General features: G+C 39.2%; 1 protein-coding gene and 1 pseudogene across 32 annotated transcripts; both read left to right on the forward strand.

Annotated features, from left to right (window-relative positions):
• Positions 1 to 82,851: 82,851 nt before the first annotated feature.
• Positions 82,852 to 83,034, forward strand: LOC112931117 (ATP synthase subunit ATP5MJ, mitochondrial pseudogene; annotated as a pseudogene).
• Positions 83,035 to 83,639: 605 nt separating this feature from the next.
• Positions 83,640 to 223,515, forward strand: LOC112931128 (uncharacterized). Of its 32 annotated transcripts, none has more exons than XR_011999927.1 (9): positions 83,640 to 83,855; positions 88,559 to 88,677; positions 90,689 to 90,873; positions 97,575 to 97,755; positions 98,817 to 98,996; positions 99,512 to 99,691; positions 100,272 to 100,435; positions 100,936 to 101,138; positions 153,087 to 155,320. XR_011999927.1 is itself a non-coding variant. In XM_072749331.1 (4 exons), exons 1-3 carry the CDS (start codon positions 83,684 to 83,686, stop codon positions 171,165 to 171,167), a joined length of 303 nt encoding a protein of 100 aa, XP_072605432.1. In that variant the 5' UTR covers positions 83,640 to 83,683; the 3' UTR covers positions 171,168 to 171,188; positions 221,104 to 223,515. The 32 variants fall into 32 exon arrangements, 4 of the variants coding, with proteins under 4 accessions (XP_072605432.1, XP_072605431.1, XP_072605433.1 ...); XR_011999922.1 differs by lacking the exons at positions 97,575 to 97,755; positions 153,087 to 155,320 and adding exons at positions 137,277 to 137,447; positions 142,304 to 145,142; XR_011999920.1 differs by lacking the exon at positions 97,575 to 97,755.
• Positions 223,516 to 288,358: the final 64,843 nt, after the last annotated feature.

Below are 288,358 nucleotides of genomic sequence, written 5' to 3' on the forward strand. Positions count from 1 at the left end.
CTCTCAAAATAAATAAAATCTGAGACAGAGAGACAGGAAGGCAGGCAGGCAGAGGGGGAGGGAAGGAGAGAGGGAGGGAGAGAATCTCAAGCAGCCTCCAAACTGAGTACAGAGCCCAACATGGGGCTTGAACTTACTAGAGAAGATACAAAACATGCTCTTATTTGTGTTTCACTTTAGAGTTCACTCTAAAGTACTCGCTGACTCCAGAGGTTCCACAAAAAGCCCTTACACAGTTGCCCAGGTGGTGACATGAACGAAGGCTATTCCTGGGCCAAACAGCATGGGACATTTCTTATCAAGGTCACTCCCAAATGCCCAGCCTGCCAAGAGCAGAGTCTGATGCCGAACTCTAAATATGGCATTATCTCCTGAGGAGACCAGCCAGCCACTCACTGGCAGATTAATTTATTAGACAACTTCTACCTGGAATTTTGCTTACTGGAATTGATACCTACTATAGATATGGGATTCCCTCCCTGGCCTCTAGTCCCTTCATCAGCAGCTCCCAGCAAAGACTTACAGTATACATAATTTAGAGAAACCTATCCTACTGATCATCAAATAAAGTACCTTTTTATGACTATGAAGGTACAACTATGGGTATTTGATCATTTGATCCACTAGTCCTACCATATATCATACCACTCAGAAGCAGTCAGCCTGCTTCTGACTTCATCAATGGCATGATGAAATAGCTCACTGAAGTCTCAAATAAGGTCTACCCCAGAGACAACATCCTTTGAGTCTGAGACACTGCGCTCTGGGACTTGGAGCTGAACAATGGCTGATGCTCATGGTGCTATGTCTCTAAATGCCGGAACCAACTGGCTGGAAAAATAAGGGGTAAGATAGACAATGTTCTTCACATCCAGTTCCCAGTTTGCAGAATTTGTTCTTCTTGTCCATAAAACTTAAGGCTCTGCTAGATTAGATATCACTGAACCTAAACTTACAACTATCACCTTGCCATTTTGGGCTCCTCATGACAAGAGAACATCAAGCAAGGAGAGGAATTACAATATTAGTAGTTGCAATTAATCCTGTTACCATGAGGAGGTAGGGTTGCTACTATACAATGGACGGCTGAAAGGAATACATATGGTATCTATGGGATTCTCTGGGGCATTTCTTAGTGATTCCAGTAATAACTATAAATGGGGAATTGGATAAAACCATGGTCCACAAAGGTACAACAACTGAAGACTCATATCCTCAAAGATGAAGTTCCACGTTACCCTACCAGGCCAGCACCTTGTCAGTGTTGAAGTGCTGAGTAAAGGTGAGGGAAATACACAATGAGAGATGGAGAAAGGCAATGAGATGCAAAGGTAGGAGCTGAAGTCTGCCCCACTGACCTTTACATTTAAGTCTTTAGTAGATTTTGGAAGTGACCACAACTTTGAAGTCTCTGTGAAAAATTCAAGACGATGGAGTGCACAAGCAGGCTGAAGTGCCTCAATGGATGGACTATATACTGAATAGTTTTTGCTGCCTAATTCACATCTTCACTCAAACCATTCACTGGAACTACTGATGCTCCACAACCTTCTACCTCGAAGCTTCTACCTGCAGTTGTACACTATAGTGCCCCTCTTCACCTCACTGCTGCTTCTCTGACTCTGCAGTGTGCGTTATCTGTAAGAACTCACTTAGCACTCACATATGGAAATCCCCAAATGTGGGAGGAAGCTAATAATTTACAAAGAAACTATTGACTAGTGGGAATCGAAAGCTGATGGATAAATGCTCCTCTCTTCTGTCCCTCTGGTGGATTAGAACTAGAGTACACTCTCTCTTTCAGAGGAAGAGGACAGAATCTCCAGCCACAGGGGCCTATATTTCTGCTCAACTCAAGAATGTATCCTTCCAGATTATTTCACCAGTAGATTCTAATAAATATTTAAATAAGACATAACATCAATTCTTCATAAACTCTTTTTTAAAAAACAGAAGAAGAAAGAACATTACCCAACCCAGTCTATGAAGCCAGATATTTTCCTGATATCTAAGCCAGATAAAAGTATTACAAAAAAGGAAAATTTCTTACTAATATCCATTATACATATAGATGCAAAAATCTTGAACAAAATACTATCGAACTAAATTCAGTAACATATAAAAAGGATCATAAACCACGACCAAGGATTTATCTCAGGAATGTAAGGTTGGTTTAACATCTGAAAATCAATCAGTATGATATATCACAAAAACAAAACAAAACAAAACAAAATGGCAAAAAAAATTATCTCAAAAGATGCGGAAAAAAATTTGACAAAATCTAAGACCTTTTTATGATTTAACAAACCAGGAACAAACCAGTTACTCTCTATGAGTAACTTTCTCAATCCAATAAAAGGCATTCACAGCTAATATCAACTTAATGGTGAAAATATTAGAGCTTTGCCCCTAAGATCAGGAACAAGACAAGCATCTTCACCTTCCCTCCTTATATTCCAAATTATACAATAGGCTCTAAGTAGGGCAATCTAGCAAGAAAATGAAATAAATGGTACCCAGATTATAAAAGTAAATGTGAAATTATCACTTTTTTTCAGATAGCATATATATATATGATATGCTATCTGAAAAAAAGTGATATATATATCATATATATATATAATATTCTAAGGAACACACTAAAAAACTATTAGAATTAATAAACAAGCTTAGCAAGTTTGCACAGTACAAGAGAAACTTTATAAACACAGTTGTATTTCTATATACTAGCAATGAATAATCTGAGTAAAATTAAGAAAACAATTCCATTTGAAGTATCAAAAATACTTAGCAATGAAGTATTTTGACAAAAGAAGTGTAAAATATATACTTTGAAAATGACAAAATGTTGTTCAAAGAAATTAAAGAAAAACTAAACAAATAGAAGGACATCCATGTTCAAGAAACAGGATATAATATTGTTAACATATTAATACCCACAAAAGTGATCTACAGAATCACACAGTCCCTGTCAAAACCCCAGTTGATTTATTTGTGCAAAAAACTTGAAAAGCTGATCCTAAAATTCATACAGAAGTCCAAGGGTCTCAGAACAGCCAAAACAATCTTCAAGAAGATAAATACCATTGGAAGACTCCCACTGTCTTGGTCCATTTGGGCTGCTATATCAGAATACTATAGACTGGACACCTATAAAAAAATAAAAATTACCTCATTCTGAAGTCTGACAAGTCTAGAATCCTGAGGTGCCTGAAGAGAGCCTGCTTCCTAGTTCAAAGATGGCCTTCTTTTTGCTGTGTCCTCACATGATGGAAAGAGGGGGAGGGAGCTCTCTAGAATCTCTTTTATTGGACATTAGTCAGATTTATGAGGGTTTCACTTTCCTGACCTAAGAAACTCCCAAAGGCCTCACCTCCAAATACTATACACTGAGCATCAGAATTTAACATACAAATTTGGGAGGACATAAATATTCACATGCTTCCCAATTTCAAAACTTACCACCAAGCTAAGACACTGTCTTAAGACAGTGTGGCACTGACATAAGACTATACATGTAGACCAATGGAATATAACTTAAAATCAAATATACCTTTATATATATAGCCAACTGATTCTTTTTTTTATAATAAATTTATTTTTTATTGGTGTTCAATTTACAAACATACAGAATAACACCCAGTGCTCATCCTGTCAAGTGCCCCCCTCAGGGCCCGTCACCCATTCACCCCCACCCCCTGCCCTCCTCCCCCTCCACCACCCCTAGTCCATTTCCCAGAGTTAGGAGTCTTTATGTTCTATCTCCCTTTCTGATATTTCCCACACATTTCTTCTCCCTTCCCTTATATTCCCTTTCACTATATTTATATTCCCCAAATAAATCAGACCATATAATGTTTGTCCTTCTCCGATTGACTTATTTCACTCAGCATAATACCCTCCAGTTCCATCCATGTCGAAGCAAATGGTGGGTATTTGTCATTTCTAATGGCTGAGTAATATTCCATTGTATACATAAACCACATATTCTTTATCCATTCATCTTTTGATGGACACCGAGGCTCCTTCCACAGTTTGGCTATTGTGGACATTGCTGCTAGAAACATCGGGGTGCAGGTGTCCCGGCGTTTCATTGCATCTGAATCTTTGGGGTAAATCCCCAACAGTGCAATTGCTGGGTCGTAGGGCAGGTCTATTTTTAACTCTTTGAGGAACCTCCACACAGTTTTCCAGAGTGGCTGCACCAGTTCACATTTCCACCAACAGTGTAAGAGGGTTCCCCTTTCTCCACATCCTCTCCAACATTTGTGGTTTCCTGCCTTGTTAATTTTCCCCATTCTCACTGGTGGGAGGTGGTATCTCATTGTGGTTTTGATTTGTATTTCCCTGATGGCAAGTGACGTGGAGCATTTTCTCATGTGCGTGTTGGCCATGTCTATGTCTTCCTCTGAGATTTCTCTTCATGTCTTTTGCCCATTTCATGATTGGACTGTTTGTTTCTTTGGTGTTGAGTTTAAGAAGTTCTTTATAGATCTTGGAAACTAGCCCTTTATCTGATACGTCATTTGCAAATATCTTCTCCCATTCTGTAGGTTGTCTTTTAGTTTTGTTGACTGTATCCTTTGCTGTGCAAAGCTTCTTATCTTGATGAAGTCCCAATTGTTCATTTTTGCTTTTGTTTCTTTTGCCTTCGTGGATAGATCTTGCAAGAAGTTGCTGTGGCCGAGTTCAAAAAGGGTGTTGCTGGGATCCCTGGGTGGCGCAGCGGTTTGGCGCCTGCCTTTGGCCCAGGGCACGATCCTGGAGACTCCAGATCGAATCCCACATCAGGCTCCCGGTGCATGGAGCCTGCTTCTCCCTCTGCCTGTGTCTCTGCCCCTCTCTCTCTCTCTCTCTGTGACTATCATAAATAAATAAAAATTTAAAAAAAAAAAAAAAAGAAGTTGTGAGTTCGAGCCCCATGCTGAGTGTAGAATTATGTAAAAACAAAATCTTAAAAAAAAAAAAAAAAAAAAAAGGGTGTTGCCTGTGTTCTCCTCTAGGATTTTGATGGAATCTTGTCTCACAGTTAGATCTTTCATCCATTTTGAGTTTATCTTTGTGTCTGGTGCAAGAGAGTGGTCTAGTTTCATTCTTCTGCATGTGGATGTCCAATTTTCCCAGCACCATTTATTGAAGAGACTGTCTTTCTTCCAATGGATAGTCTTTTCTCCTTTGTCGAATATTAGTTGACCATAAAGTTGAGGGTCCACTTCTGGATTCTCTATTCTGTTCCATTGATCTATGTGTCTGCTTTTGTGCCAGTGCCACACTGTCTTGATGACCACAGCTTTGTAGTACAACCTGAACTCTGGCATTGTGATGCCCCCAGCTATGGTTTTTTTTTTTTTAAATTCCCCTGGCTATTCGGGGTCTTTTCTGATTCCACACAAATCTTAAAATAATTTGTTCTAACTCTCTGAAGAAAGTCCATGGTATTTTGATAGGGATTGCATTAAACGTGTAAATTGCCGTGGGTAACATTGACATTTTCACAATATTAATTCTGCCAATCCATGAGCATGGAATATTTTCCATCTCTTTGTGTCTTCCTCAATTTCTTTCAGAAGTGTTCTATAGTTTTTAGGGTATAGATCCAGCCAACTGATTCTTGACAAAGGTGCCAGGATAATTTAATGAAGGAAAGAACAGTCTGTCAACAAAATGGTTCTAGAGCAACAGGATATGCATATGCAGAAAAATCAAGTGCACAATTTCTTCACATACTATCCACAAAAATGAATTCAAAATAGACCATAGACCTACCCAAATATAAGAACTAAAACTATAAAATTCTTAGAAGAAAATAAAGGAATACATCTTCATGACTTTGGGATAGACAAAGCCTTCATTTATGTAATACCAAAAACACAAGTGCCAAAACAAAAAAAAAATTGACCTACATCAAAATTTAAAACTTTTCCTTCAAAACTTACATTAAGTTTAAAAAACAATGTACAGAATGAGGAAAAATTATAAATTATATATCTAATAAAGTACTTATATCTAAAATATATAAAGCATTCCTAAAATTCAGTAATAAAAGGACAAATAACTCAATTAAAAATGAGCAAAGGATCTGAATAGACATGTTTTTCCAAATATATACCAATGACCAACAAGCATGCAAAAGATGTTCAACTTCACTAGCTATCAGGGAAAAGTAAATCAAAACCACAATATGATACCACTTTATACCCTCCACAGCTATTAAAATAAAAAAGATAGACAATAACAAATGTTGTTAATTAAGGATCTAGAGAAATTGAAGCCCTCAACATTCCTAGATGGAATAAAATGGTGCAATCACTTTGGAAAACAGGCCAAACATTAAACACAGAGTTACATATAATCCAGCCATTCTCTTCCTAGGAATTTACTCAAGAAAATTAAAAACATATGTCCCCACAAAAACTTGTAAACTAATGTTCCCAGCATTTATAATTGCCAAAAAGTGAAGACAACTCAAATGTCCACCAACTGATATGGATAAATAAAATGTGATTTCTTCATACAAGGGAATGTCATCTGACAATGAAAATATATGAAATACTGATACACGCTACAACATGGATGAATCTTAAATACATGGAAAGTGAAAGAAGCCAGTTTCATGTGATTCAATTTATATGAAATGTCCAGAATAGGCAAATCCCTAGAGTCAGAAAGTAGATTGGTAGTTACCAGAATCTGGAAAGGGGTTGGAGGAAAATGGGAAGTGATTACTAATGGAAGCAAGATTTGTTTTTGGTTTAAGGAGAATGTTCTAACACCTGACTGTGATGATGGATGCACAACCCTGAATATACTAAAATTATTGAACTGTATTAAGTGGGGCGACATTTTATGTACATGATTTATATCCCAATAAGGCTTCCTTTTTGAGGAAGAAGAAACTAAAAAATAAAGAATGCACCCTTGCCTTGGTTTTTCCTTTGTTCTTGTTTTCCTCTCCCACATCCCTATTCCTTGGACCACTTTTGGTAATAAACAAGCCAATGCAAGCCCTAATTCAGGATCTGCTTTCTGGGGGAGAATTCAGGATGGAGATAATGCATTTGTGTATGAGCAAATGAATCTATTTATCTTTGGAAAAACTGTAAAAAGGTGATACCTCTGCCAACATCATCACCTAGATTGATTCACAAATTCATCTCCTGTACCTTTCTCCAATCTATGAGATAAAGGGAAAACCCCACATACACTTTCTCTGAGCTTTTCCTTTCAAAGACTAAGAATTGGGACAATAAAATTTACTGACATAAAAATTTAAAATATTGGTATAGGAATGAATAGAGGTACTTTTCCTTCCCCCATCACCAAAAGCCTTGATTTCTGAACTTGAACACTCTATTTTAAAGATACATTGATGTTTTTACTGCAAAGAGTTGCCAAGCATTCAAACAACTCCTGGCTACCAATCGTTTCCTTGGAGGAAGAACAGACAGATAGATGAAGGAACTTACTCGGTGGGTGGAAGTGGTCTGATTCTGGATCTATGACACACAGTCCCTTAAGGCAAAAATGCACCTGTCTCCGGTACCATCCAGATTAGGGATCTGTAAACTTTTTCTGCCAAATGGTCTATACTTAAGACTGGGGCTACAAAGTCTCTGTCATAATTCATCTCTGCCCTTATAATGGAAAAGGAACCAAAAGCTGCTATAGGCAAGAAGAAACTGAATGAACATGGCTACATTCCAATAAAAGTTTATTTATGGAAACTCCATTTCTTACAACAGAAATTTTAATTTCTTATCATTTTCATTTTTCACAAAACATCATTCTTGTTTTGATTTTTTTCAACCATTTACAACATAACCATACTGAGCTTGTGAGCCATACAAAAACAATAATATGTTAATGTCTAAAACTAGGTGAGTGCTATTGCCATTAGCAAAACCACAAATTGGAGCCTAAATAGGGGGAGCCATACTCATGCGTGGCATTTGAAGCATTACCTCAAATGGGCAATACAGCCTAGAACTATGGGCATCTGACTTAGGAACCAGTATATGCCAAAACCTAGTGCTTTATTTGCTGGTATGTGTGTTTGTGTGTGCGTGTGTGTATGTAGTACCCATAGTGAAGGAAAAAAATCCCCCAAAACTGATTTTTGATCCTTTTCTTCCATGAAGACAATAAGATTTACAATATTAAGTTCCTTTTTTAAGAAAATTTGAAGTCTATAGCATCTGGCGTTAAACAGAAATGTCATCTCTCCCTCTCTCTCTCTCTTTTTAAAGATTTTATTTATTTGACAGAGAAAGTGAGAGAAGGAGAGGAAGAAGCAGACTCCCCGCTGAGTAGAGAGCCTAAAACTGGGCTTGATGCCAGGACCCTGAGATCATGACCTGAGCCCAAGGCAGATGCTTAACCAACTGAGCCACTCAGGCACCCCAGAAATGTCATCCCTAATGTTGGGGTTTCTATATGTCCTCGGAAAAAAGTTGACTTACCTGGTCCTGAAGGCTAGACCCTGAGGAATGCTCACTATAATGTCAGAAAGAAGACAAGAATCTGAATCTAGAGATAGAAAGGCTCAGCTCAAAAAGGTATTTAATATCGATGTAAAATAACATTTTTCTTCCTCAGTTAAATCCGCTCATTGCCAGAGGAGAGCCAATGTGCACCCTCTGAGGCTTGAAGCATAGCCTGAAGCAGTCTACCATCAGGGCAGACTTTCTTTGAAATCTAGGGCTTTATTTTAGGAATGCACGTGCATTTGTATTCTACTCTATAACACAGCTGTGTGTTTGTTTTAATATAAAAATGGCATGTTAAACTACTTACCATCAAGGAAAACTGGCATTCCTTGAGGATGCATCATGCTTACCCTGTAGCTTTAAGGACCCCCAGGCAAACCACCTCACCCCCCAAGGGTACAGAGAGTGCACTTGAGGAACATATGGCACAATAGGCCACAGATTTTCAAGATTTCCCTCAGGCACTGAATGCTCACTTTTTATTAACAGGACATGACTGAAACAGGTTTAGACCTCTTCTATGTTATAATGCATTGTCTCTCCAAGTGCAGCCCTAGAACCAGCTACATCAACCTCATCAGAGGCTTGTTAGAAATGCAAATTCTCAGCCTCACCACTGGTCTACTGAATCAGAAATTCTGAGGGTAGGGCCCAGCAATCTGTTTTAAAAAGCCCTCCAGGTGATTCTGACATTCTCTAAGTCTGAGAGCTGCTTCTACAGTGGAAGGAGTTAGAAAGAGCCACAAAAACTTTGTTTAGATTTGCTGTGAAGGTGCCAATTTCCCCGATCTCTGCTTCCTTGTCTCCATCTGTAAAATCAGGATACCACCTTCCTCTCAGGACTGTCTTGAGAATTAAATCAGACACATTCAGACATCCAGGAAACACCAGACATTGGATCTGATGATCAGATGTCCCAGCATGATTATTATTTTTTTCCTTTTCCAAATTCAATCCAAATACTAAAATTGAGGTACAGTTGGCCCTTAACACAGGTTTGAACTGTTTGAACTGTTCAGGTCCACTTATACTCAGATTTTTTAAAAATAAATACGGCACTGTAAACATAATTTCCTTTTGTTTTCCCTAACTTATTTTATTGTAAGAATATAGTATATAACACATACACAAAATATGTGTTACATGACTATGTTATTGGTAAAACTTCCAGTCACCAGTAGGCTATGAGTAGTTAAGTTTGGGGTGAGTCAAAAGTTGTACATGGATTGTGATCATGTGGGGGCTCAGTGTCCCTAGCCCCATATTGTTCAAGGTTGAGTACATAAGTGTAACTGGAAGTAATGACCTATGTCCATGAGATGATATGAGCGATGCAGCTGAAATATTTCCCATGAGACACTCTTACCATGGCATTTTCTCTTATCCACATTATTTGCACATTCTTAACTTTTAGCATATGGAATTTTAAAATCAAGTAATCATCAGAGTTGAGAAATATGTAAGTTAAAAAGTACTGGTGACAAATCAGTTTTCAAACAACATATTTTGTCTTTGATTTTAAGAGTTCCTTTGGGAGGGGATCCCTGGGTGGCTCAGTGGTTTAGCGCCTGCCTTTGGCCCAGGGCGTGGTCCTGGAATCCTGGGATCAAGTCCCGTGTGGGCTCCCGGCATGGAGCCTGCTTCTCCGTCTGTCTGTCTGTCTGTCTCTCTGTCTATCATGAATAAATAAATAAAATCTTAAAAAAAAAAACCACCAGTTCCTTTGGGAGCATTCATTTATAAATTATCCAATTTAAAGGAAAAAAATCTCTCTAAAATACCAGATTCAAAGAATAGTAAATTGTAAAGGGCACCATTTCCTTCTACATCCCAAAATAGAGCAAAATCTTTAAAGTGTCCTTCTGGTCTCTCATAAAATCACAGATTATATGCACTCGTCTTTCCTCATCTATTCAGTCCAAACATTCATAAGAAGCCTGAATACCTATCATGAATCAATCAGGTCAGATCCACAGAGCAAACATGCTAAAATAAAACAACTTCTTTAAATTCTTTAAAATGTGCAGAGGGGAGTTACATTATTTTATTGTGTTTTTTTAGTTCAGTAATTTTAGTTTATTTCACTGAATAAGGTATTTTTCATCTGTTAAAAACTCTGTTTGGGATCCCTGGGTGGCGCAGCGGTTTGGCGCCTGCCTTTGGCCCGGGGCACGATCCTGGAGACCCAGGATCGAATCCCACGTCGGGCTCCCGGTGCGTGGAGCCTGCTTCTCCCTCTGCCTGTGTCTCTGCCTCTCTCTCTCTCTGTGACTATCATAAATAAATAAAAATAAATCTTTAAAAAAAAAACTGTTTTTGTAAGTAGCTTACAAAAATACAAATAGTGAAATACAATTAAAAATGAATCCATAGAAACAAAATTAAAAGAATATGTCAAAATGTAACTGAGGTATATACTAAAAAGTGTGTTGTCTCACTTTTCTTCTTTTTAGTGAGAACACCTTTCAACAGAATGCAGAAATCCACACTACATACATACACATGTGTTCTATATGCTTGCTCTCTCTCACAGACATATGTATACAAACTCCATTCCTAAAAACATGGGGTCCCAAATATTTAATTTTCAATTATTTGGGAAAGAATGAAATGAAAGCTTATGCATAAAAATACGGCTCTGAAAATAACTGGAAAAACCCAGATAATTTGGGAGTTATGATATGGAAGATAATTTGGCATAGGAGTATATTTTAGCTTGTTTAAAAGAACAACCTATTTTCAAATATGCTTAGCACCATTCCACCCTGGAGTAGAAATCAGTTATAAACCATTGGTAAACAAATTCCTAGTCCTTCTTCTTCATTTTATCCTTTAGAACAGGCTCCCAAAGGGACTCATTCCATTACGCAAAATCTTGCTAACCAGCTCATTATTGTACACTCCCGTGCAGAACTTGGGCTCTGCATTATTTAAAGCATGATCTTAAGTCATCTTGTCACTAATTTACATAATTATCTCTCTGTTTTGATCTATATGGGATAATGGTATTTCAGATTTGTCTAACTATTTAATCAAGATTGAAAAAGAACAAACTTTCTAAATCTGGAGTTTGGGACCTAATGTTGGTGAAATTCCTCTGGAATATCCTCCCACAGGACTGCACATTATCAAAGGATAAAGCAAAGACCACCAGAACTTTAAAAGAGAACAGGAGGAAGAGAGTGTTTGTTGAGTTTATTATCTTGCCAGAGGAGAGAAAACACAGCAGAGAAACACTTGCAGAATAGCTGAGGAGAAGAGAGGCAGAGGAATCAGTGTTTTTTAAGCACTAGGTGGTTCAGATGGCTAGGCTAATTAAGGATGACAAACCACAACTCTAGATAAGACAGAATGAGTCCATAAGATGAATATGGTTGGTTAAAATAAATCCTTTGCTCCTTCTAGAGAAAGTCTTCGCACAGATCATCCAATGAGGTCAGCTTACTGGAGAGTTATAGGCCCTTTTATATCTTCAGTGGTGACAAAACACAGCATTCACACATACACGTTTGCATAACACTGACAGTGAAATAATTTTGTTGAAGTTTGAAAGTACACTAGTTAAGAACTGGGCTCTGAAATCAGACTGCCTGGGTATGAACCTTGGCTGCACTACTTACTGGCTATATGATGTTGGGAAGATAGTGGAATCTCTCTTAGTTTCAGTATCTCCGTCTATGAAGTGGGGATAATAAAAGGACCCCTTGACATGGTAGTTGCAAGTATTATATCTATTAATACATTGGTCCATACTTACTACTTAATAAATATAAGACATTATTAGAAATAGCCTCCCTGTGGACCCACAGAAGATTGTTGATGGACAGACCTTGTCATTTTTCTATCTCTCCCAAAGGAAATGAACACTCTCGGTTGTAAAGCAATGCATTTGAAATATTCATTCAACCCTGATTCATTCATTCAATGGCTTGCATTTGTGGAGTACCTTCGAGGTACCAGGCCTGGAAGAACTCACAATCTAAACACAGACACACAGGTAATTAAAAGTTTGTATTGGGAGGAAAAGAAATAAGACCTAAAGAGAAATAAAAATGGTATATTTCACACAGGAGTTAGGACTAGAGAAGTAGATAATTTTTTAGGAACCTGAGAAAAGGTGAGCTCAGTTTTAACTAACTAGTTTTCTATAAGTAAGTTTTCACTCAGGTAAAAAAGATCTGGGAATATTATACTCACAGAGCTATATTTTCTTCCCATTTAGCAAATATTTTTGAGAGCTTTATTCTTGGTAGGAATTGCAGGTACATTCATTTTTGCCTTAATATTAAATGTATTCAGAAATTTTGCATCTTGTATTTGAAAAATAAATAAGATTTTATAGGAAAAATAAAATTGTGGCAGGTCAATCAAAACTTAGGGAAACTTTGGTCTAGAACTTCAACACACGCAATAATAATCTTAGTAGAAATATCAGACAATGAAATCTCTACCATCATTTGAACCTACCAGTTTTTACAAGCCCTCTACTTTGGGGTTTGCACTCCTCCTTGCAGATCTAGGTTCTTGAGACATTTACTTTTAACCAAGGCCAATTTCATCACAATTAAAACTATAATCTTAAGGGGATCAGAACATGTCACCACAAAACATGCCACTTCAGAATATCAACTCTTTTGACCTGAAGGCACTTCAGATGCAGCAGATGCAGGAAGGGTCCTCTGACTTCCCTTTCTACCTGGAAGCAGGATCTACCACTTTCTGTGAGAAAAGTGCCCTTCCTTCAGCAAGAAAATGAGAACATTTTTTTATTTCTTTTTACTATTAAAAAAAAATTCATTAGAGAGAGAGCACGGAAGTGAGGAGGGGCAGAAGGAGAGAGTCTTAGGTAGATTCCATGCTGAGCACAGAGCCTGACACGGGGCTCACTCTCATAATGCTGAGATCATGACCTAAGCAGAAACCAAGAGTCTGACATTTCATCGGACTGCACCACCCAAGCACTCCAAGAAGAGACATTCTGATCACCAAAGACAAAAAGCTGATGCCAAAATGTATTAGTACAAGCCAACCTACAAAAATGATGCTTATCTTCCATTAGTTTCCTCCATGGGTTTCCTAATAACTACCCCTGACTCAAACTCCCTTTCCCCTTGTCATGCCATGACTCCACAATTTACTGTTCTTTGTTAAAATGGTACATAAAGCTCTCAGGTCTATCCAGTTCTTGGGGTATTTGCTTCTCTTCTATGAAGGCTTTCATGTTACGTGAAATATTAACATCAAATAAACTTTGTATGCTTTTCTCCTGTTAAACTGTCTTTGGTTGTTTACTTCCTGGGTCCAGCCACAGAACCATGAGGACAGAGGAAAAATCTTAATTCCCCTACAAATCTTATGATACCCCTCAGCCCCCAAGACTTTTTTAAAACCCAAGGGAGAATGCCTTTGTGACATCTGCACTTGCTGTCTCCCAACAAACTAGCATAGTGGAAAGTTAGTCCTGGAAGCCACTAAGCCACTCATCTATCTCTTGCACTTACAAGGAAGGTACTTTGATGGAAGTTTTCATTTTCTTAAGATCTTTATATATTGCTAAATTTTCTTCTTTAATAATAAGAAAGTGTACATATGATCATTTCAAAACAGTAGCACACTGAGAAAACTCACACATAAAACACAGCTTCTGTTATACTGCTATCATGCCCTTATTTGCCACTCATGTTAAGAAATATGTTAGAACTCATGTTCCGTTTACTTCAGAACAAACCCTATGACCAAACATAGTCCCAAATCTCAAATAATTCACAGTTGGATAGGAAAAGTCGTCACACAAACTCAAATTGTACTATTGTATTATTTCAAAATAACTGCTCTACTGAAGAGACAAATAAGTGCTAGGAGAAATCATGGTAGACAGAGATTAAATTTCTGTAGCTAAATTTCCAAGGTTTCTCGGGATTGTTTATAACTGAAGAGACATCCAAATTATGAAGAAAAAGTGTTTCTAAGGCAGAAGGGACATCTGGGAATGCATTTCAGGAAGGGACAACTAGAAATGCAAAAATGCAAAACCACCCCTCAGAGCACAAGAGGAAGGCAACCCTGTCTCACTTCTCAACAATTTTTTGATATTTCATTTCTGACTCCAGTGGTTCTAATAATAATTGAGAAAACTTAGCCAGGTTTTATTTAATCAAACTCAGCTTCTCTGCATCCATTTGAGGATATTTTGGGAGGTGGTTGCTTTTGGAGATAGAGATACGCTGGGGTGGAGGAAGCTGTCTCCAAAGCTGGATTTGGCGACTATCCTAGGTAATGAATGTGAGCAATTGATTTCCAAGAGTGGGTAGCAGGACTCCACTTAAGAAGGAAATGTCTTTACTTGGAAAAACAACACCACTGTTGTGAAAGGTGTGCAACCCTGTGGGCATGTGGGTTGGCAGAAACCAAGAATACAAAAGATGAGTGATCAACTTGTCAACAGAAGGAGAGGCTTTTAGCTTGGCTCACAGAGGAGCCAGAAAGCCACTGAGAAACAAGGTACAGTACTACATGATGATGGTGGTGGTGGTGCAAATACTGTTTTCAGAGAATTTACTTCATTTATTCCAGTTATTTGCTGAATGCTATCTTCCCTATGATCCTTAAAACATGCTATAGAAGGGGCACCTAGGTGGCTCAGTAGTTGATCATCTGCCTTTGGCTCAGGTCGTGATCCCAGGGTCCTGTGATTGAGTCCCGCATCAGGCTCCCCATAGGGAGCCTCCTTCTCCCTCTGCCTATGTCTCTGCCTCTCTCTCTGTGTCTCCATGAATCAATAAATAAAATCTTAAAAAAAAAAAACATGCCATAGAATTTATTTTTTTGTAGTGCCTTGGGGGGGGTCAAGGAGAAGTCCCACATTTGTGTGAACCCCAAGATGGAGAACAAACATTCCCATTCCCACCAAATAGGAACAGAGATAACAAAGAACATTTAAGAAGAGCTTTAGAATCCTAAAACCCATGGCCTCAGTGCTGGAATCAATCTCACCTAAATTGTAAGGTACCAAGAAATTCCAGCATTGAGTTAAACCTATGATCTTTGTTTACATTAACTTTTTATACCCTATGTGTAGTCCTCCCTCCTGACAGCAATGTTATGTCCTTTGCACACAAAAGACATTGACCATGGAATGTTTTCCTTAGGTGAACATTTGCTAAAAGGAATAATTTTATTTTTAGCACTTGCTACCAAAAGAAGACCATTTGCCTTCAGGTGATAGTAATAAAAGAAGTTAGCAGTGAATCAACTTTGTACCTCCATTTATCCTTAAAGGAAAGGTACTTAGAACTCCAAGTTTCTGGCTTTTTTTGTCTTTGTATATTAGCCCACTACCTCGTTCATAGTAGCCTACAGTAGCAAATTTAACTCATGTGACATTGGAATCTGGCAAGTCCAAATTCTGCAGGGCAAGGCAGCAGCCTAGAGGCCTAGGGAAGAGTAGATACTGAAGTTCAAGACTGAAGACAGTCTTCTGGGAGAATTCTCTCTTCTTTGAGGGAGGGAAGTCTTTTTTTAAGGCTTTCAGTTAATTGGATGAGGCCCATCCATATTATGGGAGGTAATTGAGATTATTTGAAGTTTACTGATTTAAATGCTAATCTCATCAGAAAAATACCTTCAGAGAAATAGAATAATGTTTGACAGGTCATCTGGGTGCTGTGGTCTAGGCAACTAGACACGTAGAATGAACCATCACACCAATGTACTCCAAAAGTTCCATCCATGGGCCCCATCACAATCACAACCCACTCTCCCCACCCACACACCCAGCAAGCAACTATTCTTCTGATGGTACAATAATCATTTTTTGTATTTTTAAAAATAATTTTATCAAACATGTATCCCTAGACATGATAATTTATTCTTTCCTCCTTGTTTTAACTTAATATCCCTTCTAAGTATTCTCTAATTCATAGAACCCACACCATGCTTCTCTTCAGCTTACAATTAATTTGTTGAAGAATGCATGTTTTCTGATGTAAAGAATTGCTTATATTCTGATTATGGATGATTGGATTATACATTACATTTTGAATTTTTCTCAAAAGTCTTGTGTAAGCCCATGTCATGATTTCTTCCAGGTCAGGTAGGTGGGTGGGCTGTAGAACTCCAACAACGCCACACACCTGCCTAGCCAGGTATATCATGTCGAGGAATCCTCGAAGTGGCTTTTAGGGGCCAGAGACAAGGCTGTAAAGAGAGCTCTGCCTGGATATGTGAAACATGGCATAGAGGTGGGGGCAAAGAAGAGCTTCCTTTGGTACAGGTCTCCCTACGCTTCTAGACTATAGACTCCCAAGGCTCAAGCAGTGTTTTTTTTTTTTTTTTTTTTAAATGTGGGTTAAAGCCAATTCTTTTTTTTTTTAAATTTTATTTATTTATGATAGTCATACAGAGAGAAAGAGAGAGGCAGAGACACAGGCGGAGGGAGAAGCAGGCTCCATGCGCCGGGAGCCTGATGTGGGATTCGATCCCAGGTCTCCAGGATCGCGCCCTGGGCCAAAGGCAGGCGCCAAACCGCTGCGCCACCCAGGGATCCCAAGCAGTGTTAATAATAACAGGAATGCAAAAGGAATGGGTAGGTGATATGAAAACGTATAAAAAAGCAAAGTGAAGGATAAGTAAAAAAAAATATTCCAGAGATATGGGGAAAAGAAGACAATTTTACTGAAATATAACATATAGAAACATATAGTTAACAAATCATGAGTGCATAGTGATAAATCTTGATAAATCTTCACAAACCAAGCATGCTATGAAATCAGCACCTAACAAAGAAACAAGAGTCTCTTTGCCCCCTTCCAATTATAATCTCCCCCAAAGCACAAATTCTAATATTATAGACCAGTTTTTTCCTGTTTCTGTACATTGGATACATTGAATTAGAGAATATGTAGTCTTTTGGGGGATGGCTTCTTTCACACACTATTATACTTATGGTATTTATCCATGTTCCTGCCCAGGGCTGTGTAAATCACTAATTTGCATTGTCATATAATATTTGATTGTATGGGAATTTGCACAGATTCTAGTTTGTGGGCTCATGTGGATAGTAGTGCTGTAAACATTCCTGAGGATGGGATGCCTTTTGAGAACGTATGTAATTCGGTTGGGTATGAGATGATGAGTGAATCTGCAGGTATATGCTTATGTCTAGTTTTAACATATAGTGTCAAAGAGTTTTCTTCCCACACTGGGAAAATCACTTTATATTCCTTTTGGCAGTTGAATGAAATTTCCTTTTGCTCCGTATTGTTTTCAATACATGGTAGTTTCTGTCTTTTTATTTTAACGATTCTGGTAGCTATGTAGTAGTATCCCTTGTATGTTTTATTTGCATTTTTTTCTGGTAACTAATGAATTTAAGCACCATTTAATCTATTTATTAAGCCTCTGGGATACCTATCTTCTTTTATGAAGAGTCTGTTCAAGTCTTTTGCTCATTTTTCTATTGGATTGTCTTTTCCTCACTGATTTGCAGAAGTTGTTTATATATTTTGGATATGAGTCATTTGTCATATATATATTTGAAATATCTTCTCTTCTAGTGGTTATCTAATGTAAAGTTTTAAATAAAGATAGACTGGGGACACCAGGGGGCTCAGCTGGTTAAACGTTCAAAGCTTTATTTGGGCTCAGGTTGTGATTTCAGGGTCATGATCTCAGGGTCATGAGATCAATCCCTACATCAAGCCCTGTGCTCAGCACAGAGTCTGCTTGAGATTCTCACTCTCCCCCTCCGCCCCTCCCCTGATTTGTGCACACACACACTCTCTTTCTCTCAAATAAATAAAATATTTTAAAAAAGAAGACTAGAATATTTTGATGCCTGAAAATAACACTGTCCTTACTGTTAAGGGCAGTAAAAAGTTAAAGGATCTCTCAGCAATAGAGAGAAGAGGGAGATACAACAGAATTGGGCAGAGGACAGCCATGGAAGCAAAGGAAACTATTTACTGTTTATACCACCATCAGCTTCAATTAACACACCTGCATGGCTTCATCAAGATCCACAGCAAAACACTATCACTCTCATTTCCTAGACAACAAAACCAAAAGTCAGGTGTCTCTCCAACGTACACCAGGTATGGTATAGGTAACTTCTCCACACCAGCCAGCCTGGTAAATTTCCCAGATCTTGAATCCAAGCCACCTGTTGCCAAAGCCCAATGCTGCCACTACAATATTTAACTACCACGACTGGCTTATTATGTGGCTATTACAAAAAAAAAAATATATGCCTTGACTCACTCTATTTGGAAAATTGTGACTACTTAGGCTAATTTATGACTCTGCTATGCCAGTGAGGAAAAGTATTATTTCCCTACCATATTTCCAGAGACAGCTGTCCAGTGATCTACATATGACCTTCTTAGCAACTAGCTCACTATGAGAATTTTGATAATGCTTCCTGGATGTACAGACAAGTAAAGGAATGAGTGAATGCCTGTGCATAAAGAGAAAACTTGCATTCTAATGTTGGCTTTCTGCTAAAGATACGAGTGATGAAATTGCCTTCTCAGTGTCCTCAGGTGTTGTGAAAATAATTCAAGTTTTGGATGTCCAAGAAGACTACATGAGGTGAATTATTTTAAGCCATCACTTCTGAAACTAACCTCTGCACTGACAAAAATAGGCCAGCAAAACAGCTGCAGCAATAAAATTTGCCCTGGGTACTGGCATATGTGGCTTCAGTGAAACAGAGCAGGAAATTTTAAGAGCTGGGAGGAGATAGAGCAGGAAGCTTGCTTCAGTTCTCCTGACTCCTACAAGATGGGCCTTGCAAGGAGCAGATACACCTAATTTAGCTCATCCTGACAAATGTTACACATGCATATTTTGATGTCTAAGCATTAGAGCTTTCTTTTTGAGCAATTTCATAACCAGTACCCCAATGTATTAAGAGTTGACAAAGGTGCAGCCAGCACTGCTGTGTTGAAAAGCTCCAGAGTCCTGTCTAAGGAGACACCTGCCATCATGGAGTAAGCAAGGTGCAAGTGAAACAGCTGTTTGGATAACCACGGAGGCCCTAACAAATTTGAGAAGATCCTTGGGGTGTGATGGCCGAGCACTCTGATTTCACCTCCATTTTTTGACTTACTTGCTCTATCATCTGAAAACTGTCATCTGTTTAACTGTATATCCCAATTTGCCCGGTCACCAACTGGGGATGTTAATTTCTTCTCTTTTTACTTCATAAATCAAATAAAGTCACCTAGTGCGCATAATAGCATATAGGTCACGAGTCTGTAATTCCTAGCAGTGTTCTGAAATTCAAGAGGCTTGCAGGAAAAGATTTTCCATAAGTCGTTTTGACAGAAAAACTTCATCTGACATAAACAGATTTGGCGGTAAAAGCTGACCTGAACTAATTTGAAGCTTTTTATTTATTTAGTCCCACTGGGTGAATATTCATAAGTTTCACTGCAGAAGTGCTAATGAGATTGATTAAGGATGTGGCTTGAAACCCTTTTAGGATTGTTTTGAAGTATATGGAATATGTGCTATTTTAACTTTCTAAAAATCCAAGACAATTTTAATTTGAAAGTATATCTGGACAATGGGAGTACAGGGCTTGCATTAAAACAAAGACCATGATATATAAAATGAAACCAAAGGCCCAGATTTACTTTTATGATGGTTCAAACTGCTTAACCTTCAACTTATATTTTTCCTGCATTGGCATAAACCTGCATCTTATTCTCAAACAGGTCACCAGCAGGGTCATTTTATCCATTAAGAACAGTAGATGCAGTATCAAAGGCTTATGACCTTTCTCAGGCCTTGCAAAAATGAGAACTGAAAAACCAAGCTATTGGTCCCAAAATATGAAAACAAAATTATAAAACAAAATCTACAAAATGTACACCACAAAAATCTATAAAACTTAAAAGGAGATACTTCATAAGTGGTTAAATTTAGTTATTCTAAAATATCATTGCATTTGAAAATAATTTATAGATTTAATTTTTCTCATTTTGCAAGAATGCTCATCTATGTAAAATAATTGTCAAGAATGACAGCCTCTCATCAATTGTATTTGCTCTTGTAGTCAAATGATTGCAAAAACAAATGAAAATTTTTCCAAGTGTTTATAAAAAAGTAGTATGTTTAGTATGAGATGCAAATGCAATTTAATACATTTTATATAAATTAGAACATATAACGCTTATAATGTTCAACTTGGCCATTTAAAGAAGTGCCAACTCTGCCAACATAAGCTCTAGGAATGATATTAAGTATTGGGGTTGAGAGATTTTCTCCAGGTATCCGGAGCATCACCTATTTAAGTTTCACCAACAGATTAGATTTTTTTGGTTCCTTTTTCAGTTACAAATATAAACATAATTGATCAAACATTCCTACCCTGGAGACATGCTCTGTAGCAGACCTAATGTAATCAGACCTAATATGATACTAAAAGTAGTATCTAGACCTAATATGACCATCATACTAAAGATTCACTTAATTTGACCTATAGGTCAATAGTGACAAATAAATGCTGGTCTAAATCTCTGGCTGTCTGCATAGAAGCTTTAGCTCTATGGGCATGAGTGGTTGTTCAGATCACAGTCCCTAAGCACAGAAATACAATTCTATTACCAAATTGTGGAAATGACTTGCCTATCATTATGGTATGCTTTACATAGAAAACCAAATTTCTAGGGATTCTGCTGCTTTATCACACTTAGTATTACTGTATCACTTAATACTTACAATATCCTATAAGTTAGCTGTTATATTTTCCCCCATTTTATAGGTAAGGAAAACAGGACTGAGAGATTCAGTAGCATTCCCAAGATCAAGCTAGTGACATAGATAGGATATCTATAATAGCTAATTTCTAAGAACGACTACTTGGCTTTTATTCTTTATTTCTAGCTTTCCCCCTGCTTGATGTGAGCAGAGAAGGCTTCTGTATCTCAGGCATTCATATATAATTTTCCAATGGGCATTTTATTGATAAGTGGATCATGGTGAAGTAAGACCACTGGGTTCCCTAACTTGTTTCATTTTCCACAGTCCCAAAAAACATCAAGATGTCTCCACATTTATCCCATTGAGGACCTCAATAAGTCTTAAGTCCACAGATTATCTTAAAGAGCACCACTGACCACTGCTGTAGCCATGCTTCCCTTAAGGTGGTAGTGAAGGAGTCACCTATTCTGGGTGACTGTATATCATGGCTTAACATCAGACAAACCAGCAATCTCTTCTTGTTCAACTTATGACTTCTTCCCACAGCGAAACGTTATTCATTAACTGTTTATCCTCAAGTGGCCTGTAATACTTACCAATGTTCCCATAATAGCCAATTCACTGGTAATCCAGTAACGGGTGCTTTATAATCTCCATTTATGATTAAATGAACAAATATAAAAAGAGTATAAGAGCCTCACTGCTTCCACACCTCATTTTTTATTTCAATATTAATGATACATTTTAATAATCTTACAACAACCCCACTCTTTATTATAATACAAAAGACTCATGAAGAAATCTGAGCTTATTCCTTAAACAAAGTAGTTAAATATTTGGCTGCCAAACACAGTTCCATCAATGACCTCTCTTCCACTAACAACTATCTTCAAAAAACTCATAGGAGTTTTAATCCAAGTGGGTTCTTTTGACTGAATAAATATATTTATATTGAAGTGATCAGAGACCTATCTTAACAGAGGTTATGTTCCACAGTCTGTATGTAAGTCAAAATATCGAATGCCTTCAAAACTACACTTGAAAGTTCCTTAGTAAGGCATCATACTGGATATCAATACATATTTCTCAGTACATCCAACAACTTCTCTTTTCTTCCAAAGATGAAACAGATTTTCTCTTTTAGTATCCAAAGATGGATGGTTTGCATTTATGAGCCATATTATACAAAAATAATGCATTTTGAGCAGTAAAATCACACAGAAGGCAGCATGATGGTCACTTCATGTAGGGTCTCTGGTAACTGAGCCATATTGAGTAATGGTAATGTGAGATACAGCAACTCATTTCACCAGGGCTTATGCTTATTAAAGAGAAAGTCAGGCAGAACCAATGGCACTATTTAAATTATTTTCTTCTCTTTCTTCTATTTCTCCCAACTTTGTTTTCAATAACATTTGCTAGAATTATTCATTTTCGAGTTGAAATAAAACTTGAAACTATGTGAAGAAAATGGCCATCGTGCAAGAACAATCTCAGTTTCACCTCTTTCTTCCTTCATTTTCTCCTTCCTTCCTATGTTCCTTTCCTTCCATTCCTACTTTTCCTTTCTTCCTCCCTTTCTTAATAGCAGAAAGCCCTCAAGGTCCATCCATGTTATGGCAAATGGCAGGATTCCTTTCTTTTTTATGATTGAATATATGTACCATATATATGTACCCCATTTTCTTTATCTATTCATCCACTGATGGACACTTGGGTTCTCTCCATTTCTTGACTATTGTAAACAATGCCACAATGAACATAGGGTTGTGGATGTCTTTTGAAGATAGTGTTTCATTTCTTTTAGGTAAATACCCAAAAGTAGAATTGCTAGATCACATGGTATTTCTCTTTTTAACTTTTTAAGGAGCCTCCATACTATATTCCATAGTGGTTGTACCAATTTATAGTCCCACCAACAGTGCACAAGGGTTCCCTTTTCTTAATTCCACTTCTTAGAGCAGATATGAATTTCAGTAATACTAAAGGTAATTGGAAAGACAGAAGTTAATTCCACAAACCGAAAAACTGGTACTGGAGAAAACACAACAGTGATGATTGAGCATGCTAACCCCACCCTCCACCCCCATTTAAAATCTGTATGTTCCACTTAACTCCAAATGTTCTTGGAGGAAACCAGCTCAGGCTCAAGGCACACTGCAACCAGTGAGATAGAAAAGAAAATTTAAGAGTAGATGGTAAAACTAAGCTAGATGCAGAGTTTAGCCCAGGAGATACACAAAGTTTAAGCTTAGGCTTGTTCGGTAAGCACAATAATTAGGGAGAAGGGATGTGGAAAGAAAGAAGGTACAGATGAACCAGCACACATGTCAGAGAGAAGGTCTGGCTGACTGATAGAACACAGAGAGCAACAAAAGTGCATCTTGTTTCCTGGATATGTGTTCATAAATGACTATACTCAATTCCTTGGAATCTTAGACTAGGATGAGAGCTCTGTCCAAAGTTAGCTAGGCTAGGAAGACTTAGAGTCAGAATAACAGAAGGTTATGATAATTTGCTTAGAAATCAAGCAACTTTGTGTTGGAATTCTGGCTCTGTCACTCATTAGTAATTATAAATATTCATTAGATGGTAACAACAGATAAGCCAATGTTCCGACCCATACAGAGGGATTAGAGAATAAGTCAACCTCTGCTGCAGACTACAGCAGAGGGTTTAGTGCAAGAATGCAGGCCTGGAATTGGTGAACATGGGGAACTAGGTGAAGGGTGGGGAGTGGGAGTGGTAGACCCAGGGCTGGTTTCATGGGTGTGCCACTTTTGCTGCCATACGTAGGTTGTGTATTTTGTTTTCAAGCACAGGGTCCCATACTTGGTTTAATGCTTTGCTGTCACAATCTTGAAATTCTGAATAATTTTTCACATTTTGCACCAGACCCTACAAATTATGTAGCTGGTCCTAGGTAGGCCATTATGGTCACCAAAGACATTTCAGACACTGAAGATATTGCAAGCAAACACAGATGTTGAGATAAGGTTTCACTGATTATGACTGGCTTAGATTTGTCTTGGTCTTGCATGGCAAGACATAGAATCCAACTCTGAGGAATGGAAAAAGGCAAAAACAGGACAAACTCGACAAGGGAACAGGGGATGCTATGAATACCTGAAGACCACAGGTGCAACCTGTAACTCTCCAGTCAAACAGAGAGAAATGGTCACTCTATAAATAAGCTATTCTAGCAAACCATTCTAAAGTTATTCCTACAGGGCAAAGGTGGCAAAAAATACAGAAGATAATGATCATGACCACAAAGTGTGTTCACAGAAAATTCAAATCTATTTTTGGAATCAAGGATAAAGGGTAGTTATTATCTTACCTTTGAAAGGATGATCAAAACAGAATAAAATTTTAGGTAGCCAAAATTTATGTTTGAAAAGCTGCCCATATGGTGATAATTGTTGCACCTGGATAGATGAGTACATGAGGTTCATTACACTATTCTCTCTACTTTCATGCATATTTGGAAATTTCATAACAACCATTTTTAAAAGTAAAAAAACAGTTTAGGTGTTTTTGTTGATATTACATTGAATAAATATTCCTTAAATCTTCTAATAAATTATTTTATTAACAATTTGCTATAAAAATACTTTGAAAAATAAATAGGAAAACAACTTGATTTAAGAATGATTTTAGTGTCAAGTGTTCTCAAATTACTCAAGTAAAAAAACAGTGTTATTGCCAGAATTTCTATATTAAGGGATTTAGGGATATAAATCTAATTGGAGAAAAAAATCAGAAATTCTGTCTTAAAGCTCTGTTTACTTAGAAATTGCATTATTTTTATTTAGATTGCAAAGTTGATTTTGAATGACTTGGGATGGATGTGATGGAACTTATGGGAAATTAAAGCTCTTGTATTAGTCACAAGAGGTTAGACGGTTCTACAGATCTAAATTAACTCCAAATCTCAGTGGCTTAGGAACAACTAAGGCTTATTTCTGGCTCCAGCTACTGCCTGTCAAGGATTAACAAGGCACTCTGCTCCCCTCACTCACCCAAGGGATCTAGGCCAGTGGAGACTTTGCTACCCAGTAATTGTGCTATCTGGAACACATGGCTTCCTCTATCCCTGTGTCAGGCAATAGAGACTAGAGAATCACACATCGTCTCAAAACATGAGTGACACATCACTTCCACTACTATTTCATTAGCTGAAAATTGCGACATGGCAACCATGACAGTTTGCAAATGACTTCAGAGGGGATCAAATGGAATATAATCATTTATGACTAGGATATTCACCTAGTCATACTGTTTCTACTATATCCTAACCACTCCTTTGGACACTGCAAGGAAAGTACTGCTCAGGATTTCTGAGGTCTTCAATCCTAGAATCCTAGAATCTGAGCTTCACACTAAATGAGAATTAAAGCATCATTGATATGTCTGGAAATATTTGTTCAACAAATTAATAATGAAAAGAAGATTATAGGGTGAAATTTCTATCTCTTTTCTTTTAATTTTTTATTTATTCATGATAGACATAGAGAGAGAGAGAGAGAGAGAGAGAGAAGCAGAGACACAGGCAGAGGGAGAAGCAGGCTCCATGCAGGGAGCCCGACGCGGGACTTGATCCCGGGACTCCAGGATCGCGCCTTGGGCCAAAGGCAGGCGCTAAACCTCTGAGCCACCCAGAGATCCCCTCTATCTCTTTTCAAATGCTAAACATTATTCATTTTCATAGAAGAGCCATGATTAATTCAAATGAGTATTAACAATCCATTCAAACCAACATAGCTGACCTTTTAACTGCCAATATTTTCCTAGTCATTGGCTATGGATAATAGTAATACTTATTTTAAGATGAATGTTTGTTTTGGTCATCTATTCCTGTATAACAAACTACTACCTAAGCTCAACTGGGTTGTTTCAGCTGGAGTCTTTTGTGCAATTACAGTCAAATGGTGGCTAGGGTTAGAATCAACTGAAGGCATTTTTTCTCAAAAATCTGATACTTCTGCTGAGATGGCTGAAACAGCTGGGAGCTGGCTGGGTATCTCTCTTTCCACACAGATTCTCCACAATTCTAGCTTGGGCTTCTATGTAACATGGCATTCTAAGGATAGTTGGGCTTCTACAAAGCAGTCAGCTTCTCCTACAAGTATTGCAAGAGCACAAAACAAAAGTTGCAAGGCTTCTTAGCACTTATACTTAGAAGTCCCATGGTGTCACTTCACTGCACTCCATTGAGTCATAGGGCCAGCTAAGCTCCAAAGAGAGGAAAAAACCCAAAGGTGGGAGTACTAAGAGGCATGGTTAACTGTGGCACCATCTTTGGAGACAAGCCATCATTAATCAGGTATTTCATTTAATCAGACCCTAATTTTCCACATTCTGAATAATCCATTTTCAAATGCAAGTCCAAATTTATGAGTTTATATTATGTCAAGTTCTCTTTTCCACAGTTTTTGCCTTATCCTTTTAAAAAAAGAAACCTGTAAATGGGACATGACAGTTTGCAAATGCATAAGAATTGGTATTGCAGATCTTCCCTGATCTCTGGATTTATACTGCTAGGATGCCAACTGGATGTCAACTCTAGTTAAGAATGTTGCCACGTTGCTATTCTGGACAAATTCTCAAATATATGAGTGCAAGTATCAGGAGGAATGCAACAATCAGGGAAGATAGTACAGGTCCTCCATTTTATATGTACAATCATATAAATTGTGTGTTTTTACATATACATATATATGTATATATGTGTGTATACATATCTGTGTGTCTGTATATATTTATAATATAGCTGTCTAAAGTAGATACCCTGGCATTAGCATCTAGGCCAAGAATTTCTCTACTTAACAGAAATAATTTATAGAATATAAACATCAGATTAGACCATGTTACTTCACAACCCTAAACTTTACTGAATAAGACAAAAACAAGGCTGCTCCATAACTACATCCAAGCAGAGAGAAAAACAAGACCACTGTCCAAATCACAAAAGTGACTACACATCTCCTTCAGCCAGGTAGCAAATGTGACTGCTGCCTCTTTATCACCTACATCTTTAGCCTTGCTCCATTGATCCCATCTTCTGGATAGAATTATTAAGATATCCAATTATATAATTACCCCTACTTCCTAACAGTAGTCGATCCCAAACAAATCCTACTTCCTTATCTCTCACCAAAATCATCTAACCCAAGCCTAAATTCCATAATAAATAAATATAAATGTATTAGGCCAGTTTAGCTGGCCCTATGACTCAGTGGAGAGCAGTGAAGTGACACCATGGGACTTCTAAGTATAGGTGCTAAGAAGCCTTGAATAATAAATAATTCCATAAATTCAATAAGTCCCACCCAACAACACTCAATCTGAACAACACTCAGATTTTACCCTCATTCTGCATGTTATGCTGTCTGCTCTAGAGCAGCAAGCAACAACAAGCAACAATTCTAAATTTGTTTTAACACATGTGTGTTTCTTGTAGTCTCTGGTTGATGAGCATTATAATAATTTTATATAACATGCAATGTTTTCTATGTACTTAAATTGCAAAGTTGGATAAATGCACACACAGATAAAGGGGGTCAATTTTGTTCAGAATCCTGAACGAGAGTAAACTGGAAGTTTACAGTTGCCTCCAAGGACCCCAGAGCACCAAGCAACCAAACATATGTTCCCAACATTGGTGTTTCATCACTGAAATCTCAGGGCAACCACATTAGTCTCAAATGCGTAATATAGATTACATAAAGGCATAGCATCAGATTGACCAATGACTCAGAGTGTGGACTCTCCTGCCTTCTGGCAGCCTGTACTTCTCCTACCACAATGCTTGTCATCAGGACTAACAGCAGAGAAGAGGTGAAATGCATTTACCTCAGTCAACTCACAATTATCAGCTTTGATGTGACCCTCAGTTAAGGAGAAGGTAGAAACTAATGATTTTGAGAAAAGAGAAAAAAATATATATATGGATTTGAAGTCCTCTCTTCCTCATTCTATCCCTACTGTTATGTCATATAATTCATTCCATTCATTCAACAAATACTTCATGGGCTCCTACTACATGCTAAGTATAGAGATTTTCATATACAAGTATGAAAAATTATATAAGACATTCCAGGAAAGATACTCACTGTAGGTTTTTATAAGAGGATTGCACCCAGTTAATTTCTCTTTCCACATGAACACAGTGAAACAACCCATTGTTCTCTTCTTCCCTCATTTAACAGCAACACTTCCAGATAACCAAAACTTCTGCTGTCAGCCTTGCTTTCTGCTAAGTCTATTTGCTGCTAGAAAATGACGCTGGGATACCTGGTTGAATTCTCTTCCGTAAATGGTCACTCCTTAACATACTTCATCTTTTCCTAAATTTCACAAGTTATCTTTTCAATGAGATGAATTTTAATATTCTCACCTGTGAAGGACAACTCTAAACACAAAGCTTACAAAGTTACAAAGTTTAAAGGGCTAAAAAGATGCCAATCGATTGACTATTATTGACCAAAACTTTATACTAAGCTTTTAAGACACAATGCTTGGATTGGATCCAAAGGAAAATCTTTCCATTTCTAACTCATATGAAGATACCAACTTCATATTTATAAGGAATGTGCTGAATAGGAGATATAAGATATTATGGGAAATAAAAAAGTTTTCTAAAGAGAAGTACATAATATTCATAAAAACATCCAATTTCAGTTTCAGATATGAAGATAACAGTCAACCAGTCACCATTCTTATTTCTGTACACTTATTCAAAATTCAATTCAAAATGACTTTTATTTCATAGATATTTATAAGCATATAAAACTTTATGTGCATTCCTTACAAACTGAAAGCATTGGAAAATACTTTTTTTTTTTTTACAAATAGGTTCTAAAATCAGTCCAAATAAAACACCAAATTAGTACATCTTAAGCAAATGGTGTGTGTGCATCTGGGCAGTGCAGTTGGTTAAGCAGCTCCCTCTTGGTTTTCTCTCAGGTGGTGATCTCAGGGTCATGAGACTGAGTCCTCAGTCAGGCTCTGGGCTCAGTGTGAAGTCTACTTGAAACACTCTCTCCTCTTCCTCTGTCCCTCTCCCCCTGCATGTGCAATAAATAAATAAATAAATCTATCTATCTATCTATCTATCTATCTATCTATCATCTATCTATCTGTGGGGTTTTTTTTTTTAAAAAACAACCTATTAATGAATACATTAAGATCCATGTTTTGAAAATTGGCTATTTGCAAAAAGACCAACCTATACTTGAATGGATATAAGCACTTGTTTCAACAAAGTTAACTGTGCAAAAATAATTTCAGAGTACAAATAGTACCTAAAGGCCGAAAAGTTGTGTTCTGATCAGTACAAAACAGAAGTATTGGTGAAAATGGTTTTCAGTGGCCTTAGTCTAAAAACTTCAGGGAGATAGTATTGCCCACTATTGGACAATAGTAAATTGACTAGGGTGCAGCCACTCTGGAGAAGAGTATAGAGGTTCCTCAAAAAGTTAAAAATAGAACTATCCTACAATCCACCAATTGTATTACCAGGTATTTACCCAAAGGATATAAGAATATTAATTCAAAGGGATACATACACCCTAATGTTTATAACAGCATTATCAAGAGCTAAATTATGGAAACAGCCCAAGTCTCCATCGACTTATGAATGGATATGTGGTATATATACAATGGAATATTACTCAGCCATCAAAAAATAAAATTTTGCCGTTTGCAACAAAGTGAATGGAACTAGAGAGTATTATGCTACGTGAAATAAGTCCGAGAAAGACAAATACCATATGATTTCACTCATATGTGGAATTTAAGAAAGAAAACAAGCAAGCACAGAGGAAAAAGGAAAAGGCAAACTAAGAAAGAGATTCTCGGCTACAGAGAACTGATGGTTACCAGATGGGAAGCAGGTGGAGGGACAGGGTTAAATGGGTGATGGGGATTAAAGAGTGCACTTGCTGTGAGATCAATGGATATTGTGCAGAAATGTTGAATCACTAAATTGTACACCTAAAATTAATATTACACTGTATATTAATTGGAATTTAAATTAGAGGGATCCCTGGGTGGCGCAGCGGTTTGGCGCCTGCCTTTGGCCCAGGGCGCAATCCTGGAGACCTGGGATCGAATCCCACATCGGGCTCCTGGTGCATGGAGCCTGCTTCTCCCTCCGCCTGTGTCTCTGCCTCTCTCTCTCTCTCTCTCTCTCTCTCTGTGACTATCATAAAAAAAAAAAAAGGAATTTAAATTAGAAATTTTTAAAATAATAAGTATAATTAAATTGACAGGAAAAAAAGCCTAGGGTGCTAGAATGTAACAGAATCAACCCTATGTCACTGGATAAGTTAATTAAATGTTCAAGTTGTCAATTCTCTCACCTATAAAATATTGTCTCCTTATCACAGAGATATTGAGAGGGTTAAATGAGATGATGCATGACAAGAAATTAGCAGACACCACAGAGTAAGCATTCAGTAAATGTTAGATATGATGATAATAATGAAGAAGGAATGGTGATGATATTAATTCTCAAATGAGCAGTTATCTATCTGTACCAATTCACTCATTACAATAGCTATATTTGTATCCATCTGACATCTATAAAAGGTGTTACAAAGACAAATAGAAAAAGGTCTACTTTTCTTAGTGAATATAAATCTATGATAATTTCTTTTCTAAACTGTTCTGCTGATGCCAAAAATCAGAAAAAGACATAAAGCTGGAATCCAGGATGGAGTTACCATGGTCCTTTCAACTTCAGGCTGAAAATCTGTGCAGGTATTTTCAAAGACTGAAGCCAATAAGCCTATTATATTGCAAACATGAAAGACAAAGGTTTTTGTAATAAACACAAATTTAGAAGAGAAGGATTAGCTCATGAGTGACAAAGAAGAGGAATAATTATTCTGTGTAGGATAGGGGTATAAAAGGATTATCATCCACTAGGCCAGCTCAATAGAATAAACCTCAGTTTTCAGCAGCTGCAAATCTGGTGATCCTGTAAATATTCACATAATATTTCTAAAGTTAAAACCCACTGTTACATGACAAAAGAATAAAGTGCATCATGTCATGATTGGTATATCAATCAGAAAACAAAAAATTGTTGGAAAAAGAGAGCCCATACCAGGCAGTCAAAGAGAAGGAATTTAATACAGGGAACTAGTCATAGGGCTATTAGGAAAGTGAAAAAAGACAGGGAAGAATGAGGAACACAGCCACTGCCCTTGAAGCTATGGGGGAACACAGACAGCGTACATAGTGGCCAGAATCCAGGGCTGCCTCATCGTAGCTGAATCCACACAGAGGCTCATCAGAACATGGAGATACATTGCCCAAAGCAAGCAACAGGGGGGAGAAACATCCTGTTTTTTTCCCTTTCTCTTTCCAACCTGTAAATGATGCCTCCAACTGGGAGAACCTATTTAGTAGTCAGTTAACAAGGGAGCCTGGGAAAGCAGATGGCAAGAGATGCCCATGGAGTAGATCTGAAAGCAAACCAACAAATGATCAGCACAATAAGGAAATTTACCTAATATAAAAAATGTACTGCTCCTTTTAGTTACGGTTAAAGGGGATCCTCAATACAAAAGAGATATCACCAATATCAGTTTTATCAGGCTACCATTTGGAAACACCATCAAATTAAGCCTTCTAATCAAAATGGCACTGTTAAGATTGAAAGTCTGCCAATATAACCACATTTCTTTCAAAAGATGAGAAGACAAAAATGAAACCCATTTTTGGTAGCTCTTCTGCTCCTGTATTTCATAGACGGGTAAGAATTCAGAGAACACACTGGAAAAGGTGGAAATCTCAAAATGGAAAATCTCAAAATGATTGTACTGGCTTACAAGACTGAATAAGTTCTGTGGGGGAAAATCAGGGAATTGTAGACCAACTGAAATCACATAACCTTGGACAACTTAATCTCTGTGTCTCATTTTCCTAGATTAGATTAGAACCACTCTCCATCTTTAGGGTGAGTGCAGAGATGTGACCTGTGACTTGCTCAACCCAGTCTTTGAGAGGTATGAGAATAGATATCAAAAACACTGATTAAAACCCAGTGTGCATTTTTAGGAAGTGGAAGAAGTAAAAGAAAACTGGCTATTCGAAACAATCTCCCTAAACCAGTACCACTGCCCATATTTCTGGGTCACCTTTTTTCTTAGCTCAACAAAGCAGTATATCCTTCCAAAGTTAACAGAAACCACAGCATCCATGCAATGCTGATGCCAATGGAGGCAGAACCATCACCTCAACTTTTTCTCACCAACCAATCAATATAAAAAAAGGCACTGTGGGGCACCTGGGTGGCACAGTCAGTTAAGCAACCAACTCTTGGTTTTGGCTCAGGTCATAATCTCAGGGCCGTGAGATCAAGCTCCACACTGGCCTCCCTATCAGCATGGAATCTCAAGTTCCTCTCTCTCTGCCTCTGCCCCTCCCCCCAATGTGTGCACATGTGCGCTCTCTCTCTCTCTCTCTCTCTCTCTCATGCATGATATCTCTTTCTCTTTCAAATAAATAAATAAATAAATCTTTAAGAAAAAATAGACTGTGATAAAATATTGCATAATGGAAGAATTTCTTTTTCTCTTATTAAATTAATATTTGTGTTGATAAGTATCAATTTCTTACAAATAAATTGTGAAGGATGAAAGGGAGTATACAAAGACTGCTCACATTATGTTAATGTTGGAGTAAATTATCACCAATACTAAGTGTCTACAGAGAGTCAATAATACACGGGAGAAAACGTGAATATAAACCATTGATAACGTGCATCTGCTAGTCACTGCAGCCTGCCCAAGTGACCTGAAAAGTCTCAGAGACTTCTGACCAATAGAGCAAAAGACAACAAAATTTCTTGTTGGTCTCATAACTAGAAGAAGGCAGCTTGAATTCAAGCCCTACCCAGTTTTTAGAGTATAAAGTTAGTGTTCTCACCATGTGCAGTTTCAAAAAGAACCCCATGAGTCACCTGTGAAAATGGCTCACCAAGCAAAAAATACTGTTTTGTTTACACAGAGAGACAGAACAGTGCTATGCTGGCTTAACTTCCCCCAAAAGAGGTTAAATTACATTCAGCATTGTCTGATCTGAATGGATAGTTTAATCGCCCTGAGTAACAAAGCAAAAAAGTTATTGTTTGTAGTATTAGTACATTTTCAGATATATTAGTGTATGCACTCTTAGAGACACTGTATGTCATACACACACACATATATACATATGCACACACATGGGAACATATACAATTTCTTAGAATAGAAAGGACAGAAGGCTAATATTTGTTTGAAGAAAACAAGGCAAAATCTATTCTTCCTAATTGCCAGGTTGACTTCATTAGTCAGGCACTGGGGAGGGCTTTGAAGGCAGGACTTCGGCATTTCCCTGCCTGTCACTGTCCCCCTCATGAGACCCGAGGTGGAGAGTAGTAATCAATGAGGAAGTCCACAGGCTTCTGCCAAAGGGCCACTTCAAGGTGAGAACGGGCAAGAGCCTGATGCCCTCCACATTTGCCCAATGACAAAATAACTGTACGTTTAAGCACAATTCAAGGAGACCAAGTACATCAAGATTCTTAGAAAGAGCTTGTTACCTGATATGGCTGTGAACTGGACCATCTGCTATAGGAAGGAGCACCCGAAGACTTGCTGGCTGAGGTTCTCTGAAAGAGGGAAGGAAAAAAATATTTCATGTTGTCACACAAACTGAATTCACTTTCTGTTTCTCTAAATGAATTACTCAGTGTCTGCAGCTCCAAAAATTACCACAATCTTAGACTCTCTCTCAACTTACTCTCTGTTTCATTTCTTTTAAAATACATTCTCCTCGGCAAGTATAATAATATAAACACTAGAGCCAAAACATCTGGATTCAACTCTCAGTTTGTACTCGTTGTTTGACCTGGTGCAAGTCACCTGAATTCTCTCTGTCTCAACTTTCTTTTCAATGAGACTAGAATAATAATTTTCATGTCATGGTATTCTTGTGAGGATCAAATATGGTAATAGGTGTGAAGCATTTTGTACAGTTAAGGTGCTATCCACATATGGGCCTTAATTCTATAAGCAGAAAATAAGGCATGTTATTCTAAGCTTCTATGTGAAACCAAACTGGTATAAAAATATCCACATTAATCAATGAGGTTATTTGAGTCAGTTATTACATAGAGACTGTTCATCTTGGGAAAGACCTGACCATATTATTGCTACCAGTTTCATGCTCAGTTTCATGAGCTTGTAAAATGCCACAAATTCACTGTAGATTAGCTCATCCACAGCCATTCTTAACACTATTTTTCTTGTCTGGTTCTACCACAGAGGCTGAAAAAAACCCATATAAACACTTTTTCGGTATTCTCTCCCTGTACTCCTGGCCAATGAAATAGAAATATAATTTTGGAGGGGCAGGAGGTGAAAGAGTTCTGGGAAACCCTTTGCTCTTCTGATAAAAAGGAAAAAAATAAGGCTTGGGTCTACACCACCACTATTCCTTCCCTCTAAATACAGATACACTACATGGAGCTGGAGCAACCATTCTGTGACTGTGAGGAAAAAAGGCCAAGAGAAGAGCAGAGGTGCTAACTCTAATTGGTCTTCTTATGCAGCTTAACCACAGCCACAGGAGTTTTGCCTAAATCCTCCTTGTGTAACTGACTATAATCACATTTTCTATCACTTACGGAAAGTTGTGGATGCTTAATGGCAGAGGCATGAAGAGTGAAATGATTGATATGTTTGGGGGATGATCAATACACCAATCTAGTACTGCCAACTCCTATACTCCCCATCACTGCATTGCATCTGCCTTTCAGAACCCCTGTGTAATTTCTATGCTGTTCCCGACAGCTTTCCTGAATCTCTGCCACAGGGAGGTTGGCTTACTAGCTAAATGCTGTGGTCTGTCTGTTCAATTCAACTTCCCTCTAGCATCTGCCCATCAGAGGAGGCAGAGTCGGGATCAGCCCTCCTGCCCCACTGAGGCTGATGGGATTGGACTCTATAGCACAGTGTGAGAAGCATTCTGATTTCAACTTGGATAAAGGGAGCACTATCAAATAAGTAGCTGGAAATTAAACTAAAAGTTTAATCATATTCCCTCAATGAGAAGCAGTAGCAATGAATTTCAAACGTATCAGACTTTACCAGTGCACAACCATGTACCTTCTCTAATGCCATTTTCCTAATTGTGAAATAAGAATAATTTAGATAGTCTCCATGCTCCCTCCTTATCCAGCCCCAAATCTATTAAATTAAATTATTCTACACTTTCAGAGTACATAAATTACTAATGATAGTGGCAACACTGAATTTCCATGGAAAGATTTGATTGCTTTCAGTGTTATGTATCTAAAATACCAAAGAAATATCTGAAACCTCTGTTAACTAGAAAATGCTAGTTAACAAATCCAGAAGAGCCCATTGCCTGAATATTATAGCAGCTCCCAGCTTCCCTGCATTTTTAGGAAGGGGCCATTGGCTGCTTTTCTAGCCCAACAATTTGGGCTTCAGCCCAAATCTCTTCAAGTCTTCTTAAATCATAAGCTTTTGGAATTCACCCTCAGACTAATTTTTGAGACATCATTTATTAAGAAGATAACTTATCCTACTTATAAACCACAACACAGGTTCTAAAACTGTAACAATAATTGTTATACCTATTATCAGGAAAATAAAACTTTGTTTTTTTTTAATTGTGATATAATTGACATATAACATTACATAAGTTTAAGGTATCAGAGTTGCTACATCTAATATTGTAATATGGTTACCACTATACTGTATATATTTTATATAAAATATGTATGTTATATATAACAAATATATCTCTTCTTTATTCACTCATCTGTTGACAGATGCCTAAGTTAGTTCCATATCTTGGTTAGTGTGTATAATTCTGCAATAAACACCAACTATAAATATTTCTTCCATATCCTGTTTTCCTTTTTTTTTTCTTCTTGGATGTATACCCAGAAGTGGAATTACTAAAGCATATGGAAGTTCTATTTTTCATTTTTTGAGCAAAATTCATACTGTTTTCCATAGCGGCTGCACCATTCCCACCAGCAGTGCGCACAAGTGTGCCCTTTCTTCCACATCCTAACCAACACTTATTATCTCTTCTTGAAAGATTTGGTTTTCTAATCAAAATAAAATTATGGTAATCAAATTCAAGACACGAGCATAATAGTCAAAAAATATTTTAAAGAAAAGTGAGATGTGTGACCTGCAGCATCTGAACCAAATTATTAAGGAAACTTGACATAGGAAGGAGATTAAATGGGCATTTGTAGATTTGAAGGCAAAAAAACGAAAAAACAAAAAAAACAATGTGAAGTGTACAACTCTTCCTTCTTGGTAAGTGTCACAATACTTCCATGCCCACGCTTAACTTTCTCCTAAAGGTCACACTGTTCTTTAGCACTGACACAAGTATAATTAACTGTGTAATGGTAATTGCAGTCCATTGTGATTCACACATTTCATGTCCTTTCTAGTGCTAAGGATAAATGTAAAAGGCCAGAGAAACAACAAAATAATGGTCATTATTAGTTACAAATTTTAAAGACATGACCATGTCCCCAGAATGGTAGCACAGCTTCTGATGGATGTGACTATATTCAAAAATCCAGTTTCATAGCACAAAACACAAAATCTGGTTGGGTTTCCTTGTTACCTTTTTGAATGAACTAGCCATCTGCATGGTTTGTATTTCAGCCTGGATGAAAACAAACTCACTTGACAAACCAGATAAGTAATTTATCATATCTCTCCTTCTCCCCATCCTAGTGTCCTCAGCAACCAGTGGTTAATCAGAGCAGTATCCAGATCAGAATAATGAGGCATGCTGCTTTAAAATGCAAATTCTTTGACCCCAGGAATTTACAAATCTCTGGAAGTGGGATCCAGCAATTTACATTTTTAAGAGGCTCTTCAGTTGATTCATATTTAATCTTGGAAGCAAGGAAACATCCCATAATACTTCCAGCACACACTTGTACTGCTATATGCATCCATTGAAGAACAAGGATGATGATGAGTAGAGGTATGAAGATTCAAGGATATTATTGATAATACTCTTCTCTAAACAGATAAAATGAACTCTCAAACTCCAGAGAAATATTTCTGGAAATTAGGGGAAGATGCTTGAGGAAAAAAAAAAATCTAATTTTTAATCTACTGATATAGATTGAACCTTGAACCACCACAGCCCAATTAAATGACTCCTAAGGGTTTCAGTTTAGATATCCAATTCTTGCCCTTAGGAAACCTTCCCTGAATACCAAGAATAGGCTACCATCTTGCTATGTTTCCAGCACATTTACACTTGCCTCTTAGCAAAAACTTCTATTATACTCTCTCATAGTTGCCTTCTAAATGCAGTTTTCTCTTGTAGACTGTATATTCCACAAGCTTACAAGGGAGGATGAGAGTGAGTTGAGGCTGGGTTTCATTTACTCATATAACTAGGCATTCTCATGCTAGAAATATAGTAAGTGATCAGTAAACATCAAATTCATTAATAGGTTCAGTAAACTTAACCCTATTCAAGTTTGGAAAGTATGAATAGGAGACTATGATAATTGAACCAACAGTCTGAGGACAAAGGCAGTAAAAACTGATAGAATTCCAGAGCCCAATGGCTACTATAATGTCTTAGAAAGGGTAACACCATTGGCCCAGATGTCAAGATATTAAGATAGGGAGTTCCCTGATATGGTTTCATAGAAAATTCCAATTGTTAAAGTCAGGAGGGCAAGAAATAAGGAAAATGGCAGACACTGTACAGAAGTTGAGAGCTTTTGTTAATGGGTACATGTTATTACACACAAAATGTCTCATGAAAGCTGTGAGGTAACTGCAAAAGAACTAGATGATCTACCAAAGCCACGAAAAGCTAGAATTCAAAGAAGCATTGAGACAAAAATACACACCCTACTTTGCATCTTCCCTCCCTTCCATCCCCAGGTTGTGAGGCTTGTGCAGAACCAGTTTCCTTATATCAGAGAAGGGAACCCAGGAGGAGGAGGGTGTGAAACATTTTAGTGACAAAGCACACAGAGTGTTCTATTAAACAAAGGGTGGGGGTGGGGGGATGCTACACAGAAACCTGGAAGGCAGACCAAATTCAATGGCAACTCATAAGTGAGGAAGGCTGCCAGATGCTGCAGCAAGCCTGCCAGCCAGCCAGCCGCTGTACTTCATTCACAACTGTCCTTTGCTTGGCCAGCTTCCTTCAAGTCTAATTGCCTATCAGCATAAGACAAGGAGCTTTGGAAACATGTACATTTTTCAGTAGCTGGAGTCTTTCCTGCATTAGGCCTTGAGTATATTTGAAGAACGAGAAATGAAGAACCAATAAATGGTCCTGGAAGGTGCCAGTTAGACATCTGCATTTAACATCGTGGCACAAAAAGTCATTGACAAACACGATCCAAGAACCAACACAGGTCATTCAGACAGACTGAACTCTGGATGACAGACATGACTTTGGGGATTTTAATTTCAGATGGAAAATCATGTTTCCAACCCCAATGAGATGAATCATGCAAGAAACAAGACCAAACAGCAAAGGACCTAGACAGCAGTAACATTTTTATAAGTAAGGTTTGAAGGGCTGACTCAAAAACCTTACCCGGCCCAGAAACTTTGTAAAGAATAAGTGGTAAAGGCTCTATCCACACATACCTTGATAAGGAGCTATCAGATAAAAAAAAGCCAAACAAACAAAGAAAAAAAACCTCACAAATGTACCCACCAGGCAAGCTAAGAAAAGGAAATTGATAAAGAAAGAAGGGTATAGGCTGAAGTTCTGGAATCTCTTTTTCAATTCTGCTATTGAAAGCATGATTTCAGGGATGCCTGGCTGGCTCAGTTTTAGTGCCCAGGGTGTGATCCTGGAGTCCCAGGATTGAGTCCCCCATCAAGCTCCCTGCATGAAGTCTGCTTCTCCCTCTGCCTGTGTCTCTGCCGCCCCCCACCCACCCCGTCTCTCGTGAATAAATAAAATCTTAAAAAAAAAAAAGAAAGAAAGCATGATTTCCTTTTATTGTTCCCAGAATTCTGGAACATGTATTCCAGTGTGTGTTGCTACATGGATTCAGCATTTACCAAGGGCCTATACTGTTAGTGTCCATGAGACACACAAGAAACAGTCCCTCCCCTCCCCATCCTTTGCAAACAATCACAGACTAAATACTCCCATTTTAATAAGAAATCATTGAGCTCAGTTATGGGATTCCAGAACTCTGGACCAAACCATCATCACCAGTTATTCCTGTCACTTTCCCAATGCTACAGAGAATCCTCATAGTTGGGTAAAGAATGGTAGCTAAAAACCGACCTCAAATCTTTCCAGTTTCAATAAAAGCCCAGATCATGAAGGTATATGAGCAGCTCACATATTCTCCTTTTTTTTAAAACGTGAATTATTTTCCTGATTAAATTAACCAGTCATAGGGTCTCCTGGGTGGTTCAGTGGTTGAGCATCTGCCTTCTGCTCAGGTCGTGATCTCTGGGTCCTGGGATTGAGTCTGGCATCAGGCTCCCTGCAGGGAGGATGCTTCTCCCTCTGCCTATGTCTCTGCCTCTCTCTGTGTGTCTCTCATAAATAAATAAAGTTGTAATAAAAACAATAAAAAATAAATTAACCAGTTCTGCTTAATCTTTCTCTGTGTGCCCTAGTTTTGAGCCAGTCAGTCATTTCACAGCCCTTCTCTGGGCCACCTCCAAAATCTCCATGGTCTGCCTTCTCAAGTCGTGAAATCTGAAACCTGATGATTTACTCCTCATTGAGTCCTCATCCTATTACAGAAATGCAAAAGAAATCTAAGCTGGCCTCAACACAAAAAATAAAAAGAAGAAAATCTCAACACAATTCCAAGTAATAAAGATTGACTTAGTAATTATGGTCAATAGGCTTTGCCTCTTGGTCTTATTTCCCTTGATGAAGAAGAATCTTGTTTAAGGAGACCTGACCAAGGCTTTGTGTTGTGCTTACAAAAAGCAAATGTAGAATAATAGACTCCATCTGTCTCTACACATGAAAATACCACATATGTTTACTGAAATCAAAGTGGTGTTCCCAGGGTTCTTATTTGCTAGTTCTCTGGCCCCTCACTATACTTTAACTTTGTAAACATTTTGTTGCACATCTAGTACCTGCAAAGCACTCTGCTAGTAAGGGGTTGCAGAGATGGGTGAAATTCTCCTTAGAGAATTTCTTTTCTCCTTGCCCTCCCACCCTGCCCCAAAGAACCACATGTAAACCCATCCCCTGTCACTCTTTATTCATTACCCTATTGTAAGTTCTCTTTTTTATTTTATTTATTTATTCATGAGAGACACACTGAGAGAAGCAGAGACATAAGCAGAGGGAGAGGCAGGCTTCCTGCAGGGAGCCCGATGCAGAACTTGATCCCAGGACCCCCGATCATGACTTGAGCCAAAGGCAGATGCTCAACCACTGAGCCAACCAGACATAACCCCTGTTGTAAGTTCTTCACAGCTCCTATCACTATCTGAAATTCTCTTGTTCATATACTTGTTTTGTTATACATTGTTCATGTCCCTCACTAGAATATAAGTACTAGGAAAACCGGCTTTGTTTTTTGTGTGTTTTTTAACCATCATTGTATTATGAACACAGCGATGTCTTAGTATATATGCATTGAATGATTAAACGAAGGAAGGAAGAAACTCAGTTCTTACGCTCAAAGATTTTATAGTCCAGTGAGGGTGGTTAACACCTACACAACTCTACTGCAAGAAGTGCTGCTCCTTCAGCCACATATGTAGGCTGGGCAGGCATGTACTGCATGAGGGAGCCATTCACAACACACACACAAAAATCATATGTTGGTATATTACAACCCCTTTCCAGCAGACATAGTAAAATGTCTTGCTGTAATGAAATTGGTATATTAGGATCATTTTTCAAAAAGTGGAAGTAAACTGGGACGCCTGGGTGCCTCAGTGGTTGGGGGTCTGCCTTCGGCTCAGGTCGTGACCCCGGGATCCAGGATCGAGTCCCACATCGGGCTCCCTAAGGGGAGCGTGCTTCTCCCTCTGCCAATGCCTCTGCCATTCTCTCTCTCTCAGTCTGTCTTTCATGAATAAATAAATCTTTTTTAAAAAAAGGTGGAAATAAACTATCTTACAGGGCATACCTTATTCTCATTTATAAAAGGCTGCTCTAGAAGCTAACACTGGCCTTACATAGGTAGAGTTGATATTAGGCCCAACCCGGGCCTTAGGCTCTGAGTATCCTACCTAGACCAGGGGCAAGGAGTCAGGGCACAACCAGTTTCTTCACCAACGGATGCTCTTTAAATAACCAGAATATGGTCTCCAGGCTTCAAGATGGCCTCCAAAGACCTTGCTTTGTGATATTCATTCCATTATGTAGTCTCTTCCACAATGTACCAAGGTTGATACATTGGGCCAATAGAATATAGTCAAATTAAAGATATGTCACTTTGTAAGTTAAGTTATAATCTTGGGTCTGGTTTATCATTTTTGGATCACCATAGATCCAAGCCATGTCACTACAGAAACTATGTTATGAGCCACCTTAGGAAGAGCCCCACATGGTGAGAAATGGAAACCTCTTGTAAACAGCCACATGAGTGAGCTTGAAAGGTGATCCTTCAGCCCCAATCAAGTCTTCAGAGACTGCAACCCTGGATAATGGCCTGAGTGCAACTTTAACAGAGACCCTGATCAAGAACCATCAGCCCATCTGTTAACTTATTCCTTACCCTCAGGAATTGTCCAAGATAGTTAAGGTTTGCTGTTAAGCTGCTAAACTTGGGGGGAATTTGTTACACAGCAATACATTAATTAATTCATATTATTAGCAGAAAACTATTCCACTCTTCTCATGACTCAAATGAAAGTCTGTAGAAAGCATTACAGTATTCTGTGAATCCTACTGAACAGAGGGGGAAGACATTATTCTTTGATTTATTTTTAAAAAGTTTCAGAATTTTTCTTCCTTCAGGTCTTTTTCTTTTGAAAAAAAATTAAGTTCCTGATTTTCACATTGTTATTTAACATGGCTCACTTTCTTCAAGGAGACAGAGAATTGTAAATCCCTGAAGACACAAGCTCAAGGTAACCCAGCTCCCTTCCTGTACAAGACTCAAAACAGTGAACAGGATGCTCAGTAAATAAATGATAAGCTTCCTGTTATCAAGCAGCTCTCTCTGTAACTCAACTTGATCTTGCTGTATCTTACAACAAAGAACCGATTCACTTTAGCTACTGGGCTCAATCTGCCACTCCACATCTCAGAGAAACAGAAATCCACCTCTGTAGCAGCTGCATAACAGGGCAATGTAGAGTATTCTGCTTTCAAGGTTCTAAGGGGAAGGGAGGGGAGGCTCCCACAGACCCAAAGAAAAGATTGAGCTGATTCAGTGTTCCCTCATCTGTGTTATATAGAAACTGGACCCACAGAATGACTTACTGAAAAACAGTTCTTAGATCAATTTTGGGAAATGCTACATTCCCCAAATGACTCAACCCAGGGGTCAGCAGATTTTTTCTGTAGTGGACCATAGAGTACAAATATTTTAAGCTTTGTGAGCCATACTCCTTCACAACTACTCAACTTTGTCATGTGGCATGAAAGCAGAAATAGAGAATACATCAGTGAGTGAATGTGACTGTATTCCAATAAAACTTTATTTGCAAAGATGGGTGTGGTTCATATTGGCCCACAGGCTAGAGTTTCTATAGTGTTCTTGTCCTTCACTGGAATGTTTAAGTACCAGGAAAACAGAAAGGTTAACACAGAGGACACTGTTCCAACCTCTCTCTTGGAGAATCACTGTACATTTTGGCACATAAAAGAAGAAATTCTCCAAAGACCCATCTGTGTATCAGTTTGTCCCAACATTACTTGTCCAAAGAATCTATTTAACTATTTCTTTCTTGCTACCCTCCCTTTTTCTCTCACTCACTTTATTTTCTCACCAAATATTTATTAATATCTCAGGGACCTAGTATTCCATAATACCTCCCTGGGGAATTAATGAGTCACCTAAATAGCCATATATATCAATCCGAGTGAACAATTTGGTTCTAACTCTTTAGAAAACTAGCTCAAAACTTAGAGTGTCAATGAACATCTTAAGTAAAACTTTGACTTGCAAACATAGGATAGTCCCAAAGATAGAAAATTTAAAAAGTATCTGAGGTCGTGTGTGTGTGTGTGTTGTGGAAAACTGACTGGCTGACTCCTTCCCACATTTTTCTGCATTCTCTACCTCCCCTCATCCCTACGCTACCAGTGATTGTTACTTTAGGAGCATGTGGTATAAAAACCATCTATTAGGAAGTTACGGATGAGGTCATTACCTCCAGTAAATATCAAGTCACTAACATATCTGAAACTTAGAGCTCAAAGTTAATTTCATTGGCCACATTAGCAAATTAATGATTTTCTGCCAAAGTGTCTTAGAAAAACATGCATAGTGATATCAGAGATTGTCAGAGTTCTTTTACACAAAAGAAACCTTGAATTTTCCCATTAGTAGCCTATAATTATTGGTGATTATTGGCCAAATAGATCAATTCTGGAATAATATAGGAGGGGACCACACCAGGATGTGAATAGCAGGACACAAGGATCATCAGAGAACATCTTAGAGGCTACATGCCACATAACGTAGGTAGAAAGAAATTGGGCAAGTGGATTCTTCCCCTTCTGGATCTGATACTACTTATAAGGCATTAACCAAGTCATTTATGCTCATTTAAAAATTGGGGAGGTTGTACTAAATTCCAACCTGCTGTAGAAATGTGAATCTATCAATATCCACACATTCCTTTAAATATTTTCAATACATATTCATATCAGTGATGCCACACAGTGGACAATGTTAAGTGCAAAGGACCTGCCTGGTCACAAGCTGGCTAGAATCAAGTTTCCCAGAGTGGGGCTACCCCTAACCTGGAACTCCAACCCAATCATTTTTTCCTGAAGGCCATGAGGCCTTGAAATCCTCAGGACAGTCAGATTTTCCAGAGCTTAGATACTACCAATGTACTATAATCTACAAGGCTTTTCAAAGCTTGGACATTTCAAAGCCTGAGCAGAGGGTAGTGATGGATAAATTTTAAGAGTGGTTTGTTCAACTGTCCATCAGATTAAAGCTTGCTCTTCCTGTGTCCCAAACTTTCCTTCATCATAGGGAGACAAGTAACTCTCAGAAGTTTCTCCTTTAAAAACATATCTCAGGACACTATACAACCCTCCATTATTATCTTGGATTTCCTCCCACCTCTTCATCTTATCACAAAACAGTGGGAAGACTAAATTCTCCTCTGCACACATAGCACCAGATGCCACCTCAACTGCAACGATCCTACAAACCATGGGCACTTGTGACAAGGCTCTGATCTAGCCATATAGTTCTGGGTAGTAAGGTGAACACGGCCACAATGTTGTTATGAATCAAGTTTGTCCCCCATGCTAATTGCCAAGTACAAAACACTCCTGGCATGCACACTTTCCAGGATGAGTATGTTTACAAGTAGAAAACTTCTGAAGTCTTTGCTCCGTGACTGGATGGAATAGGTCAGAGAGAATGCTTTTATGACTCTTTCTGACAAGTCCTCATGTGGCTGATCCTTCTTGTGGGCATAAAAGACACAAAGAATCAGAAAAATGTACTTCGATTTTTCCTCTCTTTAGGAAACTGAAGATTTCATAATTCTTAAAATAAGAAACAACTGTAAAGTTTAAAACTTTATAAAGCAATAACCATATCCCATCAAAGTACTCATGAGTAAATTGGGAGTGAAGTTAATTCTTCCAAGTACAGCCCTCTATTTGGAAGAATTGTGTTGCCATCTACATTATTTGAAACCTTTTTAAAAACATATGAGGAGGGGGCTGAGGTGAAGAATTAAGCCTAATTTTAAGAGATGAGATTTAGGACCAACACATGTAAAAGCATTCACGAGCGTTAAATCACAAAAAAATTAACTGCCCAATGCAATGTGTATTGAACTGGAGTAAATTTCAAGAAATTATGGAAAGGCTGCCCTCTTCAGACACATTATTTTTTCTTAAATTGCTATAGGTTTTTCTATACAAGTTTCTCTATAGGGGAAAAGGGAGAGTATAGGGTAAAATATTTAAGTCTGAGCTTTATTCTCATAAATAAATGTCAAACAAGGACATGGAAAAACAGGCAAAGACTTGCCTGGAATATATATCTTTTTTTTTTTTTTTTTTATGATAGTCACAGAGAGAGAGAGAGAGAGAGAGAGAGGCAGAGGGAGAAGCAGGCTCCATGCACCGGGAGCCTGACATGGGATTCGATCCCGGGTCTCCAGGATCGCGCCCTGGGCCAAAGGCAGGTGCCAAACTGCTGCGCCACCCAGGGATCCCTATATATCTTATAAGTATTCCACATGGCCCTTGAAGCATGTAAGCAAGCTTTAGAATCCTAAGCGGTAATTAATTAATGGAGCTATCTGAGGCTGAAATATTTACCTCAGCTGTCACGTATCTAAATGCATTCAGAATAACCACCTGAAGTCACAATAATTGGCTTTCATGTCATTAGAATTTTAATAACCGTGATGAACTCTACTCTTCTTTCACAAAAAAAACACTCTTGTTTGGGGTTTTTGTCCTGTAATTCTGAATACCCTGAAATGACAAATTAAGAAGAATCCTGTCATAATGGAAGGTATTGTGCAGAGTTGGGACCTTGAGAAGGCACTAACTCTATTGTCAGCAGTTTCCTTAGAATACACCACAGACAGGTACTAGCAAGAGGCAAGTGGAATATTTCATTTTAAACACAACTTGTTTCTCTACATTTCCTTAAATGGGCTTTCCAACCCACCCCCAAATTTACTTTTTCAATGACCAAATACAAAGTGTAAGTCTAATATAATGAGATGGCTTCCAAGAACCACATGCAAAAACAAATTTCAGTTCTTTAGTCAGTCCAGAACAAATTAGAGCAAAAAAAATTTACCAGCAAATCATAAAATACTCCCATTGTATCATGTTCTGGGAGAAGGACAGGAAGAAATTTAGTTTGCAAGGTAGCCTCTTTTGTTTCATAACAATGAAAAGAGAGGGTACATAATATACTCAATTAAACAGAGGTCATTGGAGAGAGAATTTCTAAACATTGTTTTTGAGCAACAGTTGCTTATGAAAGTAGAATTGGAGTCTGCAGGAAAATGGTGTGTGGGGCAATGATAACTACCAATTTACATAATATGTGACATATGCAATATACATGTACTTTTTTGCAGAGGGACAGAAATAACTCGTTCATAATTTGAGGTAGCCAGGCTGAAAGGAAGTGCGTGCCAACATGCTTCTCCTCTGCTTTCTAATATTCAGTTTCATGTATAATTGATACACTACCATTTTTATGATGGTTAAAAAAAGAGTAAATTTATTATGAGGATTTCAAATATCATCCACTTGCCTGGAAGACTTAGTTTTTCTTTGAATGGAAATTAAACAATCGCCATTCCTGAAGGCATTTCTTGCAGACCAGCAATGTGTTTGGTTTCTTACAATCCCAAATTACTCAGGTTCAAAACTAAGATTGGTAGACAACTAGACCTCAAATATGATCCATGCTTTATATTTATGCAGAGCTGGAATTCATAGCATTTGGGCTGAAAAGCCAGAATAATAGCAAGTGCTAAACTCAGATTATTATACGCATATGCAGGGGTAAAATGAGGAAATTCCAAACAGAACGAACAGATGACACTTTCTACTCTAGAGCAAGACATAGAGGTGAAAAGAAGTTAATCACATGCATCATAACTTCGAGATTTTCAAATATATGTCTATTTGTTTACATAATTAAGATTCTATAAAATTATATTTTGAACATGTATCCAACTATAGATGCTATATATACACATATATAAGCTTATAAACTTGCACAATGCATATATAATATAAACATCGATAATATATATCATATTATAAATATGTGTTTACATGCATTACTTATATTTCTGTATTATTTTATTTGTTATAAATGTATGATATTTACTAGTATGTATAATACATAAATATATAACATATTACATTGTATATAACACATTATATATATTACATGTTTAGAATAAATTATATATTACATATTAAATACATCACACATTATATGCACATATATAATTATATAAACATATTCACATTATATAATTGCTTTATAGTGATATTATATGTACTATTATGTTGCTGCATAAATGTATATATACAGAACCATAGACATTGAAATTAATTTGAAATTTGAGAGATATTCAAGGGTACTCTTGACTGTATGCAATTTCTTTTTTTTTTTTAAGATTTTATTTATTTATTCATGATACACAGAGAAAGAGAGAGAGAGAGGCAGACACAGGCAGAGGGAGAAGCAGGCTCCATGCCAGGAGCCCCACGCCGGACTCAATCCCAGGACTCCAGGATCATACCCTAGGCCAAAGGCAGGCACTAAACCACTGAGCCACCCAGGGATCCCCCTGTATGCAATTTCTAACTTCCATAAGGGCTTTGGAATGAGAACCCTTTCATAAGAGGAGACACCACTGTATCTATTCTCAACAGACCACTCCATAAGCCTTCCAGCTTCTGTAGAAGTAAACACATCTTTAATACTGAGCTCAGGAGCTCCTCCCTACAACTTCAGATCAAAGCCAATTTGTTTTTTGAATTGATATTGGGTATGTTGGCCTTGGTCTACTACAATTTTAAACAGAACCTATGGGGGCAGCCCGGGTGGCTCAGCAGTTTAGCGCCGCCTTAGGCCTAAGGCGTGATCCTGGAGACCCGAGATAGAGTCCCACCTCAGGCTCCCTGCATGGAGCCTGCTTCTCCTGCTGCCTGTGTCTCTGTCTCTGTCTCTCTCTCTCTGTGTGTCTCTCATAAATAAATAAAATCTTTAAAATAAATAAATAAATAAATAAATAAATAAATAAATAAATAAATAAATCCTATGGTATAATCACTGTTTATATCACTGATTATTAGACTTCTGTTGTAAGGTGCAGTGAAAGAAATACCAAATTACCTGGGAGTGGCCAGTGTTGGGACCAGAGTGTTTGATGGGCCAGCACTGTAACCACTGGACCTCCGCCACTCCAGGTCTCTGTGCTTTGGTTAGCAAATGTTCTGAGGCACTAGATTACCCTTAAGGCATCAGTACAATCATTGTAAATGGCTCTTGAAACCCCTTCTTCCCTCACATGCACATTAAGTTCACACCATTTTCCCCTCATAGACAAACTATTACCAGCCACTGTTACCATGGCACAGACACACGCCAGGGAAAATCCCCACACACAAAAGGGTCATTTTTGTGATTAACTGGTAGAAGCAAAAGGAGAAAAAAAATAATAGAGCCCGAACTCAAGCCATGCATAGCCATTTGTCCCACCTGCACAAAATATTCATAAAAACAAACAGAGCATGGAGCCAATATGGCAAATTTCAGACATGAGCATGTTTTTATAAATAATCACTCATAAAATTGTGGGAGAAAAGCACAAGATATCCAGTGTGTCCTTCTCCAGTGCTTTGCTGTATATTATGGCTTCTTTAGTGACAGAGGCTGTACTTTTTCGAGGAAAACCTCAAAGCTTTGCCACAAACAGGGAGGCATGTGAGCCACAGTTGTGCACAGGAAGGTACATTTTAGTTCTGGTGGCACACACGGCTCCTCTAATCACTGAGGCAAAACTACCCCAACGCAGATATAAAGAAAAAGACCTACAGCTGCACTGTGCAAGGAAACAGCCAGGAGATTGTCTGAAAGACCAAGCACCTGTCTTTCAGCCTGCTGCTCCAGGATTTCTTACCACAGTGCTAAGTCCAAGGACCATGCAGGACGTTAGACTCCAGAATACTGGAGCTCAAAATAGCTGCAGTGGGTGCCTTTGGCTTTGCTTGCCCAGTTCCCATATACCCTTTCTTTTGCAAAAGGGTATTCCTTTGAGAAACTCCTCTACCCCCACTAAGCTCAGCAGTTCAGGTGCATTGTCCTCTGGGTGACCCAAGCCTGCCAGACAGTTTCTTCATCAAGAATTTGGATCTTGAGTGGAAGGGCCCAAGGGCAGTTGGAGGTGATTCATATCAATGGAGGTGCCCTGAGGAGACCCACTTATTAAATTCTAAAACTGTCTTAGTTCCCTGAAGCTACCCTCATAGTTGCCTTTCCCATGCACGGAGGCTCTTTTTTTTTTTTTTTTTTTTAAATTTAATTCTATGTTCTATCCCATACCCTTCCAATAAGTTCCACTTTGCTTAAGTTAGCTAGGGTTAGTTTCTGTTGGCTTGAAACCAAAGTACCATAACTGACACATACTCTTACTAATTACCTTGTTTCCAATTTCTTTTCTACTCTTCACTGCACACTATTTACCAAGTTCTGCTCATCATTCTCTCTCTCTCTCTCTCTCTCTATATATATATATACACACATTATAACACATTATAATATGTGTTATTTTATATTCTATGATATTACACTCTGTAATACTACACCATATTTTTTCATCCTTAAAACACCCTCATGTTAGGGGCATCTGAGTGGCTCAGTGGTTGAGCATCCGCCTTTGATTCAGGTCATGATCCTGGGGTCCTGGGATTGAGTCCCTTATCAGGCTCCCCACAGGGAGCCTGCTTCTCCCTCTGCTTATATCTCTGCCTCTCTCCGTGTGTGTCTCTCATGAATAAATAAATAAAATATTTTTTAAAAACACCCTGATGATATACCTATATTATTGCAAAAGTACTGGAAATGAAGAGGTAATTTAAGTTAGAGTCTTTGGTAAACAATAGATTCCTGGTCTCCAGGCCCAGAGGACTGATTCAGTGGGTCTAACAGAGGGCCCTGAGAGATCACTTTTCTGACAATTTTCCAGATGAGGATGTTGCTTGTCCAGGACCACATTTTCAGTAGCACTATATTAAGTCCAAGTGCCTTGAACTCTTACATGCTTACAAATGCCCTGAGGAATAGTTTGTGCTTTACAGGTCTGAGGTAGGGCCCCAAACTACATTTCTAACAATCCCCAGGAGATGAAAATGCCACTAGACCACACAAAGGATTACATGACTGACCCAGATCACACAAGAAATAACTGCTGAAGCCTCAACTTGGTCTCAGGTTTGCCTTCTCTTATTCACTCCATTGCCTCCCCTAAAAAATCCTGGTCTTTACAGATGGGAAACCCGCAGCTCTGAAAGGTCATACAATTTGACCAGATCTCACAGCTGGTTAGTTGTATATTTAACAGGACACAGCCCCCATCTTTGGTCACCAGCCCAGGCTGCTTCCTTCTGTTGTGCTCAAGAGTTTACAAAGTATTGTAGCTTCACTTCCATCCTGCATTAAACCCTGACAAAGACACCGAGAAATGGGCAAGGCCAGCCCTCACTCACATTTCACTGATGGAGCACCCAAGTGGGGTGCAGACTGCAAAAACCATTTGTTGATGACCACAGTGCCAGAAGGTGCCAAAGCTTGACCTGACCTAAAGCCATTCTAATGCCAACTACATGCTCCCACCCCCTGCGAGAGCCCCCTCCTAGAGAAGGAAAGACACATCCTTCCTGGGAAGATGGGAAGACCCCAGACACATAGCAAATTATGGGAATCCAAGACCCTGGAGACTGGGTGTCAAAAGTAGAGGTCAACTAGCCCCATCTGGCTGGCAGAAGCATTTTCTCTGGCCTACACAATGTCCATTTTTTTTGTGGGTGGGTCAGCTGCCTATTTTTAAATACTGAGAAATTTTACATTATAATCCAGAAAGAAAACTATTACGATCTGGCAACACAGAGTCCAGATGCTCACACCTTACAAAAATCAGCTCTCGGTGGGAGGGGAGGAAGGTGGGGGCATGGTGGTCATTACTGCGGCCACATTATCAGTGACATGGATTCACATGATAGAAGACAGACCACTGGCCCCTGGCTCTTCAGCTCCTTCAGCTCATTGCACTCCCCAGGCAGCCTATAGACAGGAATCCCCACCATTTGAGTTCCAATGGCTGTAAACAAGAGATCCACAAGACTATGGTACTATAATGTCAACATTTCCCCTGGTATACTGGATAGGAAGGTGTAGGCCTGAGCCATGTTGTTTGACAAGAAAGTATGTATAAAAGTACTGGAGAAGAAAAATCCAGATTATGTGCCCTTGCCTCTGTGGTTACATGAAGGTAGTTGCCTCTTGCTTCTGAATGAAAGCTGAGCTCAGAGATGCCCCCTTTTCTCTCATAAAGTATAAGTTCCTAATACTATTTGAATTACCATAGCTCCATACTCTTCCTAAAGTTCTAGTACTTTGGTGATTGTTTGCTGGCTTCTAGTAATTCTGCCTCCCTTAAAAAAAAAAAAAGAATAAAAGAAAGAAATAAAAAAAATTTCATTTTCTCTACCCTCATGGGTTAGCGGTCCCTGTTGCACACAGCCAAGTAGGTTCCTGAACAAGGCCAAGGATCCAGCTGGCAAAATCCTGTTTTAGCATAATTTTAAATCACCGAGTCAACACAATGCCACTCTTCTGTTTAAATTACTGAACAATTAGAACTATGTGGGGTGTAATTCCAGGCCAAGTCCAGCCCTGTATGCAGCTCTTTTTTGTTGTCATTGTTAAATGGCAATACTCAAGCATATCCAAGAGTGACTGAGGGTAGAGTTTCAGGGCAACAAAATTTATGCAAGGAGTTTAAACACTGACATCCTCTTTAAGATTTGCCCAGAATTCATCACATCATTAAAACCACAGTCATTCATAAATAAATAAATAAATACACACACATAAAAATGTGTATGTGTGTATATATACGTTGATATGTGTGTATGTGTATATATGTGTGTGTCACATATATACATATGTGGGAGGGGGGTTGAGAGCCTTAAGAGCAAACAGCCTTATCCCCCTTGGTGTTCTGCTGTCTCCTTGCAGCCTGAAGGTAGAAATAATGAGCCTGCAGAAGGGAGTGACAGATTTTATCTCAGAGACACTGACCTGAATGACTCCATTAGCATTGTTCCAAATGAAAAGTCACCCTCCCTCTATGGGGATTGGAGGGGCTGCCAGGGAACTAGGAGGCAGGGAGATGTTCAGATTCCATTTGGAACTAGATCCTTCTCCAGAAACAAGGACATGTTGTGCCCTTGCCCCCACATTCCACAGAAGCCAAGCCCTGTCTATTTCTGTGTTACCTGACTGCAACAGAATGAAAGCCTCTCAAATCAAGGAGTACTACCTATGCCCTCTCTGCTCTAACTGGCATCCATCACCCCTTTCAGCCCACACCAAGGGGGTCCGAGCACCGTGACCTGATGGATGCCCTGCAGTCCAGCCTCATGGTTCATCATTCACCCGTTCATCTTCCAGGATCCTGTTCTTATGGAAGACCAAAGCCACTTGCCCTCCCTAGGGTTCTGGCTTTTCAGAGAAAACCATCCTTCTCCAGTTTTGAGCCAGGAAGGGAGAGGGAAATGGAGCAGGGAGGGAAGGTCAGAGGGGGTTGTATACACACAGAGGGTCACTGAAGACTCCAGGCAAAAGTATCTCACCCCACAACGTAAAGGCCCTCCAACTCAGAGGAATTCATTAGACTCTGACCTTTCGTGTGTCAGATACTTTTTTAATCCAGAAACACTACTCACAGACAAGTTTGGGGTCTAATGTGATTCCAAATTTTACCCCTTCCTTGCTGTGGGATCTTTTACAGGTTTAAGCAAATTTGTTTAAATGCCTCTGAGGGACTTAGTTTCTTCATCAGCAGAAAGAAGACATAAGCTTCTATTTTGCAGAATCATCTTATAAAACTAAATACAAAGAAAGCAATTGTGCACCTAGACGGAGTGCCCAGTGCACAGAAGAAATTCAATAAAGGTGGCTTAATTATAATAAGAATAATATTTGAATAAACCCTATAAACACAAAGTCAAGAATTCCACATGCAGAGGTAGCCTTTATCATGTAAAGCTTGCAGATGAGGTTCCTCCCTGCCTTCTACCCATGTCGCCAACTGAAAGCTTTCTCAAGCTATATTCCTCCCCAAAGGACTGCTTTGGGAAGCCCACATTGCTAGACAAGGCTTTGGTCATGACTTCAACAGGAGCTTAAGAATCCCGAGTGACAGCTCTGTGGCAGGCTTAGCCTGAAGGAACATTTCAGATAGCTCCCCAAGATAGCCCCTCACTCTGGGGAGTCTCAGTGTGTTAGAACACGCTGGAAACTGCAGAGTAAATAAATATAGTATCTTTTCCAGGAGCATCATTCTTACTGAATGATAAGGCATTTAAAACGTCATTTTAAAAATTACAACAAATGAGGATATAAATAGAGTAAAAGTGGGGAAAAACTTCAAGAGAAATTCAGTCCCACAGGAACCTATTTCAGGTTCTTGGGGGCTAAGAGGTAGGCAGTTTCTCTCTGTTGCCTTTAGGGTTGCTGGGAAACATTCACTAGGTCCCCATTCACCCTCAAGACGACAGGTGAGGTGGGTGTTGTTAGCCCTTTCATTGGCAAAAAATCAGGCACAATTCATCTGCAGAAAACAGATCAGTGGTTTCCCAAGGCCAGGATCAGAGGAGCTGACCACAAAGGGACATGATTTGGAGAGTGACAAATATTCTACATCTTGCTAATAGTGGTGGTCACCTGGCTACACACATTCATAAAAGAAAACCTGAATTGTATACCTAAAATAGGTGTAGTTTATTATATATAAGTATAGCAAAATAAAATTGATTTTTTTTAAAGGCTTCAGTTTTTAATTAAGAGTTGAAAGTGTCTGTTGACTGTGCATCCAATTATAGGGGGCTAAAATTCAACTCAATTAGAAAACGGACAAACATTGTGGGATGAGATGGATAGAACTAAAAGTAGAGAGTGTGGGGAGGAGGGGGGACCAGGGCTGAGCCATTATTCACGATTTAGATACACAGAGAGAGTGCAAGGGACTTTCCTGTGAAGGGGAGAAAAAAGCAGAAAGAGGCAAGAAGAGGATAAAGAGGCAGATAGAGGGTGGGGCCCTGGCCAGGTGCGCAGAATCTCCAGGGGAAGGGGGGGAGGGTGGCGGGGTAGATTGAGTTTCCATGCAAGGAACCTGACATGCTAAAGAACTTCAGGACAGGAGAGATGAGGTATCTGAATACAGAGACGCTTCCAGACATTGCCTCTGTTTTCCTGGACCAACCAGATGGGATCCTCTACATTTCACCACCCTGCAGGCTGGCTTCTAGTTCCCACCCTCAATGCTTCAAAACTCCTGTAGGGAACTCTAAACTCTAAATATGCAAGTTGTCCCTCTTCCTTTGGCTCCATGGGCCATACTCCCTACTTCTGTCTACAGAGCTATTCTAGTGCCAAGTGCATCTTCGCCAGGAGGTTCCATACTTAAAAAGTCGGACTTATTTTTAGCTCCTGACAAATCCTCAAGGTTTTTCAATCCGAAACAGAAAGATGAGTGACTAGGCTTCTTTTTGGCTGGGAGTGTGGGGAGGGGGTGGGAAAGATAAAAGAGAACCAAACTGAAGTTTGTTGCAATGTCGCTTTTCATTTTTCAATGTTAATTTGGAAATTTGCTTCAACTTGCTGTGAACCTTTCCACAGAAATATACTGCACCAAATACTGAAGTGTTTTAAAAATACTGGTGCACTCTGGTAACCATCTGTCACTCTTTGTGGCACATAGCAATTTAAAATTATTGGAACTCTTAAATTAAGTGCTTGAATTTGAAGGTGATCACCACTTTGAGCATGTGGATTGCACAGCTGTCTCAACTATAACAGTGCTTCAATTTTCTTTAAGCAGGTCATTTTGGGGAGCGATAAGGGAGTCTGATTGCCCAGCATGCATTGATTTAAAACTACTGGAGTCATCAATTCATTTCTATAAGCACTTCCGTTTGGGTGCAGTCTTGCTCTGATGGCTAATTTGGGCCAAATTGGTCTATACTGCACATGCCCAAAACACTAATGTATTTTGGTAACCTGCCTTTTTAAGGGCAAAATTAACGATCATTTCTGGCTAAGCCAGAAACAGCACACCAGCAAATACAGTTGCCTTTTGAAAATACAAGGTCATCTAGGTGGGATTTTTCTGTGTCCAATGTCAAAGAGATCTAAAGGGAATGTATGAATTGGTTTTTCAGAGACATTTGGCCCAACATACTGTATTCAATTTTCTCAAAAATAATATGAGTTTTATCAGAATGTAATGCCTGTCAGAGAATTCTGTGTCCTTCCTAGACGCCACAAGTTAACATTTTATCGCCTCTGAAATACTGAGAGATCACCAGGTTTTGTAACCTGACCTGTACACAGGGAATAAAAAAAGCTTTTCTCAAATTAAATATACCCTTCTCAAGTTATAAGAAAAAAAATTAAAGTGTTAAATGGGCAAATAGCATATGGACAGAAAGTCTCCTACAACAGATCTGAAGGTAACCCATTGTCAGCATTCCAACAACAACAACAACAAAAAGTTTTCCTCTTAAAAATCTGTGAGGAAATGCTGACTCGGATACAACAAAAATAGCATTGACAGTTGACGTGTGTTGAATGTCAGGTAATCCTCACAGGAACCCCAGAAGGTAACTATTGCAGGCTCCCCACTTCTTTTCACTATCTTATAGAACTTGTCTTTTCATGTATAAGGAACATATTCCCAGATCTCCAAATAATATTTCTAGGGGATGTTAGAGTAAGAAAGCACACATACATTTATATTCTCAAAGGGTTTCTATATGGTGGCTCTAATGAGGTATCGCGTACATACCATAAAATTTGGTCACTGGGAGTAAACAATGCAAATGACATTTAGGAAAAGTATATAGTATACAACTACCTCCACAATCCCATGTTAGAACATTTCCATCACCCCCAAAAGTTCCCTGGCGTCTACGGTCAATCCCCACTTACCCACCCCCCAGGCCAAGGCCCAAGCCACCCCTGATCTAGAGATTTCATATATGTAGGATCATACAGTATATAGCCTTCAGTATGCACCTGCCTTCTTTCATGTAGCACAATGTTTGGGAGGTCTATTTTGTAGCATGTGTCAGTTCTTTATTATTGCTGAGTGCTATTCCATCATATAGTTAAACCACAGGTGGTGAACATTTGGGTTGTCTCCATTTGGGTGTGGTTATGAATGGCACTACAATGACAAGCTATGCATGTGTCTTCATGTTGACATAAATTATCAATTGTCTTCATGGGTAGAAACCTAGTAGAGGGACTCCTGGGTGGCTCAGTGGTTGAATGTCTGCCTTTGGCTCAGGGTGTGACCTCGGAGTCCTGGGATCGAGGCCTGCATCAGGCTCCCTGCATGGAGCCTGCTTCTCCCTTTGCATGTGTCTCTGCCTCTCTCTCTGTCCCTCATGAATAAATAAATAAAATCTTAAAAAAAAAAAAAACCTAGTAGAACTGGGGATAAGTTTATGTTTAACTCTATAGGAAACTACCAGGCTCTTTTCCCAAGGGGCTATGTCATTTTACATACCTGTCTTTCCACCAGCAGTAAACAGATTCCCATTTTCCTGAGAGGAGCGGGAGATAAAGCAGAATCGGGTACTTAGCCCAATGTTACACAACAAATAACAGAAAAGGGGGTATGAAACTAAGAGTCCCAACTCTGTGTCCAATCTTCTTAATTTCACAAAGTTGTGTAGGTTATTTGAGGTTAAACAAATTTCCCTGTTGTAGGACTTAAGAGGATTTAGTGCCCAAATATTTATAAGGAACTTCCAAGAGAAGTCAATAACATCCAGTGCTTCCACCATATGTTTGGCCCATGGGACCCTTTCCTATCTTAGTCCATGTCTTCTGTTGAATTCTCAAAAAGCAGAGCCTGAGAAGGGACCTGGATGCATGCAGTTTATTGAAAAAACATAGCAGAATGAGGGCAGGATAGAAAAGAGCAAAGGGGCCATGTAAGGATAGAGTTTTAGAGAGTCCAGCTTTTGCCTGACTGGGGATGAAGAGAAGCTCTGAGACATAATTACAAAGCAATTACATTGCCAGCATTTTGCTGCCAAAGTCAACCAGTCATTGGCCATCAGCTATCCCTCCTTGGTGCAGAGGTAAGGGGGGCTATGACCTTCTTTCCTTGGTCTCCAAATGGTGGAGGGCAATGTTCAAAGAAGGTGGCTGCTGGGAGCTGTCAGCAATCAATGCATGAGTACTGTCATGGGAATGGTCTGAGAGGGGCACCCATGGCATCCATTACAGTAAACTTCCTTCCCTCTCATACAAGCTAACACATCAAACTTCCTCACCCCTGTGCCTTTGCACCTGCTGTTCTAGCCTGAAAATATTACCTCATCTCGACCATAAACATATTGGCTTCTTCTCACCTCTTAGGTCTTAGCTCAAATATCAATTAAAAAAAAAAAAAACAGAGAAAAAGATGGCAGTTCTAGTAATGGTCATCAAAAGTGGCTGTCAGTGTTCTACACGACTGAAGGGCTCTCTGAACTTACACACCCTAGTTATCAAATGACTGGGCAGAAACAAAGCACACCAGATAAAAGTCACTTCCTTCCACTTTGAGACACTTCTTTCAGTATCACAGGCCTGCTGGAAAAATGTATCATCCAGAACAGGATAGATTATGCTGCAGTAACAATAAACCCCAAATCTCACTTTCCCAAAATCATTCCTTGCTTTTCCTACATAGCCATTGTGGATCAGGAGGAGTGGGATAGAGGCACTTTTCTCTCAAAGTCACTCCCTCAGTGGCCCAGCTGAGTGTTCAGCTATTGATCTCAATGTTGCTCATCAGTAACTGCCAAATCAGAGTGAGAATGTTCCAGAGGTTCTAGCATCAGCAATCAAATGCTCCAGCCCACGTGCAGACGAATGAAACTAGACCATTCTCTTACATCATACACAAAGATAAACTCAAAATGGTTGAAAGATCTAAATGTGAGACAAGAATCCATCAAAATCCTAGAGGAGAACAGAGGCAACAACCTTTCTGAATTTGGCCACAGGAACTTCTTGCAAGATACATCTCTAAAGGCAAAGGAAACAAAAGAAAAAAATGAACTATTGGGACTTAATCAGGATAAAAAGCTTCTGCACAGCAAATGAAAGTCAAGAACACTAAAAGTCAACCTACAGAATGGAGAAGATATTTGCAAATGACATGTAAGATAAAGGGCTAGTATCCAAGATCTATAAAGAATTTATCAAACTCAACACTCAAGAAACAAAAAATCCAATCATGAAATGGGCAAAAGACATGAACAGAAATTTCACCGAAGACATACACATGGCCAACAAGCACATGAGAAAATGCTCTACATCACTTGCCATCAGGGAAATTACAAATCAAAACCACAATGAGATACCACCTCACTCCAATGAAAATGGTGAAAGTTGACAAGACAGGAAACAACAAATGTTGGAGAGGATGTGGAGAAAGGGAAACCTTCTTGCACTGTTGGTGGGAATGTGAACTGGTGCAGCCACTCTGGAAAACTGTGTGGAGGTTCCTCAGAGTTAAAAATAGAGCTACCCTATGACCCAGCTATTGCACTGCTGGGGATTTACCCCAAAGATACAGATGTAGTAAAACACTGGGACACCTGCACCCCAAGGTTCATAACAGCAATATCCACAATAGCCAAACTGTGGATTGAGCCACAATGTCCTTCGACACATGAATGCATAAAGATCATTTGCTTCAACATGGAGGGAACTGGAAGGTATTATGCTGAGTGAAATAAGTCAATCAGAGAGGGACAATCATCATATGGTTTCACTCATACATGGAATATAAAAAATAGTGAAAGGGATTATAGGGGAAAGGAGGGGAACTGAGTGGGAAAAAATTAGAGAGGGAGACAAACCATGAGAGACTCCTAACTCTAGGAAATGAACAAAGGGTTACAGAAGGGGAGGGGGGCGGAGGGTTGGGGTAACTGGGTGATGGGCACTGAGGAGGCCACTTGATGGGATGAGCACTGGGTGCTATAGTATATGTTGGCAAATCGAACTTCAATAAAAACAACAACAAAAAAATGCTCCACCCCAGAAGTAGCACCTGTCACTTCCATTCACAGCTCACTGATTAGAACTGCTCATAGGCCTGGACTTGCCAAGGGTCTAAGAAGTGCTGTCCCATGTGCTCAGCAGAGGAGAGACTTGGCTGTGGAAGAACTCCTGTCCTTCCTTTCAGGCCTGACTTCATCTAATCCACAGATAGTGTGTGGCTCTGGTGACTGTTCTCAGTCAATGAAATCACTCCCTTTCTGGTGGCCTCTTGTGTTAAACCGGTTTTGGAAAGGGCAGAACTTCTAATGGCATAAAGATAGCAATTAAAGAGGGTATAGCAGTGGTTAATGAGCTAGCAAGCTTTTCCAAGAGAATTCTGAAGAACTGTTAAATCCCAAGTCATCAGCCATGTAAGCTTGCAGTATTTTCAAGTGTTATGGACCTTTTCTACTTTCACTTTGAGGAAGAGAAAGTTGGCTTGTGTCTACTTCTAAGGTAAATGAAGGTCAGGAAGGCCATAAAACTTATTTTAAGACTGAGCCAGGACAGTGATCTGACAAGGTTATGGAATACAAAAAACCTTAATTAAAGTTCCCAAGTAAAGAGAAAGAATCTCACTATTTGCTTATATTATTCTATGAAGAAAGTCTTTCAAAATTCTGTATCACAAAAATTCTTTGCAATTGACTTAAAATAAGTCATCTCTTTCAAGGTACTTAGATTTATGATGCAAAGGTAGCTTTTAACTTAATTGTTATTTCTTTCCCCAGGACCTTCCACACACACAACAGCCAATTAGGAGAGCCTTCTTTTGCTATTCAGCATGTTTGTAGCTGCTGAAGTGTACACTTCACTGCTAAAGCAAGTGATCCTTGCTTATGAGATTAGCTAAATTTAGGATCCTTCACCACTTGCCTGTGAGTTGCCTAGAATGACAAGAAGTTCTGAATAAGGTGGAGGGGAGGGATCTAAGAGATCACAATCTATGTCTATTGACATAGTATTGAAGTAATGCAAGCATAAGCCATCCACATGAGCCATACAAAATTGTCCTCCAGGTTTAAATTAAGAGAGATCACAGAAATTGACAATTTGTTTCCATGGATATAGAAGGAATTTAAGCACCATGATGAAAAAAAAAGGAAAAAAAAGAACAGTGATGATCCACTCAAAAGTCAAACCTCAAAGTATCTAATTTTGCTTATATTTTGCAATTGTACTTGCTCTGCAGTGAGAGTAGCCAAGTATTTAAAGTAGCAGCACTGCCCTCAGTTACTTGGTAGCCTCTGATCACTTCTTGTCAGTTCTTCAGCTATGCACGCTTAACCTGATGGTAATACAGAAGAAATGTTACATACTTAGGCTGAAGAAGAATACCATGATCTCTTCTCTTTTTCCTATTCTGTGTCGTGCCATTTGTTCAACTCATTTACAGCAAAGGACAGAGAAGTGGGAATGCCTTTAATGGTATGCTGTTTGACTACTGTGCCTTACCCTCAGCCCCTCTACTGTGGGCTCCTAGCTTTCCTCAAATATGCCACACTCATCTAGGCCTGCATCACATCATGAAGGTGTTTGGCTCCTGAGAAATTAGAACATCTGAGAACAATAAGCCCACCACGCCACTGAGGTGGGTGAGGCTAAAGTAGAGTAGCAGATACTGGGTCATGTATGCTCTAGTTTGTCACAGAGCAAACTGTGGGCTGCTGGAAATCTTTAACCACCAGCCCTTGGGAGGGAGGGACCCCTAACTGGTAGTGTTTGCCAGTTTTGATGGTATAAATACTCCTGCTATAGTTGATTGCAAGCCACCACTGGAGCATCATCCATCTTACACATTTCCTGAAAAGTTAACAATTGGCTCTCATGAGCTGGTAACAAGCTGGTTCCAGCATACCACCACACAATGGTCAACGCTCTGCACCCACACAATGTAAGTACATGAATCAAACCCATATACCTATTTCACATGCTACTTTCCCCTCTCTGGGCTTTTTAGGCATCCAAATTAGCCACTACTGGAGTAGATGACCCTGGATCTTTCCAACTACAACAGGAAATGATTCCATGGCTTACAGGGAGACTTCTCTGAGAACATTTTCTACATTAATAACAGGACAGTCTGATATTGCCTCACTATTTTTAGATCTAGAAAGGGCTGCCAGAAGATTGAAAATCTTATCTAGATTCAGATTTGACTCTACAGTCTTCACCATCTCATTCCTGTATTATTGTAACAGCTTCTTGGATATCTCTCCCACTCCAGCCCTTTCTGCAGCTAGGCAGCTATGGGAATAATTGTCCTCCATCAGCTGTGAGAATGAAGCCCTCCAACACCATTTTCATCATGTCATTTCCTTACCAGGCAAGCCTCGGAAGCTTCCTGTGGCTTGTCATCTAATCCAAACCCTTCCGTTTGGCATTCAAACCTGTCTGCCCATAAGCAAGAGTAATAATCCTAGGCATTGTGGCCTTTCACAACACCAGAGGTCTTTGAAATCCCTCTGGACCCTCCACGCTGCGTCTCAATTTCCTCATTCAGAGAAGACAGCAATAACTCTAATTCTCATCTTTCATCAGACTTGCTAGAATACAGAGTATCTAGCAAGCATGCTGTCTGCATACTAAGTCTCAGGGACTTCCAATTAACACATGCATGTCCTCGATGATCACCAACCCCTTTAAGGACAGATAACATAGAAAAAAAATAAACATTTCATTTTAACACTTTGTAGGCCACCAGCAAAACATTTTCAAACACCCTGACATTTTCAGAAAGCACTGAGTTTCTCTCTTCCCTGCTTCCACTTGTAGTTCTTGGTATCTTTAATCAGGGTCGATTCTGAAAACCATCTCCCTAGCAAACAGAATGACAGAGAATGTCTTGCAAGTGGGGTCCTTTTATGTGCCCTACTTCTCTTGTATCAGGAACTGGAACAAATTCCTTCCATATCATATGCCATGGGTTGAGAAACAGATTCTATTGAGGAAAGAGACACAGACAGGCTATAGAAGATGGTGCTGAGGTCCCAACCTATTGATCCTCTTAGAACACCTGACTTCGCCTATGGCTGTGCTAGACAGTTTCCAGCACATTGAGAGCTTCTCACCTCAAGCCCCTGCCATCTCTCTTCAACTCTGCCTAAGGGGTTTCTCCCAGCACCACCTGAGCTTGCAACTGAGAAATGCAGGGGAATTAACATCCTCTGGGACAGTCCCTACCAGTTGTGGGATGGGAGTGAATGGATAAACTCCCAATTCTCCATTCTTCAGAAGGACACTGATGGGCATTCTATATTGTTCTTCAGAAGGTCCCAGAGTCATTGAATCTCATTTTTCCACAGCAGGAACCTATTATTTAACCTATGTTTTATTAGCTTTCCTGTCTTTTCACCTGTTTCCTTGTTCTCCCCAATAAACTACCTTAACCCATATCTTGGGCTCTGCTTTTGGACAAAATAGAACAAACGCATTGGGTCAGTGAGGGAAGAGAAGGCAGAAGTCCCTACCCTCCCACTCTCACTATGGATCCTGAACCATCACATGGTCATGCAGCAATTGTTATTTGTTCCACTGGGGAATTCCCACCCATGTTCCTTATAGATCCTTATAGATCAGTAGTTCTTAACTAGAGGCAATTTTGAGCCCTTAGAGACATTTGGTTCTATCTGGAAACATTTTCAAATGTCCCAACTAGGGATGAGAGTTGCTACTAGCATCCAATGCATTAAGGTCAGAGTACAGCTAAACATCATACAGTGCATGGGACAGCCCTCTTCAACAAAGAATTGCCTGGGCCCAAACATCAGTAATGTCAAGGCTGAGAAATGTCATAGAGCAAGCACGAGAACAATTCTGTGGAGGATGATCAGACCACTCTGGTACTAGTTAGTCTCAAATTGGATGTCAGCTATTTACAAGAGTTATCTCAGCACCATCTGCCCAGCACCTGGAGGCTCTGGGCCCATGGAACATGCAGCTTCCCTGGGAGGAGAAGAAGCCACAGTCCTGTGAGAAGCTGAGGTTGGGGTGAGCCCCTCTTGCTAGGACCAGATAGACCGTAGTTCCAGCTGTTAGTCCAGGTAACTCATAGTAAGTCTCTCAAGTCACTCTTCAATCTTGCACACAGAAAAGATATATACCCTGGCGCTCTTATTCTTCTCCCTAAGGAGAATATTCTTAAGACCATTCTCGGCCTATAAACAATTGTAATAATGTAAAAGAAAGACATATGAAAATGAAAGAAAAAAGAAAAAAATCCTCCCTTTACAAACTGTCTAATGTGTGAATCAATCATAGCCAGAGAGGAAGTCACCCTCCCCTGCCACTGCTCTGCTCTGTATCCTCACACACCCAACAAACTACAGGGTGAGAAATAAAACCAGATGCTGAGGTTAGCCTATTGCCACCTGGGCTGATTCAAAATGAGTAGAGAATCCTCTAACACAAAGAACATTTTCCTTAAAGACTCTAACTCTCAAAGATGCCACTGTGAGTTCCACTAGAAATAAAGAGTAACAACCATGATGGGTAAAAAAAAAAAAAAAAAAAAAAATCACTGGGGTCCCAAGTAGGGGGGGGAGCGCATCTGACAGGACAACCATCCCAAGTGAGTCACGTGCCCTGAGGGATTGAACATATAGCTGCTGCTCAGCTGCTTCTTGGGGACACTTTCAGCCCACACTGCACCTGGAAGGGCACTGCTCAGGAATTCTACGAAAAGATTCCAGGCAAACTGTCACTGCCAAGTAGGCGTCTGCCTACCTGCCCGGCTCCCTTGGCTGCCTGAGTTCATAAGCTCCACTCCCAAAGGTGGCTTCCCACCAAAGCCAGGAGCTGGCTACACAATCCTAACTCGATCCCGGTCTCCCATTAGAGCCCCATGTGCTCTGGAGCAGCTTTGCAAATCTCTAATGGTTTCTTTTTTTGGGAAAAGAGAGAGGCAGGCCAGTGTAGCAGCCAGCTGACTGACAAATCCACAAAGCTGGCTGCCAGCCCGGCCCAGAAGACAAGAGCGTCTTTGGTTCACCTGTCAAGACTGTGCTTTGGGGTAAATCCCCAACAGTGCAATTGCTGGGTCATAGGGCAGGTCTATTTTTAACTCTTTGAGGAACCTCCACACAGTTTTCCAGAGTGGCTGCACCAGTTCACATTCCCACCAACAATTCAGATGCAATGAAACGTCGGGACACCTGCACCCCGATGTTTCTATCAGCAATGGCCAAACTGTGGATGGAGCCTCGGTGTCCAACGAAAGATGAACGGATAAAGAAGATGTGGTTTATGTGTACAATGGAATATTACTCAGCAATTAGAAACGACAAATACCCACCATTTGCTTCAACGTGGATGGAACTGGAGGGTATTATGCTGAGTGAAATAAGTCAATCGGAGAAGGACAAACAGTGTATGTTCTCATTCATTTGGGGAATATGAATAATAGTGAAAGGGAATATAAAGGAAGGGAAAAGAAATGTTGGGAAATATCAGGAAGGGAGACAGAACATAAAGACTCCTAACTCTGGGAAACGAACTAGGGGTGGTGGAAGGGGAGGAGGGCGGGTGTTGGAGGGGAATGGGTGACGGGCACTGAGGGGGGCACTTGACGGGATGAGCACTGGGTGTTTTTCTGTATGTTGGTAAATTGAACACCAATAAAAATTAATTAAAAAATAAAAATAAAAAAAATAAAAAGTAAAAAAAAAAAATAATAAAATATCCACATTAAAAAAAAAAAAAAAAAAAAAAAAAAGACTGTGCTCCTTCCTCAGGTCTCTTCCTGTGGAGCTTATCTGATTCCTTCAGCCAGGTGGGATGGAGCCAAGAGTGCTGACATCATCACCTGGGGTGAGGGGATGAGCGGCTGGCTGGGTCGGAAGCCGCCAGGGATCCCTGGGTGGAGCAGCGGTTTGGCGCCTGCCTTTGGCCCAGGGCGCGATCCTGGAGACCCGGGATCGAATCCCACGTCGGGCTCCCGGTGCATGGAGCCTGCTTCTCCCTCTCCCTCTGCCTGTGTCTCTGCCCCCCCTCCCCCCTCTGTGGGACTATCATTAAATAAAAAAAAAAAAAAAAAGGAAGCTGCCAGGGAAAGCTGGCATAAGGACGCTGCTCTGATTCTCTCCTCCAAACTAGTAGCTCTGAGGAAGAGGGAGGAGCTGGGGCCAGGGTCGGTCCCCAGGAGGGTGAGGGAGTTCTCCCTACTTGCCTCTTGCCCTGGCTTCTTCCTTCTGTCAGGCCCTTCCCAGAAGTAAAGGACCCTTTCAAAGTGGAGAAAAGCCGGACTTAAGTGAATCTGGCAGAGCCTTTCGTTATTACTATTAGTTGGTGATTCTCTTTGCTGTTTTGACCAGCAAATATGCTATTCAGATTTTCTTAGAGCAATGGTGCTCTCAAAGTGTAGCCCCCTGGGCAGGCATCACCAGGGAATGAATTTCCAGATGTGAATTCCTCCCCACTGACTCCCAACCCTCTTAAGTCAAAAACTCCGGGGGCGAGGGGTGGGGGGCACCTAGCAATTGGGTTTTACAAGCTCTCCAGGTGATTCTGATGCACTCTAAGGTATGCAATCCACTGTTGAGAGGAGCGGAGTTCACTAGGGCCAGGCTTCCCAAGCAATTGCAGCTCCCAGAGAGTTCACACCCAGCAAATGCACACCTTCTATTGAGCCTTGCTCCCTGACTTCGCCTTGGCATTACCACCCCTCTCCCCAAAATATTATTTACTGACTTCAAGCTTTTCAAAACTTGCAATTTAAAGTTCTCCTCTGAGTGTGAATGTTATATTAGCATAGATTTCTCATAGAATGCAAATGTCGCTAGTCAAATACATTTCAAAGCCGAAAACCCCTTGTTCCTGTCATCCTGTTAGTGAATTTATTTTACCCTACTACAAGCAATCCTATATGAACCTCATCAGCATTTTTTAAACAAAACGGTTACTTGTTTGAAAATGATTGTATGGAGGGGAGGGGAGGTGGAAGATGAAAAAAAAAAATATATATATATATATACCCTCATGGACCTCCCCTGTGACAATTTCCCCAACCCCACAGCCAGAATAAATTCTTCCAAATCTAGCTCCTACTGCATGGGCGAAGATGAAATAAAATGTTATTACTCAATGTTGGCAATAATATGATGAGAGAAACACTTCTGTACACTTCTCACGGATGTAAATTGGAGTAAGTTTTCGGGAAAGCTACTGGGCAATAGAACCCATGACCCAGTAAGTCTTCTTGTTAGTATCTAACCTGAGGAAAATTTTAGGAAAATAATGGTCAATTTTTAGGGGATCTGTCTAACCCACTGACTATCCTTTTGATAACTGGCTCCCAGGTGTACTGGTAATACAGCACAAAGGTTGAGGGCAGATTTTGGAGCTCACAACCTAGGTTTGAAACCTCACTCTGAGACAAGACACCTGTGTGACACGGGATAAGCAACTTAAATTTTCTGAGCTACAACAGCAGCATCCAATTAAAAAATGATATAAGTACTATCTCTCCCACGTGTCGGTTGTATGAGATGCCCCATCGTAAGCACTTGGCAGTGGCTGACACCCAGTTCACACTCAGGAATTGTAAACTAGTATTGCTTTATGATTTTATGTCTCTCTTCTATAGCTGACTGGCCATAACATAAGCTGGATCTATCAGATTTTTCTCCTGGGAATTTGGCATTGTGACTCAGAGCCGGCTAGTCAGTCTATTTGTTGCTGGGAGCAGAGCATAAACCATATTCTTCCATGTGGACGAAGAACCTGTGAAGCCTCTTCAGAGAGAGAAGTTTTACAACAAAGCAGCAAAAGCAAGAAATAGTGTGAGTCCTGGGGGCTTCCCAAGCTTCAGTTCTGCTCTATCCTGGCAGCCTGGCTTTATTCTTGTCCTTGATTTCAGGAAACATTTAGTTCCTTCTAATACCTGGAAGAGCATGATGATTATTGCCTCTCTGTCCCTCAGGTCGAGTCTTTGCTGTCTTCTGTCCTGCTCTGTGCCTTGGGGACTGAGAGTGGGATTATCACCACCCACGGCCCCTTCCCCTTTTAACCACACCCCATGACCTTGTGATTTCATTTTTGAGTTCTTTTTTAATTGCTTCGATCCTATTATGTTCTTCTATAACACAAAGCATATGCATGGGATTTGCTTTTATTCCCTGAGTTATAGTTTTCTTTTAGACTAGGTTCTTTGTCTTTTCCTGTTATGCCTTTTCCCCCTCTGTAGAGCGTTTTACAGCTTCCATGTGGTTTTCTTTTTCATCTCATGGTTATCATGAGACACTTGTCCAGAATTTCTATTTGATCCACTATAGTGTGAGTGAGTGAGTTCCCTTTAAGTTCTTTTCCACTGAGGCCTATTTATATTTGTCTAAACTACAAATAAAGCCTGGGCATCCCAGGTCCTAGCTAGTTGTTTTTGTTTTCCTTTTGGTGGGTCTAGCAAGCTTGAGTGGAAGAGCTAAAAGAGAATGAAAGAGAGCTCAGCGGAGGAAGTAAGCAGCTGTTATTACAAGACTTGGATTCTCTAGAGTTTCCTGATTTTGACAGATGCCCGTTCTAAACCAGGGCCCATGACACCGACATAACAGTGTATCCCAAGGCCCTGGGAGCTGTGCTGGGTCTTCAGACTGGGCTCTGATGGAGAAGCCCTGGAGCCTTTCCTTCTCCAGGGAGGGTCATCATCAGTTGCTCGCTTCTCATTTAGCTTTTATACTACCCTCAACCCAGTCAAAAGAGGGGAAAATAGGGGCAGGGTGTTCTTTGTTTTATTTCTTTCCAGTTTGAGGATGGTTAATGGAAATAACAGAGATTGTTTGGACTCTGTGGCAGAGACTGTTATGGTCACCAAAACCTTTCTGTCTCCTGGTGGGCACAGAGAAAGACTGACTTTCCCAACCTCCCTGGTGGTTAAGGAGGTCTGGCCAGGTGAAGTTAGCTACTTCTAAGCTGATTCCATAAAGATTTGTCATTTCTGATTCTCTACTTCCTCTTAGTGAGAGGACTTTGAGGATCTATAAGAGGAAGAATCCATAGATGGAAAGAACCTTGTAGCTACCTCACAAGAATAACCATTTGGGTACATGATGAGCGAAAAAGGAAGTTGCCCATAGCATGTAAAACACTGAGCTTTTAGCATTGCATGTTTCAACTATTAGCTTACCCTGAAGAATACATTCACCAGTATTGTTTCTTGAATTTCATAGCTGTGGTTCAGTGACCTGTCGTGTCACATTACAATATTTTAATTCTTTTCTTAGCTGCCACTTGAGAAATGTAGGGCAATTATTCCCTTTTTCTTATTTTTTTCTACTAGTGATCTGCTTTTTGTTTACTTGCTAGTTTTTACTAGTTTTCATTCATTTCATTAGGGATATTCTGTAAAGTCATGCCATGCAGTCATTGTTATCCAGAAGTGACACAGCATATATTTTTTCAATCTGTTATAACCGTTTTTCCATTCTATCTTGCAATGTATGTAGGTAATTACAAACCTGTTTCTTTTCCAGACTGTAAGTTTCTTGGACTCAAGAATGATGACCTAGTTTTCTGGTAACTCTCATGGGTACCACAGCAGCTGGTTCATAGTAGGTACCCAATATTTTCTGCCCAATAGATGTACTTGTCCTTAGTAACCACTAGACAACCAGGATTTTGTGTGTAAGCAGCTGAAGGTAAATATAAGTGGAGTAAACATTGATAATAAACATAAAACATAAGCTGCAAATTTATCTATGGCCATATAGAACATTCTGCCAGAGAACCTCAGCTAGTCAACATTCTACCTGCAACGAGAAAAAGTAAGCATAATCTACTGAAGTACTAAACTCCGTCGACTACACAGAAATAATTGACAAATCTACTTCAGGAATAGTAATAGAACCCCAAATTAACATTTTGGAACTGTTAATGTTGCAGAGAACAGGCATGCCAGTTTTGCTGCCTATTAACAGAGATCTGCTATGATACAAAACTCTCAAACTTCCAATAATATAATTCAATTTTTCCTTTAATGTGTGCAATCAGAGGCACCTGGGTGGCTCAGTGTGTTAAGCAGCTTGATTTCAGCTCAGGTTGTGATCTCAGGGTCCTGGGATCAAGCTTACATCTCTCTCCCTCTCAAAAATAAAATCTTTTTTAAAAAATAAAAAATTAATTAAAAAATAATAAAGTGTGCAATCAACCTCATTACTTTTGTAGTACACTGGTGCAGTACTTCCTAGCACTTAATTCTGAGAATTCTAAAAACCAAAAAACTAGAGAAGCAATGAGATTTGTAAATGGGAACAAATGGATGATTGCCCACTTCTGACTTTCCCTGGGCTTTCTGAAAAACCGTCTAAGATCCCTATCCATGCACAGAAACTCAAGGCTAAGGCTAGTAGTCATGGGAATATGAAGTTTAGGTTGAAACTAAAGTAAAGTTTAGGTTGAAACTAAAGAAAGATCTCGCTTCATTCCTTTTTCATATCATATAAAAGTCTTTTTCTACTAGCTGATGCTCCTAAATGTACCTCTTCTCTGAGCTCCAATCCAACTAAATACTCAGAAGTCTCCACATGGATGTTTCACAGGCATCTGAAAATGATGTGCAAAAGACAAAACTCTTACCTGCGCCATCCCTCTCCTGCCCTAAACCTCAATGGGTAGTTGTCACTATGTCAGTGTTTGTCACCCATCCTGATCCATGCCATACCACCAGGAGCCATCTTTGGTTACATTTTCTTCCTTACTCTATGTATCTCTTCAGAAAGCTCTGTTATCTCTCCCTCTAAGTGTATCTCTCTATGTTTCTTTTACAAAACTAATCTTGGTCTTCACTGCCTTTCACTTGAACCCCAGCCACAGCTTCCTACATGGTTTCCTTCTTCTGTTTTTGGGTACTAGTCTATGTACTAAATACAGCCAATGCTATATTTTAAAATCCAAAATCAAATAATTAGCCTCTGTTTATGAAAGCTTAAAATTTCACCCCTATGCTTTCTGTCCTAAACCCTTATTTCACTCTTATGCTCTCTATCCACATTCCATATCCCTTTCTTCCTTCAAAATTTCCTTTTAGCTATAATTGCCATGCTTTCTTTCAGGTTCCCCTGACATGCCAAGCTCTTTTCATTGCATTTGGCTTTTGCATTTGTCATGTAACCTCCTGTTAAATATTTTCCCCCACCTTAGAATAGCTAGTTCCTTACTCTTCCTACCTCACTTTAAATATCCTTTCCTCAGAGAAGCCTTCGAAAATCTCCCTCCACCATCTTTTCCATCTAGGACATTGTTCACTCAGTATCTTGCATAATACTTGACACTTAGTTCATGCTTAATAGATATGACTAAATAAATGATTGTGATAACTTCTTAGAGTGAGAGACCCACTGTTATTGAGATGACACTTTTATATTCTTGCTTGTTAATTTATAAGTCAACTGTTACCCATATTTTATCGCAAAACAGGTGGAGTTTTTCATGAAACAAAGTGAAGAGTTATTTTTTGCTCCCCAAAGGGAGAAAAAAGTGAACTAATTCTGGTAGAGAAAGTACTGGTAAGGTCAAGATTTAACAAAGAGAGAAAACAGAAAAGCTAACAGGAGGTGTTGCTTTCTCCAATGTGGAGTAGATGTGAACTCCTCCTTTGTCAATATCATAAAAACCACTTTGCCCACTAAGGAATTTGAGAATATCAAGGGGGTAACTTTTACACCTAGATCAGCATGGTTTAAACCAGTACTCATATAACATAGGGTAATCCATGAAGTGTGCTCACATAGACTAAGAAACCAGAGGATGAGTTTCCTTTACGATCACGTAAAATGAAAGATCGTTAGAATGAGATACAATGTGCACAAAACATTAAAAAAAAACTCCATACCTTTGAATACATCAAAATTAACATTACTTTTAAAACTCACTCTGAAGAAAAGGAAAAGGCAAGCCACAGACAGGAAAATATATTTACTGTGCATATAACCAACAATACTTTAGAACCCTGAATATATAAAGAACTCTAACATTTCTCTTTGAAGAGCAATTCAGCAATATTTGATAAAGATGAAGATATTCATATCCAAAAACTTAGCAATTCCATTGTAGTCTGTTCCTCCAGAGAACTCTTACACATGGAAACATGGTTAAGAATGTTCTTTGCAGCATTGCTTGTAATGGTGAAATACTGGAGACACCCTAAGAAAATGGATAAATAAATTATGGCAAAATCATACAAAAGAAAATGACACAATAGTTATAAAAATTTAAAACCTGCATAGCAAAACTATTTCTTATTATGGATATAAAAGTATGTATTAAAATATGGAAGCATGCATGAGAATAAATAAATATCACATTCATGCTAATAGCTCTTTCTAGAGAGGAAGACGAAGGAAAGGAATTAGTATCCTTTGGGAAAATACCATGATCTAATAAGGGTAGAAGGGGGCATCCATCAGGGTTCATTATGTTTGCATTAAATTCATTCGTATGTGTAAAATCTTTAAGAATTAAGTTAATTTTTTTAAGGACTTAGAAAATAGGAAAAATGTGGAATAAAGTAAGGTAAGACCCAGGGTAGGGTTAGTACACAAAAACCAGACACTGTATACCACCATTCACGTGGCGAAAAATGGTTCTAACATTAGAACATTATTTAAATAATCACTTAAACTGTGTTTCCAAATGTAGGCAGTATAAATCCTTGCATGCCGATCATGCTATAGCATGGACTCAGAAATTTCATAACCACAAATTTGGGGAGTTCCAGCAACTGTTGCAACCCCTTCACTTCTACAAAGAAGAATCAAAATCAACTGCCAATGCTACTCCTGCCATTAGGCTCTATGCAGTGTAGATCACTGGAAGAGGTTAAGCATCTTGCCTGGTGGACATATTTCTGGGTTAGTCTGACAGATAGGGCATAAAGTGCATCTCCAAAAGCAAATATAATTATATTCTCATAAATAGGTAACAGCTCTGGCCAGGGCACAACATGCACATTGCCCAATGAATCACTCTGGGCTGTTCTTTTTGTCTAAAATAATACAGGATCTTATATGTTAGAGGAAGCCATGAATCTTTCTGCTCTGCAAGCAGCAAGGGCATGCCTCCGCACTTCTGGCTGTGAGAAACCGTCCTGAGATAGAGGAGAGAAGAACAAAATAGAGCAAAAATTTGGACTCTGAGGAGAAAAAAAATGGGTCATGTTTTTGTCTCATCCTGCTCATCTTTGGAGAAACTAAATTCACTTTGAATCAACTAGGGATTTAACCTCCTTCTCCTTGTAAGGAGGCTCATATTTTATCATAATATAAAACCTGACACAATTACAACAGAATTTAAACCAGAGTTGCTTTTGGTCTTTGTTTTTCCAGTTAGCTCTAACAGACACTGGTGCCCAAAAGAAATGAGCAATGTAAAAAGATACTGTTTCTTTTTACTAAGTCAGAATGCTGCATTTCCTCATATTTTCCCAGTAGCCAATAGCCATGGCCATTGTGGGGTGATGAGGTCTCCTCCTGGGGGAATATCCCAATCCTCCAGGGGAAAGTTCAGATTTCAGTGCTTTCCTATTCAACTTCCTGTGGCCAGTTTGGTCAATGGAACCCATATTTACAAAAAAGTGTTGCCAGTGTCCCAGCTTCTGGAGCTTAGAGACAGAAAACTTGCAAGGTAGCAAGTACCAGTCATCCCTGCCTTCCACAAAGACTGCTAGGTTGTGTTAACTCCATTTAGAAACAGGCCAAGTACCGGTTGTGACATAGACTACATTTTATTTTAAACTACTTGCAACCTAGGTCATGTAATGTAAATGAATGTGATGCCTCTAGGCCCCCAGAGTATAATTTCCCTATTTGAGGATATTCTAGGGGTGATTAGCAGACACTTATTCAGAAGACAATGCCTGAGAGATGGTATCTTTAAGGCTTCAGCTAGGTCTATGTCTGATCAACACAGAAGTTTGTTAATTAGCACAATGAATATTATACATAGATTTTCATTGGTGAAATCAATGGCTTGTTAATAAGCATAATGGACATTAGATATGGGCTTTCATTAGTGAAAATGATGGTGTCCAAGATACAAGGGCGGGCTCAAATACAGCTGATATATTCCTACTCTTACATGAACAGGAAGTTTTAAAAATTTTAGCTTTCCTTCCACCCTTGTTTTCTTTATACCATACTAAGATACCAAGAGTGGAATCACAAATATTACCTATCTCTAATACTAAAAGGAAGCGAATGGTTGTGCATCACCAATTAGGTTTAAGTCAGGTTTTAATGTAAGAAATAAAGCAGACTCAAATAATAGCTTAATTAGGGAGCAAAATCAGAAAAGATCTGAGGATATAATGTGGCAATAAATGACTGATGGGAAAAAGAGAATTAGAGACATGTAGAATTACAGCATCAGACAGAAGAAAATTAAGTATAAAACAGAAGAAGTGAATCTACCAATCAGGAATGAGATGAAAAGAAAAACTGAAAATAAATAGTTAATATTAAAATATATTTTCAAAACATGGTAACAAGATTAAAAAATGACCGCATGTCCTTTGGATGTCATAGGAATATTGTCTAGCAGGTTTTCCCCAGGATTACTTAATTTTCTAGGAGAAGGTGTCTTTGACTATTTACCATCGATTAGAACTCATAACCTTAGACGTTAAATGTTAACTTTAATCTTTGATAAAAATACAAATTATATCTGAATGGTAGAAACAGTTATGCCAAAAGTTATCATTTTTAATATTTATATTCTTACCATTTTGTCAGTTTTATTGCCCTGTAGGAAGTGAACAATTTTATATTTAAATTTAGCAATCTTATTTCAGCAGTAATTCTTTCAGAGCCTGTGTATACTTAGCTTTTCAAATTCTCATTGAATCAGCTTTAATATCCTGCTGCTTCTTTCGTTAATGAGTTAAATAAGTCTTTGATATGATAGTCATGTTTTAAATTTTTTTAAATTATACTTTGGGAGAAAACTGGAAGAGTTGCCAAAATATTTGAGTAGCTTACAGTGCTCAAATACCTCAGAGACAGATTGTTGTCTTATTATTATTACTCTCCAAATACCTACGTAGAAAGATATTAAATGTTTTCTTTGGAAGAAAATATTTTCATTCCCATTTCACACAGAAGAGAACTGAGCTTGAAGAGGATAAGCAAATTTGCTCTTATTAAATATACCAGAGCCTGAACTCAAAAGGTTGCCTGAGTATTTTCCTGAAGTTATATAACCTTTAGATTCCATGAATAGAATTACAAAATGAAATTAAAGAGTTGTCACATAAATCACTTCCATCTCAAGCAACCTCTCAGTGCCACCATTCTGTTGCTCCAGGCATTTTGCTGATGCCATTCAGTGCAGTCTGGCCAACACTTCCACTGCCTGAGGCTGATTTTCTTCCAGCAGTGAAGTGATCTGCATTCTCATCAAGAAAACAATGATGTTTTATGGGCTCCTTCTTACAGCTCTTTCCTAAGTAGGATGAAATAATCTTGGCTCTGGTTCTAACTAGGGCATTTAGAGAACAATGCAATTATCATTGCAATTTTTGAATTGTCAGAGAATGAAAATAAAAATAAATCCAAGGAGATCAAAATGTTCTAAAACCAACATTCTCCCCCATTTTGAGATCAAAGTTTTAAAAAAGGGTATCTCCCACCTCATTTTTTCACTTTCTCTCTTCATTTAAAGCATGGTTGACTTAAATATACAGAGAGAGGGCTGGGCAGTAAAAATTCAAGAAGACCCCCATAGAAGAGACTGGTAGGTGAAGATCAGAAATATGTGTTGATTCTCAAACTTCCAATTTGCTGTATCTTGAGGGTGCCCTGCACTGTGCTAAATACATCCACCTGAAGAATTCTGGGTCTACTTTAAAAAGAAAAAGTGAAGTAATAGCCATGTAACAGGACAGATGGTAGCTACACTCCTGGTGAACATGCATACTGTTTAAACTTGTTAAATCACTAAGTTGTATAATGGGAACTAATATAACATTATGTGTCATCTACACTCAAAAAAATAAACAAAACAAAAGTGAACACAGAGCAGACATGCAATGATTTAGTATTGAATGTTATGAAACAGACCCTAACTATTAGGGAATTCAGAAAGACGAGGTGGGGGATGGGGGGTAGAGTAGAGTAGGGGAAACAAGTGATCCATGAAGCAGGTTAGTTCAAATGCAGAGATCAAAGCCCATCAGGGTTTCCAGTAATTTATAAAGTTGCAGAGCAGAAAGGATTTCCAAGGGTAAGGTAGATCTGTCTGCAAAGTTTGTATTGAGTGCTTTGCCATGTTGTATATATTTAATTTCATCTGGTCATCAGTCATGTGAAACAGATAAAAATCACACCCATTTTGTAGCTGAGAACACTGATATGGTGCCCAAGATTTTTACCTGGGGATTACTGAGTTCAATTCCTGTGTGTGTGTGCGCCCGCGCACATGGAGGGCAGCGGGGCCATGCCGATGCCAGGGTGGAGTTGGGATGGTCACTTGGTGATCAAGAAACCTTGAGTGGGAAGCTGCAGAGTCTTGGTTTGAGGAAAACAGGCATTAGAGTATGGTTGTGGATTTTTTTTTCTTCACTCTGTGGCATGATGAGATCACGGTGTAGGATAGAAAAACAAAGAGAGGGAAAGGAGAGTCTGGACTGTAGATACATATTTCTTGTCATCTTCAAAAAATAAGCCGTCTATTTAAAAATATACTTTTGCCCTTATATAGCTATATATACTCCTTTACAATTTTTTTATTTTTATTTTTATTTTTTTTATTTATGATAGTCGCACAGAGAGAGAGAGAGAGAGAGAGAGGCAGAGACACAGGCAGAGGGAGAAGCAGGCTCCATGCACCGGGAGCCCGACGTGGGATTCGATCCTGGAGATCGCGCCCTGGGCCAAAGGCAGGCGCTAAACCGCTGCGCCACCCAGGGATCCCTACAATTTTTTAATTATAAATTTTGGTTAAATGTAAATCAATTTTTAAAAAAGATTTATTTATTTATTCAGAGAGAGTGAAAGAGAGGCAGAGAGAGAAGCAGGCTCCATGCAGGGAGCCCGACATGGAACTCGATCCCGGGTTTCTGGGATCACACCCCGGGCTGCAGGCGGTGCTAAACCGCTGCGCCACGGGAGCCGCCCTGTAAATCAGTCTTAAAGAATAATTTGTGAGCTTGCTTTATAACTTTAAAGATGTGAAGGGACACCTGGGTGGCTCAGCCAGTGGTTGAGTGTTTGCCCTCAGCTCAGGGCATGATCCCAGGATCCTGGGATCAAGTCCCACATCCAGCTCCCTGCAGGAAGCCTGCTTCTCCCTCTGCCTCTGTCTCAGCCTCTCTCTTTGTGTAAAAAATAAGAAATAAAAACTTTAAAGATATCTAAAATGTTATATCTTATTTGTTGCTAATGTTACAAGAGAGGGAGGGTAGGGTTTACTTAGTCATTGTACAGATGAGGGAAATGAGGCACAGAAAGTTTCAGTGCTCCCCCTTCTTTGTCTTCAGTTGCCATAAATGATACCATTACTTGTCTATTAGAGTCAAACAAAGCAGACATTTGAAAATCATCCTTGACCTCTCTCTTTTCCATATGGCCTAAGTCCAATCAGCCACCATGCCTGCATCATTTTCATAATGCTCAGATGACATACCCTACCCTCTGCATAGACTGTCATAACCTAGGCAACCATCACTCCATCATTTATATCCAGATTATTCCAGCAATGTAAAATGGACCAACCTGCCTCTGGTCTCACTAATGCCCAATCTCTTTCCCAACTACCACCATTTTGTGAAAAGTTAATCTGAAATGTCTAAGCCACCGTCTCAATTCATTCTTATTTTTATGAATAAATATAAACTCCTTGTTAGAGCATATAAGATCCTTCATGATGCAGCCTTCATGAAACCCCAGTGTTATCTCTTGCCATTTATCCTCTACTCTGATGAGTCAGCCCCCCACCTCATGGATCATATCTTCTGGCCACACAGAATACTTCCTGATGGTTCCAGAAGCTTCACACTGGAAATCTCTGCATGTGTTGTTCTCTGTGCCTAGAATACACATCCTCATTGTTCTCATAGGTCACTTACTGTTCAGTCCTTCAAAATTCATTAGCTATGCCTCCTTCTCCAGGAAGCCTTTCTAGCACTCCCTAGACTAGCGTAAGATGAATTTCTATATGTACTTAGTCATATCATAGCCCTTACCACTCATAAAACACACTCTGTTTTCCTGTTCAGTAATCTTATCACTAATCTCTATGTCATTACATGTCTTGAGATTGTTTGAATGTGTGTACTATCCATTCCTTTAATAGCTCTTAAAATGCATTAAGATACACATACATCCTAATACATTAAGAGAGTTTTACTGGGTGGAGCACTTGACTGGGCTGTAGGGAGCCCAAAAGATATAAGATACGTTCCTTGTCCTTGAGGGAGATTTCTATGAACTTGAAACAAGGGAAACTCAGGGAAAAATAACATATACCTAACATAGTAGATTGATTGATGGTCCCATAAAAGATACATCTACTGAGAACCTGTGAATGTAATGATATGTGGAAAAAGAAATGGTCTTTGGAGATGTAATTAAGTTACGTATCTTGATATGAGATCATCCTCGCCCCTGAGTGGGCTCTAAATGTAATGACAAGTGCCTTTATAAGAGAAGAAGATACTAACAGAAGAGTAGAAACAGTGGAGAAGGTGATGTGAAGACAAAGGCATAGGTTAGTACCAAGTGTCAGTGAGCCAAACAATGCAAAGGACTATCCACAGCCATCAGAAGCCATGAGAGGTATGGAACAGATTCTCCTAGAGCTTCCAGAAGAAACCAAGCCAAATGACGTCTTGATTTTGAACTTCAGGTCTTCAAAACTGAAGGCGGATTACTTTCTGTTGTCTGAAGCCATCCAGTTTATGGTAATTCATTATAGCAGCCCTAAGAAATTAATATACCAGATATTAACAATAATAAAACAAGATCTCACTTATTTTCAATGTGCTTTGCATAGGTTAACACATTTCCAACAATTTAAGATGAGATTCTTTTCTTCTGCTTTTGTGCTCTTTTTCCAATCATTAGACCCTAGCAGGGATATGTATGTAGAGATGCACTAAGTGCTTCGTAAATACTGATTGACAGATAACTATATTTTGTATGATAAGAGATAAATGATACTACAAGCGAAGCAAAGTACAGAAGAAATGTGTGCCTTCTTTACTTCTAAAAAGGAAAAAAATCTGTCAGAAACAGGAAAGAACTGTCAAAAGTACATGGTATTGAGTACAGATATTATGAAACAAGTCATAGTACAAGATGGTTTGTGACAGTATAAATGCATACATTTTACATCATGTTAGCAAGTAGGTATCTACTACCTCATCCAAATTATATGTGCTCCTCTCAACTCTTTAATCATGATTTGTAGTAATCTCTAATTCAAGAGAGATAAGTTTATAACTGATATATTCAGAGCTATTTAGGACTTTAATACTGGGGAAAATAGGTTCTTTGCCAAAAAAGGGGAGGAGGCAAATAAAAGAGGGGAAAATATATGATAGACACTATTACCTGGAAATGACAAAGCTAGATGAAAAAAGGCAGCCAAACCTTTCTCCTTTTATGATTTGAAATTCAATAACCTGCATCTTTAATTGGTGCCAAATGTTGTACTTCCTACTGAGGAAAAAAGTCCCTGAACTCACAGGACTTGTATTCTAGGACAGCTCTTATAAAGCTACAATGCATTATATAAATAGGTAATAAAAATAGCAATGAAATCATCTGCTTCCACATAATGTTAATAGTTAATAATTATTGAGTGTTTATTATATAATAGGCACTTCCTGGGCTCTTTTCAAACTAATTTATTCAATGCAACAATCTGTTATTATCTCTATTTGTACAGAACAGGAAACCGAGGCAAGGGAAATGAAGTAAATTTTCTGCTGGTTGAACCAATCAGGAAGTGGTAGAGACAGGACTAAAACCCAGCAGCCTAGTTCCAGAGCTCTTGGTTTCAATTACTGTATTATCTTGCATTTAGATGTAATAAGAGTGACTTGCAACAATAAAAAAGAAAAATTATCTTATGGAATGAATTAATCAGTCTTTACTCCACATCACAAAGCACAAATTAACCACTTCAATCTCACACATACCATATACAAATGTGGAAAATAGTAACATGTACTTTGCAGGATCCAAATGAGGATTCAAGAATAGGACAGATGTGAATGTGCCTAGCATAGTGCTCGAAACAAAAAATAAATTTAATAAGTACTGAATTTTTAAAAAAATATATACACAGATTATTCTATGGCCCCTTTCCCTATCTTTAAGCATTTGTTTAAAATTGGGCTGAAAATGCATAAAGATCACACTGAAATCTCCAAATACATAATAAATCCCTAAGTCATTGCCTACAACAGAAAAACATGTTATATTTTCACTAAATTACTTAATTTTCTTCCTGGGCACATAGGAAGACTACATTTTGTAGCCCACCTTGTATCTAGGAGGAGCCATGAGATCTCTTTTGGCCAATAGAATCTGAAAGAATATGATGTATACTACATCTAAAACACTTCCGGATCTAATGTCTTAGTTCTGGCAGACCAATTCTTCAAATGATAACAACTAGAAAAATTAGATGGAATGGAAAAACAAAACAAAACAAAACAACAACTAAAAACAATCTCTTTGAAGCCATCAAAGATGTTAGAAGGCATGGCACTTATTTGGGGAGATGGGACTTAAAAAAACCATGATGCTACCAAGCAGAAACAAATCCCTGAAGTGAGCATGACTTTCTATACTACTTCCATCAATCTAATCATTTACCAATGTGTATGACAAAGTGGCCAAATTTGGAGAGACAAGAGCAGAAAGCAGCTCCTGGGAAACAGAAAAGCTAAGCATATCTTATGGCACTACATCACACTGGGGAAAAAATCAGAAGTTTAATGTCCACTTCAGTGCAGAATCTCTGCAGGATCACACTCCAGAGTTAGAACAAAGCAAAAATGGACCAGATCTTACAAGGACTAGAAACTCAGCCTTAAATCAGCTAATTATTTGGCCAGAAAACAAACAAAATCTTTTATGGAAAAATATAACAGCATCCATAGACTCTAATATTTGTTAACAGAATGTGTGGCATTCAGTTCAGGGTTACCAAGTGTATAAAGAGACACAAAAGAAAAAGAATTAACAGAAACAGACCCATGGGTGATCCAGATATTTGAGCTACCAGACGCGGACTTTAAAATAACTGTGATTGGGCAGCCCCGGTGGTGGCGCAGCGGTTTAGCGCTGCCTGCAGCCTGGGGTGTGATCCTGGAGACCTGGGATCGAGTCCCACATCCGGCTCCCTGCATGGAGTCTGCTTCTCCCTCTGCCTGTGTCTCTGCCTCTCTCTCTGTGTGTCTATGAATAAATAAGTAAAATCTTAAAAAAAATAAAATAACTGTGATTAGTATGTTCAGGAAAACTGAATCAAGATGATGATTTCACCAGAGAAACTGAATCTGTGAAAAATTAAGTGGAAAGTCTAGAACTTAAAAAATATATATAATTACTGAAATTAATACAACTTAGAATTCTATACCAAGTGAACATCAATAATGATGGTGAAAGTTTAAGGAGCTTGGAAGTCACCACTGTGTTCCAACAAGTACAAACTAAACAGACTAAAAAATCAACAACTCTCCTTGGGGGAGAGGGAAAGACAAAAGACAAACTGCTGCCTACACTGGAGAGATGGGTGAACACAGATCACCAGAGCTTCCCAGAGCAGAGACTCATGAAGAAATTGCCACAAGAACCAGTGCTGGGGTAAGAAATTTTGAACTGTAATTGAAAGAATTGCTGGAGGCTCAGTGTAGACAACTCTCAGAGTTAAAAACTCCAAGGGGACCAAGGCAGAGGGAAGATCCACAACATTGTGAGATTCACCTCTAGGAGCTCAACCAGATTCCCATAGTAAATACTGGGAAAAAATCAATCCCTCAGGCTTCCTGCAAGGAAAGAGAATAAGGAACCATTTTGAAATAAACCAGAGTACTCTGTTCTTCACAGGCCTGTTCTTAGGGAAATCTAGTTAACCAGAACCTAAGCTGCTGGGGTATTATCAAAGGCTAAATTGCCTGGGAAAAAGACAATACCCAACTCTAGTTCATTGGTGTCATCCTGTCTCACTTAAATGGGAAGAAGAAACGGAAAAGCCCTTGCAAAGTTCACTGCCCAGAAACACAGGATCACTGAGAGATAGACCTAATCACCGACCTTAAAATGCTTCCCCTTTCCCAAACCTCTCCACCAGTAGAGGCCTATTCACTGGAGTTGCTTTTACCCAGTACCCATGTGTGATTATCAAGAAAAGATTAAAAGATATACCAAAAGGCAAAAATACAGTTTGAAAGGGCAGAACAAGCACCAGGATGCTTGGTACACCAGAAATGCACCAGATATGCCAGGGATATTGGAATCATCAGACTGAGTATTTGAAATTACTATGATTAATATGCTAAGAACTTTAATGGATAAAGTAGAAAGCATACAAGAACAGAGGAGCAATGTAAGCTAAGAGATAAAAATTCTAATAACCTCCCAAAATGCTAGAGATAAAAAAAAAAGATTAAAAAAAAAAACACTGTAAGAGAAATGAAGAATGACTTTCATAAGTTTTTACAGACTGTACATAACTGAGGAAAGAATCGGTGAGCTAGAGGATATAGCAATAGAAACATCAAAAACTAAAAAGCAAAGAGAACAAAGATGAAAAATGGGAACAGAATTCTAGGGACTGTTGGCAACTACAAAAGGTGTAACGTACACATAATGAGAATACCAAAAGGAGAAGAAAGGGACAGAACAAAATATGAAACAATAATGATTGAGAATTTACCCAAATTAATGTCAGACACCTATCCACAGCTCCAGGAAGTTCAGAGAACACCAAAGAGAATAAATGTCAAAATATCTACACCTAGGAATATCATCTTCAAACCAAAGAAAATCAAAGACCAAAAAAAAAAAAAAAAAAAAAAATCTCGAAAGAAGCAGGAGAACAAAATAACACATTATCTATAGAGGAACAAAGATAAGAATCACATCCTACTCAGAAACCATGCAAGCAGGAAAAGGAGTGGAGGGAAGTATTTCAAGTATTGAGGGAAAAGAGAAAGAAAAAAATAAGATATTTCATAATGGACAACACCCAAAGAATCTGCATTACATGACTTTTTACATTGTTTTACTTTGTGAAAATTCATCAAGCTATATAATGAACATAATAACAGGGTTTTTTCCCCCTAAAATGTCTACAGAATAGTGAGAAGGAGGGGAGATGAAAAATAGCGAAGCTTTAATAACTATATTCACTCTCCCACTGCAAACCATCTGCCACAGGCTCAAGTTCTAGATAGGAAAACTAATTAACCTCACGTCATGTTCACAACTTTGCTAATTACAAAAGACTGGACATTTTGACTACTGGATTTTCAATTACGTGGGGTTCCTGAGCCTTCATTCAGGGTCTGTGCTTTAAGAACTGGGCAATGTGGCACCCAGTGACCTTTCCGAGTCCTTGGCCGGGCAGATCCCTGAGGCATGCGCCGTCCTATACCAGATGTTTCAAAGTCTTTTTAAAAATATTTGGGTCCCCATGAAGCCCTATTCTACCCAAGTTTATCAGGAGATTTGAGTAGGAATGGGTTTGATGGGCTTCATCATTTATAAAATTAGGAGTGCTGATAAAGGAAGTAAAGCTCTGACAGCTTCGAGCCCTGCACCTGCTCATGGTCATCACTAAGCAGCTTTACTTAGAACACACCCAAGGGGGATCCCTGGGTGGCGCAGCGGTTTAGCACCTGCCTTTGGCCCAGGGCGCGATCCTGGAGACCCAGGATCGAGTCCCACGTCGGGCTCCCGGTGCATGGAGCCTGCTTCTCCCTCTGCCTGTGTCTCTGCCTCTCTCTCTCTCTCTCTCTTTCTCTGTGTGACTATCATAAATAAATAAATAAAAATTTAAAAAAAAAAGTTAACACACCCGAGATGGAACATCAGTCGGGCTGTAAATCTCAGTAAGCTCTGTTAGATGGGAACATGGAGCATTGCTGTAAACTTGTAAACATGCCATTTCCTTTGTGACATGAATTAAGGTATCTGTGAGGTACACCAAACAAACAAAAAAATTGGGCAACAAAAAAGCGTTGTGCTTGTAATTATTTTTAAACCCTCCTGGGATGGTGTGTGCTTGCTCTTGTCTTGTCTTTGCACTCAAGGCAGGAGATGCAGTGAAGGACCTAAGTTACAGCCTGGAACACAGGTGCAGGGGCTCTGGGGCTGCCGGCGAGGGCACCCGCTGCAGGTGGCATCCGGGGCGGGGCCTGCGCGCCGTCGGGCGGCGGGGGCGCGGCGCGTGGCCTGGGCTCCGCGGCGGGGGCCCGGCCCCTCCCCAGATGCCTCCGCGCGCCCGCCGCCCCCCAGCGCGCCAGGCCTCCCGAGCGCCCAGTGCGCAGGCGCCGGCGGGGGGCTCTGAGCCCCGCGGACTAACGGGCGGTCGGGCCGCCCGCCATGTCGCTCTGCGCCTGCTGAACTCCGGAGCGCCCGAGGATGTCTGCGCTGAGGAAGGTGCGAGCCGCGGGGCCGCGGGCGGGGCGCGGCCAGGGACCCCGAGCAGCCGGGGCGCACGGTCGCGGGCTGCACGGCGGCCTCTTCCCTCGCCGGCGGGGGTTCCCCGACCCTGCGCTCTCGGGGCGTGGGTGCGGCGCCGGCTGTGCGGGGCGGACGGGCGGGCTGGGGGAGCTGCGGGGGCTGAGGAGGGGGCGGCGTCCGGCTCCCGCGGGGCAGCGGCGACGGAACACGGGCGCAGCGGAAGCGGCTCGGGTTTGGGGCAGCGCCAGCGGCAGGACGGCCGGTCCCTGGACGGCTCGGGAGCCTCCGGCCACGCGCCCGCCGCACCTGCTGCGGGCCTGTCCTCCGGATGCGGGGCGCCGTACCCGGGCGCTGAGGCACCGGCTGCGCGGGCGGCGCTGGGACCGCGGGGCTGCCGGCGAGCGGCGCGCGCCCCGGGCTACCCGCCGCCTCAGGCGCCCGGCGGGCACCCGCCACAGGTGGCATCCGGGGCGGGGCCTGCGCGCTGTCGGGCGGCGGGGGCGCGGCGCGTGGCCTGGGCTCCGCGGCGGGCCCGGCCCCTCCCCAGATGCCTCCGCGCGCCCGCCGCCCCCCAGCGCGCCAGGCCTCCCGAGCGCCGAGTGCGCAGGCGCCGGCGGGGGGCTCCGAGCGTGCGCCGGGCTGGAGCGCGGTGGGAGCGCGCGGCGGCGGCCCAGCGGGCTAACGGGCGGTATGGCCGCCCGCCATGTCGCTCTGCGCCTGCTGAACTCCGAGCGCCGGAGGATGTCTGCGCTGAGGAAGGTGCGAGCGGCGGGCAGGGACCCCGAGCAGCCGGGGCGCACGGTCGCGGGCTGCGCGGCGGCCTCTTCCCTCGCCGGGGCTGGGCGCCTCGCCGGCGGGGGTTCCCCGACCCTGCGCTCCCGGGGCGTGGGTGCGGCGGGCTGCGCTGGGCTGCTTTTCCTGATCTCCTAGGGCTTATCTGTTGCTTTAAAAATTTTTTTCCTTGTTTATGATTTTAAAAAGCCATAGTTTAAATATCGGGGCCGTATAATTAAAAAAAAATCGATCATCTTCAGAAGTTGATTTTCTTACATGTGTTTTCTATTTTATTTGTAAAAGATTTTACTTATTTGTGAGGAACACAGAGAGGGGCAGAGACACAGGCAGAGGGAGAAGCAGGCTCCCCATAGGAAGCCCACTGTGGGGCTGGATCCTGGGCCGGAATCAGCCCTGAGCCAACGTTAGTCGCTCAGCTTCTCAATCACCCAGGTGTCCCTGTGTTTTCTATTTTAATTTAGATAATAAGGCATATGTCATCAGTCTCGAAGTGATTTGCTATTTGGTTAGTCCCCCAGACTCCTTTCAGGTTTTATCCACAGATTAGAAATTCTAGGGATCTTTCACTTTATGTGTTTTATGCGGATGCTTATTCCTCTGCTCCTCTTGGTTGTTCATTAGAGAACCAAACTTTCTGAAGTGAAGAGGTATAGACAGAATTCTAGTAAGGGGCAGTTACCACTTGAGGAAGTCTTAAGAAATCACTTTATTATTTTTTAAAGCTCTTTTTTTTAAAGATTTTATTTATTCATAAGAGAGACACACAGAGACAGAGTCAGAGACACAGGCAGAGGGAGAAGCAGGCTCCATGCAGGGAGCCCACAGTGGGACTTGATCCTGGGTCTCCAAGATCAAGCCCTGGCCCAAAGGCAGTGCTAAACTGCTGAGCCCCCCGGGCTGCCCAATTTTTAAAACCTTTTTATCAGGGACGCCTGGGTGGCTCAGTGCTTAAGTGTCAGCCTTCAGCCCAGGGTGTGATCCTGGAGTCCTGGGATCGAGTCCCACTTTGGGCTGCCTGCATGCAGCCTGCTTCTCTTTCTGCCTATGTCTGCCTCTCTCTCTCTCTCTCTCTCTGTCTGATGAATAAATAAAATCTTTAAAAAATTCATCAAATGCCTCTTTTGTGCCAACCACAGGACTACGTGCCTTGTTCCCTTGTTGCATTCTTATAACAATCATATTAACCACCACTTCTCCTCTTGCTTTAACTGTACTTTGAGATAACTGGATTCATCTGTTGAAAGACGTAATACAGATCCCGTGTACCCTTGACCCTGCTTCCTCCAGTGGTGACATCTCGCATAGTTATGGTAACCACGTGGGTACATCGTCACTGATGCAGTCCCTTAGGCTTTTTCAGATTTTACCTGTATTATATGCACACACTTGTGTATGTGGATACGTTTGTGTATTTTTTCCTGTCCAGTTTACTACGTGTAGATTAGCGTTTCTTTTGAACATATTGATGGAAAGAAGGCTGAGGTAAGTTATGGGAGGTAAATGGAGTATAGACCTGGTTTGAATCTAGGTCTGTTTGACTCAGAGTTTTGATTTTTCAATAGCAGTAGTGATGGGCACTCCTGGGTGGTGCAGTGGGTTGAGTGACTCTTGGTCTCAGCTCCAGCCATGATCAGGGTCATGATTTGGAGCTTCGTGTCAAGCTCCATGCTGAGCATGGAGTCTGCTTAAGATTCCGTCTCCCTCCCGGGATTGAATGGAGCCTGCTTGAATGTCGGGCTCCCGGTGCATGGAGCCTGCTTCTCCCTCTGCCTATGTCTCTGCCTCTCTCTTTCTCTCTCTGTGTGACTATAATTAAAAAAAAAAGATTCTGTCTCCCTCTGCCCCTGTCCCCTGCCTCTCTGTAAAACAAATTAATCTTAAAAAAAAAACAACCAGTCTTGATGAATAACAGTAATAATAACAACAATAGCTGAAGCTCACTGAGTTACATATGAAATAGACTATTTACCATGTGCCGGGGCTGTTCTAATATATTACTTCAGTTAACCCCCCCCCCCAAGAACTATGCCTCATAAATTATGTTATAGTTGAACTAGTATTATTAATTAAAATAACCATATTTCCAAGGAACAAGGAATTCCCTTTACTGCTCCTGAAATCAATAATAAAATAGTGAAATTCTACCTCCTTTTTACATAATGTTCAATTTGAACCTCTGACCTTAACCACTGATCTTGGCAATTGTCATGTTTTTGAAGGTGTGCGTATCTGTGTATGTGTAAAGTGAGACCTGTATTATTATACATCGAATTATGTTGGTACACCTTACAATACTTTTATGAAATCATAAGAGCTAGGTTAGGCACGATGCCAGGTTTTTAAGAGAATAAGTGTAAATCATCAAGAATACTTAAGAATGTAATAGGGAGGGATCCCTGAGTGGCGCAGCGGTTTAGCGCCTGCCTTTGGCCCAGGGCGCGATCCTGGAGACCCGGGATCGAATCCCACGTCGGGCTCCCGGTGCATGGAGCCTGCTTCTCCCTCTGCCTGTGTCTCTGCCTCTCTCTCTCTCTCTCTCTCTCTCTCTCTCTGTGACTATCATAAATAAATAAAAATTAAAAAAAAAAAAAAGAATGTAATAGGGAGACATTTTTTCCCCCTAAAGTAGAGTAGATCTTTTTGGCCACATGCAGTCCCAGAAATGTTTGAGTTTATTTATTTTATTTTTTATTTTTTATTTTTTTTGAATGTTTGAGTTTAATGTCTCAAGTTACAGATCCAGCTTTCCAAGGGAAAGCGAATACATTTGGTGAATGATCAGTAATTATCAGAATATGAATATTATCAGAATATGATAATACTTTAGGAAGATAATAGATATACTAATCAGCAGGCCATAATTTACTATTCTTTGCTAGTTACATATCTTGTAAAGCTGTCCCTGTGATGAACAGCAGCACTTCAGAGCAGGAATAACAATACGCTCCTGTGTCGTAGATCCCAGGAGGTTTCGGTGCTCTTGTAGACAGCAGACAGAAATAAAAGGAAGTTTCTCTTTTTACCTCGTATAATCCCACTGGAGAGTAAAATGTGTGCTGAGAGTTGATACTGACTTCTTCTAGGTCACCTCCCTGAAGAGGCCCCGGGCAGGCACTGTCATAACAGTTCTTGGACAGGAGTCTGATGGCCCCCAAAGGAGGTGGAGGGTTTCTGCAACAGGCTACTGGTGGAACAGGGCACTACTGTCTAGCCCCAGGAAGCTTCTAGTGAGGAGGGCCCCTAGGAACCTGCCTCCTTTTCCTTAAATCTTTCAGAGGGTACGGCATACGCCCAGATTGGAGTTAAAGGTAAACTCAGTTCTGTGTAGCTTGTGGTTGTTGCTTTTGAAAAATGAGCAGCTACAAGAAAGCAACACCACGTATGGCTTAATAGGCCTTAGCTTTTTGGAACTTGAATTTGGATGTAGATAACGCAAATGGTTTTGAAGCTATATATCATTAGGAACTCTTTGGAAACCACAAAACCTTTTTAATGGGCCACTCTATCAATTTTCTGCTCTTCTAAGGAGTTTTTCCTATTCATGACTCATTTTGCTCTTTGGCTAACACTGAGGCAAATGTAGTGACAACTTAGTTTTCTTCTTCCTCTGAAAGCTTGTACACATTTTCTGCCTCGGGTTGTGTCCACGAGGATGCCTGGAGAATGTTGACAAAGGAAAGGTTAGACTAGCCTGTTGATGCTGCGTATTTGGGCTTTAAAAATCAAAAAGGTTCCTTGGCTTCCTCGGAGAAGCATTCTGCTTGATGGCCCAGAATACTGATCCAGTAAAAACGACATGTTCCAGCCATCCTTCACACACACCTTAAGTGAAATTAATGAGATCACTCTACAATTACGCTTTGTGTTTTATTTTCACTTTCCAGGTCTGTATGAGCTGTTGGCTCTTGTGCCAGGCCAGCTAGGGCCACGTGTGGACAGCCAGGAAGACCTGACCTTCCTCTTGGATATGTTTGGTGAGAAAAGCCTGCATTCACTGGTAAAGGTAAAACCATGCTGATGTCAGATTCTCTTGGTGGGAAAACATGGAAAAATATTTTGAGCACCGTCTCATAAACCAGAGATCAAATTGTTGCCTTCTGCAAGGCAGAACAAAACAGCCTTGTTCCACTTCCCTGACGGGCATGGAAGTTGTTAAAGATTCTACCAAAAATACCTAGATGATTTCCCTTAATGGTGGTGATCTGGCTGTGTGCACTAATGAAGCCAACGTGTGCCTGCCCTTGTTTAGAGGAAGAATATGAAATAATAGCAGGAAGGTTTAGGCTCCTAATGGACAATATTCATGAGCTGGAATTTAACTTGAGTAGATGAATGGTCACAGCAAAAATTAGAAGGAATATATTTTCTGACGTTAAGGATGGCAGCAGTTTGTAGCCACATTAATTTTAAAAAATTACCTTTCCACATAAATCTTAAGATAATTTGTTCCAGCTCTCTGAAGAAAGTCCATGGTATTTTGATAGGGATTGCATTAAATGTGTAAATTGCCCTAGGTAGCTTTGACATTTTCAGTATATTAATTCTTTCAATCCATGACCATGGAGTATTTTTCCATCTCTTTGTGTCTTCCTCAGTTTCTTTCAGAAGGGTTCTGTAGTTTTTAGGGTATAGATCCTTTACCTCTTTGGTTAGGTTTATTCCTAGGTATCTTATGCTTTTGGGTGCAATTGTAAATGGGATGGACTCCTTAATTTCTCTTTCTTCAGTCTCATTGGTAGTGTGTAGAAATGCCACTGACTTCTGGGCATTGATTTTGTATCCTGCCACACTGCCGAAATGCTGTATGAGTTCTAGCAATCTTGGGGTAGAGTCTTTTGGGTTTTCTATGTAGAGTATTATGTCATCGGCGAAGAGGGAGAGTTTGACTTTTTGGCCAATGTAAATGCCTTTTATGTCTTTTGTTATCTTATTGCTGAGGCTAGGGCTTCAAGTACTATGTTGAATAGCAGTGGTGAGAGTGGACATCCCTGTCTTGTTCTTGATCTTAGAGAAAAGGCTCCTAGTGTTTCCCCATTGAGAATGATATTTGCTGTGGGCTTTTTGTAGGTGGCTTTTAAAATGCTGAGGCATGTTCCCTCTATCCCTACACTCTGAAGAGTTTTGATCAGGAATGGATGCTGTATTTTGTCGAATGGTTTCTCTGCATCTATTGAGAGGATCATATGGTTCTTGATTTTTCTCTTTGATATGATGAATCACATTGATTGTTTTACGAGTGTTGAACCAGAGTTGCGTCCTGGGGATAAATCCTACTTGGTCATGGTGAATCATCTTCTTAATATATTGTTGGATCCTAGTGGCTAATATCTTGTTGAGAATTTTGCATCTGTGTTCATCAGGGATATTGGTCTATAATTCTCCTTTTCAGTGGGGTCTTTGTCTGGTTTTGGAATTAGGGTGATGCAGGCCTCATTGAACGAGTTTGGAAGTACTCCATCTCTTTGTATTTTCCGAACAGCTTTAGTAGAATAGGTATGGTTTCTTCTTTAAACGTTTCTTAGAATTCCCCAGGGAAGCCATCTGGCCCTGGACTTTTGTGTCTTGGGAGGTTTTTGATGACTGCTTCAATTTACTCCCTGGCTATTGGCCTGTTCAGGAAACAACAAATGCTGGAGAGGATGTGGAGAAAGGGGAACCCTATTGTACTGTTGGTGGGAATGTCAATTGGTGCAGCCACTCTGGAAAACTGTGTGGAGGTTCCTTGAAGAGTTGAAAATAGATTTGCCCTATGACCCAGCAATTGCACTGCTGGGGATTTACCCCAAAGATACAGATGCAGTGAAACGCCAGGACACCTGCACCCCGATGTTTATAGCAGCATTGTCCACAATAGCCAAACTGTGGAAGGAGCCTCAGTGTCCATCGAAAGATGATGGATAAAGAAGATGTGTTTTATGTATACAATGGAATATTACTCTGCCGTTAGAAATGACAAAAAATTGTGGCATGTTTCCTTTAAATTCCCAGAATTTACATTCTGTTTCTTTGTGTAGTGCTGACAGGCTGTACAATGCAGAGAACAGGCATGTGCGACTCTTCTGCTCTGATACGGTGCTGATCCAAATTGTATGGACAACAAGGGCAACAACGCTCTCCATTATGTGGCCTTTGAGGATAATTAATGTCTCAATAGGGAAGCTGCTTTTTACACAAAGGCGATGCAGAGGCAAAATGCAAGGTACAGATCAACTTTTTTCTTACAGTGTAGTTGACATTATAAATATATATATATATAATACATATGTAGCTGCAAAAGGTTTATTCTATATATATGTACATATATATGAATACATCGACACTGAATTTTATAAATTAGGTTCTGTCATCATGGAAACAACTTCAAAACCAAGGCAGGGGGAGGGAAAGAGAAAAGTAATGCATATAGAAAGGCTACATTCTGTCTGCCAGACGCCTTTCCACACCAGAAAGAAAATCTTCCCTTTTGTGCCTGGGAGTATATGGTGCACTCAGGGCCCACAAAGGATTGAAGGCCTAGAGGGGAGTGTGGATGATGATGGCCAAATGCTGTGCAGGGGCTTAGGAAATGGATGCTTCTGGGGATTAGTAGGAGACCGTGACCCAGAGGAGTTAGAGTAGCTTGGGTGAGTGTAAATGGGAGGAGATAGCATCAGGTTGTAATAGGCCTTGTGAGCTCTAGGCCGTAAGGTTCAGAAGATGAGAGCAAGGGGATCAGGTCATGACATCCCACAGAGCATATGTATTTGTGCTGGTAGCCACTCTGCCAGCCACGTACCAAGGTGAGGTCTCCCATTCCGCAGAGTAGCACTTACTCAGCCTGTGTAGTTCCTATTATTACTATTGTTTCGTAACCTTTATAAACAACAGGGGTCTTAGACCCCTGGCCCTTCATATCTTGATGAAGTTCCAATAGTTCACTTTTACTTTTGTTTCTCTTGCCTTTGTGGATGTCTCTTGCAAGAAGTTACTGTCGCTGTGTTCAGAAAGGGTGTTGCCTGTGTTCTCCTCTAGGATGTTGATGGGATCTTGTCTCACATTTAGGTCTTTCATCCATTTTGAGTTTATCTTTGTGTATGGTGAAAGAGAGTGGTCTAGTTTCATTCTTCTGCATGTGGATGTCCAATTTTCCCAGCACCATTTACAAAGAGACTATCTTTCTTCCAGTGGATAGTCTTTCCTCCTTTATCGAATATTAGTTGACCATAAAGTTGAGGGTCCACTTCTGGGTTCTCTATTCTGTTCCATTGATCTATGTGTCTGTTTTTGTGCCAGTACCACACTGTCTTGATGACAACAGCTTTGTAGTACAACCTGAAATCTGGCATTGTGATGCCCCCAGTTATGGTTTTCTTTTTTAAAATTCCCCTGGCTATTTGGGGTCGTTTCAGATTCCACACAAATCTTAAAATAATTTGTTCTAACTCTCTGAAGAAAGTCCATGGTATTTTGATAGGGATTGCATTAAACGTGTAAATTGCCCTGGGTAACATTGACATTTTCACAATATTAATTCTGCCAATCCATGAGCATGGAATATTTTTCCATCTCTTTGTGTCTTCCTCAATTTCTTTCAGAAGTGTTCTATAGTTTTTAGGGTATAGATCCTTTACCTCTTTGGTTAGGTTTATTCCTAGGTATCTTATGCTTTTGGTTGCAATTATAAATGGGATTGACTCCTTAATTTCTCTTTCTTCAGTCTCATTGTTAGTGTATAGAAATGCCACTGACTTCTGGGCTTTGATTTTGTATCCTGCCATGCTACCAAATTGCTGTATGAGTTCTAGCAATCTTGGAGTGGAGGCTTTTGGGTTTTCTGCATAAAGTATCATGTCATCGGTGAAGAGGGAGAGTTTGACTTCTTCTTTGCCAATGTGAATGCCTTTAATGTCTTTTTGTCGTCTGATTGCTGAGGCTAGAACTTCCAGTACTATGTTGAAGAGCAGTGGTGAGAGTGGACATCCCTGTCTTGTTCCTGATCTTAGGGGAAAGGCTCCCAGTGCTTCCCCATTGAGAAGGATATTTGCTGTGGGCTTTTCGTAGATGGCTTTTAAGATGTTGAGGAATGTTCCCTCTATCCCTACACTCTGAAGGGTTTTGATCAGGAATGGATGCTGTATTTGTCAAATGCTCTCTCTGCATCTAATGAGAGGATCATATGGTTCTTGATTTTTCTCTTGCTGATATGATGAATCACATTGATTGTTTTACGAGTGTTGAACCAGAGTTGCGTCCTGGGGATAAATCCTACTTGGTCATGGTGAATAATTTTCTTAATGTCCTGTGGGATCCTATTGGCTAGTATCTTGTTGAGAATTTTTGCATCCATGTTCATCAGGGATATTGGTCTGTAATTCTCCTTTTTGGTGGGGTCTTTGTCTGGTTTTGGAATTAAGGTGATGCTGGCCTCATAGAACGAATTTGGAAGAACTCCATCTCTTTCTATCTTTCCAAACCGCTCTAGAAGAATAGGTATGGTTTCTTCTTTAACGTTTGATAGAATTCCCCTGGGAAGCCATCTGGCCCTGGACTTTTGTGTCTTGGGGGGTTTGTGATGACTGCTTCAATTTCCTCCCTGGTTATTGGCCTGTTCAGGTTTTCTATTTCTTCCTGTTCCGGTTTGGGTAGTTTGTGGCTTTCCAGGAATGCGCCCATTTCTTCTAGATTGCCTAATAATGTATTGGTGTATAGCTGTTCATAATATGTTTTTATTTTTTTTACTTTTTAAGGATTTATTTATTTATTTATGATAGACATAGAGAGACAGAGGCAGAGACACAGGAGGAGGGAGAAGCAGTCTCCATGCCGGAAGCCCGACGTGGGACTCGATCCCGGGACTCCAGGATCGTACCCTGGACCAAAGGCAGGCGCCAAACCGCTGAGCCACCCAGGGACCCCCATAATATGTTTTTTTTTTTTTCATAATATGTATTGAAAATCGTTTATTTCCTTGGTGTTGGTAGTGATCTCTCCTTTCTCATTCATGATTTTATTAATTTGAGTCTTCTCTCTCTTCTTTTTAATAAGGCTGGCTAATGGTTTATCTATCTTATTAATTCAAAAAACCAACTCCTGGTTCTGTTGATCTGTTCCATAGTTCTTCTGGTCTTGATTTCATTGAGTTCTGCTCGAATCTTTATTAACTCTCTTCTTCTGCTTGGTGTAGGGTCTATTTGCTGTTTTTTCTCTAGGTCCTTTATGTGTAAGGTTAGCTTTTGTATTTGGTTCTTTCCAGTTTTTGAATGGATGTTTGTATTGTGATGTATTTCCCCCTTAGGACTGCTTTTGCTGCATCCCAAAGATTTTGAACGGTTGGATCTTCATTCTCATTAGTTTCCATGAATCTTTTTAATTCTTCCTTAATTTCCTGGTTGACCCTTTCATCTTTTAGCAAGATGGTCCTTAACCTCCACGTGTTTGAGGTCCTTCCAAACTTCTTGTTGTGATTTAGTTCTAATTTCAAGGCATTATGGTCTGAGAATATGCAGCGGATGATCCCAATCTTTTGGTATCGGTTCAGACCCGATTTGTGACCCAGTATGTGGTCTATTCTGGAGAAAGTTCCATGTGCACTTGAGAAGAATGTGTATTCAGTTGAGTTTGGATGTAAAGGTCTGTAGATATCTGTGAAATCCATCTGGTCCAGTGTATCATTTAAAGCTCTCGTTTCTTTGGAGATGTTGTGCTTAGAAGACCTATTGAGTATAGAAAGAGCTAGATTGAAGTCACCAAGTATAAGTGTATTATTATCTAAGTATTTCTTCACTTTGGTTACTAATTGATTGATATATTTGGCAGCTCCCACATTCGGGGCATATATATTGAGGATTGTTAAGTCCTCTTGTTGGATAGATCCTTTAAGTATGATATAGTGTCCCTCTTCATCTCTCACTACAGTCTTCGGGGTAAATTTTAGTTTATCTGATATAAGGATGGGTTAAGGATGGCTACCCCTGCTTTCTTTTGAGGACCATTTGAATGGTAAATGGTTCTCCAACCTTTTATTTTCAGGCTGGAGGTGTCCTTCTGTCTAAAACGAGTCTCTTGTAGACAGCAAATAGATGGGTCCTGCTTTTTTATCCAGTCTGAAACCCTGCGCCTTTGGATGGGGTCATTAAGCCCGTTCACGTTCAGAGTTACTATTGAAAGGTATGAGTTTAGTGTCATCATGATATCTGTTCAGTCCTTGTTTTTGTGGATTGTTCCACTGAACTTCTTCTTAAAGGGGAATTTTAAGAGTCCCCCTTAAAATTTCTTGCAGAGCTGGTTTGGAGGTCACATATTCTTTCAGTTCCTGCCTGTCTTGGAAGCTCTCTATCTCTCCTTCCATTTTGAATGATAGCCTTGCTGGATAAAGTATTCTTGGTTGCATGTTCTTCTCATTTAGGACCCTGAATATATCCTGCCAGCCCTTTGTGGCCTGCCAGGTCTCTGTGGAGAGGTCTGCTGTTACCCTAATACTCCTCCCCATGAAAGTCAGGGATTTTGTCTCTTGTTGCTTTAAGGATCTCTTTATCTTTGTAATTTCCAAGCTTCACTATTAAATGTCAAGGTGTTGAACGGTTTTTATTGATTTTAGGGGGGGATCTCTCTATTTCCTGGATCTGAATGCCTGTTTCCCTTCCCAGATTAGGAAAGTTTTCAGCTATGATTTGTTCAAATACATATTCTCGCCCCTCTGTCTCTTTTCGGAGCCCTCGGGAACCCCAATTAAATGTAGGTTTTTCTTCCTCAGGCTGTCGTTTATTTCCCTTAATCTATCTTCATGGTCTTTTAATTGTTTGTCTCTTTTTTCCTCAGTTTCCCTCTTTGCCATCAACTTGTCTTCTATGTCACTCACTGGTTCTTCCACCTCGTCAACCCTCGTCATTAGGACTTCTAGTTTGGATTGCATCTCATTCAATTGATTTTTAATTTCAGCCTGATTGGATCTAAATTCTGCAGTCATGAAGTCTCTTGAGTCCTTTATGCTTTTTTTCTAGAGCCACCAGTAGCTATATAATAGTGCTTCTGAATTGGCTTTCTGACATTGAATTGTAATCCAGATTTTGTAACTCTGTGGGAGAGAAGACTGTTTGTTTCTTTTGAGGCGAGGTTTTCCTTCTAGTCATTTTTCTCAGAGCAGAGTGGCCAAAAACAAGTTGTATTGGGAAAAGGAGAAAAAGAGAGGATAGAAAGAAGGAAAGGAAAGAGAAAAAAAAGAAAAAGGGAAGAAAAAGAGAAAGAAAAAGGAAAAAAAGGGTGGGGGAAGCAAGAAAAAGGAAAAAAAAGGGTGGGGGAAGCAATCAAATCAAAAAGAAAAGAAGAAAAAAAAACACAGGGGAGTATCTTCTGATTCTGTATACTTTATGTCCCTTGACTTCCTTGGACCTTGTCCGTCTAGTTGGTCTTAAGGGGGAGTGGCCTGTTGTGCTGATTTTTAGGTGGTAGCCCTTGGAGCTGCTCTGCCCCCTGCCTGGTGCAGGGCTCAGTGGGGGTTGTTTACCCCGTGAGGCCCCAGGAGGAACATCCCCAGTGGCCGCGGCTAGCTCTGGAGCCCTGGATTCAGCTCCTGGAGTAACTATGGAGCTCTCCGTCTGCAGGGCCTGGAGGCTCCAGGGGCGGGCCGTTGATCTGCTCAGCTCAGGGCGGGGTAGGAGAGTCCTTGTTGTCCTGGGCCCTCCTGGCCTCTGCCTGTCCTGTGGGGAGGCCAGAACCTGGGCTGTGTCTTGGCGCTCAGTGCTCCGGGGCCTGTGCTGTTGGATTTGCCCTTCAGGTGGCGCACCCCCCTCCGTGGAGCCACTGCCGGAGGTGCCCCCCCCCCCCCCCCCGCCCCAAGCTGCTCCCGTGGTGGCGCAGCCTCCTCTGCACGGAGCCTCTTCCTCTGCTGGAGCCGCCTGTGAGCTGCTCCCGGGCCACGCAGCACCCTCTGCTCCTGGGTCCAGCCATGCCCGCGCTGCAGCCCTTTAGGGATCTCCCTGCACTCTCCCCGGGGCACAGTTGCTCTGTTACTGTCCCAGGGAGCCTGAGGGCATCCCTGCCCTCCTGGGGTCCTGCTCCAAATCTCTGCAAGGCCTTTCCGCCTGGGAAGATTGGTGAAGCTCCTGCTTCTCCAGGGCAGAGCTCTCCTGTCCTGGGGACATTCGCCCCAGCCTTTGCCCGACTCCTCGCAGGGCCTCTCCCCTTTGGAAGCCTTTTGTTTCTTTATTTCTTTTTTCCCCCCCATCTTCCTACCTTGATAGAAGCGCACTGTAGCATTCCAAGTGTTCTCTCTTTAAATCTCAGCCGAATTCATAGATTTTCAGGATAATTTGAAGGTTATCTAGGTAATTTCGTGGGGGCAGGTGATTTGGAGACCCTACTCTTCCACCTTCTTGCGCCTCCTCCAGAAGCTGTTTTTATACAAAGGAGATACAGAAGCAAAAAACAAGGTACATATCAACTTTTTTTCTACAACATAGTTGACATTTTAGGTATATATATATATATATATATAGCTTCAAGAGTTTTTATTCTATATATATGTACGTATATATGAACAGATCGACACCAACTTTTAAACATCAGGTCCTGTCATCATGGAAACATCTCCAAAACCAAGGCAGGGAAAGAGAAAAGTAATGCATTTAGAAAGGCTACATTCTGTTTGCCAGATGCCCTTCCACACCAGAAAGAAAATCTTACCTCTCGTTCCTGGGAGTACATGGTTTGTACAGGGCCCACAAAGGATTGAGGGCCTAGAGGGGAGTGTGGATGATGATGGCCGAATGCTGTGCAGGGTCTTAGGAAATGGATGCTTTCGGGGATGAGTAGGAGACCTCTACCCAGAGGAGTAGAGTAGCTTGGCTGAGTGTAAAAGGGAGGTGAAACTTGTGTCATGTTTCCATTAAATTCCCAGAATTTACTTTGTGCTTCTTGGTGTAGTCCTGAGAGGGTGTACGATGGAAAGAACAGGCATGTGCGACGATTCTGCCCTGACACGGTGCTGATCGAAATGTTAAGGACAACAAGGGCCACACCGTTCTACATTATGCATCCTTTGAGGAGAATGTATCAGTAGAGAAGCTGTTTTTTATACAAAGCAAATACAGACGCAGAAAACAAAGTACGTATCAACTTCTTGCTTACAAAGGAGTTGACATTATAAATATATATATAGCGGCAAAAGGTTTTATTCTATATATATGTGAATATATACATACACACATATATGAAAATATCGACAGTGAGTTTTATACATCAGGTACTGTCATCATGGAACAACTCCACAACCATGGCACGGGAAGGGAAAGAAAAATGTAACGCATATAGACAGGCAACATTCTGTGCGCTAGCCATCCTTCCACCCCAGAAAGAAAATCTTCCCATTCGTGCTTGGGAGTAGATGGTGCGCTCAGGGCCCACAAAGGATTGAAGGCCTAGAGGGGAGTGTGGATGATGATGGCCGAATGCTGTGCAGGGTCTTAGGAAATGGATGCCTCTGGGGATTAGTAGGAGACCGTGACCCAGAGGAGTTAGAGTATCTTGGGTGAATGTAAATGGGAGGAAATAGCATCAGGTTGTAATAGGCCGTGGGCACTCTCAGTCCTCAGGTTCAGAAGATGAGAGCAAGGGGATCAGGTCATGACATCCTACAGGGGGTATCTACTTGTGCTGGTAGCCACTCTGCCAGCCACGTACCAAGGTGAGGTCTCCCATTCCGCAGAGTAGCTCTTCCTCAGCCTGTGTAGTTCCTATTATTACTATTGTTTCGTAACCTGTATAAACAACAGGGGCTTGGACCCCTGGCACTCGAGATTGAGTCACATGCTCTTCAGAGTGAACCAGACAGGCGACCCGAGATTAACTCTTTTTATGCCTATTTCAGTGGATGAGGAAATTGCGATAAGGCTAAGTGGTCACGGTGAAGTGACAGAGGTCAACCCAGGTAGAGTTGCCTCCTGAGGTCTGCTCTTCCTAAACACATAGGCTTCTCTTTTAATAGAGTGGTGAATAATCCCTCATAAATATTGTACTTCCAGGGGCTTAGGAAATGGATGCTTCTGGGGATGAGTAGGAGACCGTGACCCAGAGGAGTAGAGTAGCTTGGCTGAGTGTAAAAGGGAGGTGAAACTTGTGGCACGTTTCCTTTAAATTCCCAAATTTATATTGTGCTTCTTGGTGTAGTGCTGACAGGCTGCACAATGAAAAGAACAGACCTGTGCGACTGTTCTGCACTGACACGGTGCTGAGACGAGTCTTCAGGACAGAAAGGGTAACACCGCTCACCGTTATGCAGCCTTTGAGGAGAATGTGTCAGTAGAGAAGCTGTTTTTATACAAAGGAGATACCGAGGCAAAAAACAAGGTACATATCAACCTTTTTTCTACAAAGTAGTTGACTATATAAATATATATATATGTATATATATATATATATAGCTTTAAAAGGTTTTATTGTATATATATATATGTACATATATATGAACAGATCGACACCGACTTTTATACATCAGGTCCTGTTATCATGGAAACAACTCCAAAACCAAGGCAGGGGGAGGGAAAGAGAAAAGTAATGCATATAGTAAGGCAACATTCTGTCCACTAACCACCCTCCACCCCAGAAAGAAAATCTTCCCATTCGTGCCCGGCACTACACAGTGTGTTCAGGGCCCACAAAGGATTGAAGGCCTAGCAGGGAGTGTGGTGATGATGATGGCCGAATGCTGTGCAGGCAGGGGCTTAGTAAGTGGATGCTTCCGGGGATGCGTAGGAGACCGTGACTCACATGAGTAGAGTAGCTTGGGTAAGTGTAAAAGGGAGGAAAACTTGTGGCACGTTTCCTTTAAATTCCCAGAATTGGCATTCTCTTTCTTGGTGTAGTGCATATTGGCTGTACAATGGAAAGAACAGACCTGTGCGACTCTTCTGCTCTGACACGGTGCTGAGAAAAGTCTTAAAGACAACAAGGGCAACCCCTCTCTCCATTTTGTGGCCTTTGAGGTGAATGTGTCAATAGAGAAGCTGTTTTTATACAAAGGAGATACATAGCCCATAAACAAGGTACATATCAGCTTTTTTTTTTTTGCAAGTAGTTGAGATTATAAATTATATATATTTATATATATATATAGATATATATTCAAAAGGTTTTATTCTATATATATATATATGTATATATATATATATATATGTGTGTATATATATATATATATATATGTGTGTATATATATACGTATTTATGAACACATCGACACCGAATTTTTACATCAGGTCCTGGTCATCATGGAAACAACTACAAAACCAAGGCAGGGGGAGGGAAAGAGAAAAGTAATGCATATAGAAAGGCAACATTCTGTCTGCTAGCCTCCCTTGCACCCCAGAAAGAAGATCTTACCATTCATGGCTGGCGGTACAGGGTGCGTTCAGGGCCCACAAAGGATTGAAAGCCTTGCGGGGAGTGTGGTGATGATGATGGCTGAATGCTGTGCAGACAGGGGCGTAGGAAGTGGATGCTTCTGGGGATGAGTAGGAGACCGTGACCCAGAGGAGTAGAGTAGCTTGGGTGAGTGTAAAAGGGAGGTGAAACTTGTGTCATCTTTCCTTTGAATTCCCAGAATTTACTTTGTGCTTCTTGGTGTAGTCCTGACAGGGTGTACAATGGAAAGAACAGGCATGTGCGACGATGCTGATCCAAATGTTATGGACAACAAGGGCCACACTGCTCTACATTATGCGTCCTTTGAGGAGAATGTATCAGTAGAGAAGCTGTTTTTTACACAAAGAAATACAGACGCAAAAAACAAGGTACATATCAACTTTTTATTTACAAAGGAGTTGACATTATAAATATATATATAGCTGCAAAAGGTTTTATTCTATATATACACACACACACACACACATATATATGAAAATATCGACAGTGAGTTTTATACATCAGGTATTGTCATCATGGAACAACTCCACAACCAAGGCAGGGGGAAGGAAAGAAACATGTAATGCATATAGACAGGCAACATTCTGTGCGCTAGCCACCCTTCCACCCCAGAAAAAAAATCTTCCCATTTGTGCTTGGGAGTAGATGGTGCGCTCAGGGCCCACAAAGGATTGAAGGCCTAGAGGGGAGTGAGGTGATGATGATGGCCGAATGCTGTGCAGGGTCTTAGGAAATGGATGCTTCCGGGGATGAGTAGGAGACCGTGACCCAGTGGAGTAGAGTAGCTTGGGTGAGTGTAAAAGGGAGTTGAAACTTGTGGTATGTTTCCTTTAAATTCCCAGAATTTGCATTCTGTTTCTTGGTGTAGTGCTGACAGCCTATACAACGGAGAGAACAGACCTGTGCAACTCTTCTGCCCCGACACAGTGCTGAGAAAAGTCTTAAGGACAACAAGGGCAACACCTCTCACCATTACGTGGCCTTTGAGGAGAATGTGTCAATAGAGAAGCTGTTTTTATACAAAGGAAATACAAAGGCCAAAAACAAGGAACACATCAACTTTTTTTTTTTGTAAGTAGTTGAGATTATAAATTATATACATATATAGATAGATAGATACAAAAGGTTTTATTCTATATATATACGTGTATTTATGAACACATCGACACCGAATTTTATACATCAGGTCTTGTCATCATGGAAACAACTCCAAAACCAAGGCAGGGGGAGGGAAAGAGAAAAGTAATGCATATAGAAAGGCAGCATTCTGTCTGCTAGCTGCCCTTCCACCCCAGAAAGAAAATCTTCCCATTCATGCCTGGCAGTAAATGGTGCGTTCAGGGCCCACAAAGGATTGAAGGCCTAGAGGGGAGTGTGGATGATGATGGCTGAATGCTGTGCAGGGGCTTAGGAAATGGATGCCTCTGGGGATTAGTAGGAGACCGTGACCCAGAGGAGTTAGAGTAGCTTGGGTGAGTGTAAATGGGAGGAGATAGCATCAGGTTGTAATAGGCTGTGGGCGCTCTCGGCCCTAAGGTTCAGAAGATGAGAGCAAGGGGATCAGGTCATGACATCCTACAGGGGGTATCTACTTGTGCTGGTAGCCACTCTGCCAGCCACGTACCCAGGTGAGGTCTCCCATTCTGCAGAGTAGCTCCTGCTTAGCCTGTGTAGTGCCTATTATTACTATTGTTTCGTAACCTCTATAAACAGCAGGGGGCTTGGACCCCTGGCCCTCGAGATCGAGTCACATGCGACCCGAGAATAACTATTTTTATGCCCATATTTGTCGATGAAAAACAGAATAATACTATCCGAGGAAGAAAAACAACATCAACTCTGGTTGATACAAGCTGTTTTCCATGAGGTGTAGATTAACGATTCTGATATTGCTTCATGTGTACGCTGGAATTGAATGAGTAAATGGATGTTGACAGCCAGGCTTCTTACTGTTGGGAGTGGGAACTGACTAGCAAGGGAAGGAGGCTTAAACGATCCATTTGTTAATGACTTAAGAGTTAGTGACATCAGTAAGAATTCATCTTTAGCTCACTATAGTTACAGCTGATTGCACAAAAAAGTGTTGACAATGTGTATTATCTACATGGGTTAGTGTATATATATATATGTATTTCTTTGTCAGGTGAGAGGACATACAATAAACAACACTCTGGTAGCAATGTACAGATCATCACCCAGATCCTGGGATCGAATCTCACTGCCCCGGAAAAAGCATGAGGGTGGGCAGCCCAGGTGGCTCAGCGGTTTAGCGCTGCCTTCAGTCCAGGGCATGATCCTGGGGACCCGGGTTTGAGTCCCACGTCGGGCTGCCTGCACGGAGCCTGCTTCTCCCTCTCCCTGTGTCTTTGCCTCTCTGTGTGGCTCTCATGGATAAATAAATAAAATATTAAAAGAAGCAAACAGACAAATAAAGGCATGAGGGCTCCCTGGAGAAACGATTGATTCCCAGGAACGGAGCACTGTAAAATGAGCCTGGGGCACCTGGCAGTACCAAACTAAGAAACTGTTAAAATGAAACGAGGAAGCCCACATTGATGGGACCCAACTGAAATAGCTCCTGACAGCCAAAACTGGAACAATGTGAACAACAAATTAATTTAGTACTGGATTAGAGTGCCAAATACCAATAAACGTTCACCAGTCCATGCTGATATGAAGAAATGACTGAATAAATAGGAAAAAGAAAATATTCCAAATTTATTACAGAGGTACTTTAACTTCTAAAGGAGGGCGAGCATAACACACTACTCTAGTGTGGGCTGCACATGGAGACCTCCTTCCAAACAATACAGTATGCAAAGAATGGGAAAAGAGAACAACTTTACAGTGGAGAAACCTGACAGAGACTATTTCACCCTGGGGACTAATAACAACAGTCACAAATCAAGTTGATAGTATGTACCCTTGATATGATAAAAATGGTACTTTAGATAGACAAATGCCAATAGAGGGGAATTCTACAACACACCTGACTAGTATGACTAAAAACGGTCAAGGTCACCAAAGACAAAGTCTGAGAAACCTTCACAGCTGAGAGGAGCCTAATGAGACAATGACAACTAAATGTAAGAGGAGATCCTGGAGTTAAAAAAAAAAAGAAAAAGGATATTAGCAGATTAGCAGAAAACTAAGAAAATCTGAATGAAGTGTAAGTATAGATTATAGTTAATAACAGTGTATCAATATCAATTCACTAACTGAAATGAATGTACCAATCTAAGGGAAGATGTTAGTGATCAGGGAAACAAGGTATAAGGCATACTGGAACTCTGTATTATCTTCATAATCTTTCTATAGATCTGAAATTGCTCCAAAAAATAAGGTCCATTAAAATTATTATTTTTTTTAAAGCCAAGAAAGAAAACCCAAAACATATGTAATACTGGTGTACAAAAAAGAGGATATTATAAATTTATGTCTAAAGGATAAACTACTGGGTTGTCGTAGACTATCCGACTGAGTAGTCTATGCTTTAGTGATCTGGGGACTACTGGCTGTTCACATGGGAAATAAAATTGAATTACAGTTTCACTCCACATATAAATGACATTGGACTAAAATTCAAATATGTGAAAACAGTTTACACTATCAGAAGAAAATCTTAGAGAATAGCTTCATGATCTTGCAGTAGGTAGGAAAGCATAAGAAAAAAAGCATTAACCCTACAGAAAAGATTGATTTGTCCACATAAAAGTTACCAACTTCAATAAAAGAAATACCATTTAAGAAAAAAGAGGACAAATGGGTGGCCAGAAAAAAATGGTGTTTCAACCTAAAATGCCCCATCATATACAAAACACAAAGAAATTGTGTAAAAAACATAAGAAAATGCTAATCAATAGAAAAATGGGAAAGGAGATGAATTGACAAATCATGGAACAAATAGCCATCAAACAAGTGGAAATGTTGGACCCTGGCTCACGGATGCCAACGTGTCCCGGTGGACGCCCCAGAGACTCAGACCCCAGACAGGCAGATGCAACAAGCAAGAGGGTTTATTGAACGTTTGCGCAAACGAGCTCTCCGCCTCAGAGGTGGCAGAGCCCCAATTAGCAATTACAGGCATATTTTAAAGGCAAAGAAAACGCGGGAGTAGCATCGCATTCGGGTTATGACGTGATTGATTTCTTTGAAGGTCAACATGACCATTGTTCAGGGACTTTTCCAGTCAGGGCGAGGGGGGGGATAGTTTTCCTATCTCGGAAAAACAATGTTTTTATTGCTTGAATTTATGGGAGGCACCTGGATGGGCTGCCTCAGGGTTAGGCCTGGTCCCACTCACGGGTGTGTGTGTGTGTGTGGGGGGGGGGGGGGGGGGGTTTCTTCAGAAATAGGCTCAATAGGAGTGGTAATGCACATTTAACACTTAAGACGCCATGTTTTACCCCTCGGATAAAAATTATAAAGGCTTATAATACCGAAGCTCAGAAAAATTACAAGAGAAAGATCTTTAGTGCACTGTCCATGGTCATCAAGTGCTTTAAACCCTCTGGAGGACAATTTGATAACTAACATCCATTTAATATTTACATCTTTTCTTCCAAAATATACAAAAGGGGCAAAGCTGAGGTTTTCATCAACAGAATTATGATACTATAGTTCATTGAGCTGTGATATGATGGAAGAGTATGCCTTAGTTTAGAAGAATGACATAGAGATACAGATGTATGTATAGAAAGGTTATCTAGATAGACAGACACACACACACACCATGGAAATACAGCTCTGACACATTACTTGGTCTAGAAAGAAAGTTATAGAACAATCCGCAGTAGGACAGAATATGATTAAAAAGGAACAAAAAGACCTAGATTTCTGTATGTCCATCCCTATATATTTATTCATATCCATCTAGAAGTGCTCGATGTATTAAACAATATGTTTATGCACATCCCTATGTAAGTGTTTAATGCACAGAACATTCTTGAAGGATACTCGTCAAACGGTGAAAGAAATGAGATTGGGGGCAAGGGAAAAACAGGTAAAGAATTCTTTTCCTTTTTTATTTATGCATCTTTGACAATGTATTACTTGTGTAATTAAACTTTTTTTTTCTCCTTAGTGAAATAAGTAGAAAGGGGAAGAGGGAGAAATGGTATGTTTCACCCGGAAAGTATTTGAAAGCATTTTTGCTCCTGAGCACTATGTGCGTTGGAGTGGCCGCTCTCCTGCTGCATGAGGAGCATGCTCTCTCGCTCTGTACTCCGGAGACGACAGTGCCAAGCAACACTACCTGGGGTAGAAGAATGACCCCTGACCCGTAAACTGCAGCTTGTCTGCAAGGAGCTACAGGGAACCATAAGCATCTCATGTGTGCACCATGCTTTTGGAGCTTCCCTGAATGCAGTGATTCTTGGAACAGGACTCAACCCTGGTTGGGACACACAGGTCAAAAATATCACCAAGCCAGGTGTGAGTCACACAGGCACTTTAGATTTGCACCAAGTGAGCCAGCTATGTGTGGAAAGTCCTTTTCAAATCAGAGTAGCCTCAGCTGTTTCCATGATGACCCTTCCACTGCCCCAGACACTAGGAAGTACTCCATTCTAATCATTCCTCGAGATAGATGTAAGCAGCAATATTTTGCACTCCATTAAACTGGGGCAAATAGCATAAAACTTACTCATTATACAACTGTAGTAAGTCTATGGCTCAAATTTTATCTGTAATTTCCCAAACCATTATAGAAAGTTGAATCATTTATTTTATATACTAGAACACAATGTGGGACTATATAAAACCTAAAACGAATTTTTTTTTTTTTTTCTGAAGGACTGGCTTCCATGGTAATGTCTTGAGGAAAAAAAAATAAGATTTCTATGTATTTGAAAATCAAAATCACTTCTTACAGAAAACTAATCCTCAGTGGAAACAGTGGAAAAAAAATAATTGATGGATAAAGATGAGACCAAAACCTGCCAAAGATAAGTTATAGATACGCTTGAAAGAGCAAAGAATGAGATTTCCAAATTTGTCATTCAGCTTTGTTAAAATCATGGTGCTAGTCACTGCCCACACTGAAGACCGCTATCTCAGCTGTTTACAGATGGCACTGGGGAAGCCAGATTCAGGACAGTCAATGCAACACACCGAATGTTATTTTTAGTCACACACTAAGCTACTTCTTTTGAGGGGCCTTAAAAATGCAAGGCATAGCTCCTCAAGCCCGCTCACATTCTGTGTTAATAGTTTCTCAAAGGGTCCATGAATTTACATTTTTAAAAAGTACTGGTTCTCAGGCCTGTAAGTACAGAAAGCAAACTGATGGTTGCCAGAGGGGAGGTGGGTGGGGGGCATGGGCAGAATAGGTGAAGGGGCATGGGAGACACAGGCTCCTAGTTACGTGATGAATAATTCACGGGAGTCAAAGGCACAGCCTGAGGAATCTAGGCAATGAGGGCACCTGGGTGGCTCAGCAGTTGAGCATCTGCCTTCGGTTCAGGTCACGATCCCGGGGTCCTGGCATCAAGCCCTGCATCTGTTGTGCCCCAGATTGCGAATCCGAGAAACCACCAAGGAGCCGACACTGATGCAAACACACAGGGTTTATTTACAAGCTCGAGCTTGGGTCCAAGTGTACCCGACACAGCGGAGCAGGGACTTGGACCCTGAGACTAAGAGGCGTAGCAGCATTATAGGGGCCAGTGGCCAGTGGGATACACAGAAAGTTGCACAGTCATGTCGGTCCACATGCAGGTGGCTAATTGAATTACACCTTACCCTATAGTATCCATTTGAGCTTGCCTATTACTTTGGTCAGAATTGGTGGGCGGTTTTGGCAGGCACAAAGCAGGGTTACATTGTTATGAGCCGGTTTCCGATTAGGGTGTGCCCAGCGGCTTGACTAGGGTGGGGCAGCACCTTAAGCAATAAGCAGGTCATGTGGGGGTGATACAGGAGGTGGCAGGTGTAGCACAAAATGGAGTTAGTCCTGCTCTGCTTGTCCAGGGGTAGGGGATTTTTGTTAAATTTCCTGGGTCCCACGATTTCTTCCTTGCAGTATAAGACTTTGTTTATCACTTTCAGCTTGAAGATTTCTTGCAATAACCTGAACCTGGTCTTGGAGATCAATTCCAGTCTTTATTTACACTGCACTCTGCTGTAGGCATCATCTAGTTGCTCTTAGAGCCACATATTTTCACTTCGTAGTTGAGATAATCTCTCTTCTATGAATTTCTGCTTTCCAATGTATTTATTCATTTACCTTGTTCATTTTGATATTTCTGTTCAACTTCCTTTTTCTGACACTGTGTTTGTTTTAGGTTTCTTTGTACATGTTCTAAAGCCCAAGTCTTCTCTGAGAGCATCTCTTGTATACTGGAGCTCAATTTCCAGGGTATTGAATTTACTTTCAGCTTCAGAAAGTTGCTGAGAAAGCACCTCATTGTTATCTTTTAGGTTAGAACATCAAAGTTCATTTTGTCCTGTAAATGACACCACTCATCTTCTGCTCTCTGGAAATCAAGTGCTAAGGTTTCTTTCTCATGCCTGACTTTGATCATGATCTTGTCTAGCAATAGCCAGTCTAGCTCGGTATGATTGAAGTTTTGCTTCCAGTCTTCCTCTGTTTAGCTTTTCATCCTGCAGTTTAGAGTTCATTATGGTATTCTCAGTTGTCACAACATTCAGCTGACCAGTAGATTGGGATAGTGTATTTGTTAATGTTACCTCATTCAGTTTTACGGCGTTTTGAAGACTCGTTCTTTTCTTTTTCAATTTCAGTGTCTTCACAATATTTCTTTTCCTTTTTCTGCTTCTGATTCCTTATAGTGTCTATCCCCAGTCTTAGCATGGCAATTTCATCTTGCAACATGTGGTTTTTATGTAGCAGAACTTTTTCTTTTTCATGAGTATGAGAAACCTAAGTAAAACAAGAGTCTTTTAGCTGGAACTCAATAAAATGACATTATCATGATTTTCTCTGAAATTAAAGAATAACCTGTGTTTATACAAGGAAGAGGTTGTAGTTAAGTGGAAAAACATAAAGGTGGATCCAAGCCTTAAACTTTTATACAAGCATAAATTCCCCAAAGTTCAAAAATTTAATTGAAGACAATGCACGAAAGAAAAAGAAATCATGACAAAATCCTAAGAATCTCAGAATTGGAAAGGTCCTTCTCTGATTTACAACAAACCCAGAAGGCCTGAAATGAAAGACTAATACATCTGACTACACTAAAATTGAGTTTACAGTCTGATATCTAACATAGTCCACAGGAAAATCCTTAGCTCTGGATATATTTGGACAGATTCAATTTCCTAACCTTACTTTTTTCCTGAGAATATTCCATGATATTCTACTTCTCTAACATTTCTATAGTCAGTTATATCTACTGATAACTAATAAATCTAGACATGGTACTACAAACGCTTCTGTACATATTGATGATCTCTTTTAGTTACCAGCATTCCAGAATGGAGAGGTTAAAAATACTAAGTGATCCGCAGGACATTCCCCAGGTCTTTGGTACTCCACTACTACTGTTCTGGCATCTAACTGCAGCTACTTCTCTAGTGTGAGTCATAAATACAAAAGAAGCCTTATATTTCAGGAGTGGCTGGGTAGCTCAGTCAGTTAAGCCTCTGCCTTCGGCTGGGGTCATGGTCCCTGAGTCCTGAGATCAAGTCACATGTCAGGCTCTCTGCTCCACAGAAAGCCTGCTTCTCCCTCTCCCTCTGCCTCCGTTCCCCCTGCTTGTGCTCTCCCTGTCAAATGAATCCATAAAATTTCTTAAAAAGAAAAACAAAAGCAGCATCAGCCTTACATTTCAAAATACCAATGCTAACTCAGGTAAAATTTAGGTAGTTCCTAGAAAAATCATGAGATTATCTGTGGCTGCAACAAATTTTATTTCCTCTTCAGATGTTTAAAATAGCAATAAATGTAAAATAGGGGAAAATACACTGAGCTATTTTATTAACAAAAGACTTATCAATAAATTATTAGTAAGTGTATATTACAGCATATGATTGTTTCAAAAGCTCCTTGTAATGAAATCGGATACTACTTGGAGCAAATTGTTACTCTTCTCAAAAGTAGGAGACAACATCTGAAGTAAGATCTCTGAACGGGCTACACTTTTCCTCCTGTTTATCAGTGGAAGTGTGAAACTAACCTCTCTATTAATATAGAGGTGGTCAAGTAATTGCCAAAAACTAAAACATATGTTGTTAGTAGCACGAGTTTTGAGCTTATGGAAAGCTCATAAATTCCATACTATTTTCCAAAATAATAAAAACTTCTTCAGATAAGGACATTATGAATGTCACTATTTGACCCTTGCAGACAAATGCACTAAAATTAACTAATGGGCCAAAAACGCCACTCCCCAATATATATATAAGAAAAAAAAAATATATATATATATATTCTTTTAAAATCCTCTGTACTTTCCATGATGTACAGTGTTGGTTTTTAAAATATATATACATACATGAAGAAAATAATTCCAAAAATGTAATATACATACATACAAATTTATACACACATGTAATTCAAAATAACTAAGGAAAATACCTCAGAATTCATTTTAGTAGGAGACATTTCTATCTCCTTCCATTTGCAAAGTTGATTGTTCAGAATTCCATCTTGTAATATTCTGGCATTTGGTTCTTAAGAAAGTTGCCTCTGAACTTCATTTCGCTCTTCTATAACCTAGAGACACATTTTCATTAGGATTTTGGATCATATCATTAAAAAAAAAAAAAGGTCAGAAGCCTTAAGAGAAGTTAAAAAACTGTTCAAAAGTAGACTTTTTTTAAAATAAGGATTTTCATTCATCCTGCATGAATAACTCAAATTTTCATTTAAATGACAGCTAAATTTGTCATAGAGTAAAAATACAAGTGGACAGTATTGAGAAAAAAAAATTTCTTTATAAAACTTTTAACCTGTTTCATCATCATCTCAAGGCAATCTAGCCTCTAACATTAAAAAATCCCAAACTGTGGCACCTGGGTGCTCAGTGGGTTAAGCGTCCAACTCTTTTTTTTTGGCTCAGGTCATGATCTCATGATCTCAGGATTGTGAAATTCAGCCCCAAGTGAGGCTCTGTGCTCATACCAGAGTCTGCTGGAGATTCCTTTCCGTCCCTCTCACTCTACTCCTTTACCCTGCCCACGCTCTGTCTAAAAATATATATAAATTCTTAAAAAAACAAAGAAAAAGAAAACCAATATTCACATTTATCTCAATTTACCTTCTATCCCTTTGTTCAGAAAATATACATAGAACATATATGAGAAGCCAAGAATTCCAAAAAGGTAGTAACTGTAGCTACAAATATAATAGTTCCTTGGATATTCCTATTAGGATAAAATTAAACGTTTAATCTATTTTAAATCTAATAATGGATTAAACCAAAGGGACATTATAAATAATATGGAAATACACAAATTTTTGTCCAAAATTTACCTGCTTTCAAATAAGCTTTTACACTCTTCAACTCCAGGTCTAGTGTTCTAAGATTAAGTTCAAGTTGTTTCATTTCAACTTTACTATATTACTCTTCTTAATTGCTCCCTAACCTTTTCATACAACATATCAGCACTTTTTCTTTTTTCTTGTTCTTGTTTTAAGGTCAATCTGCAAATGCATGTGTTCATTTTAAAATTTGTTTTGTTAGCAATAAAAAGCTTATTTTATAATCTGGTTCCACATATGTTGTTTCATTATCCAAAAATGAAATTTTTCTATTGTCAATTTTTTTTTTCCTTTCTAGGGCTTCGGTTGTTAATTTCTCACTTCAATCTCTCCCAAATATAGTTGAAAAGAGGCAATGAGAAAGCATTATGTCACTTAGTAAGGTTTAGTCAGTAATAACTGGTAGATGACGGAAGGAAAGGAATTCTGAAATTATTCGGGGAAGTTAGAGTTGAAAATTACCATTTTCCCACATAGTCGTAAGTTATCTTCAATTAGGACAGATCACTGAGTTACTAATTAAAAAGAAGTTGCTATTTATCAACAAGTTTATAAATTCACTAGAAAGATTTTTACTTGACAAAATGTCACAGGTACCTCTAAAAATGATCTGCAGTGTAAGACTGGCATCAGCAGATGTCGTTTACACAACATACACCTGCAGATGACTGATCCAGCTTAGACTAGGGAGTCTAATATCTATTGCCCCATACTTTTTATGTTTCTTCTTCAATATTCTCAACTTGCTGATTATTATACATTTTACGTCATTTGAAAACTTCTCTTAGAACACAGGATCCATATTAAGTAAAGAATAAAAAGTAATATGTGCTTTCAGCATAGATTTTTGAATTAATTTTCTTTAAATAGGAGAGAAATGTTGGAAAAATTTAACCATTAATCATTTTCCTTTTTGCTTTTTAATCCCTGCATATGCTAAGAATAAACTGAAGTTTAAAAAAAATTTCTGTCTAGAGAAAAATCGACAATTTTACACACTGTTTGTGGGCATGTAAATTAATATAAACTTTCCTGAGAACAATTTAAAAATATGGATCAGAGACTTCGCTAAAAAGTTTTATACTTTTACCCAACAATACTATTTTACAGAATTTATTCCAGGTAACCAAAAATGTAGAAACAGAATAAAATAAAAGGCACTCCTTATAGCATTAATTAAAATCTAGAAAAATGGAAACGGAGGAGGGGCAAGATGGCGGAAGAGTAGGGTCTCCAAATCACCTGTCCCCACCACAATACCTAGATAGCCTTCAAATTATCCTGAAAATCTACGAATTCGATCTGAGATTTAAAGAGAGAAACAGCTGGAATGCTACAGTGAGAAGAGTTTGCGCTTCTATCAAGGTAGGAAGACGGGGAAAAAGAAAGAAACAAAAGGCCTCCAAGGGGGAGGGGCCCCGCGAGGAGCCTGGTTGAGGCCGCGGCGAGTGTCCCCAGGACAGGAGAGCCCCGTCCCGGAGGAGCAGGAGCTGCACCAACCTTCCCGGGGGAAAAGGCCTCGCAGGGCGTTGGAACAGGACCCCAGGAGGGCGGAGGTGCCCTCAGGCTCCTTGGGGCAGTAACAGACACCTGCGCCCCAGGGGAGAGTGTGCCGAGCTCCCTAAGGGCTGCAGCACGCACACGGCTGGACCTGGAGCAGCTCGGAGGGACTCGGGTGGTGGCTCTGCGGAGGTGGCTGGGCCACCGGGAGCGCGAATCCAACAGCACAAGCCCAGGAGCACAGGGCGCCAGGAACGCAGTCCAGGATCTGGCCTCCCGCGGGGACAGGGAGAGCCCCAGGGAGAGGCCGGGAGGGCCCAGGACAGCGAGGACGCTCCTGCCCCGAGCTGAGCAGATCAGCGGCCCCGCCTCAGAGCCTCCAGGCCCTGCGAATGGAGAGCCCCGGAGTTACTGCCGGAGCTGACTCCAGGGCTCCAGAGCTGGCCCCGCCCCTGCGGTTGTTCCTCCTGGGGCCTCACGGGGTAAACAACCCCCACTGAGCCCTGCACCAGGCAGGGGGCAGAGCAGCTCCCCCAAGTGCTAACACCTGAAAATCAGCACAACCGGCACAGCCCTCGTTGTTAGGACTTCTAGTTTGGATTGCATCTCATTCAATTGATTTTCAATTTCTGCCTGATTGGATCTAAATTCTGCAGTCATGAAGTCTCTTGAGTCCTTTATGCTTTTTTCTAGAGCCACCAGTAGCGTTATAATAGTGCTTCTGAATTGGCTTTCTGACATTGAATTGTAACCCAGATTTTGTAACTCTGGGAGAGAGGAGTGTTTCTGATTCTTTCTTTTGAAGTGAGGTTTTCCTTCTAGTCATTTTGCTCAGTGCAGAGTGGCCAAAAACAAGTTGTATTGGGAAAAGGAGAAAAAGAGGAGAGAAAGAAGGAAAGAAAAGAGAAAAAAAAAGAAAAAAGGAAGAAAAAAAAGAGAAATAGAAAGAAAGGAAAAAGGGTGGGGGAAGCAAACAAATCCTAAAGCAAAGAAAAATAAAAAAACACGGGGCAGTATCTTCTGATTCTGTATACTTTAAGTCCCTTGACTCTTTTTGGAACTTGTCCGACTAGTTGGTCTTCTGTTTGGATGCAATCCAAACTAGAAGTCCTAACGACGAGGGTTGACGAGGTGGAAGAGCCAGTGAGTGACATAGGAGACAAGTTGATGGCAAAGAGGGAAACTGAGGAAAAAAGAGACAAAGACCATGAAGATAGATTAAGGGAAATAAGTGACAGCTTGAGGAAGCAAAACCTACGTTTAATTGGGGTTCCTGAGGGCGCCGAAAGTGCCAGAGGGCCAGAATATGTATTTGAACAAATCATAGCTGAAAACTTTCCTAATCTGGGAAGGGAAACAGGTATTCAGATCCAGGAAATACAGAGATCCCCCCCTAAAATCAATAAAAAACCATTCAACACCTCGACATTTAATAGTGAAGCTTGCAAATTCCAAAGATAAAGAGAGGATCCTTAAAGCAGTTAAGAGACAAGAAATCCCTGACTTTTATGGGGAGGAATATTAGGGTAACAGCAGACCTCTCCACAGAGACCTGGCAGGCCACAAAGGGCTGGCAGGATATATTCAGGGTCCTAAATGAGAAGAACATACAACCAAGAATACTTTATCCAGCAAGGCTCTCATTCAGAATGGAAGGAGAGATAAAGAGCTTCCAAGACAGGCAGGAACTGAAAGAATATGTGACCTCCAAACCAGCTCTGCAAGAATTAAGGGGGACTCTTAAAATTCCCCTTTAAGAAGAAGTTCAGTGGAACAATCCAGAAAAACAAGGACTGAATAGATATCATGATGACACTAAACTCATACCTTTCAATAATAACTCTGAACGTGAATGGGCTTAATGACCCCATCCAAAGGCACAGGGTTTCAGACTGGATAAAAAAGCAGGACCCATCTATTTGCTGTCTACAAGAGACTCGTTTTAGACAGAAGGACACCTCCAGCCTGAAAATAAAAGGTTGGAGAACCATTTACCATTCAAATGGTCCTCAAAAGAAAGCAGGGGTAGCCATCCTTAACCCATCCTTATATCAGATAAACTAAAATTTACCCCGAAGACTGTAGTGAGAGATGAAGAGGGACACTATATCATACTTAAAGGATCTATCCAACAAGAGGACTTAACAATCCTCAATATATATGCCCCGAATGTGGGAGCTGCCAAATATATCAATCAATTAGTAACCAAAGTGAAGAAATACTTAGATAATAATACACTTATACTTGGTGACTTCAATCTAGCTCTTTCTATACTCAATAGGTCTTCTAAGCACAACATCTCCAAAGAAACGAGAGCTTTAAATGATACACTGGACCAGATGGATTTCACAGATATCTACAGACCTTTACATCCAAACTCAACTGAATACACATTCTTCTCAAGTGCACGTGGAAATTTCTCCAGAATAGACCACATACTGGGTCACAAATCAGGTCTGAACCAATACCAAAAGATTGGGATCATCCGCTGCATATTCTCAGACCATAATGCCTTGAAATTAGAACTAAATCACAACAAGAAGTTTGGAAGGACCTCAAACACGTGGAGGTTAAGGACCATCTTGCTAAAAGATGAAAAGGTCAACCAGGAAATTAAGGAAGAATTAAAAAGATTCATGGAAACTAATGAGAATGAAGATCCAACCGTTCAAAATCTTTGGGATGCAACAAAAGCAGTCCTAAGGGGGAAATACATCACAATACAAGCATCCATTCAAAAACTGGAAAGAACCAAATACAAAAGCTAACCTTACACATAAAGGAGCTAGAGAAAAACAGCAAATAGACCCTACACCCAGCAGAAGAAGAGTTAATAAAGATTCGAGCAGAACTCAATGAAATCAAGACCAGAAGAACTGTGGAACAGATCAACAGAACCAGGAGTTGGTTTTTTGAATTAATAAGATAGATAAACCATTAGCCAGCCTTATTAAAAAGAAGAGAGAGAAGACTCAAATTAATAAAATCATGAATGAGAAAGGAGAGATCACTACCAACACCAAGGAAATACAAACGATTTTAAAAACATATTATGGAAAAAAAAAAAAACATATTATGGGGGTCCCTGGGTGGCTCAGCAGTTTGGTGCCTGCCGTTGGCCCAGGGCACGATCCTGGAGTCCCGGGATCGAGTCCCACTTCGGGCTTCCGGCATGGAGACTGCTTCTCCCTCCTCCTGTGTCTCTGCCTCTGTCTCTCTATGTCTATCATAAATAAATAAATAAATCCTTAAAAAGTAAAAAAAATAAAAACATATTATGAACAGCTATACACCAATACATTAGGCAATCTAGAAGAAATGGGCGCATTCCTGGAAAGCCACAAACTACCCAAACCGGAACGGGAAGAAATAGAAAACCTGAACAGGCCAATAACCAGGGAGGAAATTGAAGCAGTCATCACAAACCCCCCAAGACACAAAAGTCCAGGGCCAGATGGCTTCCCAGGGGAATTCTATCAAACGTTAAAGAAGAAACCATACCTATTCTTCTAGAGCTGTTTGGAAAGATAGAAAGAGATGGAGTACTTCCAAATTCGTTCTATGAGGCCAGCATCACCTTAATTCCAAAACCAGACAAAGACCCCACCAAAAAGGAGAATTACAGACCAATATCCCTGATGAACATGGATGCAAAAATTCTCAACAAGATACTAGCCAATAGGATCCCATAGGACATTAAGAAAATTATTCACCATGACCAAGTAGGATTTATCCCCAGGACGCAACTCTGGTTCAACATTCGTAAAACAATCAATGTGATTCATCATATCAGCAAGAGAAAAGCCAAAAACCATATAATCCTCTCATTAGATGCAGAGAAACCATTGGACAAAGTACAGCATCCATTCCTAATCAAAAGTCTTCAGAGTGTAGGGATAGACGGAACATTCCTCAACATCTTAAAAGCCATCTACGAAAAGCCCACAGCAAATATCCTTCTCAATGGGGAAGCACTGGGAGCCTTTCCCCTAAGATCAGGAACAAGACAGGGATGTCCACTCTCACCACTGCTCTTCAACATAGTACTGGAAGTTCTAGCCTCAGCAATCAGACGACAAAAAGACATTAAAGGCATTCATATTGGCAAAGAGGAAGTCAACTCTCCCTCTTCGCCGAAGACATGATACTCTACATAGAAAACCCAAAAGCCTCCACCCCAAGATTGCTGGAACTCATACAGCAATTCGGCAGTGTGGCAGGATACAAAATCAATGCCCAGAATTCAGTGGCATTTCTCTACACTAACAATGAGACTGAAGAAAAGAGAAATTAAGGAGTCCATCCCATTTACAATTGCACCCAAAAGCATAAGATACCTAGGAATAAACCTAACCAAAGAGGTAAAGGATCTATACCCTAAAAACTATAGAACACTTCTGAAAGAAATTGAGGAAGACACAAAGAGATGGGAAAATATTCCATGCTCATGGATTGGCAGAATTAATATTGTGAAAATGTCAATGTTACCCAGGGCAATTTACACATTTAATGCAATCCCTATCAAAATACCATGGACTTTCTTCAGAGAGTTAGAACAAATTATTTTAAGATTTGTGTGGAATCAGAAACGACCCCAAATAGCCAGGGGAATTTTAAAAAAGAAAACCATAACTGGGGGCATCACAATGCCAGTTTTCAGGTTGTACTACAAAGCTGTTGTCATCAAGACAGTGTGGTACTGGCACAAAAACAGACACATAGATCAATGGAACAGAATAGAGAACCCAGAAGTGGACCCTCAACTTTATGGTCAACTAATATTCGATAAAGCAGGAAAGAGTATCCACTGGAAGAAAGACAGTCTCTTCAGTAAATGGTGCTGGGAAAATTGGACATCCACATGCAGAAGAATGAAACTAGACCACTCTCTTTCACCATACACAAAGATAAACTCAAAATCGATGAAAGATCTAAATGTGAGTGAGACAGGATTCCATCAAAATCCTAGAGGAGAACACAGGCAACACCCTTTTTTAACCAAGCGACAGTAACTTCTTGCAAGATCCATCCACGAAGGCAAAAGAAACAAAAGCAAAAGTGAACTATTGGGACTTCACCAAGATAAGAAGCTTTTGCACAGCAAAGGATACAGTCAACAAAATTAAAAGACAACCTACAGAATGGGAGAAGATATTTGCAAATGACGTATCAGATAAAGGGCTAGTTTCCAAGATATATAAAGAACTTATTAAACTCAACACCAAAGAAACAAACAATCCAATCATGAAATGGGCAAAATACATGAAGAGAAATCTCACAGAGGAAGACATAGACATGGCCAACACGCACATGAGAAAATGCTCTGCATCACTTGCCATCAGGGAAATACAAATCAAAACCACAATGAGATACCACCTCCCACCAGTGAGAATGGGGAGAATTAACAAGGCAGGAAACAACAAATGTTGGAGAGGATGTGGAGAAAAGGGAACCCTCTTACACTGTTGGTGGGAATGTGAACTGGTGCAGCCACTCTGGAAAACTGTGGAGGTTCTTCAAAGAGTTAAAAATAGACCTGCCCTACGACCCATCAACTGCACTGTTGGGGATTTGCCCCAAAGATTTAGATGCAATGAAACGCCGGGACACCAGCACCCCGATGTTTCTAGCAGCAATGTCCACAATAGCCAAACTGTGGAAGTAGCCTCGGTGTCCATCGAAAGATGAATGGATAAAGAAGATGTGGTTTATGTATACAATGGAATATTACTCAGCCATTAGCAACGACAAATACCCACCATTTGCTTCAACGTGGATGGAACTGGAGGGTATTATGCTGAGTGAAGTAAGTCAATCGGAGAAGGACAAACAGTGTATGTTCTCATTCATTTGGGGAATATAAATAATAGTGAAAGGGAATAGAAGGGAAGGGGAAGAAATGTGGGAAATATCAGAAAGGGAGACAGAACATAAAGACTCCTAACTCTGGGAAACGAACTAGGGGTGGTGGAGGGGGAGGAGGGCGCGGTGTGGGGTTGGTTGGGTGGCAGGCACTGGTGGGGGCACTTGACGGGATGAGCACTGGGTGTTATTCTGTATGTTGGTAAACTGAACACCAATAAAAAATTCTGTTTCTTGGTGTAGTGCTGACAGGCTATACAATGGAAAGAGCAGACCTGTGCAACTCTTCTGCTACACCAAGAAACAGAATGCAAATTCTGGGAATTTAAAGGAAACCTGCCACAAGTTTCACCTCCCTTTTACACTCACTCTACTCCACTGGGTCACGGTCTCCTACTCATCCCTGGAAGCATCCATTTCCTAAGACCCTGCACAGCATTTGGCTATCATCCTCACCACACTCCCCCCAAGGCCTTCAATTCTTTGTGGGCCCTGAGCGCAGCATCTACTCCAAAGCACAAAAGGAAATATTTTCTTTCTGGGGTGGAAGGGTGGCTAGCGCACAGAATGTTGCCTGTCTATATGCATTACGTTTTTCTTTTCCTACTCCTGCCTTGGTTTTGGAGTTGTTCCATGATGACAGGACCTGATGTATGAAATTCGGTGTCGATTTGTTCATAAATACATATATATATATATATATATATATATAGAATAAAACCTTTTGAATGTATATACATATATATATAATTTATAATCTCAACTACTTGCAAAAAAAAAAGTTGGTATGTACCTTGTTTTTGGCCTCTGTATTTCCTTTGTATAAAAACAGATTCTCTAGTGACACATTTTCCTCAAAGGCCGCATAACTGTGAGCGGTGTTGCCCTTTATGTCCTGAAGACTCGTCTCAGCACCGTGTCAGTGCAAAACAGTCGCACATGCCTGTTTTTTCCATTGTGCAGCCTGTCAGCACTACACCAAGAAGCACAATATAAATTCTGGGAAATTAAAGGAAACATTCACAAGTTTCACCTCCCTTTTACACTCAGCCAAGCTACTCTACTCCTCTGGGTCACGGTCTCCTACTCATCCCCAGAAGCATCCATTTCCTAAGCCCCTGGAAGTACAATATTTATGAGGGATTATTCACCACTCTATTAAAAGAGAAGCCTGTGTGTTTAGGAAGAGCAGACCTCAGGAGGCAACTCTACCTGGGTTGAACTCTGTCACTTCACCGTGACCACTTAGCCTTATCGCAATTTCCTCATCCACAAAAATGGGCATAAAAATAGTTATTCTCGGTCGCCCGTCTGGCTCACTCTGAAGAGCATGTGACTCGATCTCGAGGGCCAGGGGTCCAAGCCCCCTGCTGTTTATAGAGGTTACGAAAGAATAGTAATAATAGGATCTACACAGGCTGAGCAGGAGCTTCTCTGCGGAATGGGAGACCTCACCTTGGTACGTGGCTGGCAGAGTGGCTACCAGCACAAGTACATACCCCCTGTAGGATGTCATGACCTGATCCCCTTGCTCTCATCTTCTGAATCTTAGGGCCGAGAGCGCCCACGGCCTATTACAACCTGATGCTATCTCCTCCCATTTACACTCACCCAATCTACTCTAACTCCTCTGGGTCACGGTCTCCTACTCATCCCCAGAAGCATCGATTTCCTAGTACCCTGTAAGTACAATATTTATGAGTGATTATTCACCACTCTATTAAGAGAAGCCTATGTGTTTAGGAAGAGCATGACCTCAGGAGGCAGCTCAACCTGGGTTGAGCTCTGTCACTTCACAGTGACCACTTAGCATTATTGCAATTTCCTCATCTGATCTTATGGAATCATTCCTTTTGTGCATAGTACTTTTGTGACTTTTAGTTGTATAAGTTAATTGATTTTTTTCAAACATCTTACAACATGAAATATACATACAGAAATACACATGAAACATTTATTTATTTTTTATGTAAAACTTTTAAAAGTTTTAAAATTGATTAAAATGTCAGTAGCCATGTGATCACCATCTGGTTCAAGAAACCAAGCATCCTGAAAGCAACCTGTGTATTTCTTCCCATTTACAGTCTCTTCATCCTCCTTACAGGTGGACATTAAAAAAAAGATTCCTGTTTTACACTAGACATAAAACCTAATTTATGATTTATGAAAGCTCCCAGGCGCTATAGCTGAAGTCCTTATTTTTGAACTTCAGACATGGGATTGGTTATACCATATGAATTGGAGTAGTTCTGTGTTACAACCACCTTCTCTTCTTCTATAGCTTGTCATCTCATGCTTTGTTCTGTCCGCCCCTATTCTCTATGCAGAAGTTACTTGTCGAGCACCATTTTCCTCTAGGTTAGTGATTTCTGAATTGTATTCATGAAACATTTCCTTACTTATGACCAAAAAGCTATTCCCTTTTCCATTTTCACATTGATTTCGCTACTCTGGACTTTTGTTTGTAACGTGTGAATCTGGATCTCAAAAGAAATTCAACATTTTTTCTTTGTCATATTTGTTCTAGATTTTTTTTTTTTCGTATTTGCTGTTTACTCAATTTAGGAAGTTTTCTTCTTTGTAAAATGACTTTTTAAGTGACTAGCCATTGGACTTTGTCAAGTGGTTTTTATTTATTTATTGTAATGATCATATGATTTGTTTCCTGTCAATGTCAACATAGCAAAGTTCATTGTTTTTTGACATTTTTTTACTGATTTTTGACTATTCAACTATCATTGTACCATTATTTGAGATAACCTTATTTGTTCATGATTTATTATCCTTCTCATATAATCTGCTGGAGTTAGTTTACTCATGGTTTATTTATAACTTTAATGTCTCCTTTTATGAGACTTCAGCCTATAATTTTGCTTTCTTGTTCTCTCTCATCAGATTTTCACAATATCCTGGGTAGCCTTATGTTGTGAGGTGGAAGTCTCTATTCTTCTGTGGATAAGTTTATGAAAGACTGAAGTTAGTTTTTCCTTTAGCGGAACTGACTTGTCGGGTTACTTGGACCTGGACATTTTCTTTTTGATAAGGATATTGGTAACTATTTTATCTGACACTGAATAAGCAGGAGGAGTGACAGGCAGAGGGAGAGGGAGAAGCAGGCAAGGACCCTGATGTGGGCCTTGATTCGAGGACCCTGGAATCCTGACCTGAGTTGAAGGCAGGTGCTTAACCAACTGAGCCACCCAGGCACCCTCTGTTCAGTTTTTGTTGCATATATTTAAATTTGTTATTAAATATAAATTTGTTATTTTGTGGGTGAATTACTACACTTTATACTTTTTAATAGACTTTATTTTAAAGTATATACATTTTTGTTGCTATTTGCATGATATCTTTTCCTATCCTTTTATTGTCAACTCTTCTGTATTCCTGCTTTATTATAGCTTTTATGAATTACAGTTGGAGCTTTCTGAGGTAACAAGTCAAAGTCTTTACTTTCAACTAGAATATCTTCAGTACAGTTCATTAAAATGTATGATTTTTAAAATTTAAAATCTAACATATTTTGTGTTTTCTTGTCCTGATTTTTTTTTGTTTCTTTTGGATTGGTTAGAGTTTTCCCTGCATACAGTTGTGAAGTTAATACACATTAATAGTTAATGTGAAGTCTCTTTCTGTTCTTTTAGTGGCTTAGAAATTATGATGTGAATCCTTTATTGTAAAATCCTATTTTAATCTGTCTATTGTCATCTGGAAAAGATCCAGAGATCTTAGAACGCTTTTGCCACATATACTTTCCTGCCAACATAAGTGCTTTTATGTCCTGTATTTTAATTCTCTCTAGAAAACAAACAAAAACCCCTCACAACCTTGAAGACATCCTTATTTTGCTTTACATCAACGTCAGTATTCATTTAGTATAACCACCATTTTGTTTGTTCTACTGTCCATCATCCAGCTCAGCCTTGTCACTCAGGCTGATTTTTCACCTGTTTAAAGTAAAAAAGCTCTAGAATCTCCTGTATTGAGGGTTTGTGGCTATCAAACTATGTCTTTCTGTGTATCAGTACATGTTTTTATTTCCTTTCTTTTTTTTCATTTTATTAAATTATAATCGACATATGACATACTAGTTTCAGGCGTGCAACGTAAAATTTGGCATTTGTATACCTTGCACAATGAGCACCATAGTAAGTCTAGTTAACATCTCTCTGCATGCAGTCATGCCATTTGTTTTCTTGTGGTAAGAACTTTTCAGACGTATTTTCTGAAAACAACTTTCAAATTTGCAATACGTTATTATTGACTATAGTCACCATGCTGTGCATGACTTCATTTTATAAGTGGAAGTTTGTACTTCTTGATCCCCTTTATCCATTTTTACCCATACAGCCTCACCCCCTTCTCTTTTGGCAACCACCCATATATTCTCTGTATTTCTGACTTTTTTTTTTTTTTTTTATATTTCAGGTATAAGTGAAATCATACCATATTTGTCTTTCTCTGACTTTTTTCACTTAGCATTATACCCTCCAGGTTCATGCCAGTTGCAAATGGCTAGGTTTTATTTTATTTATTTTATGGCTGAATAGTATTCTTGTGTGTGTGTGTGTGTGTAAATCTTTTCCCATTCATCCCTCAAAGGACACTTTGGTTATTTCCATATCTTGGCTATTGTAAATAATGCTGCAATGAACATCGAGGTACATGTATCTTTTTGAATCTTCAGATAAATACCCAAAAGTGGAATTGTGGGATCATGTGAGTGTTGTATTTTTAAGTTTTTGACTGTTCTCCAGATTCTTTTCTGTGGTGGCCGCACCAATTTACAACATTACCAACAGTGCACTAGGGTCCCCTTTGCCCACAGCCTCCTCAATACTTGCTATTTCTTGTCTTTTTAATATTGGCCTTTCTCACAGGTGTGAAGCGATATCTCATTGTGATTTTGATTTGCATTACTCTGATGATTTGTGATGTTGAGCATCTTCCCTTGTGCCTGTTGGTGATCTGTATGTCGTCTTTGGGAAAACATCTATTCAGATCCTCTATTTTTTAAAATTGAATTGTTTGTTTCTTGTTGATACTGAGCTATATGAATTTCTGTATATATTTTGGCTGTTAACACCTTATTGGATAGAATTGGCAGTTCTTCCATTTAGCAGATTGCCTTTTTTGTTGTTGGTTTCTTTGCTGTGCAGAAGCTTTTTAGTTTTATGTAGTCTCATTAATTTATTTTTGCTTTTTGATGCCACTGCCTTTGGAATCATAAGATCCAAAAAGAAAAAAAAATCTCCAAGAGCGATGTCAGAGAGCTTACCACCTATGTTTTCCTCTAGGAGTTTAATGATTTCAGGTCTTTCATTCAAGTCTTTAATCCATTTTGAGTTAATTTCTGTGTATGGTATGAGATGATGGTCCAGTTTCAGTCTTTTGTATGTAGGTGTCTAGTTATCCCAGCACCATTTATTGAGGAGATTGTCTTCCTCCATTGTATATTCTTGCCTCTTTTGTTGTAAAGTAATTGGCCGTATATGCCTGGGTTTATTACTGGGCTCTCTTTTCTGTCCCACGGATCTGTGTGTCTGTTTTTATGCCAATACCATACATTTTGATTACTTTAGTTTTTAGATACTACAGCTTGAATTCAAGGAGTATATGTCTCAAACTAGTACTTTCTCAAGATTTGCTTTGGCTGGTTGGGATCTTTTGTGGTTCTATACAAATTTTACGATTGTTGTAGTTTTGTAGAAGATGCCACTAGAATTTCAATAGAGATTGCCTTGACTCTGTAGACTGGTCTGGTCAGTATGGACATTTTTGCACTATTCTTCAATCCATGAGCATGGAATATCTTTCAATTTATTAGTGTCATTGTCTCTCCTCAGTGTCTCTCTGTTCTCTGTTTTCAGAGTATAGATCGTTCACCTCCTTGGTTAAATTTATTCTTGGGTATTTTTTCATGCAATTTTAAATGGGATTTGTTTTCTTTGTCTCTCTTCCTGATAGTTTGTTGTTGGTGTACAGAAGTGCGACAGAATTTTGTATATCAGTTTTGAACCTGCAACTATACTGAATTCATTTATTAGTTCTAACGGTCTTTTCCATGGAGTCTTTAGGGTTTTCTGTGTATAAAATTGTGTTATCTACAAATAGTGATGGTTTTACTCTCCCTTTACAATTTATTTGTTTTTCCTTCCAATTTATTTCCAACTTTATTTCTTTTTCCTGCCTAATTGCTGTGGCTGAGACTTCCAATACTGTGTTAAAGCAAAGTGGTGAGAGTGAGCATCTTCGCCTTGTTCCTGATCTTAAGCAGGAAACTTTCCCCTGTTGAGCATGATGCTAGCTGTGGACTGGTCATACATGGCCTTATATTTTGAGGTACATTTTGTCTATACACACTTTGTTGAGTTTTTCTGGGGTTTAATCCTGGTCTTTAATTGGCAACATGTTTATGTGTTTCCTCGTCTTGCCTGACTTTGTATGTATGTCTTTGTGTTAGGTGAAACAGCTACCTCTTCTAGTCCTGAGGTGTGGCCCTGTGTGGGAGACCATTTTTATTTATAACCTTGCTTTAGTGTTTGGTTATCTCTCATACTGTTTCCCCAATTATTCTATACCTGTGGGGCTCACAAACACAATCCACCCTGGTCACCAGAGTCTCATATTCAGTAGGCAGACTCTTTACCCAATTCCTCCTGTGTGGAAGCGTGGTTACTGTTTGTTATTGATTGGCTGATTTCCGAAGCACATGGTGGGTATTTGTCGTTTCTAATGGCTGAATAATATTCCATTGTATACATAGACCACATCATCTTTATCCATTCATCTTTCAATGGACACCGAGGCTCCTTCCACAGTTTCTTTAAGAAAAAAAGGAAAAAAGAAAAAGGTCACTGTGGTAGATCATGACCCCAAAGAACTGCTGAAGCTTCTGGGCTTTGGCAGTGGAGCCAACCTGTTGGTCCCTGTCTACAGTTGGGATGAATTTCAAAACCCCACATGAGGCTATTTGACTCTTCCTGCTGTGCTTATAATATTTTCAATAAACCTCAGACAACAACAAATTCATTGAAGGAGAAAAGGGTTGGACACCTGGGGGCTCACTCAAGCGTCCCACTCTCAATTTCTGCTCAGGTCATGATCTCAGTGATGTGAGATCCATCCCCAAGTTGGGCCCGGAGCTGGGAGTGGAGCCTGCTTAGGATTCTCTCTCTCCTCCCTCCCCCACCCTTGAGCACATGCTCTCTCTCTTTCTTTCTCAAAAAAAAAAAAAAAAAAAAAAGAAAGAAAAGGGCTACTTCTGGCAATGGTTAGATTCTACATTCCATCATACCTGCTTGCTGGGAACACACAAGGCTTTCACCCACCTTTAGTCACTCCACTTGTTGGGTAACGTTTGTTGCCATTCACTCTCATCATAGCCTGGAGATAGTCACCTCAAAGCCTAGACATTGTATTTTTCCAGACTCTCAGGCATCTGCCAGCCTAACTCCCTTTCCTGTACTGATTCTAGGAAGCTTGGACTGTGGTGGCCCATGCTCATGTTTTTGATAGGAATTCCCAGTCCAAGTTATGATGGGGCAACCCTTTTCCCTTTCTGGAGTTGACTTCCATCCCTAGTAAGATGAGCTCCACCCTTTCCCCTCCATATGCTCTTCTTGGCCTTTCCTACAGAAATAGTTAACATTCTCACTTTTTTTTTTTTTTTTAACATTCTCACTTTGATGAAGAAAGAGGTCATCACTCAATATCTGAATCATATTTCTTCCAAAGCAAGGAAGAATCTGACTTGTGAGGCAGTGGTTTTCTAACTTGCCTTAGAATCACCTGAAGACCTTGTTGACACATGGATTACTAGGCCCCAACCTCTAAAGTTTCTAATTTGATAGGTCTGTGTTTCTAACAAGTTCCTAGGTGATGCTAATACAATGCACTGGGAACAACTGTGCTAAGGGTTAGTCTCTATGAACAAAGCACAATATGATCTTAAGTAAGTCCAGGTGGAATTCAGAGATTGGCAGAATTTCAGACTCTTTACCCAATTCCTCCTGTGTGGAAGCGTGGTTACTGCTTGTTATTGATTGGCTGATTTCCAAAGCCTTGAGCCATCACTGACTGTCAAAGACATATGCACTGATGTGATGGTGTCATTGATTGACTGGATTTGGTTTTAGTTTTGTGTTGACCTATGGGATCATAGCAAAAGGACAGTCTCTATTTCTTGACTCTGGAGCATAAAACCTTTTTATTCTCACCTTTAGGAGCACATAGATTGTTCTTCCCTCTTCAAAAGAAGAGCTTCTCCCACAAGAAAGTGCATCAAAATCTCTTAGTGGAAGATATCACTAAGGGACGCCCATTAAAAATGCAGGGACAAAGGGGGACTCATCAGTGTCACTGGAAGTTATATGTCATTGGCGTTAACATCCACTGCTGCTGAAGATTTCACTAAACTAAAATACCATTCAGTAAAATATATCAGTGCTGCATTTTTATTCTCTTTTTTTTTGCATTTTTATTCTTTGTTTTTTCCTTATTAGCTAAAATCTGAACAATCTCTACACCCCAGGAACAAGGAAATAAAAGACACAGATGAAAGATTAAAGCTTCTTCTCTGACAGATTTTCCCTTATCATGATAATGTGCAAACCCATCTCTGAGGAGCTCTGTGGGTTCTTTTGGGGAGAATCAGTCATAGCCCTAAGCCTACCCTTCGAAGGCAGAAAATGGTCTTGAAAACGTCCAATGCCAGAAGTGGCCATAACCACATGAAAGTGGCCATTCTCGGGGAGAAACACTGCATAGATGAAGACAATGACCAGTACTGGGTACATATGTTCACTTTATTTATTAAGTTGGAACCATTATATTTTTAAAAGATTTTATTTATTTCATAGAGAGGTAGAGAAAGAGGGAGAGAGAAAGAAAGCAAGCATGAGCAAGGTGACAGCAGAGGGAGAAGCAGACTCCCCACTGAGCCAGAAGCCCAATGTGGGACTCGATCCTAGGACCCCAGGATCACACCTTGAGCCAAAGGCAGAAGCTCAACTGACTGAGGCACCCAGGCACTCCAGGTTGTACCATTGTTTTATGGACTTTGTATAAGTTACAAATTCACATAAACAAGGAAATTATAATGCTGATGAGGAAGGAACAAAAAAGAACAGGTTGCAAAAAAAGAGCCATTGTTTTTCTTTACTTTTACTTCTGTTTTATTTTTAAGCAGAGAAATTTGGAGAGTCTTTCTGTAGTCCAGTCAGGCATATAGTTAAGATTGAGAATCAGAAAAGACCCTGAATAACCAGGGGAATATTAAAAAAGAAAACCACAGCTGGGGCCATCACAATGCCAGATTTCAGGTTGTACTACAAAGCTGTGGTCATTAAGACAGTGTGGTACTGGCACAAAAACAGACACATAGATCAATGGAACAGAATAGAGAATCCAGAAGTGGGCCCTCAACTTTATGGTCAACTAATATTCGACAAAGCAGGAAAGACTATCCACTGGAAAAAAAGACAGTCTCTTCAATAAATGGTGCTGGGAAAATTGGACAGCCACATGCAGAAGAATGAGACTAGACCATTCTCCTACACCATATACAAAGATAAACTCAAAATGGATGAAAGATCTAAATGTGAGACAAGATTCCATCAAAATCCTAGAGGAGAACACAGGCAACACCCTTTGTGAACTTGGCCACAGCAACTTCTTGCAAGGTACATCCATGAAGGCAAGAGAAACAAAAGCAAAAATGAACTATTGGGACTTCATCAAGATAAGAAGCTTCTGCACAGCAAAAGAAACAGTCAACAAAACTAAAACACAACCTACAGAATGGGAGATGATATTTGCAAATGACGTATCAGGTAAAGGGCTAGTATCCAAGATCTGTAAAGAACTTATTAAACTCAACACCAAAGAAACAAACAATCCAATCATGAAATGGGCAAAATACATGAACAGAAGTTTCACAGAGGAAGACACAGATATGGCCAACAAGCACATGAGAAAATGCTCCACATCACTTGCCATCAGGGAAATACAAATCAAAACCACAATGAGATACCACCTCCCACCAGTGAGAATGGGGAAAATTAACAAGGCAGGAAACAACAAATGTTGGAGAGGGTGTGGAGAAAGGAGAACCCTCCTGCACTGTCGGTGGGAATGTGAACTGGTGCAGCCACTCTGGAAAACTGTGGAGGTTCCTCAAAGAGTTAAAAATACAACTGCCCTACATACAACCCAGCAATTGCACTGCTGAGGATTTACCCCGAAGATACTGATGCAATGAAAGGGCAGGACACCTGCACCCCGATGTTTCTAGCAGCAATGTCCACGATAGCCAAACTGTGGAAGGAGCCTCGGTGTCCATCGAAAGATGAATGGATAAAGATTTGGTCTATGTATTCAATGGAATATTACTCAGCCATTAGAAACGACAAATACCCACCACTTGCTTCAACATGGATGGAACTGGAGGGTATTATGTTGAGTGAAATAAGTCCCATCGGAGGAGGACAAACATTATATGGTCTCATTCATTTGGGGAATATAAAAATTAATGAAAGGGAATAAAAGGGGAAAGGAGAGAAAATGAGTGAAAAATATCAGTAAGGGTGACAAAACATGAGAGATACCTAACTCTGGGAAATGAACAAGGGGTAGTGGAAAGGGAGGTGGGTGGGGGGTTGGGGTGACTGGGTGATGGGCACCGAGGGGGGCACTTGGCGGGATGAGCACTGGGTGTTATTCTATATGTTGGCAAATTGAACTCCAAAAAAAAAAAAAAAAAGATGAAAATCCAACAGCAATTTAGCTTAGGCTAAATAAGAAATATCTGGGTTCATGCAATTAGGATTCAGGATGGGTCTTGACTCAAGCACAGCCACAGATTTAAGCAATACCAGAGGTCATTTCTGCCCTCTGCTAGTCTTTCATTAAGTGCTGAGTTAATGACTCAATCTACAGACAGACTCCAACTATGTGAAGAGACAATGGCTGCTACCTCCCCAGTCAGGTGTCCTTATAGCTTAGGAGCCAAAAGGGAAAAATGGTGGGAAGAAGGGAATGCTGGGACCCAGTTCAACACCCCTCCAATCAGTATGCAACTACAATCCTGGATATGGGAAATGGAATTTTTTTTTACATTATTGTCTTATCCAAAAGATTAAGTGTAAATATAGAAATTAAGATTGAATTGTATCTATATTACTATTTTGTGTTCAGAAATTATAAGTAGTTGTCATTTAAAATGTTTGTCATATTTTAAGAAAATACAGCATATTAAAGAATGAATGAATCTTATTCTATTAAAAGTTTTTTTTATTGAGTATTGATTTAAACTTAGAATTTTAAGTTGAAAGAATAAGAATTTTATTAAAACTGTAAATATTTTTTAAAAAAAGATAAATGGACTTTTAGTCCCCTTTATCTATTTCATCTATCCTCCCTCCCCTTTGGCAACCACCACTTTATTTTCTATATTAAGAATATGGGTGGGCAGCCCAGGTGGCTCAGTGGTTTAGCGCTGCCTTCTGCCCAGCGCATGATCCTGGGGACCCAGGGTCGAGTCCCACGTCGGGCTTTCTGCATGGAACCTGCTTCTCCCTCTGCCCGTGTCTCTGCCCCTCTCTTCTGTGTATTCTCATGAATGAATAAATAAATAACATCTTTAAAAAAAAGTATGGGTTTTTTCCACTCAAATCTGTAATGTTTAATTCTTCAAAGATAATGTTCAATTATCTTGAAGAATTGCAATACAAACATTAAACCGAGTATACTCTTTTTATTGAAATTTTGTGCTCAAAATTTCTGAAACTCTACAAAGGAGAGTTTAGAGGAAAAAAAATCCCCTATATTCACTTATAAACAATTGGATTCTGTTCCAATGGAATAAAAATAAAATATGTCTTTCCTCTGATAAAATATTTTGTCAGTTTATAAATTTTCCCAGTTGTCTGAGATTTTTTGGTTTTGCATGGACAGTATAGTTTTTTTCTCTTTTTTAGTTTTGTTTCTTAAATTCCACATGTGAGTGAAATCATATGGTATTTGTCTTTTTATGACTTTTTCACTTAGCATAGTAACCTCTAGGTCCAATCATGTTGTTGCAAGGTGCAAGATCTCATTCTTTTTTATGGCTGAATAATATCCCATTATGTACATATACATATACCTGTACATATATATGTATGTACGCACATCTTCATCCATTCATCTGTGGATGGACACTTGGGTTGCTTTCCTATCTTGGCAATTTTAGTTAATGCTGTAATAAACATGGGTGTGCATATATCTTCTTAAATTAGTGCTTTCATTTTCTTTGGTTAAATACCCAGTAGTGGAATTTATTGGGTCAAATGGTGATTATACTTTTAATTTTTTTGGAACCCCTTGTTTTCTACAGTGGCTGCACCAATTTGCATTCCCATCAATAGTGCAAAATGTTCCTTTTTTGCCACATCTTTACCAATATTAGTTACTTTTGTGTTTTTTATTTTAGCCATTGTGAGGTATAAAGTGATACCTCATTGTGGTTTGAATTTGCATTTCCCTGATAATTAGTGATGTTGAGCATCTTTTTATGTGTCTCTTGGCCATCTGCATGTCTTTGGGAAAATGTCTCTTTAGGTTCTCTGCTCATTTTTAACCAAATTATTTGGGTTTTTTTGGGGGTGTTGAGTTGTAGAAGTTCTTTATATATTTTAAATATTAACCTGTTATCAGATATATCATTTGCAAATATCTTCTTCTGTTCTATAGGTTGCCTTTTGGTTTGTTGATGATTTCCTTGCTCAATAAAAAGCCTTCTATTTTGTTGTAATTCCAATAGTTTAATTTTGCTTTTATTTTCCTTGTTCAGGAGACATATCCACAGAAATATTTCTACAGCCAATTTCAAAGAAATTACTGCCTATATGTTCTTTTAGGAGTTTTATGGTTTCAGGTATCACTCTTAGGTATTTAATACATCTTGTTTTTATGGATGCTGTAAGAAGGTGGCCCAGTTTTTATTCTGTTGCAGGTAGCTGTCCAGTTTTCCAACACCATTTGTTGAAGTGGCTGTCTTTCCCCCCTTGTATATTTCTGCCTCCTATGTTGTAGATTAATTAACCATATAAATGTGGGTTTATTTCTGAATTCTTAATTTTGTTCCATTGATCTCGGTGTCTGTTTTTGTGACAGTACCATATTGTTTTGATTACTATAGTTTTGCTATAGTGTATCTTGAAAACTGTGTTACATTCAGCTTTGTTCTTCTTTTTCAAGATTGCTCTGCTACTTGGGGGGTCTCTTGTAGTTTCATACAAATTTTAGGATGCTTCTTTCTAGTTCTGTGAAAAATGTGGTATTTTAATTGCATTAGATCTGTAGATTGCTTTGGGTAATATGGTATTTTAACCATATTTATTATTTCAGTCCATGAGCCTGAAATATCTTTCCCTTTGTGTTGTCTTTGATTTCTTTCATTAATGTTTTATAGTTTTCAGAGTATAGGTTTTTACTTCCTTGGTTAAGTTTGTTCCTAGGTATTTTGTTATTTTTGGTGCAACTGCAAATGGGATTGTTTTCCTAATTTTTCTTTCTGCTACTTCATTACTGGAATATAGGTTTGCAGCAGATTTTTATGTTAATTTTGTATCCTGCGACCTTACTGAATTCATTTATCAGTTCTAATAGTTTTTTTGTGGAGTCTTAGAGTTTTCTATATAGTATCGTGTCTTCTAAAAATAGTGAAAATTTTACTTCTTACTGACCAATTTAGATGCCTTTTATTTCTTTTTTGTTGTCTGACTGCAATGACTAGGAGGTCCAGTAGTACATTGAATAAAAGTGGTGAGAGTGGACGTCTTTGTCTTGTTCCTGATCTTAGGAGAAAGGATCTTAGTTTTTCACCACTGAGTATGATGTTAGCTTTGGGTTTGTCATATGTGTCCTTTATTATGTTCAGGTATATTTTGTTGAGAGTTTTTAGTCATGAGTGGATATTATACTTTGTCAAAGCTTTTTTGCATCTGTTGAGACAATCATATGATTTTTATCTTTCTCTTTTAATGTGATGTGTCAAGTAGACTGATTTGCAAATGTTGAACCACTCGCATCCCTGGAATAAATCCCACTCGATCTTGGTGAGTGATTTTTTGGAATATGTTGTTAGATTCAGTTTGCTAATATTTTGTTGAGGATTTTTGCATCTATGTTAATCATAGATGTTGGCCTATAATTCTTTTTTTTTTTTTTTCTGGAGTCTTTATCTCATTTTGGTATTGGGGTAATGCTGGCCTCATAGAATGAATTTGGAAGCTTTCTTTTCTAATTTTTGGAATAGTTTGAGAAGAATAGATAGATTTAAAGAAGAGTTAAATGTTTGATAGAATTAATCTCTAAAGCCATCTGGTCCTGGACTTTTGTTTGTCAGGAGTTTATTGTTTATTGGCAATTTCTTTGCTGGTATCAGTCTGTTTAAATTTTCTATTTCTTCTTGTTTCAGTTATGGTAATTTGTATATTTCTAGGAATATATCCATTTCTTCTGGGTTGTCCAGTTTGTTGGCATATAGTTTTTCATAATATTCTCTTATAATTCTGTTTCTGTGGTATCAGTTATTATTTCTCTTCCTTCATTTCTGATTTTATTTATTTGAGTCCTCTCTTTTTTTGATGAGTTTGGCTAAAGGTTTGTCAATTCTGGTGATCTTTGCAAAGAATCGGCTCCTGGGTTCCTTGATCTGCTCTTTTTATTTTTTCTTTCTAGTCTCTATTTCATTTATTTCTGCATTCTTCTTTATTATTTCCTTTCTACTAGTGCCCTTGGGCTTTGTTTGTTCTTCTTTTTCTATCTCCTTTAGGTGAAAGATTAGGTTGCTTATTTGAGATTTTTCTTGTTTCTCAAGTTAGGCTTGTATTATTATAATCTATTTTAGAATAGCTTTTGCTGCATCCCAAAGATTTTAAATCATTGGGTTTTCATTTTTATTTGTCCTACAAGGTTTTTTATTTCCTCTTTCATTTCTAGGTTGACCCATTCATTATTTACTAGCATGTTATTTAGCCTCCATGTTTTTGTGTTACTTCCAGATTTTTTCTTGTGATCAATTTCTAGTTTTATACAGTTGTGGTTAGAAAATATTGTATGGTATGATTTGAGTCTTTTTGAGTTTACTGAGATATGTTTTGTGACCTAACATGTGATCTAATCTAGAGAATTTTTATGTGCACTTGCAAAGAATGTATATTCCACTGTTTTAGGAAGGTATATTCTGAACATATCTGTTAGGACCATCTGGTCCAATGTATGTATCATTCAAAGCCACTGTTTCATTGTTCATTTTCTGTCTGGATGATCTATCCATTGATGTAAATGGGGTGTTAAAGCCTCCTACTATTATTTTGTTACTGTCAATTTATCCTCTTATATATCTGTTAATAGTTGCTTTATGTATTTAGTGCTGCCATGTTGGGTACATAAAATTTTTTTTTTAATTTGTATTTATTTATGATAGTCACACACACACACACACACACAGAGAGAGAGAGAGAGAGAGAGAGAGGCAGAGACATAGGCAGAGGGAGAAGCAGGCTCCATGCACCGGGAGCCCGATGTGGGATTCCATCCCGGGTCTCCAGGATCGCGCCCTGGGCCAAAGGCAGGCGCCAAACCGCTGCACCACCCAGGGATCCCTACATAAATGTTTATAATCGTCATAACCTCTTGTCATTGTTCCCTTTATCATTATTTAGATTTTTGTCTCTTGTGACAGTATTTTTTAAAACTGTTTAATCAAGTAATCTCTATGCTTAATGTGAGGCTCAAATTTGTAACCCTGAAATCAGTAGTCACATGCTATACCGACTCCGCCAGCCAAGTGCTCCAACAGTCTTTGTTTTAAGGTATATTTTATCTGATATAAGCATTGCTACCCTAGCTTTCTTTTTGCCTCCATTTTAAAAATATTTTTCCATTTCAATCTGCATGTGTCTTTACTTCTAGAGTTTCCTTTAGGTTGCCTGTATATAGGCCTTACTTTTTTATTGGTTCAGTCAACATGTTGTTGATTGGAACATTTAATCCATTTACATTCAAAGTAATTATTGATAGGTATGTGCTTATTGACATTTTGTTACTTGCATTATGGTTGTTTTTGTATCTCTTTGCTCCTTTTTCTTCCTTTTTTTTTTTTTTTTTAAAGATTTTATTTATTTATTTATTCATGAGAGACACAGAGAGAGAGAGTGGCACAGATATAGGCAGAGGGAAGAGAAGCAGGCTCCATGCAGGGACTCTGGGACCACGCCGAAGGCAGATGGTCAACCACTGAGCCACCCAGGTGTCCCTCTTTTTCTTTTCCTTTATGGTTTAATGGCTTTCTTTAGTGAGATGCTTGGATTCCTTTCTCTTTATTTTTTGTGTATCTATTACTGGTTTTTGATTTGTGGTTACTATTACATCCATTTATAACATCTTATGCATATAGCAGTGTATATTAAGTTGATAGTTGTTTAAGTTTGAGCAATTCTAAAAGCACTACCCTCCCATTTTGTGTATATAATGTCTTGCTCTTGCTTTTACATCCTTTATTTTGTAAATCCTTTGACTAATTTTTGTAGATATAATTAATTTTACTGCTTATGTGCTTTAATCTCTGTGCTAGTTTTATAAGTGACTCATCTACTTTTATTATGGTTGCATTTACCTGTGAAATATTTTTCTTTCATAATTTTCTTACTCCTGATTATGGCCTTTTCTTTCCATTCAGAAATTTCCTTTAACATTTCTTGTAAGGCTGATTTAGTGGTGATGAACTCTTTTAAGTTTTGTTTATCTGGTAAACTCTTTACCTTTTTTTCTGTTCTGAATGATAGCCTTCCTGGGTAGAATATTCTTTATGTAAATATGTAATATGTAAATATGATTCACATACTTACCTTTCAGCACTTTGAATATATCATGACACACTCTTCTGACCTGCAAAGTTTGTGCTGAAAAAATCAGCTGAAATTCTTGTGGGCTTTCTGTTGTATGTAACTGTTTTCTTTTGCTGCTTTTAAAATTCTCTCTTTATGACAACTTTTTGCCATTTTGATTATGCATTTTGGTTGGATTTCCTTGGTTTGATTTTGTTGGGAGCTCTCTGTGCTTCCTAGAGCTGGATGTTTGTTTTCTTTCCCAGTTTAGGGAAGTTTTCAGCTATTATTTCTTCAAATAAATTTTCTATTCCTCTTTCTTTCTCTTCTGCAATCTCTATAACATGAATGTTATGCTTTGTGATGCCACTGAGTTCTCTTAACTTAGTCTCATTTTTTACTGTATTTTTTTTTTCTTTTTGCTGTTCAGCTTGGTCGCTATCCATTACTCTGTCTTCCAAATCACTGATAAATCTGCCTTTTCTAATCTGCTAATCATTCCATCCAGTGTATTTTTAATTTCAGTTATTGATTTCTTCATCTCTGATTGGTTCTTCTTTATATTTTTTCTTTGTTGAGGGTCACACTGACCCTGTACTCTTCTCAAATCCAGTGAGTATCTTTATGATTATGTATCAAGCATATTACTTATCTGTTTTGCTTAGGTCTCTTGCTGTGGTTTTGTCCTATTCTTTCATTTAGATCATATTCCTTTGTCTCCTCATTTTATCTAAGTCTCTGATTGTTTATATTCAGAAAGACAGCTACATATCCTGCTCTTGCCAGTAGTGTCCTTATGAAGAAGAGGTCCTGTTGTGCCCTGCAGTGCAGTGTCCCCTGTTCACCAGAACTTGGTGCTTTAGGGGTTTCTCCTGTGTAGGTTGCATGCATCCTACTATTGTGGCTGAGCCACATTTGCCTTCAGTCCAGTAGGCTATAATGGCCCACCTTGCCTGTTGTGGCCTGGATTTTGTTCCTCTCCAGTTAAGGGGCCAGTCTTGGGCCATTGTTGGCCTGTAATATCAACAATCAGAATAGCAGTCTGCCCTCAGCTGTTTTGCTGGGGCTGCAGTGATCCTGAACTGTAGGGTTCTCTCCTTATGCTGCTCTTAGAGGTTTTTGTTGGTGAGCAGGGCCCATAGTTAGATCAGCCTTCTGCCCAGGCTACAGATGCACTGATTGGCTGGGCATTTCTCTGCACGGCCACTTATAAAGTTCATTTGCTGGATCTGCAGTTGAACTGGTGTATGTGATTATCTTCCCCTTTCCCCGGGGCAGGAGTCACTTTGGAGTCGCTCTGGTCCTTGCCAGGGTTGCTTACAGGATGAGACACAGCAGGAGCCACTTTGGAAGCACTCCTGCCAAGTGGGGTGGATTGGATGGGCAGATCCTCTGGAGAATATGGGGGCAGGGTACACAGTGTTATCAAAGTAGTTAAGAGTGTTTGTGTTGATTCCTGCAAATGTCCAGACTATCTGGGCTTGGGGTAGGGGTGGCAATGTAGGCAGAAAAATGGAGCCTGCCAACTTTTTTGTTCTTAGAGAAATCTTCTAAACATCCTGACCTTCTAACGCTGGTTATCTTCGCATAGACCCCAGGTGATTTTTGACCTGTTCCTTCCATGCAGTATCTTGGGGTGGGAGGTTGGTTGTTGTGCTGTCTCTTGAAGGCAGGGACTCAGATTTCTATTACCTCTAGCTCTCCTAGAGCTAAGCCTGCTGATTTTTAAAGTACCCAGAATTAAGACCTGCTGGCTGTAAAAATTATCCCAAGTTAAGTCCCATTGGTTTTCAAAGCCAGATGTTGTGGGGACTCATCTTCTATGTACATGTCCCCCATGTGGTGGGGGGCTGGTCTGCTCCTCTCTGTTCTCTGTGCTTGTGGTATCCTACTTGTTTGTGGTTAGTCTTGTCAGGTGTTTGGTTCCCAGTCGTGGCTCTGCCCCTCCTACTCTTTCTGATGTGGCCTCATTTTTATCATTAACTGTAGAAAGTCTGTTCTGCCCATCTTCATGTCATTTTCTAGGTTGGCAGTACTGATATGGCTGTTATCTAGGTATGTTTATGGGAGAGATGAATTTAGAATCCTCCTACTTTGCCATCTAAAATCAAAAGCTGGGACACCTGGTTGGCTCAGCGGTTAAGTGTCTGCCTTTGGCTCAGGGCCTGATCCCGGATTCCTGGGATCGAGCCGTGCATCAGGCTCTGTGCGTGGAGCCTGCTTCTCCTCCCTCTGCCTGTGTCTCTGCCTCTCTGTCTGTGTCTCTCATGACAGAGAAATTAAAAAAATAAATAAATAAAATCAAAAGCTGTTTGATATTCTTGATATATGCTGCCTTGTGCATATTTTGGTTGTAATATGTGATTAAATGCAAGGACTCTACTATGGTTTTGTGTTCCTCCAAAGCAACTGGCACAGTCCTTGGCCTATAGTGGATACATAATTCCATAATTTTTTTGTTAATAATTGTTTTTATTTGAAGTTTTATTTATTTTTTTAAAAAAGATCTTATTTATTTATTCATGACAGATAGAGAGAGAGGCAGAGACACAGGCAAAGGGAGAAGCAGTCTCCATGCAGGGAGCCCGACGTGGGACTCGATCTCCAGTCTCCAGGATCACACCCCGGGCCCAAGGTGGTCCTAAACCGCTGGGCCACCAGGGCTGCCCTTTATTTGAATTTTAAAATATGATTCGGGAGGTATTTTTTAATTTTTATTTCTTTTTGAAAACATCTTTACTGAAATATTAATATACAATAAGCTGCCATAAAGTATATAATTTGTTTATGTGTATATATGTTAATTACACAATCCAATTAGTTATATACCAATAAGACCCTAACCACAATTAAGGCAAGGAATGTAAATCACTCAAAAAGTTTCTGTGCCCCTTTGAAATAGTCCATTTCCATCCTCCCTGCCCTTTCTGCCATTCCAGGCAACAACTTGTCTGCTTTCTGGAACTGCAGATTCTGCATTTTCTAGAATTTTATATAAATGGAATCATACAGCATGTGCCATCTTTAATCTTGCTTATTTTGCAAAGAATTTTAAGTTCTGTGAATATTCATGTACAAGCTTTCACTTCTTTTGAGTATTATCTAGGAATGAAATGGTTAGATTATATGTCATGTATGTTTTACTTTTTTAAAAAACTCCAAAAACCAGATATACTTCCCTGTTGGCATTATGTGGACTTTCCAGTTATTTTGCATCCATACCTTCACTTGGTATAGTCAGTCTTTTTAATTAGATATCCTAAATGTTGTGGTTTTAATTTGCATTTTCTCAATGACTGATGATGTTAAGCAAGTGCTTACTTGCCACCCATATATCTTTGGTGAAGTATCTGTTCAAATCTTTTGCTCATTTTTTTTTTTAAAGATTTATTTATTTATTTGAGAGGGGGGGGGAGAGAGATCCTGTGCCAGTGGGGGGAGGGGCAGAGAGGAAAAAAAGAATCCTAAACAGATCCTGCTGTGTGAAGCCCAATGGAGGGCTAGATCCGAAGACCCTCAAATCATGACCTGATCTATTGCTCATTTTTTAGTGGATTGCCTGTTTCTTGCTATTAACTTCTGAGAGTTTATATATATTTTGGATATAAGTCCTTCATCAGATATGTGACTTATAAATATTTTTTTCTTGGTCTGTGGTTTAGTTTTCCATTTTTGGACAGTATTTTTCCAAGAGCAGGTCTAAATTTTGATGAACTCTAGTTTACTAATTTTTTTTTTTATGGCTCATGCTTTTGAAGTAGTATCTAAGAAATCTTTCATAGACTTGGTGACTTATAAACAGCAAACACTGATTTCTCACAGTTCTGTCATGCCTTCATGACCTATTCACCTCCCAAAGACCCTACCTCCTGATACCATCACCTGGGGGTTAGGTTTCAATGTATAAATTTTATAGAGAGACAAATATTCAGATCCTATCATTCAACTCCTGCCTTCCACATTCGTGTCTTCTCACATGCAAAATACAAAATTCGTGTCTTCTCACATGCAAAATATGAAAAAGAAATTCATCCTGAGGCAAATTCTCCTTCAGCTGTGAACCTGTGAAATTAAATGTTTTGTGCTTCTAGAATACAGCGACAGGACAGACATAGTATAGACATTCCCATTCTAAAAGGAATAGGAAAGAAGAAAGAGGTAACAAGCCCCAAACAAGTCCCAAACCTTAAGGCTTTAGAGTAATCTTTAGCTGGATGCACTACCCTCAAAAGCCACAGAGGCAGAGGTCCTGTCTTTTGGCACACTAGGCAGAGGTTGGGCCCCCAAGGCTCTGGACAGCCCTGCCCTTAGGCTCTGAGTGGCCAGGCCTTGGGGCAGCTTTGTCCCTGTGCTTATCCCTTCAGCAATTCTCTGCAGTGAATTTCCCTCCATAACAGCACTTGAGCTCCCTAATCTCTTTATCTAATTTGGCTACACCCTTTTTGTTCTCTCCCTAATAGGATTTGTTCTATTTCCCAATGTGGATAGAGTGAGAATTTTCCAAATCTTAAAATTTTGCTTCCAGTTTGATCAACAATTCTGTCATTTCTCTTTTCTTGCATTTTACTATACGCAGTCAATAGAAGCCAAGACACACCTTCAACACTTTGCTTACATATTTCCTTGGCCAGATATTTAAATTTATCACTCACAAGTTCTATCATCCACAAAACAGGATACTAACAGAATTCAGCCAAGATCTTTGCCACTTTGTGACAAGGATCACTTCTACTCCATTGTTCAATAACACATTCTTCATTTCTGTATGAAATCTGATAAAGTTAAATTGTGTATCAGAACCCACAAAGTGGAGGCCTACTCACATCACAAATCTAAACCTAAGTCAGCCTGCACTTACAGGAAACACCTGTTAAGAAAACCTAACATACACAAGTCACAATCCACTAACTCGGCTTTAGCTAGCTTATTTTACCCTAGACCTGCCAGCCTTATGAGGAAATCCTTGACCTTCCTAGTCAATCACACCCTATCTCTTCTAACATTTGATAAAAATCTCTTGGAGAAAGTGGTCCCCTGCGAACAAGGCAATGATGTTGGATTCCCCAGACTCCATAAGTATGAGAAATAAGTGTTCGTTGGTTATAAGCAATCCAATCTGTTTTCTTTTCTTCTTTTTTTTATAAGCAGTTCAAGTAGACTAACATAGTCTAATTTATTTCAGGAATAGTTTATAGTTTGCAATGTGAAGGTATTGCACACACCTTACCAGATCTATCCTTAAGTATTTAATATTTTTGATGCTATTACAAGTGGCATTCGTTAAATAGTTTTTTCATTAATACCTTTAATCAGGCTAAGAAAGTCCCATTTTATTCCTAGTTTGTCAAGAATTAAAACAATTAGTCATGGATGTTGGATTTTGGCAACTTTTTCTATATTAATTGATATTATATGGTTTGTTCTTTTTAATATTCTGAATTGCATTGTATGATTTTGAATATTAAGCAAATTTTGCATTGCTGGGATAAACCCTACTTATTCATGATGAATTATTCTCCTAGTACACTGTTGAATTTAAATTTGCTAAAATTTTTTAGAAGTTTTTCACATATATTCATGAGGGAACGTCTACGTTTCTTTTATAATAGTATCTATCTGGTTTTGGTTAAAGAGTAATGTGGGCTAAAAAAATGAGTTAAGATATATTCTTCCCCAAATTTTCTAGATAAGCTTGTAAAGAATTTGTTTTTAATTCTCATTAACCCTCATTGTTAGGACCTCCAGTTTGGATGGCATCTCATTTAATTGATTTTTAATTTCGGCCTGATTAGATCTAAATTCTGTAGTCATGAAGTCTCTTCAATCCTTTATGCTTTTTTTCCAGAGCCACCAGTAGCTTTATAATTGTGCTTCTGAATTGGCTTTCTAACCTCGAATTGTAATCCAAATTCTGTAACTCTGTGGGAGAGAGTGCTGTTTCTGAGTCTTTCTTTTGTGATGAGTTCTTCCTTCTAGTCATTTTGCTCAGTGCAGAGTGGTTAAAAACGAGTTGTACTGGAAAAAGGAAGGAAAAAAAAAGGAGGGGTATCCTCCGGTTCTATATACCATAGATCCCTCGACTTCCCCTGGAACTTTCCAGCGCTGCTGGGTCCAGAACTTGCTCTTCCCCTGTCCTTCCAGCTGGTCTTCTGGGGGAGGGGAGGGCTGTGCCGATTCTCAGGTGTGTGCACCTGGGGGAGCTGCCCCGCCCCCTGCCAGATGCCGGGCTCTGTGGTAGCTGTTTACTCCATGAGGCCTCTGTCCCCTGGCAGCCCTGCTCCGTCCCAGGCACAGGGTGACACCAGGAGGGACAACCCCACCGGCGGCGGCCAGGTCTCCCTGGCCCTGGAGGGCGCCCCCCGCCCCCTGCAGTGACTCCCGCTGTCTCCTAGCCCGCAGGGGCCTGGATGCTCCCCGGGGCAGGAGCGTCCTCGCTGTCCTGCGCCCTCCCCGCCTCGTCCTGTCCCGGGGGAGCGCAGGATCCCGGCTGTGTCCCCGGAGCCCTGGGGTCGGGGCCTGCGCTGCTGGAGCCCCCTCCGCCCGGAGCCCCGCCCGACCCACCCGCTGCTCCCCGAGGCCGCGGGGCGCTCCAGCCCTTTACGGAGATGGACGGGTGTGGGGGGCGCTCTCCCCCGGCGCCCCTCCTCTGTCAGTGACCCCGGGACCTGGAGGTGCCCCCCTCCCCCCATCCCGCCCGGGTTCCCTGCTGAGCGCCTTTCCATGGGGAGGAATCCGGGGAGGATTGTAAAGCTCCCGCTGGTCCAGGGCTGGGCTTTCCCGTCCGGGAGGCTCTCCCCGCAGGCCTCAGCCCGGCTCCTCTGGGGCCCTCCCCACTGATTCTTTTTTATTTTTTATTTTCTTTTCCGCCTTCCTACCTTGTTAGAAGCGAAAACCCTTCTCTCTGTAGCGTCCAGGCTGTTCTCTCTTTAAATCTCAGGTCGATTTCATAGGTGTTCAGGTGACTTGAAAGTTATCCAGGTAATTTGGTGGGGCAGGTGGCTTGGGGACCCTGCTCCTCCGCCGTCTTGACCCGCCTCCTGTTTTTCATTCTCTTGATTGTGCTTTGGTAGTTTGTAATTTTCAAGGAATTTATCTATTCATCCAAATCATTGAATTTATGGATATAAAGATAATTAACCACTGCTTATTTATAATTCTTTTATTTTCCCTGTATCTATAGTTCTGTCATTTCTCTCATTTGTGACTTAGTAATTGGTGTTCTCTCTTTTCTTCTGATCATATGGCTAAATATCTATTTTTCTTATACTTCCAGAGAACCTGCTTTTGATTTTATTAATATCTTCTATATGTCAGCTTGTTCATTGATTTCTGTCTGATTGCCATTATTTTCTTTTTTTGTTAATTTTAAGTTTTAATCTTCATTTTTTTTATGATGGAAACTGAGGGCATTGATTTGACATATATTCTTTTCTAATATGCAGTTAGTCCTACTTTCTCCTGCTTTACTCGCAGCTTACAAATTTTTAATTGTGTATTTCCTAATAACTTAAGATATTTATTTTTGTTTTTAATTTTTTTTTTTTAAATTTATGTAGTCATACAGAGAGAGAGAGAGAGAGGCAGAGACATAGGCAGAGGGAGAAGCAGGCTCCATGCACCGGGAGCCCGACGTGGGATTCGATCCCGGGTCTCCAGGATCACGCCCTGGGCCAAAGGCAGGCGCCAAACTGCTGCTCCACCCAGGGATCCCTAACTTAAGATATTTATACTTTCCTCTTTTCTTCCCCTCCTCTTTTGGATTTGCATTATTTTGGTTTCTAAATATTGGGGGATTTTCCCAGATATCTATTTGTTATAGATATCCAGTATTATTCTAATGAGATCCGAGGACAATTTTGCATGACTTGAATTTTTATAAATTTATTAGGACTTGTTCTGTGGCACAGAAAATCATTTATCTTGCTCAGTGGTCCATGTGAACTTGAAAGAGATGTACATTCTTGTGTTGTTGGATAGAGTATTCCACAAATGTCACCTAGATTGAGTTAGTTCATAATATTGTTTATTTATTTTTAAGATTTTATTGATTCATGAGAGAGAGAGGCAGAGACACAGGCAGAGGGAGAAGCAGGCTCCCCACAAGAAGCCCCATGAAGGATTTGATTCCAGGTCCCCGGATCAGGACCTGAGCCGAAGGTAGACGCTCAACTGCTGAGCCATCCAGGCATCCCAGTTCATAGTATTATTTAAATCTTCCACATCCTTACTGATCTTCTGTCTACTTCTTCTATCAATTATTGAAAAACTGACTTTAATTTGCAATCCTATCCGTTTTTGCTTCATATATTTTGAAGGCCTGTATGAAGTTCATAAACATTCAGATTATGTTCTTTTGATAAATTGATTTCATCATTATGATATAACACTTTTTAACTCTGGCAATATTCTTTGGTTTAAACTCTGCTTTAGCTAATTATTAATATAGCCACTGTAACTTTCATTTGATTTAATGTTAGTATGACCAATCATTCCATTCTTTTACTACTTATCTATTTTGTTTTAAAGATTTTATTTATTTATCTGAGAGAGAGAGAACAAGTGGTGGGAGGGACAGAGGGAGAAGCAGACTCCCTGCTCTGCAGGAAGCCCTACTTGGGGCTCAATCCCAGGACCCTGAGATCATGACTGAGCCAAAGGAAGCCGCTTAACCAACTGAGCCACCCCGGCATCCCATTTTTTACTATTTATCTATCTGTGCCTTTATATTTAAATGAATTTCCTTGTTCTCTTTTCTGGCTGGAACCATGGAGGGTTCCATGAAAAGAAGAAAAAGAAGGTTCCTGCTGTGCTAGAAATCCTTAAGAAAAAAACAAAGAAATTTTGCAGTGTTGAAGATCAAGGATCTGAGAAAGAAGTTTGCCCAAAAGATGCTTTGAAAGGCAAGGAGGAGGCTTATCTATGAAAAATCTAAGCATCACCACAAGGAATAAAGGGGGGGATGCACAGAACTGAGATTCAAATTGCTAGGATGACAAGAAAACTGGCAACTTCTAGGTACTTGCAGAATCCAAATTGGCATTTGTTAACAGGATATCAATGGAGTGAGCCTAGAGGCTCAAAAGGTGTTACAGCTTCTTTGCCTTTGCCAGAACTTCACTGGCACCTTTGTTAAGATCGACAAACTTCAGATAACATGCTAAGGATTGTGGAACCATATATAGCAGGAGGTGCCCAAACCTGAAGTTGGTGAATGAATTGATCTACAGGCATGGTTATGGCCAAATCAACAAGAAGCAAATTGCCCTGACAGAGAAAAACACATTGATTGCTCAATCTCTTGGTAAACATGGCATCATCAGCATGGAGGATCTGATTCACAAGGTCTGTACTGTTGGAAAATGTTTCAAAGAAGCAAACAACTTTTTAGGGCCCTTCAGATTATCTTTTCCATGAGGAGGCATGAAGAAAAAGACTACTCATTTTCTAGGAGGTGGAGATGTTAACAACAGGGAGGTCTAGATCAATAGGCTTATTAGAAGGATGAACTAAGGTATCTACTATGATTACTTTTGTAATCTGGTAAGTTAATAAATAACTATTTTCAAATTGAAAAGAAAAATAAAGTGAATTTCCTTTAGGCGGCATATAGCTGGATCTTGTTTTTATATCTAATCTGTTTATTTCCATTTTTTAATGCAACTGTTTAGAATATTTATATTTAATGGGATCATCTACCATCATGTTATCCATTTTTTAATGATCTTGTCTTTACTTTGTTTCCTTTATTTCCTTTTTCTGACATCTTTTTGATTATTTAAAATTTACTTCATCTCCCCTGTTGACACATTGGCTATGTCTTTGTTGTATTGTAATAGTGGACAGTTCAGCATTTATATTATAGATATCCTTAATGCAACATGGTCTACTGTCAGGTAATTATACCACTATTTGTATAGTAAAAGAACCTTGTAACAGTATACAAGGTTTTATTTCTCCTTTCTTGGACTTAGTACTATTATTGTCATGCATTTGACTTCTACATATGTTTCATGCTCTGTCATATAGTATTATTTCTGCCTTAGACAGTTGGTCATTTTTGAAAGCAATTTAAATAATATGCAAAATGTATTTATATGTTCCTACATAGTTACTATTTCTGGTACTCTTCAGTCCTTTGTATAGACTGGGCTTTTTGTCTGATTTTGTTTTCCTTCTTGAAAAATTTCCTTCAGCATTTCAGGCAAGATGGGATGTGCAGATGATTAAGTCTTTCAGTTCTCTATTATTAAAAATTCTTTTGTTTCTCCAGTTTTATTGAGATTAAATTGACATATAACTTTGTGTAAGCTTTAGGTATATACAATGTAATGCTTTGAGGCATGTATATATTGTGAAATGATTACCACAATAAAGTTAGCTAACACATCCATCGTCTCACATAGTTATAGTTTTTTCTTTTTTGGAGAAAATATGAAAACTTGAAGATCGCCTCTCTTAGCAGTGTTCAAATATGCAATACAGTGTTGGTAAGTATAGTTAACCATGCTATACATTATATCCCCCAAGCTTATTCATCTTATAACTGGAAGTTCATTTCCTTTGACTTTCACTTTTACCCTTTCTGGCCCCTCCCTTTCTACCCCTGGCAGTTACCAACTTGCTCTCTATTTCTATGAGTTTGGTGTTTTATAGATCCCACATATAAATTAGGTGATATAGTATTCATCTTTTTCTGACTTATTTTACTTATAATAATACCCTCTAGGTCTATCCCTGGTGTCACAAATGGTAATTTACATTCTCACAACCCTGTACAAGAGTTCCTTTACTCCACATCCTTGTCAGGACTTGTTATTTCTTGTCTTTTTGATGATATCTTTTCTACCAGGTATGAAATAAGATCTCATTGTGGTTTTGATTTGTGTTTCCCTGATGATCATTGATGTAGAGCATCTTTTCATATATTAGTTGGCTATTTGTATGTCTTCTTTGGAAAAATGGGTATTCAGGTCTTAGCCCATTTTTAAAATCAGATCTTTTTTTTTTTTTTTTTGCTATGGATTTTTCTGAGTTTTTTTTTTTTTTTTTTTTTTATAGATTTTGGATATTATCCTTTAAGTATTCTTGGCTCTCTTGTTAAATATTAGTTATGTGTGGGTTAACTGAATATGTGTGGGTTTGTTTCTGAGCTCTCAATTCTGTTCTATTGGTTTATGTGTCTATTTTTATGCAGTACCATACTGTTTTGAGTATAGTAGGTTTGTAGTATAGTTTGAAATTAAGAAGTGGATGTCTTCAGTTTTGTTCTTCTTCCTTGATTGCTTTGGCTAATCTGTTTTTTGTTTTTGTTTTTGTTTTTTTTTTTTTGATTCTATATAAAACAGGATAGCTTTGGGACTCTGTATTCATGTGGTTCTGCAGGCAGAGCTTTATGATCAGGTGGGGCCTCAGGTTGATCTTGCAATCAGGTAGGCTGCTTACTGTGTTCTGCTATTGGACAAGGTCTCTGACTGGCACCTATTTGGCAGGGGCCTACACCTGTATCCCCCGGTTGGGTGGGGCTAGACACTGTGCTTCATGGGCAGGTGGGGTTGCTATCTGTACTCGAGTACTCATTGAGTGAAGCCTCAGGATATTCTCTATGATTAGGCAAGGTCACTGACTGAGCTCCCTGTCTAGACCAGACCTTAGGCAGTGTTCAGCAATCAAGCAGGATCATAGGCTGGGCTCTTTTTATAGGCAGGAGTATAGGCTGGGCTTCTTGACTGGATGATACTACAGGCTGAGCTCTGAGGATGCTCACGGTCACTCTTTAGGTTCCCTGATTATGTGGGGGCCAGAGGCTATATTTAACAGTAGAGCAGGGCTGCTGTTTTGGCTCTTTCCAGAAACAAGGCTGTAGGATGAGCTCTCTGTTTGCCTTGGTTAACTGGCCAGGTTTTCTGTTGGGCAGAACTATGAATTTACTTCCCTGAATAGATGGGGCCATAGAACAGACTCCATGATTAGTTCTGCTTGTTGGCTGGGGACCCAAATCAGCTAGAACTGTTCGCTGAGCACCCTGGCCAGATGGAGCCTCCAGCTTAGTTCTGTAGATGAGCAGAACTGCTGGCTGGGATTTCTGCTCTGTTGTTGCTGCAAGCAGGATTGCTGTCCACCAAGATCTTGGCACAGATTGCTGCAGACCATGCCCCCATTCTATCTGAATCTGATCCCCAGTGGTTGATCTCTGCAGATTCTCAATGAATCAAGACCTGAGGTACCTCTCGGGAAGTGTTCTTCAACACTGGGAGAGCTGGATATCCACTTTAGACTATCTTTTTTCACTAGAGAAACTGTAGGCCCAGGGAGACCCTGCCCGTGTAGCATTGTGCTGGGCTGATGCAGTCAGAGTATATCAGTTCTCTTACCCTTCTAATGTGTTTCTTTTCAGTTTCTCAAGAATGGTGCTTCAGCCTCACCTTCTGGGCTCTGGGATTTTCACAGTGTTGTCTATGGATATGAAGCCTTCAGTGAGGAGGAATGACTTACGTCACTATTTTGATGACATCTAGTCTCTGAAAAATTCTTTGTTTTGTTTTGACAAAGAATCTCACTGAGATGTGGTATATTACCTTACTGAGTAAAAATTCTGAGTTGGCATTTTTTTCTTTTAATACTTCTAAAGATGTTGGTTCCCTGTTTCTTGGTTTGCCTAGTTTTTGACAAAAAGTCTGCTGTCATCCTCAAGTTTGTTCCTTCATAAGTAATGTCTTGTTTTTCTGATTGCTTTCAAGATTTCTCTTATTCCCTCATTTTAACCAATTTGATTATGATGTGTATGGGTATAGGTTTCCTTTTAATTTTTTTGTGCTTGTTGTTCATTGAAATTCCTGCCTCTGTGGGTTTGTTTTAATCAAATATGGAAGTTTTTCTGGCCATTATTTCTTCAAATTCCTCCCCTCTTCCCACCACTTTTGGGGATTTCAATACCATAAACACTAGGTCTTTTGAAATTGTCCCACAGCTCTTCTCATTTGTCTCATTTTCTTATGGTTATCTCATTTTCACAGGTCCTATAGCTTTAACTAGATGCTAACTAGTCACAAATCTGTATCTCTATCTTAGCCTTGTATCTTGAATTAAAACCCCATGAGGGTTTTTCCCCACAGTCTTTTGTCTCTGTATTTTGAATAGTTTCCTTTGCTAGGTCTTCAAGTTCCCTAACCTATTCTTCTGCAATGTATAATCTATCATTAATCAATCCAGTGTGTTTTGCATCTCAGATAGTGTAGATTCTATCTTTGTATATTAAATATTATACAGAAATATACAAAATGAAATAACAAAGCACAATATGGGGAGGTAGTCAATGTTACATGATAAGGTAAGGGAGATGACTACGTTGAGTCTTAAGGAATTTGTACTGAGGACCATAGAAATAGAAGCTTGCCAGAGAGAATGACATATGTGTGAAAGAGATATGGAACAACATAGTTTAATACCTACAAAAAGTTTGAATGGTTCAAGTATGGATTTGAAACAGAAACCTTGGAAGTTAAGGTCACATGTAATTAGGGACAGATGAGGGTATTGGTTTGTCATGTGACACATTTGAATATGTTCACTTCTGCAATAGGACAATGGAAATGGCTTTATATAGGAGAAGTAATGTGATTTGATTTGCATTTTAGGAAAAGCACCCTGGAGGAAGTGACTATTTAGGAGTGTGCAAGTGGTATGAGTGGTGTGTGTGTGTGTGTAAAGGGGGTTAAATACAGAGTACTAAGAGAAATTATAAATATTTTTATGATAAATGATGTCAGGTATGGTGATAGTCTAAGCTGAAGCGATCCCTGTGGAGTTAAAGAAGAGGGGATAAAATGTAGAGCCACAAAGACTTGGTTAAGATTACAGATAGAATATGAGAAAATATGAGAAAATATTCTCTAGAATATGAGAGTATGAGGAAGATTCCTGGGATTTGGATTGATTGAATAGATGGGCTATGCAGAAGGACGAGCTAATTTAGATTTAAATTTAGATTTAGAACTGCTAAATTGGAAGTAGTGTATGTAGATGAAGATGTCTAGTGGGTAATGGTATGTCTTTAATTCAAGATACATGGCTAAGATAGAGGTACAGATTTGTGACTATTAGAGCCTAGTTAAAGCTGTAGAACGTGAAAATGAGATAAGCAGAAGGAAACGAGATGAGTGAAAAGAGGGTAGAAGAAAAAAATACTGGAAATGTCATTGATATTTAAAGAGTGGGATGAGGCACTGAGGAGGGCACTTGATGGGACGAGCACTAGGTGATATACTATATGTTGGCAAATTGGCTTTTTTTAAAAAAATTTAATTTATTTATTCGTGACAGACACAGAGACAGAGAGAGAGGCAGAGACGCAGGCAGACAGAGAAGCAGGTTCCATGCACGGAGCCTGATGTGGGACTCTATGTGGGACTCGATCCTGGGACTCCAGGATCACACCCTGGGCTGAAGGCAGGCACTTAACTGCTGAGCCACCCAGGTGTCCTGGCAAATTGAATTTAAATAGAAAAAGTAAAAATTAAAAAAAAAAAAAAGAGTGGTGATGAGAAAGTGGGACAAATGAAAGAGAAGCATAATAAAAAAAAGAGGGCACAGTCTTAGAAGAAGGGAGAGAAAGAGGGAAGTATTATTATTATTATTTACAGATTTATTTATTCTAGAGAAGGGGGAGAAGGTGAGGGAGAGTCCCAAGCACACTCAGTGCTTAGCACAGATCCAGATATGGGACTCAATCTCAGGACCCTGCGTTCACACTTGAGCTGAAACCAAGAGCTGGATGCACAACTAACTGCACCACTGAGGCACCTTGAAAGTATGTTTCAGTAATTAAGGAAAGAGAAAGCTTTAGGAGTGGAGGAGTAGTTTGAATATGGTCCAGTTAGTTCAAGTATGCTACATAAAAAACCATCCATTGAATTTTGTGAATCGGAGGTTATTGGAGATAGTAAGAGTCTTAGTGGGGGTGGGTAGAAACTGGGTTATGGTGACTTAAAAGTAAAGAGAAGTTAAGAAACTAGAGCTGGTAGATATAGATTATTCTTCGGATTATTAAATGAAAAAGATAAAATACTAACTAGAGGAAAACTGAAATTGCAAAGGAAGGGATGTGTTAAGGTAAGAAATTCCTTGAAGAGACAGAATAATTTAATTATTATCAATTTCTAGAAATTATCAATTTCTAGACTTAAGAGTCAGAAATAATTAGGTTTAAATATTGCTATGCCATGTACTGCTTATATAATTTTAGATGAATTATAAAACCTTACCATAGCACAGTTTTCTTATTTGTAAGGTGGGGACAATAATAATATTTACCTCACAGGTAGGTATAAATCATGGTTTTGTGAAATTCTGAAGTTCATACAATTTGGGGAGACTTTTTAAGAAAAGGAACACAAAATTAAATATATAAAATTAGATATGCTTTGGATATGACTTGTGCAATTGAATGCTTTGAAGTTTAAGGTTTAAATTTAAGGCCTCACAGTAAATCTGCCACTACTCATAAAATTCAATCTCAGAGGATTCAGTGCTGTAATGAAGTAGACCATGGTTTAATGTCTGGTTCATAGAAAAAGCTCAGTAGGTGTGTGATTATTTTTTGAACCTGGTTATAGACTGATCAGTAGAAGATGTTGAGAAGGGGAGCATAAAGACACAAGACAGAGATCACTGATAGGGTAAGACCCAGGTGAATAAGGACCAGTGAAGAGAATAAATTTTCGGAAAGTAGAAAGTCTTTTCCCAGTTTGAGGAAAAGGAGGTTATGAGTACACACAGAGTTTTTCGGTGTATAAGAGCTCTGGATTCAAGAAACTCAAGAATAATCACTTGTGTTTTATCAAAAGTTGAGGTAAAATTACCTGTGTTGTATAGGAGATCCCAGATTGATACATCGCTTTTGAGAACATCTGTATTATTCTTTTTTAGAAAAGATTTTATTCATTTATTTGACAGAGAAAGAGAGAGCACAAGCAGGGGGAGCAGGAGAGGGAGAAGCAGGCTCTGCACTTAGCAGGGAGCCCGACTCAGTGCTAGGATCATGATCGGAGTGGAAGGCAGATGCTTAACCAACTGAGTCACCCAGGTGCCCCAAGATCACCTGTATGATTCTTGTTGCTGTAGCAAGTCACACAAACTTAGTGGCTTAGGACAACACAAATTTACTACCTTATTGTCTGCAGCTCAGAAGCCCAAAACGGATCTGCATGGCTGTATTCCTTTTGATAGCTCTGGTGGAGAATCTGTATGTTGTCTTGTCCACTTTCTAAAGGCTGCCTGCATAGGTGGGCTCAAGGCCAGATCGTGCCTCTGCTTCCATCACCTTTTCTGACTCCAACCCTTCAAACTCCCTATTATAAGGATCCTTGTGATTACATTGGGGCCTCCTGGTTACTCCAAGATAATCTCCCTATCTCAAGGTTTTTAACTTAAGCATATCTGCAAAATCTCCTTGCCATTCACAGGTTCCAGGGATTAGGAAATGGATATCTTGGGATGGAGTGGTGGTTTATTCAACCTACCACTGCATCTAACTGAAACATAAATTGATGATTATTGATCCACTAAAAATATAACCCAACCTAATGGTTTGTTTGCAAACTTACGTTCTTGTATTAGAGAACAGTTCTCCTGTAGCTCATTCTTTATTATAATTTTCAGAAGTTTACATATATAGTAGATAATTTTATTTAATCCCTAGAATAGAAATCCATTTTCAGAAGAAACATACACTACAAGTATATAATTCTGGAAGATAATGAAGTAAACCATAGCCTCCTCAAAGAAGGAAATAGTTCCAGACAACTCTAGAAAATAGTTTTAGAGACACCTAACTCTGGGAAATGAACAAGGGGTAGTGGAAGGGGAAGTGGGTGGGGGTGAGGGGGTGGGGTGGGGGGGTTTGGGGTGACTGGGTGATGGGCACTGAGGGGGGGCACTTGGGATGAGCACTGGGTGTTATGCTATATGTTGGCAAATTGAACTCCAATAAAATTTTTTTAAAAAAAGAAAATAGTTTTAAAAAGTGATTAAAAGAGTATGACTTATAAAATTAATAGGAAGATATGTGGGTAGAGAGACCAGTGGGTATATAGACAGTTGGAATTTATTCTCTTTTTTTCCTCCCTTAAAATAAGTTTAAGTACAAAGAGTGAGTCAAATAGGAATAGCTGTCTTTGGCCACAGCCAAGTCTCCTGGGGCCTTCCCAGGCAGGTGCGTGCTTCCCTCACCCCTCTTGGGGCGCCTGGCGGGCCTGCTAGCAGGGCTCCCACAGGCCTGCCCTCCAGCTCCCAGCCGCGGAAGATGGGCCTCAGCTGGAAGCTGGGTTCTACCCCCCGACCCCCCCCAGCAGCCCTGGGGGCTGGCTCCAGGCCCTGTGGAGCCGCCTGTCATCGCAGGGCGGGGACCAGACGGAGTCGGAGCCCCGCTCTCAGTGCCCAGGCCCGGTAGGTGTCTGGGAAGCAGGGTGCCTGCTCCTGGGTGTCTTCTCTTTCCAGCTTCTCCCGTGGCCCCCGGGGCCTGGCTCCACCTTCTCCTCTGCGGACCCCCGCTCCTTCCCGGCCAAGGCTGGGGAGGGCCCCGGCCCACTCCTCCCCAGGCGAGGATGCGAACACTCAGCGCAGCTTGGCGGCCTCCTCGTCCTCTGTCCTCTCGGAGCCACTGGCGCTCCCCAGGCCCAGGAGCCGGTCAGGAGCCGGTCCCTGCCCCGTCCTCCGGGTCCCCCTGCTCTCCTGCCCTCCCCGGGGCCCCCTCGCCCTCTCGGGACCCCTCTGTCCTTCCTGGAGCGCCCCCAGCCCGCCCTCCCGCTCTGCCTGCGGCCCAGCCCCGCGCTGCCCGCCCTGCCCCGGCTGACCCCGGGCTTCCTTCTTTCCTCCCCCTGTGCCCGCACATCCACCCGCTCACTAGGTCCCACCGGATTCCGTGTGTTAGCGCCCGGGTTCCCGGAACTGCATCTGATGGCTCTTTCTGTAGCCCTTGAGTCCTCCCTCCGCAGTCACTGATGCGGGCTTTCAAAAATGTGATCAAAGGGAATAAAGGGGAAAGGAGAAAAAATGAGTGGGAAATATCAGAAAGGGAGACAGAGCATGGGAGACTTCTAACTCTGGGAAACGAACTAGGGGTGAGGGAAGGGGAGGAGGGCGGGGGGGGTGTGACTGGGTGACAGGCACTGAGGGGGGCACTTGACGGGAGGAGCCCTGGGTGTTATTCTAAATGTTGGCAAATTGAACACCAATAAAAAAATAAGTTTATAAAAAAAAAATCTGAGCCTCTTGCGCTCCTGCTTTAAAACTGTTAAATGACTTCTCATTGGCTTTTGGATAAAGTTCTTCCATTCTTACCAGGGCGAATTAGAAACTTCACTCAAGTCCTGGGCTCTCGCTCCGAACGGACTTCTTGCCACTCAACCCTCACCTGCTACATTCCAACCATTTCTACTTTGCACATGATGATTGCTTCTACTCCAAACATTCTCACTGTGGGTTTTTCCTTCCCCCGCGATGGCACTCCCTCCTAGTCTGCCTGGCTGCTCCAAGTCAACATTTCAGTTTTAATGGAACCATCTCTTCTGGGAAGGCATAGCTCTTGTCTTAGAGCTTTTTGTGCTCTTTGAGTCAGCATTAGATTAGATTAAATTAGATTTTCTTGCAATTTCCTCTTGTACCCCATATTTCCCTAGTTTTAACATTGTATTTCATTTAACTACTTATTAATTGTCTGTACTTCCAAATAGATTGTGAACTCTATGAGGGCAGTTGGCTATATTTTCTCTTGGCTACTGTGTCAAAGTAATCAACACAGTGCTCACAGTGCTTAGTGACTTCAAATAAATATTTGCTAAATAAAATGTGAAAAATTGACCTCAAAAACTATTTTAAAAGTCTGGTAATATTACCTGTCATTCAAATTATCACAGAATCTTACATTTAATAAACTGTGTATTGTAAATGTGATGGGTTTTTCATAATTATATTTTTCTGTATTTTTGTGCACGTAGTAGAAATAAATTATTGTATTTTTATAAAAGACTCAGTTGTGCATGAACAGAGTAATACTCAAAGTTTATCTTCATTTTCTACCTTATACATATTTTGATTTGTACCTGTTGAGTTTTCACTGCATTAATACACATTTATCTATATACATATATCTACAGAAATACATGTAGATTTTTTGAGCAAATGAAATAATACTTTATGCATAATTATAAAGCTTTCAATGAACATGTCCTAGTAATTGTTCCATGGTGATACATTAATTTCTTACTCTTAGGAGTTGCATATCATTAAATAGTATTTTTACTTTGTAATATATCCCAATTCGTAAACTAACCTCTGTATTGACAGACATGTATTATTTAAAGTTTTTCACTATTATAAATAATGCTGCGATAAACATCCTTGTTAGAATATCTTTGTGCCCATGCTTGGACATTTCTATAGCATAAATTTATGGATATAAAATTACTTGGCCAAAGAATATGTAAAATTTTAACTTTGAAAAGTAATATTGATTTGTTTTACAAAAGGACTTTGTTAATTGGTTTTCTCATGAAGAATGCATAAGATTGTTCCTTGCCCCAAATCCTGTGAACAGTGGACATAATCAATATTTTTAATTTTTGCCAGTTTGATGGTATAAAATGACATCTCCCTTTTATTTTAGGCTGCATTTTTACAATGAATAGGAAAGTTGAACGTTTTTTCATATGCTTATTGTCTATTTAAATTTCCTCTTTGAACTATATATTCAATGTGCATTTTTCTGTCAAGGTGCCTTTTAGAAGTTCTTTATATATTCTTTGTCAGTTACATATGTTGCAAATATTTTTAATTTTTGCTTATGATATCATGCAATAAAAATTTTAAAATCATGTAATCAGATCTTTCCATTTTTTCCCTTGGTTATGAGTGTTATTTAGTAAAGTCATTCCTATCCCAAGTTATAAAAATTTATATTACTTTTCCTTTAATACTTTGAGGTTGCTTAGCATTTTATATTTTATTCCATTTATAACCTTTTACATGATATGAGGTAGAAATACAATGTAATTTATTCCCCAAATGGTAGATATATATCCAAATCATTTTATTGAATTACATATTCTTTCACCAGTGAAAATATCAAATTTTTACAGCTAGAAATGTCCATAACTATGGATCTCTTTCTGGGTTTCATACTCACTTTTCCTATTTATTTGTTAATGTCTTTTCCAAATTTCCCCGTTTAAGTCCCTATTTATTTTGCATACTTTGATTGCATGATTTGATAAAGCAAATCCTCCTGTCACTATTGTTTCTCTTTTCCATATATATTGTAGAATTAGTTCTCCAAATTTCATAAAAATGGTGTCGGACTTTTTGCTTGGTATTACACTGAATTTAAAGATTAATATGTGCAGAACAGACGTATTGACAATATTGACTTAATCTCTCAACCTGTTTCATTGTCCATGAAATAGAAATAACTTCATGTATTATTTTAAGGTATAATATGATGTAATCCATGTGTACTACTAGAACCAGAGCCTGTAACATTAAAAACACTCAATAAATGTTAGTTGTTCTAATTACCTTTATTATTAGGAACATGGTGTTTCTCTCTTTTTATTTAGGTCTTTTTTTTTTTTTTCCCTTGGTATTATTCTCCAAGGAGTTACAGTCTTTTTTTAAAATAGAATTTGCACATTTTTAATGTTTGTTTCTAGATATATTATAATGTAGTTACTACTGTGAATAAGTTTTTCTTCCCCGAATCATGTTTTATTCAGAGAAGAATTAAATTCAAATTTTTAATTAATTAATTTTTAAATAGATTTTATTTATTTATTCATGAGAGACACACACAGAGAGGCAGAGCCATAGGCAGAGGGAGAAGCAGGATCTCTGCAGGAAGCCCAATGCAGGGACTCGATTTTAGGACTCTGGGGTCATGACTTGCACCAAAGGCAGACATTCAACCACTGAGCCACCCAGGTGCTCCTTTCAGATATATTTTAAATGCAATAAAATGCATAGATAGTAAGCATTCAGTTCAAAATTTGACATATGACTACATCCATATAAAACATCATCAAATTAAGATATGCAACATTTCTATTACCCTTGGAAGTTACACTGTGCTTTTTAGTGAATATGCCCCTTCCCACAAATATCCTTTTGATTTTTATCATGTCTTAGGTATCTATTGCTGTTTAAATGATTTCCCCAAACTTTGTGGTTTGAAATAGAAATTTTTACTATCTCTTATAAGTTTTGCAGGTCAGGACTCTGAGACTCCATTGTTTAGATTGTTTCACTCAGGGTATTTCATGAGACTGTCACGTGTCAGCAAGGCCCAGGACTGCAGTGAGCTGAATGTATGAATGGGGCTGGAGGATCTTCTTCCAAGGTAGCTTATTCTCAGGGCCAGCAAGATGCTCATGACATGGTGGCTGGCTTCCGGGAGTGAGCAATTCAAGTGAGGCTGCGGCAGAAACTGCAATGTATTTTATGACTTAACTCTGGAAGTCACACATTGTCATTTTATGATATTGTATTAGTCACATGGCCAGACATGGTTCAGTGTAGGAGGGGATGAAAACCAGAAGACAAGGATCACCAAGCGCTATATCACTATATATTAGTCTTACTTTTTTTTGAAATTCACATAAATGGAATCATACAGTACATGTATTTTTGTGTTTGGCTTCTTTTGCTTAAGATACTGTCTGTGAGGTTTATGTCATTGAGTGTGGCAGTGATTGTTATTTATGCTGCTGATTAGCATGCTGTCATATCAATGTGATATGGTTTGATTACTTGTCATTCTGTTGATATTTGTATGGTTCAAATTTGGTGCTATTATGATTAAACATTCCATGTCTATGTCATTTTGTGTACATGTTTCATTACCTAGGAATGGATTTGCTCAGTCAGAGGGTAAGATTATATTTAACTTGTAAGGAATGATCAAAATGTTTTCTAAAATTATGGTGCCATTTCACACACGAGCAATGTATGAGAGTTCCAGTTGTTCCATATTCTTAGAACATTTGGTATTCAGTGATATTTAGCCATGCTAGTGGTTATGTGCTAGTGGTATCTCACTACACTTTTAATTTGCATTGCCTTAATGGAAAATAATGTTATTGATGCTATGTATTCACTTATGAAATGCCTGTTCAAATCTTTTTATTATTGACATGTAGGGATCATATAAAATATTTTCTTTTTAATCTGCTTTGTTGAAGTATATTTTACATCAAGTAAATTGCAGCCACTTTAAGTGCTCCGTTTGATGAGTTTGAGAAAGGTACATAGCTGTAACCACTACCCTAATGATGATATAGAACACCCTAGAAAACAGCCTGGCAGCTTCTGACAAAAGTAGACACACCCTTACCATACACCAGCAACTTTAGCCCCAAACATTCATCCATTAAATAATTTTAAGCAAAGCATTGATATGTGGGGGGTTATTTTTGTATTTAAAAATTTACATATAGTAAAATTGACTTCTTTGGTGTACATTTTTTTAAAGTTTCTATTTATTTATTCATGAGAGACAGAGAGAGAGAGAGAGAGAGAAAGGCAGAGACATAGGCAAAGAGAGAAGCAGGCTGCAGGGAGCCAGACATGGTACTTGATGCCAGGACTCCAGAATCACACCCTGGGCTGAAGGCAGACACCCAACCGCTGAGCCACCCAGGCGTCCCTTTGGTGTACATTTCTGTGAATTTTAACACATGCATGGATATAACCATTGTGAATATATATAAAGAGCAGTTTCATAATGACAAAACACTCCCTCATGCTATCCTTTTATGATCATACACTCCCCCACCTCTAACCCTTGGAAAATAATGATCTGTTCTCTCTAACCACAGATTTGTCTTTTTGAGAGTATCATATAAATGGAATGATACCATATGTAACCTTTTGAGATGGGGTTCTTTCACTGAGCATAATGCCTTTGAGATTCATCCAAATTGTATTACATTATAATGATACACCATAGCTTGTTTACATATTTATCTGTTGAAAGTTACTTTATCTTTAAATTTGGAAGAAGTCTAGTTTATCAATTTCTTTTTTTTTAATACATAGTACTTGTCTAAATACTAGTCAACTCATATTATAGTTGTGTCTTGTGTAGGACAACTTTGCCTATACCAAGGTCATGAATATGTTCTCTCATGTTTCCTTCTAGCTTTATGGTTTTTGTTTTTACATTTTGGTCTCTGTTCATCTGGGCCCTCCAGGAAGCAGATGCCAAGATGAGTTATAAATCAAAGAGATTTATAGGAGTTACAACTATGAAAGTTAAAGGGGAGAAGGAGCAGAATGGGTAGAGAAAGCTTTCAGATGATGCTGAGCTGATCTCTATGAAAAGCAAGGGAGAAGGATGGAGGATTACATAGAAAGAATATCAGGCTGTGACATAGCTGAGAGAAAGTCTTGGAAAGCCCATTGGAGATCTCAAGTACAAAGAATGCCCATGGAGGAGTCCCACACTGGCCAAAACAGCAAATATTTATAGCACAGTGTGTTCAATCATCATGGGCTGGGGGATGCTCAGGAGGCAAGTGGACTCAGCTCAAAGGCTGAGGCAGAGCCTGAAGTCATCCACAGCTGGAGGCTTTCAGGAACCTGTGCTCTTTTTTAAAAAAGATTTTATTTATTTATTCATGAGAGAGAGAGAGAGAGGCAGAGACACAAGCATGCTATATGCAGGGAGTCCGATGTGGGACTTGATCCCGGTACTCCAGGATCATGTCCTGGGCTGAAGGCAGGCGCTAAACCGCTGAGCCACCCAGGGATCATGAACCTGTACTCTTTGCTTCAGGTTCCCTCTTGAAGGAAAACATGATCAGCACCTGCGTGGTCTTCATGGCTGCCACAATTCAGGCTTTACATCACACGTATTTCTCTTTACACATTTCAGGCACAGTTCCTCCATAGTTCTTATGAACCTTTCTTCCAGAGAATAAACTTAAAAGAGGGAGGTTTCTGGGTCAAATTGCATTCTTCATTGACGCAGTTAGTTCTGGTGTTGAAACTCCTATGCATCATATCCCTTCTCCATCCATCCTAAATTTCCTTGTCTTCAGGTATCCCCTCTGTTGGTCATGACAACTTATCTCATAGTGTGATCCAAACTCCTGAGTGGTCTGAGCCCTGGGCCTACACAATTCTTAGGCTAGGTTTGCTGCATTTGCTCATTCACAGCTGTAATTGGGAAAGGGAGTACCAAGAAGCACTCAAGATCACCTGAATTTCATATATTCCTCCCTGCTACCATTGTGTGACATTAGGTCTAGTTTTCCCTGTTGATCAGTATTATTTATGCCTGCTAATGTGGTGAGAACTCTTCCGACCTCCTGGTTCCTGGGTACAAGGACATGGGGTGTCTAGGTGGCAGCCATGGCAGCTGTAGCTTATAGTTCAATAGAGGCTTGCTGTTCCCTTTGGGGATCTAGACTTTTAAATTTTCAAGTCCAGAGTTGCAGGAAGAAAAGCACAAGGTTCCTTAGTGGCTATAAGGAATAATGCTAACTGGGATGTCTCCTGTTTCCATCCTTTGGTTTCCAGACCCATGTATTTCACTGGTTCTTCCAGGGTGGAATGGGCACAATTTAATCCACCTACCACCAAATGGCCAAGTGGTCTCCTTAAGGAATAGTGTCACACCAGGTTATTGGCCTCTGTTGCTATCATGGTGGATATTAAGAGGCAACAGTAGTTTGATTGGCCTTGGTAAGAGGAAATTGATGATTTTGGACTCATGTGTAGCCTCCATCTCTCCTACTGTGACCACTTATTTCATGTACTCAATGTGCCAGGTTCAGTATAAATGAGGACAATGGTTGGCTAACATCAATTAGCTAAATCATTTTATCTACTAAGTTGTTCAGTGCCTCCTCTGTGGTGATGTCTTCTAGTAGGCAATTACATGTAATATGGAAAATTTCATATGCCATATGCCTCCACTTAGTATCTGTTTCTGATCTTTCAGTTTATTTTCTTCTATGCCCTTGCTCAGCAGGCCAAGCAATTTGCCACCACCATGAGTCCCTATATATTCTTATTTTGAGCCACTTCTTTCTTGTGGAGTGGATAAGCCAGACACCCTGCTCATAACTTCTTGCATTAGGAAAAATTTCCTTCAACACTGTCATTTAAGATCATCCCTAACAATGGCTATAGGAGCTACCATCTCTTCTCTCTCTCTCTCTCTCTCTCTCTCTCTCTCTCTCTCTCCGTCATCTCCACCACCTGTTTTTGTCTTGATTCCACATACTTAGACAACCCATCTGAAAACCAATCTCTGGATTTTTCTCCTCATTCAGTTGCTATGAAGAAGGAAATCCAATATTTGGTGGATCTCTTTGGGTTCTGGTAGATAACATTCCACACTGCCAAGTACTAATCCAGCACATAATGTATGGACATGGAAGGCTGTCATATGAGCTGGGCCTGGGGAAGAAAAGAGTTCTGTAGTAGGTCTAAGGCTATGATGTAAGCTGTACTGGTCCTTGGACAATACAATCTGACGTATCTGGTTTTGGAACTATCAATGATAGAAGAAGATGCAGTGTGGAGATTATGGCAAATCCAAGTAGATAATAACAAATTTAAGGAGGTTCTTTCTGCATTGTGCAAGTATAGGCTCAGGACCTGAGAGTAAGTGCCTCATTAAATCTTCCACGTGAGATGCCTCACAACCCTGTTCATGTCTATGTGGGTCAAGCTCTTTGGACTATTGACCTTGTTGGCTATAAAGTTATCCTGGTTACTCCTATGGTTTTTTTTTTTAAGGATTTTATTTATTTATTCATGGCAGACACAGAGAGAGAAAGAGGCAGAGACACAGGCAGAGGGAGAAGCAGCTCCATGCATAGAGCCTGACGTGGGACTTGATCCCGGGTCTCCAGGATCACACCCCAGGCTGAAGGCGGCGCTAAATTGCTGAGCCACCAGGGCTGTCCTTACTCCTATGTTTTGTTTTAGAAGCTTTATAGATTTAGGTTTACACTTAGGCCTACAATCCAGACTTTTTCTTTTTTTTATGATAGTCACACACACACACACACACAGAGAGAGAGAAAGAGAGAGAGAGAGAGAGAGAGGCAGAGACACAGGCAAAGGGAGAAGCAGGCTCCATGCACCGGGAGCCCGACGTGGGATTCAATCCCGGGTCTCCAGGATCGCACCCTGGGCAAAGGCAGGCGCCAAACCCCTGCGCCACCCAGGGATCCCAAGGCCTACAATCCATTTGGAGTTAATGTGATGTTGGGAGATAATTCTCTATGAGATTCTCATGTTTCTGCATATCTTCTGATAGATTTTGTTCTGGATACCTTTTCAAGGATATTTGTACAGCAAACAGCTTTGGACACTAGAGCATCTCTCCCTGGGACAGTGGGGAGATTTGTTGGCTGTTCATGATAATAAAGACCATATCTCTCAGGGGAAAAGAGAAGATATGCTAGAAGTGTTTTTAGAGAAGACTGGAGCTTCCTAATCAGGGTCTCTCTCAGAGACCTCAACTCACTGAGTGTGCCTGTATCACCTAGCCATTGTTGCTTTGCTTTGTAGGAGTTAGGGCTTGGGGAGCCAGCACAAATGTTGTTACTCTGGTTGCTGCTATAGCAGTGATTAATAAATGGTCCTTTGTCTTTGCCCCAGGAATATCAAATGTTATGCCAGTGTCTATGATATTGTGGCAAGCTAATTTGTTTTCCATAAAATAAGGAAAATTGTAGACCTTTCATAGTTCTTAACAGTTTCAGTGAAAAAGATGGAATACTGACAAGACTTGCTTTTCTGGAATAGGCAAGACAAGAGCCTTTGCACTTAACATGATTTGAGGGATGTCCTTGGGATTTAGTAACAGTCGTATTATTCAATTAGTTGATCAGTCAAGCAATAAGTAAGCCTCCACTTTGTTCCCTGTTGCTGAAGAGGAATTAGGGAAAGGGTTGCAAGCTGTGTACTGGGAAGCAGGGTGAAAGGTAGCTGCCTGAATGGTAGCTGACTTTGTTTTGTTCCTACTCATCGGAGTGGGGGCTAGAAGGACAGTTTGATGATTAGCTTCATACTTGCCCTGTTGAAACAACTAGTATGAAGATCCATCCCAGGTTAGAGGAAGGTTCTGCTCCTTCTTAGACAACACTTACCGATACACACATACACACCAAATGCAAAAGGAAGGAAATTTGTGACCTCTGTGGGGAGAAATCATGCAAATCTTTAGAACTCTGGCATGTTCGCTTAGGAGATGACAGGAGGGACACATAATGTTTGTTGAAGAAGAAAGATGATAGTTTGGCCCCTTATGGCTCAACTGCTCCTCAGTTTGATTTCAAAGATGAGAGTGCAAAGTCTCTTAGTTATTTGAAATGCTTTTTTTCTGGCCATAAAGGCACTCTGGCCCTCTTACTGAAATTTCCTTGAAACAGAGAAAATCCCATGGGAAATCATAGACAATTCACTGTGCAGTATTCAGGCTCTTACTGCCCTGCCTTGGGTCTATACTCCCATATACTGGCCCACATGGGCAGAAAGAATGGAACCTAATGGGTCTTTATAAAAATCCCCTTTGGATCTCTTATTTCTGACTGATTCTTTTAGATGAAACATTTGGGTGAGACTAGAGGTTAATTGGAAAGAAGTTATAGTAATGAGACACATTATTTTGTGGCAATTATTAGGATGGGGAGAAAACCTAAGCACCTAGGGACAGAATACCTTAAACAGTGGGAGGTACTGGGAAATGGATGAATAATATTCTTTTGCCTTTTAGGATAGCTTCTGGACCCTCCCTCCCAAGGACAATGCCTTGGTCCAGCTCTCCCAAACTTACGCAAGTTCCTTGAATTTAACTGACTTCTGAATTGCTACCTGCCAGATGGCTTTGACTACAATTTGAATGCTATTCTCTTAATCTTTCTTCTCAGTATTGGAAATAGCAGTAAATGGCCCCCGCTTTTCACTTCCTATGCAAAATCTTGTGAAAGTTTTTGTTGTCTTCCTCACAGACATTCCCATACCTGTTATTTCATGGGATGGACAAATCCCACCCAACTGTTATTGTAAACAGAACAGATTGGACTGCCATTTTGCAGTCCCTCCAAAAATAAGGGTTCTCAATGATTTGAACAGAAGAAAGAACCCTAAGGTGTATCAGCCGCTGGGAGGCCATGTCAGAACTGCTGCCACTGTGTGCACTATAAGTGCTATAGGTGCCACTTGGGAAGGGGGTGTTGCTCAACAACTATAAACAAGATTTTATTTCCAGGGGCACCAGGAACTCATCTGGGACTATGGTTTTTACTTGAAGGCCTCCAACTTTATTGTTTTTCAAAGTTGTTTCAGTTATTGCAGGTTCTTTTCATTTCCAAAGGTATTTTAGCATCAGGTTGCCAATTTCTTCAGAGAGGCCTGCTGGTATTTTGATTCAGATTGTTTTGAATTCTTAGATTAAGTAGCAGAAAGGTGCCTTCTTAACATTATTAAATCTTTTAATTCAGAGCAAGGTATATCTGCATGTACTTAGATCTTTATTTTCTCTCAGCAATTTTTTGTAGTTACCAGTGCAGAAGTTTTGCACATTTTTTCAGCATTATGCATAAATATTTCATATTTTTGATGCCACAGTAAATAGTATGTATTTTCTTTTACTTCCTTCATTGTTCATCGAGAGCATACAGAAACAGAGTTGGTTTTTGTATATTTTGATCTTGTATCCTGCAATGTTAAATGCATTAATTTTTGAAGGTGTCATCAGATTTTCTACATTGATCATTTTGTTTCTTTGTTAAACATTTCATTTTTCTTCCTTTCCAGTTTGAATGCTGTTTCATTTCCTTGACATTTGCATTGGTTAGAACTTCCTGTAAGTACATTGTTGAAAAGAAGTAATGAGAGCAGAGAGTTTTACCTTATTCCTTATCATGGGAGGAAGAAATAATTCTTTACTATTAGGTATGATGTTAGCTGTAGGTTTTTCATTGGTTTATTTCAAGTTTCCATTTCATGTTTTCAGGTTAAAAAAAAAATCTGAGATGGATACTGGATTTTGTCAATTACTCCTTCAGCCCCTCTTTGGATGGATAATCATACGTGTGTTCATGCATCTCTGGGTTTTAGACTGTCAATATGATAAATTCCATTGATTATCATATGTTAATGCCACCTTGTATCCCTGGGATAAACCCCACCTGGTCATGACTACTATTTTTTTTATATATTGTTTGGTCCAACTTACTAAAATTTTATAAACAATTATTGCATATATGTTCATGTGGGATATTGACCTAAAGTTTTCTTATAATGTCTTTGGTGTTGGTGTTAGGGTAATGCTGCCTCACAGAATGAGCTGGAAAGTATTCCTAGATCCTCTGAAATTTTCTGAATGCAAAATTTCTGAATGCAGAGTGGCCAAAAACAAGTTGTATTGGGAAAAGGAGAAAAAGAGAGAGAAGGAAAGAAAAGAGAAAAAGAAAAAAGAGAAAGAAGAAAAAAAAGGGGAAAAAGAGAAGAAAAGAAAGAAAGGAGAAAAAAGAAAAAAAAGGGGGGGTGGGGTGGGGGAAGCAATCAGAAATCAAGAAGAAAGAAAGAAAAAAAGCACAAAACAAAACAAAAACACAAAACAAAAACAAAAACAAAAACAAAAACCACGGGGAGTATCTTCTGATTCTGTATACTTTAAGTCCCTTGACTTCCCCTGGAACTGGTCCGTGTCGCTGGTCTTCTGGGGGAGGGGCCTGCTGTGCTGATTCTCAGGTGTGAGCACTTGAGGGAGCTGCTCTGCCCCTGCCTGGTGCAGGGCTCAGTGGGGGTTGTTCACCCCGTGAGGCCCCGGGAGGAAGCCACAGTGGCGGGGGCAGCTCTGGGACCCTGGAGTCAGCTCCCGCAGTAGCTCCGGGGCTCTCCGTCTGCAGGGCCTGGGGGCTCCCGGGCGGGGCCGCTGATCTGCTCAGCTCGGGGCAGGAGCGTCCTCGCTGTCCTGGGTCCTCCCGGCCTCTGCCTGTCCCTGGGGGAGGCCGGATCCTGGGCTGTGTCCCGGCGCCCTGTGCTCCGGGGCCTGCGCTGTTGGATTCGCGCTCCCGCCCCGTAGCCCCCTCCGCGGAGCCGCCGCCCGAGCCCCGCCGAGCTGCTCCGGGTCCCGCCGAGCGCTGCAGCCCTTAGGGAGCTCGGCGCATCTCCCGGGGTGCAGTTCCTCTGTTACTGTCCCGGGAGCCCGAGGGCATCCCCGCCTTTCTGGGGATCCTGCTCCAATTCCCCGGGAGGCCTTTCCGCGGGGAAGGTTGGTGCAGCTCCTGCTCCTCCGGGACGGGGCTCTCCTGTCCTGGGGACACTCGCCCCGGCCTCAGCCCGGCTCCTCGCGGGGCCCCTCCCCCTCGGAGGCCTTTTGTTTCTTTCTTTCTTTTTTTTCTTTTTAAATTTTTTTTTTAATTTTTATTTATTTATGATAGGCACACAGTGAGAGAGAGAGAGAGAGGCAGAGACACAGGCAGAGGGAGAAGCAGGCTCCATGCACCGGGAGCCTGATGTGGGATTCGATCCCGGGTCTCCAAGATCGCGCCCTGGGCCAAAGGCAGGCGCTAAACCACTGCGCCACCCAGGGATCCCCTTTTGTGTCTTTATTTCTTTTTCCCCGTCTTCCTACCTTGATAGAAGCGCGAACTCTTCTCACTGCAGCATTCCAGCTGGTCTCTCTTTAAATCTCAGGCCGAATTCGTAGATTTTCAGGATGATTGGATGGTTTTCTAGGTTATTTGTTGAGGACAGGTGACTTGGAGACCCTACTCTTCCGCCGTCTTGCCCCTCCCCCTCCTATCTGTCATTAATTGCATTTAAAATATGCCATCACACTACCTTCTGGTTCCATAGTCTCTGAAGAGAAATCAGCTGTTAATTTTATTGAAGATATCTTGTACATATTCTCTCTTGTTGCTGTCAAGATTTTATATTTGTGTTTGGTTTTCAACAGTTTTATTATAATGTGTCTTCATATAGATCTTTTTCATTTATTCTTCTAGGATTTTGACATATAAATCCTTGTTTTTTCTCAAATTTGGGAAATATTCAGTCATTATTTCCTTATTCTTTTTACCCTCTTTTCTTTTTATTTTCCTGGGAGTCCTGTTATGTCTATGTTGATAATGTTGATGATGTCCCATAGTTCTGTTAGTCCTTTTTTCATTCATTTTTCTTTTTTTCCTCTCAGAATGGATCATTTCAATTGACTTGTCTTTAAATTGACTGATTATTTTGCCTGTTCAAATCTGTTTTCAAAACCCTCTAGTAAAGTTCAGTTATAGTTATAGTAATTTCAGTTATAGTTCCTTTTGTTCATTTATTGAATTTTTAATTTCTAGAATTTGGCTTCTTTTTGTAATTTCTATATCTTTTTTATATTTGTTAGAATGCTGTTTTTTTGTTTCCTTTAATTCTTTGTGCATGATTTCCTTTAGCTCTTTGGATGTATTTAAGACAGTTGATTTAAAGTTTTTGTCTACTAAGTTCAGTGTGTAAGCTTTCTTAGGGACAGTATCTGTTTATTTTTTTTCCTTCAAATAAGTCACAATTTACTGTTTCATTGAATGCTTGCTTCATAATTTTTTTTGTTAAAAACTAGATATTTTGAATATGTGATAACTCTGGATATCAGATTTTTCCTTCTCCTTAAATTTTGTGGTTACTTTTGTTTAGTGAGTTTTCCAAGCTATTATTTTTTAAATATTCATTTTTAAAGCAATTTTATGTTCATTGCATATAGTACAGAGAGTTTCCATATTTCCCCTATTTCTATGCATACATGGCTTTCCCTATTAACACAGTGCACCAGACTGTTATCTCTGTATGATCTATGAAACTGTACTGACACATCATCACCACCCAAAGTCTATAGTTTACATATGGCTTTCTCTTGGTGTTGTCCATTCTATGGGTTTTAGCGAATGTAAAATGATATGTATGTGCAATTATAGTATACAGAATAGTTTCACTGCCCTAAAAATTCTATGTGCTCCACATATTTATCTTCCTTTCCCTATTTAACCCCTGATAGCCACTGATCTCTTTATGTGTTTATAGTTTTCCTTTTCCAGAATGTCTTATAGTTGGAATCATACAATATGCATAGCCTCTTTTTGATTGGCTTCTTTCACTTAGCAACATGCAATTAAGATTTATACATGTCTTTTCATGGACTGACAGTTCTTTTTTGGATGTATGCAGAATAACAATTTATTGTGTAGTTGTACCACAGTCTATTGATTCACTTACTGGATGACACCTTGTTTGCTTCCAAGTTTTGACAATTATGAATAAACCTGCTATAAACATCTGTGTGCAGATGTTTTTGTATGGACATAGTTTTCAACTCATTTGGGTGAACACCAAGGAGAATGATTGCTAGATAATATAGTAAGAGTAGGCTTAGTTTTTAAAGAAACTCCTCAAAACTTATCACCATTGAATTTTTTAACTTGAACTTGTCCATGCTGAGCTTCCTGCAATTCATTTGTAGTTTGGGTTTTCTTATCCCACTGCTAGTTCCTGTGGAAGTTTGTTCTTATGGATTTCTGCTCTGATAATTTCTGATTCTTAGTATCAGCTGTTTATCTCTCCAATTTTTGGTGCTGTGATTTGCTCTGTGACCTTGATTCTTTGATAGATATAAGAAGAGTTGTTGATTTTCAGCTCATTCAGCTTTAATTGTTAGGTCAGAGTGACTAATCCAGGTTCCTCCCATGTCACATTGGAAATCAGAAGTCTAAATTTTATTTTAGAAGTCTGTATTCTTTGATGATGTATTTTGTCTCTCAGCTCTCTGTTCCCATTTGCTTGTGGTCAGCTGGTGGATTTGATAAAGATTTCCTTAAAAGCCTTGAGCCACACACACACACACACACACACACACAAAATTTCCCCCTGTTCCTTTAAGATTGGCTCTGTTTTGGGAGACTCCTTCAAAGCTTAGCCAGACTATTTACAAATCTTGAGTTAGCCTTCCTTTTCTGCTTCCCCTTGAGCCAAAGATAAAAAAAGGTGGAAGTTTAATGTCCACTCAGAAATTTTCTGAGCATGAGTCCTGGCATGGGCAAGTGTGTGGCTGACAAGATTCCTCCTTATATATGGGATCTTTTCAAAATCCTTATTTTCCAAAGTAACTCTCACCCCAGCTTTTTCTTCCAAGCCATTGACATGCCTATTATTTGCCGCAATTGCAATCTTTTTCTCCAGGGAACTATGGCTTATTTATTTGCCTTTCAATGTTGAGGAATGCCCTCCACTTAGCTGGGGTTTTTTTGGTGTTTTTTTTTTTTTTTTGTTGTTGTTGTTGTTGTTGTTGTTTTTTCGTTTTGTTTTGTTTTGCTTTGAGAGGGTTCTGAGGTAGACAAAAAAAGGCAAAAGCTGCTTCAGGACTTCTCTTGGCTCCAGTGATATAATATGCCTATCTAGAATGTTAGTTGCAGATTATTTCACTTTAAAAAATATTATGCCATCTTCTTATTAGGAAGCTTTTTATGATAGCAGCATTGAGTGCCAGGCCCATTAACCACAATTTTTTAAGAGTAGGGTATTAACTCAGATGGCTTACAGACACATGAAAATATGCTCAATATTACTCATGATCATGGAAATACAAATAAAATTATAATGAGATATCACTTCACCCCTGATGGAATGGCTAAAATTAATAATACAGGAAGCAACAGATGTTGGTGAGGATGCAAAGAAAAGGGAATCCTTCTACACTGTTGGTGGGAATGCAAACTGGTGCAGCCACTCTGGAAAATAGTATGGAAGTTCCTCAAAAAATTAAAAATAGAACTACCCAAGGATCTAGCAATTGCACTACTAGGTACTTACTCAAAGAGTGCAAAAATACTAATTCAAAGGGATACGTGTATCCTGATGTTTATATTATAGCAGCATTATCAACAATAGCCAAATTATGGGAAGAGTCTAAATGTCCATTGACTCATAATGAATTAAGAAGTTATGGTATATATACAATGGAATATTATTCAGCCATAAACAAGAATGAGACTCTGCCATTTGCAATAACATAGATGGAACTATATTGTATTATGCTAAATGAAATGTCGGTCAGAGAAAGACAAATACCATATGATTTCACTCATATATGGAATTTAAGAAATGAAACAGATGAACTTGGGAAGGGGATAGGGAGGCAAGCCATATAACAGACTCTTAACTATAGAGAACAAAACAGGATTGCTGGAGGGGGAGAGGAGGCAGGCAGGAAGATGGGTTAAATGAGTGATAGGTATTAAGGAGGACACTTGTGATGAACAGTGAGTTATACATAAGTGATGAATCACTAAATTCTACTCCTGAGACTAATATTATATGTTAACTAACTGGCATTTGAATAAAAACTTGAAACAAACAAAAAGAGTAGGATATTTCCTGGTTACCTTGCTTGTAGTTTTTCTTGGGTTTACTTTTCTAGGAATTAATTTTGTTATTGTTTGCTAGGTTAGAATGTGTGGTGAAATCATTTCTGAGCCTTTGAATTTCTGAAAATAGTTTTGAAATAGAAATAGAAAACTATTTCTGAAAATAGTTTTATTTTGGCTTTACACTTAAATGATATCTTTAAAATTAGAATGGAAGTTTAATATTTTCCTGGGGAACTTTAGATATATTCTTCCACATCTTCACAGAATTTTCTCATTGTTTAGTGTTTGCCTGAAATTGATTTTCTCACATATGGTCAGTTTTCATTTTCCATGTTTATTAATACTGTTCTATATTCAGCATTACTAGAACTGATGTGACTTTTCTCAGTAGTTGAGAAAGCCTTTGTTCTCCAGGCTTTTAGTGGCTTAAATAGTTGTTGAACTCTGGCTCTCATGAATGGATGAATTGATGTATGATGGTTTCCCATCATCTTCTAAGATAGGAAAGGTGGTTTTGAGAACCTTGGAATCTCTTTTTATGATTGAAAGAACAAGTTTATTCCAAGGTAGTATGCCTCAGCGAATATTACATTTTAAATCCTTATATAGCTGAAAATATTTTCCTTCAGACATGGATGTTTATTTAATTTTAGTATGTTTTCTTGAGGATGTCAGCCTTTTCCTCAGATTTCTGATTTCTTATTATTTAGCACAGTGATTCTCAAACTTTAGTATACAATGAGATCAATTGGACTGCTAGTTAAAACACAAATTGCTGGTCCTACTCCCACAGTTTTTGATCCAGTTGACTGAGATGGGGCCTAAGAATTTATATTACCAATGAATATGTTTGTTTAGGTGATGCTGAGGCTTTTGACTATGGGTCCACACTTTTTGAACCATTGATTTAGGGTTAGTGTGGCAGAAGGGAAATTTTAGACTAGCCTGATTTTTAGTTAGTTAACTTTTCTTTACTGCCTGAATGAATGTAGTAATATTTTTACTTAATAAAGTAATTAAAAACGTTTATCTGGATGTGATAGAATGGGCTTTTTGTGTGTGTGTGTGGCAAACATAATCATTTTAATATTACATTTTTAAGTGTTAAATATTGGTATTTTGGATTGTATGATTCATTTTGGATATTCAATTTCTGTCACAATCTCCCAAACCAGTTATTTGCAATTTCCATTAAAAATATCAAGTAGTAGTATAATATTTTATATCTTGATTTTTAGGCCCTTTAACAGAGCAAAGTTATGTTGAAGAAATAATGTTCTTATGATAATGCTTTTTCATTATTGTACTCTCTGCTATATAAACAAATCTCTTTCAAAAGGAATCTTAAGTTTATTCCTTACCTATATTAAGAAAATATATGAAATCATATATGTGAATTATTTTGGATATTCTAATATCGATCTATAATGACAGAAATTTTTCTAGAATTGAGTTATCTATGTAACATATACTAAAACTGTGTATGGCTGTATATGAATAAAACTATGTATTATAAAAATTATGATTTTTGGATTATAGATTTATAGTTTTAGTGATTTGGGCATTTTTCTGATTGAGAATTAGACTTAAATATTTTATCACGTATATTATGACAAATTAAAAAAATGTTTTAAATAAAACTTTATTTTCCAGATTTTGGAATCTGTTTTTAAGGTATGTTCAATATATTGCAGTTTAAGCCTATTTAAGCCTACTAACATTTAGTACAGAAATACATATTAATGAAGAAGAGGTTTCTAAGTTTTGAGGAGTAAAAAGAACTTCCAAACTTGCTACTATATATTGTTAAAAAGGTTATTTTCCAGTTATGTTGCATTAGCCCTATTCTGAACCCTAAGATAAATGATCTTTGGCTCAGGGCTAATATGTGATAGATGAAGATACATGCACACAAATGCATGCATGTGTACCCATATGTTTAAATAACCTGTCAATAAGTATTTCTTTTCTTTTTTTTTTCTTTTCAAAGTGGTTTCAGTGACAGGTCAATCAGATAGAAGAGGTAAGTATAACATTTCTTAATTGTGAATTAAATTGATATTTTGTCTCACTTGGAAATCAATTTGAAGTGAAAAGTGTTTGAATAATCATCGTTTGCAATCTTTTAATTTAGGTAGAGAAGGAAAAAAAATGGGTAGGACAAAATGTTTCCCAGGGATTACACACTGCATTCATGCATGTATCTGGAATGCTCTGAGTCTGACACATTCTTTCTCCTAAAATTAAATAATGGAAATTTTAATTATCCTTCTATCCTGACATAAAAGTAAGTGACAAGAGAAAACTTATCAACTTAAACATTTCTCCTGTATTTAAAAAAGCATATATAATATGATAATATACTTACTTATAAAATTATATATTGATTTTCTTTAAATTTAATGTTATTTTTTTTAGATTTTATTTATTTATTCATAGACACAGAGAGAGAGAGGCAGAGACACAGGCAGAGGGAGAAGCAGGCTCCATGCAGGGAGCCTGACGTGGGACTCAATCCCGGGTCTCCAGGATCACACCCCAGGCTGCAGGCGGCGCCAAACCGCTGCGCCACCGGGGTTGCCCTAATGTTATTTTAATAATTTTTTTGTACTTTAGATTTTTCAGAGGTCTTTTGGTCATTTTAAAAACTGGTGATCTCTAACGTTAAGGGTTTTTAATTCTATTTTGGGAAAGACTTTATGCTATTAACATAGCAGGATGATTTCTAGAGTAGCATCAGTGATTTATAGAATCATTGTGATTCTCCCTTGGTTATGCTTATGGTTTAGTCCAATTAAACGCTCTTGAATCCCAGGCACTTTAAATTAAATAAGTTCATTTATTTGGGATATAAAATTAAAAAATAAAGATAGAAATTGTAACTGTCTGCTAACACCTTCTTATTATCATACCTTTGGCTCCAGAATAGACTTCTATGGTCCTTATACTCTTTGCTTTAGGATAGCTATGGCTAACATTGGAAGAGTGTTAGTAGCTTTTCTTTTACTATGGTAGATTGGTCATTATCTTTGCAGAGATGTGGGATTGACATGAAGTCTACTGTTCTACCCTCTTGTAAAATGCATACTTTGCAATGTGAATCATCTAGCTGGCCTCTGCCTTCTTATTTTCGTCTACCAACTTCTTTTTATTCTATTTCATTCCTGAATTTGTCTCTCTCCTTTCTTTTTATACTTTGTCCTGTCAATGTGGAGACCTACCCTAAATCCTAGCCTCTCAGTTCCTTGACTCATCTCCCCAGTTCTAGTGTCTTTCTTTGCCTTGGGCCTTCATGTCCAATTGTCCTCTAGACCTTATTGTTAACCAAATTGCTTTATTTTAAAAATCACTAATTCAGAGAACTAATTCTTGAACTAAAGATTTCCATCTTATCAATTATTACCTTAAATACTATTATAAATATATACTAATATATATAAATATTATAATATATATATATATATAAAAATACTATGTGTCTACTTTTCTCTGTATCTATTATTTATACCTTAGTGCCAGTTACCATCATTTCTGGTAAAATCCTGAAATCCTGATTTATGCATTCATATTCACCAGGATATGAATCTTCAGCACACAACTAAATTTCTGATCTGGAATTCCCAATTTCTCAGTTTTTACATCCATAATTAATTCTTTTGAATAATTATTTAATTTGGTGTATAAGATACATTGCCAAAGTGTTTTTATTATCCTCTGCTTCTTTTTAAAAAGATTTTATTCATTTATTCATGAGAGACACACAGAGGCAGAGACACATGCAAAGGGAGAAGCAGGCTCTGATGCAGGGAGCCTGATGTGAGACTCAATAACAGGACCCCAAGATCACGACCTGAGCCAAAGGCTCAACCACTGAGCCACCCAGGTGCCCATATCTTCTGCCTTTTATAAATGTTTCTTAAAATATATTTGACAGATCATGTTTAAATGATACCTGATACCAAGATACCTGTTAAAAATGCTCATTTCAGAACTGCATGTCAGACTTAACTGATTTAAAGTTTTCTTTTATGTGTATAGTAGGAATTTGCCCTTTAAATAGGATTTTTTAGAGGACTATTATGTATACTAACATTTGAGAATCATGGAATAATCTTGTTTTAATTGCTGACACATTTTATTGTTAGTACATGCTGGTGAGGCTTATGCCTGTCATGTTGCATTAACAGAAATACATGGTGAAGCCTTCATAACATATGGTAAGCCACAGCCGAAAAATGTAGGATAAGTATGTAGGCTATGCCCTTCAGAGTTGTTCTGCTGGAACCTCTGCCCATTATGTCCCTTTGATGAAATCTTATAGCCTATCTCATTGTCTAGTCCATATTCCTTTAGTTTTGCAACGTCATGTCTTCTCCCAGAAAGGACTTATGTTTAAATTGAATTCCTAATGGGAAATAGAGTAATCTGAATAGGGAAAGTTTAACATAAAGAATCATTATAACTGGAGAATACCTACTAAAGTGATAAAGACAACTCTAAAGAATACAAGGATAGAAGGTATAAGGAGCAGCCTCTACTGAGAGTATGAAAGCAAAGCGCTTAAGGAAGGAACAAAGCTTAATATCCCTGTCCTTACCCTTTCCCTAACCTAGGGTTAAGGTCCACACCTTGGGAAGAAGGAGACGCTGTGGTCACTGATTGGCAGAGAAGTTTGCTGGGGTGCCATGCTGGTGGAACTGGGATTTACTGGAAAGCTGCCCATGATGGCAGTACATTGGGAAGCCATCCTCTGTAGTCCTTGGAAAAGCCATCTTCCAGGGATATGTTGTACCTCTTTATGTCTATAAGGGTGGTATGTTGGAGAGGATGTGGAGAAAAGGGAACCCTCTTACACTGTTGGTGGAAATGTGAACTGGTGCAGCCACTCTGGAAAACTGTGTGGAGGTTCCTCAAAGAGTTAAAAATAGACCTGCCCTATGACCCAGGAATTGCACTGCTGGGGATTTACCCAAAAGATACAGATGCAATGAAACGCCGGGACACCTGCACCCCAATGTTTATGGCAGCAATGTCCACAATAGCCAAACTGTGGAAGGAGCCTCGGTGTTCATCGAAAGATGAATGGATAAAGAAGATGTGGTCTATGTATACAATGGAATATTACTCAGCCATTAGAAACGACAAATGCCCACCATTTGCTTCAATGTGGATGGAACTAGAGAGTATTATGCTGAGTGAAATAAGTCAATCGGAGAAGGACAAACATTATATGGTCTCATTCATTTGTGGAATATAAATAATAGTGAAAGGGAATATAAGGGAAGGGAGAAGAAATGTGTAGGAAATATCAGAAAGAGAGACAGAACGTAAAGACTCCTAACTCTGGGAAACAAATTAGGGGTGGTGGAAGGGGAAGAGGGCGGGGGTGGGGGTGGGGGTGAATGGGTGACAGGCACTGAGGGGGACACTTGACGGGATGAGCACTGGGTGTTATTCTGTATGTTGGCAAATTGAACACCAATAAAAAATAAGCATTACTAAAAATTTCAAAGGGACAGGGATATGTTCCAGAGAATAATTTCCTACTTTTTAGTTGAGAAAACCTTTTTTTGACAGATGGGAGGAAGATTCAAATAATGATTACAATGATACTTTTATTAACTTGTTGACACTAACTTTTGGTATTTGAGGTTTAGCTGTCTTAAAATTAAATAGATGAATAATAATCATCACAGGATACTTTCTATGACTTTTATTCCATTTTATATAGTTACTTTTTGGGGGAAGGGGGTTGACCCTTTCATCTTTTAGCAGGATGGTCCGTAACCTCCACCTGTTTGAAATCCTTCCAAACTTCTTGTTTCAAAGCATTATGGCCTGAAAATATGCAGGGGACAATCCTAATCTTTTGGTATCAGTTAAGAGCTGATTTGTGACCCAGTATGTGGTCTATTCTGGAGAAAGTTCCATGTGCACTTGAGAAGAATGTGTATTCAGTTGCATTTGGATGTAAAGTTATGTAAATATCTGTGAAATCCATCTGGTCGAGTGTATCATTTAAAGCTCTTGTTTCTTTGGAGATGTTGTTCTTAAAAGACCTGTCGATTGTAGAAAGCGCTACATTCAAGTCACCAAGTATAAGTGTATTATTATCTAAGTATGTCTTAACTTTGGTTATTAACTGATTGATATACTTGGTAGCTCCCACATTTGGGGCATAAATATTGATGATTGTTAGGTCCTCTTGTTGGATAGATCCTTTAAGTATGATATAGTGTCCCTCTTCATCTCTCACTACAGTCTTCGAGATAAACTTTAGTTTATATGATATAAGGATGGCTACCCCTGCTTTCTTTTGAGGACCATTTTAATGGTAAGTGGTTCTCCAAACTTTTTCAGGCTGGAAGTGTCCTTAGGTCTAATATGCGTCTCTTATAGACACCAAATAGATGGGTCTTGCTTTTTTAATCCAGTCTGAAACCCTGTGCCTTTTGATCAGGTCATTAAGCCCATTCACATTCAGAGTTTACTATTGAAAGATACGAATTTAGTGTCATCATGATACCTATTCAGTCCCTGTTTTTGTGGATTGTTCCTTGGACTTCCTCTATTACAGAATCCCCTTTAGTATTTCTTGCAGAGCTGGTTTTGTGGTCACATATTCTTTCAGTTTCTGCCTATCTTGGAAGCTCTTTGTCTCTCCTTCTATTCTGAATGAGAGCCTTGCTGGATAAAGTATTCTTGGCTTCAGGTTCTTCTCATTTAGGAACCTGAATATATCCTGCCAGTCCTTTCTGGCCTTCCAGATCTCTGCAGAGAGGTCTGCTGTTAGTTTAATATTTCTTCCCATAAAAGTTAGAGATTTCTTGTCTCTTGCTGCCTTAAGGATCTTCTCTTTATCTTTGGAATTTGCAAGTTTCACTATTAAATGTCAAGGTGTTGAGCGGTTTTTATTGATTTAGGGGTGGAATCTATTTCCTGGATCTGAATGCCTGTTTCCCTTCCCAGATTAGGAAAGTTTTCAGCTATGATTTTTTCAAATACATATTCTGGACCTCTGTCCCTTTCGGTGCCCTCGGGAACCCCAATTATACATAGATTTTTCCTTCAGAGGCTGTCATTTATTTCCCTTAACCTTTCCTCATGATCTTTTGTTTTTTCCTTTTTTCCTCAGTTTCCCTCCTTGCCATCAACTTATCTTCTATGTCACTCACTCGTTAACCCTCGTTGTTAGGAACTCTCGTTTGGATTGCATCTCATTTAATTGATTTTTAATTTCTGCCTGATTAGATCTAAAATCTGCAGTCTTGAAGTCTCTTGATTCCTTTATGCTTTATTCTAGAGCCACCAGTAGCTTTATAATTGTGCTTCTGAATTGGCTCTCTGACATTGAATTGTAATCCAAATTTTGTAACTCTCTGGGAGAGAGGACTGTTTCTGATTCTTTCTTTTGAGGTGAGTTTTCCTTCTAGTCATTTTTCTCAGTGCAGAGTGGCCAAAAACAAGTTGTATTGGGAAAAGGAGAAAAAGAGAGAAGAGAAAAAGAAAAGAAAAAAAAAAAGAGAAAAGAAAAACAAAGGGTGGGGAAGCAAACAGCAAACAAAAAACAAGGGGGAGTTTCATCTGATTCTATATACTGTAAATCCCTCCTCTTCCCCTGGAACTTTCCAGTGCTGCTTGGTCAATAAATTGCTTTTCTCCTTTCTAGTTGGTCTTCTGGGTGAGGGGCCTGCTGCGCTGATTCTCAGGTATGAGCACCTGGGGTTGCTGCTCAACCCCCTGCCTGGTTTAGGGCTCAGTGGGAGTTATTTATCCTGTTTATCATGTGAGGCCCCAGGAGGAACAACAGTGTTGGCGGCCAGCTCTCCAGCTCTAGAGTCAGCTCCTGCAGTAACTACTGCAGCTCCCAGTCTGCAGGAGCCTGGATGCTCCGGGGACGTGGGGCACTGTTCTGCACAGCTCGGGGCCACCCAGCGGCAGGAGCGTCCTCGCTGTCCTGTGTCTTCCCGTCCTTTGCTTGTCCCTGGGGGAGCACCAGATCCTGGGCTGTGTCCCCCATGCCCTGGGCTCTGGAGCCTGTGCTGCTGGAATCACGCTCCTGGGGCGCACAGCCCCCTCGGAGCGGAGCTGCCACCGAGCTGCTCCTGGGGCCCGCCGGGCACGCTGCAGCCCTTCAGGGAGCTCGCTGCTGTGTGTGGCGTGCTGTCTCCTGTGCGCACCTCCTCGGTTAGTGCCCCTGGGAGCCTGAGGGCACCCTCGTCCCTCCTGGGATCCTGCTCCAACTCGCTGCGAGAGCCTTTCCGCCTGGGGAAGATTGGTGAAGCTCCCGCTTCTCCCGGGCGGGGCTTTCCTGTCCTGTGGGCACTCGTCACGGGGCCTTAGCCCGGCTCCTCGCAGGGGCTCCTCCCCCTTGGATGCTTTTTATTTCTTTATTTTTTTTCCATCTTCCTACCTTGATAGAAGTGCGACTCTTCCCACTGTAGCATTCCAGCTGTTCTCTCTTTAAATCTCAGGCTGAATTTGTAGGTTTTCAGGATGATTTGAAAGTTATCTAGGTAAGTTGGTGGGGACAGGTGACTTGGGGACCCTACTCTTCTGCCATCCCATCACTGATTTCACCCATCCGCTCATCCTCCTCAGCTCTGGTAACCATGTCTGTTCTCTATAATTAAGAATCTGTTTCTTAATTTGTTTCTTTCTCTTTTTTCCTGTTTGTTTTGTTTCCTTTATCCACATATAAATGAAATCATATGGTGTTTGTCTTTCTACTGACTTATTTCACTTAGCATTATACTCTCTAGATCCATCTATATAATTGCAAATGATAAGATCTCATTCTTTATGATGGCTGAATCATATTCCATTTTGTGTATATAACTTTTTCTTTACCATTCATCAGTAGATGAACACTTGAGCTGCTTCCATAATTTGGCTTTTGTAAATGCTCTATAAACATTGGTATGTATGTATCCCTTTGAAATTTTTTGGATTTTTTTGGGTAGATATCCAGTAGTGGGATTACTGGATCACAGGGTAGCTCTATTTTTAACTTTTTGAGGAATCTCTATACTGTTTTCCATAGGGGCTATACCAGTTTGCATTCCCCCTACCAACACTGCACCAGGATTCCTTTTTGTTCACATCATCACAACACCTGTTGTTCCTTGTGTTGTTGAGTTTAGCCATCCTGATAGGTGTGAGGTGATATCTCATTGTAGTTTTGATTTGTATTTCCCTGATGCTGAGTGCTGTTGAGCATGTTTTTATTTGTCTGTTGGCCGTCTGGATGCCTTCTTTGGAAAAATGTCTGTTCGTGTCTTCTGCCATTTTTTAAATTGGATTATTTGTTTTTTTTTTTTTTTTTTAGTGTTTATTTGTATCAGTTCTTTATATACATTTTGGATGCTAACCCTTTATCAGATATGTAATTTGCAAATATCTTCTCCCATTCCATCAGTTGCCTTTTAGTTTTGTTGATTGTTTCCTTCGTTGTGCAGAAGCTTTGTATTTTGATGTAGTCTCAATAGTTTTTGTTTTTTTTTATTTTTATTATATTTTAGAGATTTTATTTATTTATTTGAGAGAGAGAGAGAAAGAGAGAGAGAGAGAGAAAGTGCACAAGTTGGGGGAGGAGCAGAGAAAAGGGAGAAGCAGGCCGAATCTCAGAACCCTGAGATCATGACCTGAGCTGAAGGTAGGTACCTGACTGAGCCACCCAGGTGCCCCTAGTTTATTTATTTATTTTTTTGTTTCCCTTGCTTCAGGAGACATTTCTAAGAAGTTCCTATGGCCAGTATCAGAGACATTATTACTGCCTATGCTCTCTTCTGGGATTTTTATGGTTTCAGGTCTCATAATAGTCTTTAATCCATTTTGAATTTATTTTATGTATGCTGCAAGAAAGTTGTCCAGTTTCATTTTTTTTTTTTTTTTTGCTTGTTGTTCTCTAGTTTTCCCAGCACCATTTGTAGAAGAGACTTTTTCCCATTAGATATTCTTTCCTGCTTTGTTGAAGATTGTTTACCAGGTAACTGTGGGCTCATTTCTGGGTTTTCTATTCTTTTCTATTGATCTACATGTCTAATTTTGTGCCAGCATCATATTTTGGTTACTTTAGCTTTGAGATATAACTTTGTTGAGATATAATTTGTTGTTCTAATCTATGGGCACGAAATATCTTTCTATTTCTTTGTGTTGTTTTCAATTTCTTTTATTGGTGTTTCACAGTTTTCAGAGTATAGGTCTTTCACCTCTTTGGTTAGGTTTATTCCTAGGTAACATTATTTTTGTGCAATTATGAATGGTATTGTTTTATTAATTTCCCTTTATGCTGTTTCATTATTAGGCTATAGAAGTGTAACAGATTTCTGCACAGTTATTTTGTTTCCTATGAGTTTACTGAACTCATTTATCAGTTCTAGCAGTTTTTTGGTGGAGTCTTTAGGGTTTTCTATTTAGAGTATCATGTCATCTGCAAATAGTGAAAGTTTTAATTATTCTTTAGCCCCAATCAGCATCCAATTTTGATGCTGTTTATTTCTTTTTGTTTCTTACTGCCATGGCAGCTAGGTGTTCTAGTAGTGTGTTGAATAAAATTGGATGCTGATTGGGGCTGGGACCAGATCCATGGTCAAGGCTAGCCACAGGCCGGGATTGGCCTTGTGACCAGGCTTACGGTCAGAATATATGACTGAATTAGGGGTGAGGGTAGATTCAGAGCCAGAGACAGATTTGGGGCTGGGATTAGGGAGGGAGCCCTGCACAGAGCCAGCGTCAGGGCCGAGGCCAGAGTTAGGGTCAGAGTTGAGGCCAGAGCCAAGAACAGAGAGGGAGGGAGGGACCCAGGAGGGAGACCTGCTTTGGCCTCAACACTGAAGCAGGGTTGAGGTCGGGGCCTGGGGCAGCGCCCACTTGTGCTTGGTGAGGTTGGAGGCTTGTCAGAAAGCCTTGCCGCAGAGCTGACAGCGGTAGGAGGCACACTCCGGAATGCACCTGCAGATGCTACAGCATTGCAGAGGCCCCACCAAAGGTCTTGAAGACGGGACAGGCACAGGACTGTTTGCCGGGTGGATGCACAGGTTGTGCAGCAAACTGGACTCTGGCTGAAGGCCTTGGGCCAATGGGGACCGTGGTACGGGCACTTTGCAGCAGCGCCGAGCTCTGGCTGATAGCCTCGTCACATTGCAGGCATGGGAATGGCTGCTAGCCTGCCAGTGTGCGCTCGCAGGTGCTTCAGTGGCTGAGGCCTGGCTGAAGCCCTTGGTGCACACCCAGCACTTGTGCAGGGGACATGCGCAGGTGCTGAGTTAGCAGCAAGCCACGCTGAAGGCCTTGCAGCACCCCCGCGGTGCTGCGGCTTCCTGTGGCTGCGGCCGCAGTGCTTCTGAAGGCTTTCCCGCAGAAGGCGTTCGGGTAGGGCCACCAGCCGGTGTGGATGCCTGGATGCAGCAGTGCTGGGCCAGTGTGCAGCGGTGGGTGAACGACTGACCGCAAGTCAGCGCAGCGTAGCTGGCTTCTCGCTGCAGTCGGACAGGGGCTTCCTGCTGTGTGGGTGCGGCAGGGCTGGGTTGTCCAGAGCTGCGGCAGAAGGCTTGACCCTAAGCCGGGCAGAAGTGCCAGAGAGGGCTGGCAGGTGCAGGAGGCACCGTGGGGTTGGTGGCCAGGACCCTGAATGTAGCAGTGAACCTGGATGAGGGGGGGGTCCAGGTCTGGGGCTTCGGTGGGGCAGATGGTGTCATTTTTAGCGTCAAGAACTAGGGGTACAGGGGCGTCTGGTTGGCTCAGTTGGTTAAGCATCTGACCTCTGCTAAGGTCATAATCTCAGGGCCCTGGGATCAGTCTTATCCGGGGCTCCACACTCAGCAGGGGAGTCTGCTCCCTTCCCTGTTCTCCCTCAGGCCCCCACCCTTCCACCCCCTCCTCCTGCATCCTCTCTCTCTCTCTCTCTCTCTCTCTCAAATGAATAAAATCTTAAACAGACAAACAAAAAGAACTAGAGAGACAGGGTTGATGTCTGGATCAAGGTGCAAACTTGAAGATATGGGTGGAAATCCTGGAGATGCCAGTCCCAGTCCTGAAATGGACAAGCTTCAGCATCAGGTCTCCATTCTCAGAGACAGACTGAAGTTTCAATATCATTTATTTCTGCTCTCTAATCTTTATTATTTCCTTCCTTCTGCTGGTTTTGGGTTTTGTTGTTCTTTTTCTAGCTCCTGTAGATGCAAGGTTAGGTTGTTTATTTGAGATTTTTTGGTTGTTGTTGAGGTAGGCTTTTGTTGCTATATACTTGCCCCTTATAACTGTTTTCACAGTATCCCAAAGGTCTTGGACGTTGTGCTAGAGGGTTTGTTCTGACAGTGTTCTGGTTGATTTCTGGGGTATTTAGGATGATTTGATTGTTATCTAGTTGTAGTCATGGGACCAAGTGAGCCTAGGGGTCCTCCTACTCTGCTGTCATCTTCCAACAACTTCTAGCATAATTCTTAAGGGCCTCAGGATTTTCAGAATGGTAAATGAGCATTGGTTTAGCTTAAAGTCACCATATGCATTAGCCCCCAACCAGAGAATCAGCCTGTTGTTTGAAGCTTTGAAGCCAGGCACTGACTTCTGTCCAGCTATGAAAGTCCTAGGTGGCATCTTCTTTGAATAAAAGACTGTTTTGTCTCCATTAAAAATCTATCATTTAGTGTAGCCACCTTCATTAATGCTCTTAGCTAGATCTGGGTAAGTTGCCACAGCTTCTGCATTAGCACTGGCTGCTTCACCCTGTGCTTCTATGTTATGGAGATTGCTTCTTTTCCTCAAACCTCATGAACCAACCTCTGCTAGCTTCAGACTTTTCTTTTGCAGCTTCCTTACCTCTCTCAGCACTCATAGAATTGAAGAATTAGGACTTTGCTCTGAATTACGCTTTGGCTTAAGTGAATAACATGACTGGTTTGATCTATTCAGATCAGTAGAAGTTTCTCCATATCCGCAATAAGACTATTTTGTGTTCTTATCATTTGTGTATTCACTGGAGTAGTGCTTTTAATTTCCTTCAAGAACTTTTCCTTTGCATTCAGAACTTGGGTAACTGGTGCAAGAGGCCTGGCTTTCAGCCTATGTTGGTTTGTTTTTTTAAAAATATTTTATTTATTCATGAGAGACAGAGAAAGAGAGAGAGAGAGAGAGGCAGAGACACAGGCAGAAGGAGAAGGCTCCATGCAGGGAGCCCGACGTGGAACTTGATCCCAGGTCTCCAGGATCATGCCCGGGGCTGAAGGCGATGCTAAATGGCTGAGCCACCTGGGCTGCCCACCTATGTTGGTTTTTGACATGCCTTCCTCACTAAGCTTAAACATTTCTAGTTTCGATTTAAAGTGAGAGACGTGAGACTCCTTGTTTAGCTTGAACACTGAGAGGTCATTGTAAGGTTATTAACTGGCCTAATTTCAATGTTGTTATGTCTCCAGGAATAGGAAGGCACAAGGAGAGGGAGAGAGATGGGAGGACAGGCTAGTTGGTGGAGCAGTTAGAGCACACACGACAGTTATTGTTAAGTTTGCTGCCATATATGGGCATGGTTTATGGTACCCCCTAACAATTTTAACCATAACATCAAAGATAGTGATTACAGCAATAACAAATATAATAATAATAAGTTTTAAAATATTATGAGAAGTACCAAAATATGACGCAGAGACACAAAATGAACAGATGCTGTTGGAAAAATGACACCAATAGACTTTTTGTATCCTGGGTTGCCACAAACCAATCTGTAAAAAATATAGCCTTTGAAGTGTAGTAAAGTAAAACAATAAAATAATGTACACTTGTACCTTGTAATTTTGTTTATGAATTAGTGATTTATGTGTAAGTCTTTCTGAAAAGACTATTTCCTTAACATCAGAATAAGTCACACACATCTACATATTTCTTATCACATGTAAACAGTAAATAAATATGTGTAACTTTATGAATACCTGAATTAAGTTAACTCATTTGTTCCCCTATTATTCTACTATATTTGGTATAGTAACTTTTCAGAATAAAAGTTTATATTTATAGGCATTTTTTGCATTAAATATAAAACCCTTTTATAATGTTAAAATAGAAAGTAATTGGGAGGGACTACTATTTATTATGCACTTATGTCATATCTCCATCTGTCAATGACTAGACTGAAAGCAATGAAAGGAGTGGCACTTTAATTGGCTCCAATAGGTGCTGCATGACTAGATCCTTGGTTCAGAGGCTCAGATAGACTCACTTGAGCTATTGTGAGGCAAAAAATTAGTTTCAGACCATATATTAAATAGTAGTATCTGAAATTTAAGTGTCTGATGTGTACAGATATTTTCCTAGTAACTTTACATTTATTGGATCCTTACCACTATCTTACAAGATATGTGCTCTAGTACCCCAATTTTATTAAATGAAGTCAGATTAAATAACTTGCCCAAGGTCATATACTTAGTAGGTGGGTAAAACAAATTTTGAGCAGTTTGACTCTAGAACTTGTACTCTTAACAATGACATCATTAAAAGGAATCACATGCTTCTACCCAACTTACTTTTGCTATTTTTTGTTATTAATATTGTTGTTATACCTAATTATATTCATGGGTTATATAGCATCATAGAATTACATAGTGTGAATTTTATACTTATTTGCTTGCAATTTTACTAATTAATTTACCTTAGTGTCTGAATAAAGGTTAAAGAATAGTTTAAATTTTATTTTACAAACTACGTATAACTAGAGCATATATTCTATTTCTTCAGTGTAATTTAAACTCTTATTTTTTGATAATAAATAAATGTTGTACTTATTAAAATTTTAACAGGGGGATCCCTGGGTGGCTCAGTGGTTTAGCGCCTGCCTTTGGCCCAGGGCGTGATCCTGGGGTCCCGGGATTGAGTCCCATGTCGGGCTCCCGGCATGGAGCCTGCTTCTCCCTCCTCCTGTGTCTCTGCCTCTCTCTCTCTTTCTCTCTGTCTATCATAAATAAATAAATTAAAAAAATCTTTTAAAAAATTTAAAAATAAAATTTTAATAGGGATAGTGAAAGTTCACCAGAGGCAGTACAGAGTTATGAAGCTGTACAGCAGCAGTTAATTGAAGGTGATAATATCTTATACATGTTTAGCATTTATTGGGTTTCCTACAGTACGTTAACATTTTGAGAATTACGGTTTAAAAATTTATAGCCATTAAATAATACAGTAGCAAATTTAAAAAGATATTCAGTAGTGAGTTTGATATTTTCAATAAAAGTTCTTATGTTTCAGATTCTGGGAGTTGTACAAAACAAATAAACCTTGGTTGTTAGCCACCATTAAATACATAACTTAGTAAGGACAAAAGCACATTATGCATCGCTTTTTTAAAAAGATTTTATTTATTCATTCATGAAGAGACACAGAGAGAAAGAGGCAGAGACACAGGCAGAGGGAGAAGCAGGCTCCATGCAGGGAGCCCGACGCGGAACTTGATCCCAGGACTCCAGGATCATGCCCTGGGCCAAAGGCAGGAGCTAAACCGCTGAGCCACCCAGGGATCCCCTATGCATCACTTTAATATATAGCGAGACACATGATAAAAGTTATATATAATTTGCAGTGAGTCCACAGATAGCCAATTTGGTCAACCCAAGGAAGTTGGGAAGATTTTATACAACCTTAGTGGATGAATAGGATTTAGTCAAGTGAAGAAGGAAGATACCTGGTATTTTACAAAGAAGATATAGCATGAACAAACAGCATGAAGAGGGAATTACAAGTAGAATGGTATTAGAATTGAAGCTAGTAAGTAGGGATGAGGTAAGAAGAGAGAGCCTCAGCAGAGGGATTAGGTGGTGTGCTAAGGAACTTTTTTTTTATTTTCCCCCATATATAATAGAGAATCACTGAAGACTTTTTGTAGGGAAGGGGCATTGTTGGATTCAATTGTTGACAGATTATTCTGGCCATTTGTAGAAGCTGGATTTGGGGACTAGGAATGGAAAAGGGAAATTATTGCTCTGTTTTAGGTGTGTGATAAGTGCTTTTATTAGAGTACAAATAAGAAGAAAAGAGGCAGATTTGAGAAAATTTACTGGGCAAAACTTGGTGATTGGATATGAAAGGAAGGGAGAGTAAATCATAGTAACATTAAGGGGATAGGAGAGGAAAAACAAGTGTTGTTGAGAAAATGATGACTTCATGTCACTTAGTTGTTCTATACTTTAATTCAGATGTTACCATTTGTTGTGTGATTGGGAGGATCTCCAGTGTTGGCAGCTCTATTATTTTTTTTAGAATTTTCTTTCTCTTGAATGAGTTATTTAGAAAAAAAAACTATGAAATTTAAGCTCAATACATATAATTGATTTTGAAATATATGACAAACTTACTATTATTTCAGAATTCATAAAAACCCACCCAACTGAAGAATTTACAGATGTTTCTGCAACTGATCCACATAAGTTTTTACTTGTCTAAGCATTATTGATGTTAATAACTTCTGTTGAGTGTATTAATTTCTATAATTTTATTTAAAGTTATTATTATGGTGGTAACATAGATTCCCTGGAGTTTGGAGATAAACAGTTGAGCTGGCTAGCAAGTACTGAAATTCTTAGCTAGAGCTACATGCTACATAAGACAGATTAATTTTTGAGGAATACCTTGCTATCACTTGGATTGGAGGATTTTTAGTTTTGATTAGAATATGCTACAGAAATATTTTAGAGGTGCTAAGCCTTTGAGATGAATAGTGATGGATTTAAGAGGTCATTTGTAGGTTTTGTTTCTATGAATTACAGATGATCTTATGTGCATTGATTCCTTGAAAACAGCTGAGTAGCTGTCAGTGCATAAATATAAAGAGCTACTAGAACTAGTATGTTAAACTTCTATTTATCAATGTAAAGGAGAAATTACCTTGCTTATGCCTTAGTCCTGGAAAGAATTTTGAAGCCCTCATGTGATGTATGCTATAGAATACAATTCAGAGGGATCCCTGGGTGGCTCAGCAGTTTTGTGCCTGCCTTTGGCCCAGGGCATGATCCTGGAGTCCCGGGATCAAGTCCCACGTCGGACTGCCTGTGTGAAGCCTGCTTCTCCCACTACCTGTGTATCTTTCTCTCTCTCTCTCTCTCATGAATAAATAAATAAAATCTAAAAAAAAAGAATACAATTCAGAAGTGGAAAATAAGATTTGGTTGGAAATGATTGATGGGAATCCTGTCTTCTTTCAACCTCAGATTTAAACTCTAATGTTGCCATATTTAAAGCCAAGGGCAGCTTGGTGCCACAGCACACCCAAGTTCTGTAGATACCTTTGATCCAAGAGAATCCTGAATGACTAGTTGGATAGAAAGAAATCTAGAGCTGCAGAGTGGATAGTGAAAGTTTCTTTCTACTTCAAGGGAAACCCCCTGCACATCTGTGGAGCTATCTGTGGAGCTGTCTTCTCTACTACTGTACCCTGTGAATTCTAGCTGCTTTGGGCTTCCAAAACTCTAAACTTTGTCTCTGCACTCCAGGAGAATAGCAGACTCTGTTTAGATCCCCCTCCTTATGCTGTGGCCTAGAAACCTCAGGAAGGAAGACGGGCTTATCAAAGGGCTCTGTCTGTTCCTTTGTTTCCCTTCTGTCAGAGATGATTTTTTTTTTTTTTTTTTTTTTTAGCAAATATAGTGTATTTATTTTGAAGCAGAATAGGTGAATAGTCGAGGCAATAATTTAGTTTAACTAGAAATTAGAAAATACAATTTAATATACTACATGAAAACTCCATATTGAAGTTCTGACATATTTTATGACCAATTATCCTGATGAAGTGACAGTGTTAAACAGCTGTTTCTTAATCTCACCTAATGATGAATTCTCGATACCTCACCCTGTGATTAAATCACACACTCTCCAAAGGGAATTATACATTCTCTCATCATGCAGAGGCGGGGAGGGTGGAGCCCTTGCAACCAGGAGTCACCACAGCCTGGCAGGGAGGCTGCATTCCACAGGGCTCTTTCCCACCTGGCTGAAGCACCTGGTCTCAGGTCTGGGCCAGGCTCAGGAGATCCCGTTCCTCTCCTTCCTATGTCCTCCGTCCCCTTCAGCGTGGCCAACTGCTATGGCTTACAGAGTCTGCCTCCAAACCATCCACCATCAGCCCCTCGGAGGCTCTCCAGCTCCAGCTCCATTGCACCTTTTGTTTGACAATGTCCGAATATTGCTTTTTCGCATATTTTTGTCCATATTTTAATTGGCTTAAGGTGAAAGGATGATTTTAGTCCCTGGTGCTCCACCATGGACAAAACCAGGGATCTTTATGCCCACATATAGGCTGATGGAACATAACCTCCTACCAAACCCAAGAGAATAAAATAGTAGTAATGTTAGTGATGACTTAAAAATGTTCTTTTTGTCTGTCACTTTATCTCTTTCTTCATTCACTCATTTAATTGAGGTATATTTGACATACATTACATTAATTTCAAGTGTATGATATTTGTATATATTGCAAAATGATCATCACAATAAGTCTAGTTAACATCTATCACCACACCCTACAAGAATTTTTTTCTTGTGATGAAAACTTTTAAGATCTACTCTCTTAGCAACTTTCAGATATGCAATACAACATTATTAACTATAAATGCTGTATATTACATTCTACAACTTATTTATAATGGGAAGTTTATACCTTTTGACCACCTTCACCCCTTTTACCCACCCCAGTTCAACCGCCACCTCTGGGAGCTGCTGATCTGTTCTCTGTATCCATGAGCTATTTTCTTCCATGGCAGCTGCCTCAGTCCCTGGGCTCCCTTGGTATAGATCTACTGATTCATTATTTTTCAGTTTTACTTGTATACACTCTCTTTTTCTGTCAGAAGTATCCTTTTTCATCCTCTCCAGACAAACTTTCTTCTCTTCCCCTTCTCTAAATTCTATTTTATGCCTTAGTTTCATCAATAAGACAAAAGCTACCTTTGTAATTCCACTCTGTTATTATACTACTGTTTAATTTTGATGCTGCTTCATTTCATAATTAATGGAATTGATTTTTTACAGCAGTTTTAGGTTTATAGAAAAATTGAGCAGAAAGTACAGAGTTCCCATATACCCATTCTTTGCCTCCTACTTCCTACACAAAGTTTTATTAACATTTCGCATTAATGTGCTACATATGTTAAAATTGATGGACCAATATTGATGCAATATTATTAACTAAAGTCCATAGTTTACATAGTTTTCAATCTTTGTGCTGTAGAGTTCTATAGCTTTTGACAAATGTATAATGTCATGTATCCACCATTTTAGTATTAACAGAAGAGTTTCATTGTCTTGAATCTCATGTTCTACCAATTTATTGTAGGCCCTCCTATGTAGGACCATCCACCTGAGTACTTGGCAATCATTGATCTTTTTGATATCTCTGTTGTATTGCCTTTCCAAAAATGTCATATATTTGGACTCTTACAGTCTTTCTTTTACTTAGTAATATGTATTTAAGTTTCCTGCTTAATGATATTTGTGGTTTTATCACTCATTTCTTTTTATTGCTAAATAAAAATCCATTGTGTGGATGTATTATAGTTTGTTTAATCTATCTATTGAAGGACATCTTGGTTTCTTCTAAGGTTTTGCAATTACAGAAAAGCTGCTGCAAATTGAGTTTTGTTCATGTGGACATGTTTTTCCAACTCATTTTGGTAAATACAAAGGAGTGCAATTGCTGGATCATATACATACTATACATGTATGTTTAGTTTTGTAAGAAACTGCCAAATTCTTTTGCAACGAGTTTCTTTTTTTTTTTTTGCATCATTTTTTTTTTGCATTTCATATTCTACCAACAATGAGAATGAGAATTCCTGTTGCTCTTTATCTTTGTCAACATTTGGTGTTGTCAGAATTTTGGATTTTAGCCATTTTAAAAGTTGTTTAGTGGTATATCATTGTTTTAATTTGTAATACCTGATCAGAATTTTTAAGATATGTTTTGCCTTTTTTGGTGAGGTATTTGTTCAGATATTTTACCCATTTTTAATTGGGTTGTTTTTTATTGTTGAGTTTTAAGTGTTCTTTGCATATTGTGGATACAAGCCCTTTGTCAGATAATTGCAAAGATTATCTCTTTATCTGGGGCAGCCCCGGTGGCACAGCGGTTTAACGCTGCCTGCAGCCTGGGGTGTGATCCTGGAGACCCGGGATCAAGGCCCACGTTGGGCTCCCTGCATGGAGCCTGCTTCTCCCTCTGCCTGTGTCTCTGCCTCTCTGCCTGCCCCTCTCTCTCTTCACCTCTGAATAAAAATAAATAAATAAATAAATAAATAAATAAATAAATAAATAATAAAAAGATTTTCTCTTCATCTATAGTTTCTCTTTTCATTCCCTTACTAGTGTCTTTTGTAGAATGGAACTTCATAATTTTAATGAAGTTGAAATTATCAGTTTTTATCTTTCTTAGATTGTGCTTTTGGTGTATCTAACAAGTCACCTTCAAACCTAATGAAACCTAGACTTTCTCCTATATTGTCTTCTAGAAGTTTTATATTTTTGCATTTTATATTTAAATCTATGATCCATTTTGAGTTAACCCATTCCCACATCCATTTCCCCTCTGTAAATATCAGTTTGTTCTGTATAGTTAAGGGTCTATTTCTTGTTTTTTTTTTCCTCTCCCACCCTCCTGTGATTGTTTCTTAAATTCCACATATGAGTGAAATCATATTTCTCTGATAGACTTATTTCACTTAGCATAATACTAACTTCATCCATATCATTGCAAATGGCTGAGAAATATTACATTGTATCTATCTCTATTATCTCTACCTACCTACCTACCCACCTACCTACCTACATATCATCTATCAACTTACCACATCTTTTTCCATTCATCAGTCAATGAACATTTGAGTCCTTTCCATATTTGGCTATTGGTTGATAATCAGGGTGCATGTATCACTTTGAATTAGTATTTTTGTATTCCTTGGGTAAATACCTAGTAATGCAATTGCTGCATCATAGGGTAGTTCTATTTTTAACTTTTTTTAAAAAAAGATTTTATTTATTTATTCATGAGACACACAAAGAGAGAGAGAGAGGCAGAGACACAGGCAGAGAGAGAAGCAGGCTCCACGCAGGGAGCCCAATGTGGGACTCGATTCCGGGTCTCCAGGATCACGCCCTGAGCTGAAGACGGCACTAAACTGCTGAGCCACCCAGGCTGCCCTATTTTTAACTTTCTGAGGAGCCTCCATACTGTTTTCCAGAGTGTCTTCACCATTTTGCATTCCCACCAACAACGTAAGAGGGTTCCCCTTTCTCCACATCCTCGCCAACATCAATAGTTTCCTGTAGTGTTCATTTTAGCTGTTCTGACAGGTGTAAGGTGATATCTCATTGTAGTTTTGATTTGCATTTCCCCAATGATGAGGGTGCTGATTGTTTTTATGTGTCTGTTGGCTGTCTGAATATCTTCTTTGGAAAAATATCTATTCGCGTCTTCTACCCTCTTGTTAGCTGGATTGTTTCATTTTGGGTGTTGAGTTTTATAAGTTCTTTCTTTCTTTATTTTGGATACTAACCCTTATCAGATATGTCATTTGCAAATATCTTCTCCCATTCCAAAGGTTGTCTTTTAGTTTTGTTAATTGTTTCTTTCTCTGTGCAGAAGCTTTTTATTTTGATAAAGCCCCAATAGTTTATTTCTGCTTTTGTTTCCCTTTCCTCAGGGGACATGTCTAGTAAGAAGTTGCTACAGCTGATGTAGAGGTTACTCCCTGTGTTCTCCTCTGGGATTTTAATGGTTTCCTGTCTCATGTTTAGAATTGGAAGAACAAATATTGTTAAAATGTCTATATTACCCAAAGCAATCTACAGATTTAATGCAATTCCTATCAAAATACCAACATTTAAAAAAAATACCAACATTTTTCACAGAGCTAGAGCAAACAATCTTAAAATCTGTATGGAACCACAAAAGAAGTGGAATAGCTAAAACCATCTTCAAAAAGCAAAGCAAAGCTGGAGACTTCACAATTCCAGACTTCTAGTTACATTACAAAGCTGCAGTGATCAAGACAGTATGGTACTGACACAAAATAGACACATAGATCATTGAAACAGGATAGAAAAACCCAGAAGTGAACCCACAACTATACATTCAATTAATCTTCAACAAAGCAGGAAAGAATATCCAATGGAGAAAAGAGGTCTTCTCAACAAATGGTGTTAGGAAAACTGGACAGCCACATGCTGAAGAATGAAATTGGATCACTTTCTTATGCCATACAGAAAAATAAACTCAAAGTCAAACATTTAGTTTCTTAAGTTGATGATGATTTGATTACATGAAAATTGTTCATAGCTCCATTTTTAAGTCTTTACTAATTTATTTTTGCAATGCTTTATAGTTTTTTATAAAGTTCTTATAAGGTTTCATTAAATTTATCTGTGTGAAGTTCATCTTTTTGGATAATAGTGAAAATAAAATTAGAAAAAATTTTCCAAGATGAAAGGATTATTATTATAAAGCTATAATAATTAAGACAGGGTAAAGATAGACAAGTGGGCTAACTGAATAGCATCAAAGCCCCAAATCAGACCTATGCATTTAGGTACATGATATATGACAGAGATGGGATTACAGGTAAGTTGAGAAAACATGGAGTTTTCAGTAAGTGGTAATGTGATAATTGATACTTATATGGGGAAAATAAAACATATTCAAAATTAACTCATTGCCATTTAAACACCTACATACAAAAGGTATTAGATAACTATTTTTCTTGGGTGATTTAAGAGAATATCCTCATTACTATGTGGCAAGAGAATAATTTTTAAAACCAGACATAAAAGATAACAGTCATAAGGGATAAACTTGATAAAGTTGACTATGTTAAAATTAAAAATTTGTTTGTCAATACATACTATCAGGAAATTTTGAAATAAATCATAGTGGAAAAAGATATTTTGAATACATAAAACTGTCAAATGATTAGTATACAAAAGACATAAAGAACTATTTTAAATCCAGAAAAAAGGACAATTATCTCAATAAAACAGGAGAAAAATAGGAATTTAACCAAAGAAGGAATCTAAATAGCCAATAAGACTGAATAATCAAGGAATTGCAAGTTAACCACAATGAGAAACTGGTTCATTCTGCTCAGACTGTCAAAAGTTAAAAAGTATGCCAGTATTAAGTGTTAATAAGGGTATATGCCAATAGGAACTCCTCATATATACACTGAGTGAGGTTTACTTTGGATCAATCACTTTGAAAAATAGCTTTTTAAAAATCTAGGGGGTGGATGTGCATACTCTTAAACTTTTTCCACAGATTTATTTATTTATCTATCTAAAGATTTTATCTATTTATTCATGAGAGACAGAGAGAGAGGCAGAAGGAGAAGCAGGCTCCATGCAGGGAGCCTGATGTGGGACTCAGTCCCGGGTCTCCAGGATCACACCCTGGGCTGAAGGCAGTGCTAAACCGCTGAGCCACCTGCTGCCCTTCACAGCTTTATTGATATATAATTGATACACATGTAAGTTTTAAGGTGGTCAAAATGACTTGATACATATATATTGTGAAATGCCTACTATAATAAGGGTAGTTTATTCATCTTGTAACTCACATAATTACCATTTTGTTGTTGGTGTTGTTATGGTGAGAGCATTGAAGCTCTACTCTCATAGCAGCTTTCAAGTATCTAATACAGTACTAACTATAGTCACCATGTTATACATTTGATTCCCAGAACTTATTCCTAGTATAGCTGAAAATGTATACCCTTGATTATCATCTCCCCATTTCCCTTATGCTACAATGCCGGGAAACCACTATTCTACTCTCTGCTTCTTTTTCATTGTTTTTAGATTTCATGTGTAAGTGAGATCATACAGTGTTTTTATTTTTCTGACTTACTTCCATTAGCTTAATGTCCTCAGTGTCCATCTGTGTTATCACAAATGGCAGGATTTCATTTTTTATAGCTGCATAATACTCCATCGTGTGTGTGTGTGTGTGTGTGTGTGTGTGTGTATATATATATATATATATATATATATATATATAGACACATATATACATTTATATATATGTATATAAATATATATATAGGGGCAGGGCAAGATGGCAGAGGAGTAGGGTCCCCAAATCACCTGTCCCCACCAACTTACCTAGGTAACTTTCAAGTCATCCTGAAAGCCTATGAATTCGACCTGAGACTTAAAGAGAGAACAGCTGGAATGCTACAGAGAGAAGAGTTTGCACTTCTACCAAGATAGGAAGATGGAAGAAAATAAAAAAAGGAATCAAGTGGGGACGCCACCGCAGGAGCCAGGCTAAGGCCTGCGGGGAAACCTCCAGGACAGGAGAGCCCAGGCCCGGAGAAGCAGGAACTTTAAAATCTGCACCGGATTTTTCCTGGAAGGAAAGGCGCTTAGCAGGGATCCCAGGAGGGGCGGTGAAGCCTCCAATTACCCGGGGTCACTAACAGAGGAAGTGTGCCTGGGGGAGAGCACACCACACACTGGGCCGAGCTCGGTAAAGGGCTGGAGTGCACCTGGCAGGGCCGCGGGGAGAAGCCTGTCGGTCCAGCGGGCACCTCCAGACGGAGGGGGCTATGCCCTGCTGCCTTTGGGAGCCCGGGCGGGAGCGCGATTCTAGCAGCAGAGGCCCTGGATCCCAGGGCGCCGAGGGGCACAGCTGGTGATCCTGCGCTGCCCCCCTCCCTCGGACAGGTGGAGGTGGGGAAGGCACAGGACAATGAGGACTCTCCTGCTGCCTGGCACCCCCAAGCTGTGGAGATCGGTGCCCCTCACCCTCAGGAGGATCCAGGCCAGTGGGGACTGGGAAACTGCGGTAGTTACTGTGGGGAGCTGACTCCAGGGCTGGAGACCTGGCTGCCGCCAGTGTTGTTCTTTCTGGTGTCACCGTGTGCCTGGGACGGAGCAGGGCTGCCAGGGGACAGGGGTCTCACAGGATGAACGGCTTCCCCTGAGCCTGGCAACTGGCAGGGGGTGGGGCAACTCCCCCAGGTGCACACACCTGAGAATAAGCACAGCCCGCCCCTCCCCCAGAAGACCAGCTGGAAGGACAGGGGAAGAGTAAGTTTTTGACCCCACAGTGCTGGAAAGCTCCAGGGGAAGTCGAGGGATTTAGAGTATAGAGAACCAGAGGATACCCCTCCTTGTTTATTGTTTTCTTTGTATTTTCTTTGTTTCTTCTTCCTTTTTCCAGTAAAACTTTTTAGGCACTCTGTGCTGAGCAAAATGACTAGAAAGAAGAACTCACCACAAAACAAAGAATCAGAACCAGTACCCTCTGCCACAGAGTTACAGAATTTGGATTATAATTCGATGTCAGACAACCAATTCAGAGGCACAATTATAAAGTTACTGGTGGCTCTGGAAAAAAAGCATAAAGGATTCAAGAGACTTCATGATTGCAGAATTTAGATCTAATCAGGCCGAAATTGAAAATCAATTCAATGAGATGTAATCCAAACTGGAGGTCCTAATGATGAAGGTTAATGAGGTAGAAGTAAGAGTGAGTGACATAGAAGACAAGTTGATGGCAAGGAAGGAAGCTGAGGAAAAAAGGAAAAAAAAGACCATGAGGAAAGGTTAAGGGAAATAAATGACAACCCCAGAAAGAAAAATCTACGTGCAATTGGGGTTCCAGAAAATGCCAAGAGGGACAGAAGACCAGAAAGCATATTTGAACACATCATAGCAGAGAACTTCCCTAATTTGGGGAGACAAACAAGCATTCAGATCCAGGAGACAGAGAGATCCTCCCCTAAAATCAATTAAAACCGTTCAACACATCGACATTTAATAGTGAAACTTGCAAATTCCAAAGATAAAGAGACAGTCCTTAAAGCAGCAAGACACAAGATGCGTGTCATAGCCTGCTGGCTGGCTGAGGAGCTTCTTACTGGAAATGTTGGTGATCTCTTCACACATGAGCTTGTTGGTGTGAAAATCGTTGTCCAAGCACATGTAGTACTTCTCAATGCTGACCCAGGCTGCTACTTTTACAGTTTCGGGGTGAGCACAGCCCATGTTGGCAGGTCCCTGATAAATAAGCTTCGGTAGATTTTTTTTAAGAGTAGTTTTAGATTCACAGTAAAATGGAGTAGAAGGTACAGAGATGTCCCATATGCCCCTTGCCGTGTACATATGCGAAACCTTCCCTACCATTGGTATCCTGTGTGAGAGTGCTACACTTTCTACAGTTGATGAACCTATATTGATATATCATTATCACTCAAAGTCCGTGGTTTATCTTAGGGTTCACTCTTGGTGTTATACATTCTATGAGCTTTGACAAAAATATAATGACATGTACCCACCAGAATAGTATCCTACAGGATGGTTGCACTTCCTGTTTTACTTATTCATCCTTCCCTCTCCCATAGATAGTTGGGCCATTTACTAAAGTAAAAAACTTCAAAAAGAATCCCCTCTGTGAATATTAAAAAAGAAAACCACAGCTGGGGGCATCACAATGCCAGATTTTAGGTGGTACTACAAAGCTGTGGTCATCAAGACAGTGTGGTACTGGCACAAAAACAGACACATAGATCAATGGAACAGAATAGAGAACCCAGAAGTGGACCCTCAACTTTATGGTCAACTAGTATTCGACAAAGGAGGAAAGAGTATCCACTGGAAGAAAGACAGTCTCTTCAGTAAATGGTGCTGGGAAAATTGGACATCTACATGCAAAAGAATGAAACTAGACCACTCTCTTGCACCAGACACAAAGATAAACTCAAAATGGATGAAAGATCTAAATGTGAGACAAGATTCCATCAAAATCCTAGAGGAGAACACAGGCAACACCCTTTGTGAACTTGGCCACAGCAACTTCTTGCAAGATACATCCAAGAAGGCAAATGGTGAAAGGGAATAGAGTGATAAGGAGAAGAAATGGGTAGGAAATATCAGAAAGGGAGACAGAACATGGAAGACTCCTAACTCTGGGAAATGAACTAGGGGTGGTAGAAAGGGAGGTGGGCGGGAGGTGGGGGTGAAGGGCACTGAGGGGGGCACTTGATGGGATGAGCACTGGGTGTTATTCTATATGTTGGCAAATTGAACACCAATAAGAAATAAATTTATAAAAAATAAAATAAAATAAAGATATGTTTCTACAAACTAACAAAAAACTACCTATACAATATTAAAAAAAAGGAATCTGTGATATCTTTACCATAGTCTTTTCATGCATTTTTAAAATTTTTTAATTTATTTATTCATGAGAGAGAGAGAGAGAGAGAGAGAGAGAGGCAGAGACACAGGCAAAGGGAAAAGCAAGCTCCCTGCAGGGAGCCCGATGTGGGACTCTATCCCAGGACCCTGGGATCATGACCTGAGGCAAAGGCAGACACTCAACCACTGAGCCACCCAAGCATCTCTCAGGCATTTTTTAATAAAAGTTTTTTTTTTTTTTTTTTAAGACCTGTCCTTTTCTCAACCTTGTTCCACAGAAAATAACTTTTGCTTTCTTATTTATTACCAGTTAGAGGGCTACCTTGATTTTTCCCAAGAACATTTTAAAAAAATTAATCAACTTGATTTTTGAAAGTAGATTCAGATTTATAGAAAAATTCTGTCAAACGTAGAAAATTCTCATATATTCTCTCTCCGCACTTCCCACAATTTTCCCTACACACTTCGCACTGGTGTGGTACATTTGTTACAGCTCAGTAACCAATGCCAATACATTATTATTAAATTAAATCTGTAGTTTACATTAGGGCTCACTCTGTGTCACACAGTTCTGTGGGTTTTGGCAAATGCATGATGTCATGTATCCATCATTATCGTACAGATGTTCCAGAGGATATCTTTTTGCAGATTTTTCATCTTAGTAAATGGCCTGATTATCTGGTTGTACACGCTAGACAACTAAAGGTCATTTTGACAGCAACAGAGAGCCCCCTCTTGGTTGATGACCAAGTCCCTATGTGTCTTAGTCCATTCAGCCTGCTATAAAAAAATAGCAGAGACTAACCAGAGACTTAGTCCGTTCAGGCTGCTATAAAAAAATAGCCAGAGATGGAGTCACCTGAACCACAAACATTTATTTGTCACAGTTCTAGAGGCAGGGAAGTCTAAGACCAGGCCCCAGCAGATTCGGTGTCTGTTGAAGACCTGCTTCCTGTTCACAGATGGCATATTCTCACTGTGTCTTCACAGGGTAGAAAGGGTACAGGAGCTCTCTGGTGTTCCTACTGGGCACAGTTCCCATTTCTGAGGGCTCCACCTTCATGACCTCCCAAGGACCACACCTCCTTATACCATTGCATATGAATTTTGGGGAGGGTGGGCACAAAGTCTCTATCACCATCCAGGACTGAAGTATGGCAGTGTTGGCAGTGTACCGCCCAACACCAGGAGACATGGCTGACACAGACCACAATCTCGGGGGACTTGTCTTTTGCCATGACACTGCTGTACAACAAGTTGTTATCACATGTGGCCTCTTAATTGGTCTTCTGTCCAGCCCATTCTTGGCTCTTTTCTCTCAGTCACTGCCTGGATCCAGAGCAATCTTTCAAAATCACAAATCTGATTGATTCTCTCTTTTGAAACTCTTCATAGCTTGCTCATTGTCTGTCATCTGTCTCCAGATGACTAGACCCCAGGCAGCCTTTGCAGGCTCAGCCATACTCGTTTTCCACTAATCTTTTAGTTCCACAAGAGCATCACGCCTTCTCCCATCCAAGGCCTTTGGCATTGCTGGGTATGCTCTTTCTTTCTGCTTTGCTCATCCTTTGGATCTCTGTTTAAAAATAACTTCTTTAGAGAAGTCATACCTGACCTCTTGACTAGACTAAGTCCTGCTGCCATTAAACTCTTTCTTAGTTAGTCCCTTATATTTTTATAATTCTATGTGACTGATGAATGCTTCAAGCCCAGAAGACTATGAGCTCTTAGGGAGCAGGGACTGTGTCTTTTTCATGTGGCATTTTCCCTTCAGTGCCTATCACAATGCTTAGCCCATAGTTGGCATGTATTAAATACCTGTTGGATGAATGGATAAATGACCTGGAAAAAAAAACTGGACTTACATTGAGCAATGTGGGTGATAGTGAAAGCACCAATAACCAATGTATAACATTGAACAGAGTATAGAATCTTTATTGACTTCATTTTCTTCCACTGAAGATGAAGAGATTGAAGATTATCTTTGCTTTCCCCTTTAATTATGAAGCTCTTTGATTATATGGATGGCCGTCTGTTTCCTGATTATTTAAAGAAGTATGTATTAGTCTGTAGTATACTCCAAAAAGCAAATACTTTGTACCTGTAAAATGCCAATGTATAGTATTGCAATGTATAGTATTGGTTAGCATGGGATATACATATTAATGTAATATGTATATACATATATTAAGGTAATTTAGAAAATCTTAAAATGTGGGACTGAAAATTCAGTGGAAACCATCATAAAAGAAGCTTCAGTTTAAGCTGAAGCATCAACAAAAACTGGCCAGGACAGTGTTCTTAGGAGATATACCCAAGGTAGGCTTGAGCCCAGCAAACTTGGCAAGGTGTAAATCTCAGCTTGATACATGCCTAATGCACAGTTTTTAAAAGAGTGCTTTTTAAAATAAATTATTTTTTCTGTGTGGTGAAATCTTTTTTTTTTTTAAGATTTTATTTATTTATTCATGAGAGAGAGAGAGAGAGACAGAGAGGCAGAGACACAGGCAGAGGGAGAAGCAGGCTCCTGATGTGGGACTTGATCCTCTGTCTCCAGGATCAGGCCCTGGGCTGAATGCGGTGCTAAACTGCTGAGCCACCCGGGCTGCCCTGTGTGGTGAAATCTGATAGCTTCATAAAGAAAAAACAATCTCTTTCACCGTACCCCTGCCAGCCCCCTTCTTTTAAACAGAATATCTGTATATTTTATACTTCAGGGGCCATTAAGATTTAAGATATTTCCTAGGCAGTCAGTATGTGTCCTCTAGATGGCAGAACAGGATTTCGTTTTGCGCTGTTGAATCCTTTTGGTCATTTAATTGAAGATTTCCTATTGCAGAAAGTTCTTAGTAATCTTTCAACCGAAAGACTCAATATATGTCTAAGAATTTCTTTTGTACAGATAATACCTGACCAATTCAAAGTCACAGGCAAAAGAAGCAAGGTGCATTAGGAGAAAATCTGAACAATGAATTTTTTTTAAAAAATCCAAAATTTTTGATGTTCTTAAGCTACTAAATTATTTTGAATCAATTGCTTATTATTTTGCCAAAATGTAGATCCTGCTAGACTGGCTTTAATGGGGCAGCCACGGTGGCCCAATAGTTTGGCGGCACCTTCAGCCCAGGGCGTGATCCTGGAGACCTGGGATCGAGTCCCACATCAGGAGCCTGCTTCTCCCTCTGCCTGTGTCTCTGCTTCTCTCTCTCTCTCTCTGTGTCTCTCATGAATAAATAAATAAAATCTTAAAAAAAAGACTGGCTTTAATGGACAGATAAGACTTGTTGTCAAGTTGTTGGCCTTTATTGTCGCTACTTAATTAATGTTGCTGGAGTCCCTGGAAATTATTCTTTTATCTAGATTAAAACTGCTGTTACATTTGCCCGTATATTGCAAATTTGCTTAGTAACATATTTTCTTCTCACAGAAATTTCAAAAACAAATTTTAGAATAGATTTACCTGTTATTAGGAATTTTGGATTGGTCACGTCTGAAAGATAAGGTTTATATTAGCCCCTTAAGCAACCTTTCTAAGAGTTTGTGATATTATGAGATGTCATCTCTGAATACAGTTGCCATAGAGGATCTATTAGCTTTCTTCCATCTGTTAATAACCAATTCCTACCAGGGAATACATTTTCCAGAGAGCAGACCTTCAGTAAATATTTATGAATTTGAATGGACTTGAATACAGGTCACATTCAAAGCTTGGATGTGAAACATCTCAAGAGATACACTCAAGAGCTGAAGTTTAATCTTTCTGAGAGAGATCAGGTTTCCTCCACAGAAAACCTGGATCTCATGTTTCCAAAATGAAGGTTACTCTATCCACTAATATGAATAAAGTAATGAAGACCAATATGTGGGTTTTAGGTTTGCTTACATTGAGGTCCAAATTCTCTATTCCTTCTTTTAGATAGCAGACAAGAGTAATAAAATCTGTGCTTTCTCAGTGTCTGGTAATTTTGCCTACAACTGATGAATACAAGCAACAGTGACAAACATTGTCTGGAGTATATGCAGTTATGGCTTCTAAGAGAGCCTTGCTGGGCATTCTGAGGCCAAGTCTGCATTCAGAAGGGAAGACGAGGTGATTGATGAGCCTTTTCTGTCATGGTGGAAGAATGGGGAAGAAGGACAAGCACAACAGGAATTTGTCTTCTCCTCTGACTTCTGGCTGTGATGTCAGAGAGATTTCAGGGTCATTTCTTCAGGGGAATTCAGTGATACATGGCTTTTACATAGGCTTTCAGGTATGCCTTTCAGAAAGCTTTGCCAGGCTTTCTCCAGTTTGTATTTTTATTTTTGGTTTGTTTTTTTGGTTGGCATGCACTGGAAAGTATTATTAGCTGAGAAAAAAACATAGTTTATTCACAGTTTGAGAAACAATAGCACTGATTCTTTTCAATTTAGGCATTTGTTCATTCATTTCAACTACAGATACTTCCATAAAGACTATTACACAGCAGAGCACTTTGTTAGGTACACGGTTTACAGTGCTGGGGAAAGAATATTCTCATGGTCCTGGGGGTTCCTTTTAGATTTGAGGTCCTTTAACATTTCTTTATTTGATCTTCTAAGTCCAGTTGACTCCCAGAATGTGCCAGCTGGTATTCTAGGTGCTGTGGATGTATCAGTGACTAAAACAGTAAAACACAGTTCCTACTTTCATAAAGCTTTCATTTAAGAGGGAGGGATACATGTCTAAATTTACAGTACAATGTCAGTGATGCATGTTATAAAGGAAAGCAGAAGATAATAGGAAGGGAAAGGCTAGTTCTCTCTGTTTTTTTTTTTCTTTTTTGGAACTTTATTTATTTTTAAAGATCTTATTTATTCATGAGAGACACACAGAGAGAGGCAGAGACACAGGCAGAGGGAGAAGCAGACCCCCTGCGGGGAGCCCGATGTGGGACTCCTGGGGCCCTGGGATCACATCCTGAGCCAAAGGCAGACAGCCACTGAGCCACCCAGGCATCCCTTTTCTGGAACTTTAAATAGAGCTATGAATGAAGATCTTTGTGAAGACTGGTGGGTAGAGAGAAAGGAGGCAACCAGAGAATAGGTCATGTGCTTGGTGAACACAGCACCCACCTAGGAGACTGTGGAATTCAACCAATGAGCCCCTAACAGGGAAGGTTAAGATAACAAATTACAGATGTAGCCAGATACAACATTATGGTAAGGACTTTAGCTTTTATTCAAAGCTTTTTGGGAGACATTGGGGGTTGTGAACAGAGCAATGAAACAATCTGAATTTGTGTTAAAATATTCACACTGATGGGATGCCTGGATGGCTCAGCGGTTGAGCATCTGCCTTCTGCTCAGGGTGTGATCCAGGCGTCCCGGAATCCAGTCCCACATTAGGCTCCTTGCATGGAGCTTGCTTCTCCCTCTGCCTGTGTCTCTGCCTCTCTTTCTGTGTTTCTCGTGAATAAATAAAAATCTTTAAAAAATCATTTAAAATAAAATAAAATTAAATTAAATTAAAATAAAATATTCACACTGAGAGAGTGTAGGCCAAAGAGAGAACTAGATTAAGTATGGAGACTAGGAAATAAAACTCTATTGTAAAGAGTGATAAAAATTATTATAAAGCAATATATTTTCTTTTTATACTTTCTGTGCAACTATATATACTATTGTCAAAATTCCCAGTGATTAAAACTTTATGTATTTTAAAAGAAATTCTAAACTAGTTAGCCCTTGTATTGTTTAATATCTATATATCATATAACATTTTAGAATTTAGAAAACATGGTTGCCTGGGTGGCTCAGTGGTTGAGCGTCTGCCTTCAGCTCAGGGTGTGGTCCCAAGGTCCTGGGATCGAGTCCTGCACTGGACTCCCTGCATGTAGCCTGCTTCTCCTTCTGCCTCTGTCTCTGTCTCTCTGCATCTCTCTCTGTGTCTCTCATGAATAAATAAAATCTTAAAAAAAAAGAAAACGTAAAAACCAGTGATTTCTTAATTTAGATAATAAGAGACATAAAAGAAACACCTAGGCCCCATTTACCAGACTTTGCACAAATATCAATGATGCTCAGTTGGAGATTATTGGTGACAAACAAATATGTCTAGACTTCACCAGAATCTATATTTGGGGACCTGAAGGTCAGAACAGTTTGGATGCAGTTCCAAGAATATGTAGAGTATTGGCCACCTGGGTCATTCAATGGTTGAGTGTCTACCTTCGACTCAGGTCGTGATCCCAGGGTCCCAGGATTGAGTCCCACATTGAGCTCCTTGCAGGGAGCCTGCTTCTCCCTCTGCCTATGCCTCTGCCTCTCTCTCTGTGTCCCTCTTGAATAAAGAAATAAAATCTTAAAAAAAGAATATGTAGGGTATTAAGAAAGAATATCATTATAAACCCAAATATGAACATATGAATAGGATTATTTGACCTTCAACTTGGAAATAAAAGATTTACTCATATTTGGTAAGGTTAAGCGGGGAGGGCTATTAGCATTGTTTGCAAATGTTTCTGGTTCTTCTATACCCTGAGCCTGTGAAAGAATTGAACTTCCTGACTCTTCGCAGATAGGAAGCCCTGTAAGTCCATTTCACTTCTCCAAAGATACTTTATTTTTTTTAAATAATAAATTTATTTTTTATTGGTGTTCAATTTGCCAACATACAGAATAACACCCAGTGCTCATCCCGTCAAGTGCCCCCCTCAGTGCCTGTCACCCATTCACCCCCACCCCCTGCCCTCTTCCCCTTCCACCACCCGTAGTTTGTTTCCCTCCAAAGACACTTTAATTGACAGAGTAGTATCAGATAGAATTTGAAAAACTAGCTAGTCTTGGGGTGCCTGGGTGACTCCATCCGCTAAATGTCTGCCTTCAGCTCAGGTCATGATCCCGGGTTACTAGGATCAAGCGCCACTTCGGGTCCCCTGCTCCATGAGGAGTCTGCTTCTCCCTCTGCCTCTGCCTGTCACTCTGCCTATTTGTGCCCTTTCTGTCAAATCAATCAATCAATCTTAAAATAAGAAAAGAAAAAAAAAAACCTAGCTAGTCCTATAAAGGATTAACTAGGAAAGTATATACAATATAACTAATGTAGTGCTAGATAGCTGACCAAAGGCTATACTTCTTTCTTTTTAGATGATTGTACTACTTGAATCTACTGTAATTTTCATAAGTTGATTGTCCACAATGTCCATCATCTATGGGCCATCTTCAACATCATAAACTTGAGAAGAGGGCACCTGGGTGGCTCAGGGGTTGAGCATCTGCCTTTGGCTCAGGTTGTGATCCTGGGGTCCTGGGATTGAGTCCCAAATTGAGCCTGCTTCTGTCTGTGCCTCTCTGTCTCTCATGAATAAATAAATAAAATCTTAAAGGAAATATTGGGAAGAAAATCAGAAACAAAACAGTTTAACAAGGATGGCCAACAATTATGTGTCCTAGAAGAACATCAGTGGTAAGTAGTCTCTAAGACAATCCGCAATGATCCCTGCCTCCTCGTGTTCATGTCCTTGTGTGACCCTGCCCCTTGAATGTGGGCTGCACCTGGAGACTCACTTCTAAGGAACAGGGGATGACGGCCGTTTCTGGATTAGGTTACAAAACATTGGCTTCCAGCTTTGGCAGCTACCTCTTGTTTTCTTGCTCGCTTGGTCGGAGAGAAGCCAGCTGCCATGCTGTAAGCTGCCCTGTGGACAAGCACCTGTGCAAGGAAGTGAGAGAGGCCTCCAGCCCATAGCCAGGGAGGAACCAGTGAACCAGTGAGGAACTAGGCCCTCAGTTCAACAGCCTGTGAGGAACCAAATCCTGCCCATAACCACATGAGTGGGTTAAGAAGTGGATCCTGCTCCAAACAAACCTTCAGATGTGTCCTCACCCCTAGCCACAGTGTGACTGCAAACTCAGGAAAGACCTTCAGCCAGAGGTACAGCCAAGCCATATCTAAATTCCTGATTCCTGACACTGAGAAGACAAGTGTTTTCTGTCTCAAGCTGCTAACTTTTGAGGTAATTTGTGATATGGAAATACATAAATTGATACCTTAAGTATATCCTGGAGCACAATGCCAGACAATATAAATGCAAAGCTATGGGCTTTTGAGAGTATATTTAAAATGTGTCTGGGCTGAATCCAATTTTCATAAAGGAATTAGTCCTTTTAGCTAAATCATGAAGACCAGGTGTCAAAAAGGAGAATTACTTGTTAAGACCAAACTACACCTTGTTTATACTCACCCATACCCATGTGCAACTCTTCATTTCTCATTTTATCTTACAATTATATTCACCATGTGGATAGTTCTGTCCAGTGGAATGTAAGTAGAAGCAAACTGTTTTACTTCTGGTTGATTTCCTCCCTTAATATCCTGGCTAAACATGAAATTAGAGGATGGTGGGATTGCCCCATGATTTCTTAGTCTTGATTGGTGTGGAAACAACCTGGGACAAAAGGGGGGCCTTTGGTTTCACTTTTATCTTTTAGGCCACATCTGTACACCGTGTGTCTAAACATGGAATACTCTATGGAGACTCTGAAAGCCCTCTGATGTCATGTTGCAAAAAAGCAATAGTCTCCTGGTGCCAATCCATGCCTACCCTAAAAAAATGCATGAGAATGCCTGAATTTATTCATCCATATGCTAATCAACGAATTCAATAAATATGTATGGAGTACCTGATATGTGATAGGCTTCTTGGTAAGTGGTAGGGACAAAAAGATAAGCCCCTCTCTATCAGAGACTGTAGAGGCCACAGGAAAGAGCTATGCTGGAGTAATTATGTGAAGAGCATTACAAAGGAACCAGGGGGGCAAGAAATGGTAGTTTAGGGATATGAGGGAACCAGAACTGGGTTGAGGAGACGTGGTGTCTGGGATGATCACTCTGAGAGAATGATTTTTAAGTTGAAATTGAAGGGTAAGCGGGTGGTGATGGGGGAGGGTGTGGAGAATGTTCCACAGTGGGGGACCAGCAAAGGTGAAGGTTCTGAGGTGATGGAAAAAGAGATGAATTAGTTGTAGGAACTGAAATCAGACCAGTGTGGCTGGAGGCAGGTGGGTCTTTCAGGGCCTAACCTTGATAATACATCGTAGAGTCAGAGAAACTTTGCGGAAATGATGGATTCGCGAACTAAAGATTTCCAAATTCAACAGGCAAAATTAGAGAATATTTTCCTTTCAGATTCTGACTGCTTGCTTCCGTATTATCTATATTCTGTAAAATGAACTTGATCAAACGCATTATTTTCACTTTTTCAGGTTTCACTGATGGTTGAGCTTATGGTATTTGGTGCAAGTCAAGTACATTCCTGGCCATTTTAATTTTTCAGAATCATCGGTGACATATTAACATATTGGGGAAGCTGAGAAGTTAAGTGCTGAAGCTTTAAGCAGTTGTAGAATAAATTCTGTGGTAATGATGATGTTACATTTACAGTATAAATGTTAATCAAAGGATTCACTCAAAATCCTTGTTAAAAAAATACCACCATAACGTTGTATGCGTGTCCATCCTCTGACCCTGGAAACTCTTGTTCTTAAACTTTAGGCAAAACATGGTCTTTGATTTTTCCTAATTTTATGCCAGAAAATGCAAACCACCAAAATGTTCTATTATTCTCTCTGCACTATGTGATTATGTTTGCCGGTGGCTTGGAAATGAATCAGTTGGCCTGTTCTAGGAAGGATCTCTTTAAAAGCAAACCATGGAATAATATTAGAGTGTGTTGTTTGATGACAGTCAGCGGCTGGCAAGGCTGTGTGCCCTGAAACAAGGAGACTGCCAGGTGCCACCAACCCGAGTCCCAGGTGCTGAGTGATTTGTGGAATGGCAGTGCTTTCCTTGCGCTCATCTACATGTCATGGCAGGACACCCTGTGCCAGCAGCTCATTTATCAGGAACTAGCACCATTCGCATTGATAATGTCTGCAATTAGAGCCTATTAGTCCTGATTGAAAGTGAGGGATCAAAGGTGTTATGTAATTTGAGAAAGGAGAAACAACATCTGGAGTCCTGTCATCTTGGTGAGAGAGACGGGAATGAAATTCCGGGAAGGAGTAAATGTGAGCTTCTGTAAACAAGAAGTTGTGGAGTGATTTCTTTAGGGATTGAATTTCATGTTAGCTTTAGAGATATTTAACCGTACTAGCTAGCGTGTATTGAGTGCCACAAGGATTGTGCTCCATGTTGACTTGTGCGAACTCTGAAAACTTACCACAGCCCTGTGAGAAGTAATGGGAGCATTGCCCCTTTCCATTTGGAGCTCTATAAACAGGGATGGCTGAATAAGTCAAGTATCCATACAATGCCCAAGGAAGTGGAAGCCGAAGCTAGCACTGCTGATGAGCATGATGCTAGACTTTAGTCTTGGGTGTCCTACTTCTCCATCCACGTCTCTTTATGCTACACTACATTGCCAGCTCACCAACAGCAACACAGGGGATGAAGGACCCTGAAGTTCCATGAACAATAGGAAGAAGGACTAGCTTAATATAAGAGGTCAAGGTGCTCATCAATGTGATGTATTAAGGATGAGCTGCTTGGGTAGTCCCAGATCTTTTCTGCTATTTGCTAACTGATGTCTGAAATTCCACAGCCTCAAACATTAGGCTCTAATCCTGTCAAAGCATTTTCCCCCTTCCTGTTAACGTGAATAAAGGCTGGATCTTTAAGCTTCAAATAAGTAGTGGCATTTGTATAATTGAATGAAAGGCAAGAGACCTGGTGTTCCCAGGAGGGGGCATTTTGTAGCCACTTAATAGAAGAAACTACAGCAAGAAAGGGAAGAACACAGGTAGGAGTGCTTATTTAGACTATAATGTGAATGGTGTCCCCAGAAGTACCCAACACCATGGTGGGAAGAGAATTTTGTGTGTGTGTGTATGTGTGTGTGTGTGTTTAACTGAAGACAAACTGAGGACATATTTTTCTTCTTTGTCAAATACTTCTTACAGCAGTTTCCAAGGCATTTCCTTGGTCAATTTTAAAATGTGCCCTTCTATTACACTAGACTGAGTTTAAGGAGGTTTCTGCAACCTGAACTGACCCACTTATTTCTGAAAGTCAAAGAGACTTAACAACCTGTCCATGTGACCTCAGAGAATGTATGTGACATCAGTGCTCCGTGTTATCCCATTCTGGTTAGAAAATGAAAATTAACAAACTATCAACCTCAGTAGTTCATAAATATTTCATTAAGCTTTGATTGTAATGGGAAAATTTGAAAAATTTGCCTAACATTGAAGTTATAAAAAAATAGTCTTTTAAAAATTGTTCCTGCAGGCAACCTACTTTGAATTATTACTAAGCAGAAAAAACAAGGGCTGTGTTAGGGCCAGATGATAGAAACTGAAAGCTACATGTGGTTTTTCTAGCAAGCATTCCCAAAGGGGCCCTGGTGGCTAGGTACATGCTTTTGATTAAACTCACTGAATTTCTTCTATTGTGGCTACAATGCCTGGGCTGGTTACCAAATGTCTTCCTTTCATGGGGATTTGTGCATTAAAAATCACGGAAAGGTGCTTTCTGAAAGTGTCGTATTATATGAATGTTTTATAGTATTTTGTGAATGCTGACCATTTTGGGTAAGGTTTTTGAACTTCAAGATAATTACACCCAGTGTACATAGCATGGACATCTAGAGGTTAGCAAGATGGAAAGTACGTTGCAGGTGCCCATTCCTGAAGGTTCCTTCTCCTTGTGATATGTGTGTAAGGCTCCGTTACTGGGCTTTGTTTTACTGACAAGCAAACATTGGAGCCAAACTCCCTGGGCTGGAGTTCTGGCTCCATCACTCCTTAACTGCTCAACTTTGGCAATTTGTTTAACCTCTGTGTCTCGGTTTGCTTCTCTGATAGAAAGAGAATGATAACAACACTTTCCTTGTCAAATTGTTATAAAATTAAATGAGAGAATATATATATATATATATATATATATATATATATATATATATATATATATATAATGAGCTTGGAATCATGTGGCCTGTAATAAATTCTCAAGAAATATTTATTATTACTCTTGCCCTTTCTAATTTTCTCTTCCTAACCTTTCCCCTCAATCTTTCCTCTATCATTCTTATATCAAATGTGTCCTATTTCATCTCTGAGTTTCCTGCTAACTCTGAGTTTGAGATTCTAGGATTCTTTTACATGTCAGGCATTGCAATAGGTGTGCTGGGGAGTACGAATGAAGAGATGTGGTCTCTGCTCTCAGATTACAGCCGTGCAGAGGAGATTGGACAGCTAACTGCCACAGTAGGCAGAATGATATATGCTCTTACAGATGTATAAGGAGCATTGGTAATACAGGAAGAGAGAGGAAAGAAAAATTTCAGTTGGAGAATGAAATATGATTTGGGAGAGCTTTTCAGCCATCTTGGCCTCTGCATTCCATTTTTTTCCTTTTTAAGATTTTCTTTCTTTATTTTAGAGAGAGCGAGAACTCGAGCAGGGGGAGGGGTAGAGGGAGAAGGAGAAAATCTCATGTAGACTCTCTGTGAGTGGGAAACCCAATATGAAGCTCAACACGGGGCTCATGGCCCTGAGATCATGACCCTGAAATCATGACCTGAGCCCAAACCAAGAATCAGAGACTCAATGACTGAGCCACCCAGGCACTGCTGCATTCTGTTTTTTTTTTTTTTTTTTTTTTTAAGATTTATTTATTTATTTATTCATGAGAGACATAGAGAGAGAGGCAGAGACATAGGCAGAGGGAGAAGCAGGCTCCATGCACCGGGAGCCCGATGTGGGATTCGATCCCGGGTCTCCAGGATCGCGCCCTGGGCCAAAGGCAAGCGCCAAACCGCTGCGCCACCCAGGGATTTGAAGGTACAGGGATACGTGAGTAAAGGCTCAGAGGCCAGAAAGTGAAGAATGAGTCTATGGAACTGGAATCTAGGGAATCATGCCTGGCAATTGCAGCCTAGGGGCTAGTGATTGCTAAAAAAACTAGCATGACATACTAAGGCTTTGGAGTTTGTTTTACTGATAATAAGCACTCAAGAAGTTTAAACAAAAAGGGACAAAATCAGTCCTTGTTTCTTCTCTCTTTCTGTTCCGTTCTTCTGTTCCTTCTTTAAGGGTTGCTTTTCATTAAAGCAGTTGGTCAGCCCTACCTAGCCCTTCCCTCTGCCTCACATTAGTCTTGCTACGACTCCCTCTGGACAGGGAGTACTGTGTCTTCTGTTAAGGTGATTTATTATTCTCTGAGATCCTAACTTACATTTACATATTCTAAATGACAGCTGCAAGGGGAACATTCTTTATAATATATATTCTAGTGACCTGAGCTTCTTCAGTGATTATTTTATTTTATTTTTTAAAAGACTTATTTACTTACTTATTTATGATAGACACACACACAGAGAGAGAGAGAGAGAGAGAGAGAGGCAGAGACACAGGAGGAGGGAGAATCAGGCTCCATGCTAGGAGCCCTAGGCGGGACTCGAGTCCGGGACTCCAGGATCGTACCCTGGGCCAAAGGCAGGCGCTAAACCGCTGAGCCACCCAGGGATCCCTGATTAGTTTTATTTTTAAAAGATTTTATTTATTTATCTGAGAGAGAGTTTGAGCACAGGAACAATGGGAAGGGGCAGAGGGACAGGGAGAAGCAGACTCCCCGCTTTGCAGGAAGCCAGATGATAATGATTTTGGACTCAGTGCCAAGACCCTGGCATCATGACCTGACACCTCCAACTGAGCCACCTAAGCACTCCTCAGTGATTAGTTTTGAATAAAAACATCGTAGATCAAATTTGCCTTGGGTCAAATGTTGGTAATGTAAATTAATTAGTGGATATTGGCTGATAGTAGCATAAAACAGGCATTTTCTTTAGAAATAGTGCTACCTTTTTGAGTATTTATAATCTGTAATAAGCACAAGCTTAAGGTAACACATATGGAAAAATTTGTGTTCTTTTTTTTTTAAGAGTTTATTTATTTATTCATGAGAGACACAGAGAGAGAGAGAGAAAGAGAGAGAGGCAGAGACACAGGCAGAGGGAGAAGCAGGCTCCATGGAGGGAGCCTGATGTGGGACTCGATCCCCGGTCTCCAGGATCATGCCCTGGACCCAAGGCGGCGCTAAACCGCTGAGCCACCCGGGCTGCCCAAAAATTTGTGTTCTGTATCCATACGAAACAATGTGATTTTCTGCTGAGACTACTGTACTTCCATGTAAATTTGATTCTTCAGTCAGCATTACAGTTTTGTATAAGAAATATAAAATTTCATGTTGCATGTTATGAGTAGAACTCTATTTAATGCCCCAAATTTAGCTATATTCTGTTAAAGTAATAAACCAGGAGAGCATTAGACCGAGGTGACTCTGATACCTTGGGGACGCATGGAGGCAAACTAAACCAGAGTCAATGCAATTGAATTTAAGAAAACAAAACTTGAGACTAACTTATCACAAACAGCCAGCTAGGTTTTCCCCAATAGAGCAGCACATGAAGCTAGAGCCAATCAAATAATTTCTTTGCTTTGTTTCTGCATCTGCCCCATAAAAGCCTTCCTCCTAGCTTCCATCCACAGAAAGCTCCTAACTAATTTCAGCTTGGTGCTGCCTGATTTAAATGGATGTTTGCTCAAATAAACTCATAATTTTTTTAAACTCTTATAAATTTTAATGGACTTCAGTTTTGTTTTTTTTTAAATATTGTATTTATTTGTTCATGAGACACACACACACAGTGAGAGAGAGAGAGAGATAGAGAGAGAGATAGAGAGAGAGAGGCAGAGACATAGGCAGAGGGAGAAGCAGGCTCCCTGCAGGAAGCCCCATATGGGACTCAATCCCAGGATCCTAGGATCATGCCCTGAGCCAAAGGCAGATGCTCAACCATTGAGCCACCCAGGCATCCCAGTTTTTGGGTTTCGCATGCCCAGAAAGTAAGAACCAGCCTCCCTCACATTCCCCGCCGTGCGCCATGTTTTTGTCTTCACAGCAAGTTACTTAACCTCCTTGAATCTGTTTCCTCATCTGTAAAGGAATGATTATAAAAGTAGCTACCTCATAGAATTGCTGTGATTATTAAATTATGTATACACAGCTATTTGAATATGTTTGACACATGGCAAATTCCATGTTTCAGTGAATGTACTCTTTTATCCGTAAGGATGAAGTTGTTTTCTGTACTTGGAAAATTGTCTTCACTCATTATTCCAGGATAATCTTTCTTTCTTTTTTTCTGAAATATAATTTTATTATTTTAGAGCAATTTTAGATTCATAGCAAAGGTGAGCAGAAATATAGAGAGGGTCCCTAACACTCCCTTCCTATACATGCAAGCCTTCCACTATCAGCATATACCACAAATGTGATATATTTGTTACAGTTAATGAACCCACGTTGAAAGGAATTGGATACATATATCATTATATACTTGTCTGAACCCTTAGAATATACAACACCAGGACTGAACCCTAATACAAACTTGGACTTGGACAAACCCATGGACTTTGGGTGATAGTGATGTGTTAATATAGGTTTATTGGTTGTAACAAATGTGCCACTCTGGTGAGGGAGGTTGTGCATATGTAGGGGGAAGGGTATGTAGGAAATCTATGTATTTTCCTCTCAATTTTGCTATGAAAAGTGCTCTAAAAAAATAAAGTCTATTAAAAAAGAATCCTCTAAACTCTACCTTTTCATCTGTTCCTTTCCCTCAATCTCTGGCAACCACTGTCTCCAAATAGTTTTGTCCTTTCCAGGATGTTGTATGGTTGGAATCATATCATATATATAATTTTCAGATTACTTTCTTTAACCCGGTAACATGTATTTATGGTTCCCCCATATCTTTTCATGGCTTGATAGCTCATTTCTTTTTAGTACTGAATAAAAAATTCAATTTTGTCGATGTCCCACAGTTTATTAATTCATTCATTTATTAAGGGTATCTTGGTTGCCTCCAAGTTTTTGGTAATTATGAATAAAGCTGCTATAAAGATCTGTGTGTAAGCTTTTGTGTGCATACAAGCTTTTAATTCATTTGGGTAAATAATAAAGGGTATAATTCTTGGATTACATTTTAAGAGTATATTTAGTTTTGTTAGAAACTGCCAAATTGTCTTCCAAAGTGGGGGTACCATTTTGTATTCCCATTAGCAATGAATACGAGTCCTGTTGCTCCACATCCTTGTCAACATTTGATGTTGTCAGTGTTCTGGATTGTGGTCATTCTAATAGGTATACAGTGGAGTGTCATTGTTGTTTAATTTGAAATTTCCTAAGGATGTATGATGTTGAGCATCTTTTCATATGATTACTTGCCATCTATATATCTTTTTTGGTAAGGTATCTAGTTCCTTTAATCATTTTTTAAAAGATTTTATTTACTTATTCATAAGAGACACACACAGAGAGAGGCAGAGACACAGGCAGAGGGAGAAGTAGGCTCCATGCAGGGATCCCGATGCAGGACTTGATCCTGGGTCTCCAGGATCACGCACTGAGTCGAAGGTAGGCACTAAACCACTGAGCCACCCAGGCTGCCCCCTTTAATCATTTTTAATAGGTTTGTTTGTTTTCACATTGTCGAGTTTTAAGAGTTCTTTGTATATTTTGGATAGCAGTCTTTTATCAAATATGTCCTTTGCAAATATTTCTCTCAGTCTGTGGCTTGTATTCTCATTCTCTTGACCTAGGTCAATCTTTCAAGTTAAAAAAAATTGAAATAGGAAAAACAATTGTTTAACTAGAAACTTATCACAATAATGTGACGAGAAATAGCATTTGAGCAGCTAGAGAAGATTGTGGGGCTTATTTTTCCTCTCTAAAATATTAAGTGGCTAGACTGTTTTTCTAGTCTTTTAAAAAACATTTTCATTTCAAAATAATTTCAGATGTACAGGATTGCAAAATTAGCACAGGGAGTTCTCCTTTACCTTTCCCCCTGCTTTCTTTAATGTTACAATCTTACATAACCATGGTACACGACCACTAAGAAATTACCATTGGAACAACACTCTTAGCTCAACTACAGTTCTATTGGCATTTGACCAGCTTTCCACTAATGCCCTTCTTCTATTCTAGATCCAACATAGCCTATCACGTTGTATTAATTGTCACGTCTCCTAGATTTCCTCTAATCTTTTGTGGTTTCTCTGTCTCTCCTTGTTTCTTGTGACTTCAACACTTTTAAGAATACCAGGTGGGTATTTTGTAGAGTAGCTCTCAATTTGTGTCTGTCTGATGATATCTTACTATTAGTTGGATTTGAATGATGGGCTTCTGAGAAGAATACCACAGGAGCAAATTGGCTTTCTCATCTTGACATATAAATGGGTACATGATAGCAATATGACTCATACAGATGATGTTACCCTTGATCATTTGGTTAAGGGGCTGTCAGGATTCTCCCCTGTGAAGTTCTAATTTTTCCCATTCCATTTTCTATTCATTAGAAACCAGTCACTAAATCCAGATCACTCTAAAAAAAAAAAAAGGGTACCGACCTGCCTGCCCATTGTGGGGTCATGGGTCTTGGGTAGGCCCTCTCAGCGAGGGGACACAGCCAACCCTTGCTATTTCCCTTTTTCTTGGGGAGTCAGACTTCATAGAAATCTGTACTTGAATGTGAGACCTTGATAATAAAACTCTAAAAAAGGGTAATTAGGCTCCACCTGCCAGAACCACAGTAATTAAGAGCCACCACAATGCTTACAATACTTACTTATGGGTGATACTTTGAGGCTATGCTAATATCCTATTTCTCCTTAAAGTTCTGACCACTAAGTTAAGCATCCATCAGTGGAATTTCCCTGTGGCAATAATAACTATTGTAAAATTCTAATGATGTTCTATTTCTCTTATTTCTTTTTTAAAAAAGATTTTATTTAATTGAGAGGGAGAGAAAGAACACTCTTGAGAGAGACAGTGTGCACGGGAAGGGGGAGGAGCAGAGAGAGAGGGAGAAGCAGACTCCCCACTGAGCAGGGAGCCCTATGGGGGGCTCGATCCTAGGACTCTGGGATCATGGCCTGAGCCAAAGGCAGACCCCTAATCAACTGAGCCTCTCAGGGGTCCCAGGATTTCTATTATTAGTCACCCTGAGACACTTTTGCTTATGAGGCAGGCACGCACTGCTTCAAAGCTTTGGGGAAGGATTGCCTTCAGGCCAAAATATAATTCTCACTTGACCAATGGTTACGTGAAGTCATCTCAGTGTTGGTGGAGGAAGAAAACCTTTTATTTCAAGCATCATCTAAAAGGCATACAACCTGCCCCACATTGACCCTTTTTCTGGTTTTGCCAACTAGCTCACACCTGCACTTCGACACCCTGATTAGGACCAACTCTGCCATCTGTTTGCGATGTCTTCTCAGCTGCTTCCGTGGGAACTGGTGACAATCCCCCCTCCACTAGGAGCCCTGTTTGACTTGACTGGGAGAACAGCCCCAGTTGAGCCAGGCCTGGCTTTCCTGCCTGGCTGGTCTTCTTTGTCACCAAACCCATGCCAACTTTGGCTCCGAAAGTCTGGGTCTGTGATAGTCTACAGTCACAAATGTGGCTTGAAAGTTAAAACAGAGTATAGAGAAAACCAGATCCTGGTGGAGTTAGCAAATTAGCATATTTGTCTGAGTCAGTTTCACTTAAACTAATTAAGTTTCCCTTTGCTCACCACCCTTTGTTGGGTTTCCTCAAGTTTCTTGTGATTGTGATTCAATGAAACACAAGCTTGTGGATTTCTTCGTATGTTGCTTAATAGATCAGCATGTCAGCAAATAACTTCTTTGCAGGGAGCTGGTGAAATGCAGGGGTGATGGACAATTGCTCAATGCCTAGAAAAAAAACACATCACCAAATAGGGCGGGTTGGGAAATGAGTACAGAGACATGAAAGCTTAATCTGCAATTCTAGGTTTTAATGCAGAGTGGATTAATATAAAAATGGAGAGCGTTCCTATTGATTTCTGAGAAAAAAATGTATCAGGCCTATTCCTTTTATGCAGTGTATTCATTAAGCATTGACAAAGACACCATTTCGCCATACTTAGGCTTTTCTTATCTGTCATCAGAGACAGAAATTGATTTTTTTTTTTATTTGGGCCTGTCAAATCTGAATGATGAAAATAGCTAGCAAATTAGCTAAAAAATTTACAGTGCTGAATGTGTGCCTTTTGCTGTTTGGCATAGTAAGACTTGAGATTTTAGAAAGAGGATCTGTGGAAAAGGCCTGGGTAAAAGGAAGAAGTCATTAAAGTTACAAAGCCTTAGCACTTTTACAGAAAATTGAACTTTAGGGAAGAAAAATCTGGTGGTATTTGTTACATGGTTGATTCTCCCCAGCTGGTCTGTTCAAATATTAAGCATCTTCCGTGTGTGGGAATGATAGTGATGGCAACGGCAATCCATAAGGTAGGCTTCCACGTGGGACTCACTTAGGGCTTTAGTGATAGGATTTGTGCAGAGCCTGAGAGCCTGCCTGCATCACTCTGCTTCTAGAGCATTCAGTGTTGTCTACAGTTTTTCCCATTAGAATGAAATTTATATCTTTGCATCATTATTTGGATTTCTGAATTCCCCTGCCATCAAGACAGAGAAATATCTTAAACATTAATAGCTATTAAAACTCTAGATTAAAAAAACAACAACTCTAGATTAATTGCTTCTCCCACCACAGTGAGAAAAACCCACTAAAATAGAAGGCATGTGCACTGGGCAGTGGACAATGATTACAAAGATGGGAATAGTTCTGCTGGAAGTGGAAGGAGGGGCAAAAATAAATATGCTGAACATTCCAAAGAAAGAGCTCATTCTCTTGGAATGGAAGATTCCATTGGCTCTGGAAGATTCAGATATTCAGGGGGGATGAATGAAAAATAGGTCATTGTATCATATCAATATATTTTTGTATTCTTTCTTTTCTTTTTTACTACTAGCTGAACTTGCTGTTTCTTCTTTTTAAAAGGCATTAAAAAAAAGAGGAGGCACTTGGTTGGCCCAATCAGTTAAGCATCCAACTCTTGATTTCGGCTCAGGTTGTGATCTGAGGATCTTGAGATTGAGCCTCCACTGGGCTCCATACTGGGTGTAGAGCCTGCTTAATATTCTCTCTCTCCCCCTGCCCACCCTGATCTGCTCCTTCTCTACCACATGCTCTCTTTCTCCCTCTCAAAAATAAATAATATGAAATAAAATAAAATAAAATAAAATAAAATAATAAAATGCAATTAATATGATTGAAAGCATAGTGATAGTGGGAGAAATCATTTTACCCAGACATGGATCAGTTCTGCAAAAATCCCAGGCACTTCCAAAAATTTGTATTCTATAATATTATAAGTACTATACTGTTATTTAAAACTTCAAAGCTGTAGTCAAAACACAACTAAAATATCATATTATGTATGTTTTCTTTCAAAGGAATAAATTGATTAAACCTGAAGCAACCATTAACTTTAGGTAATCCTCTGCGTCTGAGATTTCAATGTTCCAAGAAGTACAAAGAACAAGGTCATGCAAAAATGGTTCCTTGTTTTGATTTGACATTCAAAAACATTTCATTAGACAATGGTGCCAGCTAGAGTTTTTATCTTTATAATCGTTCCTCCTTATCTGAGGCGACATGTTCCAAGACCCCTCAGTAGATGCCTAAAACCATGGATAGTACCCAACCCTATCTATACTTTAGTTTTTTTCCTATACATACATACCTATGATAGACTTAATTTATAATTAGGCACAGTAAGAGGTGAACACCCAAACTAATAGTAAAATAGAACAATTATAACAATATACTGGAATAAAATGTGAATGTGACCTCTCTCTCTCAAAATGTTTTTTTTTTTAAAGATATTTATTTATTCATGAGAGACAGAGAGAGGCAGAGATAGAGGCAGAGGGAGAAGCAGGCTCCCTCTGGGGAGCCCTGTGTGGGACTCAATCCCAGGACCCCGGCCAGGATCATGACTTGAGCCAAAGGCAGATGCTCAACCACTGAGCCACCCAGGTGTCCCTCTCTCTCAAAATATCTTATTGTAGGGCTCTAGCCCTTCTTGGGATGCTTTGAGGTGACAAAGCACCTGCGTGTGGAATGAAGTGAGCTGATGACGCAAGCTTTGTGATGTAATGTTAGGCTACCATTGACCTTCTGCTATAAGGCTGCATCAGGAGGAGGATCATCTGCCTCCAGACCCAGTTGACCTTGAATAACAAACTGTGGAAAGCAAAGCCCTGGATAAGAGAGGACTATTCTACTACATTGTGACTTGTGTTGTAAGGATTTGTATTGTTTAGAGGTAAAGCAAAATCACTTTTCACAAATTGTGTGAGGAATAGTCGTTTGTCCTTAGTACAGAGTGCTGATGTTTGGTTTTCTCTCATTTCCTGCTTCTACTCTTAGCCCATTACATTCTATTTGCAGATAACAACTGGAGTAATCCAGAAATGTAAATAGGATTATTTCACCCTCTGCTTAACTTCCCATTGGTTTTCTTATATTTAAAATTTGAACTCCCTTGCTTGTGACATGGAGCTGGAAGGAATGAGCCCTTTCTCACCAGCCTTATCTCATGACACTTTCCCATTTGCTTACTTGGTTCCAATCACACAGACATCTTTCTGTTTCTAGATAAACTGCCTGCTACATACCCACCTTACGGCCTTACAGTTGCTATTCCTACTGCCTAGAAACCTCTGCTCCCTGATTTTTGCATGACTGGCTGCTTAATCAGGTTCCACTCAAATGTATCTCCTCCCAAGAAAGGTCTTCTTTGCTCTCAAACCTAAGGGTAACTTTGATCCCAGTGTACATCATGTCACCCAGATTTTTTTTAATACTATTTTTCATTATCTGAAGTTATCGTGTTCAATCCTCTGTTTACTTTTTGTCATCCTTCAACAAGAATGTAACTTGATGGAGGAGAAGCATTGTTTGTCTCTTTTCCTTCCATACTTCTGGATTGATAACAGTCTGGAGTCATGTAAATATTTCTTGAATGAATGAATATATTAATAAATTATTTCTTCTTTTCTTAGTTGGTTCATTGACAACCCATAGAAACTGCACAGTAGTAAAGTAGATGTATTTCTTTCTTTTTTTTTTTTAAGATTTTGTTTATTCATGAGAGACACAGAGACAGAGGCAGAGACATTGGCAGAGGGAAAAGCAGGGGAGATCCCCTGTGGGAAGCCCAATGTGGGACTTGATCCTGGGGCTCCAGGATCACGACCTGAGCCAAAGGCAGATGCTCAACCACTGACACCCAGGTGCCCCAAGGGGATGTATTTCAACTAGTTTGTCTCTCTCTCTACAGAGAGATTGGCAATTACCATTACCAACTCCTAGGAGATTAGGTTCTTCTGGCCTCTGACCTAGTAAGAGTAGACCTTTGTGTAAAAAAAAAAAAAAAAAAAAAAGCTACTGGTTCATTAAGAATATGGTCTCTTCAGATTAGTCAGCCAGACAATATAAATTACTAATTAATTAAATAAAATACAAATTAAAAAGAGGGATAGAAGGGAGTTCAACATGAGTTGGAGGGTAGACGTAATGTATAGATTAGCCCAGAGAATTCTCATTCTCATTGTTGATGCCAAGAGATAGGCCTGTAACCCGAAGGGACATTGACAGAGAGCCTGGCAGTGACTCTGATGCTTTCTAAATGTACCAGGGAAACTGAAGAATGTGAGGCATATGGTGAGGGAGCCAATTTGTGTGTTTAACCGGCATTTAATATGGAATAAGAAAAATTTCCGACAAAAGAAAGGGTTGGGGATGCAGTGATAGAGAGATGTCTGGAGTGTTGGAGAGCGAGTTTCTTTGTGTGTAGCCTAGGCAGTAACATGTGGCTAAAACAGATGCTAAGAGTCTTCTGAAAGGGAGAAAACGTTTCTAAAAATAGAGGTTGTGTTTAGAGGGAGAAAGGGACTAACTCAAGGGTGGTCTTTAATTAGGGGGAGAAATGGAATATAGTGTAGGGAGGAAATAAAACTCCAGCCATTGTTGGATAGCAGTTAATAGAGTCAAATGTTTTCTTTTTTTTCTTTTCTTAGTCAAATGGTTTCTTTTTTTTTCTTGTTTAGTTAATTATTTGAGAGAGAGAGCATGAGCAAGGGACAGGGCAGAGAAGCAGAGACAGAAGCAGGTTCCCCACTAAGCAGGGAGCCCAATGCGGGGCTTGATCCCAGGACCTTGGGATCAGGACCTTAGCTGAGGGTAGATCTTTAACTACTGAGCCTCCCAGGTGCCCCTAGAGTTGAATGTTTTCTGTCCACTGGTCACCATCTTAAGCCACAATGTAGACACGGGTAGCACAGAACTACCAAACAATAACCTCCCTGGGCAACTGAACCCTTTTCAAAAGCCATGGGCAAGCCTTTTAAAACCTAGGATCCATGACTGAACTTGGAAATGTGGGAATGCCTGAAACACATGTTTGTGATCATTCCCACGTGTATTTATTTCTGGAGAAATTTTTTGTCCAAGAAATTTTCTTGGATTCCTAGAGGGGTCTGAGATTTTTAAAAGGGCAAGATACGCTGCTGGATGGCTTTGCTGATGCTACGCTTTTGGTGAGAAAGCTCTCCCACTTTCCCTGAGGTGGTGACAATCCAAGGGACTTTAACAAGGGAGCAAAATAGGTAGTAAAAGTCTTTCTATGGCTTGGTAAATTGATGATCGATCGATCCTGCTATGTTGAAAGTAACTCTGGCTATCCAGAGACTCCAAAAAACAGTTCCCGTTGCTTTGTGAATATGACTATGTAGATTTTGACTGATGGACAAATGACTCATTGCCCTTGAAAACACTATGGAAAAGCTATGCTTTGCATCTGTCTTGGGAATAAACTTGCTTTTGATGGACATTGTGATGGCAAACAATTTAAAGTAAAGGAAGACAGAATGTCATCTTTGGGGGCAGATACTAGTATGAGAAGTCAAAAGTGTGAGGGAAGTGCTTTTAAAGAGGTGATATTTTTCTGTGTTCTTTTATGCCACTGTAAGCACAGGAAAAACATTTTTATTTTTACTCTTATTTAAAAGTCAGTGAATGTCCGACCCAAGCCGGACATTCATTGTAAGTGAAAAAAAACACTGTTAACCTGGATACACAGGGTTTGGTAATAAATGGTTTAGGGGACCCTGTAACTTTAATTATTGTCAAAATTTCAAATAACTGAACTGTGTGTGTGTGTGTAATACTATTTTGTGAAAAGTCACAAGTACTTATTGGAAATTCCTTATAAAACATCAGATGCTTATTTTCCTGGAGCATTGGCCTCAAAATCTTTAATTTATTGGCTAGAATGAATTGTTCTAGTACCAAGATACATTTACGACTCTTTTAATTCAGTTGGTGTATTTGGTATATGCAGATGACATATTAATTTAAAAAAAAACATGAGGGAGGATTTTTCAGGCCTGAAAGAATCCAAGCCTCTTCATTCAGGGAGTTGCCTTGACACGAGGAAAATCAGATTTCATGAATATAACTTGATATTATCCTTTAACTTGATATTTACCCCAGGAAGATAAGATGGGAAAACAACACATCCAATTCAATAATAGATAAGAAACACACACTTTTTCTTTTCTGAGAGCTATGTAACCTTTGGGTCAATTTGGATGTTTAGAGAATTTTTCTTTTGTACTTGTGGGAATTTTAAAGATATATATATCTCAAAGAGTTTATATCAAACAGAATGACCTACTTAAAATAGAAAAAAAAAAAAAAAAGAACAGTTCCACTCTTCTGAGCCAGCAGAAGCTGAAATTCCTTGATACTATTCTTCTCTACTGAGTGTCTCACTTCAGAGCTTCTCTTTTAATTTTCTTGACACTTCTCATTTCAGAGGGACTAAAACGTATCAGCTGAAACACCCCTTCAAATGTGTATGGGAGATTCTCTCCAGGACACTTCTTGGACTCTTCACTCGGTGTTATTATCTGATAAGAAAGGACCTACATCCAGAAGCCCACACTGTCACTCAAGCTCTCTCCATGCCAGCTATCCTTGAAAGTGACCTAACAGTGCGGATCCGTGCCTGCTGCTCTGGGGACACCTCTGCTCCCTGGCTCACTGGAATCCATAGCAAGGCTCTGCTGTGCTCAGTGACCCAGTTGCCAGTTGGCTTTGGTCAAGCTTCGGGATTTAAGATTTTGTCACCTTCTTAGTCTCAAATGTCCACATCACCATGTCATTCCCTACTTCACTGTAACTACTTATGCCTCACAGAACCCAGAGAATATACAGGACCTGGAGAGTGTAGAAAAGTCTTCACAAAAGTGAATAATCTGACTTTTAAGAACTATACTTCCCTACTTTTTAGTATTCATTTCTTTGAGAACTTTTGCTGTTTTCCAGATTTTACATGGCCAATGTGAGAATAATCCCCTTTACTGAGCTTTCTAACAAGTTGTAAATTTATTTGAACAGATCTTTGAACCTATTGCTAATTAATTCTGCTTGTTTTCTCTGGGAGCCAAGAGGGAAGAGGAGAGAGGGAGAGATAGAGAAAGATGTGTGTGTATGCATGCCCTCGTATACGGACCATCCATGAGAAACTGGTGTTCAGAATGGTACAATTTTTTTGAGATATAACTGGTATATAACATTGTATTAGTTTCAGGATTACAACATGATGATTCAATATTTGTATGTATAGTGAAATGTTTGCTACAGTAAGTCTAGTTACCATCCATCGCCACACATGGTTACAAATTTTTTTCTTGTGATGAGAACTTTTAAGACCTATCCTTATCAATTTTCAAATTTCAGATGCAGTATTATTAACTATGATAATGCTGTGCATTACATCTCTAGGACTTCTCTATTTTTAACCAGAAGTTTGTACTCTTTGACCACCTTTGTCCATTTTTCCCACTCCTTACCCCAGAATTCTGGAACTTACAGGCCTATTTTGCACAGGCCCAATTATTGTATCAGAAATCTCTAGTTCCTTTATATTTTTTTAAATTGAAAATTTCAGTCTAAAACATGATTTCCTTAGTCATAGTCTCCCTTTATAGACTATTTTAATCTTAGAAAGCATGCACTAATTTATTTATAGACTACAAATTCAATAATCCTATGAAATCATGTTATAAATCATGATGTTTTGAGTAGATATAGGGGAACTTGGTCAAACCAGAGATGATTTTTCTAATACCATTCTCAATGTGGCTAGATTTTTTTCAAAGGAGATTTTATTTATTTACTTATGAGAGGATCACGACCCAAGCCAAAGGTAGATGCTCTCCCACTGAGCCCACCACGTGCCCCATGATGAGATTAATATGCAGTCGGACCTCTGCCGACAGAAGGGACAGAGTGAGGCAGAAACCTGCTATCTAGTGGCTCAGGGACCTGTTAGAAACTGACTCCATTTAAAGTAGCAAATTTAAGAAAAAAAATAACAGTACTTCAGAATCCATCTAGAAATATCAAAGCTCTCCATAAAAATAAAAATCTTTACTTATCAGATCTCAGAACATGAAATTCTATCAATTATAATTTTCTCCGTGTAAGACTGGGAGTGATTTACTCATATTTGGAAGCTGAAGTGACTGTCAGGCTGCTAGGGAGTGAGTTTTCTCTGGTGTCAGTCAGGACTTGCTCACTCTGTGAGAGAACCCGCCTATGCTTGAACTCATGCCTGAAAAATATCTGAGGGAACTTCAGTGACTTATTCTGTGTTTGTTCCTCTCAAATCTGAAATTCTAATCACGATTTTTGGAATCAGGCCCACCGCATATTCAGGTATTCTCAAAAATAGGTGGACTCTCCTTCTAGCTTGAGATGTTGACCTGAGTCATGAGCAAACCATGTGGGCAAGTGGTCTGGTTGGAGGGCTTACTCAGTCTCTAATTATTTGCAAGATATGATGTGCTCTGAGGAACCAGCAAATAGCAATCAGACCGATATTTATCCACCATTGTAATTCTGAAGGTTTTCTGATGAAAACCTCGGTAATCCTATAAAATGATTTATTATTAAACCACTATTATTTTGTACTTCATAAATATATAAGCATGCATACTGAAATTCATTTTGATAGAAAATTCATGGCTTTTTAATCAGATAATTGATGTCATTTATTATATCCCAAGTATCATTCTATTAATCCTTTCTGGGAAGCTCAGAAGTAAGCTGATCAAAGAAAAGAGCACTACATTATAAAATGATAAATTTTATGTCTGTTTGATATGAAAGAAGCTATACTGTAAAATGGGAAAAATAAATGCCGTTGTCTTTGAAGCAAAAATTTTAGAAATGATTCCTTACTCTTACTAAATTAAAAGATAACATCTCTTGATCAGAAAAAAATCACTCCTGGGGCCACTTTTCCTTTCCTTACCTCAGAGGATTTTTGTGAGGATAGAGGAGGAAAATGTAAAACGTTTTATTCATTCTTTCAAAAATTTTTACTGAATGCTCATTTTATGGAAGCTTCTAATAGCGAGTCTAATCTATAAAATATCTAATCTATGAAAGTGGTTTACATATCAATGCATTATATCTGTTTTTCTTTCACCCAACATGGTGCCTTTGTAAGTAGTATACACACCCATGCATAGGAAAAGAAGGGGGAAAGGAACTTTTTTGTTAACAGTGACCACATATACTGTCTTTTCCATTCCCTTTGCTTTTTCTTCAGTGCAGTCTGGAGCAACCTGAGGATGGAAATCATCCCTAATAAGTGGGTGACTTCCCTAAATTTGGAAGTGTCCTTTGGATAGGATGCTTTAAGTTACCAAAGTCTTATAGAAATCCCTGCAGTTGGATGGAGCTAGAACTGAACTGAAATTCTGGCTTAGCATTGGTTTCATCAGTGTAGCCTTTACTTAAAATCGAGGAAGCTAATGTCTGTTCACCTGGCGGATAAAAGCATTTATTAAACAAAATCAGTTGTATGAAGTACCTGGCATCTTGCTCAATAGTGCAGGGAGGCCTGACCAAGAGTGTTGAGGGTCTTTTCAAGATGCAAGAGCCCTGTCTTTTGTTAGATGGGGTGTAAGATGGTGGGGTGTGCCTTTAAACTGTGTGTCCCCTTGATTTGCACTGGAATCATTTGGGTGGGAAAATATTTGGTACTTCAGTGAAACTGATAATTATAAACATCCAAGAGTATGTAACAAAGGAAACCTCTCAATGAACTCAAGACACTGTCAATGCTATTCAACCAAAGTCGACCAAGATACACATCTTTAGATGGAGGCAGGGACACACACTTTGGGGACAGTGTGGTGTCTCAGTAAGAAGTAGTAAGGAAGGACTTATAGCATTTGGGGCTGTCCTAAGGATTTGGGGATGGTTTAAGAAAGCAGAGCTTTATTTTAGATCTGCTGCTGTCAGGGAGAGGGTGTTGGTGTAAAGAGGGAGATGTCTATGACTAACATTTGCCAACACCACCAAGCAATTCTCCAATTCTCATTGGACACCAACTGGGTATCCTACAGATTTAACTTCATTCTCACACCATCCTTATGGAAACAGCATCAGATACTTCATATTAAGAGCTCAGTCCCACAAAGCTGACTCCACTTCAGATGCCATTCAAATTGTCACCTGTATTTCTGAATGACTGACTATAAATCGGTTTCCCTCAGCTTCCTCCTATGGTTTGCTAACCTGCTATCATAGCGCACAAAACTCAGGAGAACATTTACTTACTTTATCAGTTTATCATAAAGTATACAGGTGGACATCCAAGTGAAGAGGTACAGAGAGTGAGTTCTGGAAGGGTCTCAAGAGCAGGAGCTCCTGTCTACACAAAAAGCATGAACCACAAAAGAAGCTCATCAAATCTTGTTGCTGAAGAGTTCTTGAGCCTTTTAGGTTTAACCTCCTGCCTGCCATTCTCCTACCTTTCCCAGTAGTTGGTGGCTGGGGCTGAAATTCCAACCCTATAATCACTTGGTCTTTCTAGTGACCAGCTCCATCCTAAGCCTATGTAAGGACCCCATCTTAAGTCATCCCATTAGCATAACCTCAAGTGTGCTCCAAAGTGTGTCTTGCTATGAATGGCAAGACACACTGTCACTTAGGGGACCACTAGAATTTTAGTTCTGTGTCAGAAACCAGGATGAAGACCAAATATATTTCCTATTATACCACAGGCTGCTATAACAAATTATCACCAATTGGGTGGCTTAAAAACAGGATTTATATCTTCACAATTCTAGAGGCTAGAAGTCTAAGAGCAAGATGTTGTTTGGGTTGGTTTCTTCTGAGGCCTCTCTCCATGCCTTGTAGATGGCCATCTTCTCTTTTCGTCTTCACATGGTCTTCCCTCTGTCTCTCTACTCTAATATTCTCTTATAATGACTTTATCATATTGAGTTAGGTGACCTAATTTTAACTTATCTCTTTAGAGATCTTACCTCCAAAAATAGTTACTTCTGATATACTGGGGTTTAGGGCTTCAACATATGAATCTTGATGGGTCACAGTTCATCCCATAAGAAATGTCTTAAATAATCTTACCCAGAAGTTCAGACTAGGGTAAGGTATTTACTCATACTAGTTGGGATAGGGATCTTTGGTCCTTAATGTGGCTTTGCCAATGTTCATGTTTTGTTGTGTTAGACACACATGGTGATCTTGTTTTTATCTTGATCCATCACGGCCATAGAACATCATTAAAAAAAAAGATTTTATTTATTTATTTGAGGCAGAGAGAGAGATCGTGTGAGCGCAAGTGGGGGGAAGGGGCAGAGGGAGAGGGAGAAGCAGGCTCCCCACTGGGCAGGGTGCCTGAAGCAGGGCTTAATCCCAGGACCCAGGATCATGACCTGAGCTGAAAGCAGACTCTTAAATGATTGAGCTACATAGGTGCCCCTGCACCCAGAAGTACACCAAGTCCTACGTGAGAGTGCCAGGCCAACTTGTGGATGCCAGGGACTGCTTTTCTCTTTCTCGGCATCATAAAAAAAAGAGGACAAACTGAAATACAACACCAGTTCATATTGTTCATATTACCAATTTAAGACTGTATCTTGGCCAGTACAACATAGGGAGCTTTTCCAAATAGGCTGGCACCTAATGAGTGTGAATAAAAACCTCTTCCTAAGCAAGATAAATGGATAAATAAGAAATTGCAATGAAAACTATGATGCTCAACTATATCACAAGACTCTTGCATAAAATGACTTATTAAAAACTGAAATAAGAAACAAAATGATTTCCTATGATTACTCAGCGTAACGGGGAAGGCTGAGCAAGTACTGCTTGAGTGAAGGATGAGCCTGACACCATAGACATGGTAACAGGATGAGAGTCAGGGTCACAGAGGGAGGAGCTTGGGCTTTAGTGGCAGGACTTAATTTAAAACTTGACTTTTCTCCTTATTAACTGGGTTGCTTAGCTTCTTTGAGCCTGTTTCCTCACCTATAAAACAGATATCATACTAATACTTCAAGGGTTATTGTGAGGAACAGGAAGGGAAAATGCATGTGAAGAACTGAACCTAGCATACTGCCTGACACACAATAAATATAATAGTAGTGATGATGATGATGATGATGGGGAGGAGGAATCTTCCTTACACTTTCTTGTTCCTCATTCTCCAGATACAATCTTTTGGCAAATCTTATGAGCCCATAACTTTAAAATTTATAGTGAATCTGGCAGCTTCACCATCGTTTCTTTCCCAGTCCAGGTCATCATAAATCTCTTGCATGAACTATTGTACACTCTTCCCAGGTGGTCCACCTACTTCTGTTCTTGCCTCTCTGCTCCCATACCACGATTTGTTATCCACCTAGAGTAAAATTGAACCATGGTACATCTCTATTTGTCCCAACTCCAGAATAAAAGATGGACAGAAGATAAGTAAGTGTGTGAAAAGATGATGAACATCATACATCATTAGGGAATTACAAATGAAAACAACAATGAGATACCACTGTAGACCTCCTAGAGTGGCCCAAATCCAGAATGCTAACAGACCAAATACTGGTGGAAAACTAAACATTCTATTACCCTATCATCAGTAATTGTGCTCTTTGGCAGTTACCTAAATGAGTTAAAAAGGTATATCCCAACAAATCCCTGCACATGAATGTATATAGAAACTTTTCTCACAATTGCCAGAACTTGGAAGCAACCAAGATGCCCTTCAGGATTAACAAGCTGGACAAATAAACTGGTAAATCCAGACAATGGAGTATGATTCAGTGCTAAGAAGAAATGAGCTATTGTGTCATGAAAAAATATGGAGGAAACTTAATTACTTACCACCAAGTGAAAGAAGTTAGCCTGCATACTACTATTTGTATATATTAGATATTTCATTATAGAAATTTAAAAGTGTTCTGTCTTTATGTATGTTATTACACCTGCCTTATACAAATTCCAAAGTTGACAGTATGCCCAGGCAGAGACACTTAAATATATTTAAATGTCAAGAAGCTTCCAGCTCCTGAGTGCTGTGAATTCTGAGGTCCATAGTAAGGTTACTGGTTATTACCTTAAAATTCTCTTTAAGAATAACTTCCTTGGGCACCTGTGGGCTCAGTCACTTTAGTGTCTGCCTTCGGCTCAGGTCATGATCCTGGAGTCCTGGGATCAAACCTGGCATTGGGCTCCCTGCTCAGCAGGGCGTCTGCTTCTTCCTCTGCCTCTCCCCTGACCCATGCTCTTACTCTGTCTCTCTCAAATAAATCTTCTGTTTTAAAAAAAAGAATAGGTGGATCCCTGGGTGGCTCAGGGGTTTGGTGCCTGCCTTCCCCCCAGGGCGTGATCCTGGAGACCCGGGATCGAGTCCCACATCAGGCTCCCTGCATGGAGCCTGCTTCTCCCTCTGCCTGTGTCCCTGCCTCTCTCTCTCTCTCTCTCTCTCTCTCTGTCTCTTATGAATAAATGAATAAAGTCTTCAAAAAAATAAAAAAGAATAACTTCTAATCCTTAACAACTGTAAAAAAAAGGGATAATAGTGAATGCTATCACTTGGAGGACATTAACAAAAGGAGATTTCAGAGATATTGCAACTGTATTAAACTTTCCTGTATGACTGTATGATGTGAAAACAAGTTTAAATAAGCTACCCTTGGAGTTTAGCATTGGGGTCTGAAGGAGAAAAAGACATAAGGAATATGTCAGAACAATGGCAAAAGTCTGAGACATTGTTTTTGTGTGGAAAAATCCTCATTGCTGTGCAGAAATCTCTAGAAATGTTATACTCTAGGGTTTGAGAGACCGAGGTGAAGCAATAAAAAATAAACTCTCTTCTGGAAGAAACCCCGAGCTGAAAACTGATGAAGTAAGAATAGTGCTGAGGTTCAGCTGCATTTTTATCTCACATGCCCACCTGCATTCAGATTTGACCAGGTCATGAGGTAAAATGGGTTTGTGTGGTCATGCCTGGTGGCCATTTATCTCCATAATGAACCCACTCAGTGACACAAAGGCAAAGAGAGGGTAAATCAGGCCATTTCCAAATGTGATTTTCTAATTTGCCTAAAAGCCGGAGACCCTGTTTGACAATTGACTAGATAATTCTCCTGACAAATTATGTTAATGATATATTTATTTAATTACTTGCTAATCCGTATGGATTATTCGTACACCACCGTGGTCCACGAATAATACAAAGCAACCTAATGAGAATATTTATTTGTGTATTTATTAAAGATTTTATTTATTTATTTGAGAGAAGGAGAGTACAAGCTAGTGGAGGAACAGAGGGAGAGGGAGAAGCAGAATCCTTGCTGAGCAGAGCTCCACTTCATCCCAGGACCCAGAGATCATGATCTGAGCAGAAGGCAATGGTTGACTGAGGCACCCAGGCACCCCCTAATCAGGAGATCTATATAGTTCCTCACATTTAATGTGTTTAGCAAGTTTCATCAGTTCTTACAATAAGGCTGTGAGACCAGGATCAACAGCTCACTTTCACAGCTGGAGGAGCTGCAGTCCACAAACATTGGTCAACCCGCTCAGTTGCAGGGAGGTATTGGTGTTGTCTCCTTGCTAGGGGGGAAGGTGAAACAGAAAAGAAGCTGATTGCTAAAGAAGACATACCCCAGTTTAAGGTAGGATTTAGAGGTGGGATTTGAACTCAGATTAACTGACTTCAAAGGACTGTCATCAACCACTGTGGTTTATTATTTCCTCAAAATGTTTTTCTGAAGATTCTAACCAATAAAAAAAGAATCATTCAGTTGATCCATGTTTCCAAATACTATTTTTAGAACATGGATGCAATTTAGAGTAGATTTCAAATTCTTCTGATGATATGAGACATTCCATTTTTATTTCCAAAGTCTTGGTCCAATAAGAGAATTAATAATAAGAAAATTCTGAATATATTCCGAATAAATTCCGAATAAATTCCGAATATAAGAAAATAAGAAAATTCCGCTTATATTTACTTGTGTGGTTTTACCCAGTAAATTCCAAGAGAAAGTTAACCTTGGTAGAAAAACATCTGCTGTTTTATCTGTGGAGAAACCCTGAGTCATTGCAGTTGATTTCGAAAAGAGTTCAAAATAGTGTGTTAACCTTTACTGTTCATTGTATGCTCTCGACAAATGTGTTTTCAACCTGACAAAATAGAATTGATTACCTGTGACTCATTTTTTTTACTATTAAAATGCCATTAGTTTTCAGTGCATTATAGAAGTTGAAATAAGAATATAAGAAGTGACAGTGGAAAATTAACTCTGGATGCTATCCCATTTAAAATTTGAATTTCTTTTAGATGTGAGGAAAAGTCCAAACTGGTGTTGGAAGACATTCTCTGAGAGCTATTTACCATGTATTTAGTCAAAGTAAATACATGAATGAACTGTCTGCTTTTTGCTGAATACTAAATAGTGATGGAATATTATTGTACTAACACCTATTTCTCCTGGCCACAAGGTTTTGAGCCTAAGAATCCCCTAAGGCTGACGCTGGCACTCTGCAGTTCAGTTCATGCTCCTCCAGGGGTCACTGGAACCGAGCCTCTGTAACGTTCTTCCTCTGTGTGAAGTGGAATAGGTGGTGCCTGAGATGTGACTATCATGAATCTTCTTGTTGCACTTGATTATCTGGGTCGTCGCACTTCTGAAATGCTTGCCTGGGGGACTCCCTAAGAATCTGAAGCCTAGAACTATACCAGTGGTTCACTAATCCTGCTCTGATGCCAGGCTAACCCAGCTGCTCATACCTGGGCCAGATGCCTCTGTGTGGGTGTCTCAGGCTTCAGTCTACTGCAATGGGTGATAATGACCTTTATCTTTTTCACACTTTCCTTCTGTTGTGGACACTCCTTTTAGAATGTAAAACTGATCCCCCGTACCATTCTGATGGTTCTCTTTTTTTTTTTTTTTTTTCTGATGGTTCTCAAACATGGTTGAGAAACCTCCAGCATGCATCAGCCGCATTTCTCTGGATTTTGGTGATTTTTTCCCTTATATTTCTGGCAAATCACCTTCCTAGGATCCTGTCAACAGATTAGACATAGGTCTTGTCAAAGCTTTTACAACACATAGGTATCAAGCTTTTCATTGTCAGTGGTATAGTGTAGATTTCTCTAAGTACGTTGTGGAGAATTAAATTGGAAATGTTCTTTTTTTTTGTAAATTTATTTTTTATTGGTGTTCAATTTGCCAACATATAGAATAACACCCAGTGCTCATTCCATCAAGTGCCCCCCTCAGTGCCATTCACCCAGTCACCCCCACCCCCCGCCCACCTCCCCTTCCCTCACCCCCTAGTTCGTTTCCCAGAGTTAGGAGTCTCTCATGTTCTGTCTCCCTTTCTGATATTTCCCACTCATTTTTTTCTCCTTTCCCCTTTATTCTCTGTCATTATTTTTTATATTCCCCAAATGAATGAGACCATATAATGTTTGTCCTTCTCCAATGGACTTACTTCACTCAGCATAATACCCTCCAGTTCCATCCACATCGAAGCAAATGGTGGGTATTTGTCGTTTCTAATGGCTGAGTAATATTCCATTGTATACATAGACCACAGCCTCTTTATCCATTCATCTTTCGAGCGACACCGAGGCTCCTTCCACAGTTTGGCTATTGTGGCCATTGCTGCTAGAAACATCGGGGTGCAGGTGTCCCGGCGTTTCATTGCATCTGAATCTTTGGGGTAAATCCCCAGCAGTGCAATTGCTGGGTCATAGGGCAGATCTATTTTTAACTCTTTGAGGAATCTCCACACAGTTTTCCAGAGTGGCTGCACCAGTTCACATTCCCACCAACAGTGCAGGAGGGTTCCCCTTTATCCATATCCTCTCCAACATTTGTGGTTTCCTGCCTTAATTTTCCCCATTCCCTGGTGTGAGGTGGGATCTCATTGTGGTTTTGACGTGTATTTCCCTGACGGCCAGTGATGCGGAGCATTTTCTTATGTGCTTGTTGGCATTGTCTGTGTCTCCCTCTGTGAGATTTCTGTTCATGTCTTTTGAAATTGGGAATGTTCTATAACAATTAGAGAAAAAAAATCAGAACCTAATTATAAAAGAGTTACACATGAAACAATTAAATATTAGGTAAAACTCAAAATAAAACATTAAATTTAAGGGTGGCGTATAAACTTCCAGTTATAAGTCCTGGAGATATAATGTATAGCATGGTGACTACAGTTGATAATACTGTATTGTGTATTTGAAAATGGCTAAGAGAGTAAATCCTAAAACTTCTGATCACAAGAAAAATAATTGTAATTGTGTGTGGTGACAGATGGCAACTAGATTTATTGTGGTGATCATTTTTTAATGTATACAAATACATATATACAAATATATACACAAATATATATACAAACATTTTATAATATATAAAATCATTGTTATACACATGAAACTAATATAATGTATGTCAATTACATCTCAATGAAAAAAATAGAATAAATATAAGGTGAGAGAGATAGCATGTAACAAGCATTTCTTTAAAACCAAGTAGTTTTAGGTTTATGTCTAGGCATGTTGAAAGTCTGAATGGTTCACACGTAATATTGTCTTTAAAACTGGCCTATTTTACTAAGAATGTATTGGTTGAAACTTTTGCCTAATGACTGGGAAATGGATATTCATTGTGAGAGCCCAGCCATCAATAAGACCTTCGTGAGGTTTTGAAGAAGCACTATACTCAGTATTGACTTTGCTTTTGGAATCTAGGACACAGCTGAAATTGCTTAGCGCCAACGACTGACTGTCTCATCTGGAGTAATCTTCTCACAATCTTTTTTTGACCTAATAGATATTTCAATCTCACACATTCGCCAAACAGACATCAGCTCTCTTCTCTTTCCATTGTCTCCTTGAAGAGAACTGATAGTTCTTTGAAATCCGAAAACGACAACAAAATAGCAAACTTTAGTTCTAAAAAGTAGTGTAGAACTAAGACTATAGCTTAATATGATATAACTTGCTCATATACCACATTTTAGAACCCTTATTATGTGCTCATAAATGGCCTAATTTAGCATTGAAAAATAATAGTTTTGTTTATTGCCCAGTAGAAAGACATTTGGGTTATTTCTAGTTTTTGGCAATTATGAATAAAGCTGCTAAAAATTGGTATGCTAGTTTTTAACAGAAAATATATCAGTAGTTATGAGGAGGGGAGTTGGGGTAAAAGTTGACCACAAACACAAAGGGGAATTTTTTGGGGAAAGGATGGTCAATGGAATTATTCTGTATCTTGATTGTGGTACAGACTGAACAACTGTATGTACTTGTCAAAACTCAAAGCTGTTCACTAAAATGAGATTTTTACTATATGGAGATCATTCCTTAATATAAAAAAAGGTAATAATTTGTATTTAGTTGTTCTCTTACTGCATCACTCTCTCTGAAAGTATCAAGGACATAGAGTGGAAAAGAGCACAAGAGGTTAAGAAAGGAATTATATAATCATATCATACAAATGATATTACAGATAGAAAATGTTTATAGAGAGATGCCTGGGTGGCTCAGTGATTGAGCATCTGCCTTCGGCTCGGGGCGTGATCCCAGAGTCCTGGGATCTAGTCCCACACGGGGCTGGCTCCCTGCAGGGAATCTGCTTCTCCTTCTGCCTATGTCTCTGCCTGTCTTTGTGTGTCTCATGAATAAATAAATAAAATCTTAAAAAAAAAAAGAAAAGAAAATGTTTATGGAGTGAAATAGAAACATTTGCTCTATACTTAAGAAGGATGGTGTGGTATTGTGAAAGACACTGCTATGTGTATCTTAAAACCATTTTATTTACCTCCTGGGCACACTATTGGATGATAATTTTCAGCCTCCCTTGCAATTATGTCTGGTCATATGACTAAATCCTGTAGAAGTTTTCATGCCACCTCCAAGTTTGGTCCATAAAAATTTAAACTCTACTCTTTCTCTTCCCACAAATTCTGGTTGGATGCAGAAGATCCACTAACAGATTTAAGTTTCTGTGGACTTAACTGGAATTACTAAGTAGAAGCTACCTGAGTCCCTGAATCATATGGAAGGAAACCTTCGATTGGATTATAATGAGAATAAAAAAATAAACTTTTATTTTGTTAAAGTAACTGGAATTTATTAGGTTTCTTTGTTGTAGAATCTGTGTTACTTTTCCTAATGTAAATAGAAACAATCATATTTCTTTACCTTTCAGGCATATTAAGAGCTTGGAATTTTTGGTAAGAGAGTAATGAGGTGATAAATCCATGAGGGTGGAGGGCTACAGATATTTTTGGATGTGGAATATTTGGTGGGAATATTTTGAGGGGATTTCTTTTGATCTATGCGTTTTAAGAACACTTTTTGCATTTCGTTTGGGCTATATTATTATATGGTACCTGAGTTGTCTTATTAATGGGAAAGGTATATTAAAAACATTCTACTATATTGGTAGGTTTTTCTATTTCTAATTGTATTTATGTAATTTTTGCTTTATGTTCACTGAAACTGTGTTATTAGTTGCATATTATTTTAGAACTGATATTCTTCTGTGTGTATTGAAACTTTTATCATAATGTGTTGACCTACTTCTAGTAATGCTCTTAGTTTATGAATGAATTGTTGGTATTAATGGAAATTATGCAAGCTTTCCTTTGGTTAGTATTTGCTTAGCATATAAATTTATATTTTTATGCTTTTGTACTTTCTATATGTTTTTGATATAATTCCTATAAATAAGATATAGTTGAATTAAATAGTTTATCATTTTCTTTTTCTTAAATTGAAACATTTAGTCCATATAATTTTAAGTTATTAATGTATTTTGAATAACCTCTTTTGTTTTATTTATTGGTTTCAGGGTGTCTTACCCATAGAATGGTTTTAGTGAAAGGATAGATATATAGATCAATGGGATGGAATTAGGAATACAGAAATAGACTCATACCTATGTAGTAACTTGTTTTCAACAATGGTGATGAGGCAATTTATTAAAGAAAGGAAAGTTTTTTCAACAAATACTGTGAGAACAAATGGATATTCATATAAAAAAGTAAACATCAATCCTTACCTTACCTTATACACAAAAATCAACTTGAAGTAGATTATAGACTTAAATAGAAAAGTTAAAAGTAAAAAAATTCTAGAAGAAATCTTAAGTTGAATTTTTTTTTTTGCAATTTTGAGTAGAAACTTTTTCTTAGATACTACACAAAAAGCATGAACCACAAAAGAAAAAAATTGGTAAATTGGACCTTATCAAAATTACAGACTTTTTCTCCTCAAAAGACACCACTAAGGAAATGTAAGATAAGCCACAGACTTGAATAAATTATTGCAATACATATTTCTGACAAAAAATATATCTAGAATATATATAAAGGCTTTCTTAATTAAAAAATAAGAACATGAACTGCCCAATTTAAAAACAAGCAAAGAATTTCAATAGATACTTTAGAAAACAGTGGTCATTATGACATAAAATGAGGTTTGACATCATTAGGAGAATATAAGTCGAGGCCATGAGATGCCACTGCGTACCAGTAGAACACTGACATTAAAATTAGCAAAGATACACATATTCATGAGAATGTGAAGCAACTGAAACTCTCATATGCTTACAAGTACTTTAAAAAATTAACACTTTATTTTTTTTATTATTTTTTAAGATTTTATTTATTTGACAGAGAGAGAGAGAAAGCACAAGCTGGGGGAGCAGCATGTGGAGGGAGAGGGAGAAGCAGGCTTCCCATGGAGGAGGGAGCCCAATGCTGGGCTTGATTCCAGAACCTTGGGATACTGACCCAAACCAAAGGCAGATGCTTAACTGACTGAGCCATTTTGACGCCCACACTTACTTTAATGAGTAAACAAATACCTACCTCATGATCCAGGCATTTTATTTGAGGTATGAAATAAAAAAAATATCCACACAAAAGTGAATGTCTGTAACAGTTTTATTCACAATAGCCAAAAAATGGAAACAACCTAAATGTCTGTCAATGAATTTTTAAAAATTTGGCAAATCTATTCAACTGAATATTATTCCAAAATAAAAAAAAAAAACAATGAAATACTGATTCATAATGCAACATGAATCATCCTCAAAATCATTATGCTAAGTGAAAGAGTCCATACAAAAAGTACATTTTGTATGATGCCATTCATGCAAAAAAGAACATAAAATGCTCTATTGGCAAAAATATCTTATCTGTGGTTGTCTGGTGCCAGTGGTAAAGGATGGGATGTACAACGGAGGGGCTTGAGTAAATTGTACGCATTATATGCTTGCAGTTCATTTTCAATATATTATACACTGATACATTTGGATTACACGTTTTAATTGGATTTAGAATGCTGGTAGCTGATTTCTTGCAGCATACATATAAGCCCACCATCTCTGGTTTCCACTGTCACAAATGATAATCAGCTGTTAACACAACTATTATTTCTTTATAGTAATCTGTCTTCCCCCCTCCTCCTTTTTTCTGGTTCTGTTTAGAACTTCTCTTTTTCTTTGGTTTTTGATAGTTTCATTGCGATGTGGATTTCTCTTTCTTAATCATACCTGATATTTATGATACTTTCTGAATCTGTGGAGAGAGGTCCTCTGTAAGTTTTAGAAACTTTAAGTCATTGTTTATTCAAATATCTCTCATGGTTCATTCTCTTTCCCCTCTCCTTCTATTCAACTCTTATTTGTGCATGCATGGGGCATTGTTTTCTGCTCCTTTTAAAACCATGAAAGCCAAGGCTTCAAATTCCTAAGCTCAGAAATTGGCTTTCTCCAAGGAATAACCTATTTTAAATTCTCTATTTACCTTGCTGAATTTCTGCCCTCACTTATATTTCGGCCTCTGAGTATTACTGTCTTGTTAGATATAGGTATTTGAAAAGATTTACAAATACACCTGATTTAGCATTTTAATTTGTTTTCATTGGAGGATCAGCTACAGAATCCAGTTTGTACTATCAGAAAATGGAACTTCACGATACAGATGACTTCATTTATTTTTTATTTACTTTTTAAAATTTTTATTTATTTATGATAGTCACACAGAGAGAGAGAGAGAGGCAGAGACACAGGCAGAGGGAGAAGCAGGCTCCATGCACCGGGAGCCCGACGTGGGATTCGATCCCGGGTCTCCAGGATTGCGCCCTGGGCCAAAGACAGGCGCTAAACCGCTGCGCCTTTTATTTACTTTTTAAAAGATTTATTTACTTTTTAAAAGATTTTTTTAAAAAAATTTAGTCAAGAGAGACACACACACACACACAGAGAGAGAGAGAGAGAGAGAGAGAGAGAGAGAGAAGCAGGCTCCCTGCAGGGAGCCTGATGTGGGACTGGATCCCAGGACTCCAGGATCACATCCAGGGGCGGAAGGCAGGCACCAAACTGCTGAGCCACCCAAGGATCCCCCAGATGACTCCATTTTAAAAATTGCATTATGATATATCTATTACAATTTAAATTCTTTCTTTAACAGTTATCCCTTAAACACTATAAACCTCAGGTTCTAACTGTTTTGGGGACATGAAAAAGAATTTATAAACACAAAACACATTAGAAAATCTTGGAGAGATTTTGTTTTTGTGGTATAGAATAATCTCAGGTTTACTTCAACAAGATTGCAACAAAGCCAAAGACTTTTACATTGAAGAAGAGACATTATTGCAAAGAGTACGTGATTTCTTAACAGTTCACATTAAAAAACATATCTTTATTTCAAGGATAATCTCAAATTACAAGAAGAAAATTTGGTAGCTGTGATGAAAATCTTTTGAGACACGATATTAGAAGAAAAAGAAACAATTCATTTCTTTCCTCTAGGTTGGTGAAAAAAATATTTCAGAAATGACATATCTTACAGGTAAAAAGTTTTAATTTGATCATTATTCAACTCATGCCAATTTTAAGTGTATTCAATAGACAAGTTATTCTCAATATTTTGGAATTTAATATCTAGTTTGACTTCATAATCATTTTACCTTATTTTATAAAGCCTTTGAATTCAGATAATGTGATGGGGTTAACCAAATTTGAGCTGTAGCATTCCTAATGTGCATTTGCCAAAGTCCTATATTTGGCTTATATGTGCCAATTTTAGCTGTTTTCTACATCTCTCAGGTATATAACTGTATCCTTAGCCTATAAAATTGATTATACACACAAACACATACATCAATAAAATAAGCAGTTTGCTTTTAGTTCCAAAAGATTTATATAAACATTTGTAATGAACTAATTTATATGTCTATACTATTTTTGATACTGCTACCAATGTCCTAAACGTATTTGTTGCTCAATGTTTGTAAATAAAGAAGGAAATTCTGAATTTATAGCTTATTATGGGCCATTCTGGATGAGATTCTTACTTTTTTCTTTAAATAAGACATTTCTATGTGACAACTTGCTATGCACTTTGAAGTTTGTTAGTTGTGCATTCATAATTTCGATGCATGGTAATTTTATATCCAGCTCTATTCCTGAAAAAAGTGTTGTTTTAATAAGCCTTACTTTAAATTTCTGAACAGAAAATTAAAGAAGAGCATGAGCTTATATCAGGTTCCAGTTTTGAAGAAGCACGTCTTGTTTGGATATGCGTAGTCAAAACCTTTGAACAGAAAGTAATAAGGAACATGGAGAGCAATATTGGATCATGTGGAATGAGCATAGATTTGGAAGTTTAAGTCTGGCTCTACTATTTAACGGTATGTAGTAACAGAAGAAAAAAATTGTATTTCTGTAAATTTTAAATAGCTCCAATCTAAAATAGGTTGAATAGCCATAAAAAAATAAAATAAGTTGAATATTACTCATCAAACAGGGTTATGTGTATCAAGTAGAATATGTGTGGTTACTGTTACATAGGTACTCAAAAAATTAACTTCTCTAATTTGGAGTCATCCGAAGTTTATTTGTGGGACAAGGACTACAGGAGCCTACAGCTTAGGCTTAAAGCTGTAAGAAAAAGAGAAAAGGAACAATGAGAAAGGAATCGTGTTTCCTGAGAGGAGTCCCTCTATTGCTCTGTTGCTAGAGATAGTTTTTTTTTTTTTTTTTGGAGATAGTTTTAAATGAATGAATACTTCTGTTTGCATTTTGTATTTTGAAAACTTCTGCTTCTGATGTCCAGATAAGGCCATCATAGATAGGACAGTTAGGACAGATGTTCACCTGAAGGGGGCATGCAAAGAATCAGTTCACAAGACCTAATATTTTTAATATTTTAGTATTATTTTAGCATTTTTCCAAGCCCCATTGAAGACAAGTGATTTGTATGGAGGATTGTTTGATGCAGCCCATTCTTTTCTGTGAACTAAGCTGGAGCTTCAAGGAGCTAAGCAGTTAATATTTATTTATTTTTATTACATATCAGGTATTCTACTAAGAGTGAAAGAGAATGGTTAAAACATTTTTAAGTGATCTGTCATCAGCTCTTGCTAAAGTTAATTACTCCTCCATCTTTGAAAAGCACTTTACTTGATTTCTTTTTTGTCTTGGTTTGCTCCACCCTCACTGGCTTTCCTTTCCAACTTACCTACCTGGTGTTGCTTATCTCCTTGACCTTTGAGAATTGGAATGTCAGTGACTCAGTCCTTGGTTCTTTCCTTCTACAGCTACATCAGCTCCCTTGGAGAGCTCATATAGTCTTGTGGTTGAAATATTATGCTGAAAACTACAAAATGTGTATCTTCAGCCCAGATCTTGCCCACAGTCTTTTATGTTTAATTGCCTCCATGGCATTTGTACTTGGATTTCAAACTTTACATTTCTTAAACTGAGTTCCTGATTTCCCCAGGGCCTGATCATCTCAGTCTTCTGGGCTCAGGTTAAATGCAAATCCTTCCAGTTGCTCAGGCCAAAAATATTGGACTCCTGTCTTTCCCTCATCTTTGACTCCTCTCTTAATCTCTCATCCCAAGTATAATCTATGAGTAAATTTTATTGGTTCGTATTTGAACTATGTCAAGGTTCTGACTGCTTCTACCACTGTTACCACTCTGATCCAAGCCATGTATCATGTTTCACCTGGATTACTACAATCGCTTCCTGTGTTACAACAACTGCTATAACCTCAGTGGCTTTCTGCCTTTTCTTCTTTGTATCTTGGCTCAAATATTGTTTTCTCAGTGAGTCCATTCCTGTTACCCAATTAAAATTGCAACCATCAGTAGGAGTATGATAAGTCCAGGTGTGCATGTGTGAAAAATAAGCTTGGTGCAGTGTGTGGGGAGACTGAAGGGCAAGTGGGAGGGGTATAATTGAAAGGCTGATCTGATACTCCAGACAGAAATGATGAAAACCTGACTTAAGATACTCAACAAAGGCTCAGATGTACACATCTAATCAATCACAAAGATCTCATCTAAACTGCTTACTTGCAGTCTCCCAGTAGCAGGGGTGAGAAGTCTGCCCAAGTGTGGATAGCCCTTTAGAGCCCAGAGATCACCAGGAACAGTGTTGGCTGAAGCTAAGTGCTTTATACCTTTATCCATGTGAAAACTGTCTGTAATGCTGTCCATGGCCATGACAGCAAAGTTCTCAAAGTGTGGATCTCAGCCATCTTCTCATGAAGATATGATTTTGTGATCAAAAGAAGATATGAGCATTTACATTATTAAATGTTCACAAATTGCTGGGTTTTGAATTTGATCCTTGATTCTTCAGGCCTATTTGGCTTCTCTCAAATGAACATCATGATCTGTAAATGATTTATGTTGTTATTGATTTTATTCCCTACAACTTAAAAAAGTATTGAATATCTACGATGCTCACTTTGTAAGGGACTATTGGACATACCAATATGACTAATACTTAGAGAAAAACCTGCAAACAACAGCACCTATTTATTACTGTCTTGGCCCATTACAAGCATCCCCTTATTTGCAAGGCCCATAAAAACTTGTGGGTTTTCCAAGTAATACTTTAATAGAATTGCTTCTTTAACAGTTTACCATTTGTGTTTATATTAACCTTCTAAATGTGAATCCAATAATTTCCCATATATGGTCTTTTTGTTTTTGTTGTCCTAGAATGCTCTGAAATTTAGCATGTGATGTTGGATATACTAAGTTGTGTGTGTGTGTGTGTGTGTGTGTGTGTGTGTGTGTTTGCATGCACATGCAGTTATGCCATGGCTAAGGCACAAGATGGATGAACAACTAGGTTACAACCAAGTGAGTCCTAAGGAACCAAGACCATCCATCATTTCTAACTGACAGAACATGTTTATTCCTCTAGACAGTACAAAATCCAGAAACAATTTGTTTTGTTCTTTAAATGATAGATGCTGCTTCTCATTAATGATTTTTTTCTCTATTTGATATATGTGTATGTTAATAGTGAAGAAATGTGGAAGCCCAAGCTTCCTAGGAAACTGCACATTTGTAAAATCCTCTAATGTAAAACATTATAAAGAATGTGTCTTTTCCCAGCACTGGAGAAAATTTGTGATCTAAAGCATCTGAGCTTGGATTGTAATTCCTCTGTGAGTTCATTTCACACTGAGTAGTAGAACTCGATAAAATATACTTGACTAAATTCTGGGCACTGATGGTATTTCATTTTTGTGGGTGCTCTTAGCTTCACTGGACTTAGAAATAGCTTTGTTCTAGGGGTGTAAATAACAGTTTTCTCGTAGCCTTCTCATCCTTTATATTTCCTTTGCAGGATCCTTCCTTCGTGTCACCTTCTCATTCTACAACTATCTGTCCCAGCACAAGCTGGGTATTCCAAAATAAACTTATTTTGGGGGGAATCTTGAAATTAGGAGTCTTCATTAGCACACAGTACATGGCTGCACATATTTCTCTTTTAGACTCACTTCTCATTTTAGTAAAATAATTTATTTGAAAGGCTTTGTGGTTTGTTGGGTGCTCACTTTTTTTTCTTTTCTGGAGGAAAATGATGTGGTTCTCAAAAGTTAAGTGAAAGATTTTTTTCCCATTGTTATAAGCCTTGCGGAGAAAAAGGAGAGTGTAGGAGGCATATGTGCATTATTCTAGAATAGGGTATAAACAAACGAACAAAAATACTCTCCATAGCAAAATAAAAGTTTTGTTTAATAGTTGTTCATTTTGGGGAAAATGAGACAGAATTTTGTTTTGAGATAACTTTTGATGCCCTCAATAAAAGAGGTACCATCATAAGAAATTATCATTGGTGTGGAAGGATAAGCAGATGATCACTGAGGAGGCTGCTAAATTCCATTGAGAATCGGTCCAACAATCAGGCTGTTTCCCCGCAAAATGTCAGCTTAACTGAGGTATAATAAACATACAAAGTTGCAATGTTTAAACTGCACATCGGGGCAGCCCGGGTGGCTCAGCGGTAGCGCCTACCTTCATCCCAGGGCGTGACCCTGGAGACCCCGGATCGATTCCCACATCGGGCTCCCTGCATGGAGCCTGCTGCTCCCTCCGCCTGTGCCTCTGCCTTTCTCTCTGTCTCCTCTCTGTATATTCTCATGAATAAATAATAAAATCTTAAAAAAAAAGGTAGGTACTATTTAAAAAAATAAACTGTACATTGTGGTGATTTGATATACATACATGTTGTGAAAAGATCCTCCTCATGTAGTTCATTAATATGCCCAACATCCCACATCGTTATCTATTTAATTTTCTTGGGGAGAACATTTAAGTTTTACTCTGGTAGGAAATATTAAATTAGGCAACAATATTATCAACTATCATCACCGTGTTATATATTAGATCTGTAGAACTTTTATCTTACATCTTATATCTTACTTCTTATAGCTGAAGGTTGGTACCCTTTTACCAACCTCTGCTTGTAGTCCCCCTTTTCCAGCCCCTGGCTACAACTTTTCTACTGTTTATATGAGTTTGGCTTTTTTTTTTTTTTGAGGTGTTATGCTGAATGAAGAACATTGAAGCAGATAAACCTGAAAGAAAGCGTTTCTAAAACGCAAGTGATCTTTAAACTGTTCCCAAATAGTATTTCAAAATCCAATTATGGTGAAAGAAATGTTTTGGTAAAAGGCATCAGCATCAAATTTCCATAATATATATGTATATGTGTGTGTGTGTGTATATATATATATATATATATATATATATTTCCTCTCAAGTGTTCTCATGAACAGTTGTATTAGGACAGTGCCTGGTGTGCAGGAAGTTCTCAATAAAATGTTCACTGAAAAATTTTGGAAGTGATATTTATTGAGCACTTACTTGCCAGACACTCCTCCAAGCAGTGGAAGTATGTGGAATATAGCAGTACATGGAAACAGCAGTTGGGATGTAATGAGAATTCTTGTACCTCTCTCCACTGGGTTTACAAGTCTTTGAAGCACTGGCACCTCTCCAAAGGTAGATGTGCTGGAACATGATGCTCCTCAAAAATGTGACATTTAGAGTGCCAACATTGAGATTACTTTCAGCCAAGGTGGTAGGTGATTAACACCAACCCCTATGCATTCCCAAGCCAAGGTAGTTTTAAGATCACATCTAAGCAGTCATCTCTAAACTTTTTGATTGAACACCATGCCATGATATTTTTGAGCACCTCTTCTAAAATATATGTATGTGTGTAGTATACAAATGTATAACTGTACTAAATATTATCATTATTATAAAATCTATACAAATAAGAAATTGCAAACTGATGAAATAACAATAACAAATGTGAATAAAAGTTATAATATTCTTTTCTGTAATCCCAACAGATCATCTTGTTGATTCCCTTAATCTTAGCGTTTGAATCTATCGGAAGCTGCTACATGAGGACAGCTTTCTCTCTGGTTATAGGTGCTTTTGGTGTTTTCTTTCTCATAAAGAAGAATTTTAGATAGATTTCTAAAATTTTATAGCAACAATCCAGCTTCATTCCTGGCATATCAGGTACTTAAAGCAAATGAGATCTCTTTATTCTACATCTTAGGTACTTGCCAGAAAGTCTGGTCTGGATTTTACTGTCCTTTTGTCTCAAAAGACAGATTAAAACAATTCATGTTTGAGAGTCATAATTTAAGGCTCTTCTCAGCTGGTGTTACCACAGAGGAGTTGAAGTTATGGAGAGATACTAAGTCTGTGGTCCTATCCAGTTGTAAATAGGCTTGTTCAAGACCCTCGGAGGGACATGTAGGAGTCTGAAAAAGTATGGCCCAAGAGATAAGTTGATTGTTAATTTTCTGGATTTTCTAATGTAATATCACCAGAAAGTTAGACTGATACTTTGGATTACTTTAGTTCACTGTAGAAATTTACTCAAATAATTATAACAAATGTTTTAAACATTAAAAAATTTATTTATTTAAGAGAGAGGAAAAGAGAGAGAGAGAGAGAAGGCACACATATGAGTGAGGAGGGGGAAGGAGCAGAGCTGGAGAGAAATTTTAGCAGACTCTGTGCTCAGTATGAAGCCAGTGGAGGGCTCAACCTCACAACCCTGAGATCACAACTTGAACCAAAATCAAGAGTCAGTTGCTTAACTGACTGTGCCACCCAAGTGCCCAGCATTTTTGTTTTTTAAAGAAGATTATCATAAAAAAGCTACATAGAATATATTGTTATGGAAGATACACGCATTTAGCAATATTCATCATATCATTAAATATTATTAATAAAATTATTAGTAGGAAATTTTCTTTCTACTGAAAATGAAAAGTACAATAGGGCAACAATAGTTTTTTTACTTCCCATTTCATAAACAATTTTATCATTTTTTTTGAGGGAACCCAAATGTTAAATTTTATAGTTAGTTCATCTTATATCAAGAATTAAAAAATAGGGATGCCTGGGTAGCTCAGTAGTTGAGTGTCTGCCTTTGGCTCAGGATGTGATCCTGGAGTCTTGGGATCGAGTCCTACATCTGGCTCCCTGCAGAGAGCCTGCTTCTCCCTCTGCCTATGTCTCTGCCTCTCTCTGTCTCTCATGAATAAATAAATAAAATCTTAAAAAAAATTAAAATACATTTTCTTCAAAAGACTGCCATTTTTATAAAAGGAAGTATACCTTAAGGATTCCTTAGAAAGTGTGCTTTAAAGATTGCCATGAAAATTGTAGGACTGAGAAAAATACTTGGGTGTTTTTAATTTTTTTTTGTGAATGATTTGATAATTCAGCTATATAACTCTGATATTTCCCAAAGGGATACATATGGATGGATCTTTTTTCATCTTTGAAAGCATAAAAGATGTTTGAAATATTTCCTATCCAAAAACCTTCTCTTGACCCCTCATATCCCACCAGTTCCTGTCTAATTTATCTTCCTCACTAGCAAACTTCCTCGAAATAGTGTCAACACTTTCTGTCTTCTCATGTCCCACTGAATCCACTCCAATCTTTCCCCTCATTCCACAACTGTTTCTTATCCATGCCCTCAATGTCCTCCATGTTGCTAAATCCAGTGGTGAATCCTTATTTCTTATCTTGCTGACTGAGCAGCCCCATTTGATATTACTGGTTGCTCCTTTTTCTTTGAAACTGTGTCTGCACTTGGTCACCAGAATATCATTCCCTTTATGCTTTTTTTCTGCCTCACTGGACTGTTTTCTTTGCTGGGTCCTACTCAGCTTTGTGACCTCAAATATTGGAGCCTCTCAAGATAGAGTCTTTGGATCTTTTCTCTTCTCTGTCTATATTCACTCACTTGGGTTATCTCATCTTGACCCAGAGATGTGACTCTCAAAAAGTATCTACCTTTTCTTTAAACTACATATTTTAAAATATCAGCAGCTCTGCCTTCAACATGGATCCTAATTTTGGGCAATCAATGAAACATTTTTATATTTCAAGCCACCATTATCTCTTACTTGGTCTATTGCAATAGGTTTCAAAATTGTCTCCCAGTTTCCCCTTTTGCCCTGTGATCATCCTCTTCCCCTGCCCCAATAATGACTTGCAGTTTCACTCAGAATGAAATTCCAAGTGCTTACCATGGCAAATAACCTTCTCAATGAAATCACCTTTACTTATTTCTTTCCATCTCTTCCCAATCTTGGCCTCACTCATTCTCCTTCAGCCAAGCTCACCTCCTTGTGGCATCCACGATCATGCTAAATCCACTTGGGACTTGGCACATGGTGTTGCTTCTGTCAGAAGCACTTTTGCCAGATAGCCTCGTGGTTCACTGTCCTAGTTCATATAGGTTTTCTATCCAATGCCACACCACCTAATCCAAGAGTCCCTCCTTGAACCTCCCTCAAACATAGGTGCTCTGCCAGCTATTTAATTCCTTTTTTATCCTATTCTGTTAGTATATACATCTCTAGGAATGCATCCATTTCTTCCAGATTGCCTGATTTTTTGACATATAGTTGCTCACAATATGTTCTTATAATTGTTTGTATTTCTTTGGTGTTGGTTGTGATCTCTCCTCTTTCATTCATTATTTTATTTGGGCCCTTTTTCTTTTCTTTTTGATAAGTTTGGCCAGGGGTTTATTAATCTTATTAATTCTTTCAAAGAACCAGCTCCTAGTTTTGTTGATCTGTTCTACTGTTCTTTTGGTTTCTATTTCACTGATTTCTGCTCTAATATTTATTAGTTATCTTCTCTTGCTGAGTTTAGGCTTTATTTGCTGTTCTTTCTCCAGCTTCTTTAGGTATAAGGTAAGGTTGTGTATTTAAGAACTTTCTTGTTTTTTGAGAAAGGCCTGTATTGCTATATACTTCCCTCTTAGGACCACCTTTGCTGTATCCCAAAGGTTTTAAACAGTTGAGTTTTCATTTTCATTGGTTTCCATGAATTTTTAAAATTCTTCTTTAATTTTGTGGTTGACCCATTCATTCTTCAGTAGGATGCTCTTTAGCCTCCACATATTTGAATTCTTTCCAAATTTCCTCTTGTGATTGAGTTCCAGTTTCAAAGCATTGTGGTCCGAAAATATGCAGGGAATGATTCCAATCTTTTGATACCAGTTGAGACCTGATTTGTGACCCAGTATGTGATCTATTCTGGAGACTGTTCCCTGTGCACTTAAGAAGAATGTGTATTCTGCTGCTTTAGAATGGAATGTTCTGAATATATCTGAGAAATCTATGTAGTCCAGTGTGTCATTCAAAGCCCTTGTTTCCTTATTGATCCTCTGCTTAGATTATCTGTCGATTGCAGTGATTGGGGTGTTAAAGTCCCCCACTCTTATTGTATAATTATCATTGTGTTTCTTTAATTTTGTTATTAATTGGCTTATATAACTGGCTGCTGTGAGGGGCACAAATATTTATAATTGTTAAATCTTCTTGTTGGATAGACACTTTAATTATGATATAGTGTCCTTCCTCATCACTTTTCTTTACTTTAGAGCACATATCAGTATTACCTATTGATTCAGTTGCTTGATTGTTGCCTTTTTTCAATAGAATATAGGGTCTCTGGTCACAGGGATTTTGCCTTTGTTTTTGCAGTTATAGTCTGAATGTTGGAGGAGTGCCTGACTATGGCAGGTGTTCAATAGGTATTGTTTTTAATGAATGAATAGAAGAAATGGGAAATAGCTTTTATGGTATTGGTTGGAAGCATTTCCTTTTCTAATTTGTAATCTATACAGTGCTGGGGTGGGTATACGATTAATCAACACTATGACTATCCTGAGAATTCTGTATTCTTCCGGCTGAGCTCATACAGGTAATGCAAGGTCATTTCACATGCTCTTTGCTAAAAGAGTCTCTTCCTGCTATTTGCTAGAGTTATAGTAGAAAAACCAATCCAGCACTGCAAGAAAGGTGATTGCTGTGAAACTTGTCTCCTACTCCACAGTTTTTGGATCCTGGATTGAACAAGACCAGTACCCTTTGGTCACCTCTTCATGAGAGAAGGACTTATTTTCAATTCCATAATTATTTTCTGGAACCTAGTTTTATAGAATCCTTATTTTGTTATTATATGGGAAGATGCTGGGGGAAGGTGTTTAAAATGCTCTAAAACAAGGATATATTAGAAGTATTTTCTCTGTGGCCAAATTTTCTGAATCTGACTTTGAAGTCGATATTTTCATTGGATATTTAGTGCTTATCAAAATCATTTGCAGCAAAATAAAATGTCAGTCAGAGGCATACATTTTACTGCTACAAATTCAAGATTTCATAGGATTTTTTGTGATGTATATCTCTTCAAGGTACAGTTTGACAGAAATTAAATTAAATCTGCCATTTCAAATAAATCCTGAGGATAGAAAAATTATAGATAATTTTTAATATTTGATAAATATATGTTCTTCTCTAGCAGTGAGTGCCACTGTTGAAATAAATAATAATTTTAAAAATTATTTGAGATAAAGATTGTTTTCAGTAAAAGGTATCATGAAAGAGAATGGCATGGAAGTCCTAAATGGAATAAATATTACAGTAGTAAGATGATTAAAATTCTCCATGTGATTATCATAAATTACAAAATTAATGTAAAAATTAGATTTTTTTTGCTATTTCATTCATTAAAAATATTTCACATTTAATAGATGAGGTTTTCCTAGACTTCTTGTGATATATCATAAAATAAGTTAGAATGCTCAAAATATCCTCATATGAGACTTTTAACTTTGAAAAATATAAAGAATAGTCTCAGAAGGAAACCCAGGACAGAACATATTACTATATTACTATAACACATTCCATAAAATTAAATCATTTTAAACATAAAATAGCTATAAAATTAATGAAAAATTTAAAGCAAGAAATTGGAACATTCTGATGCATAAATTACATTTATGTTTCATGTTTTTTTCCAGTTCTTACCTCAATCCATACATATTTTTGATGGATATAATCATGTCACATGCAAATTTATATCTATGATTTTAAATTAAAATTATATATTTTTTCACATATTCTTGTGTAATCTTGTAAATATCATTTTTAATGATCACAATATTCCATTCAGGATGGCTCTAATTTGCCTAACTACTTCTCTCATGCTGGATTCAGTCACACTTGTTTGCTTACTGAGAAGGCACTTAACATATTAAATTATATTAAATAATTCCCGATGTGGTATGATTGGAGTAGGGCTGAAAAATACTTCTCACTTTGAAATGTCCATGCAAAATTATTATTCATTATTAACCTTGGCCTGAACGAGTTAGCTTATTAGTTCTAGTCAAAATATGAGAAATAACATTTTGAATGGAGAAGACAGTGAGTGCTTGAACCTAGGCTTGCCCTGGGAAACCCAGCTTGTGGGCTGACACTGAACACAGGCTCTTGTATGAGAGTCAACACCCAAAGGGTCATGAAGACACCTCATGTGCAGTATAAAAACTATTATTGGGTTGAAGCATACACATTGTACAATTTGTATGGAGGTTAGTTTTGCACAGACATGGAAAGAACCTGCAAGGAAAAAGAAATGATTTTAAGTATTTTTTTCTGTCTTGGGTTGGAGGAAGTTTAGGGAGATATTACTGATTCATAGTGTATATTCAGTGTTGGTAGAAGAATAATAAATTTACTTGAACAAAAACTTAACACAACACAGAAACATGACTATGGTAACAATGGTGCCAAATCAGTAAAGTCAGAGCCACATTTGTCAGTTTTGTTTGTCATTAAGCCATGAAGAAAATATTAATGACTGGTAAGATTTTTTTTTTAGATAGTGGTCCAACTGACCAAGACATCACTGGATCAGGGATTCATCTTAATTGTAAGACAATATACAGGGAGCAATAGGATTTCTTTCTCTGTTAGTGGGCTGCAGTATAATTTATTTTTTATTTTCTGTTTTTTTTTTGTTTTTATTGTTTTTTTTTGTTTTTAATAATAAATTTATCTTTTTTTGGTGTTCAATTTGCCAAAATACAGAATAACACCCAGTGCTCATCCCATCAAGTGCCCACCTCAGTGCCCGCTACCCAGTCACCCCAACCCCACGCCCTCCTCCCCTTCCACCACCCCTAGTTCTTTTCCCAGAGTTAGGAGTCTTTATGTTCTGTCTCCCTTTCTGATATTTCCCACTTATTTTTCTCCTTTCCCCTTTATTCCCGTTCACTATTATTTATATTCCCCAAATGAATGAGACCATATAATTTTTGTCCTTCTCCAATTGACTTATTTCACTCAGCATAATACCCTCCAGTTCCATCCACCTTGAAGCAACTGGTGGGTATTTGTCATTTCTAATGGCTGAGGAATATTCCATTGTATACATAACCACATCGTCTTTATCCATTCATCTTTTGATGGACACCGAGGCTCCTTTCACAGTTTGGCTATTGTGGACATTGCTGCTAGAAACATCGGGATGCAGGTGTTCCCGGCGTTTCATTGCGTCTGTATCTTTGGGGTAAATCCCCAGCAGTGCAATTGCTGGGTCATAGGGCAGGTCTATTTTTAACTCTTTGAGGAACCTCCACACAGTTTTCCAGAGTGGCTGTACCAGTTCACATTCCCACCAACAGTGTAAGAGGGTTCCCCTTTCTCCACATCCTCTCCAACATTTGTAGTTTCCTGCCTCGTTAATTTTCCCCATTCTCACTGGTGGGAGGTGGTATCTCATTGTGGTTTTGATTTGTATTTCCCTGATGGCAGGTGATGCAGAGCATTTTCTCATGTGCGTGTTGGCCATGTTTATGTCTTCCTCTGTGAGATTTCTCTTCATGTATTTTGCGCATTTCATGATTGGATTGTTTGTTTCTTTGCTGTTGAGTTTAATAAGTTCTTTACAGATCTTGGATACTAGCCCTTTATCTGATATGTCATTTGCAAATATCTTCTCCCATTCTGTAGGTTGTCTTTTAGTTTTGTTGACTGCATCCTTTGCTGTGCAAAAGCTTTTATCTTGATGAAGTCCCAATAGTTCATTTTTGGTTTCTTTCTTTTGCCTTTGTGGATGTATCTTGCAAGAAGTTACTGTGGCTGAGTTCAAAAAGGGTGTTGCCGGGGATCCCTGGGTGGCGCAGCGGTTTGGCGCCTGCCTTTGGCCCAGGGCGCGATCCTGGAGACCCGGGATCGAATCCCACGTCGGGCTCCCGGTGCATGGAGCCTGTTTCTCCCTCTGCCTGTGTCTCTGGCTCTGTCTCTGCCTGTGTCTCTGGCTCTGTCTCTCCTTCTATCTCTCAAGAGTAAATAAATAAAATCTTAAAAAAGAAAAAAAAAAAAGAAAAAAGGGTGTTGCCTGTGTTCTCCTCTAGGATTTTGATGGAATCTTGTCTCACATTTAGATCTTTCATCCATTTTGAGTTTATATTTGTGTATGGTGCAAGAGAGTGGTCTAGTTTTATTCTTCTGGATGTGGATGTCCAATTTTCCCAGCACCATTTATTGAAGAGACTGTCTTTATTCCAATGGATAGTCTTTCCTCCTTTATCAAATATTAGCTGACCATAAAGTTGAGGGTCCACTTCTGGGTTCTCTATTCTGTTCCATTGATCTACGTGTCTGTTTTTGTGCCAGTACCATACTGTCTTGATGACTGCAGCTTTGTAGTACATCCTGAAATCTGGCATTGTGATGCCCCCAGCTATGGTTTTCTTTTTTAAAATTCCCCTGGCTATTCAGGGTCATTTCTGATTCCACACAAATCTTAAAATAATTTGTTCTAACTCTCTGAAGAAAGTCCATGGTATTTTGATAGGGATTGCATTAAACGTGTAAATTGCCCTGGGTAACATTGATAATTTCACAATATTAATTCTACCAATCCATGAGCATGGAATATTTTTCCATCTCTTTGTATCTTCCTCAATGTCTTTCAGAAGTGTTCTATCGTTTTTAGGGTATAGATCCTTTACCTCTTGGGTTAGGTTTATTCCTATGTATCTTATGCTTTTGGGTGCAATTGTAAATGGGATTGACTCCTTAATTTCTCTTTCTTCAGTCTCATTGTTAGTGTATAGAAATGCCACAGACTTCTGGGAATTGATTTTGTATCCTGCCACACTGCCAAATTGCTGTACGAGTTCTAGCAATCTTGGGATGGAGTCTTTGGGTTTTCTATGTAGAGTATCATGTCATTGGCAAAGAGGGAGAGTTTGACTTCTTCTTTGCCAATTTGAATGCCTTTTTTGTCTTTTTGTTGTCTGATTGCTGAGGCTAGGACTTCCAGTACTATGTTGAAAAGCAGTGGTGAGAGTGGACATCCCTGTCTTGTTCCTGATCTTAGGGGAAAGGCTCCCAGTGCTTCCCCATTGAGAATGATATTTGCTGTGGGCTTTTTGTAGATGGTTTTTAAGATGTTGAGGAATGTTCCCTCTGTCCCTACACTCTGAAGAGTTTTGATCAGGAATGGATGCTGTATTTTGTCAAATGCTTTCTCTGCATCTATTGAGAGTATCATATGGTTCTTGGTTTTTCTCTTGCTGATATGATGAATCACATTGATTGTTTTACGAGTGTTTAACCAGCCTTGCATCCCAGGAATAAATCCTACTTGGTTATAGTGAATAAACTTCTTAATGTACTATTGGATCCTATTGTCTAGTATCTTGTTGAGAATTTTTGCATCCATGTTCATCAGGGATATTGGTCTATAATTCTCCTTTTTGGTGGGGTCTCTGGTTTTGGAATTAAGGTGATGCTGGCCTCATAGAATGAATTTGGATGTACTCCATCTCTTTCTATCTTTCCAAGCGGCTTTAGTAGAATAGGTATGGTTTCTTATTTAAACGTTTGATATAATTCCCCAGGGAAGCCGTCTGGCCCTGGACTTTTGTGTCTTGGGAGGTTTTTGATGACTGCTTCAATTTCCTCCCTGGTTATTGGCCTGTTAAGGTTTTCTATTTCTTCCTGATCCAGTTTTGGTAATTTGTGGCTTTCCAGAAATGCGTCCATTTCTTCTAGATTTCCTAATTTATTGGCGTATAGCTTTTCATAAAATGTTTTAAAAATCGTTTGTATTTCCTTTGTGTTGGTAGTGATCTCTCCTTTCTCATTCATGATTTTATTAATTTGAGTCTTCTCTCTCTTCTTTTTAATAAGGCTGGCTAATGGTTTATCTATCTTATTAATTCTTTCAAAGAACCAACTCCTGGTTCTGTTGATCTGTTCCACAGTTCTTCTGGTCTCGATTTCGTTGAGTTCTGCTCGAATCTTTATTAACTCTCTTCTTCTGCTGGGAGTAGGATCTATTTGCTGTTTTTTCTCTAGCTCCTTTATGTGTAAGGTGAGCTTTTGTATTAGAGTTCTTTCCAGTTTTTTGAGGGATGCTTGTATTGCGATGTATTTCCCCCTCAGGACTGCTTTTTGCTGCATCTCAAAGATTTTGAATGGTTGTATCTTCATTCTCATTAGTTTCCATGAATCTTTTTAATACTTCCTTAGTTTCCTGGTTGACCCTTTCATCTTTTAGCAGGATGGTCCATAACCTCCACGTGTTTGAGGTCCTTCCAAACTTCTTGTTGTGATTTACTTCGAATTTCAAGGCATTATGGTCTGAGAATATGCAGGGGACGATCCCAATCTTTTGGTATCAGTTAAGACCTGATTTGTGACCCCTTGTGTGGTCTATTCTGGAGAAAGTTCCATGTGCACTTGAGAAGAATGTGTATTCAGTTGCGTTCGGATGTAAAGTTCTGTAGATATCTGTGAAATCCATCTGGTCCAGTGTATCATTTAAAGCTCTTGTTTCTTTGGAGATGTTGTGCTTAGAAAACCTATTGAGTGTAGAAAGCAGTAGATTGAAGTCACCAAGTATAAGCGTATTATTATCTAAGTATGTCTTAACTTTGGTTATTAATTGATTGATATATTTGGCAGCTCCCACATTCGGGCCATATATATTGAGGATTGTTAAGTCCTCTTGTTGGATAGATCCTTTAAGTATGATATAGTGTCCCTCTTCATCTCTTACTATAGTCTTCGGGGTAAATTTTAGTTTATCTGATATAAGGATGGCTACCCCTGCTTTCTTTTGAGGACCATTTGAATGGTAAATAGTTCTCCAACCTTTTGTTTTCAGGTTGTAGGTGTCCTTCTGTCTAAAACGAGTCTCTTGTAGACAGCAAATAGATGGGTCCTGCTTTTTTATCCAGTCTGACACCCTGCACCTTTTGATGGGGTCATTAAGCCCGTTCAGGTTCAGAGTTACTATTGAAAGATATGAGTTTAGTGTCATCATGATATCTATTCAGTCTCTGTTTTTGTGGATTGCTCCACTGGACTTCTTCTTAAAGGGGAATTTTAAGAGTTCCCCTTAAAATTTCTTGCAGAGCAGGTTTGGAGGTCACATATTCTTTCAGTTCCTGCCTGTCTTGGAAGCTCTCTATCTCTCCTTCCATTCTGAATGAGAGCCTTGCTGGATAAAGTACTCTTGGTTGCATGTTCTTCTCATTTAGGACCCTGCATATATCCTGCCAGCCCTTTCTGGCCTGCCAGGTCTCTGTGGAGAGGTCTGCTGTTACCCTAATATTCCTCCCCATAAAAGTCAGGGATTTCTTGTCTCTTGCTGCTTTAAGGATCTTCTCTTTATCTTTGGAATTTGCAAGCTTAACTATTAAATGTCGAGGTGTTGAACGGTTTTTATTGATTTTAGGGAGGGATCTCTCTATTTTTTGGATCTGAATGCCTGTTTCCCTTCCCGGATTAGGAAAGTTTTCAGCTATGATTTGTTCAAATACATATTCTGGCCTTCTGTCCCTTTCGGCGCCCTCAGGAACCGCAATTGAATGTAGATTTTTCTTTCCCAGGCTGTCACTTATTTCCCTTAATCTATCCTAATGATCTTTTAATTGTTTGTTTCTTTTTTCCTCAGTTTCCCTCTTTGCCATCTATGGCAACTCACTCGTTCTTCCACCTTGTTAACCCTCGTCGTTAAGACCTCTAGTTTGGATTGCATCTCATTCAATTGACTTTTAATTTCTGCCTGATTAGATCTACATTCTGTAGTCATGAAGTCTCTTGAGTCCTTTATGGTTTTTTCTAGAGCCACCAGTAGCTGTATAATAGTGCTCCTGAATTGGCTTTCTAACATTGAATTGTAATCCAAATTTTGTAACTCTGTGGGAGAGAGGACTGTTTCTGATTCTTTCTTTTGAGGTGAGGTTTTCCTTCTAGTCATTTTGCTCAGTGCAGAGTGGCCAAGAACAAGTTGTATTGGGAAAAGGAGAAAAAGAGAGGAGAGAAAGAAGGAAAGAAAAGAGAAAAAGAAAAAAGAAAAAAGGAAGAAAAAAAGAAAAAAAAGAGAAAGAAAAAAAGTGTTGGGGAAGCAAACAGAAATCAAAAAGAAAAAAAAAGAAAAAGAAAAAAATCACGGGTGAGTATCTTCTGATTCTGTATACTTTAAGTCCAGTCCCTTGACTTCCCCTGGAACTTGTCCGTCTAGCTGGTCTTCTTGGGGAGGGGCCTGTTGTGCTGATTTTCAGGTGTTAGCACTTGGGGGAGCTGCTCTGCCCCCTGCCTGGTGCAGGGCTCAGTGAAAGATGTTTAAGCTGCTTATCAGGTGAGGCCACTGTGAGGCTCAGTGGGGGTGTTTACCCCGTGAGGCCCCTGGAGGAACAACCACAGTGGCGGGGCCAGCTCTGCAGCCCTGGAGTCAGCTCCCGCAGTAACTCCGGGGCTCTCCGTCTGCAGGGCCTGGAGGCTCCGAGCAGGGCGTCCTCCCTGTCCTTGGCCCTCCCGGCTTCTGCCTGTCCCGGGGGAGGCCGGATCCTGGGCTGTGTCCCGGCGCCCTGTGCTCCGGGGCCTGCGCTGTTGGATTCGCGCTCCCGCCCCGCAGCCCCCTCCGCGGAGCTGCCGCCCGAGCCCCTCCGAGCTGCTCTGGTCCCGCCGTGCGCTGCAGCCCTTAGGGAGCTCGGCGCACTCTCCCGGGGCGCAGGTGCCTGTTAGTGTCCCAGGGAGCCCGAGGACATCCCCGCCCTCCTGGGTCCTGCTCCAACTCCCTGCGGGCCCCTTTCCCCCCGGAAAGGTTGGTGCAGCTCCTGCTCCTCCGGGACGGGGCTCTCCTGCCCTGGGGACACTCGCCCCGGCCTCAGCCCGGCTCCTCGCGGGGCCCCTCTCCCTTGGAGGCCTTTTGTTTCTTTATTTCTCCCCCCCACCCCCCGCATCTTCCTACCTTGATAGAAGCGCGAACTCTTCTCACTGTAGCATTTCAGCTGGTCTCTCTTTAAATCTCAGGCCGAATTCGTAGATTTTCAGGATGATTTGAAGGTTATCTAGGTAATTTGGTGGGGACAGGTGACTTGGGGACCCTACTCTTCCACCATCTTGCCCCCGCATTATAATTTAAAAGCTAATTTTTGTTCACTAAATTGAGCTATGACAATTTATGACCAAAATGATAATACTCAATTTTAAAGACTTAATTGGAGCAATGAAGTAAATTGTAAATTTCACGAGTTGTTAATTATGTGTGTAAATGTAGCAGTAATTATGTTCATTCATTCATTAATTCACATTATAACAATATTCATATTCATAACAATATTTTTTGAGTTTTTGCATGTGGCAGGCAGGCCCTAGTCTAAGGGATATAATAGTGAACAAAACAAAGTCCCTACTCTAATGCAACTTATATTCTAGTGGATTGAGATAGAAGCTACATGATAAACATATACATTTATAAAATTTTAGGGATCCCTGGGTGGCGCAGCGGTTTGGCGCCTGCCTTTGGCCCAGGGCACGATCCTGGAGACCTGGGATCGAATCCCACGTCGGGCTCCCGGTGCATGGAGCCTGCTTCTCCCTCTGCCTGTGTCTCTGCCTCTCTCTCTCTCTCTCTGTGTGACTATCATAAATAAATAAAAATTTTTTTAAAAAAAATAAAATTTTAAATTTCAGATTGTACAGTGAAATAAAAAGTAAGCTAAAAACACTGTAGGTAGGCCTATTTTATTTTATTTTATTTTGTTGTCTTTATTTTATTTTATGTAGTTTTCATGCCCTTATTGGGGCTCAAACTCACTACTCTAGGATCAAGAATCACATGCTTTACTGACTTAGCCAGCCAGGCACCCCCAGATGTGTTTTATATTTGATGGTCATAGAAGGTCTAAGGAATTAGACTCTAGACCTGAGGACAGGAAGGGACAAGCCTTCAGGTACATGGAAGAACTTCTAGGTAAAAAAATAGCAAGTGTCTTGGTGTTGAAGTAGAACAGTTTGGGTTGTCCAGAGAAAGCAATGAAGCAGGTGTGCTGGTACAGAATGGGGAATTACATACAATGAATCAGAAAGGTTGTGTTGGGGAGTGCAGGGTGTGGATGATGTAGAACTTTAAAAACTGTAATGATTTTGGCTTTAAATTAGGATGAGAGAAGAATCCATTGCAGGGTTTTGACCACAAGAGAGGTATGATCAGATTCGTTTTAAAGGCATGACCCTACAATGTGGAAAAAATATAAAGATGAGAAGAGAAAAGGGAAAGTAGATAGCAGTTTTGTGCAGAGAAGGCAACTATATCTTTGAAATACTGGAAGTTGTCAGATTCAGGATGTATTTAGAAGGATAAGGGATGGGTCTTCTGTTGGAGCTAACATGTAGTGTGGCATTGAAAAGACAAAGATAACTGAGGCTTCTGGTCTGAACAACTGGTAGGATGAGATTGCCACTTAGTGAGATGGGATAAATAGCAATTTGATCCATTTTGAGTTAATTTTTGAATATAGTATAAAGTAGGGGTCCAACTTTATTCTTTTGCATGTGGATATCCCGTATTCCCAGCAATGCTTGTTGAAAAGACTGCCTTTTCCTCATTTGAATGGTCCTTGTCAAAATCATGTGACCACATATAGGAAGACATGTATGTCTTCTGGGCTCTCTATTCTATTGCATTGGAATATATGTCTGTCTTTCTTTTTTTTTTAAGACCTAATTTGAATAAATGAATGAGAGAAGAGAACACAAGCAGGGAGAGTGGCAGAGAGAGAGGGATAAGCAGGCTCCCCACTGAGCAGCGCCTGATGCAGAGCTTGATTCCATGACCCAGGGATCACAACCTGAGCCAAAGGCAGCCACTTAACTGGCTGAGCCACCCAGGCACCCCTATATGTTAGTCTTTATGATAGCACCACCACCACAGCTTTGACTGCTGCAGCTTTGCGGTAAGTTTTGAAATCAGCATGTGTGAGGCCTCTAAGTTTGTTCTTTTTAAAAAATTTTATGTAGGTTTCTTGCCCTAAGTGGGGCTCATATTCACTACCCTGCGATCAAAAATCACATACTTTACTGTTCGGGGACCCTTGAGATGCTATATGAATTTTAGAATGGATTTTCCTATTTATGCAAAAAAAAAAAGTCTTTAGCATTTTGAAAGGGATTGCATTGAATGTGTAGATCGCTTTGGGTAGTATTGATAGCTGAACATTGTTAAGTGTTCTAATCCGTGATCATGGATGTCTTTCCTGTTTATTGGTGTCTTCTTTAACCACTTACAGGGACATCTTACAGTTTTCAGTCTTTGCCTCCTTGATGAAGTTTATTGCTAAGTATTTAATTATTTTGTGATGCCATATTATTTTTTATTTTTAAATGTCTTTCCCAGCTTTATTGAGATGTAGTTGATATATATCATTGTGTAAATTTAAGGTGTACTAGGTGACGATTTGACAGATGTATATACTATGAAATGATAACCTCAATAAGGCTAGTTAACACAATTTGAAGCTATTTTAAATGGAATGGTATTCTTAATTTCCTTTTTGGATTTCTTATTGTTAATGTATAGAAATGCAACTGATTTCTGTTGAATCCTTTCTTTCCCTCATATAATATCCCTAAAAATCCTGTAAAACTGTGGTCCTAGAGAGCACGCTTTAGAAAATACTGCCCAAAGGGATATACTTATTTTTGTTGTCATTGCTGTTGCAAAGCCTTTCTTTAAACCTGTTTGCTTTTCCATATCATTTGGGGGAAATTTGTTTATGTCATTTTTCACATTTATGATACATCATATTCTTATTTATTTTGAAGGAAAAGACTGTAGAGAATTTGAATAATGTCTGTAGTCAAATAAAAGTCGATAAAAAAATAAATAAAAGTTGATTTATCCATCTACCAGAATTCCCTATTTACCTTTGTGTCATTAATGCAAAGGACAAAAGTTCAAATCTAAGTTCTACTGTAGGTGAGCTATGACTTTGAACATCATGCTTCATGATTCTGAGCCTGAACTTTCTAACCTGTAAAACAAGGTAACAATGTTGGAATTACTTTTTTCTTGTTGTTATAATCAAGGACACGTGTATGTCTATTTCACTTAGGGAGTGTTTTAAATTGGAAATGAAGAATGTGTGTTACATTTAGACTCTGCTATAGGTTCTTTTTTTAACTGAAGTATAATTGACATATAATGTTATATTAGTTTCAGGTGTATGACTAATGTACGACTAATTTGTCCAGTGACTGGACAAATCTGTTAAAGAAGACACCAATAAACAGGACATTATGCAATGCTCAGCACAGTAAGTGTAGTTACCACCTTTCACTGTACAATGTAATTTCAGTATTATTGACTATATTTCCTATGCTGTATTTTTCATACCTGTAACTATTTACTTAAAAACTGGAAGTTTGTACTTTTTAATCTCCACCTATTTTGCCCATCGCTCCCAGCCGCCTCCCCTCTGGCAACGACAAGTTTGTTCTCTGTATTGGTAAGATTATTTCTGGTTTTGTGTGTGTGTGTGTGTGTGTGTGTGTGTGTGTTTATTTGCTCGTTTTTAGAAATATTCTTTTTTTAAAGATTTAATTATTTACTTGAGATAGAGTCGGGGGAGGAGCAGAGGGAGAGAATCTTCAAGCAGACTCCTTGCTGAGAGTGGAGCCCAAAATGGGGCTTGATTTCATGACCCCTGAGATCATGACTTGAGCTAAAGGCAATAATCAGATACTCAACTGATTAAGTCACCCAGACGCCCTTATTTATTTTGTTTTTTGAATTACACATATGAGTAAAATCATATTGCATTTGTCTTTCTCTGACTTATTTCAATTAGCATAATATTCTCTAGTTCCATTCATGTTGTCATGAATGGCAAGATTTCATTTTACTTTATGGCTGAGTAATATTCCATTATATAAATATATCTATCTCACATCTTCCCAATCCATTCTGTGGACACTTAGGTTGTTTCCATATCATGACTATTATAAATAATATTGCAATAAATGTAGAGGTGCATATATCTTTTCAAATTAGTGTTTTTGTTTTCTTTGGCTAAATACCCGGTAGTGGATTACTGGATTATAAGGTATTTCTATTTTTAATTTTTTGAGGGAACTCCATACTATTTTCCACAGTTGCTACACCAATTTACATTCCTACAAGGGTTCCCTTTTTACCACATCCTCACCAACATTTGTTATTTCTTGTCTTTTTTATTCTAGTCATTCTGACAGGTGTGAGGTGATAGCTCCTTGTGGTCTTGATTTCCATTTCCCTGATGATTAGTGACATTGAGCATCTTTTCACGTGTCTGTTGGCCAGATGGATGTCTTTGGAAAAATGCCTACTCTGCCTCCTTTTTTACTTAGATTGGTTTTTTTTTTTTGGATGTTGAGTTAATATAAAATCTTTATTTTGGATATTAACCCTTTATCAAATATGTCATTTACAAATATCTTCTCCCATTCAGTAGGTTGCCTTTTTGTTTTGCTTGCTGCTTCCTTTGCTGTGCAAAAGCTTTTTGGCTCAATATAGCCCCAATAGTTTATTTTTACTTTTGTTCCCTTGCTTGAGGAGATATACTCAGAAAAAAGTTGCTAGGCCAATGTCTAAGAGATAACTGCCTATATTTTCTTTTAAGAGTTTAATGGCTTCAGCTTACATTGAGATTTTTAATCCATTTTGAGTCTATTTTTGTGTATCATGTAAGACAGTGGTCTAGTTTCATTCTTTTGCATAGCTATTCATTCTTTATGTTCTAAGTTATAATACTAGACTTAAACAAATTATTTCTTCATTCATGGAAAAATAAAATATATGCAAATTATAAGGTCCAATAATATCATTAATTAATTTATATTATTTAAGCTTGACAGTATTGCTAGACTTGTTAACTTCTCTGATGTGGTCTGACAGCTGACATTTGAAAGCACAAAATGGGTGATTGGGGGGTTGGATGAGACATTCTTAAGTATGATTTCTAAGAAATATTGTTTGAGCAAACTAGTAAGTAAGAAAGAAATAGGTTGCTTTTTGGTACCAATCTTCCCTTCTCTTCCTTACAAAACTCAGCGATTTTTCTATAGCTTTATACATTGTGTGAGAATAAACTTATTGATAAGGATAAAACACCATTGCTGCACTTGAAATCACTGACTACAGAGACTTGAGTTGCGATTTTTTTTCTTGTTCTCTTATTCAAACTTGTGGAACAGATTTGCCCTGAAATATTGTAATTATTCTTTTCTTTAATCTCAGTTCTCTCAGGAAAAGTTTAAACTAACTTCTTATCACTAGCCTTAGAGGTGGCATGCTATTATCTTCATGGTGATAACGTGCTTTCTGCTGTACAGAATATGGTTGTAGTCATTTCCCTAAAGGGCTTATTTCCAAGGCAGGAATGTCCATGCCAGTGTAAAATACCCTAATGAGAAATATCAGCAGTGTGCAGTTACTCATTCCTTGATTCTGGTTGGAGGCAGGAAGAAAAGAAATGAGATTTTAGTTCCCTGAGAAATATTATTATTAGAGGTGGTGTCAGCACTTGTATCTTTACAAATGCCATCCCTGTGTTTCTGATGTTCTGATGTGCCACCCTGGTGTCGGGAGGCAGCTCTGCCTCTCATTCAGGTCATCAATTGTCCATCCCACCAGCCCTCCCAAAGAGAGGGAGGAATTCCATAATTCCATACAATTGGTTCACCCATTTACCAAAGCTCTCAGTGCCAGCAGGGTTCAATAATTGATAGTTGTCTCCCTGTCAAAACCACAAATGCTCAGGAATGTGCTCATCCTTTCTTTCTTTTATTTGTGTATTTGCTCATTTGCTCATCAACATGAGTAAGGCAATTCTGGAGACACAATTCTGGGAACAACATATAATTTCTGACATCAAGGAATTCTCAGTCTGTTGGGGGTAATGAATATGTCATTTCATAACAATACAATTATGGCTGGGTGCAGAGGGCGAGGCATCTTACCTATGAGGTGGAGGGAGAAAGTTACACTTAACATTAAAAGGTAAGAGCAGTTTTCCTGATTTAAGGAGTGGAGTTTGGAATGCTAGGCATTGTAGATAGCTTACATGAAAGCACAGAGCAAAGGCACAAGGAAATTTGGTGGTGTTTGAGGATGGACATCACTCAGGTGGTTCTCCTTGAATGCCTGCAATGGGTGGCCAAGCTGCTGCTTGGTCCTACTCTGTGAAAGAGTGAGTGCTTCCTCCAGGGCATGAGCATCCAGTTGGGAATTGAACCTGATGTTCTTAAAGGGTGGCAGGGTTAGATGGTTCCTGTCCAGTTCCAATTCCGGAAAGTAACTGTAATCCTACTCTTGACCACCTTGTATGAATCTCCTGGAGTGATCAGACTTCTTATTATGACTCTCTTGGTTTCTTCATCACTTGATGGTCTACATGCTTCATTATCACATCTCACTGAGATGGGATCTTACTCGCTGCAGGACTCCTTCTGCCTTGCCTTAGGTGGGTGTCCTCCTTAGACCCACATAATGGCTAGCTGGCAGACATGGTCCCATACCTCAAGCATGGGTCTTCCTGGATGGAAAGATTGTTCCAGAAATAAGTTATCATTTAAGACTTTAAAGGGAGTTGAGGATGCAAAGGGATTATAGATGGCCAGTAGTGGCCATCTGAATAAAACAAAAAACAGTAGTGAAGAAGAGAAACCAAATGGTAAAAGTAGTAAAGTGGGGGAAATGTTGATACATATTACTGAACTATGTAGAATTGAAATGGTGGCCCCAAAGCCTTCTAGGAAGGGATATGGATACATTGGTTGTCTGGACAGATAGATGGCAACTGTGACTTAACAAATGTATTTTACAATAATGATTTAAAAAAATCCCCATCTATTAGTCCTTTTTTACAAACTCCACCATTGGATCTGATCTCTCAATTACAAAAAATAATCTTGATGGTAGTGGCCACTCATCTTTTTGGTGCAGTCTGAACACACTCTAGGAAATCAGGGCTTTCCCCAATATCCTTCCAGGCCTGCAGATAGGGCACAGGCAAAACCTAAAGGGGCCAGCATCCTAATTTCAACACTGTTAATCCAGTTGGCCAAACATGACCCACTTAATGGATAGAAAAGAAATCAGCAATTTGACAGCAATAAGTTAGAACAGTCATAGCCTTATGCCTCGGGCAGGCATTAGTATACCTGGACCAGGTGAAATCCAGACCATTGGGAATTCCTTATGGGACACCAAGACAGCAGCTGCAGCTCAAGTTTGCTGCATTTGCTCTAATAAGATTCCTCTTGCCCCAGATACAAATGTTGGGTAGTCAACTCGAGAATTTTGTGCACTCTTTTATGAACTTTTCCCTCAGAGCTTTACCCCTCTCTTTTTTTTTTTGTCAGTTACAAGATGCTAATATGCTAATATGCTAATGTTGGCCTAGACAGGGGTCATAAATATTCAAATCAATTCCATGTAGTGCTTGTTATGTGCCTCGCTGTAGTTCTATTAAAAATGAGTAAAATACAGTTCTGATCCTCAGAGAAGCAGGCTAATTGTTTGGGAGGAATGCCTAAATTTAGATATGCTGTTGTTTTATATTTACACGGGAATTATACCTTGAAATACTGAAGCTTAGGGTAATGGCATGACAAAGGACTCAATGAGCATCCCAGATAAGGAATTTTAGATTTATGTGTACATAGCAGGTTACATCACTGTGGGTTTGTGGTTAGAGAGGAAGTTTCTGTGAATGGATTAACTTCAATGGCTTTGAAGAATGAACAGGAACTCAGTAGATGGAGTGGTGGTTGGGAAGTCATTCTAAAAGGAGAAACAGCAGAGCAGTCTTGGAAGGCTGAAGGAATATAGTGAGGCCATCCCCTTGCCCTCCTGTGAATGGCAGACAGAGAAAGATAATATTGACACATGTTATGGGCAAATTTTGGGAGGCCACGAAGATGGGATATTTGCTCTTTATTCTGGAGAAAATTGGAAATCAAAATTATTTGAGCAGGGCATTTGTGAATAGGTTCATTTATTTGTTAATTTCTTGAAAATAAGGAGCTTAAAAGGTACTAACCTCCAGTTATAAAATAAATAAGTCATGGGGTGCCTGAGTGGCTTAGTCTGTTAAACACCTGACTCTTGATCTCAGCTCAGGTCTTGATTTCAGGATCATGAGTTCAATCTCTGTGTTAGGCTCCATGCTGGTCATGGAGCCTACTTAAAAAATAAAGAATAGAAATTTAAAAATAAGATAAATAAGTCATGCGGGTACAATGTATACCAGGGGGCTGTAGTCAATAACACTCTATTGCAAATTTGAAAGTTGCTAAGAGAGTAAATCTTAAATGTTCCCATCACGAGAAAAAAAATGTTGTAACATTGTATGATGACAGATGGTAAGTAGACTTAAATGTGGTGATCATTTTTCGATGGGTACAAGCAATGAATCATCATATTATACATATGATTCTAGTATAATACCATATCTCAAGTATACCTCAATTTTTAAAAAAATATATTAGATGTGGAAAATAGAGAAGGCAAGGAGAGAAGTTGATGGGATGGTGAAGCAATCTGGGAGTACATAAATATTCTTTTTTAATTAAAGTTGTGGTAGCAAGAACAGAAATGATCAGAAAAAAATAATAGCTAATGCAGATCCATTGTGATGTGGGACACTATTCTTTTATTATATTATTCATTTACTCCTTGCAGAAATTGTCTATGTGGTATGTACTATTATAATCATCCTCATTTTTACAGATAGGAAAACTGAGCAAGAGGTCATGTAATTTCTCCACGGGACATAACTCTTAGGTGATAACAGCCTGGATCCCACTAGGCAACATGACCACACAGTCTATGCTCTTAGTGGCTAAGTCCCATTGCCTCTGGTGTTCATGAAGAAATTTAGATAGTATTTGGAAATTCTATGTTGTATGTGAGGACAAGCAGCAGCTTCTCTGGCCCTTAGATAGCTTTTAATAACTGTTTATTCAACATAGTGTGTCATTTGAGTTAGGGATGGATAATGCATGTTTAAAATGGAATGATGGGAGATAAATTTTTAAATGTCTTTCTTTGATTTGTTTTTAAAAGGGTAGAGATATCTTACACCTGCTTATTCAAATGCCTCTAAAATGATAGGCATTTATATTTTTTGAATATAAATGTTGTGTTTTGAGGTGTTTATCAGAAATGCAGTTGAAAATGTAAATAGGTGATTCATACTGTATGTAGAATTCAAATGAAGACTTCTATACATGTTAGATTAGCTGATTTTAGGTTATGTAGCAAAACTCACACATTTTCCCTTATAAGGTGGGCAATTTGCCAAAAAAGCTTTTGGATAACTTACTAATTCACCAATAAATAGCCTGTCTTCAGTTTTACTGTAATATGAATACTCAGGCTTTATGTGTGAAGACAGGAAAGACCAGTGGAGAAAAGTATTTTTTATCATTTCTCTGGTTCTTATTTTTTTTTTAAGTGGTGCATTGTGCCTCTAAAGAGAGGATAATCTCACACTTGGCATTTGTTGTTAAATACGTGGTTTGCACCTTCTTTGGAGGTGAATTTTTAAGCTGTTTCATAAAAATGCTAACAATTTCATTCTAATAACTAATCAACACTAATAGAAGTGTGGAACATTTTAATTAATGTCATATTTGATTGGACTTGTTCTGAGCTTAATGATGGAACAGATAATATATTAAAGACCTCAAAATGTACATATGAGATATTTCATTGGTCTTGTCTGAACTATAATTTCTTTGAACTTGGTTTCTAGTTTGAAACATGTTTGATTTCAAACGAGGAAGATACAGCTTCCTCTTTTGAAATCAAACATGTTTCAAACTGTATTTATTTTGTATTATTTGTATTTATTTTGTATTATTTATGTATTTATTTCTTTCCAAAAGAATGGGTTGACTTTAATTAATTTTTAAAGAAATATAAAAAATGATCTTATTAATATGTGATGGAATATGATAGCTCTCATTTCTAAGAAAACTGAAATTTTCATGTGTTGTATTGAGATATTTGGGACATGCTGGATATTCTAGTGCAAAGGTTCAAGCTCTTTCTTATATTTATGGTTATTTGCAAGGGAGGACAATGATATAAAAGACTTTTGACAAAAAAGCCTAGTCTTTCCAAAAAAAAAAAAAGCATTTTCTTTCCAGGACGTTTCTAAATTTGCTTTGGGGGCACATGGGGGGCACCGTCAGTTGAGCCTCTGACTCTTGGTTTTGGCTCAGGTTGTGACCTCACAGTTGTGAGATTCAGCCCTGTGAAGGGCTCCATGCTGGGTCTGGAGTCTGCTTGAGACTCTCTCCCTGTCCCTCTTCCCTTCCCCGCTGCCCTCTACCCCCTGTTCTCTTTCTCTCAAAAAAAAAAAAAAAATTGCTTTGGAAGTTCTGTTGGTCATTTAAGTTTTGCTTGCCTTACCTTGTACAATCAAATTATTTCATTTCCCTGTAGGGCTATGTGTTTTAATAAAGCATTTGTGAAAGGATTTCGTTTCTGGATGAAAGACTTTAGGGTCTCTATAAGAGGCAGACAGAACAAGCACAGTGACCTTCAGAATTGCTTTGAGGTCAAATGCCAAACTGATTATTTGTATAGTCTAAAGTCACAAGAATTGTCTAAGTATAATTAGTAAGGAAAGAAAGAAAAAACAAAACAAAAATTGTGTTTGTCTCCAAATGGCATTCATTGTATATTTACTCAATGATTTCTATGATTTAAATAGCAATATTTTCCAGAATAGATAATTTTGTGACATAGAAATAAAAAGTGGCCCAGATTTAAAGGAGCCAAAAATATAGTCTGATAAGTTGCTATATGTATTGCTGACTTTCTAGTGATTGTAGATCTTAAGATAAGTTTTATGGTTAGTTTCTCCCTTTGCATAGCATTAAAATATTAACAGTAGAAAAGTGCAAAAGTTTAGCTATGACCTTATTGTCAAGGTTATGTGGGACTGCATGAGCAGATGAGAAAAAAGTGTGTAGGAAGAGCAATAAATCAGAATCAGAAAAGTAATATTGATGATTATAAAAATAATAAAAGGGCAATATAGACAATTTGAAGGTATAGAGAAGTAGAAGGAACAAAAACTATAACATGAAACCTGGAAATAACTTTTGTTAACTCTTTGTTATATTTCCTTCCAGTATTCTTTATTTTCAGATATGAATGCAACTAATTAGGATCATATTTAATTATTGTTTTTTATTATTTGTGCATTTTTCATCTATGCTGTATCAGGAACATCTCATTAAAATTCCTTGAAAATTAAGTTTTAATAACAGAAACAATCAAGATATAATATAATTCATTTAATGAACCTATTATTTGGATGGTTTATTTCTATTTTATCCCTGTCACAAATAATGCATTAATAAACATGTTGATAAATAAATCTTTGTCATTGCTACCTTATTATTTCCGTAGAGTTGATTCCTAGGACTGGAACTACTGGGTTATTTGCTTATTTAATCATTCCTGCAAAAAATATTTTTTGAAAGCCAACTTTGTGCTCTGAAACATTTTTTGTCTTTAGATACATATTATAAAGTTGCTGTCCAGTGTGGTTATACTAATTTATTGGTAATTATTCCAATACCTCCCTCCTGGTATTTAGGCCCTTGAGGAGTCCCTTCCATAATGAATAGGAAAGTCCTGTATAAACCAATATGATATTACGGAAATGAAGGTTAGTCAGAAAGGACATTGCTATATCTGCCTTGCCATCTCTTGGACAGCATGCTCTGAGGGAGCCAGGTGCCATACCATGGGAACACTTAAGCAGCCCCAAGGAGAGGTTCCCGTGGCAAGAAGTTGATGCCATATTCCAAGAACCAACAGGGACCTGAGTCCTCCAGCAAGCGGTCATATAAATGTGTCATTTTGCAAGCATTCTCCAGGCCTAGCCCAGCCTTCAGATGACTGCAGCCCTGGTCAGCAAGTTGATGGACACCTCATGAGAACTCTTGAGCCAGAATGACCAAATAGCTAAGCCACTACTTGATTTTTGCCCCCCAGGATAATAAATACTTGTTAATGATTTCCCTGTGTTTAATTAACCATATTTTTCTCACTTCCAATGGTGATTTGTGTCTCTCCATTGTTTTTTAAATTAGAGTTTCAGTTTTTTCCTTGATTTTCCATCAAGAACCAGTACAACAATATAAGAGTGCCAATAGGGACCATGAGGAAACCTCAGAAATGCATGATTCAAAATATTGTTAGATTAAGAAAGAGTCAAGATTTAGACAAAAACGAACACTTGAAGATGCAGTTTAGCATTTCTCCTGGAACCCTTTTGGATCATCAAAGCAGCTGTGGCAGATTCTAAAAATACCAGAACAATATTTCCCATCTACATTCTCTTCCTATAACCATCCTTCCATTGAATGATTGGGTCTATAATCTCCATCACTTTGAGCCTGGAAGACTTGAGACTGCAAAGGTGCAAGTGAAACTATGTGAGTTTTGAAGTTAGGTCATAAAAGATGCTATAGTTCCTTCCTGATTCTCTTTTGATGCTTCCTCTTGAAACTCAGCTACTCTCTTGCAAGGAAGTCAAAACTAGCCCACTTAGAAAGGCCACTTGTAGGTTTTCTATCCAATAGTCCAGTGGAGCTCCTAGTCAACAACCAGCACCAATTCCCAAATATGTAAGTAAAGATGCCTTCAGAAAATTCCAGCCATTGAGTCACCTCCAGTTTTTGAGTCTTCCCAGCTGAAATGGTATCCATTTTGGAGCAGAAACAAGAGAGTCCACTCTGCCATATTTGAATTCCTGACCTACAGAATTTGTGAGCATAATAAAATCATTGGTTTATATCTCTAAGTTTTGGTTTGCTATGTAGCAACCATATAAGGAAAAATAGGTTACTCAGATGATTTTTTAAAAAGATTTTATTTATTTATTTATTTATTTATTTATTTATTTATTTATTTATGAGACACACACACACAGAGGCAGAGACACAGACAGAGGGAGAAGCAGGCTCCATGCAGGGAGTCCAACGTGGGACTCGATCCTGGGTCCCCAGGATCAGGCCCTGGGTTGAAAGCTGGCACTAAACTGCTGAGCCACCCAGGCTACCCAAGTTAGATGTTTTTAATCACCATTTTACTTGTGGAAACACAAGTAAAGAGAGAGAGAGATAGAGAGATAGAGATAGAGAGAGATAGAGAGAGATTTTCAGGGTTTATGAATAAGTTAGTGTCAGTTCAATAGTGGACTATATTCACCACTGAATACTCTTTTGAAGATATAACTACTGATAAAAATTTAATGGAAGCATTTTATACTCAATGATTCATTCAGAAATATTTCTTGAGTAGTACTAGTAGATTCCAGGCAATAGATGAGATTTTGGGGGTAAAACAGTGAGCAAAAAACAGGTATGGGCTCCACCTACCTGGTGATTATAAACCAGCACAGAAGTGTGCTGGCTGTATTTGTATTCATCAAATAACACACATACATAAAAGTTAACAACTGGGTTCATCAAATAAAGGAAATTATGACAATGCTCTTTTTTCTTAAGATTTTATTTATTTATTCATGAGAGACAGAGAGAGAGAGAGAAAGTGTATGTGTGAGAGAGAGAGAGAGAGAGAGAGGCAGAGACACAGGCAGAGGGAGAAACAGGCTCCATGCAGGGAGCCTGATGTGGGACTTGATCCCGGGTCTCCAGGATCAGGCCCTGGGCTAAAGGTGGCGCTAAACCTCTGAGCCACCCGGGCTGCCCCGACAATGCTCTAAAAACAAAACCAAATTGATTGTAGTCAGGAAAATGTGACTGCCATTTACTTGAGAACTGAAGGATGGGTAATTATGTTTAGCTGTACTTACGTTTTCTTTTCGTATGTTATTTAGTTTTTTACTTGTCCATTCACTTTTCCATATCAAATTATATACTGCTTTAGACCAGAAAATGTGCTTTCCGTTTCACTTGAGTAACTCCATGGCACATGATTATACTCATAGTTATGCTCAGGCTTCTGGAAATAGCACAATGGATTTAAGAATAATTCAGCTTAGGGTTCCATTTCTATAGTTGTTTTATGGTGCTTCTTTCTTATCACTCACCATCAGGTTTTAGCTGAGGTCTCTGCATCACCTGTAGCAAGATGTTAAATGTGAAGCCAACATATTGGGACACTGATCTACAGTGGAGGATTCAATTAGCTGATGCTTTTTTTTTTTTTTTTAAATAATGGGTTATGTCCACTAACAACTTTAGTCCTTCCTATGCTATGAAGTATATAAGGACACTTAATGGTTATGAATTGGCAAGATAAGCTAGTAAGAGTTTATAAAGATTTATAGAACTTAATTTATTCTTACTAATAACCTAAGAATGGAAAGAAAGTGATAAGGGGTAGGATTCAAAATCTTAAAATTCTCAAAAACCCATTTTACAACTTATGGCCCTATTAAGATTCTCAATATTCTATAATGAAGTTTCTATGAAAGAACTGTAACTATAAAGGAAAATCCCAGTAGGTTCAGACCCGGAGGGTCACAGGAGGTTATGCAAGGGGATGATCAGGAGGCAGGGGGAAGATGGAAGGGAACCTGAGGCAGAACACCATAATTTAGTCAAGCATTTGTACTCCATGAGGGCTATAAAAAGCAGATGTTCTGAGATGTACATCACTCCAGAATTGCTCTCTGATTTATGGCCTCCTTTCTTTTGGGAGATCTATCTATTGTGGTACTATGCCTCTCCTAGACTTGCTGAAATACAGTCCATTTATCTTCTTGTCAGAGACTTTAGCTCTCTAAGGATTGAACGAAGGTTGAGATGGACAGAATAATATCAGAGGATTTGATATATTGGAGTTGGGGACCAAGAGATGCCACGAAAGGGAATATCATCTGGCATAGGTTCTGATTTGTACCATGGGCAAGTAGATGGCACAGTAGACTTGCTAGTAGTTTGAGTTAAATTAGAGCTGTTTCTTTCATTTGAAGTTAACTCATTTGCTCTCATCAGTTTGATGACAGGAAAGAAATACAATCACATCTGAGGCTTAGAAAAGGATTTCTCAGATATGAGATAAGATTATGGGCACTTGGCCCATAGTGATGTGATTTGGGAGGTCACATAGCCAAAAGTCTTATAAGAGCAGGTTTTTTTTTTTTTAATAAAGTTAGGGAAAAGGCTATGGTTGTATATTCAAGGTCACTAGTAAACCAAAAAAATTGGTTTTAAATCTGTTTAATCAGTCAATGATAGTTCTATAGCTATTGTAGTAACCAACAGACCTGGTTTAAATTTCTTTAGTTGACTAATGACTAACCATTTGAGTTAACCACAAATCTAAAATCTAGCCACAAATGACAACTTCACACTTTGAGAGTCAGACAATTGATGGTGAACTCATTCCAATGAATATACATGTAAGACTGATGTAACTCAGTCCCTGATGTTAACTCAGTCTCATCTCTGTAACAAAAAACATGTTTACATCAACTCATTCCTGCTGACATAACTAATACAACTCTGAAACTGAATGCTTTCTCAAAACCCTGTATAAAGGAAGCAACTTCCTTTGCCCAAAAGACTATACCTGGTCAACATAGCTCTCTTTTACTTAGGTAAGCAATAAATTCAGTTTTTAATTTCACGTACCAAGTAGTGGTCTCTTCCTGTGATAGTTCCAAAGGCATTGAGCATACCATGGAAATCAAGAGAGGAGATGTGTGGGGATCTTTGTGTGGCGTAACGGGCCAAGGACCAGACCTCTGAAAGATGGTTGTTGAGAGGACCAAGATTCTTCTGGACTATTTTTAAGAATGTACAGTGAACATCCATGGAAGAGAGAGATAGTGTCTTCTAGTGTCAAAGGTAGTATTGTTCAGTGTACTAAGAGTAAGGAGGCAGATATTTAGAAGACAGCAAATCAGGGAGGAGAAAATAGGGTCCTGAATTAGTGGAGTAACAAAGGAGAGAGAGGATACTAATTGTGCTATACATCTTCCATTTGTCCCTTTGTAGCCTGTTCTGAAGTGTTAGAATCCAGAAGCCAAACAGCTTGGACTACATTAATGGGTATTTTTTATTCTCTGGCTTCCAGCTATGCTCAGACAATGATGTGTGTGAAGGCTGGACATCAGTGGAGTGATAGAATGTGAGATCAGGATATTTATATCCTGCCCCTTACCTCCACCAGCTTCCTTTTTTTTTTTTTTAAAGATTTTATTTATTTATTCATGATACACACACACACACACACACACACACACAGAGGGCGGGGGGGCAGAGACACAGGCAGAGGGAGAAGCAGGCTCCATGCAGGGAGCCTGATGCGGACTTGATCCCCGGTCTCCAGGATCAGGCCCTGAGCTGAAGGCGGCACCAAACTGCTGAGTCACCCGGGCTGCCCCACCAGCTTCTCTTTTAGGGGATCATCATAGACTTGTTGTGGCCCAAGCCTATAGTTTCTGTTAGACCTAGCCTTTTCCAAGTGGCTTCCTTTTTCCATTATCATTTTTTATCCTTTTGTTAGTCCTTTAGTCCTGGGGGTAGTAATGGGTTCTCTCCATAATATTGTATTGATGCCTTTATTAACCTCTCCTCAAATTGCCCAATTTGAGTGTGCTCATCTCAATACATTACTGATGTGATGATGCAAAGGAAGAAAAGATAGGACTTGGCAACTGTCTGAATGTCAAGGGCAGAGGACGGAAGGCAACAAAGTGGATGCTGTTTAGGGGAATGGAAGTTGTTCACACAGACCAGAAGACCAGGGGAAAGTTTAGAAGAAACTGGCAAATTTTAAAGATGTTGTATTTGAGGAGAAGGCTGTTAAAATACAAAATTGGTGCCCAGGACAGAAAGCAGGACTAGGGGTGTAAATAGATTCCTCTACAAAGAGAGAACTGACTGAAAACAATCAACGGAGACTCTATAGTTCTTCTACTAAGCTAGACCTTGTGTATGGTTTAGACAGGAAGTAGAATAATTATCCAAAGACATGCAGTTCATTAAGTCTAAATCAAAGTAATTAAAGTATCTATTATATTGCCACACACTATGAAGGAGATAAAACTTACACAGTTAACTCTTGAAATCTTTATTCATCTATTATTTCCCACCCATGGTAGTTTTTTCCCCTTTTTGCAGCACCTTCCTTCTAGAAACTATATGTCCATCATGAAACTTCATTTCTTGACATCCCTCTATTTATTATTCTCCTGATTCCTTCATAATGGTGAGAGAAGGTCAGATTTCAGATATATTCTGGAGATAGAGCCAGGAGAACATGCTAACAAACATGATTGGGGATGTGAGAGGAGATAACCTCTCGCAGGTGTGTCTGTGTGTGTGTGTGTGTGTGTGTGTATGTGTGTGTGTTGGGTGGCATTGACATCTATAACTGATCCATTATCTATGGTGAAACTTGAAATAGGCCTAGAATGGTCTGACGGGAAGTCAATATTTTTATCAATCTGTATTCCATAATTACTTCTCTAAGACCTTGAAAAACCCTTATGAAATTGCATTTTTGTATTTTTGTTGTTTTGGTACTGGGTGTTTACAGTTCAATTTTCAAAGCTCTCACTATATTATGTATTTTTATTTTGTTTTTAGATGAGTGATTACTTGACATTCACCTGAACTGCCTAACAGAGGAAGTCTCTAGATGCTGCTAAGGAAGACTGATGATTTAAGGCCCATTCAAGCCAGACTGCAATAGAATGCTAGTGGAAGTCAGAATATAAATGATAAACATGTGGAACTGAGATAGGCATAAAAGGATAGAACCACCTAAGTTCAATGAATGCAAAAAATTAGATTCAGCACATGATAGCTGTCATTTGTTGTCCCTAAAACAACCCCAAATTTATAGTTTTAAAGTAAATTCACTACTGAGAATAGAAGTAAAAGAGTTACCTCAAATTTACCCCGTTTAACAATGTCAACTTTGCCTTTGTTAACAGATGTGTTAATTTTCGAAACTTAGCTGTATTTGTTGTTAAACTAATTAATTTATCCCATATTACCACCAGATATATAAATACTTCATACATATTTTTTTTTTATTTTATTTTATTTTATTTTATTTTTTTTTGTTTGTTTGTTTATTTTATTTTTTTTTTAATTAATTTTTATTGGTGTTCAATTTACCAACATACAGAAAAACACCCAGTGCTCATCCCGTCAAGTGTCCACCTCAGTGCCCGTCACCCATTCCCCTCCAACACCCGCCCTCCTCCCCCTCCACCACCCCTAGTTCGTTTCCCCGAGTTAGGAGTCTTTATGTTCTGTCTCCCTTCCTGATATTTCCCAACATTTCTTCTCCCTTCCTTTATATTCCCTTTCACTATTATTCATATTCCCCAAATGAATGAGAACATACACTGTTTGTCCTTCTCCGACTGACTTATTTCACTCAGCATAATACCCTCCAGTTCCATCCACGTTGAAGCAAATGGTGGGTATTTGTCGTTTCTAATTGCTGAGTAATATTCCATTGTATACATAAACCACATCTTCTTTATCCATTCATCTTTTGATGGACACCGAGGCTCCTTCCACAGTTTGGCTATTGTGGCCATTGCTGATAGAAACATCGGGGTGCAGGTGTCCCGACGTTTCATTGCATCTGAATCTTTGGGGTAAATCCCCAACAGTGCAATTGCTGGGTCGTAGGGCAGGTCTATTTTTAACTCTTTGAGGAACCTCCACACAGTTTTCCAGAGTGGCTGTACCAGTTCACATTCCCACCAACAGTGTAAGAGGGTTCCCTTTTCTCCGCATCCTCTCCAACATTTGTTGTTTCCTGCCTTGTTAATTTTCCCCATTCTCACTGGTGTGAGGTGGTATCTCATTGTGGTTTTGATTTGTATTTCCCTGATGGCAAGTGATGCAGAGCATTTTCTCATGTGCTTGTTGGCCATGTCCATGTCTTCCTCTGTGAGATTTCTCTTCATGTCTTTTGCCCATTTCATGATTGGATTGTTTGTTTCTTTGGTGTTGAGTTTAATAAGTTCTTTATAGATTTTGGAAACTAGCCCTTTATCTGATATGTCATTTGCAAATATCTTCTCCCATTCTGTAGGTTGTCTTTTAGTTTTGTTGACTGTATCCTTTGCTGTGCAAAAGCTTCTTATCTTGATGAAGTCCCAATAGTTCATTTTTGCTTTTGTTTCTTTTGCCTTTGTGGATGTATCTTGCAAGAAATTACTGTGGCCAAGTTCAAAAAGGGTGTTGCCTGTGTTCTCCTCTAGGATTTTGATGGACTCTTGTCTCACATTTAGATCTTTCATCCATTTTGAGTTTATCTTTGTGTATGGTGCAAGAGAGTGGTCTAGTTTCATTCTTCTGCATGTGGATGTCCAATTTTCCCAGCACCATTTATTGAAGAGACTGTCTTTCTTCCAATGGATAGTCTTTCCTCCTTTATCGAATATTAGATGACCATACATTTCAGGGTCCATTTCTGGGTTCTCTATTCTGTTCCATTGATCTATGTGTCTGTTTTTGTGCCAGTACCACACTGTCTTGATGACCACAGCTTTGTAGTACAACCTGAAATCTGGCATTGTGATGCCCCCAGCTATGGTTTTCTTTTTTAAAATTCCCCTGGCTATACGGGGTCTTTTCTGATTCCACACAAATCTTAAAATAATTTGTTCTAACTCTCTGAAGAAAGTCCATGGTATTTTGATAGGGATTGCATTAAACGTATAAATTGCCCTGGGTAACATTGACATTTTTACAATATTAATTCTGCCAATCCATGAGCATGGAATATTTTTCCATCTCTTTGTGTCTTCCTCAATTTCTTTCAGAAGTGTTCTATAGTTTTTAGGGTATAGATCTTTTACCTCTTTGGTTAGGTTTATTCCTAGGTATCTTATGCTTTTGGGTGCAATTGTAAATGGGATTGACTCCTTAATTTCTCTTTCTTCAGTCTCATTGTTAGTGTATAGAAATGCCATTGATTTCTGGGCATTGATTTTGTATCCTGCCACGCTACCAAATTGCTGTATGAGTTCTAGCAATCTTGGGGTGGAGGCTTTTGGGTTTTCTATGTAGAGTATCATGTCATCGGCGAAGAGGGAGAGTTTGACTTCTTCTTTGCCAATTTGAATGCCTTTAATGTCTTTTTGTTGTCTGATTGCTGAGGCGAGGACTTCCAGAACTATGTTGAACAGCAGTGGTGAGAGTGGACATCCCTGTCTTGTTCCTGATCTTAGGGGAAAGGCTCCCAGTGCTTCCCCATTGAGAATGATATTTGCTGTGGGCTTTTCGTAGATGGCTTTTAAGATGTCGAGGAAAGTTCCCTCTATCCCAACACTCTGAAGGGTTTTGATCAGGAATGGATGCTGTATTTTGTCAAATGCTTTCTCTGCATCTAATGAGAGGATCATATGGTTCTTGGTTTTTCTCTTGCTGATATGATGAATCACATTGATGGTTTTACGAGTGTTGAACCAGCCTTGTGTCCCAGGGATAAATCCTACTTGGTCATGGTGAATAATTTTCTTAATGTGTTGTTGGATCCTATTGGCTAGTATCTTGTTGAGAATTTTTGCATCCATGTTCATCAGGGATATTGGTCTGTAATTCTCCTTTTTGGTGGGGTCTTTGTCTGGTTTCGGAATTAAGGTGATGCTGGCCTCGTAGAACGAATTTGGAAGTACTCCATCTCTTTCTATCTTTCCAAACAGCTTTAGTAGAATAGGTATGATTTCTTCTTTAAACGTTTGATAGAATTCCCCTGGGAAGCCATCTGGCCCTGGACTCTTGTGTCTTGGGAGGTTTTTGATGACTGCTTCAATTTCCTCCCTGGTTATTGGCCTGTTCAGGTTTTCTATTTCTTCCTGCTCCAGTTTTGGTAGTTTGTGGCTTTCCAGGAATGCGTCCATTTCTTCTAGATTTCCTAATTTATTGGCGTACAGCTGTTCATAATATGTTTTTAAAATCGTTTGTATTTCCTTGGTGTTGGTAGTGATCTCTCCTTTCTCATTCATGATTTTATTAATTTGAGTCTTCTCTCTCTTCTTTTTAATAAGGTTGGCTAATGGTTTATCTATCTTATTAATTCTTTCAAAGAACCAACTCCTGGTTCTGTTGATCTGTTCCACAGTCTTTTGGTCTCGATATCATTGAGTTCTGCTCGAATTTTAATTAACTGTCTTCTTCTGCTGGGGGTGGGGTCTATTTGTTGCTTTTTCTCTAGTTCCTTTATGTGTAAGGTGAGCTTTTGAATTTGGGATCTTTCCAGTTTTTGAATGGATGCTTGTATTGCGATGTATTTCCCCCTCAGGACTGCTTTTGCTGCATCCCAAAGATTTTGAACGGTTGTATCTTCATTCTCATTAGTTTCCATGAATCTTTTTAATTCTTCCTTAATTTCCTGGTTGACCTTTTCATCTTTTAGCAGGATGGTCCTTAACCTCCACGTGTTTGTGGTCCTTCCATACTTCTTGTTGTGATTAAGTTCTAATTTCAAGGCATTATGGTCTGAGAATATACAGGGGACTATCCCGATCTTTTGGTATCGGTTCAGACCCGATTTGTGACCCAGTATGTGGTCTATTCTGGAGAAAGTTCCATGTGCACTTGAGAAGAATGTGTATTCAGTTGAGTTTGGATGTAAAGTTCTGTAGATATCTGTGAAATCCATCTGGTCCAGTGTATCATTTAAAGCTCTCGTTTCTTTGGAGATGTTGTGCTTAGAAGACCTATCCAGGGTAGAAAGAGCTAGATTGAAGTCACCAAGTATAAGTGTATTATTATCAAGGTATTTCTTCAGTTTGGTTATTAATTGGTTTAAATATTTGGCAGCTCCCACATTCGGGGCATATATATTGAGGATTGTTAAGTCCTCTTGTTGGATAGATCCTTTGAGTATGAGATAGTGTCCCTCTTCATCTCTCACTATAGTCTTTGGGGTAAATTTTAATTTATCTGATATAAGGATGGCAACCCCTGCTTTCTTTTGAGGACCATTTGAATGGTAAATGGTTCTCCAACCTCTTATTTTCAGGTTGTAGGTGTCCTTCTGTCTAAAATGAGTCTCTTGTAGACAGCAAATAGATGGGTCCTGCTTTTTTATCCAGTCTGAAACCCTGCGCCTTTTGATGGGGTCATTAAGCCCGTTCACGTTCAGAGTTACTACTGATAGATATGAGTTTAGTGTCATCATATCTATTCAGTCCTTGTTTTTGTGGATTGTTCCACTGACCTTCTTCTTAAAGGGGAATTTTAAGAGTCCCCCTTAAAATTTCTTGCAGAGCTGGTTTGGAGGTTACATATTCTTTCAGTTGCTGTCTGTCTTGGAAGCTCTTTATCTCTCCTTCCATTTTGAATGAAAGCCTTGCTGGATAAAGTATTCTTGGTTGCATGTTCTTTTCATTTAGGACCCTGAATATATCCTGCCAGCCCTTTCTGGCCTGCCAGGTCTCTGTGGAGAGGTCTGCTGTTACCCTAATATTCCTCCCCATAAAAGTCAGGGACTTTTTTTCTCTTGCTGCTTTAAGGATCTTCTCCTTATCTTTGGAATTTGCAAGCTTCACTATTAAATGTCGAGGTGTTGAACGGTTTTTGTTGATTTTAGGGGGGGATCTCTCTATTTCCTGGATCTGAATGCCTGTTTCCCTTCCCAGATTCGGAAAGTTTTCAGCTATGATTTGTTCAAATACATATTCTGGCCCTCTGTCCCTTTCGGCGCCCTCAGGAACCCCAATTAAACGTAGGTTTTTCTTCCTCAGGCTGTCATTTATTTCCCTTAATCTATCCTCATGGTCTTTTAATTGCTTGTCTCTTTTTTCCTCAGTTTCCCTCTTTGCCATCAACTTGTCTTCTATGTCACTCACTCGTTCTTCCACCTCGTTAACCCTCGTCGTTAGGACTTCTAGCTTGGATTGCATCTCATTTAATTGATTTTTAATTTCTGCCTGATTGGATCTAAATTCTGCAGTCATGAAGTCTCTTGAGTCCTTTATGGTTTTTTCTAGAGCCACCAGTAGCTGTAAAATAGTGCTTCTGAATTGGCTTTCTGACATTGAATTGTAATCCATATTTTGTAATTCTGTGGGAGAGTGGGCTGTTTCTGATTCTTTTTTTTGAGGTGAGGTTTTCCTTCTAGTCATTTTGCTCAGTGCAGAGTGGCCAAAAACAAGTTGTATTGGGAAAAGGAGAAAAAGAGAGAGAAGGAAAGAAAAGAGAAAAAGAAAAAAGAGAAAGAAGAAAAAAAAAGGGGGGGGGAAGAGAAGAAAAAGAAAGAAAAAGAAAGAAAGGAGATAAAAGAAAAAAAGGGGGGTGGGGCGGGGTAAGCAATCAGAAATCAAGAAGAAAGAAAGAAAAAAAAAAGCACAAAACAAAACAAACAAATAAAAAAAAACACAAAAAAAAACATAAAAACAAAAACAAAAAAAACCAAAAGCAAAAACCACGGGGGAGTATCTTCCGATTCTGTGTACTTTAAGTCCCTTGACTTCCCCTGGAACTGGTCCGTCTCGCTGGTCTTCTGGGGGAGGGGCCTGCTGTGCTGATTCTCAGGTGTTAGCACTTGGGGGAGCTGCTCTGCCCCTGCCTGGTGCAGGGCTCAGTGGGGGTTGTTCACCCCGTGAGGCCCCGGGAGGAAGCCCCAGTGGCGGGGGCAGCTCTGGGACCCTGAAGTCAGCCCCCGCAGTAACTCCGGGGCTCTCCGTCTGCAGGGCCTGGGGGCTCCCGGGCGGGGCCGCTGATCTGCTCAGCTCGGGACAGGAGCGTCCTCGCTGTCCTGGGCCCTCCCGGCCTCTGCCTGTCCCGGGCTGTGTCCCGGCGCCCTGGGCTGTGTCCCGGCGCCCTGTGCCCCGGGGCCTGCGCTGTTGGATTCGCGCTCCCGCCCCGCAGCCCCCTCCGCGGAGCCGCCGCCCGAGCCCCTCCGAGCTGCTCTGGGTCCCGCCGAGCGCTGCAGCCCTTAGGGAGCTCGGCGCATCTCCCCGGGGCGCAGTTTCTCTGTTACTGTCCCCGGGAGCCCGAGGGCATCCCCGCCTTTCTGGGGATCCTGCTCCAATTCCCCGGGAGGCCTTTCCGAGGGAAAGGTCGGTGCAGCTCCTGCTCCTCCGGGACGGGGCTCTCCTGTCCTGGGGACACTCGCCCCGGCCTCAGCCCGGCTCCTCGCGGGGCCCCTCCCCCTCGGAGGCCTTTTGTTTCTTTATTCCTTTTTCCCCGTCTTCCTACCTGATAGAAGCGCGAACTCTTCTCACTGTAGCGTTCCAGCTGGTCTCTCTGTAAATCTCAGGCCGAATTCGTAGATTTTCAGGATGATTGGATGGTTTTCTAGGTAATTTGTTGAGGACAAGTGACCTGGAGACCCTACTCTGCCGCCATCTTGCCCCTCCCCCTCCTTCATACATATTTTTAATCTTCTTTATCCTCACTACTTTAGTTTAGGTTCTCCTTGATCCCCCAGAACTTATGGAGTAAAGTTAAAAAAATTCATTACATAGAATATAAAGTCCTTTATAACCTGGCATTTTCCTGTGCTTCTGTTCTAATCTCCTTCCATTCTTACCACCTCCTTCCCCAGTGCAGGTATACATGCCAAAGTATGAGTGGTCTTCTGAACATACTAATCCAGTTAAAGATCCTGCCTTTACATTTGTTGTACTGTTTTTTCATTGTTGGGACAGCCTTCCAGGATTTGCATATATCCTGATCAATTCCTTATGCTATAAACCTCAGTTTGGAGAGGGCTTTGCTTTTGTTTTGTTTTGTTTTGTTTTGTTTTGAGAGGGCTTTGAAATAAATCTGTTTTCATCCCAGGAAAAAACTTGGTTGTTCAAGGGCCTTCTTAGCATCTAAACATCTAACAGTTACCACAAGGAATTGTAATTATTTTCTTACTGGTCAACAGGCTCTTAGCAGGAAGAGCTCCGATCTTATTTTTCCTTGTAGTCCTAGTCCCAGAAGCAAAAAAGATTTACAAAAAATGTTGAGTGAATATAAAAGATTCTTTTCCATTGGCAGTGTGGTAAATGGCCCATGGTAACTAGTAAATAATCGATGAATCATACACTGGATGTAAAACGTCTATTTGGGCTAGGTCCCCTGAAATGTAAATGGATTTTTTAAAAAATGTAATCATAATGACTGAGGCTTTTAAAAAATAAATTCCACTTATCTTACTTGACAAATGTTTTCATCAAGACTACAGAAATCATGTCAGAGTTCAAATTTCTTTTGGTGGCAGGATTTGTTAATCATGATTGTTCTATTCGATAGGTTTTCTTATATTCCATAAATCAAAACGAGGAATATCTGATCACAACATCTTTTCTTTAAGTTTTACTAAAAATATTCTTTCCTTCAGTAGAGTCTCAGGTAAAATAGTGTTTCTGGTATAAGAACATCTTATCCTCTGTTAAGTGCAGGGACTTGTTTGCTAAGCCTGTTTTCCTGAAATGTGTGCTAATAATGCCTTCTCTTCCTCAGAGCTGCCATTAGCAGGCTTTTAGGACCCCTCCAATCAAACTCTAACAAGGCCTTGCTCAGATGAAGCTAAAAGGAAAAAGAAAATGTGTACAAAAATAATGCACAAACACTCTCAAGTGTTTCAGGGAAATAATTAGTGTTTACTCTGAGTCTTTCCCTTTGAAGATATTTTTAAAAAATCAGATTTGTAGATCATTAGGAAGACTTATGGATAACATAGTTGCAGATAAAAACTCTAGAGAAAAAGCATCATTTCTTTCTGAGTTCTTTTTGTTTTTATTTTTAAAAAATTTTATTTATTTATTCATGAGAGACAGAGAGAGAGAGGGGCAGAGACACAGGCAGAGGGAGAAGCAGGCTCCATGCAGGAAGCCTGACGTGGGACTTGATCAGGCCTCCAGGATTATGCCCTGGGCTGAAGGCGGTGCTAAAGTTCTTTTTGAATATAAAGTCAAAATGTGTATTCTCATAATTAGATCTATATTTGTTTTTTAGGGGGGCTAACCTCATTTTCAGGCAGGATTAATTTTATATCGAGAAAGCTGGGTAGTATTGTTAGAAAATGTCAAGAGGGAGTAGTTTTCACAAAAAGCAGATTCCTGAGGGATCCAGGGCCATTCTGGCTTTAAAACAGTATATCACATCCATCCTAAAATGGCAGAATACACGTTATTTTCAAGTGCACATGGAACATTCTCCAGAATAGACCACATATTAATCCACAAAACAAACCTTAATAAATTTAAGAAGACTGAAATCATACCATGCATATTTTCCAAACACAACACTATGAAACTTGAAGTCAAACACTATGAAACTTGAAGTCAACCATAAGAAAAAATCTGGAAAGACCACAAAGACATAGAGGTTAAATAACATGCTCCTAAATGGTGAATGGGTCAACTAGGAAATCAAAGAAGGAATAAAAAGGTACATGATACAAATGAAAATAAGAACACAACAATCCTAAACCTCTGGAATGTAGTATAAGTAGTTCTAAGAGGGAAGTTGATAGCAATACAGGCCTACTTCAAGATGCAAGAAAAAATCTCAAATAAACAACCTAACCTCTTCACCTAAAGGATCTAGAAAAACAACAACAAACAAAACCTAAAACAATCAGAAGGAAGGAAACAATAAGATTAGAGCAGAAATAAGTGATATAGAAACTAAAAAAACCATAGAACAGATCAATGAAACTAGGACTTGATTCTTAGGGAAAAAAATCAATAAAATTGATAAACCTCTAGCCAGACTTATCAAGAAAAAAAAAGAAAAACGACTCAAATAAATAAAAGCACAAATGAGAGAGAAGAAAAAACAACCAACAATACAGAAATAAAATTATTAGAGAATATTATGAAAAACATATATCACAAATTGGACAACCTAGAAGAAATGGATAAATTCCTAGAAACATATAACCTACCAAAACTGAAATCGGAGGAAATAGAAAATTTGATTATCCCAATAAGCAGCAAAGAAATTGTGTCAGCAATAAAAAAATTCCTAAAAAACAAAAGTCCAGAACTGAATGGCTTCACAGGTGAATTCTACCAAACAGTAATATCTATTCTTCTTAAACTGTTCCAAAATATGGAAGAGGAAGGGAAACTTCCAAATTCATTCTATGAGGCCAGCATTACCCTGACACCAAACCAGATAAAGACACCACTAAAAAAGAGAACTATAGACCAATAGCCCTGATGAACATAGATGCAAAATTTCTCAATAAAAATTTAGCAAACTGAATCCAACAATACATTAAAAAAATCATTCACCGTGATCAAGTGGGATTTATTCCTGGGCTGCAAAGATGGTTCAGTATTCACAAATTAATCGAGGTGATATATCACATCAATAAGGGCAAGTATAAGAACCATATGATCATTTTAGTAGATGCAGAAAAACATTTGACAAAGTACAACAACCATTCATGGTAAAGAAACCCTCAATGAAGTAGGTTCAAACAGAACATACCTCAACATAATAAAGGCCATATAGGAAAAAACGATAGCTGAGAGCTTTTCCCCTCATGTTAGAAACAAGACAAGGACTCTCACCACTTTGGTTCAACATAGTACTGGAAATCCTACCCACAGCAATAAGACAAGAAAAAGAAATAAAAGTAATCCAAATTGGTAAAGAAGTAAAACTCCCCCTATTTGCAGATGACATGATACTATATATAGAAAACTCAAAAGACTATCAAAAAAACTGCTAGAACTGATACATGAATTCAGTAAAGCTGCCGGATACAAAATTAATGTACAGAAATCTGTTGCATTTCTTTGTTTTCTGTTGCATTTCTATACAGTAATACTGAAGCAGCAGAAAGAAATTAAGAAAATAATCTTATTTATAATTGCACCCCAAATAATAAGATACATAGGAATAAGCCCAACAAAAGAGGTGAAATATCTGTACTCTAAAAATTATAAAACACTGAGGAAAGAAACTGAAGATAACACAAAGAAGTGGAAGACATTCCATGCTCATGGATTGGAAAAGCAAATATTATTCAAATGTCTGTACTGCCCAAATTATGCAAACTGAAATCAATATAATCCTTATCAAAATACCTCTAGCATTTTTCATGGAACTAGAATAAACAATCCTAAAATTTGTATGGAACCATAGAAGAGCCTGAATAGCCAAAAATATCTTGAAAAAGAAAAGAAAAGCTGGAAGTATCATGATTCCAGAGTTCAAATTCTATTACAAAGCTGTGGTAATCAAAACAGTATGGTACTGGCACAAAAATAAATACACAGATCAATAGAAAAGAATAGAAAATCCAGAAATAAATCCACAATTATAGGGTCAATGAGTCTTCAAGAAAGCAGGAAAGAGTATCCAGTGGGAAAAAGATAGGCTCTTTAACAAGTAATATTGGGAAAACTGAACAGTAACATGTAAAATAATGAAACTGGATCACTTTATTACACTATACACACAAATAAATTCAAAATGGACAATGTGGGACCGGAAACCATAGAAATCCTAGATGAGAACACAGGCAGTAATTTCTTTGACATCAACCATAGCAACTTCTTACTGGGTATGTCTCCTGAGGCAAGGCAAATGAAAGCAAAAATAAACTATTGGGCCTACAACAAAATAAAAAGATGCATAGTGAAGGGAACAACAAGACTAAAAGGTAATCTGTGGAATGGGAGAATATATTTCCAAATGAACATATCCAATAAAGAGCTAATATCCAAAGTATATAAGAACTAGTATGAAAAATCCAATTAAAAATGGGCAGAAGAGGGATCCCTGGGTGGCGCAGCGGTCTGGCGCCTGCCTTTGGCCCAGGGCGCGATCCTGGAGACCCGGGATCGAATCCCACATCGGGCTCCCGGTGCATGGAGCCTGCTTCTCCCTCTCCCTCTGCCTATGTCTCTGCCTCTCTCTCTGTGTGTGACTATCATAAATATATAAAAATTTAAAAAAAAAATGGGCAGAAGAAATACAGACACTTCTCCAAAGAAGACATCCAGTGGCCAACAGACACATGAAACTGTGCTCATCATCATTCATCATCAGGGAAATGAAAATCAAAACTATAATGAGATATCACTTCACACCTGTCAGAATGGCTAAACTCAAAACAGAAGAAACAACAGGTATTGGTGAGAATGTGGAGAAAAAGGAATCTTTGGGCACTGTTGGTGGGAATGCAAATTGATGTGGCCGCTTTGGAAAACAGTGAGGTTCCTCAAAAAGTAAAAAAAAATACACTACCTTATAATCCAGGAATTGCCCTACCGAGTATTTACCCGAAGAATATAAAAACACTGATTCAAAGAGGTACGTGCACCTCCATGTTTATAGCCCCATGATTTACAATAGCCAAGATATGGAAGCTGCCCAAAATGTTCATCAACTGATGAAGAAAAAGATGTGATATATAAATATGATGGAATACTACTCAGTCATAAAAAAGAATGAAATCTTGCCAGTTGTAACATGGGTGGAGCTACAGAGTAGAATGCTAAGTCAGAAAAAGACAAATACCATATAGTTTCACTCATATGTGGAATTTAAGAAACAAAATAAACAATGGGAAAAAATAAGAGAAAGGAAGAACAAAGCAGGAAACAGACAATTATAGAGAACAATCTGATAGCAGAGGAGAGAGGGGCCAAGGGATGGGTTACATAGGTGATGGGGATTAAGGAGGGCATTGAGTCACTATATCGTACACCTGAAATGAATATAACAGTCTATGTGAGCTAAGTGGAATTAAAATAAATAAAAACTTAAAAAGAACCACATTATACCATGATGGCCAAAGTAATAGGATTAACAATAGACCATTGGGGTCAGTTTGTTCAAAAGTACAGATTTTATCCCTACTCACTGTAGGAAGCTTATAAATATGGGGTCTGATGGGGCACCTGGGTGGCTCAGTTGGTTAAGTGTCTGCCTTAGGCTCAGGTCATTATCCTGGGGTCCTGGGTTGGAGCTCGGTGTTGGGCTACTTGCTCAGTGGGGAGTCTGCTTCTCTCTCCCCATCTCCCTCTGCCCCCCTCCCTGCTTGTACTCTCTTTCTCTAGTTAATAAATAAGCAAATAAGTAAATAAGTAAATAAATAATAAATAAATAAATAAATAAATAAATAAATAAATAAAATCTTAAAAAAATATAGAGTCTGGGTGAAAAGAATAGCTAGATCAACAAAAGTATCATCTCTGAAAACAAAACAAAATATAACAAAGAATAAATGTAAACCAAAACCAAATCAAGTCCTTTCTTCTTAAAAAAAAATTAACATTTACAGAGGATGAGTCAGGGTCTTAGTACGTGAAAAAGAGCATATTAAGAGAATTAAGCTCTTGCTTTCATAACTCTTAAATTAACTCTTTTTTTTAAAAAAAGATTTTATCTATTGATCTGAGAGAGACAGAGCACATGCATGAGCAGGGGGAGGGGAGGGCAGGAGGAGCAGCAGGCTTCCAGCTGAGCAGACCCTGGGATCCTGACCTGAGCTAAAGGCAGACTCAACTCCCGCTCAACTACTCAACTGAATGAACCACCCAGGTGCCACTTAAGTTAACCCTTTCTTTAAACAAACCAAACTCAACCAATAACAACTTTGGTTTGCATTAACAAGTTTGTAATATTAGGCATTGTTTAATGGTAGTACCAAGGGGCCTAGATTTTTGAGGTACATGTGCTAAAATTAGCCATGTCACCTCAGACATGAACTCTGGTCTTCAGCTTTTTCCATTCGCAAATTGAGAGAATTTAATTAGATAAATTGAAAAGTCTTCTGGCTCTGCTGTTGTTTAAGAAGGGTTTCAGAGGAAGAATGATTACATTTGGAAGCATAGGTCTGCAATGCCAACTGATGCTATATTAGGACATTTCCTAGAGCTGAATGTTGCTGGAAATTTTAGATTAATTACTCATCATCACTAGTGCAGTATTCAGTTGACTTCTGGTTCAAGCACTGGAACAGATCTGAAATTGCTCTCTAAGAAATCTTGGATGACCTGTGTGAGCTCCATATCTTCCACTCTGGCCATATTTCAACTTGGGGATTTTACTTCACATAATAAAGCATATATTTTAAAAAGTCATTTCTCTTTCATTTGTATGTCCAATAGGACAAAGTTTTTCAAGCTTTATTGTACACAAAATCACCAGTAGTCTTAGTTAAAATGCAGATTCCTGTATTCTATCACGAAGAAGGGGATTTTCCTGCTCTTGCATGTATTTTTGTATGTATTTTTAGCAAGCTATTAAGGGGAATGAGCCATACTTGGACAAACTGATCTTAGAGAGCATGGTTTCCCTTACTTTCAGCCAGTGTACCTGCCAGACCCTTCCTGTTTCTTTTTCTTGAATCAGAACAATTCCAGCAGTGACCATAGATTTTTGAAAGTGGGAGTTCTCAGAGGTGGTTTTCAACAATCAAGAGGATCATTTGTTCTATATGTAGATTCCTGGTCCCAGCTCAGAGATCGTAGGGAGCAGTCTAGGAATTTATACTCTTGCCAGCTCCTGTGTGATTCCTAGAAATTATTAATTTAGGGAAACACAGGCTTAATGGATTTGTTAATTTCCCAAGCTTTTCTGAGCATAATCGATACTAGCAATTCTTCCACTGGAGGAAGTTACCAGAAGTCTACCTACCTGTACAAAATCATTAGCACTATGCTCTTTGCTTTCATGGAGGCTTTGATATTAAAAATAGCCATGTGTTGGATGACGTTCTTTGTTCTTTACTGCTTTAGAGTTCACAGCCCATTACATTCTCAATGGTCCTTATAAAAAGACTTTTGGGACAAACTTTTCCTAAATTCAGATTTAAGAAAAAGTTTCTTTTGCCTGATGAACTGATGTGCTTTCTTTCCCTAGGTGGGAGAGGTATATAAACATATCAAACTTTCCTAGGCTGCTGGGAGGTTCAGAGCAAACCTTTGAGTTTAGCTGTTTTAGCTTTCATCAGTCAGTATTTTATGGATATTAAATGCTACCTTCCATCCTTATAAATTGGTATTTTAATTTTTTGAATCTTTAATTTTTTTAAAAGATTTTATTTGAGGAGAGAGAGCACGCGCCCAAGCGAGTGGGGGTAGGGGGAGGAGCAGAAGGAGAGGGACAAGCAGACTCCATGCTGAGTTCAGAGCCTAATGCCAGAGCTAGATCTTGCTGTCCTGAGATCATAACCTGATCCGAAACCAAGAGCCATCCAGGTGCCCCTAACATTTTTATTTTATTCAATATCCATGTACTTGTAGTTTGTTAGCCAGTCCAAATCATTTCTTGAAGTGGAAAGAATGGGCTTAATGAGATTGAGTGTTACTTTTTTTTTTTTTTTAAGATTTTATTTATTTATTTGAGAGAGAGAGAGAGAGAGCGCGCATGAGCTGGGGGCGGGGGGGGGGGGGGAGTGGCAGAGGGAGAGGAAGAAGCAGGCTCCCCACTGATCAGGGAACCCAACATGGGGCTTGATGCCAGCATCCTGGGTTCATGACTTGAGCCACCCAGGTGTCCCAGTAGTTACTTTTAAAAGCTGTGCTTCTTAACTACTATTTCCATGCCCGCTGGGGTGACATACTGTCTTTCTTGTTTCTTACATCTGAGACATGCTTCTAACACCTTGCAATCTACATTAAGTGCTGTGATTACCAGCTGCCTTCTTTTATTTACTGGATTAAGCACAGGTTGTTTATCCTACATTCTCCTCATGTCTTGGCTGATTTTTACTTTCTTTCTTTTCCAGCGTTTCCAAATCTTGCCTCATTATAAAGCCATGTGTAAATGCTTGTTAA

This window comes from Vulpes vulpes, chromosome 2, assembly GCF_048418805.1.
Source record: "Vulpes vulpes isolate BD-2025 chromosome 2, VulVul3, whole genome shotgun sequence".
In the NCBI taxonomy this organism is placed as follows: Eukaryota; Metazoa; Chordata; class Mammalia; order Carnivora; family Canidae; genus Vulpes; species Vulpes vulpes.

Coding starts and splice junctions, on each gene's coding strand:
- LOC112931128 (XM_072749329.1), top strand. CDS start 83,684: ATGCCTCCGCGCGCCCGCCGCCCCCCAGCGCGCCAGGCCTCCCGAGCG. Junction 83,856..88,558: donor GGATGTCTGCGCTGAGGAAG/GTGCGAGCCGCG, acceptor TTCACTTTCCAG/GTCTGTATGAGCTGTTGGCT. Junction 88,678..153,086: donor GCCTGCATTCACTGGTAAAG/GTAAAACCATGC, acceptor CATTCTTACCAG/GGCGAATTAGAAACTTCACT.